Source organism: Periplaneta americana, chromosome 16 (assembly GCF_040183065.1).
Source record: "Periplaneta americana isolate PAMFEO1 chromosome 16, P.americana_PAMFEO1_priV1, whole genome shotgun sequence".
Taxonomy (NCBI): domain Eukaryota; kingdom Metazoa; phylum Arthropoda; class Insecta; order Blattodea; family Blattidae; genus Periplaneta; species Periplaneta americana.
Genome location: NC_091132.1, coordinates 123,768,356 through 124,056,713, shown reverse-complemented (window position 1 = coordinate 124,056,713; position 288,358 = coordinate 123,768,356).

Sequence of the window (288,358 nt, the reverse complement as noted above, 5' to 3'; positions counted from 1 at the left end):
CGATCAGTAAAAAACCTCGCATTTTTTAATTCTCTAATTTTTTTCCCATTTTCAAAAATATACTATCAAAAGTCCAACTATTTTCATACAATTGAGCGAAAAATTTAGTGTATTTTATAAAAACAAGCCTCTTTTAGCGCTCAGCCCTCTGGAACCATTTACTGCAGAACATTTAACGGGAGCTCATTTTGAAGCTGACATTTGGTAGGTTATGTTAAGAAGTAATCCTTGTTTTTATTGTATACAGAGAGACAGATAATCTGATTTTACTTACTTTTAGGCTTTTTGCCCATTTGTAAAAATATAAAATTTATTGAGAAAAACCTTGCATTATTAAGGGGGATTCGGCATTGTTTGCTTAGTGGCACGGTAATAAGTTTCGAGGGTATTAAATAAATTATTTTCACACGCCTAGACTTGAACGGCGCAGTACCGCACGCACTGGCCGAGAGCTGAAGATAAGCGAGCGTTGGGCTTCATTTTACTCCTGTGTTTATGAAAAATTGTGATAAAGCCAGCCCAGCTATGCGCTACTAAACGAAACATCACGTGTTTGTCTCCTGGCCTTGCTTGTCTCGCCTAGCTCCCGCCTCATAGTCATCTAGTTACTTCACGCGCGTACTACTTATTTTCTTTATTTGATAGTTTCAATAGTTTCTTATCAACGGTGCACCAGTAAAAAATATGTTTATTTGTATTTTCAAAGCGGATTCTAACCATATATTTTTAAAATATTTTTTCGTGGTCAAAGGCGTCTTAATGAAGAAAAATCTAAATTTCTCCATTTCCATAAAAAGTAAGAAAAGGTGTTTAAATGTCAATATAAACTTTAATTTCTCAACATCAAAATAAACCATGATTTTGATCATTGGGTGAAAGAGTTTCGGAGCCACAGCAGTTTAAAGTTGCCAATTTTATGAAAATACGATAAATTTAAATATTTTTTATTTAAACACTATGAAGTTCTGATGCCTCAAACTTTGCACAAAGCATTATATCACAGTTGTCAACGGACAGAAAAGGTTTCATTATATTTAAAAATTGCAAGGTCAATTTTCTCTATATTTCGGTCGATTAGAGATGGAATAGCCCATATATACTGACCAATAAAGTTATAAATATCTAAAGAAGTAATTGAATTTACCTTGTGAGTAGAATAGTAATGAAACAGAAATTTGTACAAAATACGTTGAAACCTTCAGTGCCTTTACAGTAGTTAACGTACGATAAACAACGGAACAGTGAAGGAAAGTTTTTAAGCAGGTAGATTTTTTAAGTCCCTAATCTCGTTTAAATCATTGCTGTAAGAAACTTTATACATGCATTGTTTAACGTCCTAGAAAATGGAAGCGTTGATTATATCTTATCTACTTGCTTAGACTACAAATTCCCTTTGTTTTCATAAGATTAAACTAGGGGGCTCCCCAAGTTTGAGGCGCGGCTAATCCTGTAATCCTTTCGTATTCTTGTAGACTACTGTCTTAAACATGCCGTGGGTCATATCTCGTTTGCTACACAACACCCATGCACAAGTAGCGGGGAGCTAACGTGATTTACAGCAGCCCCGACAACTCGCTAACAAATGCGTATTGTGATACCGCTCTCACATTTTTCAGCAACTTAATTGAATGGATACTAAATGCGTCTACAGGGTGAGTCAAAATATACTTTCTAAATAAAATATGAAACCTTTTACACCAAGGTTTACACTCCCTCAATACTTCATACAGCAGTAATAATTGAAGATTCCACTGCAAGAATGATGGATGTCACTTTCTTGTCGAAAATGAACCAAGACTGTCAATGCATAGCTTAAGACATATAGAATGCACATACAGAGTTATATGGCATTAACACTGATAGTCAATTGCCAGTAATGATCGGAAAATCACTGTTAAGCTTTGAGCGCTAAGCATTTCAAACTTTCAATTGCTTCTCCTGCAAAATGTATTCCAAATGACATCTATCATTCTTGCAGTGGACTCTTCAATTGTTAAGCCTGCTGATGGGAGTTTTCAGCAAGGGTATATAGTCGATTTACGTAGCTACTGTGATACACACGTAAAATATATATATATATATATAGGCAACTGCTGTACAGCTTTGTTTCCGAAGCCAACATTTCTCTCTCTCTCTCTCTCTTTCTCGTTCTACTCTTTTAACTCTCTTTAGCCGCTAGCACAATGAATCTTAACATCGTCAAAAGCGTATAGTTAGATAATTAACTAGTAATTTGCGGTACACAGAGTGAGTTAGGAGAAAAGATACATGGTATGAGGGCTGATAATATTGGTGATTCTGAACATAAAAGTTTCTATAAACATACTGTATAACCTGTTCTTAACAGTGTCTAACATACAGCTGTTTGAAAATCACGGGCGTCAGTCTCATGTCTTTTATAAGCACTCATATGCGGACACAACCAAAACGACATTAGGTTATAGTAGGATCAATGAAACGTATCCTGGTCGTTGGATCGGTTGCAGTGGATTCATTTCTTGGCCACCACGGTCACCCAACATTACTACATTGCATTACTGTGCGTGGAATTGACTTAAGAGGGAAGTCTACAAGAACAAAGTGGCAACTTCTCGCACGCATTTTATATGCTTGTGCTCAAGTAAAGGAATGTCTGAATCAGCTCAGATCAGCAACACAGTAGCTATCTACAAGAGGTGCAAAGCGCATTGAAGTTGACTTTCTGAACATGTTATGTAAAGAACAGTACACAATTAAACAGAACATAAAGTAACAATGTTCTAATTTACTAATCACCTGCACTTTTGATGTTTCTCTTTGTTTCTATTACTTTTCTCCGAAACTGTTAAGAACAGGACGTATGTTCACATGAACTTTTTTTTATTCAGAATTACCAATATTATAATCCCTCAAACCATGTACCTGTCTTCCTGACTCACTCTGTATGTACCTGTTTCTTACTATTCATTCAAGAAAGCCCATGGCACATAACTGCACTTCTTTGGATATTAATTAAAGATTTGGTAAAAGCAGTACATATTTTTTTCCCGCTTTAGGCTATATCGGCAGTAGTTTTTTTTTATATAAATTCCTGAAATATTGGCTTCTGTTTCTGCTTTGGGTAGGTCCCACATTGCAGAAAATAAATAACACTACAGTGAATTGGAAAACGTTTATGGGGATCCTGAAGCAAATTGGTGTGAATTGGAAAGAGAGGAGTCTATTGAGTCAACTTTACATGAAGAAATGTCAGAAGGAAGTCGAATAGGGAGAGAAGTACGACAGAGATACTCTTTATAACTTATGCTGTTCAACATCTCCTTGGGCGATTCCACAAAGAACTGTTTTCATAACATGGGAGGGGTGATAGTGGAAGGAAGAAAAATAAAGTGCTTAAGATTTGCTTGTATGGCGTTGTTAGCAGGAGAGGAGACGATACTAAGGGACATATTGCTTGAGCTAAATGATTGATTTGATCAGTATGGAATGAAGATAAATACCAATAAGACGAAGATTATGGTCACCGGAAGAAAAGTAAATAAAATGAAAGTGCGAATTCGAAATGCGACAGTGGGACAAATGGACAGCATAAAATACTTAGGATGCACTATAAGTGGTAAAATGAGCTGCTGGCAGGAAGTCAAAAGGAGGATGGCGATGGCAAAGGAAGCTTCCAATAGAGCATCTTCTGCGGAGCTCTGGAAAAAGAACTACTAAGGAAGAGACTAGTGAAGTGCTTTGGAGCGTGGCTCTGTATTGGGGGCAGAAACATTGACATTGCGACGAAGTGAAGAGTGCATTTTAAATGTGGATGTGGAGAAGAATGGAGCGGGTGAAGTGGACAGATACAATTAAAAAAAGGAACTGTGTTAGAAAGAATGGATGAAGAAACAATAATTCTGAAACTGATCAGGAAGAGAAAAAGGAATTGGCTAGGTCACTGTTTACTGAATTATGCACTAGTGCAGAGATGGCGAAAATGTAATCGTGCGCCCAGCCACTGTGTAACCTACAACGCGCACAGCACCTATGGAGGGAGGCGGACACCAGAAGGGGAAGTGAAGCAAGTGTCTGACTTATTAACGGATTTTCATTTTCCTTACGTCAAGCACTTAAATATAATTTTATACAGTACAAGGCTACAAACAAATATTTAGTACGTGTAACGAAGAAAGAAATGAACAATATCACAACCTGAAATTAACTGTCTTCAGAATGTCTCTGCGACAAAATTTCAAAATCGGAATTATGTCACTTACTGCCAGTCGTAGTTGATCACGAAGGTATTTGTCTGTCAGTCGTGATCTAAATTTGGTTTTTACTATTTTAATTGTTGAACATAATTTTTCACAAACGTAAGTTGTAGCGAACATGGCTTCAACAGAGCAAGCGAAAGAACGAAGCTTCGGATATTTATTTTTTGGGCAAAGATTTGAATGTTCAACATTTGTCAGGTCCTTACATCTAGCATTCATTTGACATCACATAGTAAATCAGTGAGTTCAAATTGAAGAGCTAACTGCATAATTCGGACATCTGCTGAAAAAGGGTCGACGTACAGAGATGATGATGATGATGATGACGACAATAACACTTAATCTTTTAATGTTTCATCACTAACATATAGTATAATGCCGTTTTATGTTATACAACCGTTTTCCTCGTAATACTTGTGAACAAATCATACATTTAATATTCTCATCATATTTACAGCAAAAAAATGCGTCCTCCCATCCTACTTGGAACTTTCGTACATGGTTTCGAGAGAGACATATGCCACTCCCAGGTCAGAGACAAATACAAATGGAACGGAGTTTGACTCCAGTGAGTGAGAGGGTGGGGGTTGGCGGAGGTTAGAAGCAAGCGAAATACACAGCTATCACTGCGAGCCACAATGTCTCGCGAGTCACGTTCTCGCCACGGCTGCACTAGTGTATTGCTCTGGAGATTGGCATTGTATGAGGATAGAAACACTGACATTACGAAGAAGTGAAGAAAAACGACTAGAAGCACTTGAAATGTGGATATGGAGAAGAATGGAGAGGGTGAAGTGGACAGACACAATAAAAACGAAACTGTGCTAGAAAGACTGGATGAAGAAACAATAATTCAGAAACTGATCAAGAAGAGAAAAAAGGAATTGGCTAGGTTACTTTCTACTGAAGGATAGACTGGAAGGAATGTTGATCGAAAGAAAATTTAGGTGATGAAGAAGATGTCAGAAGATAGACAACATTAAGATACATAGGGGAGTAGAGGGTACAGGGAGACACAAAATATTAAGACATATGTAAGCAAATGAAATTTCAAGTATTTTTAAAATTGAATGCAATTGAAATATACATTAAAACATGGAGTACAATAATCATAAACAGAAATGTGAATAGATAAAGGACATAATTAACAATGCGTGTTTATCAAAAAAAATGCAAATGGCTCACTGTTCCCATTCAGTAGGGGACACCACAGTGTCTATTAACGGACATTGAAATGATTTACATTTATTTCAAAAGAAAAGAAAGCTTGCTGTCGCTTTATCTTGACATGTTCTGTAAGTAGATTTATTAAGAATCATTTTGATGTCTGACTTCGAAACCATTAAAACATCTGCAATATTTGGAAAAGTGAATTTTCCATGACTTCAAACTTTTGCGAAATAATAAAATGAATTTTTGGTGACAACAAACCTTATAAATTACAGGAATTTAATTTAATTCTTTATTATTTTTTTTATATTTTCTTATATTTTGTGAATAATTTTTTATTTAAGAAACCATTAAAATCCATTATTTTAAGCTATAGTTCCTAAATTAGTTATTAGTATGTTCATTTTTAATGTTAGTTACCGGTAAATGTAACATAGTTACAGTTTATTTTTGCAAATTATTGGTAAATGGGAATAGTGAGACGTCTCAGTGTACCCTTCAATGGCATGTCTCACTGTTCCCTTTACGCATAGTTCGTTTAAAAATGGCGCCAACACTTCAAAATCAAGACAAGAAAGACGAACCTTTGCCACACATAACGTCAAATACCATAGTATTAGGTAACAAAATATTCATATTTCTATTTCATTCGTATATCCAATGTAACCTTCATTAAACACAAGCCAAAATTTTACTTCTAGAGTGAAAAATTACGAATTATTTTTTCATCACTCACCTTTATAACTAGAATCAAATTGAGTATGAAAATACTGTCACTTTACTCATGCAACATACAACTCCACTGTTACAAACATTTCATCATCAAAATTTACCATCTAATAAGAAATGTCTCACTGTTCTCCCTGTCTCACTGTACCCACTTCTCCCCTAGGTAATATCGTGCAGAGAGTAAGAGGAAGGCGAAAATTAGGAGAGATTATAGAATGCTGGGTTTGCAGTAACTGATCTGCCCTTACGCAGAACACTATGAATGAATTAATGAATACCTATTCTATCCGCTGGGACTAAAAAAATATGTTCGCATTGGACAATTTTCTGCCTTATCCAGGTTTCGAATTGCACAAGTTTTACTATACCGGTACCTAGAATACAGCAGACAGTAAATCTTACGTCTTTCTTACATTCACCACAAATACTTAATAAATCATAACAGCCAGACGTTTTGTGGTCCATAAGACATCTTCCATTGCAATTTATTTATGATTCCTTTCTTATTGGTCCGTGTACGCTCTCCATATGCTTTTGACATGAAATTGAATAATTGGTGCTATGGCAGAGATGAAGTGGTTGTTTTCTCTTACTTTTTAGTGCATTTGCATCGAACGTCATAGAAGGAGTTTTCGGTAGGAAATATATTGCATCCATCTACATAAATGTGAACGGTTGTCATGCAATATTTCGAACAAAGCAAATATGTTTAAACGAAAATTGACACCACATTGAAAATAATTTATTCTGCACTAGTTCAATTATCTCCGTCATAAAATTCATTTTAGTTTGTTCATCACTCGTGTGACTTTACAATATATAAAACAAATTACACTGCGATGTTATTCAAATTGCTTATACCGTGATATGTTTTATCTGCAGAATTTCATGAGGGATTACTGAAACAGATCAATTGAAAACAAATTTTATAATCGTACGTTTTATTACATTTCGTTATCACTAATTTCAACACAGCATTGAAATAAGTACACAATGTGGAATGAATTTTGAAAGCATTTTTCCTTAATCCATTATTGGTGACTATGAAATCTAATAGTTTAAACATTTACTAATTAAGCGCCAATGCAGTAACAAATCATAAATATTATTAGCAGTAAAAATTTTGTAGACAACAGAATAAGTAATTTCTAAATAGATTATAGGTAGCTCTGGGATTTTAGGGTAATTGTCTATTTTGTTCTTTAAGTCTTAATTAAAAAATGTTAAAATATGTTCACGCCTTAAAGAAAACCATGCGAGTTTGTATATTTTATAGTACCTGAAATAGCTGCATGAGGTAATTGCGTCTTTAGTGTCTATTTCATGGTTTTGTGCCTGAAGTGCCTAGTTTCACATATTTAAAGAAATGAAATAAATTCTAAAATTATTTTCTAGTATTTACAAGAATACAAAATACAAACTCAACAACGCAAATTTCTTCATGTCTTATACAAATAGCTTCCAAAGAACTCGGAGGTTCATTGTCGTCCTCACATAAGTCCGTCATCGGTCCCTATCCGGAGCAAGATTAATTCAGTCCCTACCAACATAACCACCTTCCTCAAATCCATTTTAATATTGTCCTCTTATTACTATTAATAATAATAATAATAATAATAATATTATTATTATTATATTATTATTATTATTATTATTATTATTATTATTATTATTATTATTATTATTATTATTATATTATTATTATCATCCTGGATTTGTGAAATGCTAGTAGTATCCACAGGGTTTTCCCATTTTTCCTTGTCATTTCACCGACACACTCCACAATATCATTATTCTACCATTTCTGTGTCGAAAAAATGGAGCACCACCTTTGCTTTCGTGACTCCGAGTCGATGCAGCTGTTACGTCAGCTTAATTTCTTACATTTTGCTTATGCTTATATTTCTATTACCGCAGGTACTTATGTATTGCTATTAGTTTTTTGTTAATGCTACTATTATTTCCATTCATAGATGTGTTATTGCTGCGTTTATCAGTGTTGATGCTGCTATTCCCGTTTATTTGATTAATATTTTTATTATTTTTATATTGCTATTTCTATTACTTTTTCTGAAAGAGATTCTTATCTATCATAATTTTTACCTTCCCTAAACACTTCAATCAGAATATTATTTTTGTGCATACGAGATGGAATGAGTTGCGTGCTGTTTGCTTTACTCAGGTAAGCCAGCTCCACCACCCGACACATTACGTATTCCTCTCCAGTCATACTACACTTTGCCTTGTACCTTTTTCAGTTTCAGTTATCTACCATATCTCACAGATGTTTTATTTTTATTGCGTCGTCATATACGTAAATGACTTATGCCAGAATATTACATCAATGTGAGGCTATTTGCAGACGACTGCATTATCTATAGAAAGATTAGAAATAATTCAGATGTGGATGCTTTTCAAACAGACTTGAATAAAATTTATAACTGGGCGTTAATGCATAGGATGAAAATAAATGGTTCTAAAAGTATTTCTATAACATATTGTAAAACCCGAGAGGAATCTAGTTTTAATTACGAATTCAGTGGTGTTGTAATTTCGCAAGAACAATGTTGTAAATGACTAGGAGTGTATTTAAACTGCAAACTTTCAAAGATTAATCCAGTCTCTACAATCATATCCCACCACTCTCAAATCGATATTAATATTATCCTCCCATCTAAATCTGCCTCCCTCAATGTCTTAACACTCCATACCATTTTTAGATTAACCCATATGTGCTACATGCGCTACCGTCTCAAATGTCTGGATTTAATGTTCTTAATTATGTTAGGAGTAGTTCCGCGTTGTGTAACTTTCTCCATTCTCCTATGACTTCATCCTTCTTAGCCCCATATATTTTCCTAAGCATCTTATTTTCGAACACCCTTAATCTCTGTTTCTCTCTCAAAGTGAAAGTCCAAGTTTCACAACCATAAAGAACAACCGGTAGCATAACTGTTTTATAAATTCTAACTTTCAGCTTTAAATATCTATGCTACACCGCCATTAAATATATGGAAAAGACCCATACCACTTAATTAATAACTATAAAAATATTTCACTTTAATAACAATATTGTTACCTTATTTAAGTTTTGTATAGACTACTATATAGCCGTCACTCAGTAAATATTATAGAAATGAAGAACTAACTTCAGATATTCTCTACGCCTACTTATACAACCCCAAAAGGTTTGACTTTCATATCATCAATAAAGCAGTAATCTTATAATTAGTGACAAATACATCATATCATTCACTATAATAATATTTCATTTTTAATGGTAATAATGTCATAAAACATTCTTAAGTTTTGTAGTGTTTAATATCCAATACACAGACAGCTGTACTCAGAAATTTACACACCAGAGAATCTAGTTTTTAGTAAATCTTGAAGTTTCTTAATAACCAATACTACAGAAACGTACAGAAAAAGTTATAAAAATGGCATTATGTCAGCCATCTGAACTCTAAATATGTCAGCAATCCTGCAGGTCTTTGTGTGCTATTGTTTATTATAGTGTGTTTGTGTTTTGTTTTCTTTTATTCTGAAAGAGCCATTACCTATTTCTCAAAACAGATGAATTTTGGAAAATAGGAAAATGATGTAGGAAAATTGACATTTCACTAAAAAATACTATTTTTCCGAAAAACTATGGGTTCCAAGCTTCAAAATGAGGGGTCATTCATTAAAATCCGTTCAGCAGTTTTCCCGTAATTTCCATTACCAGATCAAATTATACAATAAATTAGGACCAATATAAACCCACACGTATTACATAGGCCTAGTAGTAGATATAATATTTTCGGAATGTAACCAGCGACATTTATTTATATAAGGTTCATTGTGAAGAATTGTAATTAAATTTCTATAAATTAAACATTAATAAAATGGAGTATATTTGTTTACGCATTTAATAGGAATGCGTTAGTTTCCTAACTGTAAATAACTTATTTCCTAATTACACTATTCAAGCGTAATGCTCAGCTTATACGTGAACATTGAACAGCAAGCAATTGACATAATTAATAATCAATTACTAATAAAATATCTATGTAATTAATCGCACATTAATTGCCTAAGCAATTAACAATTATCTTGCACTAGAGAGACGGATAGACGCCAATCTGCACAAGGGCAAGTCAAACACTGTTGCGTAATATAACCGAAAGCAACATGAAGATCCTATCGAAACTTTCACCTGAACGTTGGTACTGTTATCTACACATCTAGAGGAAAGACAAAGCAGAACTTACTGATATAAAATTTAGTTTAAAAATTCGGTGTAATATAGATCAATATTTCGTCTATATGATGTCATTCCATTTTCGACCTATGAAGTGTAATGAAATTTTGAATTCCAACCAATCACAGTCAGACATTGCGATAAATTTGCAGCTAGATTTATCGCTATCAATTTATTACACGGTCGTTCTTTTGTTTAATCAGAGTCGCCAACTGTTTCCCCGTAAATCGTTGAGCATGAATCCATTAATATGCATCTAAACAGTTAAGCTTTTCTTTCAACTTTAAGCATTCAAGCAATATTAATTAATATATTTACGCAGTGAAGACGACGTTCAAAACGGCTGACCATGTAGACATAAAATCTTCATCTTCTCCTATCCTGACTTTAAATAGTTGTGCCACATGAAGGTCATGGAACAGCAATCAACACCAGTTTTTTTTTTTTTTTTTTTCAGTATTCCCTTAAGTTCATCCCTATCAACTCCATGAAAGCCTTTTCCAGGTTTACAAATACTATATTCACTGCTTTATTTTCCTCTATGTATCATGGCAGGCGGAAAAGACAACACTAGACAGCAGAAAAAAGGTGCCGTATTTTCTAACCAAAGATTATATTGAAAGGAAAATTGTGGCGAGTGTTGGTGAATTCAAGAGGGAAAACTAAAGAACCCCGAAAACTCCGGCTTAGTCCACTCGAATGTTATTATCATCGGAGCGGAGAATTGAGCCTAGGCTTCCTAGTATGACAGTCGCACAAGCAGACCATGACCTACCAAGGGGACCAAGGAATATACGAGTGCATGATTTGTATAACATTTACAGTGAATTTTTCGTATAAATTTAAGCGAGAAAGAAAAGTAATATGAAATATACAATTGTTTGTTTTTAAACATGTCAGCATTTAGACCACTACATACAAACATATTCTTATTGAAACTAGTTCGATTAATTAAAATGTGTCGTAGTGAAACTTAGAGCAGAGTCCGTATAGGCCAGTTTCTATCTGATGATTTTCCAATTCACTGCGGGCTGAAGCAGGGAGATGCACTATCACCTTTACTTTTTAACTTCGCTCTACAATATGCCATTAGGAAAGTTCAGGAAAACACAGAGGGTTTGGAATTGAACGGGTTACATCATCTTCTTGTCTATGCGGATGACGTGAATATGTTAGGATAAAATCGATAAACGATTAGGGAAAACGCGGAAATTTTACTTGAAGCAAGTAAAGCGATTAGTTTGGAAGTAAATCCCGAAACGACTAAGTATATGATTATGTCTCGTGACAAGAATATTGTACGAAATAGAACTATAAAAATTGGAGATTTATCCTTCGAAAGGTGGAAAAATTCAAATATCTTGGAGCAACAGTAACAAATGTAAATGACACTCGGGAGGAAATTAAACGCAGAATAAATATGGGAAATGCCTGTTCTTATTCGGTTGAGAAGCTTTTGTCATCTAGTCTGCTGTCAAAAAATCTGAAAGTTAGAATTTATAAAACAGTAATATTACCAGCTGTTCTGTATGGTTGTGAAACTTGGACTCTCACTTTGAGAGAGGAACAGAGATTAAAGGTGTTTGAGAATAAGGTGCTTAGGAAAATATTTGGGGCTAAGAGGGATGAAGTTACAGGAGAATGGAGAAAGTTACACAACGCAGAGGTGCCCGCATTGTATACTTCACCTGACATAATTAGGAACATTAAATCCAGACGTTTGAGATGGGCAGGGCATGTAGCACGTATGGGCGAATCTAGAACTGCATATAGAGTGTTAGTTGGGTTGCCGGAGGGAAAAAGACCTTTGGGGAGGCCGAGACGTAGATAGGAAGATAATATTAAAATGGATTTGAGGGAGGTGGGATATGATGGTGGAGACTGGATTAATCTTGCTCAGGATAGGGACCAATGGCGGGCTTATATGAGGGCGGCAAAGAAACCTACCTTCCTTAAAATCCAGTAAGTAAGTACATACAAACCGAAACCTTAAGCCTGACAAAAAAAAATTGTATATATAAAAAAATGCAAACATCTGAAATGAAGTTCGCACTAGCAATATTTGTGAATACATTGCTATTTATTATTAATGAAGACACAATTTATTTTAAAATATGTGAAATTCTAAATTGCAACGGTAAGGACTTGGTTGACACAACATATTTAAATGAAATTCGTTATCTTTCTGATGATGATGATGATGATGATGATGATGATGATGATGATGATGATGATGATGACGAGTATAATGATGTTATGATTATGAAAAGGAAAGGATGACAATGATTTAAATAGAGGGAAAATACGACGCAATTAAAACACTAAGTTTTCTATCCAGTTAAGAAAGGCGTTGCATTCAAACCTCACAGAAACAGTATAATATAGTAATCATGTCTAATATAAGTTTAACCTATATAACGGCGTTATCAATTCTTAGTTCTTAACTTTGGCTAACGCAAGGTAAAATACAACATTAGTGCATCATAATAAATACGATTCTTGATATGTATAACTTAATAGAAATTAATACTAAAAGAAATAATGCTATCACAAAGAAACAGAGTTAAGAATAAGTAAATGAATTATTCAGTACCATGAAATATTATTAGTGCATATTTGAGGTTTACGAAAAACAGGATTACAGAAAGAATTCACCTGTAAAACTTTAAAGAGTACAGAGAAACCCAAAGTAGAGACCATAAATTTTAATAGTGTACACTTCCTGGTAAAGGCAACAGATTCTAAAGCATGTTCATTATGTTGATTACGATGAGGAGGAAAGAGAAGACCAAATAATGAAGTGAAACTCCGTTTTAAATACATTTTAATCATCAGAGAAGTTTAATATAACCGCAAGAGCTTCTGTGGCCTGTGGTCTGTAAGATGTCGGGTACATGAAATTAAGAATATATATATACATACAAAACTCTTTAAAATATTGCTTGGTGGAGTCTTTAGAAACTCAATTATGTCTAAAAGGCAAAACTTGTGAACTGTTTTACATTATTAAAATTAAAGAGCCGGTGTGGTTTTTATGGACAGCGTATACGCTTTCTAACCAAGCTGTTCGAGGATTCAATCCCGGTGTGGGCAATGGAAGAAATTTATGTTTCATCCAAGGAACAGAATGTTTTCCATTATTTAAGATTGTCTTGTGATATCTATGTGACATTCCATCGTGCGGATATCTGATGATCCGCATTTGTTAGATGTCTAGAGCAGTGGTTCCCAACCTCTTTTGACTGACATACTTTATGGAACGTCCACGATATCGCGACACACTTACTTGCTTTTTATTAGTAATGATACTGATATAACAAAAACAATCAGTGCTTTTCTTCTGGAAAAAAGGTGGTGGAACTCTGCGTAGAATATTTTATAGCAGACAGTGAGATAATTACTGTTCACTGCACGGGGATTTTGTCTTTTTAATCTTTTTTCGTCCGACTAAGACTTTCTGGGTGATATGCATAGACATTTCGCTAGCCCGCGCTACGAGCGTGCTAAGTAGTCCCGGCTATCGAGTGATTACTTGTACAGGATTCACATATCATATCGCTAACACTAGTTTATGAATACGGAAAACGTTAGTTCGCTGATCATCCACCGGAAGCCCGCGCTAAGAATGTCTATGAATATGGCCCTTAAAGTGTAAACGGAATTCAAAGAAACATTTTATTGAAAACACAGTTATTCACACATTTTTTTTCCATGACTATTACACTTTTACTACGTCATACTACTTTTCACCAATAAAACGGTACGAAAGGAAAACTTTCAAACAATCATGGCTGCTTATCGCACAATTTTATCGCGTCCCTAGCATTTGTTTAATTTTATCGCGTCCCTAGCATTTGTTTATTTGTTTGCCAATATTTCAAACTGCGCTGGTCTGGACATCAAAGAAAAAAAAAAACAGAAAATTACAAACCACTCCAGTCGATGCACAGCAGTTTCAAATATGACTCGCATTGGCATTCAAGAACAAGAATTAATAAAGATCACTGGTCATAGCTATGCATCTTCCCTGAAATCCTATTTACAAATAAATGAAATCGGAAATCCTGAATAAGTTGAGGAATACACCATGTAGGCCTACATCAACGAGTTCCACATATTTTACGCACAGGTCCAATATAACATCATCTGAACCACCAACCACTAAAACATTCAAATTTGAAAATTGTACATTCAATAATTACTCCTTTCAAAATTATTCATGTTTATTTTTTATGTCATCGTCGTTAATTAAAACTTTCTAACACTTGTATATATTATTAGGTTATGTTATAGCTTCTGCTATATGATATTATGAATAGTCACGTATCAGAGATTGTTTAATATTAAGATTTATTGAAAATCATCTGTCAAGTGACGTTGATTACTGAAATTCCGATAATTGAAGTGGTATGCAACTGCGTTAATAAAAATGAAACTGAATCAACAAAGCCTTCTTGACTAGTAACACAACCATCGTGATCTAGATCGAGAAGGCATTGCTAGTAATCGTCTACAGAGTTCAATGAAGATTCCATAGTTGGCACAACTGATAGCAAGGTAACAGCCTGAGAGGTAACAGCTAATCATAACACACTACTGCCATCTAGCGTAATATTTGTAATGTTGAGATGGTGCAATAATACATTTTAAGACAGTTGTATTTTCGTAAGTCAACATTTTATTGTATTGAAGTACTTCGTTACTTCTAATCTTTATATACTTTCTTCTAATCGTGTAATAGTCAATTAAATCCCACTGGAGTTTTGATTTTCTCTAGATAAAAACCTCTAGTGAGATTACTGTTGACAAAAAATGCAACAAAAATGTGCCGGAATGCCGTTCCAGCGCGTTCCGCTAGAAAAAAAGCACTGATAACAACTTCTATGTGGTGTCGGACATGCAGTGTTGTAGATAGGTCGATGTTAATACGCAATCGAAAAAAAAAAAAAAAAAAAAAAAAAAAAAAAAAACAAGCAGCAACTTGAGTGACATTAAAAAAACATAGGTATGTGTCAAAAATCCCAACCTATCTATGCTGGATGCCCGATAAAAGATTTTTATTATCGTTTTTGAAAACTCATCTATTTAAATTAATGTGAAGCCTACGTTTGGTTTTTTTTAGTAGGTTATTTTACGACGCTTTATAAACAGCTTAGATTATTTAGCGTCTGAATGAGATGAAGGTGATAATGCCGGTGAAATGAGTCCGGGGTCCAGCACCGAAAGTTACCCAGCATTTGCTCATATTGGGTTGAGGGAAAACCCCGGAAAAAACCTCAACCAGGTACCTTGCCCCGACCGGGAATCGAACCCGGGCCACCTGGTTTCGCGGCCAGACGCGCTAGCCGTTACTCCACAGGTGTGGACTTCTACGTTTGGTGGGTTGCACAAAGTTTCTCTATACTACGTTGCCTTATGGTTGACAGGCCAAGACGTAAATCTTCTTCAGTCTGTTCCTTTGTTTAGATTTCACTAGTTTCATAGTAGAAAATGCTGATTCACAATGACTTTGAAAACGGCAGTTCTAAATGTCTTTTCAGTTTATTAGGCACCATCGACTGATTTGACTAAACATTTCCGCATATGACACTCGGGATTTTGTTTATATTCATCTCCACACCACGTGAAACCTTATTGCAAGTATTCATCACTACATATATTTACGAAACGCAGTACGTTTTTGTGAACCCTGAGGGAATTTTCGCTCACATTATTTGAATTAGCACTGCTGTCATCTAACCCAGAACTCGATTCAGATTGTCTTTATCGAATTCAAAATTTGTCCATGATAAAATCTAAACAGTGTGACTGATCAAAAGTACTTTATCACCCGCTCAACATACTATAAAGTATACTGAAAATGATCAATATATTCTGAAGATTCTCAACTCTGTTTACTACTATTATAAGTGGGAAGAGTAAACGAATTACTAAGGATTGTTGCAGGTGTTCACTTCCATTCGAATTGTCGCCAGACAGAAAAATTGAATAGAGCATTGTTGCAAGTTTTCACATTTCATTGGTAAAGACTGTCTCAAAATAAAATGTACCATATCAAAGACTTCGTTGTAAATAAAAAATGCGTTGTAGAGAGACTTTCTGGATGGCATAAAATTTATTTATCAATTCCAAAATTTCGCGACACACTCCAAGGGACTGTCGCGATACACCGGTTGGGAACCACTGGTCTAGAGTACGATCAAATGCATCTCCCTTCCCCACCCGCAGGGAAAAGTAAGCTTAGTAAGAAAGAAAGATAATTAAATAGCCAGGAATCAACGACTTAACTGAACAATTAATGCTATCACTAAAATACGCGTACTATAGCCTATTTCAAATTGAAAATCAAAACATAAATTTACAGGAGGACTGGACTTGAAGTGATTGCTGAAGTTCATGAACGGGAATATGAGCCTCGTATCTTCTGCACGCTCCTGAATACGAGACATCGTTTTGCAAGCAACGCTTCTTGTGTATCATATTTTTGGGTACTTTTTTTTAATTACTTTACAACTGCTAAAGTTATCTAGCGTCTCGGTAAAATTAAGGTGATAACGCTAGCGAAATGTTTCTATCTTCCAGCACCGGAAGTTATCCAACTCTTAATGTGTTGAGGGAAACCTCCAGAAAATCCTCAATCAGGTAACTTTTCCCAACGAGGATTTGAACCCGGGCCCGTTCGTTTCACGGTTAGACATATTAACCGTTGCTCCATGACTGTGTATTTGGGGCGATTCAGTTAATGCTACGTCTTATACAGGGACATCATTTTATTTTTACTAACATATTTAATATTAACCAGGCAATACCGTTAGATCAACGCCGTTTGTTACCTCCTTCCACGACTGGAGTTCGATGATACTGGCATAATATACAAACAAATCATTTTACTAGATATAGAAAAGAAGAAAAGTAGTTCATCTATTTAGGTAAACTAGGAAATATCGAGATTTTGAGTTTGATAATTTTCATTAAGTTTTTGCTTAATCAAAATACAGTACAGCATTAACAATGAGAGTTTTTACCCACGAACTGAGCTGTCCATGTGGACGTATTCATTATGCAGTGTATATTATACTACAGTATCTAGAGCACATTAGCGTACAATATAAAGAATGAAGTTAAATTGAAAAATAATCATAATATGAAAATTTAAACACATTTTTGAAAAATCATGGCCGTTCATTTCGATACAGACTTTAGTTCTAATGTGCATATTATCGCACTATACACTACTGTACCTAATCCCAATTACCAGTTTCGTTCTTCGTACTAGTAACTCATGTTGAAATAATTCAGCAACTACTCTATAAAAGAGTACCTTACGTACTGTAAATTCAATCTTCACTACTGTCCGATCCAAAAAGATAAAATTACTCAGACATAGTATCTACTGTCCGTCCAAGTGGTTATGTCGTAGGGTCGTAGAAAGGGAGGAAATCACGTGACATTTAATTACTTAACGAGGCTCTTTTATTTAAGTTATTCTACACAGTTGTATATTATCACGCAGACGTCAAATTCCTAACAGAAATTAATGTTCTAAGACAGCCCAGCCACTAGCTGGCGAATAAAAGCTGGTGAGGGAAACCGGGATACGGCGTAGGCAAATGGACGACAGTATCTGTACAAAAATGATTCAATATTGAAAGCTCTTTCGTAACTGGAAAACGCGAACATATTTTTGGAACGTACTGTTTACTATAACCGTAATGCTACGTTTACACGGCGACAGTTTAGACAAGAGAGCTAGGGATTATAGCTGAGTATCACCGTGTAAACGGTTGTGAGAGCAGGTATCTCGTTGACTCTAATATCTAAATAGAGCGGCCTTGAAAACTGCTCTCGCCGTGTAAACACCCTGAACAGAGAACTCTCATATACTGTCAGCTCCCATTATAGCTACTCTAAATTAGTCAGCTAAGTTGAACTTTTTCATTAACTTTCGCGACTGTTGCGTACGAGATTGTACAAGCTAGCGCATAACTCTTGAAACACAGGTCTAAAGTAATAATCATGCTACGTTTGCACGGCGACAGTTCAGAACGAAGTTCTGAAGAATCATGAGAACTCTCTAACGGAGTGTTTACACGGTGACAGAATATAGCTTCTCTAAACCCATTAGCGAGCTCTCATGAGATTTAGATAATTCTAAACTCTTAAGTTACTCTCCGGAGCGTTTACATGGTGCAGACAGTTTAGAGTGAGAGAAAGTGTTGAGAGAGGGCATTTAGAGAAGAATAGACTGGTTAGTGCGTTTTTATGACATCATCATCCATCTAACTTCTGAGCAGTGTGTCAGCACTTGTGTAACCTGATCGCGCATAGCACTTGCGTTACTAATATTGTTGGGTGAGTCATTATTTATTTATTCGAATAGAATACTATAATTGCACGAAGGACGGAGTTGATAGTCTTGATAAAAAATGTGCAAATTATAGCTCAAGTCGGTACACGTGTAATTTACATTCTATGAATCAGAGATGCATGAAAATAATACCAATGGTAAGAGAAACTCAAAAAGTTTAGTTGTGTTAACATTGTTTCCCTACTTGATAACACGCCTCATAATAGTACATATAACCAAATTTGTTCATTGTTGAGGCGAAATGGCTGCTATAGACGACAGAAGAGCTTAATTTTCATGTGAACCAGTCGGTTATTAATGTGCAAAAGCATTACCGAACAAAGTTTGGTGCAGATCCACCCAGTGGGCGTAAAATCCGTAAATGGTACACAGATTTAAAGGCACGATTCTTCACAAGCGGTTGCGACTCCATCCATACCTACTACAGTTGCTGCAAGCCCTAATACCAGAGGACAAAATACTACGAAGAAATTTATGCACAAGTATGTAGACTTTAATTTAAAACGATGAAGAATTTATTCGTTCCGTGGTGTTTTCTGACGACGTCACTTTTCAACTTTCTGGCAAAGGTGAAGAGACATAACCTCAGAATCTGAAGATCGGAAAATCCGCGTACCTACGTAGAACTTGACTATAGGCACAGTCTAATACTTACAGTCACGCAACTCATACGTATAAAATATGCCAACATTTGACAGCTTGCGCGACAGTAGCCCTCTAGCGGCAGGCAAGTTAACAGTGTGCACACGACATATGATAACACATCAGAAAACGGCTTTTGCGTAATTTATTTTATATTTTTATGCTATACAGTAAGTGTATATGTTCTTATTAATTTTACTTTAGAATCCTAAAAGATTTTCACACTCAGTTAATCTACAAGTTTCAGAAGCTGGGAATAAACGTAATTCTTTCTGCTCCTTACAACTGAATCTTGGCCCTGATCACGTATCATGCTTTGAAATAATATAATTGTTCGTACGTGGACGGTTAATTCAATTCATTCCTAAATATATTTATGAATCATTGGAACTCTATATTTACTGTGAGAAGAGTCAAAATTAGTAGCTTCAAAATTGTAGGCCATATCTCGTAGGGTACATCGCGTGATGAATCCTCTCCCTATTTCCTGAGAAATTAACTATTTTCCATACTACAAATTGGGGTAAACTCGGCCGCTGAGGTAAACTTGAAAATAAAAAAGTGTAGGATTTAAACCTTAATATGACACTGAATTATAAAGTTCATTATTTTTCCATTTCTTAAGAACCGGTATTTCCTTTATTATTTCGAGTCACAAATAGTGCTGATATTATGGTGTAAATTTTTAATGGAAAGTTTACCGCATTTTACATTACATTTCCAATTTTCACACATAAGCTTAATTTTAACTTATCCTACCTACATAATACGTAATTTACATGCACTTACTGTTAATATGACGTAGGTGAGAACAAATAAATGAACACATAATTTTGTTGAAAAAATTGTAACTTCAATATTAACTCCGAAAATGTAGGCCTAATTTTATTTATAGAGCAGAAGTGGTGTAAGTCAAAAATGAGTTATGAGGGTTAAGTAAACATTCTGTAAAATACAGCGCAAAGTAGCAGTTAATATTGAATTTATTTAAACTAATAGTAGACAGTGAATAGCACGAAGGATATATTAATTGCTACTTTTCGTTGTATTTTACAGAATTTTTACTTTAACCCTCATTACCTAATTTTGACTTACACCACTACTGCTCTGAACGGTTCAAATAATCACTGGGAATGTAAAATCAACACCAATAACAGTTAACAGTCTTGCAAATTATTACAGAAAAGATTGCTTTTTATATTAAATTTAAAAAGGCTCTTTTATTTCTTGAGAACTTAATACGTCTGCCACATGAATCTACACCATGAGACGATTCCTCGTATAGGATAAGGAGGTTTTCATCAGATTAGTATTTCTTGTTAATATTCTTATATGGATAGGAAGTGTGGGCGTGTAAGAAAGTTCGAGAATGTGAGACGGAAGTAACAGTCGCTCCAAACTGTCTGCACCATGTAAACGGTCCGGAGAGTAACTTAGAGTTTAGAATTATATAAATCTCATGAGAGCTCGCTAATGGGTTTAGAGGAGCTATAATCTGTCTCCTTGTAAACACTCTGTTAGAGAGCTCTTATGATTCTTCAGAACTTCGTTCTGAACTGTCGTCATGCAAACGTAGCATGATTATTACTTTAGACCTGTGTTTCAAGAGTTATGCGCAAGCTTGTAATATCTCGTACGCAACAGTCGCGAGAGTTAATGAAAAAGTTCAACTTAGCTGACTAATTTAGAGTAGCTATAATGAGAGCTGACAGTATATGAGAGTTCTCTGTTCAGGGTGTTTACACGGCGAGAGCAGTTTTCAAGGCCGCTCTATTTAGATATTAGAGTCAACGAGATACCTGCTCTCACAACCGTTTACACGGTGATACTCAGCTATAATCTCTAGCTCTCTTGTCTAAACTGTCGCCGTGTAAACGTAGCATAAGACTGCTATGACTGTATATGCGGTCTTGGATCTGTGTGGAGGACGGTTGAACTTCATTAGTAGAAGGGGTGGGAGTGAAGTACATTCAAAAACTCAAGTACAATTAAAATTGAAGTAAAAATGAAATGATGTCCCTATACTTCTCTCTGCAACATATTTCCTACTACGATTGCCACACGCCTCTTGAGCCTCGTCGGACTAGTGTGAAGGCATGCTATAAAACCTAGCTCTTGATCACTTATTTGAACTAGGTTTGCACAGCGGAATAAAACAGATTAAGCAACTCTTCAGGGACAGAATATTACGACCCGAAATGTGGGAGACAGAACGTCTTAAGACAAGTCTAGTAATCCTGAATTATTATTCGCAATTCGTCTAGCGTGACTGCCTAAGAATTCATATCTGTCTCACCAAAAAACAAAAATTGCGTTCATTCAAAGACACTGTATTTACTATTTAGGACCTCGTGATATGACAATGCTGACCTTCAAAGCCTATTCTATCTTTGAGTTGTTCAGTTCTTCCTGATATGCAAAAAGTTGTTTCATTAACCCAGTTTTACTTCTCTGATGGTATTTGTCAGAATAAAATTATAATTAGTAAAAGCAAATTTTCATTTACTGAAAAAAGGTCTATAAGCTTTTGTTTCGAGTCCCGTCATCCTGCTTAGTTGTAGATATTTCATTTAAAGACGCTTCAAATAGTAAAAGTTATCACCATTTAGTCCCAGGCCGTGGCGTCGTGGTCTAAGGCATCTACCTAGGACTCGCGTTATGGAATGCGCGCTGGTTCGAGTCCTCATAGGGAAAGAAATTTTCTCATGAAATTTCTGCTAGTGTATGGGACCAGTGCCCACCAAAGCATCGTGATGCACTTTGGGAGCTACGATACTTAGCATAATCCGGTTGCGAATGTCAGTTATAACGGCTGGGGGGTTTCATCGTGCTAACCACACGATACATACGTTCTGGTTGGATGATCGTCCACCTCTGCTTCGGCATGTGGACGTGAGGCCAGCAGCCGGCTGGTCAGTCTTGGCCCTTCGTGGGCTGTAGATATTTAAATGTTTCTGTCTTCTCAAATTTTTAATCGCCTAGTTGTACTCGAGATTCTTTGTTTTTAACATTAGTGGTGCACTTGACAAATTTTGCTTTTCTTTTATTTATCTGTAAGCCAATATCTCTTGTTGGTCCTTCAAATTCCTTACAAGTATTTTCCAGAGCGGTACATCTTTTTGCTATCATCTGCAAAGTCCAAGTGGTGATACAGTCTATTGTAAAAGTCAATTATTTCTCCAATATTACTAAATATGGCGCTATGACTTTAACTCCACTAGTGAAGGAATGAATGGAGGAAGGAATGAAGGAATGAGCGAACGAGGAACGAACGAAGAAACGCACGAATAAATAAATAAATAAATAAATAAATAAATAATTTTTGCCCGTTTTAGCGAATATCTATTATTTTCCTACCATTTCTGCGTTAGTTCTGTAATCTTACTAAGAATAACCAGTTTTTTCCTCACTAATATCATTTGTATTGCTCTAATTCTTAACCTAATCGCCTCGTTTGATGAGTTGTGGTAGCGCGAGATTTACCACACCAAAATATTTCAGTAAAACATCTTAATCAGCGTCGGACCATCGGATCTGTGCCTCCGTAAGATATTCGAACTGAACCCTAATTCCTTCTCAGCCTCGGTAATTCATTTCTCTCCCTGCATTCCTATCTCTCTCTTTTCTTTCTCTCTCCCTTTCTGTCCCCCACTACTCACAATTTTGGCCTTCTTGCGGGACAGTTTACAATATTTGCACTTGCAGTCCAGTGTTGTCAACTCGACATGAATATTGTAGCACGGAGTGGCGAAAGAAATATTATTAAGCAAGTATGTAATAGCATTTTGCGATGAAGAAAAAAAAAACAGGTCAATATCTGTTTTCTATAAATCAAGAACGAAAAGAGCAACTGATATCACAGGTGAGGCTTATTTTATTTCCAATGATTACATACTAAAATTGCTTACTTAACTAATACTAATAATGCAACAATTTATGTAATTTATACAGACAGGTCAGAGCTCCTAATAAAGAAAATCAGGACAGAGGGAGTCTGCGCAGGAGATGAAAAGCTAGAATCACCAGAGAAGAACAGACCAAGAGAACTTTTAATTATTGTAGATGATATGAACCGATGTATTTTAAGAAGAAAGGTACAAGAATTTTATACCGTTCAGAAAGAAGTTTCAAGATTGAAGAAATTACTGAAGCTTGCGAGAGCAGCAATAATTTCCAAGGTTGGAGAGAAAAACTACGGAAAGTGATTCGAGACATGGGATTTAGGTTTAAAAAATGTAGAAATACAAGACGTATTTTGATTGAAAGAAATAATATTGTAACATGGAGGACTAGTTATTTATGACACCGTTTGACGGAAGTTTGGCAACATCCCTATTCGACAAGGTTCGTGGCCTGCTGTTTAACGTGGTGGGAGGAAAGCTGGTGGAATGGAGTGAGTACAGGCGTTAAATTTTCCAAGCGCTAAAAGGGCACAGATCCGACGGTCCGACAATACATAGGCTACTTTCGCCAAAACATCTGATAAATTTTGTATCAGAAATCCTGTAGAGTAATCAAATTTTTAAAATCACATTGCAAATTCACCGGAAAATCTGAGTGCAGGGAAATTAAATATTGCCTATAAAAGTCCATTGGGTCTGCTGCTTTGATGATGCAAGATCACTGCTTTATAAAAGAATAGAGGAGCCAGGGTGTTGTATGCAAAGGTTATTATTCAACGTAGGCGAAAAATAGTCGAGGACGTTTGCCTGGAGGTCTCTATTAAGGATAGGGTTTCTTCACTCCCTGCATAGAGCTCCATTTTTTCGCATAGGCCTAGAACCCATAGAACAGTGATGTCAACTGATGCCCATAGGAGCAAGCGCGCGCTTTAGAGCCCAGGAGAGCCTGAGCGCTTTACAGTGGAAAGGAAAGAGACAGACGAAACAGGTAGTATATTCCGCTTGGTCGAGCTATATACAGGGATGGCCAGCACTGATTCAATGGATAAAGGGAAGGGAACTTATTAAAACTGTATCCATGTTAATTTTTAGATTTGTCTGAGAAGTATAAGTGCATTATAAGAATGTAAGTTTTAATTTTAATGCTCATTTTTCACAAGTTTGCTTTTTTATTCAAAAAGGAATATTTTCTCAACTTTTTTTTACAGAAAAGGGAAATTTTCAGATATGTTTGTTTAGTAGCCTTACAGGTACTAAAACAATGTTTCGTGAATCTAATATATCGTAAATACGTATTACTGAAGATAGTGAATTAAATTGTTTGAAAATATTCGCATGGAAATTGTTTCTAAGGATATGAATTAACAAAGCGAATACTGTAATATCACAAACAAAATATATGTGTCTATGTGTTGGTAAAAAGTCAGCTCTATAACTTGTGCAAATTTTGAGATAATTTAATATTCTGATAACAGAAAGTTGCGCACCAATATCACCTAAAAACATAATGCGATAAGAGTTTTATTATGGAATATTAGTTACAGTTAAAACATATACCTAGACAACTTTGCTTTGTACTATAATATTATTTTGATTACTTTTATAAGGCTAAAGATACCATCAATATCAATTTCAATTTATCATGTCATATTCAGTGTCTTTCTTTGGGATAACACTTTCTTTATCAATGATGTGTTTAATTCACTTAATACAGTATAGTTGTAATTATTATGGAATTTATGTGAATATTCCTTCTTTACCCTTTATTATGTTATTAACATTTAAAACACAACTGCAATATTAGGCTAAGAAATAGGTGTTAGTACTTTTGTTTTATAGACAATATAGAAAATAACAAACAGAAAGAAGCCATATAAAAATAACAACATAAAATTTCACGTTTCGTTTGAAGTTTGTGCACCACTGTTTTCTTAATCCAAAAGACTGCTTATTCCTTCTAGCATACCTAGCGCTTAATGCCCGCGTACAACGTCAAGGTCAGAAAAATGCGCTTGCTTTCACATCACTGCCATAGAAGAATTTAATAGCTCTTTAAAATACATATCTCTAGCCCATGATTGAACCCACAAACCTCGGATGCACGGTAAGCACAAGGCCACCGAAGATTATTTCAAATATGTAACACAGCATTCCTGGAATCACGGATTCTATTACTTAAAAACCCATCGCTGCCGGCAGAGCAACCAATGACCACGAAGGATGACGTTGGCGTAGTTGCTACCCTGGGTTCCATCAACGCAAGTGGCAGAACGCAAATGTGCAATCAGATATAACGAGAGATGAATATTGTGATTTATTATTGTGTTTACTTTTAGTCAGTTCGTCCTTTGGTCACAATTCCATTACCCAGTTATTTACTGCAAATATTTGAAGTAGTACAATATATCGGAATGGACTTCGGTTTATGACAACAAACAATAAACTCTCTGCTATATTTCGTATTTCGTACCATCAAATAATTTCTGTTATAGAGGTGCACATAAAATTTGCATCATTTTACTGCAAATAGAGATGCAGTACTGTTGAGTATAAGTAAACAGTCGTACCAACCACCCCCGTCATTGAAATTAATGGTTATTCTAAAATTAAAACAATGTTCAACATTGTTTTGTTATTGTTCGTATCTGTCTAGACTATAAGGTCATTCAATTTAACGAACTACAGATGTGTTTCTAGGATATATTGATAGCAACAAAGTACATTTTCCCAAATTACTGTCCCTTACAAAAGTGTCTTCGTAGTAGGGCATTTTTAAAGGGACATTCTAATGCAAACACGAGCATTTTAGAACAATTTTTGGTCAGGAAATTAGCTAAAACTCTTTCTAAAAGATAGTAGCTATAGATTCAAAATTATTATTATTAATTTAATATATAAATATTAAAAAAAATATATTATGTTATAAGGCAAACTCGGCTAATTTCGCAGTATTAAGGTTTTCTGTCTATAATTATAACCAAAAATGCTTCAAAAAATTCCTTCATGCAGCAGTTAATCACTAGATATAATTGTATTGGTTGGTATAAAAATTTTATTTTTTATGTGTATCCCAACAGGGAAAAAACTCCAGGTAAAACATGAGATCATATGTGTGTGTTTCAGAAACTCTTGTAACTTCGCTGCACTGCTAGGGTAATTTCACAGTAGTACTTGTGCATTTTTCAAGAATCCTCTTTTAGCTCAAAACATGTTTTAATGTAATCTAAACTTCAGTACAAGTTTAGACACATTAGCAAACTAGGCAATAAATATAGAACAACTGGGTTTGAATTATTAACATTAATAACAGGAAAAGGCTTGCATATTAATTGTAAATTAATGAATTTATCTAACACATATCTGCATTAAACATCATGCTAAAGATAGAAAAAAAAACATTATGAGAACTATTCAGGCCTAATTCGAATCTGTTTTCGCTGTCAAGACAATTGTTGTTCCTCCTTTCTTTGCCGTTGTTTGAAGGTGGACAGACTTTGCTCCTTTTGGGAACACAATTTTGTTAGGTTTGGTAACAAATGAAAAGCCTGTTTCATCTAAATTCCAAATGAGATTAGGCTTGGTACTCAGTTCTGCATTCTCATACACACTCTCTAGCACATCATAAAAATCATTCAAATTCAAACGAGTTGAGGCTGCTGCTCTATGGTAGGACAGATTTTCTGCCTGGCGATACTTATTCCATAACGCTTCTTAAAAGAAGTTCGAATCTGCGTGCCACTCGAACTTTTCTGCCGGAAACTAGCGGAAACTGGTTAAGAAATTGAGTACCGGCAAAAGCATAGGCCTATTACGAACAAACTATTTCAGATAAAACAACAAATTAATCAGAAGAACGTGGAGAATTCGTTAATCACAGTGTGGTAATTACAGTTCTGAATATCTCGACGATATACTGTCCAGAAACACACCACTGCAAATTTACTCACTCTATCTAAGCAAACACATACCTACTAAAGCAGGTAGTTGTATAACTTTCGCCAGAATGCGTTGCAATAGAACCTTCCGGCATGAAACATCCCCGACAGGGTCTGGCATTTATCCGTATTTTTGTAAGGTCAAACAAACACGGACAACTCCACATCTAATTAATATATGTGATACTGTGAAATTAGACGTACTGCGAAATTAGCCGAGATTGCCTTATTACGCCGAGTTGAGTGAAATTTTAGAATTTTAAACAACAATTACTGATAATATTTCCATATAAAACAGTTCAACTCTTCCGTTTACAGAAACGATCAATTTACCTATTTCGCCATTTTTTTAGTTCCTAGCGGACACTGTCAAAAGGCATGCACATTTCTTAGAAGTGCCAGCACTTGCCTTTGTCACCGTTAAATCAGTTCTTATTTTTTCAGTATTTGTCTTTGTATAAAATGCTATTAGCAATGGGTTTCATATGAATTGGTTGAAAATTTCAGAGAATATTCTAAGTACAAACATTAGAATTTGAGACAGGCTTTATGCCAAATTAGTTTTAGTATGACCAGCCTCATAGTCTAGTGGTCTGAATTTCTCGCTACAGCCGGGTACGATTCCCGAATAGAGCATAGGAATTTTTATCCGTAAAAGGAATTATTCCTGTGTTCCTCCATAGTCTTTAAATTAGATTAAATTTAGATTTAAGACTTCTCTTGGCACCACATAATCATAATCATCTTATTATATTATGGGGGAATATAACTCCGCCTTCGAGGTACCTCAACTTGAAAAGTGGGTTGCAGAAGAACCACTGCTAGAAAAGTGGACCGAAATGTCGAAAGACAACAAGATAGCATCAGAAAAAAATGTTTTAGCATAAATGTCCATAGATTAAATTATAATGATGAGGAAGTGTGTTGTGTCGGAGGAAGTGTGTTGTGTCAGTATAGTGTGTAGTGTCAGTGAAGTCTATTGCGTAAGTGAAGTGTGTTGGTGTCAGTGAAGTGGCTGTGCAATGTATTTGAACAGTGAAATGTTTAGAAGTGTTAGTGAAATCAGGTAGAATCAGTGCAGTGAGTGAGTTGACAGCGAAATAAGTGTAGTGCCGAAAGGTACTTGTGCAGGTATGAACCTGTCACACTCGTGGGTCTTAGTTCGAACTTAGGGTTAAGATACAAATTAGATTTAATTTAAATGTTATTTTAAGTGACCATGCTTCATTTAATTTAGGATGCTCATTATTATTATTATTATTATTATTATTAATTATTGTTTTTATTAGTTGTGTTTATTATTAATTGTCATTACTGAGTGTAATTAGTTACCACTGCCACCGGGTATATACCCATTTGCAGTGTGAATAAATACATACATACATACATACATACATACATACATACATACATACATACATATTTTTATAATGTGAGAGCTAAAAATTTATGGATAATAAAATAGAGTTAAAATGTTAAAATACCACAAAAAGTTGTGTTTATATTCGTGCGAAATCTATCTATGAAAAAATTTCAGCTTTATGAAATTAAAACTGTAATGTAATGACTTTTTATATCGAGTAATAATAATTAACAATTAACAAATTCTAATAACTTGAAAGCAATAAAACCACAGAGCCAATATTTGGTACAGTATGTAATGATAACAGTGTAAACATGTTGGTAAATATCCCATAATAATAAATTTAAAATTGCACAACTTGAAAAGTTCAGTCATAACTCAACACAAAGAGGTGAGCGTGGTTAATGTACCTATTTATGTCTATAAAGTAATATTCGACAATACAAAACAAACAATAACAGGAGTTATAACTAATCAAATAAACAGCGTTTATTATTGCAAGACGAAGAATAGACAATGCAAAAATATTATACAAGGAACAAAATTTCTACCACTTCCCTGAAAGGGAGAGAGTGTGTTATGTTTAAAATATGTATAATATTTGAAAAGAGAATGAAAAAATCACACAGTTGTAAGACAAGAGTGTAGTTCGTTTAATATTAATCTATAAAACAAATTTTAAAATAAAATTATATTGTATTCCATTGTATTGTATTTATTTACATTCCACGGTATTCGTACATCGCTTCACAGTTATAATATGGAACACGCCAAAAATCTTAATCCACACATCAAAATTGTCTAAGGAAATAAGTACTAAGAATTGGGCACACATAAGTGAGTTATTCATTTATCTCTCCACCAGTCACCATAGCAACCAGTGTTTTGTTTTATTTACATTATTACATTGGAATTTCTTATTTTAGTTCGTCAGATAAGGAGATTGTCATTTGTAATGGAGAATTCGGGTAACTTCAATAGCGTATAACAGAAATCGGCAAATTTGTACTCACTATATCACTGAACGAAAGCCGCAATACATAAGATGTAATATCAATAGAGGAGTACAGAGCACTCCGTTCGGATCCCAGTGGCGGACTCTTAACCCAATCATCTGATGTAGACTACACAATATTGATTTATAGATGGACAGATTATATTTTATTTCATCTTTATTTTTACAATGCTGCAACAACCTAGGAAAATATATCACAAATTGCCAGTCTTAATACAACTCGTAAATTTTCGTCTGCTAGTCACGATCCTTGTTTAGATATTAGAAAAAAACAAGTTAGTGTTCCGAAATGTATTGAATATAGAGGCAGACATAGCAACTATTTAGGGTAGCGGAAGACGACCTATGATAGGAGTACACATAAGTTATTATTATTTTTCTATGGAGAGCATTTTAAATGAATGTAAGTGGTGTGTTATACAATGGCAACGTTTTATGCGCTCACTTATTTCCAACTGTCTTATTAACACGTTAGTCCATCTAGTAGACTTTTTAAACTAAAATGTTGTGTGAAGTTGAGAAAAACAGCAATATTGTAAGGATTTCAAACATTGAGATTTTAAAACTTCAATTTTTTTCATTCTGAGAACAGGTTATGCGTGTTTTTAACATTATTACACTTTAATACCGTGTAGAATGTTTTTCTATACATAAATAATATTTGAATGTCATGTAGTATGTTTCTTCATTGAGAAATGAAAAATACTGTGTTCCTTAGACAATTTTGATGTATGTAGTACTACAAAGTTCTAATTATAGTCACAGTCTAGTTGAAATATATACAGAAGAAACTAGTACAACACAAGGGCGTAGTATCAAGGCAGAAATATTCATGCACCGTGTTTGAATGTCATAAATTCACCTACAAAATAGAAGGCGAGAGAAATTAGTTATTTCTTTCATTTGTTCCTAAATAATAATATGATTAGACTTTGATTGTTTATAGTCATAGAAAGGCTATTAAAAATTTTTACTGACATATAAAGCACCTAGATATATACTTAAATAACAAACTGGGTTGGGAGGAACAAGTCACTAATACCACAAGGAAAGCCTGGAAAGCACTACATTTCTCTATACGTATTCTGAAGAAATCTAAACGAAGGTCAAAAGAATTAGCGTACAAAACTCTTGTTCGCCCAATTATGGAATATGGAGCAGTAGGTTGGGATCCGTACAGACTAAACCAAATCGATTCAATAGAAAAGGTTCAACACAAGGCAGCAAAATATGTCAAAATGGGAAAGGGACATGGTGAAGAGATAGTAAAAGACTTAGGGTGGGAATCTCTAAAATCAAGGCGACGAAAAACCAGACTCACCGCATTGTTTAAGGAACAAATGGGACACAAAGCAAGGACCAACACGGACGTGGTAAAATTTTCCTTTGTTAACCGCACAATAGTAGACTGGAACAGCTTACCTGCGGCGATCTGTCAGGGTGGTCCTCTCAAAATCAATACATTTAAGGAAAGGTTGAGAAGATTAGACTGAAAATGTAATTGTAGGTGCAGTGTAAATATCTAAGTTGTGTCATGTAATTAATTAAGTTGATATGTAATTAATTAAGATGATATGTAATTTAGTTGATATGTAAATAAATTAATGTGATATGTAATTAAGGTGATATTTAATTAAGTTGATTTGTAATTAATTAAGGTGATACGTAATTACTTAAATTGGTAATAGTTGGGTGAAATAGAAGTACTTATAAGTTAGGTTTACTTTTGTTTATTGTAGGCGTTATTATAGAATAGTGTTTATTTATAGTCCTAGGTTTATTGCATCTATTTATTTATAGTTAGAAATTTTAGGTTTTTTTATTTTTTCTTTTATTGCTGTAATTATTGTAGAATTATAATGGTATTATTGTATATTATATATCACTGCCACCGGGTGTATACCCAATTGTAGTGTTAATAAATACATACATACATACATACATACATACATACATACATACATACATACACTCCTTTTTTATAGCACGATAGACCTGCCGATCATTAAACCAGTGATTTAAAAATATATCAAGAATATTGTTTATCAGACGTGCATCTCGTAGCTGCCGGTACACCACAAAATGAGATTTTGATTATTCAATAACTTGTAAAACAGCCGTTGTTCACGAACTTCAGTTTCAAATGCAGCCTTCATTTGGGTAAAACTTGCGTTGCACAATATCGGAACAAAGAATATTACCAGAAGTTCTACCATTTATCTTAAAACAATTTAATACCACTATTACTCCCCATCAGACCTCCTTAATTCATACCATTTTATTTCACAGAAATTTGGTAAAAGAGTAGCATTGGCGTATTAGCTTCGATAATGTGGGACGGATATGGCAAGAGCTATGAAACGCTATAACCTTGCATCAGTGCCAAAAGTGGATGCCCAGTATGTGATATTCACTAATATAATGGAGAATTACCCTTCGCTAGTCTACAAACACACTTTAGAACTGAATAATTTCAAGGAAAATTATTCAGGAGCTGGGTACCGATCCCGGGACCCTTCGTTTAGCGCACGAATGCTCTAACGACTGAGCTACCCCAGGAACTATACACGACACCGTCACAATATTTCCTTTATATCCAGATAACTCAAATTGGCTGACAAGACGCCAGAACTCAACTTTGAGTGCACACAATTCTGTGTGACTTAAATTGTGGGGTCCTGTTGACGTACCTCCAGTAACGAATATCTGGCTTTCATTTAACAGATTTCGTAGAATAACAATATAAATGTATATTCCATTAGCTCATAAGTATTTTGTGGTTTGATTTGGTGGCGTGATATATATTAAATATTGGTGTTTAGGTTTTTAGACAGTGCTTGTTTATTTGTACAGACCATTGCAAGCATGCCAAAACAAAAGGAATAACCTGTGGATGTGAAAAAAGCTGTTTTAAACGCTTTAAAGAAGAGAAAATCGCAGCCTAGCGTTGTAAAGATTTTGGTATATCACAACAACTCATAAGTGTGTGGAGTCGACGGTAAAAACAAAAATGGTCAGTAGACAATAAGTCAACGTCTGATAGTCCTCGAAAAACAACAGTGAATGATTTGTAAGCAGTCGTTTGCTGATCCACGAAAATCTGCTTGAGAAATTAGGGATGATCTAGAGCAGCATCATAGACTGAACCTACATGTCTCTACTGTGAAATGTCACCTAGTACCTGGTGATTTAAATGGTAGACGAAAACCACTCATAAATCCAAGAAATAGGAAGGCCAGGTTAGAGTTTGCAAAAATGTATCAAACATAGGACATTACAGACTGGCATATGGTGTTATAGGGTGACGAGAGTAAATTTAATTTATTTTCTTCTGATGGTATGTACGTCGACCAAAAAACCAAAGAGACAACAAAAAGTAACAGGTACCAACTATTAAGCATTGTGATGGTAGCATCATGGTGTGGGGATATTTTTCTAGAAGTGGAGTTGGTCCTGTAGTCCAAATAGAAGTAAATTTGGATCGTTTCATGTATAGTGACATTTTAGAAAAGAATATGGTTCAACATGAGAGGAAGAATATGCCAGGTAATTGGATTTTTCAGCAGGACAACGATCCAAAACATACTTCCAGCCATTTAAAAAATCTTTGCAGATAAAAAAAAAACAAACTTTAGGATTGGTGAAGCCAGAGTCCGGATTTTTATCCTACTGAACATCTCTGGTATGAATTTGATACTCAAATAAGGATCAGTTCTTTGCTGCTTTATTGGAAGAATGGTCACAATTTCCACTCGAGCAATAGCAAAATCTTGTGGATTCAATACCAAAAAGATGTGCTGCTGTGATCATAGCTCTGGGCTGTGCAACGAAATACTGATTTTTTTCTTAGAGTCCAGAATATTTTTGTTTTATTATTACATACTTGGACTTACAAATTACTTTTGATCGAGAAGAATTTTAAATAATTTTTAGGCAATATAACTCTGCTTAAACTAAATATATAGGGTGTTTAAAATATACGGGGCAAAATTTCAGGTATGTATTTTCCACATGTAGACAATCAAAATAGTTCATTACAACATGTGTCCGAAAATGCTTCATTTCCGAGCTATGGCCTTCACAACATTGAAATTCACCGGAACGTTTTTCTTTCCACAGGTCGTTGTCATTACAGAAGATGTTCAAAATGTCCACCTCCTGCTTGAATACAGACCTCACATCGATGTCTCATTGTCCTGCGAACACGATCCCAAAGTCCAGGAGTATTGCGTATGTCCTCAGAACATGCCAAAATTCGATTCCGAAGGGATTCCAAATCAGGCACCGGAGACGAATAAACCAATGATATTAAATGGCCCCACAAGTAGAAATCGAGAGGGTTCAGATCAGCTGAGCGTGGAGGCTAAGCAATTGGGCCACCTCTACCTATCCATCGATCAGGAAACCTTCGATCCAAGTACCGGCGAGCCGTATGACTGAAGTGTGCAGGAGCGCCATCATGCAAGAAGTGAATGTGTTGACGATTGATCAGTGGAGTGTCTTCTAAAACATGAGGTATGGTGTTTTGCAGGAAGTTTGTATACGCCTGCCCCGTAAGTCTGTTTACAAGTATATGGGGTCCAACTAATCGATCACCAATGATACCGGCCCACATGTTAAGGGAGAACTGCACCTGGTGATGAGATGGAACAGTTGCACGTGGGTTTTCATACGCCCATACATGCTGATTGTGGAAATTTGTTATGCCATCTCGTGTGAACTGTGCTTCATCTGTAAATAATACTAAGGCAGGAAAGTTCGGATTTACACCACAATGCTGCAAGAACCACTGACAGAACCTAACTCGTGCAGGGTAATCTGCTGGTGACAGGGCCTGTACACGTTGCAAATGATAAGGATACAATTGATACTCTTTCAACAGTCTCCAGACAGTCGTATGAGGAACATTGACTTGCAACGCTACCATTCGTGTGCTGATAGAAGGAGTCATGTTCACAGCCTCCAGAATCTCCTCCTGTACTTCTGGAGTTGTAGATCTTGGTCGTCCCCTTCCCAAACCAGGAGAGATAAATTTTCCATACTCGCACAGACGGTAATGGAGACGTACAAATGTCTTCCGATCTGGACATTGTCTCTGTGGGTACCTCTCCTGGTACAAACGACGAGCCAGAGCAGCATTGCCGTCCGCCTTACCGTACATGAAGTGTATCTCTGCCAGCTCTTGATTTGAATACATGTCGCACAGTCTAAAGCCTACACAATACTGAATGTAACCTTCGCCTCGGAATGAACTGTCAGAGTGCCCTCTTAATGTCTCCTTTGACGGCAACGACCTGCGGAAAGAATAACGTTCCGGTGAATTTAAATGTTGTAAAGGCCATAACTCGGAAATAAAGCATTTCCGGACTCATGTTGTAATGAACTATTTTGATTGTCTACATGTGGGAAATACATACCTGAAAATATGCCCCGTATTTTTTAAACTTCCTGTATTTTCGTATTAAATGGATTAGAAATACATACTTTTCAATTATCCACTTGCATTTTTCTCTATTCAATACTTATCTTTATCTTATCCTCTGAAGTTAAGTATTTAGGCATAATTTTCGATAATAATTTGAGATGGAACCAACACATTAATTACCTTTGTAATAAATTACGTAAAATAATATATTATTTTGTTTTATTGAGGAATTACTTGTCAATAGGTTTATTACGTACAATATATTTAACTTTATTTCAATCGGTAATTATGTATGGAATTATAGGATGGGATAGCTGATTTAAATCCAATTTTAATGCACTTTATTTATTACAGAAGAAAATAACTAAAATATATCTTCATAAACCTATTGATTTTCCATCTCAAAAATTGTTTTTAGACTTTAATGTACTTAACATAAGACAAATAAAATTCATACATAAAAATAGATATAATTTTGAATTGTATTCTCATAGTTATGAAACAAAAGCAGGAATTCTTTAAGATTGTTTGAACCAAAATTCAATACTGTTACAGTATTTAATCATAGTAGTCATTTAGGCCCAAGAATATATAACATTTAAATTTAAATATCCTAATCTTGTCAATTATAATAGTTCTAGTATTAAATTGAAAAAGTTAAGTGTGTATTTTATAAAAATTGAAAAATTGTAAATTTAAATTTATATATTCTAATTGCATAGTAGACATAAGACAAATTGCATTGTATACTTATTAATTTCAATTCAGGAATCCGCCCCTGAGCACGAGTTCTACTCTTTCAGGGGCAAGCTGAAGTTTTTCTGTATATATTATATTTTATGTTACAATTATTAGCAAAATAAATAAATAAACAAATAAACAAATAAAACAAACAAACAAACCAACAAACAAATAAATATAAATAAATAAATAAATAAATAAATTTGTAATTGTGGCATATGTTTTCTACGCAATACTTTTGAGCACTACTGTACATCGCTTTACTTCAGTGCGACAGTTTTATTTTTAAACAATATAAAATATTTATATACTAATCACTCTGTTTATCTTTACATAATATAGCGACAATCCATAATCTGAAAGTCTCTAAAAAAAAAAAAAAAAATCAGACGTGTGTTGATTGAAATATTCAAAATATCTTTAAATTGAGACATTCATAAACAGTATACTACTCAAGACAGTTAGCTTTTTTTAAACATCTAGGCTACGATGTTTCGCATTTACATAGGTAGAACCGAGAAACTAAGTTACAGAATTTTCTAAATCTGACTGGTTTATTATTAAAAAAATAAAGCAATATGAAATAAAATAAATATCGCTGTCGTCGTAGGAATAATCTAGATCTACGGAGCAACTTGGAAGGACGGTGTGCTAAATAAATGATTTAATTATGTTAGAAAACAAACAACTTCAAGAAAGCTAATTTTATTACCAATTGCGTGATGTTTCTGTAGACTATCTTTTCCATCCATCAATTGACAACGAGGCATACTGGAGAACTTCGGAGGTAACCATCTGGATTCGGGCTCTGTGGATACATTCAGATGCGGGTTTGATTCCCGCTTAGGTTTCTAAAAGTATAAGGCGATTGCCAGGTGATCTCAGAGCGAATCTCTGATACATATATCACCAGATACCTTCCTTCTATCACATATTTCACCCCTGATAGAAAATCTAGCAGCCGATACTGAGTCTTTAAATATTTAATTAATAAAATTTACGTCGAGGAAATTATTCTTGCGTGGCTCGATACAGGTAGATAGCTTTGTACAAGTGCAACGAGATATGGATGCTTTCTGCGTATTTCGAAAATGTGTCTGGAGCTCGTAAGCCTGTCACGATGGAATAAAACTATTTATATGATATTTGCAAGGGATTTAATCCAGCTCACTGGCATGTAGCTGTTACAACAATGTGGTGGAAAGCGAAGGGATGTGTAATCCATATTAATGAGTGGAGAGAGATTTTAGGTAAATCCGGAGAGAGAACACCCAGTGAGAAAGGTATCAAAGACTCAATAACATCTAAAATCCAGTCATGGATGAATGTTCACGACCGCCGTACTCAATGAATACCTGAAGCCATTTAAATCGTGTCCCGTCTTTACACACTAAATGCGGTGCATTATTTGCTCATACTTCAGCTCAGAAGGTATTAAATTCAAGATTCAGACTATCTTTAAGTGCAAGTTTTAGTTACCTGTAGTATTTATTAATCGATTATTTTACCTCGATTATCGTTAGAGGACGGTGAACTTTCAAATAAAGTAATAGGTCTACTCTTTAGAACAGCCTTGGTGTAAGGAAACAAATACAAGTGTTTCGTGTTGAAAACGTTTAACAAGGAAAACCTTAATTTCATTATGAATGTGAGTAGAGGATTTTTAATCCTCAACCCCACGTCATATTTTATTATTAATATTTACATCCATATATGTCGAAATTGTTCAGCAACATAGATATGCTATCCTCGTTTATTTCAGTTTACTTTAGAATTAAAATTAAAATATTTCTTGATTATACAGGGTGATTCACGAGGATTTACCGTCACTTACGGAGCTTATTTCCGAAGACATTATGAATCATATAAATATTTGTCCTAATGTCAATATTTTCAGAGTTACACTAATTTTAAGTTGTTAGTAAAATACCATTTTTATTTAGTTTTAAGGGTACGAAAATTTCACAAATAGAGAATCAACTATTCAAAAGTATCATTTCTTTAATTGGCTAGTTTTCTGAAGCTAAAAATGTGTTGTTATTGCTTTGTATAGATTTTGTTTTTGAATTTTTAACTAAAAATGACATCATTCTTACGCACTTCCCACAAACGTTTTTACAAACCATTAACTTTAAGCACCTGACTCGTTACAGTTGAATTTTTACAAAAGTGGCGTGATTTGTAACAATTGTTGTGATAAATGCGTAAGAAAATTTAATTTTGTACAGAAAAATCGAAAACAAAAATCTGTATGAAGCAACTATGGAATTCACAACACATTTTTAGCTTCAGAATATTAGTTAATTACAGAAATGATATTCCTGAAGAGTTCATTCTTCATGTATAACATTCTTTTACCCTTAAAACTCAAGAAAATGGTATTTTACAAAAAAACTTCAAATTATTGTAATTCTGAATATATTGAGCTTAGGACAAATGCTTATATGACATTTTTTACTCAGAATACTTTACACTCCGTAAGGAACGGTAAATCCTCGTGAATCACCCTGTATATTGATTATTTTGTCATGTTCACTGCTTGGATTCGTGAATGGCTCCAGCTGTAGAACACGTATTTATTTTATAGTTAGAATTATTTTCCAGTGAGTGTTTTGTTGTGAATAAATTTAACATGTACTCTGAAAAGTGAATAAATGAAACAAATTCAGCATAAGCTGTATGCAGGCTATGAGTAAAATGTTGTAAGTGCAAGAGTAATTATTTGTGTTTGTAAAATTAGTTTTTTATGCTTTCTACTGCAGCAAGTGATGAGACTTTAATTAATTAGTCTAAACATAATAATTAACACTTCATGCAATTACAATTTACTTTTTTTGTTTTATTTCAACGACAATGAATGTGTTCTCTGGTGATTGAAAAAATAAGAACACGGATACAGAATAAATAGTCTGCCATTGAACTAATGAAATAAATTTATTCAGTGTTTGAATATAGTGAATAAATATAGGTGCAATAAAAAACTTTTAATTTGCTGATAATGTATATAAAATGCATTAGGCTATAAAATATCCCCATTAGTAACAACAAATATTCTTGGGGTAAAAAAGACCCCAGATAAGTAGCATGAAAATCTAGAGCAGGTAAGTTAAGAGGGTTAAACAATCTTATAGGTATAAAAAAAGTACAGAGGTTAACAGAAAAACAACACCACCACCACCACCACCACCAAAAATATTCCTACTAAATTTCCATTTTACACATTTCATTTCTTATACGCGATAGGTTTGGAAGTAAACCCCGAAAATACGAATTATATGATTATATCTCGTGACCAGAATATTGTACGAAATCGAAATATAAAAATTGGAGAGATGGAAAAATTCAAATATCTTGGAGCAACAGTAACAAATGTAAATGACACTCGGGAGGAAATTAAACGCAGAATAATTATGGGAAATGCCTCTTCTTATTCGGTTGAGAAGCTTTTGTCATCTAGTTTGCTGTCAAAAAATCTGAAAGTTAGAATTTAAAAAACAGTTATATTACCGGTTGCTCTGTATGGTTGAGAAATGTGGACTCTCACTATGAGAGAGGAAGAGAGGTTAAGAGTGTTTGAGAATAAGGTTCTTAGGAAAATATTTGGGGCTAAAAGGGATGAAGTTATAGAAGAATGGAGAAGTTACACAACGCAGAATTGCACGGACTGTATTCTTCACCTGACATAATTAGGAACATTAAATCCAGACGTTTGAGATGGGCAGGGCATGTAGAACGTATGGGCGAATCCAGAAATGCATATACATTGTAAGTTGGGAGGCCTGAGGAAAAAAGATCTTTGGGGAGGCCGAGACGTAGATGGGAGGATAATATAAAATGGATTTGAGGGAGGTTTGATATGATGGTAGCGACTGGATTAATCTTGCACAGGATAGGGACCGATGGTGGGCTTATGTGAAGGTGGCAATGAATCTTCGGGTTCCTTAAAAACAATTTGGAATGAAGTAGGTATACGCTTGTAGGTCTGATGTTACGTGCGTTTTGCGATTGTAAAGAATGACGTAAGACGTTTAGTTCAAATATTTCGCTGATACGGATGAAAGCACAATAATTTCAGAATTTCATTTGGAACTGCAATTTGCAGCTCGCTGTTTGTAAAAAGTCTGTGCATTTGTAAAGATATTCAGCATAACTGTTACAATTACAATTTTATCCTCATTGTCTCAATAATTTCTATAGTTGCAAGGCTTAGTTAAAACAAATCAATAGCAACTGACGTCTCATACACTCTAAGTCGTCTATGCAGTTGAAAGAAAATGTTAAATATTTAACTACCAAATACCTGTCCTGCTTATTGCCATATCAACAAGTGTCGAAAGTTTCTTTGCGGCAATTAAGAAACTTTAAGAAACCATCACTCCATATCCAATTAAGTTGAACCACTACATTTCCGAGGTAATGCCGTGAATATTTTAGCTTTCACATTTTATAATAAAATGTAAAACTTATGAATGTATAATTCAGGAGACTGTTCTTTTGATCTTGCTAATTAATTCAGACACAAAGACATGAACAAGTTTTACAATTTCTCGCGCTATGAGGTTTCTCTTTCCTTTAAACTTGTATTACAAGAGAGTGTATTTTGTATTTAACTTTATCCAGAAAACGTGATACCACATACATTCATCAACAATGCAAATTAGTATGCAGAAAAACAGCCAGATTATGAATTTAAATATTACTAAATAAGAATTTTTAAATATACTAGACGCAAATGAAGGGTTCTGAACTATAGTGGGCCAAGCGCTATTACTAAAACCGTAGAAAACAAGAGTTATAATGAAGTTCTTACCATAATACAATGGAAATATATAGAAAGTAATATAAAGTATACACATTAAAACTAAATGATATATCAATCTTCATTAAACTATGGTATTCACTTAACTTTAACCCTTGCTTTCTCCGTTTTTAATAAATGGTGCTTGGCCCACTATGGCTTTGAACCCCTTCAAGTGATCCATTATAAGCAGTCGGATAAAAAATAAAAAAGAACGTGGTCCATCATTCACGACATTCTGTCACATGTAACTGTGACAGTAGTTACACAGAAGAAAAATTAGTAATATATAAAAATAAAAATAAATTTGAAGGAAAAAATTTACAAGAAAATACAAGAAAAATGCGAGAGGAAAATACATACAAATAGAATGAAACAGATAAAATCGAAACAAAGAGGAATAAAAATACTAGCGAGGAGTATAAGAAGAAAACGTAAAAGACGAAGAAGCAAAGAAGAAGAGATGCAAAAGGTGAAATGGAGCAAGGAGAAAAGGAAAATAGGAGAAGAAAAGAAAAGTAAAGAGGAAGCGAAATGCGATGAGGAAGAAAAATGCGAAAAGGAAGCAAAAGGCGAAGAGGAAGCAAAATACGAAGAGGAACCGAAAGTCGAAGAGGAAGCAAAAGATGAAGAGGAAGCAAAAGGTGAAGAGGAAGCAAAAGGTGAAGAGGAAGCAAAAGGTGAAGAGGAAGCAAAATATGAAGAGGAACCGAAAGTCGAAGAGGAAGCAAAAGGTAAAGGGGAAGCAAAAGGTGAAGAGGAAGCAAAAGGTGAAGAGGAAGCAAAAGGTGAAGAAGAAGCAAAATGCGAAGAGGAAGCAAAATGCAAAGAGGAAGCAAAATATGAAGAGGAAGCAAAAGGCGAAGAGGAAGCAAATTGCGAAGAGGAAGCAAAATGTGTGAGGAAGAAAAGGTGAAGAGAAAGCAAAAGTTGAAGAGGAAGCAAAATTCCAAGAGAAAGCGAAATATGAAGAGGAAGCAAAAGGTGAAGAGGAAGCAAAAGATGAAGAGGAAGCAAAATTCGAAAAGGAAGCAAAATGTGAAGAGGAAGCAAAATGCGAAGAGGAAGCAAAATATGAAGAGGAAACAAAATGCGAAGAGGAAGCAAAAGGTGAAGAGGAAGCAAAAGGTGAAGAGGAATCAAAAGTTGAAGAGGAAGCAAAATGCGAAGAGGAAGCGAAACGTAAAGAGGAAGCAAAAGGACGAAGCAAAACGTGAAGAGGAAGCAAAAGGCGAAGAGGAAGCAAAAGGTGAAGAGGAAGAAAAGGCGAAGGGGAAGCAAAATGTGAAGAGGAAGGAGGTGAAGAGAAAGTAAAAGGTGAAGAGGAAGCAAAAGGTGAAGAGGAAGCAAAATGCGAAGACGAAGCAGAAGGTGAAGAGGATGAAAAGGCGAAGGGGGAGCAAAATGTGAGGAGGAATCAGAAGGTGAAGAGAAACCAGAAGGTGAAGAGAAAACAAAAGGTGAAGAGAAAGCAAAAGTTGAAGAGGAAGCAAAATGCGGAGACGAAGCAAAGATGAAGAGGAAGAAAAGGCGAAGGGGAAGCAAAATGTGAAGAGGAAGCAAAATGCGAAGAGGAAGCAAAAGGTGAAGAGGAAGCAAAAGGCGAAGAGGAAGCAAAAGGCGAAGCGGAAGAAAAATGCGAAGACGAAGCAAAAGGTGAACAGGAAGAAAAAGTGAAATAAAATCATAACGTGGAAAAGAGCAAACTGCGAAGAAAAATAAGAAGAAAGAAAAGACTAAGATTTGAATTAAGAAGAATAAAAACTTGAGGACGAAGCAATGGTGAAGAGAAGGCAACTGGACGAAGACGAAGCAATGACGAAGAGGAAGCAAAAGGCGAAGGAGAAGAAAATAGTGAGGGAGAAAGAAAGAGCAAAAAAGAAGGAAAATGTGAAGCAAAATACAAAGAAGAAATGAAATGTGGAGCTTGAGAAAGCAATAGAAGAGAAGAATTATAAGCAACACAAGGATAAAATGAAGGAATGGAAACATTTTTCATGAGGAAAAAGCAGCGAAAACTAAAGTAAATTTTATTTAAGTCGAGATGGAATTTAGATATTCTTACAATATAAACCAGGAAAAAAAGTAAAATGTTAAGAAAATGCGAGACGTATATGAGGGGTTCACAACCAGAGTGGACCAAGTCCTTCTGAAATAATTTTGAGAAATCGAGTCAAAGTTCCTGGCTCATGCTTAGCAACCTTCAACTTCCATAGGAAATGCTGCCCTCTGTGGAGTAACAAATGAGTTATGGACTTTGTTTGTTATGGCAATGAATAAATCTAAGTTTTCTTCATCCGAGATTGTATTAATCCACAAACTGATCACTGGTGGACTTGGTCCACTCTGCTTGTGAACCCCTCATGTATCGATCAATATTATAACAAGGTGCGAGTTTAATACGTAACGGTAGGTTTTTTCTGGGGTTTTCCCTCAACCCAATATGAGCAAATGCTGGGTAACTTTCGGTGCTGGACACCGGACTCATTTCACCGGTATTATCACCTTCGTCTCATTCAGACGCTAATTAACCTAAGATGTTGATAAAGCGTCATAAAATAACCTACTAAGAAGAAAACTAGTTTCATGACTTCGTGATGAAAATGTGCTGTTTACTCTTTCTTTTCTTTCATAATTTACCTATTTGGTAGTAATTCTCAAGCATTAGTATTGTTATTGGGACAAAGAAAAGGATAATGCTTAATATTATATTTTTATAGTTACAGGGACATTTATCTCATTATTATTATTATTATTATTATTATTATTATTATTATTATTATATCATCATCGTGATTATTATTATTATTTATATTCCTCTTCTACCGTTGAGAAAACGCTACGTTATTAACTTTTTCCCCTTCGACTTCTTCTACGAGATTGGAGTAATTATACTACAAACCAAATTAATTTTGGCTCCTTTGACCTGACACTAAATATCTAATATGGAATTAACATGGCAACAACAATCAATTAAGGTAACTGAGACTATTACATTGTAAACTATTCGGGATTCAAACCCAAGTCAGAGGCTTCCGTGTAGCACAAAATCGACCTTCGATGTAGCTCTCACCACGACAGCTCTCGGCTACTTCCGTTTTTCAAAATGAAAGTACATTTGCGATCTATTTCCGCTTTTAAAACACAAAGACACGGCTACATTTTGATTTAGAACTAATGATCATCCCCTGAAATATATTACGTCGTAGTCATTACATACACTTTTCGGAATGATAATTAATGGCTATTCAAATATTTTCTTTTCCACTCTAAATCAACAAAATTGAACATTTTAATACTCTCTGCGACGCGGCGGTTTCAGCACAACTTCAAATGTGGATGAAAGAGATTGGATTACAACTCCATTTTGTCGGCTGCCCCGGTAGCTCCGCTCCGATAAGCTTGAAGGGTGTCACACGTATGTAAATGAAAGACGAGAGAAAAATGGATGTGCGATCAAATGACAGCGGAGGAACCACTACATAAATCGTTCTCTAAAAAGAGCTTTCACAAGTAGTGAGAAATGAACTCAAGATCCATGCTGAAATACGAAGCTTACAGAAAAATCCAAATCCTAAGTTTGCACTCCCACAAAAAGTTTGTAGACTGCAGGTGTTAAAGCAATTTCGTATTAGCATTGAATGAACATATATTTTTATCTATGCTGATCTGCGCCAAGCGCAGTCAAATTTAAGTACCACATTTAATACATTTTTAAGCTTGTCTCTATAAATTTATTCAATTCTTAATATGCAGGTTGTAGGCATACATATTTGATTGTATTAATTTTATAAAACATTTTATATATTTCTATAAACTTTTAAAATCTGTAATTGGGTAATGTGGGTGTTCTTCATTAAGTATTTGTACTTCGTTCCATACCGTCTAACAGGCGACGTAAACATTTCCGGCAGAGTTGGGAGAAGGAAAATTGCTATTCAAGCAACGGCAGAAGTCACATTTTAGACTTATCTTGAAGTTGGGCGGTCTGAAGCGTTCTATCCCCGACCAACTTCAAGATAAATCTGGAATGTGACTTTGCCATTGCTTGAATAGCAGTTTTCCTTCTCCCTTCATTTTCAGCTAGTTTTCACTTACGCAATTCAGTTACATCTAGAAATAACTATGGCTCTTTAGGAAATTCTAGTTTTGACTAATATAATTAAGTTAGATCTAGAAATAAGTTATTGTTATTAGTAAAAACCCGTTGTAACTATTTCAGAACGTGTTTATGCTTCATTTTTGAAGATCTAATTGTTACTTCTTTGAGGTTGTGGGAAAAATCTAGCTCTACCTACGAATTAATTTCAACAAATAAAATCGCAGAAATTCTGGTAGAATGAGATATGATAGCCTACGTTCATATTATCCATGGATTTTTCGTTTATGATAAATCAGCATCAGCCGCTACTAAATCGCTTCGACTTTCACGTATACTCCCATTTGTTTCTTTGTGTTTGTGACTGCCTACTTCGATATCCTTTTAGTGCAATTTTGAAAAATGGCTCACGTATAATATATTTAGGCCTATGTGTATTTTTGTGAATATAAACTGTGAAAATGGCAAGGGTTAAATAATCGAAAAGTGCGGTGATACAGCAATGGATCGAGCATATACCAGGACTCACCAGTGATGGAGAGTGATTTTTATCATTACTGTAATGAACAGATACTGTAATGTTATTAAAAATGTGTATGACGAAGATGGACTTAAAATAATGCAGAGCAGGGAGAAGAGAGCATCGTCTAACTTCTCCCCAGACAGAAAGGAAGCCCAAGAAAATTTAAAGAAACAGGCGAAAAGAATGAAACTGATTTCTGATACAACGCAACCTCCAGTTGGTGTAGGAGGTAACGTCATGATATGCATTCCGGATGTCGACAGGAGAAAGGCAGATTTGCGAAATATCATAGGAGTCTGCTTGAGAGAAATGACGACTTGTACAGGAATGAAACAAAGGATGGAATTTTGAATAAACGATATTGCAGGGAGGTTCACGAACTTCAAAAACTGATAGTGCAATTAATTTCAATAAACACCCGGTATGTAACACTTTCTTTCTTTCAGATCCGAACTTGATGTAAGTCCTCAAATTTTCTTGACACGAGAACAGGTTCCAGATGCAGAAATTCCAGATTCAAGGGTTCATCCGTTGTGCTTGCAAATAATAATAACAATAACAATAATAATAATAATAATAATAATAATAATAATAATAATAATAATAATATGTTTCGAAGTGGTGCTTGTGTATGAAAAAACAAAATTCTCTGCAACTCTAAATGTCACAATACTATGTCTTGTTGCAAGTGACTTGAGAGGAAAAAAAATAATAATATTGAGTTCTGTAACATAATTATTCGTAATTCAACAACAAAAATAGTAATGTTTAAGCATTCCCTAATATACTTATTTGTGTAATAAAACTATTTTGTGTTTCAACAACAATGACAATAGTAATAATAATATTCATGTACAAGTACCAATTTTTTAAAGTCTTTTAGTAATAAGTTATTTCTAGATGTTGGCCTAGCTGAATTATGTAAGTGAAAACTAAACATTTCCTCGGATTTTCACGGATTTCGCGTTCTGAAATCGTTACAACGGGTTTTTGCTAATAACAATCACTTATTTCTAGATCTAACTTAATTATATTAGTCAAAATTAGGATTTCCTAAAGAGTTATTTTTAGATTAACTAAATTACGTAAGTGAAAACTTGAATTTTCTAAAGAGCTTTGTCAGGACTAGAATTTCCTAGAAACTTCAGGTTTTGACGGATTTCGTGTTCTGACTGTAACATATATATTAATTCCTTTATTCATTCATAGGCTGTGTCCAGTTACAATGTTCAGCTGTAAAACAAGTATTCATAATTAATTTCTACAATCTGGTATTACAAACATTTATAAATGAACGAAAGTTGAAACATCAGAACCGAAATATATTTTATATATTTCAATATTAAGTCATATTCAATTGTGAATATTCAAATTTCAATCCTTTCAATAGGTTGTCGTATTATTTACTTCTAAACTCATTTTAATTTTGATAGAATATTTGTTTCTTTTAAAAAGTGCAATTTAAGTATTGAAAACTCTGTGAAAGGAGAACAATATTGAGCATTGGTTTTTACTATTTCGCTGAAATAGTAATTTATGCTACTAACTAGTGTCTAATCTTGGTAATTATGGCACCAGTGAATATTTGTGTAAGCTCACGCGCTAACTTTCACGAGTGTTTATAACGAAGTTTAAACACCTGTTACATACAACGTTTTATGTTATTCTAGCATTAAAATATGTACAAAAACTATTATACATTTATAAATGTAATGTTACAACGTAGTAGAGACATGAGTAATGGATCTAACGTAATACATTACATGGTTGCTAAGTAACTGTGTCTAAGACAATGTTAAGTTATTTTGTTGTTTTGAAGCTTCTTACAGGCACGTTGTATAAAATTGTTTTGTGAAGGCAGTGATGACGTCATGGAATCGTTCGGCATGTTCACCAGTGGCAGAATTAGGGCAATTTTTCACGATTTATAGCGTCATAACAAGCGTGTTTTAATGCTAGGATTGCATAACATGTATTATGAAACAGAAAGTATCTAAAATCTGGATGCGTTTTACTTATTGGGTTCCATATACATCAAACTTGTGATCAAAGTAATCAAACGCAGAACTCTCGTTATGAGTTTACATAACTTACGTAGCACCTTTCACTCACAGCAGGATAAAGTCATAGCTCATACTGCTAATAATGTATCCATAAAAGAATAGCGTCGGGCGTTCTCGGAGGTGAAAAGAGGCAGAAGTCTGGGTATCTTACAGCAGGTCGCCCAACATACTGTATACATTAAGTCAACATTCGCCGAGACTCTATATACCGTAACACTAGTGTCGAAAGGTATTAATTACAAATCCGAGTGTGACAGCATATATATATATATATATATATATATATATATATATATATATATATATATACTATTTTATACTACAACAGTTTTAAAATAATGAATTAAATACAATTATAGTCACAAACATGCCATGGGATGAAAGAAAAATTTCACAACCTCGAGCGCGAATCGAACCTGCGACTTCCTGGTCTCCGGTCAGGCGCTCTACCTCTGAGCTATCGAGTTCGTCTCACGCCAAAGGCTCGGAATTATCCTTTCATACTGGCGATTCTGTTATAGAGTACTGTCCATAGCGTCTGATCTTAGTCAGCACTGTTTATGGCTGGAAAGAAACTTTACAAATGTAATCTTCATCTTACGATGTTTGGGTGACGTATATACTTCCGTTGATGTGACATATTAATTAATTAAATACTATTATAGTCACAATCATGCCAGGGTATGAAAGAGGAAAGAGGTTGTGAAATTTTTCTTTCATACCATGGCATGATTGTGACTATAATAGTATTTAATTCATTAATATGTCACATCAACGGACGTATATATGTCACCCAAACATCGTAAGATGAAGATTACAGTTTTAAAATAGAAAATAAGTAGGCATTGCTACAGAACGGACATTATTTCAGAATATCATTACCGTAGCTACATTTCCAATTTTACAGAAAATATTGTATACAATAGTTAGAATTGTTTTTCCCTGTGTATCAAATTTTGTTTTCTCAAATTAAAATCAAAATAATATAATTTTTTGAGGGAATCAGTTCAGATGAACTCTCATGCACTCCACCAATATGTATAAAACTGCAGTTAATGTCGAGAAGAAAATTTCTTCCTGAAAAATTAAATAACTTAACATTACTTGTATTAAAACCAGTATTAAAATAAGTTCTATTGCCGTTATGCAATAGTGCTACAAAGTTACTTTGCAGCATTAGTGCTATAAATTCACTTGTGACATTGGTTTTGTTTCAGTGTTGCAAAACTGTCACTTTCAATTTCTCTTTTGCAAGTGTCACTTTTCGATATGTTAGTAGACTATTAAAATAATCTGTTTATAATCACTGAAATACGTAAAATGTTTATTCAAGGTTCATACCTCTAAAAATTTCTACAATATAATAACATGCCACAATTTACGAAATTCAGTTGGTACAGCAAGTAAATGTTTCGGATAAAATGTCACTTTACAGCACATAACTTTTGTACTGCAGGATTTACAAATGTTAAGTGTTTGAATGAATATAGCCACATTTTATAGTTTGTTATTTCATGAATCTCCTCAGTTAAGTGAAATTAGGTGAGAGTTGGGTAGTATCGGACATCGGGTAATATCGGACAGTGAGTTTCTTTCATCTACCACCAGATGATAGTACCTGAATGACATGGTTATGTTTCTGTGATATCGCATACAGAAACGTAACCATATCATTTAGGTACTACCATCTGGTGGTAGATGAAAAAAACGCACTGTCCGATATTACCCAATGTCCGATACTACCCAACTCTCCCCTATAAATGAGGACAGTTAGAACATCTTATTTTCGAGTCGGAAATCTGGATCAAAATTCCGGCAGTTTCAAGTGGTATTTCGATGAATAAATACTCAGAAGTGGAGGATATTTACGTGTTGCTTTCGTCTCACATACCATGAATCCTATAATTCTCCATAATTATTTTAAGCCTCCATCATCAATATGTTAAAGTTTCCTGACGTTTTCCGGTAGAGTTGTAACATACTTTCAACTGAGAATTAGAGACTTCGTACTTAACTGGATATTTATTTTCAGCTGAAATTCAATTCAAAATATTCATTTTAATGTTGATTGTTATAAAATTTACTTTTACTGCATTTATTGTACGTATATTGAGTATACTGAGTATCGTACAGTCAGTGAACATAAATGTGTGCAATTGACAAAGACAGATAATGCATATAAAATAAACAACAGAGATATAAAACAATAAAATTATCAGAAACACTCTACAACATTAACATTAAAAAACTCATTAATATCATAAAAGGGTTTGTTGATCAACCAACCAGAGACAAGTATGTTAAAAGACTTCCTTTCAAGATTGAAAACATGCGTCGGAAATTTATAATGCAATTTTTAGAGACATAATAAAATAATTATTTTTGTTTTGGTTAGCCTACACTTAGGTATATCAAAAAGGTCATGGTTTCTGGTGTTATATAGGTGAACATCATTCGTACGTATCAACATTTGTGAATTATCTTTGACAAAATTCAGGGCTTGATAAATATACAGTGATGTTACAGTCATTATTTTTTCATTCACAAATAACGGCCTGCAGTGTGTCTTCATTGATGAATTTATTATAATTCTAATAGCTGTTTTTTTGTAACATAACCTTATTTTTATTTTTTTGTAACATAAGAACCTTATTACCTTTAGGGATCCGAGACTTAGATGGGAAGATAATATTATAACCGATTTGATGGAGGTGGGATATGATGGTAGAGACTGGATTAATCTTGCTCAGGATAGGGACCAATGGCGGGATTATGCGAGGGCGGCAATGAATCTCCGGGTTCCTTAAAAGCAAGTAAGTAAGTACCTTATTAATATGAGTATTATTACCCCATAAAAGTAGTCCGTAAGAAAGTATAGGCCTACTATGGAAATAAGAAGAACAGACAACTCTAAAGTAATTCTTCGGAACATACGTTTTCAAATTTCGTAGAAGAAATTTTACTCTTTACAATTTTTTGCAGACAAAATCAACATGGTCTGCCCAGGTATGTGTGGTGTCCACAGTAATACCGAGTATCTGATTGTATAGCTTAAACTTTGATCATCAGCAGCAAAACTAAACACTGACGATTTGAAATTGTAACGTTCTTTCTGATTACATTGAGGTATAAATAATTAAAATATCCCTACTGCCATTAAATACCAATTACCTGTAAAGGAAAGGTGAAAGCCTTAACTTCTGGTCACCCTTTGGGCTAATTTGGCCTTTATGGAGTTGGCTTCAATTTGTAAATAATTATTAGAGAATTAGTGTACCAATATTCAACACATTTCTCGATCACAAAAATCATCCTGACAAAATGCTTCCTGAGAATAAGTTGGATGTGTTAGAGGATAAAACAGGAAATACAATCCTAACAATTTTCTGAAGGGTAGATCTATATATAATGACGATACAAATGTATTTAATATATTAATAGCTATATCTAAGTGACTGACCAATGACTAGGAACAGGGGACTAGCCATTATCAATAAATGAAAAAAGAAACGTAAGGAGAATCCAAGGCTAAAATATCATCTCAAAACCTGAACTAAAAATCAAAATAAAACTTAAAATATGCATTCATGTTGCTAAGAGAATGCAGCAGAAGATAAAAACAGATGAGAGGCGAAGTCATTCCATCACATCTTTCCCATAAGTCAAATAGCTGAAAGTTTTAGAATGAACAGGCCAATTTGGTAATCTGAGTAGACCATGTGATTAGTTTATTTGTATTATTTTTGATAATTAGGTTACTTTTTTGTAGGATGGGTGTCCAATCTGTCAGTATATGGTTATTAAGAGAGATAACGTTAAAAGTATGTTTATGCTCGACCATGCCGAAATGTAGTAATTATACACCTGGTAGCAGCCCTTTAATGGACCTCGTTAAAGTACACCTATTCATTAAAGTTCAGGTGTTCCACCAAACAGAAAACACCACTGTAGCAATTTGAAAGCTCAAGTATCGATTATTCTCGGATATGCGATCGAAAGACAACTAGCGAAACGTCACGGAGGGTGGAAATGCAATACTGTCGCAGAAGGTTATGTTCTGTTACTATAATAATTAGTGTTAATTATAAATAATATTCAAATAAATTCAATTCGTCATCTCGTGTTTCAATGTCTAAATCAATTTCAAAGTTATATCAAGATTACTGTTCATTTTACTCTCTAGATTATATCAAGGTCACTGACATTTGTTCCTCGGAAAAAATCTATACTTTCGCGTCTGCGCACATCTCACAATTTACGAGATATTGCACAAGGTCAGTTCCGCTCCCCAGTCAGATAAGAATAACATGAATACTTATGAATAATTTAAGTTAGAAATATGGTCGAGCATAAAAGTCGTATGAAACTTGCCTATAATAGTAATTAAGACGCGATTATTTTTATGAAACGAGCGCAAGCGAGTTTCATAATTTTCATACGAGCGTCTCAATTACTACCATTATAGGCTCGTTGCATAATGTACTATTATTGATTTGAAAACGATTTTGAAAATAAATTTAATTATTATGTGCCCTTGATTGATTACGATGTTACAGAGAAGTTCAAATGAACATTGTTCACTGTCAGAGTGCATTTAGTCGATAGTAGTGACAAATTTCTTGGAATGGTCTGTAGCTATGTGCGTGTAATTGTGAAGGATTAAGTTTCACCAAGAAGATTAGATTACCTGTTACAGGCTGTAGTAGCTCTGTTATGAAGGGTCGATAATATTCCTCTTTTGCCATGTATGTAATGGTTTCGGTGAAAGAGAAAATACCTTTCTATGTATGTTGGTTTTCGGTACCGTCTTCCTAAAGAATGGCCTCTTCCTCGATAATGAACACATCTAAAAAGGGAATGGAGTTTATTTGTTCCACTTTACTTGTGAACTAAATCGATTATACCAGGACATTCAATAAGTAATGGCAACAGTGCTGCAAATCAGCGCTCCTAACGATGAGCATCTGAATCATTTACTACGTAATAGAGAAGCGATTATTGCATAAATTTGGAATATTAAAAGTCTTTAAGTATCAATATGTTGTGAATACAGGGACTGTTTGTGATTTGTATTAAGTAATACCGCCCTAAACTTGTTCAGTAGTTATGAACAAAGATGCTTCATAAAAATACAAATTGCAAGAGAAAAAAATGCAAACCAGTGCTTTAGGGCATTACAAGAAGCTTGGGGAAGAGAAGTCCGACCATACGGAACTATTGCAAGATGGGTGGCATTTGCCCAAAAAAAATTAAATCAGTCAGTGAGAGAGGTGTCCAGAAACGATGATGCAAATGATGTCCGCCTTCTTGCAAGGACTTGCCAACGTATTGGTGACATGACAAGAGTCTATATTGAAGTAGCCTATCTAATGCGAAAATTAACAAAATTACTTTAGTGTGTAACAGTAACTATTTTGCCATTACTTTTCGAATATCCTAGTATAAAGGATATTTTTATAGAGTTTATAGAGATGACTGGCCGCTTGGGCTGATTACCGAGGTTTTCTCCAACCATAAGGCAAATTCCAGGTAATCAATGGCGAATCCTCTGCCTCATCTCGCCAAATATCATCTCGTTATCACCAATCCCATCGACGCTAAATAACCTCGTAGTTGATACAGCATCGTTAAATAACCAAGTAAAAAAATAAATAATTGATTAAATGGCGATCTTACTCCTGTTAATTGTGTAAGGATGTGCGGCTTACAGCTCTTTCGGTGCTTCATCACATCATCCTCAGAGCCTACTAGATCTCGACTTCATCTCGAACTTCGCTGCCTTAGGCTGTAAGCCGCACTTGCTTACACAATTAACACGAGTAAGATCGGAATGTAATTAATTATTTATATTCAAGTGTTAAAAGTAGAGTAGGAAAGATTCGACATGGAAAAAAAAAATGATTAGAGTTGTCAGAAACGAGTGGTGATTTATGTATATTATTGTAGTTTGAGTATTTCTTTTAATAAATGACCACCATCATTAATCTTTACTAGTGAATATTAATACATGGTTCCAGATGTGAATGTATTAATTGTCCACAGGAGTTATATATATATAAGCATTGAAAAATCAAATGAAGAACGTATAAGCATGGAAGGATAGCATTACCGTATTCTTGAAACTATTAATTTTGAAGCAGAGGAATTACAAAGATGGATATGTAGACACGAAAGGTTCAGAAAGGTCGGTGAGATAATTAAAAATCCGCTGCCGAACAAATTGCTCACCTGATTCCTATGGGCGAGGAGGCTGAAATAATATTTCAAACTTTGAGTTTAACTGAAGTGTTCAAATCTAAATATAGCATATCACTGATTTGTTATGATATTATTTCCTGTTCGAAAAAGAATAATGTTTTTGAGCGAGCACAATTTAATTTAAGGAAGGAACAAGAAAGAGAGTCTGTTTGGGAACTAATAAGATATTTATACAGATTATTATCAAAGAATTGTGGACCAAGCAATAGGCATGATGAGACACGAAAATACTCAGTTGGCTTTAGAGAATTCTGCAAATGTCATATGAAAAGACATTTTGCGATCGTATGCGGCAAATATATAGAAGAGCTTGCAACAGAGATAGAGCAGGTAAACTATTGCTTACAGAAATTTAAGTTCAATGATGGAGTCTATAAATCTTAGACAGTATGGGCTTACGTAGAAAAGCAGCAGAACTGCCTTGATTTTTGGGCATGGTAAATTACCACATGAAAATGTACTCTCAATTAGTAAAACAACATAGCTTCAATTAAGGAAATTGTTATCAAAGGCTATTGAATGGTATTGGGATATTAATCATGAGGATTTATTTAAAGAAATTAAAGCTCTGTTATGTTGTGATCAAATTTTAATATTTTACAAACCTAACAGAGAAACTGGAGTTGATACGTTGCGAATGTACCTTGCAATTCGGTGCATTGAATTGTAAAGAAATGTATTTTATGTAAGTACTGCATATTTTTTTCTTTTCTGCTCAAACACAGATGAATATTTTATATTGTTAAAACTTGTACAGTATAATGTAAATTATTTAGGCAATTATTCTTTGTAGGCTACTAGAAATGCACTGTATGTAGGTCTACTATATTTGTAAACGTGAACATTTATTTTGTGTCCTACTGTGACCGAATGTTTACATGTTGAGACAAGGAGTAACTGCACTTTCAATCTCGCATTCCCCCGAACTACACAAAACAGTGGACAGTGCGTTCGTAACTTAATGCGTTTCGGCACCCTGCACCTCAGTCTGATAACAAAAAAAAAAAAGCTCACACTGTTGCAGAAATAAGAACACGCGTAATACAAGATATTTAATTAATTTTGTATTGGGGTCATTGTGTAATATAAAATTGGTATAATAGTTCAAACTAAATTAATTAATGTACATATATAGAATATTTTTTCATTTTCATTGGGGATTCATTGCTAAATTGCTCTACAGAAGAAACCGCTATTGATTCAAAATCATTCAAGCACTGCATTACAACGATCTAGGCTTTGAAAAAATAGACGTTGTGTCAAAAGCGAATCACACACACAAAGCGAGTGTACATGCGTCATAACATGTCACAGTACATTGGTTATTGACTCTATTTCTGTTATATGTATAAGAAAATTTGTTTCCTTCTTCTTCACGTTTTAATTATTTATTTATTACTAGCCGTACCCGTGCGCTCCGCTGCACCTGTTAGAAATAAATTTAAAGTAATTACCAGACATCGGATTCTAGGGCAAATGCCTATTTTGTTTCTTTAGGAGAAAAGTAAAAATAATTATTAATATTTGTGTTTCATAGAAATTGAAAGGTATTCAAAGAGTTTTATAGTGCCCTAAAATGCCCTAAAACGGTTATTAGAGCCTAATTTGTTAATATTCGCCTAAAAATGCCTAACTCACTGTAAAGTTTCGCATTTTACTCTTACTTTTTATAATTTATACATGCATTCACTGCGAAATTTAAGGCATTTAAAAAGTGGAAAGTTTGCTTCACACCGGCCATGAAACCATTGATAAAGGAAACAAAATGTTTTGAATCTCACGACACTCGCAATAGATTTCACCGAATTTAACATGTTTGGAGGCATAAATGCCGACAAAGAACCAACCTTAGTTTTGAAGCAGACAACAATCACAACATGTGCTGCTACCGATTCAGAGATATACTATACTATAAAAATGACTGTTTTCGGTCTGAAACCGATTAGCTGTACTGCCCTTCAGAGTGTCATAAAATCACAATTTTTGGAGAAAGAGTGATTTTGAAATATTTATCAAAAGTCGTAAAACTGCGAATTAGTAGGGTAAACCGTTACAAAATATTTAAAAGAATGGCCCTCCTAGTGTTAACACTACCAGGAAATGCAACAATAAGTGGAACTTTGTATTTTTGTCCAATTGAATCTCAATAACAACGCTTCATTTGAATGCTCGTTAACAGTTGCTCTTTCCCTCACCTTATTTGTGTTGAGAAGTTTTGAGCGGTAGGACGTTTTCCTGTGAAGTTTAACGCGATAATGCCGAAAAATATAAGTGCAAAATCTACATTGATCCGGCAATGGCTAACAGAATATTCAGAATTTACTTATGATGGAAAAATAATATTCTGCGAGATTTGTAGCAAACAGGTATGTAACAATAGTTGAAATATGTAAATTGTATTAATTTTAATGAGTAGGCCTATAATATTTATACATTGACTGAGCTATCCTGAGGTATAATTCTTTTTAAGACCACTACACTTTAACCTTTTAAATTCCGATAGTTAATGTATTTGCAGGTCATTAAAATTTTGATTGTTCGGACCCACTAACTTTGTGATAGAAATACGGCAATACAACAATTAGGATTTTATTTTAATTCAGTTTACTTTACATTTTTAGATTTCGCAAGAAAAGAAGTGCCACCTAAAGCAGCATGTGCAAGGAGCGGCTCATAAGGTTAAAGCTCAGCAGAAAAATCAACTGCAACAAACTTTACTAACACAGCCTACTTCAGCCATTCTCAGCAGCAATTTCTATGCTGATTTAACCAGAGCGTTTGTTGCTGCTAACATTCCCTGGAATGCAATTGAAAATCCGGTTTTAAGACAGTTTTTACAAAAATACTGCAAACATAATATCCCATCTGAGTCGACCCTAAGAAAAAATTACTTAGACAGAATATACAATGAAACTTTAGCTTCCATTCGGGAGGATATAGGTGATTCTTACATATGGGTCTCTGTGGATGAAACCTCAGATCCTATGAATAGGTATATAGCAAATATGGTAGTAGGAAAACTTAGTCCTGATGGACCTTCGATTCCACACCTCGTATGTGTTAAGGAGCTTTCGAAAGTGAATAGCCAAGCCATTGCTTATTTTGTAAATAAAGGCCTACAGTCTTTATACTCAGGTAATATAGACGATTCTAAAGTTCTGTTGTTTTGTACTGATGCTGCCTCATACATGGTTGCTTCAGCTCCACTTCTTAAAACATTTTATCCTAACCTCACGCATGTAACCTGTCTAGCACATGGCCTTCACAGGGTTTCTGAAACAATCCGGAATGAATTTCCTCTTGTCAATTCGTTTATTTCTAACACAAAAAAATGTTTTTGTAAAGCCCCATCCAGGATTTCAATATTCAGAGAGAATTTTCCAGATATCCCACTCCCACCTCAGCCGGTTGTTACACGATGGGGAACCTGGATTCAGTCAGTGGTGTATTATTCTAAGTATTTTAAAAAAGTGGTCACAGTTATTGATAAATTACCTGAAACTGATAGTGCAGCGTGTGTGAAAGCAGTGAAAGATTGTCTGAATGACTCACGAGTGAAAAACGATATTGCCTACATAACATCAAACTTTTCTTTCATACCTGCAAGCATTGAACAATTATAACGTGAAAAACAATCGCTTTGTAGCCAAATAGCAATAGTAAAGGAAGCTCAAGTGAACATACATTCTGCTTTGGGCGAAACTGTGAAAAAAGTTAAAAATAAGTGGGACAACGTATTAAATAAGAATGTAGGATTTTCATTGTTGGAAAAAGTATCAAGAGTGATATCGGGGGAAAGTGTAAATATTCCAGTAAGTATTGATGTTTCTATTGTACCTAATTTAAAATTTGCGCCTCTCACATCAGTTTCGGTTGAAAGAAGTTTTTCTACTTTCAAAATGATTCTCAGTGACAAAAGGCAAAGGTTAACTGTGGAGAATTTAGAAAAAATTCTGGTGGTGTACTGTGCAGATAATTATAATAAAGTCTGAGCATGGAACTGAATTTCAATAACTTAAAATGAGTAATCTTGATATCAATAATCATTATTTCATTAGTTTCAATATATTAAATTTGTGCAGATCTGTTTATAAATATAATATAGTATTCTTTTTTAATGTTTAAACATATTTTTTGTGCGTATTTTAGTGTATAACTAAAAATTTCAGTGAAAGAAATAAGTATGATACCTTGAAGTGCCTAAAATGCCTATTTTCATTAAAATAGAGCCTAATTTTACAAATTTTGAGCTTATTTTAGGCGCCTAAAACTGCAATTTTAGTGCCTAAAAATCCGATGTCTGGTAATTACATAATTAAAATAGGACGTATGATCAAGGGAACATTCGTGTTTGATAGAAGGATAAATCGTTTAATATGTTGCTTAATTTAAATTGTATTTAAATACTTAAAATGCGATCATTTTAGTCCAGAGAGCACTCAGAAGTTACTGTAATAAGATTATAGCATTATGTCCATCTAGAGAAAGTACACTTTCCAATGGTGAAATAATAATTAATTATACAAATCGGTTAATTTAGCTTTCGATACTTCATACAAACACAGACACATTCTCTGTAGGCTATGTTTCATAGCTTTCGATTGTTGCTGTCCAAGGCTCCTTATAGACGTAGTCATTTGTTTTCATTTCATTACACCGCCTTAGATGGCATTTTATTTTAATTTTGAAACTCATTTATCTCATTAAATATCAGTCCTATCAAAATTTTGAAAGGAATAAAACTTACCGGAAATCATTTTTAAAGAAACGTTTGTTATGTAACATATTTAAAAAAATCAATAATAAGCGAGATATTTCGATTTATTTAATTCAGGCCCCCTTATAACCTCCCTTTTAAATAACGTATTTTTAATGTCATATAGCCTAAAATCTAAGTTACAGCGAATTTAATTTATATTCCAATTTTCATATAAATCGGTTCAGCCACTGTCGCGTGAAAAGGTAACAAACATCCAGACGGACAGACAGACAGACAGACAGACAGACAGACAGACATACATACATACATACATACATACATACATACATACATACATACATACATACATACATACAAACAAAAATAAAAAAAAAGCGATTTTCGGTTTCAGGGTGGTTAATTATATATGTTAGGACCAATTATTTTTGGAAAATCGAAAATTACGAGAAAAATTTCGGCTACAGATTTATTATTAGTATAGATTTTTTTTAACCATTTGGATAATAAGTCTAGAAGTTGGGTAGGAGGCATTGTAAGAAATCTCTAAAATACTACATGGGCGATATTATTTTGTTTATATAAATGAACGAATCGGTCTGACGCTTATGGAAAACTGTGATATTGACCTCATTAAAATATTATACTCTATCGATATCCATCACATGTAACCTAAAAACGCAGAAATATTTTTATCCTGTTTACAATGTAAAAATAAACAATCATACTAATGTTGCTATGTAAATAATTGTACAAAATGTGATGTGAAGCGAAGTTCTTTCATTGTTAGTTTAAATTAAATAGTTAAACAAAGAAGAACAAATAAAAAGGGTGTAGCACATAATAGAGAGCAAAAATATTTTATGTAAATTATGACACAGAGACAAAGGATGAGCGAATATTGCTACATGATGTATGATAAATATTTCAATTAGAAACAATCGTTTAACATGTACACAAGGTTGAGAAGAGTTTATTAAGTACACAGACATATGAGTAATTAGATCACTTGAACAGAGAGTGAATAACGCAAAATTTCCCCGTGCATATAATTTGTATAAATAGTTACAAATAGTAAGAGAGTTTAAGAATATTAAAACGGCTTATCTTATTTATTAGACATGGTGAGTTTAGTTTCGTATCTACAGGGCTAGTGCAAATGTTCTCCTCGACATTAGTTTCATATTGCATGTAATGTACAGGGATATCATTTTATTTTTACTTCAATTTTTATTGTACCTGAGTTTTTGAATGTACTTCACTCCAACCCCCTCTAATAATGAAGCTCAACCGTCCTCCACACAGATCCAAGACTGCATTTACAGTCATAGTAGTCTTACGGTCACAGTAAACAGTACGTTCCAAGAATATGTTTGCGTTTTCCAGTGACGAAAGAGCTTTCAATATTGCATCATTTTCGCACAGGTACTGTCGTCCATTTGCCTACGTCGTATCCCGGTTTCCCCCACCAGCTTTTATTCGCCAGCTAGTGGCTGGGCTGTCTTAGCTCTTTTCTGAAAGCATTAATTTCTGTCAGGAATTGGACATCAACGTAATATTAAACAACTGTTTAAAATAACTTAAATAGAAGGGCCCCGTTAAGTAATTAACTGTCACGCAATTTCCTCCCTTTCTACACCCTACGGCATAACCACTTTGACTAACAGTAGATAGTATGTCTGAGTAATTTTATCTTTTCGAATCGGGCAGGAGTCAAGATTGAATTTACAGTACGTAAGGTACTCTTTTATAGAGTAGGTACAGAATTATTTCAATATGAGTTACTAGTATGAAGAACGAGACTGGTAATTGGGATTAGGTACAATAGTCTATAGTGCGATAATATGCACTGAAGCCTGTATCGAAATGAACGGCCACAATTAAAAAAAATGCGTTTAAATATCCATTATTATGATTATTTTTCAATTTAACTTCATTCTCTATATAGTACGCTAATATGCTGTAGACAGTATAATATACACTGCATAATGAATACGTCAACATGGACAGCTCAGTTCGTGAGTAAAAACTGTCATTGTTACTATTGTACTGTATTTTGATTAAACAAAAACCTAATGAAAATGATCAAATGCAAAAGCGCAATATTTCCTAGTTTACGTAAATGAATGAACTACTTTTCTTCCCTCCTATACCTAGTAAAGTTATTTGTTTTGTATATTACGCCAGTATCATCGAACTCCAGTCGTGGAAGGGGGTAGGAAACGGCGTTGATCCAGAGGTATAGGCAAGTTAATATTAAAAATGTTAGTAGAAATAAAATGATGTCCCTCTATATATGAGATACAATTCTAAAGAATAATCCATAAAGTTTTGTTTAAGCTATAAGTGTCCGATATACCATCCCTGTGTCACGCGACACACGGCGACACCTTAATCCATCTCTTCCCACACACGTCGGAGTGCATAGTGGCCAAAATTAGTCACGATCGCAGTGATCCGGTCCTTCACATCTTCAAGATTGGCTGAACAAGGTGTCATATAAATCTTATCTTTAACGTAACTCCATAAAAATAAACCACAATATGTCAGGCGACAGGGGAGGCCACTGAATAAGATGGTGATCGTCGGTTGAGTCTCGCCCAATTCAGCTGTGTGACAGTTTATAATTTGGAGTGAGAAGTATATTTATATTTATTTATTTAATCTGACAGGATTATTATGGCCTTCATTTACATCCTACTAGATAGTACATATAAATACAAAAAAAATAAAACATTGATGAAAATAATACATATTAAATTAAAGCCCTATGGAGGGTCAACAGAGTGAAAAGAACATTATAGAACTCTCATGGAGCTAATACAAGAAAAAAAGAAATAAAAACAGAGATAGCAAACATGATAGTGATAACTAATAATAATAATAATAATAATAATAATAATAATAATAATAAATACATTACATATTAATTGTCAATTTTACAACAGCATAGTTACAATAGTTACTATATGTCATGGGTTAAGCCGAAGTTACGCAATCTGACAGGTGTTCAACAAGCAATTCCATGAACTAGAAATTTAAATTTGAATTGTGATATTGTCCGACAGTCTCTGGCATGGTCAGGGAGAGAATTCCAGTGGCGTGCAATCTATATGCTGAAAAATGATGAGTAGAAAGATGTTCTATGCAGAGGAATAGAGAGAAGGTACATGTTCCGGGTTCGAGGTAGTGAAAGGTAAACAAAACGAGATGCTAGGTAAGAGGGTGTGGAGGTGTGGATGATTTTTAAATAGTAATAAGCAGACATCGGATTATTAGGCACTAAAAATTGCAGTTTTAGGCGCCTAAAATAAGCTCAAAATTTGTAAAATTAGGCTCTATTTTAATGAAAATAGGCATTTTAGGCACTTCAAGGTATCATACTTATTTTTTTCACTGAAATTTTTAGTTATACACTAAAATACGCACAAAAAATATGTTTAAACATTAAAAAAGAATACTATATTATATTTATAAAGAGCTGCACAAATTTGATATATTGAAACTAATGAAATAATGATTATTGATATCAAGATTACTCATTTTAAGTTATTGAAATTCAGTTCCATGCTCAGACTTTATTATAATTATCTGCACAGTACACCACCAGAATTTTTTCTAAATTCTCCACAGTTAACCTTTGCCTTTTGTCACTGAGAATCATTTTGAAAGCAGAAAAACTTCTTTCAACCGAAACTGATGTGAGAGGCGCAAATTTTAAATTAGGTACAATAGAAACATCAATACTTACTGAAACATTTACACTTTCCCCCGATATCACTCTTGATACTTTTTCCAACAATGAAAATCCTACATTCTTATTTAATACGTTGTCCCACTTATTTTTAACTTTTTTCCCAGTTTCGCCCAAAGCAGAATGTATGTTCACTTGAGCTTCCTTTACTAATGCTATTTGGTTACAAAGATATTGTTTTTCACGTTCTAATTGTTCAATGCTTGCAGGTATGAAAGAAAAGTTTGATGTTATGTAGGCAATATCGTTTTTCACTCGTGAGTCATTCAGACAATCTTTCACTGCTTTCACACACGCTGCACTATCAGTTTCAGGTAATTTATCAATAACTGTGACCACTTCTTTAAAATACTTAGAATAATACACCACTGACTGAATCCAGGTTCCCCATCGTGTAACAACCGGCTGAGGTAGGAGTGGGATATCTGGAAAATTCTCTCTGAATATTGAAATCCTGGATGGGGCTTTACAAAAACATTTTTTGTGTTAGAAATAAACGAATTGACAAGAGGAAATTCATTCCGGATTGTTTCAGAAACCCTGTGAAGGCCATGTGCTAGACAGGTTACATGCGTGAGGTTAGGATAAAATGTTTTAAGAAGTGGAGCTGCAGCAACCATGTATGAGGCAGCATCAGTACAAAACAACAGAACTTTAGAATCGTCTATATTACCTGAGTATAAAGACTGTAGGCCTTTATTTACAAAATAAGCAATGGCTTGGCTATTCACTTCGAAAGCTCCTTAACACATATGAGGTGTGGAATCGAAGGTCCATCAGGACTAAGTTTTCCTACTACCATATTTGCTATATACCTATTCATAGGATCTGAGGTTTCATCCACAGAGACCCATATGTAAGAATCACCTATATCCTCCCGAATGGAAGCTAAAGTTTCATTGTATATTCTGTCTAAGTAATTTTTTCTTAGGGTCGACTCAGATGGGATATTTTGTTTGCAGTATTTTTGTAAAAACTGTCTTAAAACCGGATTTTCAATTGCATTCCAGGGAATGTTAGCAGCAACAAACGCTCTGGTTAAATCAGCATAGAAATTGCTGCTGAGATTGGCTGAAGTAGGCTGTGTTAGTAAAGTTTGTTGCAGTTGATTTTTCTGCTGAGCTTTAGCCATATGAGCCGCTCCTTGCACATGCTGCTTTAGGTGGCACTTCTTTTCTTGCGAAATCTAAAAATGTAAAGTAAACTGAATTAAAATAAAATCCTAATTGTTGTATTGCCGTATTTCTATCACAAAGTTAGTGGGTCCGAACAATCAAAATTTTAATGACCTGCAAATACATTAACTATCGGAATTTAAAAGGTTAAAGTGTAGTGGTCTTAAAAAGAATTATACCTCAGGATAGCTCAGTCAATGTATAAATATTATAGGCCTACTCATTAAAATTAATACAATTTATATATTTCAACTATTGTTACATACCTGTTTGCTACAAATCTCGCAGAATATTATTTTTCCATCATAAGTGAATTCTGAATATTCTGTTAGCCATTGCCGGAACAATGTAGATTTCGCACTTATATTTTTCGGCATTATCGCGTTAAACTTCACAGGAAAACGTCCTACCACTCAAAACTTCTCAACACAAATAAGGTGAAGGAAAGAGCAACTGTTAACGAGCATTCAAATGAACCGTTGTTATTGAGATTCAATTGGACAAAAATACAAAGTTCCACTTATTGTTGCATTTCCTGGTAGTGTTAACACTAGGAGGGCCATTCTTTTAAATATTTTGTAACGGTTTACCCTACTAATTCGCAGTTTTACGACTTTTGATAAATATTTCAAAAACACTCTTTCTCCAAAAATTGTGATTTTATGACACTCTGAAGGGCAGTACAGCTAATCGGTTTCAGACCGAAAACAGTCATTTTTATAGTATAGTATATCTCTGAATCGGTAGCAACACATGTAGTGACTGTTGTCTGCTTCAAAACTAAGGTTGGTTCTTTGTCGGCATTTATGCCTCCAAACATGTTAAATTCGGTGAAATCTATTGCGAGTGTCGTGAGATTCAAAACATTTTGTTTCCTTTATCAATGGTTTCATGGCCGGTGTGAAGCAAACTTTCCACTTTTTAAATGCCTTAAATTTCGCAGTGAAATCATGTATAAATTATAAAAAGAAAGAGTAAAATGCGAAACTTTAGAGTGAGTTAGGCATTTTTAGGCGAATATTAACAAATTAGGCTCTAATAACCGTTTTAGGGCATTTTAGGGCACTATAAAACTCTTTGAATACCTTTCAATTTCCATGAAACACAAATATTAATAATTATTTTTACTTTTCTCCTAAAGAAACAAAATAGGCATTTGCCCTAGAATCCGATGTCTGGTAATAAGAGAGAGTTCAAGAATCTTCTTTCTTTAAGTGGACTCCAATGCAACAATTCTAGTGACGGTGTTACTGATCGAATTTTCTAATGTTACAAACGAAACGAACACAGATACTGTGAACACGCTGTAGTCTGTGGACAAGATCAATATTTAGATTCGTGAATAGAGAATCCCAGTAATCGAAGTGGGGCATCACTAAAGTTTGGATCAGTTTCTTTTTAAGGCTGAGAGGTAAAACGTTGGTTAAGTGTCGGAGGGAATGAATTATGGAAAATATTTTCTTACATATGTAGATCACTTGACTTTGAAGATTTAAATTTGAATCTAAATATACCCCTACATTTTTTATTGTCTTACTATATGTAATTGTGGTATTATTTATTTTTGTATTTGATACAGTGGCTAGTACTTCACGAACTAAATAGGGCGGAGCTCCCTCTTGCTGGAAAATGTACCAGCAGCCGTGGCATTAACCAGAGATCGAGACATTAAGTCCTGTTATTGTTCTTTCCTAAATCATTCAGGTTGTGTACGCCTTTCTGAATGACATAACGTAGAAAACATTCATTTTGGATAATCCCGCACAAAGATTCTTGCAAACAAACGTTCTGATGGGTGCAGATAAAAAGTTACGTTTTTTTCTTCCACCATGCTAATAATGTCAAAAGGAGCGCTCATACAAATTTTGGCCACTCGATCGCAATTACGAGGCCGTCCAGAAAGTGATTTTTCCTGGAGCCGTTTACAGAAAAAAAGCACAATTTCATGGAAAAATATATTGAAACAGATACAGAAATTGTTGCGCTATTTGTCAACTTATTCCCCATTGGAATTTAAACTTTTGTCATACTATGGGATCAATTTTGTATCCTTGTGTCGTAGAAGTCAGCCGCCTGGGATCGGAACCTGCGTTTGACAGCCTTCTGCATCTCTCTGTCGATCCCATGATATGATAAATGTATCAATTCCGGTTGGGAATATGTTGAAAAATAGCTCAACAATATTGCTGTGTCTGTTCCAATAAATTTTTACAATAAAACTGTGTTTTCTTTCTGTTGACGGCCCCTGATGAACTTATTTTTCTTACTGCCCTCGTAATTGCGATCGAGTGTTCTGACATTATTAACATGGCGGAAGAAGAAAAATAACTTTATCTGCCCCCATCAGAATGTTTGCTTGTTAGATCCACACGTTATATTTTATCGTACCGCTAAGAGGATGGTGACCTCATGAACGATAATAAATTTCTTAACTAATTCTCTGTCTTCAGATATTCCTTGAATGAAGAACGGTCTCATTTTCAAGGTTTCAGACCGTCTGCAGTGCTATTAACAAAATTCGACGAACTATTCATTTACTTCTTTTTTCCCGTGAGAAGAGGTAATATCCATGGTTGGGAAACTCGTGCTCCCAAAGTGCTAAAAAAAAACCTTGAAAGAGAGAAAGACAGACGGAGCCAGCCGCAGCAGTTACAAGTTGTTTGTAGTTTCGCTGCAAAAGCAGTTCACTGGCGCGGTGCGCTCTGGCGGCTCATGCAGATGGTCGTGATATGTACTCCATGATTTGAATTTCAGAATGACGCATGGTACAACAATTATAGTAATTTTAGACAGACTGTACCTAAACACACATAACAAAATTATATTATTTCCTAGCTTTTGTAAATTAGTTTAGTACTGGAAACAAACCTGAATACACCTTGTCAAGAGACAACGAACATAGCTGCAACACTTACTTACTTATTATTACACTATTTGTTAATATTTATTATTATATGTCTTATTTGAAACATAAAACGCGAGAATTTACATGTCTTTATACATTAAAAGGTATTCCTCTGTTCTCAGAAATGTAATAGTCTATATTCGCAAACAAACACAAATTCAAGGAAATATTTTTCACATATCACGGCAGACGAAATAAACTTACTTCTAAGCTCTTTCTTTACATTGAGAGCTTTTATACTCCTTTCTTGTATTAAACTCTGACTCAAGTACATACACTATATATGGAAGAAAACAGTATAATTGGAAATTCTGACTTAGTCAGTATTACGAACAGTTCGATTCCTGATTTCGCTGGAATCTGAGTTCTGTAGATATATCAATTCAAGCTATAAACTTTCAGTATCTTCCATTAACTGTAAGCCAAAAGGATTTCAAAAAAATCTCGATTCATTGTCAATTGTCACTGTTTCTCCAAACTTACCAGTGAATTCTGCTGTAGGTCTTGAAGTAGGGTCTTATATTTGATAAGATATTTTTATCACTCTTCAAGATAGTTTATAATGAAAGAAAGTGAAGTTGTCTGTATTCTACATGATACTGCCACATTTCAAATGTATCCATAAATGCTCTTAGCTAGTCGATCATATGTCGTGGAATTCTATAACTCGCACGCACAACGTGCTAACGAAATTTGATATCAGTCTCACCTTGATGATATTCCATTTTTACCTTTAGCTATTCTAAAGCAGATCTAGACAATATTTCTTTACTAAAACCTTCACTGTGTTTATTTGTAACAGTCCACACCTGTGGAGTAACGGTCAGCGCGTCTAGCTGCGAAACCAGGTGGCCCGGGTTCGAATCCCGATCGGGACAAGTTACCTGGTTGAGGTTTTTTCCGGGGTTTTCCCTCAACCCAAAACGAGCAAATGCTGGGTAACTTCGGTGCTGGACCCCGGACTCATTTCACCGGCATTATCACCTTCATGTCATTCAGACGCTAAATAACGTAGATGTTGATACAGCGTCGTAAAATAACCCAATAAAATAGAAAAATTAATTATTTGTAACATAAAATGTCATGCGTAAAAAAGTTAATAGAACATAATACAAGCTTTATCTCCTTTCTTAATAAAAGATCTTTCTCTTTCGACTCATCACTAAAGGGAAATGGTCTGGGGATTATATTTTTTTAAAACGAGCCGCCACTTACTGCAGACGCGAGCAAACTTGTTTACAGTATAGAGTCCGATCTACCCGCACTCAGGTTGTGTTCACACTTCGAGAGCACGAGTTGCCCATCCATGGTAATATCTGTCCAGGTTGGAGCAAGTGAAGCTTATCGACATATGGCAATTACAAGAACGTTAGAATTGTTGAAATGAACATTTTGTTTGAAGAATTGGCTACTTAATAATCTTCGCTTACGAGCTGAATCTAAGTTTTGTGTTGTTATTAGTTAAAGTGTAAACCAGTTGTCATCGTGTGGCGTCCTTGGGAGTCTGTGTCTCCAAATATTGATAATGATGATGAAAATGAACATTGTGTCACTAATTGGATGTGGTAAATCCATACATACACAATTAGCTAAAATCATTCCAAATGTATTTATATATATATTTTTTTTTTTGGAGGGAGGACGACAATGCCATGGCCCATGTGCGAAAACCATAGTTGCAAGAGGGAATCGCGTCCGAAGCTAAAGATAATAGTTGCGGTAGATACAGAAAAATATTCTACGACAAAAAGGTGTGTCCAGAATTGGACAACAGTTTCGTGTAGAATCGATTAATTTAGTCGAGACCTAATTCGAAGAACACTATATGAATTGTATGCAAGAAGAGACTAGAAACATTTTAAATGTGGATATGGAGAAGAGAGGAGAGTGCGAAATGGGCAGAATGAAAAATAAAATATGAAGCTGTGCTGAAAAGAGTCAGTGAACAAAGAATAATGGTGAACCAGATCAGGAAGAGAAAAAGGAATTGACCAAAGCACTGACTGAGAAGAAATTTTCTAGTGAAGAATGCACTGGAAGGAATGTCAACGGGAGAAAAGTTCGAGACAGAAGAAGATATCAGATGATAATTAACATTAAGATACATGGATAATATGCGGAGACTAAGAGAAAGATGTAAAATAGGAAATATTGGAGAATACTGGGTTTGCAATGAAAGACCTTCCCTTGGGTAGTACACTATGAATGAATGAAGTTTAATTTTCATCTACACTCTCAATATTTCGAGACACAGACTCTCAAGGGCACTACTTGATAACAACTGGTTTACACTTTAACTAATGACAACTTAGTGTCAACTCAAACGATGAATACTAGCTAGGCTCAAGTAAAGTGTGCATTACATCAGCGCTGACGTAACCGTCACATGTCAACACGCTTCACTTGCTCCAACTAGGGCAGATATTACTCCTTCCTACTGGCTAAATCATTCATAAACGAAGAGTACAGTGTAGTGATAACTTAGAATAGAGCGGACTTAAATTTAAGGTTAAATCGGTATCAGGTTGGATCCTTCTTTCTCAACCAAATGGAGTGAGTGTGTTGAACATTTTTCTTTAAATTATATGGTGTAACTGCATTAGAATGACGGAGGGCTTGCGAAAATACAAAGACAAATACATCATTTAGTAAATTGTTTGCTCACAATTAATTTAAAAACAGTTACGCAAAATAACACTTTTTTCGACTTTGTAAAATGCTTAATGAGAAAACACATAATGTGTGTTAAATAATAATTATATGCCACTACATGTTTAATTATGTGATTAAATTTTACGTTATTCCTGCATCAGTTGACTTCTGTTATTCCTATATTCCTCGCTAAGTTTATTACGCTTTCCATTCAAATCTATTTCTTACTTGGGATATCTTATTGTTTTTTTATTATTTTCTTTTCTATTTTCTTACTTTTATTCTCGTTTCTGTCACCTTTCTTTCGTTTATTTTTCTATTTTTGTCTTTCTTGTTTTCATGATTGTATTATAATATTATATTCTTTTTTTCTTCTCTCCTCTTCGATATTCCTTCCTCTCGTTCTATTTTCTTCGTTCCTCTAAGAATAAACGATGATTAACATCTATATAACTTGTATTTTACATCTTTCGCTTCAAAGGTAAGATCAAGTCGCCAGATGCGTGGTCTACTGGTAGCGAGCTCTTGCTTCTAGGCTGCATTCGGACACGAGTTCGACTCTCGCTTGGACTGACTCCCAGAATGAGTTTTTTCCAGATTTCTTCGCAGTGAAAGATGAATGCCAGACAAGTTTATAGCAAATCCTCTGATTTCTCTCGCTATTATTAAGTCCAACTACGGTATCGTCTACAGCGCACTTGATATAGGCGTAGTTAAGTACAAGGCTGGAAAAAACTGGCAACTACACAGTCTTTCCAGGCTGGTGTTACAAACTTTCAGGGATGATGGCGAAGGGCACATGTATCAATTTGAGATAAGGAACCTTGGTCCGGAAATGATTGAGTCGAAAGTTACAAGCAAAAATAATTGTGTGGGAATGAAATAATTTTATTACTCTATACACCTTATTTATGTGTATTTATCTGTACATCTTACACATATCGTATTCATCTGACGTTGTTTACGTTGTCTACTTACAGTATTAAATTCAATGCGCTGTCTGAGGGATGGGGACAGGAAACTACACTAAACCAATGCAGATAGCGTAGCATATATGGGCATCGTGCCTCACTTGAGAATTTGTGCCTCACTGAACTTCACAGAGCTTATCGCTCTGAGTGACATCATCTTCACAGTCCCCGTTCCTCCCTCACTCGACTCCTAGGTGTGGGCAGGTTCTATATCAGTTTCATAAGCAATATCAGTGGTGGCATAATGGCATTATCAAAGCAGTGTGTACGCGTTAGAAAACGATTATTTCATGAGAAATGGGAGGAAGAATTTTTTTGCTGTTCAGAAGGGGAGAACAAACGATATATGTTATGCTCGAAAATCCTATTAGGCATTAATAAATTTAACATACAACGACATTACTCCTTATGTCATAAAGAACATGTTGAATTAGAAGGCAAGACAAATTAAATGTTATTTTTCGTACTATTCCGAAGAAAATGTATGATCTTAACATTTGAATACTATACTAAATACGACATTATACCTTAAACACGCTGCATTAAAAGGTACGAGGAATTAAATGTTGTTTGTAAGTATTATTTCCAAAAGAAATTTATAAAAAAAATATCAAATATGCGTAGAAATATGATATTCTGAAATTATTTTAGGTCGAGAACGTGCAAATATATTAAGTAATCTTGTGAAACGCCAGAATATTCAAGAAAATAAACATAGACAAGGCGATGGAATATTATTGGCTAGTTACGCAATTTCTCGCCTGTGATTTAAATCAATTCAAAGATGGAGAAATAGTAAAGAGGTTTATGATTAAAGGTGCCGAATTAATTTGCAACATTGAATTAAAGTTTTAGAGTCTCTCACGTTAAACAAGCGCTTTCCTAATAATTCGCCACTGACCGCCTTAGCGATTACAATAAGGCGACGCAGGTCACAGCAGTTTATATTTCCCATCCGACTCTGCAGTCTCCTCTCCTAGTAAACAAACTATTTCAAATCGAGTGCCTCACGTAACCGAAAATTGTGCCCATGTATGGCGTAATGTGTAACGGACATTGTCGGTCCTGAAATGCACGTCTGTATACAGTAGTGTCTGTGTACAAGTTTCAGTGTCCAATCGATCAGTCCTAGTCAAATGGAGGTGTACACGAAAGCGGAATAAGCAGACCTGATTTTCGAATACGGATGAGCCAATGGGAACAGTAGACAAGCTCACAGATTGTATCGGGCCAAATACCCACGTAGGAGACATCCGGCCCTGGAAAATCGCAATATAGCGAACGTAGAAGCTCCGCCCACGACCCCTTCCACTTTTCCCCTACTAGCTCATCAGACACTCTACGTGATAGGCGAGTGTTGTGTCGAATGCACATTCCATGTGGGTGGGGATAACTTCCCCTACTGGCGTTCGCTATATTGCGATTTATCCTCCGGCGCACACCATCTTTCCACGATTGTTCCAAAGGTAAAGGGAAGGAGGGCACGTGGTGCGAAATCACAATTCCATTTCCACACAACTATTTTTGCTTATAACTTTCGACTCAGCCATTTCCAGACCATGGTTCCTTATCTCAAATTGATACATGTGCCCTTCGCCATCATCCCTGAAAGTTTGTAACATCAGCCCGGAAACATTCTGTATAAGCAGGCAATACAGAGAAACCTACATTCTTGCCTGCATAGAGTAACTATAGTAGTTTAAAATAAAGATACAGAAAGTCAAAATGTTATCAACAACATTGCATTATAATTTATATTATTTTAGGCTAGTAGATTATTATTTATGATACATAAACTAATATGCGTTCTTTTTTGTGTTTTGTTCCCAACACTTCGATATATTATGTCCACATTTTAGATTTTCGAAATTGACAGGTCCTGTCTAAACACTTCAATTTCGGAATCTATAGTTAACACACAGTTGAAATTCAATCTTTGAAGCTAGGTTTACAAACACAGCATGAAGCTTTCTCCGTGTGTTGCTTTGAAATATATTTCGTGCGTCCCATAGAGAAGCTAATCAATGAATGCACAAAGTACAGTGAATGCCGAACATGAACCGATTGCACAGTCAGTGAGACAAAAGCGGAGGCACAAAATACACAAAAAAAAAACTTCCTTCGTGCATGTATACGTGTTTTCATTTCCCTTTGAATAGCTGTATCAGCTGTGTTACTGCATGCCAGTGTACAATGCGAGATTAGCGTTTTGACGTAGTCCTTGGGTTGTTTTGAATATTTGATGAAATGGAAGAGTTGCTACAAAATAAATTTCAAATTAAATAATTATGATATTATAATATTTAGGAAATATATTACTTTTTATTGGGTTATTTTACGACGCTGTATCAACATCTAGGTTATTTAACGTCTGAATGATATGAAGGTGATAATGCCGGTGAAATGAGTCCGGGGTCCAGCACCGAAAGTTACCCAGCATTTGCTCGTTTTGGGTTGAGGGAAAACCCCGGAAAAAACCTCAACCAGATAACTTTCCCCGACCAGGAATCGAACCCTGGCCCACCTGGTTTCGCAGCCAGACGCGCTGACCGTTACTCCACAGGTGTGGACAATATATTACTAATATCTAAAATAATAAGAAATTGGTATGATGTATAATTAACTTTCAGAGGTGTAATGAATTTCATCGCGGAAAAATATACTTACGAGGGAAACTCTTCATTGCCCCCTCCAGATTTTAACAAACGATAGCTTATTTTATTGCAAGACGAAAGATGTGTGGAACGGAGAAAAATTCTCTGTGACACCGGGATTTAAACCCGAGTTTTCAGCTCTACGTGCTGATGCTTTATCCACTAAGCTCTGGAATACCTGAATCAGAATGTAAAATAAAAAAATGCCGAAGTTGTAAGTAAAACGGCTTAAATTACGTTACAAGAATCGTGAAATATTTTTTGTGAATATGTAATGGATAGACAGTGGATGCGGGATGACTTATCATTGAATGTACGTTCACATTTACTATACGTTACATTTTTTTTTGCATTCAGGCCATTGGCTCAACAGGTTTTAAACGTAAACAGACGACGTCAACATGCTACTGTATCTCCGTACAGTCAGAAGGATAAGAAAAATAACGTACTGTAGTACATACCTTGCAAGGCTCAGTCCTCGTCATCGTTGATCCAATTACCAGCGTTGCAGTAAACGACGATATATTCTCGTAAGTTGTCGAAGCTGAATCGTCTTCGCCTATCGCTTAAACAGTTTTTGTATCAAGAGAATTTCTGAAGAAAACCTCTAAAATGGGGATCACTCAATTCCTTTAGAGGAATATTTGTACTGAGTATCATGTTGCACGTGTCGTTAGACCCGCACAACTAAATGATGATGATGATGATGATGTAGATGGTTTCTCAGATTTCATTTCAACGCATTTTCTGTGCGATGTACTGTTGCAATGTTTCTCTATAGCCTGAGTTGTTATGGTTTTTATTTCAATTTTACATACATTACACACGATATTGTCTTCGTTAATATATAAAATGTCACTCTCACACTTCTTAATTGCATTTCGTGTCTCTAAGCGCATTTAACGTTTTGACTTCAACATTATGAATGGATCAGCACTACACTATTCAACTCGTACTAAATACTTGAGCAGGATAACACAACTGCACACATTGCAACCGGGGTTCCTGCGTTATGTACGCTGATGTACTCGCAAGGTTCACAAAAGACGGACGACGCGGCACGTGCCATATACTCCGATATGAAACAACTTCACTTTTCCTTAAGTCATCCCGCATCCACTGTCTAGTAATGGACATGGAAGGGCTTTTGAAACACGTTGAGTAGCTCAATGGATAGCGTATTTAGTTGTTAAGTAGAAGACCCGTGTTCAAATCAAATACACATTTTGTAATTGTTTTCTTATAATGTTTTATTTTCTCGTGTAATGTTTTTTTTTTCTTTTTCATTATTTGTAATCTAATGGCAAAAACACGGACGTTATTACTTTAAACTAATAAAATAAGAACTATTTCTTACTTATTTTCTTGCGGGAAAAACAGCTTAATTCTGCATTAATTCGCAGAAATCACGAGCTATGTTTAACGGATTCATCTAGACACCAAAAAGTCTCCAATTATAGATCTAATGCATCTTGCGTAATGTAAACAAACTGAAAAATCACGTACATGCATAGCAAGAACTTTCTTCTTCGTTCAGCTAGAAACAACTGACAGGGGACCTGTCTATTTCTATCCATATTCAGAAGTCCTGCTTTCTATATGTTTTTATTTTAAAATAAAAAAGCAACTGGAAATCGAACCCAAAACTTTTACTTGAAAGGCGTGTCACTAACCAGTTGAGCTACGCGAACGATGATGGTATAATTATGAAGTATTGTAGTATGTCCATTGGCACATAGTGACTTTTAACTAGGACTTACGCCCTTTAGAAGCAACTCCGACATATTCTCAAGGTTGTTGCTTATTCTTGTTTTCCTGAGCTTCAATATGAGCTTTGTTTCATTAAAATGTAAAAGAGGTGTGATAAAAAGTTTCCCTTGTTAGTAGTCCACAATTCATGCAAGAGAACAGCACAATGTTATTCCTTGTCTGAAACTTTATCGAAAATACATAGATCAACGTAATGGTTTGGTACTTATTTTTTTAATAATTTACATGTAATTTCGAGCGATGTGAAAATACTTTCCAAGGAAGTCACTAAATAATGTACCTTAAGGCTGACATCATTAGTACTAATTGATATAAATAATAAATCTTGTACACTTGCAGAATTGAGAGCAGAAGTTTTAGGTTTCGAAAACAGATACTGCTTCTTTTATATTAATATTATTTACAAAATATTAAGTTATAAATGGAACTGCCTTCAATGTTCTATTCTCAATACAAATCATATTTTTATTAAATACTAGTTTCCGTTTATTATTATTAGACTATTATTATTATTATTATTATTATTATTATTATTACATTGATATATAAGTTCGTAACGTTTGTATTAATCATCACAACACTGCCTTGTTAGGAAATTGTTTATTGTTTGTTATTTATTATTTGAATTTTGCGGAATTGAAAGTTTGTGCTATTTATAGGCTGAAGAAAATGGAGTGTCAAGTGGAAGAAACGAACACTTCCGACATATTCTTATGTTTCAGTTTAATATAGGAATAAAGGCAGCGGAGGCGGTTCGAAATATTTGTGGCGTGTACACGGAGAATGCCATCGGAGAAAGCACGGTAGTGCAAGAATATAATTATGTCGTTTCAACACGCAACACACCGTACAAAACTTAGTGTTCATCCACAGAAGATGATATGCGTCTGGTTTGATAAAAATGAAGTTATATACTACTAGCTGAAATCACCCGTCGTTGCCTGTGTTTTCCTTTCTGCTTCTATTTTTAATTAAACTGGTTGTTAGGTTTTTCGGAAATCTCGGAAATCCAACTACAGACAACCAAAACGAATTATCTTTACTAAGCTTTCCTCATCCCTAAAAGATGAATCTTTCTATAGCGTTCACGTACTTGAATTAATGAACTTGTTAGCCAAATGCCTGCCAGGGTTAACTCAATTTAATCACCTGTAGATCAGGCATCGAAAAGAAAACATTTCGTGATGTGCCTTACGTTCAACTGTTTTTAATATATGTTTGTTTTTGTTTATTTATTTATTCATTCATTTGTTTGTTTGTTTATTTATTTATATTGTGACATAGTTAAGGCCATTAGGTCTTCTTCCACACCATCAGAAATGTAAATAAAATAATATAAAATCAAATTATAAACAAAGTAAAACCAAACGAAAATATATACGGGCTACAGTTACGCAACCTAGATTGTCTAGATTTTGGCCTTCATGATGTAGCAACAATCTTATTTCATGTCGTGTTATTTTTCCATGGCCTCATGGAAGTCGATGTTGAATACAACAGGCAATAGTAAAGAACAATTGACTGTATAAGATTGCATTTTAATATTATACATCCATGTTTCATCGTATTTATTTTTAATTTTATCTTTTTAATTAATTTAACGCCCATTTGTCTGATTTTAATGTTGTCTATGTTTTTCTCCTGGTTATGAAGGTTAAATATGGAAACTTTGACAAATATCGGTCAAAGCGTGTAGATTTGTATAGAGTACATACATACATACATACATACATACATACATACATACATACATACATACATACATACATACATACATACGTAGCCACAATGACTTTTATATATAACATGAATTCCCTCCCAGGAATATACCGGGTCCCATAACTACTGACATTTATTGCCTACAACACAGACGCCTTGTGGCGAAATTGAAGAAAATCCACCGGGAAGACCGCATCAACTGCTGCTGCAACATGATAAGGCACGCCCGCACTCCACTAACATGACGAAAGCAGCTATCCAGGGGCTTTGATGGAAGGAGATTCCACATCCCTATATTCCCCCGATGTTGCACTCTCGGATTTCCATTTTTTCCGTTCGTTGTCTATCTAACAATCTTCAAGGGAACTTCTTTGATAACGAAGACGTTTTACAAACTTGGCTTGACGACTTCTTTAACTTCAAATCAGCAGATTTCTTTTGACGTGGAATCGAAAAACTATCCCAGCGTGAATATATAAATAAAACTGAAATTTCCTACAGCATCTACGTAACAACGCCTGATGTAATTGATATAACAGAACAGAATTCAATCAAAATTAAGCTGAAAATATCGAAATATATACTCTGACAGCTAATAATAATGGCCTACGTAAGTAAGTTTAAGTTTGCAGTTATTCTAGTAGCCATAACGCAACTCTTCTTTACTGGATAGGCCTACTTACAAAAATTCTTAGGACCCAATGGTATAGCTTACATTAGTGACAAGGAGCTGGTAATCTGACGTTAAGCTGTATTTGGATCGATTACCTAATTAAAAAAAAATATCACGTAATCCATTACAAATTCACTGTCTCACACCGCTATCACCAATTATACTGACGCTACTTTACAGTTGATATAACATCCTTAAGTAATCAATAAAAAATACTCGAGAAAATTGAGTCGGCAAAAAATAAATTATACTTAACCCAGGATTACCCGTTTTATGTTGCAGATTATATCAACTAGTTTCGATTTGAATTTTCCAAATATAAAAATAATAATAATACTGTAATAATAATAATAATAATAATAATAATAATAATAATAATAATAATAATAATAATAATAATAACAACAACAATAATAATGAGAACGTTTGTGGTCGCCAAATGTTACGAAGCTACATCTTACTAAAATAGAGATGATGAGGGTTACATTTTTAGCGATGTCGAGTACCATTATATTTACAACTTCCATAAATAATTTCACCTATTCTCAAACAGGAATTTCATAATACAAAACGTGATTAAAATACACGTCTACTTTGTGGCTACAGTTTCCGCTTTTCTTTTATCTCACGGCACGCCACCGTTTCCTTTCATTCGTTTGATTCTTTATCCTGACTGCTTGAGTAATGGTTGTGTAGCCGGCAGGTAGCCGGATCCCTCTGTTGTTCATACTACAACGATCCGCTCATCCGAGTTTCATTTATTTTCAATGCCAGTTCATTATTCACCTGATGCAGTTCCACAAAAAGCGCCAACAGATTAAACGGCCGTATTCCGCAAACTAAAATCCTGGGTGTTCAATGGAGATATCCATAAGACGGAAATTAAAGCACCATTCTTGTATGAATTACAAACGAAATACGGTACTCTCAGCAATAGAATCACTTATCTTTAGATCAAATGCGACGGAGGCACTTAAATGTATCCATTCACTCACTACTTCATGGTGTAGATTTAGTCAGTAGCTTTCAATATTCATTTCTGTAGATCAATATGACTTTATTTACAAAAACGAGTATGTTTTGAATCACACAAGAAATACACAATAGTTATGAGCAAGAGAAATGATGTTATATACACTGATATTTCTAAAGCATTTGATAAAGTAAATCATAAAATCTTAGTAGGCTATATCAACTAATAAAATTGTTTTTTTTTTAAATAAATTTAACGAATTTCTTCTGCTCGTATCTCAATACTAGGAAACAGTATCTGACTTTAAGCAATGAGCGCTCTGAGTAATTTATTAGTTACTCCGATGTACCACAAGGCTCTAATTTAGGCTCTAAATATTAACAATTAATATTTGAGGAGAACAATTCGCTCCGGCGCCGGGGATCGAACCCGGGTCCATGGTTGTACGTACCAAGCGCTCTGATCACTGAGCTACGCCGAATTCAATCCACAGCACCGGATCGAACTCTCCTCCTTCAATGTTTCCCTTTGTGGCCTGACTCCAAGTTAGGCATATACGTTCAATGTCAACTGCCATTATACTAAGAGCGCACTCAGCTGAGTGACTTGTTTGGCCGGGAATCCGCAGTTAAGTGCAGAGTAATCTGTACAGACATTATGCACTGTCTAGCTATGAGAATATTATAAATTTATTAATTTGTTCTACAGAATGATATCTGTAATATTGACAATTAATATTTGAGAAGAAAAATTCGCTCCGGCGCCGGGAATCGAACCCGGGTCTTTGGTTCTACGTACCAAGCGCTCTGACCTCTGAGCTACGCCGAATTCAATCCACAGCACCGCATCGAAACATTGAAGGAGGACAGTTCAATATTACAGATATCATTCTGTAGGGCAAATTAATAAATCGATACTAATAATAAAGGTGTAGCCGAAATTTTTCTGGTAATTTTCGATTTTCCAAAAATAATTGGTCCTAACATATATAATTAACCACCCAGAAACCGATAATCGCTTTTTTGAAATTTTTGTTTATATGTCTGTCTGTATGTATGTTTGTTACCTTTTCACGCGATAATGGATGAACGGATTTGAATGAAAATTGGAATATAAATTATGTTCGTTGCAACTTAGATTTTAGGCTATATGGCATTCAAAATACATTATTTAAAAGAGGGTTATAAGGGGGCCTGAATTAAATAAATCGAAATATCTCGCTTATTATTGATTTTTGTCAAAATTGTTACATAACAAACGTTTCTTTAAAACTAATTTGCGATAAGTTTTATTCCTTGAAAAATTTTGATAGGACTGATATTTAATGGGATAAATGAGTTTTAAAATTGAAATAACTGCCATCTAAGGCCGTATAATGAAATAAAAAACAAATGACTTCGTCTATAAGGGGCCTTGGACAGCAACAATCGAAAGCTATCAAAGATAGCCTACAGAGAATGTTTCTGTGTTTGTATGAAGTAATATCGGAAGTTAAATTAACCGATTTGTATAATTAGTTATTATTTCACCATTGGAAAGTGTAGTTTCTCTAGATGGACATAATGCTATAATGTTATTACAGTAACTTCTGATATAATATAATATAATATAATATAATATAATATAATATAATATAATATAATATAATATAATATAATATAATATAATACAATACAATACAATATAATATATAATGTAATATTATATAACATAATTTAAGTTATTTGAAGGGTTCAGAACCATAGTGGGCCAAACGCTATTTACTGAATACGTAGAAAACAAGGGTTAAAATTAAGTTATTACCATAATTCAATGGAAACCTATAACAAGTAAAATAAAGTATAGACATTAAATCTAAATGATGTCAATGTTCATTAAACTATGGTTCCATGTAATAAAAATTAGAAACATATTAAAGGAATTGTCATTGCACCAATGAGTGGTCTCTGGACCAAAATGACCGCATTTTAATTATTTGGATGCAATTTAAATTAAGTAACATGTTAAACGATTTATCCTTCTATCAAACACGAATGTACCCTGGATCAAATGTCCTATTTTAATTATGTAATTACTTCATATTTATTTCTAACGGGTGCAGCGGAGGCTAGTCTATAATAAGATATTAATAATGTTACATATTCGTGTAAAAAATTGTCAGTTGCTTAATCCAAATAAATGTAAATACAGTACATGAGTTTTTCACGGCAAAGAAGTGAAGAAACTTGATTATTTTATAAACGACATGCGTTTAGAATTAGTATCAACAATTAAGTATTTAGGCGTGATAGTTTACAAAACTTTATCTTTTATTTCAAATACTACGTCAATCGTTAATTCTGCTTATAAAGCACTTGAATTTGTTACAAGCAAGCTTAGGATCCGGCACAATTCAGCAACCAATGTATGCACAACTTGACTATAGAGTTCTTTGAACATACGTAGTAGACAGACATACTGTGAAAGTAAACAACGACGTCAATGTGCTGCTTTATATTCTACTGTTAATAGTACAATCTAGTGATGGTGGAAAATGAAATAGGATACATACCTCACAAACGTTCACGTCCTTCGGCGACGTTAAAAGGCGTTAGCGTCACAATGAACACCATGTACATACTTGAAACTAGTTCCAAAAAACTGTTCACTATGAATTGAAAATGCACTGTGATGGCCTGAGTTTGTTTCGTAGGGACAGTATGAAGAATACTGAGCCTCTGATCACGAACCGGATTGTACACTAACGCACAAGTAAACAAAACTCAACACGCCACCTCACTCCATCTGTACTCCTTTGCACTGTAACTTCACTTCATTCTTAAGTTATCTCGGATCCTAAGCCTGGTTATAAGAAATTCAAAACTGTTTTTTAATACTAGGGCCTACTACATTCCTAATTCTACTACACAAGAGTTTAGTCAGAGTTAAATATGAAGATACGTCAATCATATGGGACCCTATGTATAAGGATCAACAAAATGTAGTTGAAATTATTCAGAATAAATTTTTTAGGTATAAAAATTCTTGTTGTATTCGGACACCACATTGCAGCTAAGATCAATGTTTAATATGAAATCCCTCCAACAAGGGAGATCAGTATGCACGATTTTATTACTCAGGAGACAAAATCGATCCTTCAGATATTGAAATTGGATGGAACAAAATTATTTTTGGAAAAATACTTCATTTAACTGAGCTATGATGTAATGCAATGGACTTACGCTAGATTACTTATTAAAGATAGCTGTTTATGTTTCGTTTCAGTAGGTTAATAGCGAAAAAGTTGGATAAATTCTCACTCTTCTTCATTTCATATTTACTTACCGGCTTTTAAGGAACCCGGAGGTTCATTGCCGCCCTCACATAAGCCCGCCATTGGTCCCTATACTGAGCAAGATTAATCCAGTCTCTATCATCATAAACCACCTCCCTCAAATCCATTTTAATATTATCTTCACACCTATGTCTCGGCCTCCCCAAAGGTCTTTTTCCCTCCGGCCTCCCAACTAACACTCTATATGCATTTCTGGATTCGCCCATACGTACTACATGTCCTGCCCATCTCAAACGTCTGGATTTAATGTTCCTAATTATGTCAGGTGAAGAATACAATGCGTGCAGGTCTGCGTTGTGTAACTTTCTCCATTCTCCTGTAACTTCATCCCTCTTAGCCCCAAATATTTTCCTAAGAACCTTATTCTCAAACACCCTTAATCTCTGTTCCTCTCTCAAAGTGAGAGTCCAAGTTTAACAACCATATAGAACAACCGGTAATGTAACTGTTTTATAAATTCTAACTTTCAGATTTTTGACAGAAGACTAGATGATAAAAGCTTCTCAACCGAATAATAACACGCATTTCCCATATTTATTCTCCCTTTAATTTCCTCCCGAGTGTCATTTATATTTGTTACTGTTGCTCCAATATATTTGTATTTTTCCATCTCTTCAAAAGATAAATCTCTAATTTTTATAGTTCCATTCGTACAATATTCTGGTCACGAGACATAATCATATACTTAGACCTTTCGGGATTTACTTCCAACCCTATCGCTTTACTTGCTTCAACTAGAATTTCCGCGTTTTCCCTAATCGTTCGTGGATTTTCTCCTAACATATTCACGTCATCCGCATAGACAGGAAGCCGATGTAACCCGTTCAATTCCAAACCCTGTCTATTTTCCTGAACTTTCCTAATGGCATATTCTAGAGCGAAGTTAAAAAGTAATGGTGATAGTGCATCTCCCTGCTTTAGCCCACAGTGAATTGGAAAAGCATCAGATAGAAACTGGCCTATACGGACTCTGCTGTAAGTTTCACTAAGACACATTTTAATTAATCGAACTAGTTTCTTGGGTATACCAAATTCAATAAGAATATCATTAAAACTTCTCTCTTAACCGAGTCATACGCCTTTTTGAAATGTATGAATAACTGATGTACTGTACCCGTATACTCAAATTTTTTCTCCAATATCTGTCGAATACACAAAATCTGATCAATAGTCGATCTATTACGCCTAAAACCACACTGATGATCCCCAATAATTTCATTTACATATGGAGTTAATCTTCTCAAAAGGATATTCGACAAAATCTTGTACGACGTCAACAAAAGTGGTATTCCGCAATTTCGACTTCAGAAAGTGTGGGTTCCGGTATGAATGGCTCAGCAGTTTGTATTTCAATTTCGCCCTGATCATTTCTATTGGCCTATATATATTTAGTAGTTGTCCAAAATAGTTTTTCCATCTGTTTAGGATTGAATGAGAGTCTGCAAGTAAGTCTCATTCTCATCCTTGATCACGTTAACCTTGCCTGATATCCGTTTTTAAATTCCTTTATACCCTTATATAAATCTCGAATATTTTTATTTTTACTATTTGTTTCTACCTCATTCAGTTTTTCCTTCAAGTAATCTCTCTTTTTATTCCTAAGTGTACGACTTGCTTCCCGTCTTTCATTGAAATAATTGTCTCTATTCTCCGCAATTGGATCTTGTAAGAATTTCAATTTTTTCTGTTTCCTTCTATCTACTACAATGAAACAATCTTCATGAAACCATAGTTTCTTTTCCTTAGTTTCATGATAACCTATGCTCGACTCATTTCCTTTGCTTTGGTCGTGCCGGAGAATCAGTCCCATTCCGAGGCATACTGTTAGGTTTCGTAACAAGCTGTTTTTTACGGTGAGGGTTTGTTAGCCCTTCGCCCAACCCCCAAGCTGGAGGACCACCCCTTATCGGTTGTCCACGACTGCTTATTCAATATATTTGCAGCTACCCTCCATATCTGGAGGCCGTCTCCTCTATCCGCAACCTGAGGACGCGCCATGCCGTGGTGATAGGGACCCACAATACATTCATTTCATACATCTAGGAATTCCCATCACATTCATCTCCTCACCTCCCCAACTCACCTAATTCATAGTTTTCATTTCATAATAATTCTAGCTTATCTTATTATTATGCTTCGATAGCGGTTGCAAAATATGTTGAGCCGAGCCATACCTGATTATAGTGTGTACTATGTTCGACATGCCTCGACGGGATAGGCGGTAAATGGGAACTGTCAGCCACATGTACAGTAAAATCAGGTGAAAGAAGTGAGGCAAATGTATTCATATATTAAAGAGGTAACTGGCTATATAATATTTATAATAATATTTATATAACTACATTTTTCATATTTCAACATTTAACATCAAACACCCGAAAACATTTCCGAATCTTAAAAGTGTTTACTGTGAAGTAATCAATTAAAATAATACTCAATTAATACTCATGCCCTTATAATTCATTAAAGTGAGTTACAACGTATGGTTCTTGTACTTCTTCTTCTTCTTCTTCTTCTTCTTCTCCTCCTCCTCCTCCTTCTTCTTCTTCTTCTTCTTCTTCACTTCATGGTATAGACAATCAAATGCCTGTTCCGTCTTCAAAGTTCTCCAGCCATCGTTTCCTAGGTCTGCCCACCAATCTTATTCCTTTAGGATGATATTGCATTATTTGTTTAGTAAGTCTGGTATCTGGCATTCTATCGACATGTTCTTTCCAATTTTGTTTAAATGTTTTAATCTTTCATTTATATTAAACATTTCTAACTCTTCTCTTATGCTTTCATTTGTTATTAAGTCTCTCCTCGTACATCCCTTCACATTTCTTAGAAATTTCATTGCTGTCGTCTGTATTTTGCTTTGTTGCTTCTTGGTTAATGTCCAAGTCTCACTTCCGTATGCCAGCGTAGGTACAGTCATGATTTTATAAAACTTTAATTTTGTTTCTTTACGTATTTTGTTTCTAAATGTTCTATTAAATGTTCCACATACTCTTTGAAAATTACATATTTTATTGTCCACGTCATATTCTTTATCAAAGCCAAATCACTTTCCAAATAATTAAAATGGCTTACCTGTTCTATGCAGCAGTTATTTGTAGCTATTTTTGTTCTGATCGGTTCCTTCCCTATAAATGCAATTACCTTTGTCTTTATTAGAGAAATTTTCATATTATATTGTTTTTCAATTTCATTAAGTTTAAAAATAGATTTTTGTGGGGCAGACTCACTATTCTGAATAACAACTAAATCATCGGCAAATAACAGTATATTTAGAAAGATATTCTTTGAAATTTGAAAACCTACATTCACTAGCTGTTTCCAGTTCCCCACTAGATCGTCTATATAAATACTAAAAAGTGTAGGTGATAAAGTACACCCTTGTCTGACACCCTGATTAGTAACAATTTTTACAGAAGTTTTACCATTGTGTTTCACATTTATTTTTGTTTGGGAATAGAAGCATTGTATCATTCTTACAAGTTGTCGGGGATATCCTCTTTCTTCCAATATTTGCCACAATTTGCATCGGTTAACTCTACCGAAAGTCACGTATTGTTTTAGTGTATTAAACAAAAATAGACTCCTATTATCACGTAAACAAACTATGTATCGACAAAAGCTTCTCTCTGTGTCATATGAAGTGACTGAGGCATATCGAAAATAAGATTCGTGCAAATATTTACTTTCTCACATAGGCCTACATATGTTCACTATGGAAACCCAACATAATATCTGGTATAACGCACAAAGTTTCATTGCTAATATTTTCAACACTATTTTACAATGTTTGCGCAGATTGTCAATTGTTTCACATTAGATGTTATACTACAGCAATCTCATCCGATCAATAAATCGGTTCCAACAATTGCAGGTCTATTTTAAACTTATTGTTTTAGTTAACAAATGTACACAAATTGCTTCAACAATTACTTTTTTCACAAATAAAATAAATACCTATGAATTAAATTGAATTATAGAAAACTGGGTCCCCCAGGGTGTCAATCGCTTTTCTCTCGACATGTAGTTTATTGCTCCAGTACCGAGCTGCAGAATTCTTCGCTTTACTGTGTTGAAGTTTCGCTATTACAAAGAGAGTTTATACAGCAGTGAAAAAGTCATTATAATTAGCATTATTTCAATCTATATTATGGTATTATAGGTTGGGGTGGAACTTCTAAATCCAACCCATATCCGTTAATTTTACTAAAGAAAAAAGTATTAAAATTTGTTTAAAAAAGCAGAAAGCTTACTCAACTAAATTGTTGTTTAAATATTTCAAAGTTCTCAACATTAAACTAATTTATTGTTTTATTTTAATAAAATATTTTCACAGAAATCTTAATAACTTTGAAAGGTATATACATAAAAATAGAACTAAACATACGAATTCTCTGCATTTGTCTGAACCTAAATGTAAACCCAATGCAGCTTTTTATCATAGCATGAGTCAAGGTCCTAGAATATTAAACAAATTTTATTCTAATATTATTTTAACCACGAATCCTCTCCAAATTAATAAAAAATAAAATAAAAAAATTGTACTGGATTTATACTTTGGGTTTAAATATATTAAACACTTTTTAATCTATATTCACTCTCTATTTTAACTTTATTTTTGTCTGTACTGGAATCCCCTCCTGAGCACGAGTCTTACTCATTCAGGAGTAGGCTAGTTTATCTCACATTGTATTAACTTGTAGGCCTATTCATTGCAAACTTACTACCAATAAAATAAATAAATAAATAAGTGAATGAATGAATGAATGAATGAATGAATGAATGAATGAATGAATGAACAGTCTCTATCTCATTTTAGATAAACGGAGGTGTAAAAATATCGTGCGACACAAATGTTAAAAATGATTTTATTTTGAATAATTTCGAGGGAAAAATTGTTCCGGAGCCGGGTAGACATTTTGATTTTATTTTGTTCGCAGGAATTGCTTCACTCGGCCTGGGTTTCCTTAAGAAGATATCCCTACTTACGAGAAAAAATTTAATCTAATCCATCATCAAATTATATTTCATTTACGCTTCATGACATGAGCGAGTAAGATATTATGTAGGTATCTTAGGGCCGTATTCATAGATATTTTTAGCGCGGGCTTCCGGTGGATGATCAGCGAACTCACGTTTTTCGTGCAAATCAAGCTTTCAGGTGTCCCTTAAAGTTGATTTGAATAATTTCGAGGGAAAAATTGTTCCGCGGCCGGGCATCGAACCCGGGACCTTTGGTTAAACGTACCAACGCTCTACCAACTGGCCCCGGAAAAAATGTTTCCCTCTAAATTATTCAACGATTTTCGTATTCATAAACCAGTGTTAGCGATATGATATGATATGATATGATATTATATGATATGATATGATATGATATGATCTGATATGATATGATATATGATATATGTGATATGATATGATATGATATATGATATGATATGTTATATGAATGATACGATATTAGGCCTATATGATATGATATGATATGATATGATATGATATGATATGATATGATATGATATGATATGATATATGTGATATGATATGATATATGATATGGTATGAATCCTGTACAAGTAACCAGTCGATAAACGTGTTTCAATTAATTTAGGTATTTGTTACATAACAGCGTCACAAAAGATAGTATGTAATGATTTCGAGCAAGTTGTTGTTTTGGTACATGAAAGTAAGAAGTTTAACAACAACAATTACACAGAAAAAATACTAGAACGACTTATCAGATTCAGAGCACTCCAACTTCATTGAACCAAACACGGCCAACAAATGAAGGAACCCAGACACGTCATCAATCCTGAAAGAAATACAATCCAGAGCAACTGCTCTATCGAGCTGGACGAGCTCGCCCGCTGCTGCCTGCACGCTCTCTCAACACCACAACCAACTTTCTCGTCGCAAAACGGACTTCCGCTTTATACAACAGTTTCAATTACGACATGTACTACAAACTGTGCAGTCAGGGTGAGAACGTGTCGCACGTAAACGAGAAACCACGAGTTTATACACAACATCGGCATCAATACCCGAGGCGAAGAGGGTCGTGGAAGACCAGCGAGTGCAAACATACAAATCATATACAGGGACATCATTTTAATTTTACTAACATTTCTAATATTAACCTGGTTATACCTTTGGATCAACGATTAAGAACCGGAAACACCGTTTGCTACCTCTTTCCACGACTGGAGTTCGATGATACTCGCGTAATATACAAACAAATCACTGTACTAGGTACAAGAGGGAAGAAAAGTAGTTCATCAATTTACGTAAACTAGGAAATATCGCGATTTTGAGTTTGATAATTTTCATTAGGTTTTTGTTTAATCAGAATACAGTACAGAATTGACAATGAGTGTTTGTACTCACGAACTGAGCTGTCCATGTGGACGTATTCATTATGCAGTGTATATTATATTGTCTACAGCACATTAGCGTACAATATTGAGAATGAAGTTAAATTGAAAAAAATCATAATATGGATATTTAAACACATTTTTGAAAATGGTGGCAGTTCATTTCGGTACAGGCTTCAGTTCTAATGTGTGTAATTCCAATTACCAATTTCGTCTTTCGTACTTGTAACTCATATTGAAATAATTCTGTACCTACTATATAAAAGAGTATCTTACGTACTGTAAATTCAATCTTCACTTCTGCCCGATCCGAAAAGATAAAATTACTCAGACATGCTATCTACTGTCCGTCCAAGTGGTTTTGTCGCAGGGTCGTAGAAAGGGGGGAAATCACGTGACAGTTAATTACTTAACGAGGCCCTTCTATTTAAGTTATTTTAAACAGTTGTATGGGTATAATATTACGTAGACGTCCAATTCCTAACAGAAATTAATGTTCTCAGAAAAGAGGTAAGACAGCCCAGCCACTAGCATTTACAAAGAGGCGAATAGAAGCGGGTGGGATAAACCGGGATACGACGTAGGCAAATGAACGACAGTACCTGTGCGAAAATGATGCAATATTGAAAGCTTTCGTCACTGGAAAACGCGAACATATTTTTGGAACGTACTGTTTACTATGACCGTAAAGCTACTATGACTATGTATGCGGTCTTGGATCTGTGTGGAGGACGGTTGAACTTCATTAGTGGAAGGGGTGGGAGTGAAGTACATTCAGAAACTCAGGTGCAATAAAATTGAAGTAAAAATAAAATGATGTCCCTATACAAACATACATACATACATACATACATAAACACATGCATACATACATACATACACACACAGGGTCGCCGACAGAATTTATGGGCCCATATGCAATACTGTACTCGGACCCCGTTGAAAAAAGTAACAAATACAAGTTACCAGTTATTCTAACCATAATAATTATTTGCAAAATAAATAAAAGATAACCCCATACACAGATTCGAACTTAAAAATATACACTTTTATTACATTGAAAACGTTTAGCAAAACTTCACATTAGCACAATATATTATTGTTCTAAAGCATTATTCATAAACACCTGTAATTTCTAACTTGGAGTCCAACATCAACAAACAACTCTCCTTGACTTCACTGATGCAAAATCATCAATATATCACCAAAATTTAAAGACCTAGCAAGATCGCTCTCCAGACTAAGGAGCTCTCAGGTATTTAGGAGATTCATTGGCTTCAGTGGGGTTGGCCCTAAATTAGAGGCATGAATTGATTTTAAATTTCTCGGGTCGTCAGTAGTTTCTTTGTTAATGTCTTCATAATATTTTTCACGCAGTCTAGCATCCATATATTGATATCTTCCAATTTTTTCTGTCTGTACTTGTGCTTTTCAGCTCCCGACTTATACCTATATTTTTCCATTGTGCAGTTTGACTATTACCAATAGTAATAAACAGAATTTACTAGACAAACGACAACGAAAAGACGAAAGTTTTGACACGAAACATACAATGTACTGAAAAGGAAACGTATCCTGCGACTTCGGTTTGGGAGAGTCCACTAACATATTGCAGTGCGTCAGCGGGGGGTTAGTAGTTAAAAAGGACAAGCCAATAAATAATTGAACGTGTTCGGTACAAGTGACGGGAACATAGTTCAGGCAAATTCCAGGGCCCTCGATTGTCGTGTCGGTGAATGTTAATGCGAGAAACTGATATCCTATTATATGAAAGTGAAATATTTACATATGAAGTGTAATTTGTATTAATTCTAATATTTTTCAGTTAATATGTGAGATTTATGTAACAAATATTGTCACAAAATTGTATAGCAGCCGTATGTTTCTACGAAAAATTATTCATGATATTAAAAAGTAATCAGACTCACTTAATCTGACGGGCCCTTATTGCACACGGGACAATATGCACTCGCCCCCTTTGCCCCCCCTCCCTTCTCGGCAGGCCTGACATACATACCAGAGATGAACAACGATCGAGAAAACAAGACTAACAGCCCCCACAAAGCCGAAAACCCGCACGACAATGTTGTATTACGTCGCGTCCTTGACGTAAAGACTGGTTGTGAGTCTTCCGAGACTCGATATTGTAATCAAGTCCCGAAGTCCCGAAGTCAGCGGTTGTTTATACCTGACTTAACTTTTATCTACTTTGGCAATTGTTATAATATGTATAAACAATCAAGTAGCTTATTTGAAACATCATCTCTACATTTCAGTGTATAATAATCCGTTCCCCAGTCTTTATTTAATTACTAGGCCCTTATTAAAAGGCTAGGAAATTTATTTCCACATGTTTAAGATCAAGTGTGCAATCTCAAGTAAAAAGATATTAATGTCATGTTTTAAGTTTCTTAGAAATGCAAATTTATTTGAGAATTGTTCTTTTTTATTTATATAACCGTAGGCCGTATCAATTCAATTCAATTTATTTGGCCATTAGACATACAGTTTTAGGCTTCATCAGAATACATTGAAAAACACATAAATACATTTTTAAAACACTAATAAAAGAAACAGTAAAATTTAAATAATACAATGAAAACATGAAATAATTTGAAACTTTTAAAATAAAGAAAGTAACTAAATTGCAATTAAATTTATTTATTAAAATACAATTTCATACAAATTTGTGTTGAAAAGCTCAGCAACAGAGTAAAAAGGATTATTTAATAACCAATTGTAAAATCTAGTTTTGAAGCTATTGACTGGTATTTTATAATATTGACTGGGGAGCTTATTATATAATTTCATCCCCATAATTGAAAAGTTTGTGTTGCTCTTGTGTAATCTGCAATATGGAATATTAATTTGTTCACTATTTCTAATCTCATGATAATTTATATTGGCCACTAATGAGTAATTGTCGATATTTTGTCGAGTGTAAAGTACTAGATCATAAATATACAAATTTATGATTGTTAAAATCCGTGATTGTCTGAAAAGTGGCCGACAATTTTCCAGATAGTTTGATTTACATAAAATTCTAATAGCTTTCTTTTGTAAAATCAAGACGCTTCCAGTTTTGGTTCCATTTCCCCACAAAATTAGGGCATATCGGATTATCGACTGAAATAGAACCAGAACATTTTGATAACTAAGATACTGTCCTGTTTTGTCTTTTTGTCTCTTTTAAACATTTATGTTATATATTTGAATGATGTATGTTATTCAAAGTTACGAAATCTTTCCACGCCAACCAAATGCTATTTCAAGAATGACGAGCGAGACTCGAAGCGCAGCGAGAATGACGAGCCGAGACTCGAAAGACAAATGCAGCGAACACAGAGAGCGAGAGCGGCAGTAAATTTTGTTCATCTACAATACGTACATACATTATTACTAGATTCCTGCGTTTGGTTACCTAAAGCTTCCAAGCAGCCCGCAAAAGTGTAGTTGTGTATGCAGTACAAAACTTGATGTCATCCAACACTACTTAGTTCCGGTATGCTGCTCAGTGAACATACGAAAACAAAACTAAACTAGGCGGTTGGAATTGCGTGCTACAATAGAAGAATTTGGTAACGAACACGTCATTAGGAAAGAAGAAAATGTATTTTATCAGAAAGAAGGAGAAATTTTTCGTTTGAAATTCTGAAAATGTTTATAGTCATTTGTGCTGAAATTAATATTTTCTTCATTTGTTAATTCCAAACTTCAATTAGACCTGAAGTATCTAAATGCGTTTTACTTAATATAAAAGTCCGGGCGTCATATAGCCATGGCGATTAAAAATTGTGGGCCTATGTGACGCCAAAATTGTTTATTGAGTTCAAAACTTTTTAATATTTCGATTTATTTTATGTCACTACGACCAATATATAATGTTAACAAATTCGGTTGTAGAAAGAAATTCGAAAGTGCTTTTTAAATTAATGTTGTTATATTTGTTTACCGTATCAAGATATTTTCCTAGCTTTAGAGAGTTTCTGGGAACGTGTTTGCTTGCATTGCATAAATTTATACTTACTTACTTACTGGCTTCTAAGGAACCCGGAGGTTCATTGCCGCCGTCACATAAGACCGTCATAGATCCCTATCCTGAGCAAGATTAATCCACTCTCTATCATCATATCCCACCTCCCTCAAATCCATTTTAATATTATCCTCCCATCTACGTCTCGGCCTCCCCAAAGGTCTTTTTCCCTCCGGCCTCCCAACTAACACTCCATATGCATTTCTGGATTCGCCCATACGTGCTACATATCCTGCCCATCTCAAACGTCTGGATTTAATGTTCCTAATTATTTCAGGTGAAGAATAAAATGCGTGCAGTTCTGTGTTGTGTAACTTTCTCCAGTCTCCTGTAACTTCATCCCTCTTAGCCCCAAATATTTTCCTAAGCATCTTATTCTCAAACACCCTTAACCTATGTTCCTCTCTCAAAGTGAGAGTCCAAGTTTCACAACCATAAAGAACAACCGGTAATGTAACTGTTTTATAAATTATAACTTTCAGATATTTTTATAGCAGAATGGATGATAAAAGCTTCTCAGCTGAATAATAACAGGAATTTCCCATATTTATTCTGTGTTTAATTTCCTTCCGAGTATCATGATATATAATATTATTTAATATATCAGTAAATGTATCTTTTTATTAGCTCGAATGATTTTCTCATTGTTTCTCTAAACGAAATGTGCTGACTCCTGAAATAAGGGGCAGGCTTCTATTTTTTTTTTAAGTCTCGTTCATCCCTAGTAAAAATTATCTTTTATTGCATATAAGCTGCCTTTAAATATATCTGTATCTATTATTAAATCCAAGTGATATTGCTATTATTCACCGACTTCCACACACAGGTACACGAATAAACAAATGTAGACAAACAGTACCGGTGCATGAGGGACGATTCACTGGTTTACTGAAGCGTGACCTGTTCATTTGCAACTAGATTTCCATAAGAATAGCCCTATAGCATGATCGATGTAAACTTAACTTGTATTCAAAATAACCTAACGCAGAACTCTAATTATTACATTCACACACATAGACATACATATTATATTACTTGCAACGCATTACGTTATCAGCAATGCATTACATGACACGCATTACAGCAAAATTTTACACGCGGACAGACGACGGTGAAAAAAGTTCGCGCGACTTACGTACGTCACTGACATAGTCCTATTCGACTACCTCGAAATTTTTATCGGATGAAAAGTGGCTGACATATTTTTTTCCATATCTCAGTCAGTAGAGAAAGTGGACAGTTTCAAATATACTTGGGATGTACTGTAAAGAGTAACATGAGCTGCTGCCAGGAAGTCAAAGGAGAATAGCAATGGTAAATGAAGCTTTTAATAGAAAAATGAGCATCTTCTGCGGATCTCTGGAAAAATAACTAAGGAAGAGACTAGAGAAGTGGTTTGTGTGTGGTGTAGCATTGTATGGGGCAGAAACATTGACATTACAAAGTGAAGGAAACACTTGAAATGTGGATATGGAGAGTGTGAAATGGACAGACAGAATAAGAAACGAACCTGTGTTGGAAAAAATGGGTGAAAAAAGAATAATGCTGAAACTGACGAGAAAGAGAACTGGTCACTGGCTGAGAAGAAATTGCCTATTGTAGGATGCACTGGAAAGAATGGTGAACGGGAGAAAAGTTTGGGGCAGAATAAGATTTTGTAAGTTGGTTTTAACGACGATGTATCAAATACGATGTTATTTAGCGTCGATGAGATTGGTGATAGCGAGATGGTATTTGGTGAGATGAGGCCGAGGAACCGCCATAGATTACCTAGCACTCACCTTACGTTTGGGGAAAACCTCGGAAAAAATCCAACAAGGTAATCAGCCCAAGCGAGGATCGAATCCGCGCCCGAGCGCAACTTCAGACAAGTGCCTTAACCGACTGAGCCATGCCGGCGGCCGGCAAAAGGAGATATCAAATAGTAGACGACATTAATATATGGATCATATGCGGAGACTAAGAGGAAGGCAGAACATAAGAAAGACTGGATAACGCTGGGTTTGCAGTAAAAGACCTGCCCTTAAGCAGAACATTATGAATGAGTGAATGAATGAATGAATGAATGAATGAATGAATGTTAGTCTGGGACAAGTGTTTTTTACATACCGGACGGACGCGAAATGGGTTCCTAAGAGATATCTTTAACCATTAAAAATTATTAATTTCACTTTAGTTTATACAATATTAAGTTATACAGCTAAACCTGCGTTATAACTCATTTATGCGTAATTCTGCTTTGTAGGTAATTATGCACAAGTTCTGACAAAATTACATTTAATTACAGGCAAATTAACCCTGAATTGTACGTAATTCGCTTTTATAAGTCGTTATTTAAAAAAATCTAATTTGCATTCTACGTATTTTCGTTTGTCTTAATAGGTGAGTCTAATAAAATCTCATTTCAATTTCAAATGATTTGTCTTATGATCCTTAATACATTTCAATCATTTTCCATAATCCTCAAAGTTTTCTGTGGGATACGGGGAAGATATAAGTCATGTGACAGCGAAGAGCTCTGTCTCCATATATCAGTTATTTCAAGGTAATGCGACTCATACAGATAAGACAGCGAACTCAACGAATAGGCGAATATAGTGTTGACATGCGTCGCTTTACATGTCAGCTTAGGTACTTTCCCATAGGACATGTTCCTAACATTTCAAAACGATTTCACGTCAGTAGCTTTCTAAAATTATTTCAATTGGGATGATTTTATTATTATATACAATATACAAAATTATGAAACTTCCATAACACATTCGTAGATAATAATATAATATTATTACTGATATAATTACTATAAACGAAATAATGAAATTTATTTCGTTAATTATTATACGGTACGGTATGTTTAATAATAATTCATATTGGTAAAAACCCAATTATGTATGACAAAGTAAGAGCTACTAACTATAAGATAAAGTTAGATTTATAAAAGGAGTTGTGGCAAATTCCAACTAAAGAAAAATAAAAAAATATAGCAGGTTGTAATAAACATGTATTATATGATTGTAACCTACCTACTTGCTCATGTAACGCTTTGAGTATATCCTCACAAGTTAAATATTTAGACATTATTATTGACCAACTTTTAAAATGGGACAAGCAGATCTCCTTCCTGTGTAACAGATTGCGTAAAACAATCCACAAATTTTCCATTCTACGCTCTTATTTACCTGTTTATGTTCTGCGTACTGTGTAAATGTTATGTTTTATTTAACGACGCTCGCAACTGCAGAGGTTATATCAGCGTCGCCGGATGTGCCGGAATTTTGTCCCGCAGGAGTTATTTCACATGCCAGTAAATCTACTGACATGAGCCTGTCGCGTTTAAGCACACTTAAATGCCATCGACCTGGCCCGGGATCGAACCCGCAACCTTGGGCATAGAAGGCCAGCGCTATACCAACTTGCCAACCAGGTCGACTCGTACTGTGTACTTAGCTCTGTTTCAATCAATAATTCAGTATGGTATATTAGGTTGGGGGGAATGGCAAAATCGACTTTCCATCCTTTAAATTTGCTCCAAAAAAGAATTATCAAAATTTGTCTATATAAACCTTTTGATTACACAACAAAATTAATTTTTCAGGAATTTGGTGTATCAAATCTAGAACAAATTTATAAACAAACATTGCTGATGTACTTCCATATAAATCACAATAAATTTAAATTTGATCCTCATGAATACCATACGAGACAAAACTACAGTTTCTTTCTAACTACTCCCAAATGCCACACAACTGCTGGATTAAAACACAGCAGAAATTTTGGACCCAAAATATATAATGTATTAATTAGAGCTTACCATGAGCTAAGTACACCTAACACACATAGATATAAGAAACAAATCAGATTAATTATTTAATTGTTTAAGCTGATTGAGTTAAAAATTGATACTCTAATATTCATGTACTTTTGTATTTTCTATTTAAATATAGACCCTATTATTACATGCTGTATGTATTTTACCATTTATTAATGTTATTGTGCTCAATGAACTCTCTTAATTTTGTGATATATTTTGTATAACTGATCTGAACTGCGCCCGAGCAAGAGCTTCTGCTCTTTCGGGCTGCAATGCCTAATGTAGCTCAAGTGTAAAGTATTAAATAAAAATAAGTAAATGAAATTAAAATAATAATAAAGATAACTTAATCTGAGTTTATGACTGAAGAAAAAAAGTTCATAGTAAATTGTATTCAGTGCATTTATATCCAAACCTTGTTTCTACGTAGTTCTGAGTTGTACGTAATTTAATCATTCCCTTTCAGTTACGTACAACTACTATATGTTCAAATTGTATTAAAATATGTCATTGCACTCATTAACATGCTCGTAATTATAATGCATACGTTGCAAATATCGCACCTTCACCACAGCATTAAATAATTATTATAATATATTAGATGTCAATCCAAACCGTGTGCTCAATTGTAGCAAATTTTCTTGTACATGGGTGGTGCGCATTGCCGGTAGGGAAAAATTTCTTTTCTGAAATCATTACTATAGCATTCTTTCAATATGATGAATCAAGTAGGATATATTATGATGACTCAGTGATTATGGAGCAGTGGCAGAAGTAGTCTAATAATAATAATAATAATAATAATAATAATAATAATAATAATAATAGCTTTAATTATAACAGCAATAATAATAATTGTTTGTTTCTTTGTTTCTTTGTTTGACGGACACTGGAAAGTTTTCTTTTCTCAATCGTACTATCAGGGACTGGAATGCTCTGCCTGCAGACTTACTAAAGGCTTTACCAATAACCAAAAATGTATTTAAAAATAGGCTTAAGGACTTTACTAATAGACGGTAATACATTATGCAGACTATTTTGTGTGTGATTTTACAAGTACACTGAGTAAGCAGAGAAACATAGTGAATATCCAATGATTTATATTGGGTGTGCAGTGTGTTGTAGTGAAAGCGCTGTGAGGTTAAAAGTAAATTCTGAGAGTTATAGTGGCAGAGAAACTGAGATAGATTTATAGTGAACGGGTGTTAGTTATAGTCAACGTCCTAAATTGCTTGTAATGGGGTCTAGGCTAGCGATTTGAGGTTAATATAGTAAGTACAATTCTACGGAATAATAAGGATGCAATTAATGTTTTCTTATTTTAAAGTTTGTATCAGTGACGAGGTGTGTTGTGTCAGTGAAGTGTGTTTGTATCAGTGAAGCTCTATAGTTTACAGTGGTAGTGCAAAGTATTTGAACAGTGAAATGTTTTTGAAGTGTTAGTGAAATCAGGGTAGTGTCAGTGAAATGTTTCATAGTTCCAGTGCTGTGAGTGAATTGATAACGAAATGAGTGTAGTGCTGAAAGGTACTTGTGCATGTATAAACAAATCATATATACTCTTGGTTTTAAGTTCGAACTTAGGGTTAACATATAAATTAGATTTACTTTAATTAACTACGTTATATTAAGTGATTCATTTAATTTAGTATGTTGCTTGTTAATATTATTATATATTGCTACTATTATTATTATTATTATTATTATTATTATTATGAATTTATTATTAATTGTAATTTACTGAGAATAATTAGTTACCACTGCCACCGGGTATTTACCCATTTGCAGTGTGAATAAATACATACATTATCATCACTATCACTTTATGTTATTCTCGAAAAGTATGATTTGTTGATTGTATATCGAAAGTCTACTCCAGTTCACATTCATCTTCCTTATGAGGAGATCTGCAGAATTCAGTTTCTTCTAAAACAATTTTCGGAGGACGTAGGCAAGCAATGCTGGATTAGACAAAGTCTTCTAGCTTCCATATTTTTTCTTGCCCTGGCGGTTTTGACAGGTTTTGTGCTAACCTTCATGATGTATAGCCAACAGATCCAATTATAATTGGTTCTCTGTCTTTGTACCCATCCCACTTTCGAATCACAACTACGAGATACTTCTGCATGTAGATGTTTCTTCAGTCTTCTTTATTACCAAGTTCTGATTGGAGGGGATAGGAAAATAATTTACTTAGCGTTACTACGTTAATTAGAGGTTATAATATCTAGCTCATCAATTGTTATTTTGTGACAAGAATACGTCTCTTTATCGTACTGCATATGATGATATATAGAAATAACAGGCTATGATTTACGGTTTGACACATGCATCAGAGACCCTGAAAGCCTGAGGCACCTCCCAATAAAGTACTTTATTATTATTATTATTATTATTATTATTATTATTATTATTATTATTATTTCCAAACTTTACATATCACTCAGATTAATCATGCAAAACATATATTTCTTTTAAGATATTTAATACAAATTAGATTTTGACAAACAGTGAGAATCCCTTAGTGTTTCGAATTGACAGTTCATAGCGAAGCACAGATGGATCGGAAGAAGAGGATTTATAGAGTGGCCTGCAAATCCAACAATCTTATTCGGGTTATTTTAAACAGAGAAAGTATTAATATTGAAGAAATATGAACGATTCAACTCACAAATATTATAGATATCAGTATCTCTTTGACTGATGTTGCAGATTTAAATAATTATTGAATACCTAGACCAAGGACAATGATTTTCGTAACTTGCACTTATCGGAAAAGTAAGCTAAAACTACATACTTCATCTGGGATTTTATTAACACTATTTTCACTATACAATTTTTTTCAAATATTCATCTCGTCGCTGCGCTTGCAAAATCCACTACGTGTTTTTAAAGACATCTTGCAGGAGAAAGAGCCTGTCACTTTTAATTGCTTTGATTTTCAAGGCTACTTTCGGTATAATTTGATAATTTTTTCAATTTTGATTGAAATTATAGTGAAGAGGAACAGCCAGCAGAAGAGAGTAAGGAAAAAAAGAATATCTACAATCCCACCATTCCCTATTATCTCCAAAAATACCGGCTAAAATAACTTGAAGTAATCGGACTTCTGATTGGTGCAAGATGTAACGCTACTCTCCTCATGAAAGATGTGTTTAAGGTATATGTACGCCCACAAAACGCAAAAAATTATGAAAAATCAGAATTTTCAAAATATAACTATTTTAATACAGAATTTTCTCCTCTTTAATTACATATAAGAATTTTCGATTTATGCCTTACGGTTTTTGAGATAAGTCCCATTTTCCAAAATGCTGCGTCATCAGCCACGGTCACTTACTTTTGGAGTGATCTTCGTAGCAGTCAATCCCCTCGTCCTGCATTGCTTGTAAAATAAACTTCTTTCTAGTGCCGAAATAGATGCATAGATATCTGGGCATGGTAATTAGATGGAAAAAACGTTTTTACATAGTGAAGTAATTCATAATCTTTTACTGTTAGTCATACAACTGTAAATTTGTGTATCAGTGATGTTGTACGTCATTTTAATAAGAGTCCAAAAGTAGAAATTACAATTCTGAGAAGGATGGACATAAACCCTGGGACAAACACCATCGCAGGATTTGTTGCATCAATGGAAATAGGGACAAAAGTGCCAAAAAAAAACATTCAACACCTGAAGTTAAAACAAGGAGGAGGTATTTGAGAGGCAGAAAGAAGATGAAACTGGACCGACATGAAGCTGCTTAAGAGGTGACATATGATTATGGAGTCTTCTAGGCTCTGAAATTTTGTGGCACATTTCCTGTAAATAGTAATTTTAGAATATTTAATTCTTTCAAACATGATATCTCAGTCAATTATGGCGATACCAAGAAGATATTGGTGTCATTTTGAAGCCTGAAATGTCCCCCAGTGCCTGACAATGAGTAAAATAACATTAATATAATTAATAATTATCTATGGATTTTTACATGATTTATGCAACATAAAATATTATTGTAAGTTACATATATGGCAATATTTAATTAATGTAAATGAAAATAAAAAATTGCTCTATGTCAGGCACTAACGAAAAGTTTTAGCTATAAAACAGTGAAAAAACTGTGGCTCTACTTTAAAAACTGCATGAGCTATCATGTTTCAAGCTGCATGTTAAAATTATAAACAAAATAATTTTTAAAAGCAGTTTATACATAATTTCAAGGGATCTGTTCACTTCATTCTCTTTCTGGTACCATTCTCAATTGTATAAAAATTTTACAGAGCAAAATTATACAAAAGAAATTTTTTTGTATGTAAAGGTGTACATATACCTTAAGAGGCTTGAAATACCTACATCTATTATTCCGATTGTAAACTTAGCTGCATTGAAAGGATCAATTGCGCTACTAAAGCATCATCTATATTGAAAATAATATAAGTTCATTAGAACCTTTACTTTTTCGTAATACCTCTATCTCTCTCTCTCTCTCTCTCTCTATTTAAAACTCGGTATATTTCCACTAATCTAAAAATATATTTGCAGGTCTGTACTTGTAGGAGTTTAATTTGTCAAAACAAAATCAATGGTTCAATGAAGTTGCAGATATTTATATGGTTAAGTACTCCTGGTCCCTTGTGGCAGCTCACGAATGGTGAGAAGATTTCTAAATTTCAGGGACAAAAACAAACTGATATTAATGGTAATCCTACTAAATAAACACATTTCACTCTAAACCTCAGAATATTCATTCCATGTTATTAATAAACAGTAGCCTATATACGTCGTACTTCAGTCTTGCATAAACATCTACTCATGTATATACACGCACATTCAATACGGGTCTGTACACACCTATTTGACATATGCATTCGCACGAATTCACATAGGGCTGGCTATATGGAGGGTAATCACATATGCTTATTCAGTACGGCGTCATCATCGTCATTGCCAATATAATCATCATCATCATCAGCATCATCATCAAGACTTCTTCAGATTGTCTATCGTATCTTCAGGATTAACAAAGAAAATGTTACCAGTTTATCAATAGTAATCTCACTAGAGATTTTGATTTATCCAGGAAAAATCAAAACTCGAGTTAGATTTAATTGACTATTACACAGATAGAAGAAAGTAGATAAAATTAGAAGAAATAACGTGCTCTAATACAATAAAATATTAATTGACTTACTAAAATTCTATTTCAGGAATGTTATCTGCACCAAAACGTTTGAACGGAGCTGTTATTTTCAGTTGGCTATCTATGCAGTAAACAAATGATAATCGCAAAGCATGTTTTATAGTACCGTAAAGAATTTGCATTTTGAAATGTTGGCAAACAAAGAAACAAATCCTAGGGAAGTGATAAAATTGTAGCGATAAACAGCTATAACTGTTTGAAACAAGTCCTTCGTACAGTTTTATTGGTCAAAAGTAGTATGGCGCAGTAAAAGTATAATAGTCACTATAATTTCATTAGAATGCTATGTTTGCTTTTCATATTGCGTCACACAAAAAGTGAAAACAATTTTCATTACTAATGTGAAGTAATAAAAACCTTAAATAGATCAGAAAATAAATACTTTTAAAAACTGTACAGGTGTTGATAGGTCTGATGTTCTTCTAATGGCTATGTGCATTAACCTCAGTTAATAATATATTAACTATCACGGTTAAAAGTACAAAATGTTAAAGTGTAATTTCTGTGCACTATTCATAATCACTGGTTACTTACATATGATTAGCTGACACTTTTTTAACCAGGGTAAAGTCTGTGATGGTACACTGTTTCTACAAAATAGCTAAAGAAAAGATCCATATACCTATAAAGATAATAATCAACGTCTAAAACGATTGCGCTTACTTCGTTTCACCGAAATGAACGTATCCTATATTTTGTAGTTTGGGAGCTGTTATGTTTGAGGAAAGCATTTATTTGTTTTTCAGTTCTGCTAGGTTAAAATCGAAAAAAATGGAAATAAAACGATTATATCCAAATGTCAGTCAAAAGTACTGGTAAACTTCATTATTACATTTAAATAGGTCTATGTTATTTTAAAAAAATGAAGGAATATCCATAAAGGAATAGGGGAAGAATATTAATGTGTGAAAAATCCAGGATCCCTAATATCCTAAAATCCATCCATAACCTTCCTTCTTTCATCCTGCAATGTAGGAAAAAAGGTACGAAAGTGTTTCCCTTACAATTTTGAAAATATCAGTTGCACAGAATCGTAATATAAGCGGCCGAATCATAGGTAAAATAAAATTGTTTCTGGTTATTCCAAGCGATCCATTTTTTTGCACCAGAAATTACATGGTTGAACTTGATAAACGAAATCCCTTCTGAAATTTAAAATTCCTGCCCTCTACCATTCTTATTACATAGGAATCTTTATTTTTTCTAGATTATATTATATACAACATAGAAGGAATGTGCTTTATTTCCGAAAAGTAATTGAGCTAATGAATATCGATTTAATCTAATAGGTCTATGCCGAAGTTGAGTGGTGTGGAGTAAATTCGAGGGACAAAGTGAACAATTTGCTACTTTATTGTGTTATACTAGATTTGTAGTGACATCACATCGACAGTGAATCTAGAAGAGACGAGGTCACGTTACTTTTCGTTAGCAAGGAAATAGCCATCAAAGTCACCAGACCTCAACCCGCTTCACTTCTTCCTGTAAAGTCAGTGACGCTTTTAGCAAAAGAAAGCAGTGTTGAAAATTAATAAAATATGACAAGACAAATTTTTATACTGTACAGTTCATAGTGTACTTTTAGTAGGTTATTTTACGACGCTTTGGCTATCAACATCTTAGGTTATTTAGCGTTTGAATGAGATTAAGGTGATAATGCCGGTGAAATGAGTCCGGGGTCCAGCACCGAAAGTTACCCAGCATTTGCTCATATTGGATTGAGGGAATACACCGGTAGAACCTCAATCAGGTAACTTGCCGCCACCTGGTTTCGCGGCCAGACGCGCTAGCCGTTACTCCAGAGGTGTGCACCATAGTGTACTAGCACCGTATTACTGCCGAAACGATCCCACAGCTGAATGAGGCCAATTCGAACAGTCTTCAGCAGTCAGATTCGTTACTTCGGCATAGTACGTCGTTGGTTACCATGCTAGCGTATACAGTATGTTGGACTCCAGGTATGAGAGTCCAATCGAAAGTGAAGAAGATGAATTTCAAGAGTGATAAAATCCACAGCATGGCTTCATCTGCATATATATATTAAAGTTGATGAGGCGTGTCGTAGATTTATGATAGCTGGAACTCTGTCTCTGACAGACAGTTCCAGACAAATATTTTTTCCTGCATTTCTTGCCAAAGTCGAAACGTAGAGATAAAGAAAGAAACCAATACCAGTGGAGTAAGAGAGCATGAGCTTATCTCAACCTGACCTTAATTCGTATGTAGTATGTAATGTAGCAGGACTATCAGTACTCTCAAGTAGACAAAATTTCATTATCACTAATTTTAATATTATTTTCAATAGGTGTAATGATACAGGATATTAATGAAGTAATGGACATTCATCCTGATGTGAACGTAATTGGTTAACTTTATATAAAAAATAACCTCCATTGTTTCCATTCTTGTGATCGCATCTTCATGCTATGTTCGTAAGGGAAAGTTGAAGATCGATCGCTATCGCTGTTTTTTTTTCTCTCAAAACGACGTTTTGCAATTTTCTCAGAAATTACAAGTGCAATTTGATTCAAATTTCGTATAGACGCTTATTACACTATATTACACCAAGTTACGAACAATCATATATATACGTCTTAAGGCTCTGTTAAATTCTGGAAATTTATTTTTTTTTCGATTGAAACCTTTGAACTTTAAAAATATTGCTTTTTATAAAGGGACATAATTCTATTCTTACTTCAATTTTTTTTGTACCTGAGTTTCTAATATACTCCACTCCACCCCTTCTGCTAATGAAGTTCCAACTGAACTCCACACAGAACCAAGGCCGTATATAATACAAAGCACTGAGTTAGTGAGTATAATACGTTCCAGAAATAAGTTCGCGTTTTCCAGTGACGAAAGAGCTTTCAATATTGAATCACATTTTCGCACAGGTACTGTCCGTTTGCCTACGTCGCATCCAGATTTGGCTCACCTGCTTCTGTTCACCCCTCTGTAAAAGTTGGGCTGTCTTAGCTCTTTTATGAAAACATTAATTTCTGTTAGGAATTGGACGTTTACGTAATATTATACAACTGTTTAAAATAACCTAAATAAAAGGACCTCGTTAAGTAATTAACTGTCACGTGATTTCCCCCCTTTCTACGATACTGCGGCTTAACCACTTGGACGGACAGTAGATAGCATGTTTGAGTAATTTTATCTGTGCGGGTCGTTCTGAAGTGAAGATTGAATTTACAGTACGTAAGGTACTCTTTTATAGAGTAGGTACAGAATTATTTCAACATGAGTTACTAGTACGAAGGACGAAACTGGTAATTGGAATTAGATGCAATAGTCTATAGTGCGATAATATGCACAAAAGAACTGAAGCTTGTATCGAAATGAACGGGCACCATTTTAAAAGATGTGTTTAAATATTCATATTATGATTATTTTTCAATTTAACTTCTTTCTCTATACTGTAAGCTAATGTGCTGTAGACAGTATAATATACACTGCATAATGAATACGTTCGCATGGATAACTCAGTTTGTGAGTAAAAACACTTATTCTTAATACAGTACTGCATTAAGATTAAAGAAAAACCTAATGAAAATTATTAAACTCAAAATCGTGATATTTCCTAGTTTACGTAAATGGATGAACTACTTTTCTTCCCTCCCATACCTAGTATAGTGATTTGTTTGTATTTTACGCCAGTATCATCGAACTACAGTCATGGAAGGGGACAGCAAACGGTGTTTCCGGTTCTCTAAAGGTACATAGCCAGGTTAATATTAAAAATGTTACTAAAAATAAAATGATGTCCCTGTATAATGGTAATGAAAATATGAAACATTCCGTTCCTCAGATTGTAACATCTAACGTGTGTGAAAAAATATCCACACCAGCTGTATTCTGACATTAAATGTTAGACTCATGGCTTCATACTTCAAAATTCTTGTAGCAGTACCAATAAAATCACTAATACCTTAAACAATATGATAGCTACGGTATGCAGAAAGTAAAAAATGAGAAAACGCCATTGTTTTCCCAAAATATTTATGTTTCTTACCTACCCAAAATATTACAATATTTATAACTATAACGCTTTAAATTTTCAAGTAAGTTTGGAATGATTTTCTTTTTAACATTTCATTTCTTACTTAAGATCATGAGAAAAATAAAATGATGTAAACTATTAACGCTCAACGCAATATTGTGCGTAAAGGGCACTTTGAGAGTTTTGTTGCAGGCTACATACTCAGTTTAAGTGGATAATGGATAAGGACACTCACATACAGATCGGTATTAAGACATTTTACGTTCTTTATGTCTTCGATACTGAACTATCTGTCATCACCACAGACCGGAAGTTTAGGCATTATGAATCATTAAAATAGGCAGGCAAAAAGGCATTATAAATAGCAAAAATACGCAATAAAAGGCACTAGACTCACAACCTTGCACTTTCCACAAAGGGATTTCGACAGCAAGAAAAGCTTCACAAAAGTCAAATGCAAATTGAGATTTTCGAGTCGACGTTGCATTATTACTGTTGAAAGCAAAGAAATCTTCTTCCCAGTAGCCTTGGAAAGTGCATTTTTGTGTTTGGTTGTACTGATATGTTGTGCTATGAAATATTTAGCTAGCTACAACAACGTCGCAATGAAAACTGAAAGAAAAATAACCGTTAAAAATAAGGTTAGACCCGCACTCATTGTTGCCTTGTCAAATAAACACAAGCGATAATTAAAACGCTTACTGTTATACATTTCTGCACGGCAGCACTCATTGTTGCAAAGAGAATATGAACAGACTGAAAGACAATAATATACATTTGGTGAAGTGACTTTCATTGTAGTGGTTATAGAAATAAATTAAAATATAGTATCTGTAGGCAATTTTTAATAATAAATTAATAAATAATAGATCAATAATGAAATAAAAGCAAAAAAGCATTTTATAAATTAGGCATTTATATTAAAAAAGATAGAGAAGGGCAACATAAAACTGTGACGTTCCAATCACAAAGGTATAATTCGTACAGATTTCTTTCAAAATGAAGATAGATTTAACACATTTAAAAAGGCATTCTGCCAAAGTTCCTGTCTCTGATCATAACCATCGTCATTGTCGACTGGGTTGCAAGCCTTAGACAGATGAATGAACGATAAACGTACTAAAAACTAGACTAGAAAGGGAGGTTTAAAAATGTAGCATCTGACTTAATTGCATACATCTACGCGATGGTCTTCTTTCGGTGTTTATTTCCATACATAATGATCAATAAAAATTATACTCTGAATAAAATTGGCACATACAGATATTTAATAGGTACGATTAAACTGATAATGTTAATTAAATTACGTGGAGATACATCGTTCAAATATTATAAAACTTTGCCTATTCCGTTGCTGACATAATACTGGGTGTCAGTTTACAATGTGAAACACTAGGAGTTGTTTGTGCTGTCGATGAACTTCATCACGGCTGAAAGCACTTCCGAGGTCTCACAATCGGCTGAAGCAATATTGTGTGAGCAGCAAATTACAGTGACTAGCTAACATATCTTGTTCCCCATGCAGAGCAGTATATTGTTGCAGCCTGGTGTCCAATACTGTGAACAGTCAATGTGTCTAGTGTGTGTTATATACTTGAACTTTCACTAAGAAAAACTGACTCAAAATAGATACAGCATAACTGATTGTCAGTGACCATTACCTGGTTACATTTCATTTAGGTAGTGGGGAAATGAATAAATAGGAGAGAAGATTATTACAAACATTACATTAAAACTGACAGTTCACTTATTGAAATGTTATTATGTGTACAGGGCCGGATTTAGGTATAGTGCTGTCCCTAGGCAGTGCTAAAATTTGCCACCCTTCAACTCCCACAAACAGTTTATTAGCAGCTATTATACAGATGATGTTTAGTTTAAATTAGTTTTAAATGAAACGTTGCAATTGAGAAAGCAATAAATTATTGGAATCAAAATACATGCTTATTACTTGTGAAGTACCGTAGAAGAGGGTAAAGTCGATCAAAATTTTTTCAATTTTTTAATGATATTGAGGTTATGCAATGGAGCGAAGTTCCTCAGAAAATAGCATTTTGTCGTCATATCCTTCACTTATGAAGACACGTTACAAGAATTGAATTACAATCTATCAAAAACTGATTATTTTTATTTGACTTGTGATCGAAGTTACATGCTTAAATAGGGTAAAGTCGATCACCATTGAATTTTTAGTTTAAGATCGATTTTAAAATATTGTGGAGTAAAGTCGATTACTGTTTATGTAAAAAAAAAACAATTAAATGTATTACATAATATATTTTATTTGTTATAAGGAGTGTAGAAAAAATAATACTCTACAATATATGCCTATAGGATTATATAGTGTATCTTTTGTTACGGTGATCATACTATTCGATACAGTTAGGCATATAGGTCTCCGCTGTACAAACGTGACTATGATTGCCAACTCATAAAACATAAAAGCACATTTTAATACTTCACATACCAACAAACAAAGATTTAAGAATTCAAAATTTACATTGAAATGCCACACTTCAATTATATTCTAAAATGCAATTCAACATTGCTTAGGTTTATAACAGATGTTTTTTTTTAATCTTTCCCTCCCCATGTCACTTTAGAAACTACGTTGTTCCCATAGTCAGGTACAGAGGGGTGTACAAAATATGTTCCTTTGGCAGTGCTTCTCTTACGCAAGAAATTCACCATAATTTCGTCTTCCTCTTTCCCCACTATCCCATCAATATTAGCTATACTATGACACTTTTCTGTTTATAAGTGTTAGGTGGAGGTATTTCGGTGAACAATTTATTCTTCCTGCTGGTCCTATCTGCTTCGAGTAGGTCGATGGCATGATCCACTTAACCCTACAAAGGTACAAGTTTTGTTAAAATACAGTAGAACCTCTATTATCCGTGGTAATGAAGGGGGTGGACTGGACGGTTAATCGAAAAAATCGGATAATCCGTACCATAAAATATTTGCATAATTCCATACTGCAGTCTCATAATATTCCTCCGTAGTGTTATGTTTAACATGCTAGATAGTGAATCAGAAGTTCACTCATTTAATTCTGGTTGTCAACGACGGGTTTATAAGGTCCAAGGAAGTTTCTTATCATGGTTGTTTGCGGAAGGATAGGAATAGTAGAGGGCTCTTGTTGTAGATCTACATACGTTATACACTTTATCATTATTTTTCATTAAATCGCGCACAGTTGTAACTCCAATCACGTATTCTGTTGCGTAATGAGGCGCGGTTTTTCTTTTCCTAAACCTCTCAATTATTTGTATTTTTATTTCGATACTTAGCAAAACACTTTTGACACTCGTGGAAGATATTTTGCATAGAAGTTATAAAGTACGGGCATTCGAGCAGTAGGACAAGGATTGAATGCTGCACAGGTTTGCTATATATGGTGCGGAAGTTCTTGGGACTATTTCTTTGAAAGCAGGTAGTTGGGAAAAATACCTTCAAGTAGTAATACTATGTAAAGGTAAAGGCTTTTAATAAAACAATCTATAAAAAATAGGATTATAATATAAGGTATAGTACTAAGTTTCTTACACGTTTAATTTCGAAGTAAAGAAAGAAAGAAAGAAAGAAAGAAAGAAAGAAAGAAAGAAAGAGCAACAGAAAGACAGTAGGATAATCCGCCGATCGGTTAATAGGGTGACGGATAATCGGGGTTCTACTGTAATAAGTTTCAATACTAACATTTACGAACTGCAAAACTATTATTTCAGGATACAATCTCAACGAAATGTACTTACGTATACTTCCTGCCTCCTTTCACTGCTGACGATAATTTAGAGTTTGTAGGACTTTGTTTTCATTTAAGAGAAAAAGTTGAAAATAACAATTTTCACTTCAACGGTAATTACACAGTGTTCCCCCATTGTTGGCTTCGCAGGCCTTTTGTTGTCCCTCTCGCTTACATTTGCAATGTCAGGCAATGATGTCAGCATAACAAAATTTTAACAAGTAACTGAGAAAATATATAATTTTCAATATAAATCGCAAATGATCGATTATACACCCACTGATTGACTTTACCCACTTCTACGGTATGAAGATTTCCTTCGCACTTTCTTCACAGAGAAAGCATTGATGATGTCATCAAAGTCGATCTGACGAAGCACATCGAACTCGATGCAAAGAAATATATTCAAATTTATTCACTGTTGGAACAAAATTGGTTTGTGAAAGGCAGGCTGTGGTTTATTTTTAAGCATTGGTTTTGTTAGTGGTATAATTATTGCGAGTTTTCTTACTTTTATAAGTAGTATAAAGTAAATTGAAAAATAAATTCCAACTTCTTGGTGAATAAACTTTTCATATCTTATTACATTATTTGCTGTTTCTTAAGATGGCGGATAGCTACGAGTAACGATAACGACGGCTCGTGAACTTGCACAATTTCCGAAGGTGTAAAGACGTTGCAAGTGGAAAATATTAGTTGCAGTTATTGATTGTGGAATTGGAAGTATTATTAGTAACAATGGGCAGGAGAAACCGCAGCCAGGAAGAGGATGTAGATGATTGTGTAAAAAGAAGCATGCTGGATGCTTAAAAGATCCTGCCATGTTACAGCAGCTTGCCAACCTTCTCAGGGACTCCCTGCTGGACGAACTGAAAGCCGCGCTGGATAGAAATACGGAGGTGATCCAGAGACTGGAAACGGCCCTGATCGAGAAAGAGAAGAAAATTATAGAATTGGAGGAGAAACTTGAAGAAAAAACGGACAGCCTGGAACAATATCAGCGACGCCAGTGCTTAAGGATATTCGGAGTACCAGAGTCAGAGCACGAGGATACAGACATTATCGCCATCAACATTGCAGCTCAAATCGGCGTCGAACTGGAGCCACGGGACATCGACAGAAGCCACCGCGAAGGGAACAAGGGTGAGAGGCCACGGGCAGTGATAGTGAAGTTTGTGAGCTATAAAAAGCGAAGAGAGATGTTCCAAAATAAAAGAAAATTGAAAAATTCCGGAAAAACGATTCGAGAAGATTTAACACAGAGACGGCATAAGTTACTGGGCGAGTGTATATCAAAATATGGACTGAACAATGTGTGGACTGTGGACGGCAATATTTTTGTGAAAAATGAACATGAAAAGAGAATTATCAGCAGATCTTCGGACATACAGTAGATGTAAGTGCAAATCACAAGTCTAACGCTGTATTTAGATACTAGTTTATTCTCCATATTAATTTGTTTATTAGTACATAATTAACTTAGTGTTATTATTATATTTCACTGCAATTTTTCTGCACCCCTAACATTTGTTCATTAGTATATAATTAATTTAGTATTATTTTTGCATTAACTGCAATATCGTCCTATTATACCTACTTTACCAGTATCTAGTTTAGTCATATAATCATAGTTATAATTTCGTACTTTTAGAATTTACGCCTGTAAACTTCAGCATTGAGACAAGTGAATAGTCGTTAAGTTGGCAACATTAGCACATAACAATAGAAATCCGACAGACTCTGACAAGGAAGAAGGCAATGACCCTATCCCATTCTACTCCTCTTGCCCTGTCCCCCTCTCTACCATAGACCCAAACTGCACCCCTGAAGCTCTGTATGTCATAAAAACAGCTTTCTCTGCCATTCTCTTAAAATTGCTCACGTTAATACTCAAAGCTTAGTTTCTCACATCGATGAAATTCACGCAATATTTACACCTTTGAATACTCATGTCATATTAATATCTGAATCCTGGCTAAAACCGTAATTAACTAATGCTATTGTTCATCTGAATGGGTACACGTTAATTCGTAACGACCGCTTACATAGGCGAGGAGGCGGCGTTGTAGCTTACGTTAGGTCAGACCTAAACCCCAAAACTATTTATGCTTCTCCTAGTGAACCTACTGCTCACGCTGAAATGTTATTCGTAGAAATCAATTTATCTTTCTCTAAATGTCTTGTTTGTGTTATCTATCAACCGCCCAGCATAAATGACATCGCCTCTATTGAAGCAGCTTTAGTCAACGTTCTTCCTAATTATGAACACGTTGTAATGATGGGTGACCTAAATACAAATCTAATTGCAACTGAAGACTATTCTACTAGACAACTACTGACAGTTTTCCAATCGTGTAATATGACTGTACTTCCCCTCAAACCGACACATCACACTCAGCATAGTGAAACTCTACTTGACGTTATAACTACAAATAATCCTGACTGTGTATTAAATCACGGTCAGTGTGCAGCTTCAGGCATATCAGGTCACGATATAATCTATCTCACATATTCTCTCAAATGTCCCAAGCCAGCGCACAAAACCGTAACATTCCGTGACTTAAAACGTGTTGACGATACAGCATTAACTGCAGACGCGCTGAAAGTACCGTGGCATACTATCTGGACGTTACGGACAGTAGACGAAAAAATTGACCGACTTAATGATTATATATTATCGTTATTCGACAATCACGCGCCCATTCAGACGAGACGTGTTAAGAGAGCTCCTGCCCCCTGGATGACTACTGAAATCAAGACCCTAATGACTTCTAGAGACGTGGCACATCGTAAGTACAGACATGATAAAACTGACGCAAATCTTCAACATTATAGACAGTTACGAAACAAAACGACTCAGGCAATAAGAAATGCAAAACTGAGGTTTTTCCATGAACTTATAACACCGGACTCAGATTCAGCCGACCTGTGGAAGAACTTACGAACAATAGGCTTAGGGCGCAGCAAGACTCAGGTAGACGGGACACCATTCACAGTAGACGAACTGAATGACCACTTTGTTTTGACACAAACAACGGGCGTGAACGAAACAACAAAACAACATACAATTGACGAAATAAACAGTATTACCCTACCAGAGAGGGAAAAGTTTCACTTTCTGTACCTTTCACAGGATGACGTAAAGAAGGCAATAAATCGTATTTCGACCAAAGCTGAAGGATCAGATCGTATTGGAATAAAACTGCTCCAGAAAATTATTGACGTAATACTACCAACCTTGACCCACATTTTTAACGCCTCACTCATAACCTCTACATATCCTCGACTTTGGAAACAAGCTCTCATTAGACCTATCCCGAAAAATAAAATTCCTGAATCCCCAAACGACTACAGACCAATTAGCATCTTACCAGCTCTGTCAAAAGCACTGGAGCGCGTAGTACATAAGCAACTGACTGACTACCTCAATGAGCATTGCTTACTTGACGACTACCAATCTGGTTTCCGTGCAGGACATAATACTACTACTGCCCTTTTAAAAGTGATTGAAGACACTCGAGAAGCTAGCGACAGAGGAGAATTAACACTACTGACATTACTAGACTTCAGCAAAGCTTTCGACACAGTTGACACTGATCTCCTTTTATGCAAACTAAAAAACTACAATCTTTCTAACAGTGCCGTTGCTTGGTTCGATTCCTACCTTCGCGAACGCCAACAATGTGTATCAGCCGGTGGTCATTCTTCCAATTGGCGTACCGTCAAGGCCGGAATCCCTCAGGGCTCGGTTCTTGGGCCATTACTTTTTACGCTTTATATAAACGACGTAACAAAGATCTTAAAATATTCAAAACACCACCTATACGCTGTCGACTTACAACTTTACATTCATTCCCGAACTTGTACAATCAATGACTCTGTGACCAGAATTAATGAAGATCTAGCATCTGTAGCTCAATGGGCGCAAAAATTTGGACTTAGACTAAACCCAGACAAATCACAAGCTATAATAATGGGCCACCAACGAGCATTAAACAAAATAGATCTAGCCACTGTATCAAATACAAAAATAAATAATACTACAATTACATATAGTAAGATAGTAAAAAATTTAGGGGTATATTTAGATTCAAATTTAAATTTTCAAAGTCAAGTGACCTACATATGTAAGAAAACTTTTTCCATAATTCATTCCCTCAAACATTTAACCAATGTTTTACCTCTCAGCCTTAAAAAGAACCTGATCCAAACTTTAGTGATGCCCCACTTCGATTATTGCGATTCTTTATTCACGAATCTAAATACTGATCTTGCCCACAGACTACAGCGTGTTCACAATATCTGCGTTCGTTTCGTTTGTAACATTAGAAAATTCGATCATGTAACACCGTCACTAGAATTGTTGTCTTGGAGTCCACTTAAAGAAAGAAGATTCTTCAACTCTCTCTTATTACTATTTAAAATCATCCACACCTCCACACCCTCTTACCTAGCATCTCGTTTTGTTTACCTTTCACTACCTCGAACCCGGAACATCTACCTTCTCTCTATTCCTCTGCACAGAACATCTTTCTACTCATCATCTTTCAGCATATCTATTCCACGCTTCTGGAATTCTCTCCCTGACCACGTCAGAGACTGTCGAACAATATCAAAATTCAAATTTAAATTAAAAAAATCACATTCTAGTTCGTGGAATTGTTTGTTGAACACATGTCAGGTTGCGCAACTTCACCTTAACCCATGACATATAGTAAATATTGTAACTATGCTGTTGTAAAATTGAAAATTAATATGTAATATATTTATTATTATTATTATTATTATTATTGCTACTATTATTATTATTATTATTATTATTATTATTATTATTATTATTGTCAGTTATCATCATTGCTATCTCTGTTTTCTTTCTTTTCGTTGTATTAGCTCGATGAGAGCAGTATAATGTACTTTTGACTCTGTTGACCCTCTATAGGGCTTTAACTTAATTTGTATCATTTTCATCAGTGTTGTATTTCTTTTTTGTATTTATATGTGCTATCTGGTAGGATGGAAGAGAAGGCCTTATGGCCTTAATCCTGTCAGATTAAATATATTATTATTATTATATTATTATTATATTATTATTATTATTATTATTATTATTATTATTATTATTATTATTATTACTTACGGTAGTGTATATGCTGAAAAGTGATTATATAATTATATTGGAATTGCAACAGAGTTGTGGTTACTATCCATAGCGATAAATAGCTAGTAAACACACATCCAATTTGATTTTCAACAATGTATTCTTGTTAATACAAGCAAATAAATTTAAGCAGTTTCATAGTATAATAACATGATACCGGCATTATACAGTCACGAAGCTTGAGTTGTGAGGGTGCTAGGAACAACAGACTGTGCCGATACTATTTCGCATTGCCTGTAATGAGGAGATATTAGCGATCCTAGTGGTTAGCAACTATCTATGGATGCATATTTACTACGTATTGTGCTTCATGACTGTATATACTAGAATGTGATATAACTATGCAGCTGCACACTCTCCTTTTACTCTCGCTGCGACCGCGACAATGTGATAATAAAATAATATCAGACTTCCAGAAGGCGTTTAAGAACAATCTTCTGCAAAGATTTACCAACAACTGTTTTGAAAACAAATTTCACTGTAAAGAAAAAAAAAACAGAAAGAGAAAGAGGGAGAAAATGCCGTTGCCCCCCTCCCCTGTAAATTGCCACCGTAGGCAACTGCCTAGTTTGCCTAGGCCTAAATCCGGCACTGTATGTGTGTTTATTGAGAACACAGTCACATCAGCTCACGTTTCAAACATACACTTAGAAAACAGAGACCAAATGGGAATTAATGTTGGTAGTCCATGGAAGAGTGTGTGTGTGTGTGTATTTTTTTTAATATTATTTGAGCAGCTTGTCCCATTACAATATAGGTAATACTACATGCCTTGCTACCTGTATGTTTACAATATAACACATTATGCCTCGTTTCTGTCACTCTCTAGGCGTATATATGTTTGTTATTTTGTTGTGAAAATTTGAGTCTTTCACTATATCTAGTGCCTACTCTTATCTATCCTAGATTAAATTATCCTAAGTTTACTCGTCTAAATTTATAGCATTGACATAGTTTGTGAATGTATGCGCATGTTCTTGCATTAGTTTACGCTTTGTGAAAGTTCACTTGCCAGTTTTCCTTAACATTTCTCGCTGGAACGCTAGTCTGTCTTTGTCCAATTTCGGGCACTCGAAAAGGAGGTGGTCGACGGTCTGTTCCTCTGCTCCACACGCATACGACGGGTTGTCCATCAGCTTGAATCTGTATAGGTAAGCACCGGTTTTTCCATGTCCAGTTAGGAAAGTTGCGACCTTTCCATTAAGTGGAATGTTAACGCTTAACCTCTCTTTTACACTGGGGAAAAACGATTTTGTCACTGCACCATTTTTCGTGTTTTGCCCTCACTTTCCCACTTAAGCACACTTTCTTCTTGAAGTTCTCGCATGATGTCGCTGACTGGTATCCTGTCGAAGCTCACTGGTAACTCGTTATTGCTTGCTGCCTGTTTTGCCAAGTGGTCGGCCAGCTCGTTCCCCGCAAGTCCAACGTGTGCCTTGACCCATGTGAAGTGAATAGTGCAGTTTAGTGTTTCCAGTTTTATTATCTGTTTTCTAATTTGTTCTATCAAGTATGTATGTATGTATGTATGTATGTATGTATGTATGTATGTATGTATGTATGTATGTATGTATGTATGTATGTATGTATGTATGTATGTATGTATGTATGTATGTATGCATGCATCCGATGCCTACCCACTTCATTTTACGTGATTCGGATTATTGAAATGTAATACCTATTCTAAATTAACCCAGAAATTAACTATTTTTAAGACTTTGACGATGTTGAATGTAGTGTGCAAATTTTTTTGTTCTTGCACCATATCACAGATACAGAAATATCCAACGTTTTGCAGCTATATACCAACTCGGAGCAGACAACAAGCAAAGGAGAATCTTTCTGTTAGATTCATTGCCGAAATATATTATTTAGGAAAAGGAATGAAATAAGATGGTTTCATGTCAGAAGGTTCGAGTAGACTTAAATTCTTCTTATTCTTCTCTTTCCGCTGAAAGGCTAGGCTAAAAAGCCTCTTCCGACGTAAAGACAACAAGGCTAACGGTCGTCCTGAACGCCGACCTTCTGGTTTATATTGATGTACTTGGTTTGTGATCCTATTTTCATCTATTTTTTCTTAGTACTGAAACCACTGGAATTTTATATTGGTAATATTTTCTTTTAATTCATATATATATATAATTCCTGTCGTATCAAAAACGTTAGGAATGTGGTCTTCTAAACTGAATGAGGTGAGAATGAAATGGTCCAAAACCACACTTTCAAAAATGACTTAATTATAAGCTGAAAAAATTATGATATCGCACCTAATAGAATTTGACTCTAAACCTTTAACACGCCCTCCTGTAAAATTTTGTATGTGTGGCTTAGGACGGTATCATTCTAACCCCTTCAGTTGTATCCTCGAAAGAATGAATGAATGAATGAATGAATGAATGAATGAATGAATGAATGAATGAATGTTAGCCATGATGTCCCAAGTTGGGCACAGGCCTCCTGTGATGGGGTTAGAACCCCCTCGACAGGGATGGCTCAAGTGTACTCGCTTGGCGAGCCAATCCAGGCGAGCTTGTCGTGTATACTACTTTTGTGCCATGGTTAATAACCCTGTAAGACTTTAACTAGTCTCAGCATTATGTTCTATGTTCATTTTTGTTCTTGCACTACACACATTACACTGACACTGGCACTTTGACAAACACTGGTTGCTATTTACACTATTTATCTGACACTTTCTCAACACTGACTTTACTATTTACAAAACTTATCTCACACTTTCACTAATACTATTTACAATATCTTAACACTGATTACGTTATCTATTTACAATGACCTTCCCTAGTTCTTTCCACAAAACTCTGTTCTTTGCTGTCCTCGACCATTGTTTCCCCGCCTCTTTGGTAAACATGTCAGACCATCTAAGCCTTGGTCTTCCCTGTCCTCTCTTTCCGACGTAGGGGTCCCACATCGTGACTGCATGGGTCCATCTTGACTGATGTAGTCTCGCCACATGTCCCCCCAGGTCACTATCCTTATATAAGTCGGAGAAATTACATTTCAGATGTTTCTATTCTTCTTTTAAATAATCTATTGGTGACCTGATTTTCACTACCGTATAACGATAGAGGGGCTGTCAGAGCCTCATAAAACCTAATTATTGTCTCTACTCGTTTCATTTCTTAGAGTTCTTTATAGGTACTATAGTTCCACACAAGTGTTGTAATTTATCCAATTTTTATACATATCTTTTTTTTGTTTATAAGAAATCGAGTATCCCAAATGTTTGAAGCTGTTGGCCTGTTCTATTATTTTATTATTCAGTATATTTTCAATCTTTCTGGGAACTTCCCCTCGAAAGCCATGAGTTTAGACTTACATTGTCTGTTGTTGTTATTAAGGTCGCATTTCATTCTTCGACAGTGAACTGTGGATAAATAATTTCCTTAAATATATCATACAGACTCTTTCATGTGGTCGCAACATTTTGGTGTGTCTGCAGTGCTACAAACTAAACGACCATCTCCCGGATCCTTAACTTGTTTGCGTAACTTTTAATTACATTTGGTTCAGTTTCATCCGTCGAAACAATACCCCCGTCTCGACCACCCCTCCCTCAACGCCGAATGAATTATTCTGTGATGGACGGATTCCAACTTTACTGAAGTTAATAATAGACTACCATTAATCATGTTTCAACAATTGTATTACCGCTTTTTCGCTTAGAAAAATGAAGCGTTGATTAAAAATGAAAATCAGACTACCTTCGTACAGAAATGTCAATCTCAATTTACTTTAGTGTGATACTTTCCAAAATTTCATCACTTCCCAATTTCATTACAACAATTCCTTTGAGAACGGAAAATTGCGTTTGCGTCAAGATAATTTCATTCGTTTTGGCTCGTAAAATTATACATCGAATTAAATTCATTGCTCCTCTCGGAGTGACGTCCAAACTTCTACTTATCTTATCACTCATTTGCAAGGAGAATTCAACTATTTAAATTTAAATCTAATATCACCCAATTTCGTGTGTTTTACTGGCAGCTACAAGACAAATTGAAGTTGCAATTCTTTCACAAGAGTGCCGCATGAAAGAAGTGAGCAATATAACATAGAATCACACATTTCTTTCCAATGACATAATTGATTATTCAGAATTCAATAGGAAGTGCAGGAATTATTAAATTACTACGTTACATGCAAGTCTTTGCGATCCCACGGAGGTGATTTCCTGGGACTATATTGCTGAGCAGATTTTTTCCATACGTTTTCTCTATAGTCCTAAATATGAATGTGAATAATGCAAATGCTGGTATAAAACCAAGAAAAAATTATGGAATTAGTGAAGTTATAAAAAGTCCTCCGGGGATTTTGAACATCACTACATTCTTACTATTGAACCTTCATTCCTGCAGCAAGATCCAACAAACAGCAAACTGTGGAGATATGTTTAGTTTCCTACATATGTTCGATATGTGCACCATGATTCTCACGACAGACATCAATGCTGCACTCATATTTATCTCACACTTGTCGTAAAAAAGATTTCCATGGTGTTGACGGTGTTGGTGATGCGCATTCTCAGATCGTCAAGAGGCAGAGGTGACACATAGTGTCCCAGTGATCTTTGTGCCAGCCATGTCCCGTTGGAGTACCCCGTACTGTATTGCATTTATTTAAATTTCATGGTATTCGTACATCGCTTCACAGCTAGAATACAGTGGAAGCTCTTACGTACGACAGAAATCAATTTCGACATCTTATAGTTTGACTGCTTACGTAGCACAATTAGACATGCTCCTATACAGGCAGTAAGAAATGGGTTTGTCATTTCAATGGGAATTGGTTCTGTGTCTTGTAGTGATACTTTTGTTAAAGGAAAACAGAATATTTTATCGATTAGGAGATCCATATTTAATCACTGATTTTAAATTGATCACCTCTCCTTTTTATATTTGAGAATTGTGCCGTTTTGAGATGGAACTGTCGAAACCCACTGTGGTACTAGAAGCGCATACACAAGTCTCGGGACGGGCAGGAAATGCAAGTACAGTACTGTATTCGTTGATGGATAACCAATAAGAATTTGTATTCATTTCACCTGCTACACCCACTACCCTTATTGGACTGAACTTTCAATTCTGTTTTGTCGAACTTAGGGGAGTCCACTATATGCAACCTGCCAAATAATCTTAATATTTATATATTCTAAAGTCTTAATTATAGTCGAAGTCTAGTTGAAATATACACAGAAGAGTTTTACAATATTATAGTCTACTACTACAACATAAAGGTTTAGTACCAGTACTTAATAGAAGACAGAAATATTCATGAAGCGTTGTTGAATGTCATTCATAAATTCACCTACAGAATAAGTTACAAACAATAGTTTCAAAACTAGATTTTATAATTGGCTTTTAATTAATCTTTTCTGCTCTGTAGATGAGTGTAATTCCAAATGAAATTGTTTTTAATAAATGAAATTATTTACATTTAGTTACAAGTAATAGGCCTGCATTAAGAGTGAAATATTTTCATTAATTTTTAGAGCTACAAAAATATTTTCAAATATATATTTTATTCCCTTTTGGTTTTGTGACGATGCCTAATACTGTATCTTTAATGGCGTAATAAATTGAATAGAAAGCGTGATAAATTAGGTACCTGTACTTATATAATCTTTTGTTTTGAGTCTGTTTTTTATATCCACAGTGAAGCTATTAAAAATTTTTACTGCCATATAACGCACTCTTTCTTGACAGTTCGATAAACTTGTCGATGGAGTACGAAAGTCATATTTTTTATATGTATTTATGCTATGAACTGTTGAGAACGGCCAGAGATGCGTCTCCTTGCGCACGGCTGGCACAAAGCACGGTGGGACGCACGTACAAAGACGCAGGGCCTACCCTAATAAAAATAAGTTTCAAAGAGTCAGATCTAGTGAACACGGAAGCGACGGCAATAGCTGGTTAAAACCAACAGAACCTCACCCTACTGTACAAGCAACATTTAAATTGATTGTACCGCTCATGAATGGACTTAACTGTAGGTGAATCCTTTGCAACTGACTCACTAGGAGCAAATAAATTGTAATATCTCCTGCCGTCATTTTCATTGAACATCATTTGGTGGCCGACGTATGAAAATGTGTTTTTCATGGGCAATATAAAGCAAAATTTTTCATTTATTATTAATACATCCACCTGTCATAACAGATGACCATATGTCTGGACAACAATTTCTAGAAAATGCATATATGGAATAGAGAGAAAAATCAATACAATAGGTAGCAATCATAGTAAAATATGCAAGTTAGAAAGTTTAAAAATGGAACATCACATAAATGATTATGATTATATTTCTGTGCAAGTTTGACCAAGATATCGAAAAATCAAAAATCGAAAGAGAATTGGGAGGACAAATTTAAAAGGTACGCAAAACGCGTCCTTGCAAGGGGTTGGGGGCTGTACAAAACTAAATATGTGAGCTCCAAGCCTGTTGGCCACTAGTCTCAATCCGGGTTACGCTGTTCCACTGAAGGAACTCTAGAAAATTTTGAAGGGGAAGCCGAAATGGGACGTAACCTCTTAGGTACCACATACGCGAGGGGGACTGAGATTTGATCAAATGATCACGGAACGGGAAGAGGAAGAGCCGGCTGGTGTTTGCCGTTAGGATGGCAAGACGCTGTCATCTGTTGTTCGATGACAAAGCATGTGAAGGCCGTCGGAAGAAGCGCCGTGAAATCTAAATCTGCAATTTGAGAGGTCTATGTCCTTTCAAATTGCGACTAATTGAGTGACCTCGTATATTTAATAGACAATTTATAGGTTCTGAACTAGGGCATACGTCGTTTATAATAAAGGGGAATATATATGGGGAAGGGCATATGGGTCCGTGGCCCATTTCTTATAGGGCTCATCCCGACATTTGTCTTACGTCTGAGGAAAACCACGGAATACCTTGGGCAGGATGAGTTGTCTCACCAAGATATTGCCACTACTAAAATTTATGTCAAATCATCCGTCCTCAAGTGAGGTTGACCACTATCATCCGGAATTAACAAATATAAAAGAGAAAGGGAAATGAAAAGAGCAAAATAATGATTCGATTTGTGCATTAAAACAAAAATTTACGTGTTAACATATAGATGATAGTGTAGAATTTGAAGAGAGGCCTTCAGAATTTCCGTTACAAACTTCTGAACCTCATAAAAGGGAATTTTAAAGGATTTAAGGATATTACATATACATTTTGGTAAACAACCCCTCGCTCCAAATAGTAACCCTGTAACATCCCAGCTGTAAAGCGAAATGCCATATTTTTCACTGAGGTATGGAACACAAGGTACATATTTAGGTCGCTTGTCATAATTTATCTGCAGTGCTTGATTCGTGTCTCGTTCAAAGAAAATCGTAGGGTCTAAGACCATCGCTTTCTGGGTTCTTCTATTGATGGCAATTATATCCACCCTTCTATGAGAATCATCTTCAGACACACAATGAATCTCCTCATATACTTCCCATCCTCTGTTTCTTAGCAGCTTGGCAATTGCTGTACGGGCACGATGGTGTCTGTTGTTACGCAGTAACTCTCCCTTCTCACAGAATCCCAGTACGTGGCCAAGTGTTTCAGTCTCGCTGCAGCCGGGATGGCGACACCGGGTAGTACTGAAGGTTCTGCCAGGGACAGATCTCACTGCGGTGACATTGTAAGACATCTTGATGGCATTGATGTATTCCGAGGACGAAAGACACTTTTTAGAGGAGATCCAGGAGTTGGCTTTGGGGCATTCTTCAAATGTACAAACACCTTTGCCTTTATGTGGGAGCTGGCACCATGACCGGAATGATTGTTTCTGAGAACTTCTCTGAGATGTATAATGATTACTTAAAGCCTCAAAGAGTAATTTGTCTTTCACTGTGCATTACTGTACAATAATATACTGTAGAAGAGTATAAAAATTTGAAACGGAATTCTTCAGATTACACAAAAGAATGTCTGGATATAAAATAAAGTCGTCATGTGTAACTACGAATGTACAAGGATAATTAAATTAAGGACAGCCAATATTATATATAACTTATTATAAATTCAAAATTCGTCAATACTCGTAAAATTGTAGAAAAAATTGCCTACAATAATTTTGAAGCGGGATTTTATCCACTATAACTTGAAACAACTTTCAGCCGAAAGAGGTTAAACGACTAATAAATATTGTGAGAGATTATGATCACAATGGCAGTGAACCTCAAGAACCCAGAGTAAAACCCTCCCCAACACTGTTTTCATCCTCCACAAATTTATCTTGGGTTTTTAGGGATTTGAACTCCAGTCTCCAGCGAGGAAAACAGACATTCTAGCTACTCGCTAACGGTGCACCAATTCACATAGACAGCACAGAATTTCGTAGCTTTCCTTTATACCCTACATGACTCCTCTAGGATAGAGGTACAGTCTGCAGCAGATTGTTTAAATCAGCACTAAGTATAGAGAGATTAACTAGTTATATAGTCAGCTTGGTACCAGGCCATGGCTTGAGACAACAGAGAATAAACTCAATATAAGGGACTTACGTTTACTCCCGTTGAAAGAAAATAAATATGCACTCTCCTTTCAATAATCTAATCCTAACTGCAACCAGGAAAGCTACCACAGTGCAGTACAGATTTGAAGTTAGATAAGGAGAGATTAATTTGAGATGAATGTGCTGCAAGTCTACAGCACGTAATGATTGAGAAGGGAAATAAAAAATATATAAAAAAATCTCATCTGTCACTTTCCTTAAATTATTCTTTACTGTTGAACTCATTCGATCCGATGAAACAATTTTCTTGCATGACGCATTTCACATTTTTCATTGAAACACAATGGTATCTTACCGTCTATTCTTGAGATAGTTGTAAAATATAATTCTAAAACGATATCAAATGCTATCAAATTGAGTTCTATTTCGTTTTTATACTTCGATTTACAACGCACTTATCAAAAAATCGTCTGACCTGCAGCTAAACATAACTGTATAAAAGAATAATTATATCAGAAGCCAGAAAATATTAAGTCCAGAATCTCCATTTTGAGATATAGTGAGATGAATGCTACACTTTGCATAAAGCCTTATAACTAGGCTTCGAAACTTCGGAACCGATAGAACAGTTCAGTGGGAAATCTGCATAACGGCGTACTGAGTACAGTGGTAAAGCGTACAGTGGGTGGGGGTACTGTAGACTGAATGACAACAAATACGCAAAGGAAAATGCTCTGGATTTGAAGGTTCTGACGAATAATTTGGTTTTCATACAAACCTATTTTCAAGCTGTGTCTGAAACTATTACACGGCTAGAAAAGTCAGAGCAAGAGATGCCGGAAGCCCTCAAATTAGTTGAGGAAATGACACAGAGAATTAATGAGACACCAAGTACACCGGTTACTGAACGTGTAAAACAGAAGTGGAAATCAATTTTATGTAAAAATAACGGATATGGAACATTGTGTAATATAAACAGCAAATTAGTAGACATAGAGTCACCCGAGAATAAAGGACAGTCTCTTAGAGGCTGCAATGATGTTAGGTTTTTCCATTTTTGCTCCTATCACGTCATGCGACGTACAGCGCAGATTTTCACAATACAAACTTTGTTTGGTAGACAACTGAAAAATATTTACGTTTGAGACACTGAAATTATGTCTTGTAGTACATTTCAATTCGGTACTGTAACTGCACTCCCTAAAGACGACCAATAGGATAAATGAAGAAATTAAAATTGCTACATGCTTATTTCCACCATTAACACTGTGTATAATTAAAGAAAAATGCTTATAAAAGACAGGAGAATAAATGCTTTTCACATTCTTTTGACATTGTCATTGTGTAATGTATATTTACTTTCAGAATGTACATATGTGTGCGTTTCCCCATACTACCGCACTCTATTCTAAATAGCAACGTTGTTACCTCAACACATCTCTACCTTTCACTACCTGCAGCGAGTCAACTACCTATAGTACAAGCACAGTAAACTTATTGTATCTGGTCCAAATTCTCGAAGCCTGGCTTATAACTATCCATCCCCGCAATTCCGGAGTACCAACAGCAAAACAAGCACAAATTACCATATAATGAATCAACTATTACCTGCAAGTCTATGTTTTGGCGCTTACTTCCTTTTGCCTGCAGACGTAAGATAATATGTGAAACATTTCAAAAGTTTATAAATATTGAACTTAATCATGTATGTACATACTTTTCCTGATATTTTAAGTTAAAATTCGTCACACGTTTAGTACTAATCAAAACTACTAACTGTTCAATGAAACCATCATCTCATATACATCCTTAGGAAACTCAGATACACTGTCTGGATACGAACTGCTGGCTGATTTCTCAGACAGCAAGCGCGGTCTGGTTTTTGCAGTGAATTGTATATTTATACTTTAACAGTACTATTGCAATACTCTTGGCTTGTAAAATTAATGTTTCAGAGCCGAAACTTTCACTCTTACAAATTATGAAAAATAAAAATTCCTCATTAGTACTAAAAAATGTTACTATCAAACTCTTTAAAAAACCGGCGCAATTTCGCATTATCAGAGCTCTTTACTTTATGTCAGTGGTCGGCAAATATTACGCCATATAAAATGCAGCCCGCAATACACAGCAAAGATGAAGGTAGGAGGGGGAGGATACCCAAACTTCTTAACGTAGAATGACGTAGAATAATCATATTTATTATATTTGTAATAAATTGTGTAAAACATTATCCTACTTTGTTACTCTAAGAATTATTTTGTCAATTAACTATTTACGTGTAATTTATTTAGCATTATATCAACCTATATTTATGTATGGTATTATAGATTGGGGTGGAACTTATAAATCCAACCTTTATCCGTTAATTTTACTACAGAAAAAAGTATTAAAAATTTGTTTAAAAAAGCAGAAAGATTACCCAACTGAATTGTTGTTTAAACATTTCAAAGTTTTCAACATTAAACAAATGTATTATTTTATTTTATTAAAATATTTTCATAGGAATTTTAATAACTCTGAAAGGTATTTACATAAATATAGAACCAAAAATATGAATTCTCTGCGTTTGTCTGCGTTTTTTATCATAGCATGAGTCAAGATCCCAAATTATTAAACAAATTTTATTCCAATAATATTTCAACCACGAATCCTCTCCAAATTAATAATATAATTGTATTGGATTTATAGTTTGGGTTTAAACATATTAAACACTATTTAATCTGTATTCACTCTCAATTTTAATTTTATTTTTGTCTGTATTGGAATCCCCTCCTAAGCACGAGTCTTACTCATTCAGGAGTGGGTAGTTTATCTTTCATTGTATTTATTAATTTGTATTCATTTAAAATTTACTAGGAATAATAAATAAATAAAAAAATAAATAAAAGTGATGGCTAAGGAGAGGGAGATCATGCCTTACCCTCCGTACTACTTGTGTATTAAGGAGTTGACTCGCGAGTTTGGAAATGCCGACCACTGCTTTAGACACTAAGAAGAACTATACTCGCATACCGCACATCTGAATTCACACTTTACAGAAGAGAAGACGAAAGTACTCTGATAAATGAGGGAAAAGAGGGATGAAAAATGTCAAACGCATGTCCTCTGCAAGACTAATGCTTTTATATTTATGTTAACATGATCATTGACCATTTATGAATTACTTCTTACCAATAGATGGGTTGGGAACGTTTAATGGTCACATGTTTGGGAGAGGTGAAGGAGGTGAAGGAAAGACTGACCAGCAGCAAACTTACTGCTGGCGAATCAAACTACATTTAACCAAAAAATACTTCTAAAGAAATGAAATCCAAAATAAACAAGAAACGCAAATAAAATTCTTTGCCATTACTGACACAATAATACTTTCAGAACTGTTGAAACAATTGTAATATGCCCAAAAATATTATGTTTTATATCATTTTTGGTCGAATATAAATTAATGGAAAAATAGGGTAAAATATGCATTTATCTTGGAGCAACAGTAACAAATATAAATGATACTCGGGAGGAAATTAAACACAGAATAAATATGGGAAATGCGTGTTATTATTCGGTTGAGAAGCTTTTATCATCCAGTCAGCTGTCAAAAAATCTTAAAGTTAGACTTTATAAAGCAGTTATATTACCGGTTGTTCTTTATGGTTGTGAAACTTGGACTCTCACTTTGAGAGAGGAACATAGGTTAAGGATGTTTGAGAATAAGGTGCTTAGGAAAATATTTCGAGCTAAAAGGGATGAAGTTACAGGAGAATGGAGAAAGTTACACAACACAGAACTGCACGCATTGTATTCTTCACCTGACATAATTAGGAACATTAAATCGAAACGTTGGAAATGGGCAGAGCATGTATCACATATGGGCGAATCCAGAAATGCATATAGAGTGTTAGTTGGGAGGCCGGAGGGAAAAAGACCTTTAGAGAGGCCGAGACGTAGATGGGAAGATAATATTAAAATGGATTTGAGGGAGGTGGGATATGATGATAGAGAATGGATTAATCTTGCTCAGGATAGGGACCAATGGCGGGCTTATGTGAGGGCGGCAATGAACTTTCGGGTTCCTTAAAAGCAATAATAATAATAATAATAATAATAATAATAATAATAATAATAATAATAATAATGATGATGATGATGATGATGATGATTTATTTAACCTGGCAGAGGTAAGGCCATACTGCCTTCTCTAACACTCAACCAGGAGTAAAACTGCGTTACAAAAAACACTACAAACTTACAAAGTACACTACAATTTTACACACAAAACTGAATAAGATAATAATAATAATAATAATAATAATAATAATAATAATAATAATAATAAAATGTGAACAACAAGTAAGTAGAAATCAGAAATAATAATATATAACATACAGAAAGAAAGAAAAAAGCATAATAAAATGTGAACAGCATGTCAAAATAAATGAGACATACAAAGTTTAAAGTATAAAAAATAAGACAATTATTGATAATAATAATAATAATAATAATAATAATAATAATAAAAATAATAATGATAATAATAATAATAATAGTAATAATAAAATAGTGCAGTACAAAGCATATAATGAAGACAATATTTTTAAGTACACACTGGAAGGAAAATTATGATTATATATGCCTCAACTTATCATATTATAGATCTACCATTATTGGAAAATATGAAAACAAAAATATAAAATAAGTTAAATATCACTAGAACATAAAAAAAATATGAATACGTGGAAACATGCAATACAACACTTGTCATAATAGTAAGTTAGTTTGGCAACTTGTCATAAGATAATTTTATAACTTGGATTTGAAAGATTTCAATGTTCGGCAGCCCTTGACTTCAGGCGGCAGAGAATTCCTATGGCGAGAGTTAGCAACAGTGAAAGATGAGGAATATAGAGATGATGTGTGAAGTGGAATTTCTAGCGTGTTATCGCGTTGTGATCGAGTATTAATATCATGATAGCGGGTGTATGGTAGTAAGTAGGTAAGTATGCATTTATATTACCAATAAAAATGGGGTCATTATGTTTATAAATTAATTAATTAGATTAATTTAAGTTTGCAAAAGAGACCAGGATAAAGATATGTAATGTCATAGAAATAAGAGTTCTTTTACGCATTCTGATAGGCTATTGTATTGTGTTTCTGTTTTGTGAAGGATTTTAGATAAGGGCGCAAATAGGCATAGTAGCTGACGCGCCCTTTTTAAACCCCACTAACTAACTAAGTAGAAATCCGAGCCCTAGTAATAAGAACGGAAACAAACAGCGACTCCGTTGCCTGAAAACTGCAGTCCTACAGTGAACGTATGTGTCTAATCGGAGTAGATCTTATAAAATGTTAGAACAAATGCCTCGGCTTTGGGTTTGGTGTTCCCAATACGACATCCTCTGAATCAGAGCCCCGGATAAAGGTAAGATCGCAATTTATTGCGCGGACTTTCTCAGTTCGAACTGGAAACGCAATTGAGCACCGACAACTAAGTGGACCAGCTTGCAGGTTTGTGTGAACTTGGCTGAAGCTCGCAACCCAGTCAGCTGTAGATGACTTTAATGGTTTTGGTCTAGTTGAAAGTTTGTCGAAGTGGAGGTGGGATGGGAAGGCAGAGACCACCAGCAGCACGGAAGGATGAGAGAGAAAGTGCAATGGAAGAGGGGCATTAATGGGACAGTGAAAATTTATTAAAGAGAAATACTGGTGGCACGAGGCATAAGATTGTTGGTGATACCACCAGTTACACGTACAAGCTATGCCAGCGGCGGTCGATAAGTAGAGGCAGTGACTCCTCTGTTTTCTGAATTTCAGCTACTCACGAAACAAAACTTAAAACTCTTAATTGGACTCACTAGTCTCATAGTCGTTCAAAAAGACATCTGCCCTAGCATTAAAGCAACCGTTGTGAAGAATCAGAGGTCTGGAATTCAAGGGTGACCACTTTTTAAGCCTTTTGCACTGCTTTGATTAGGCAGAAGCCAATTTCGACCTCGCTTATTTCATATGTTCCTTACTTTTTCTATATTCATTTGAGTGTTATTATAATATTATATAACTTTGAGTTCTTTCTGTTGTGCCCAAGGATTATGATAAGAATCGTAACTTTGTTATGACCATAAGAAATATATTTTCACTTTATTTGAAAGTCATGAAATCGTACTTATTAAAACATTCAGTTGAAGACATGCTTTGACATGGGTGGGCAATCGTGCTCTCAAAGTGTCAACACAATCACAGTGCAGGTAGAACGGACTCTGCACTAGCTGTACTGTCTGTGTGCGGTTCTTTCAAGACACAAGTTCGATCGCGTCTGCAGTAAGTGGCGGCTCGTCTTAAATGAAAAACAATATAATTCCTAGATCATTTCCCTTCAGTTACGAGTAAAAAGATAATTTCTTTTATTAAGAAGAGAGGTAAAGCTCGTATTCTATTACACTTTGTTAGGCATGAAATTTTATTTTACAAATAAACAGTGAAGCTTTTAGTAAAGAAATAGGCCTACTGTCTGCATCTGCTTTAGAACAGCTAAAGATAAAAAGATATCAACAAGGTGAGACTGATAACAAATAACATTAGCACGTTGTGCGTGCGAGTTACAGAATTGCACGACACATAATCGACTAGCTAAGAACATTTATGGATAAATTTGAAATGTGGTAGTATCATGTAGAACATAGACAACTTCTCTTTCTTTGACTATAAACTATCTTGAAGTGTGACAAGAAAATCTTCTTATCAAATATAAGACCCTACTTCAAGACCTACAGCAGAATTCACTGCTAAGTTTGGAGAAACAGTGACAATTGACAAGGAATCGAAATGTTTCTGAAATCTTTTTGGCTTACGCCGATAGAAAATCCTGAAAATTTATAGCTGGAATTAATAAATCTACAAAACAGCACGCCAATCAGATTCCAGCAAAATCAGGAATCGAACTGTTCGTAATGTTGCCTAAGTCAGAATTTTCAAATATAGGCCTACTCTTTGCTTCCGTATACACTGTATGTGCTTGAGGTAGAGTTTAATACAAGAAAGAAGTGTAAAAGCTCTCAAAGTAAAGAAAGAGCTCAGAAGTAAGCTTATTTCATCTGCCGTGACATGTAAAAAATACTTCCTTGAATTTGTTATTGTTTGCGAATACAGACTATTACCTTTCTGAGAACAGAGGAATACACTTTAATGTACAAAGACTTGTAAATTCTAGCGTTCTACGTTTGAAATAAGACATATAATAAGAAATATTGACAAATAGTGTAATAATAAATAAGTGTTGCAGCTATATTTGTTGTATCTTGAAAAGGTTGTATTCAGTTTGTGTTTCCAGTAATAAACTAATTTACAAAGCTAGAAAATAATATAATTTTGTTATGTGTTCAGGTATAGTCTGTCTAAAATTACTATAATTATTGTACCATGCGTCATTCTGAAATTCAAATCATGGAGTAGATATCACGACCACCTGCATGAGCCGCCAGAGCGCACCGCGTCAGTGAACTGCTTTTACAGCGAAACTACAAACAACTTGTAACTGCTGCGGCTGGCTCCGTCTGCCTTTCTCTCTTTCAAGATTTTTTTCGCACTTTGGGAGCACGAGTTGCCCATCCATGTGCTTTGACATGCGACAGAGATCGCTTCCTGTTTCGACAGATTACAGAGTACAGTTTAGTTAACGTCAGCAGAGTCCAGTCCTTGAACAAGACCAGAAATGCGTACGCTTGCATTTTAGTCAGTCTTAGCAACAGCTGACATATAACGAAAAATATATAGATTATGCAGCGTCTCTCGCGAGAAATTTAATTGGCGAATCATTCCGAAGTCTAAATTTCTATTGGGTAAATCAAAAACAGAGATTCAATCGTGAGAATTCCTTAAATCTGTATTGTTCCAAGTGACAACAGGAAATGCCGATTTGAAATAATGGTTCAGAATCAGAAGCGTGGTGTTTAGTGAACGCAATACCGTCCTTTTAGAGGATTCGCGGGCAAAATAGCGTCACTCTGTTACGTCACAAATGACGCGGTTCGAGAACTTATAAATGGACATGAAACGTCCAAATCGCGGTCATTAGTTGTTGATCATTAGTCATTGGTCAAGACAGCGGTCATGCAGTAGCGGTCGTAACTTCTCGACGTCCAGGAAGAAATTCAGAAAATGGCATCACCTGCGAATTGCACCAGGGTTCGCCCTACAGCCAACTGTAAGTAAAATCATCAGTTCAATTCTTGTACTTTACATTTAACTAATTCATTTTGATACTTTAAAATTAACAGCAACTTTGATTCTTCTTAAATCGTTCAATTTCAATATTCAATATTCTATCTGTAATAAATTGATTTCTTATTAATAATCTTAGTAATGGCGAATTTGTAAACTTGTGATTATTTCGAAAGCCTGAGATCACATTCTAAGTAGAAATTCCTCCTAGCCATAAGCAAGTACAGTTTATAAATTATCAGAGAGGTAGGAAGTTTAACACAGTGTCTAATTTGTAGTGTTGTCTTGATAGTAGAGTATAACTCGCGATCATCTCAAAGATAAGCCATCCGCCCTTGTCGTGGCAAGTGGCACGACAAAATACTTGTGTCAGATTAGGGGTACAACATTTCTATTTATTTTTGTGAAGAGTTATGATAAGGAATAATGATTGAATAATTGTTTTCAAGTCTTTCCACTTATCAGCAGTTGCCTACTCTTAGGTGTCAAAAGTTTGCTTTCCCTCCAGTCTTCCACTTGGATCCCTCTCTTTTCCATTGTCTTGGCGATTTCTCCTCTTCAGGCACTGCCTGTTGTAGACCAAGGAATCAGTTTGTGAGGCCATCTCTCATGATCCATTTTATGGACGTGTTAATACCATCTTAAGAGCTCTTGTTTTTATTCGTTCATTTACAGAATCCTCTACTTCCATTTGTAAAGTCATATGCATATGAATGAATTTATGTTAGAAAGAACAGTTTAAAATTTGAAAAGTAATTTGTTCAGATATTTGTATGATTCGGTGACCATACCTAATTACTAGGGACCGGATTTTTATGTAATATCAAGGTGTGAAATATGTACATATTTATGTAAGAAAAATAAGCTGAATATATACCAAAATATGTAAAACCATTATAATATTTAATATCAATATGTGGCAGATATAGGATAGGTAAGACTCTCCAGTTGTGACTTCATAGAGCACCCGACTTTTTTTACCGTACACTTGACACATTGCTATTTTTTTATTTGTAGTGAAAGCTTCGTCCATCGCAATCCACGATTTTATTTTTGTCGTTAGGATTGAAGATATAGGGGCTATTTTAGTTAGATAAAAGCAGTAGATAAACTCACTTGCACTTTATACTGTAAGTACTACAATTAGAGAACTGAGTGAAATGAATGACACAACAGTACTGCCAGCACTGTTTCGCTTTACTGGATTAGGAGAAAATAAGAGGAGATGTGGGCCACATGCATTTTAGCTGCTCCCTGTAACCTACTAAAACCTCAAACTATAGGTATTTACAAACTGTTGTTTGCCTGGAACTAAGGACGTTGTGTTTCGTGCCGAAATATATATTTTCTTGGGTAGGTAAAAGGTTTTTTAAATCTGTGTATTTCAAATTGTAAACTTCCCCAACAGAAGTTTTTTTGCCCCCCTTTTAGAGAAGTAATAATGAATAAACTCCTAAATATGTAGATTTATGTAATACCAAGCCATAATATGTAATGTGGGGTAAATATGTAAAAATATGTAGTATAAAATTTTATTATATTAATGGTAATTACAAGATTCGCAGAGATTTGTTATTTATATACGGTTAGATTGAAAGGAATAAAATATGTAATTACATAAAAATCCAGTCCCTACTAATTACACTCTTTCCTCTATACTTTTCTCAAAAGAGTGTGTCTACTGCAACCTATTGCTACTATTAAGATCTCCAAAGACTAATAATTCTCGCCTATTCGTTTAAGATTCCATATGGAAATCTTCAGATATGCAGCAATATAAATTTTACATGTACAGAGTGTCAGCCTATTGTATAACTCCTAATCTGGAGGACCAGGGACTTTCTTGCACGATTAATGGGATTACCCTTCATATCTATCGTTTGAGAAGCCATTTACTCCCATATTTGAGGAGGTAACATACTGTCCGAGGTGATAACTTATTTCGGCGGCCATTCTGTCTTCAGAGCAGTATTAGGCACCAATAGGTGAAATATTTTGTCATAGATTAAGAGAACTATTTACAAGAAATCATGTCTGAACGAGTCTCAATTACTAAGTGGCGTTTGAATTCAATTTTATTTCGACAGTCCCTGATGCTAGCAGGTAGCAAATTCTAGAGTCTTGGCAGGGCTATTGTGAAAGAGGATGAATATGAGGAGGTGCGATGGGATGGTATTATATGTTTATCCATTATATGAAAGTTATAGATTACCTGGAGGGTTTTCTCTGAGGTTTCCCCAACTGTAAGACGAATGTTAGGTAATATGTGGCTAATCCTTGGTAGCATTTCACCAAATACCATATCGCTATCACCAATCGCATTGACGCTAAGTAACAGTTCTTTACACAGCGTCGTTTAATAACCAACTAAATAAAGATATAGAACTGTTAGTTATCTGATACATAGGTAAAGCTTTATGCAACTGGACTTACGACTATTGAGGAGGAGCCCACAGAACCCTGCTCATGAATGAAGATGAACAGATGCAAAAGTGACCAGATTCGTCAACCCTTTACTCTCAGAAGTTGGCAAGATATGCCACTATGTTAATGACTTTGGAGACCTATTAAACAATGACAGTGAACGCGCTGGTTCAAAGTCCTGTCATCTCCTAATTTACTGAAAGATCATTGATTGCGATAGTACTAAAAGCCAGAAATGATAGATGGCAAGAGGAAATAGTTCTCTCTCTGCTTCTATGCATTCGCCAGTGTTTTGTTTGTTATATAGTCGCCAATGATAGGCATTTACAACGCCATTAATTACTTTCCAGCGCGTTGTTGCTATAACATCATTTCTTAAGTGACAATCAAAGGGACATAACCGACTGCTCCTGAAACATGATCCACAGACTGTTTCTACTAATAGCATGGAAGATGAGAAGTTAATTGAGTGTGAAGCTCTGAAGGAAGCTGACTCATATGTAGAAAGTATCTTCCCGACATGCCGATACTTCTGATTGGCGCTACTACATTATTATCGTACGGCTTCTTTCAAATTCAATGAGATCTTGATTTCGAATAAAGAGGAAGTAGGCCTACTTAAATTATAAATTTCAGCGTAAAAATTTATTTTAATTGAAGTCGAAACATAAAAATTAAATAATATATATTCTTTTATTTTTTAGCCTCATGGCTTCATATGTTCATAAGAGCTAAATACTGGATAAAGAAATTTGTAAAAAAAAAAAAAAAAAGTGAGGTTAACTTTCTAAGGATTACTGGGAAGAAACGCAAACAACTTTCTGATACAGATTAATTACACTGAACAACAAGAATTTTGCTCCGAATTAAAACCATGTGTCCCTTATGGTTTTGTGTGCGCTGAATCCGAAAATGCATCTAGTTTCTTCGTATAACGTAAGGTTTTTAAGATATACTATGATTTCATTTTTCAAGAAGCGCTCCCCCAGGAAACATCTGGCGCGGGTTGGGAGTTGTAAACGAAAACAAAAGCTACTACATTTTATGAGTTTATGTCTTATTTCCGTTTCTTATGGTTGTTGGCATGTCCTTTTGTACTTCTAATAAATAAATAGATATCGGTCCATTCTATTCAGTAAATTTCATAACAGTTCAAAATGAGGTCTATGGAATGAACAAACAAGTGTGTGGTTTTCAGTATTTAAAGGAAAAGTTACGATTTTGAGTAAAGGAAAATTAAAAGAGGGCATTTTCATCGGTCCACAAATTCACAAAGTTACGGCTGATTCTTCGTTTGAGGAAAAACTTTACGTTACAGAAAAAATGGCATGGCGCGATTTGAAAGAAGTTTGCTCAAATTTCCTTGGAAATTCTAGGGCAGGTAACTACATAGAACTACATGTCAATTGCATATGAGAAAATGGAGTGTAATATATCTCACAAAATACACTTTTTACATTCTCATTTGGGTTTCTTTCCTCCTAACCTTGGAGCGGTAAGCGACGAGCATGAGAAAAGATTTCATCAAGAAATATCAGAAATGGAAAGGCGATATAAAGGACGGTCATCATCCAGAATGCTTGCAGATTATTATTGGTTCCTTGTAAAATACAATCCCGCGTCTAGTTATACAAAGAAGTCGTTCAGAAAATTCTTTTATTTGTAAGTTCAAATTATGAGACTTTTCTTAATATATGCATGAAATGTTTGATTGTTTTTGCGTTTTGAACTAAGTAACATCATTTTTGTATGCAGTACACATTTTTCAAGTATTGTGAAGTATTTTGAATCCCTAGTGTGTTGTAATTTTACTAGCAGCACTGAAAAATTAAAAGAAAGAAGTTTTTTTTTAAGTTCAATTAATTTTCCCCGGAAAACAGTACTTGATGGGGCAATTTTGATTTTAAATTCAGATTTACGGTACACATATTAGTAATATTCACCTATTTTTGTTTCGGAGCAAGACAAAAACTAAAAATTTGTTGTTCAGTGTTACCTACGCAAACTTATGGCAACACGCTTAAAAAATATGCAGTGTAGGGGACATTAGAATAACACGCATAGTCACTTATTTAAACACATTAAAATAAATCCTATCCCGTGGAATATCGGGTATCCAAGGAGAAATGTGGACACTCAAGTTTATATCCTAGGATATTATAATCTTTTCTGTTAAAGAGACTCATTTTATAAGATGCTCTATTCTTAAATCTTCTCCTACTGACTTTCTCTTTCTTTCCCCACGCAGTCCTTCATTCTGAACAGAATTAGGGAATGACTGTTAACAAATAACTATAGAGATGCGCAATAAATATTAGGTCTACTACTAATACAGAATAAACGCTGAGTTATATTACGAGAAGAAGTCTTATTTTAAATATGGAACAGATAATGGAACTAGTTTTCAAAATGAGGAGACAAATAACTGTAACAGATCAGAGTAACAATATTTTATTAAATGCTCCTAGACAGGTTCAGATTAACAAACACAATGAAGTGGAAGTTGGACATCCCTGCCAGATTATTAGAAGTTTTCTTTGTGTACGTTTCAATTTCAATGAAGCACGCAAAGCAAAGCGTAATGGATTAAATTTTGAAGGTTAATTTAATAATTCTGTACAATAAGGAAGTGGTCAGCTATGAAAATGGCTGGAGAGGTAATTCTACGAAAGAATATTTATCCCAGACAAACACGAAATGTCGGGGAATTAAAGTTCTATAATCGACTTTCTCAAGAAACTTTCAGTTTAGACTTCAAACGGATCCCTAATTTCTTAAATTGTTACAGAACCGAAAACTTTTATTGAAGGTTTCACCAGTATGTAATTATGCATTAGCACATATTGCTTCTAAAATCTGAAACGATTATTTGAATAGATTTCATCACCTGTGGTCAATCATCAAACTTTTTTTGTCATAAACATTAAAAAAGAGTTTAACATGAAATAGGCTATGAGAATAGGCCGAAAGGGTAACATTTTCCAGGTATAGTTCGTGGAAATATAGATTAATAACTATTTAAAGCTTCTTCCAATAGAACTGGAATAACCCGACGGTCATTATTACTTTAAGTCCACTTCATGGCTGCGAAATATTCTAGTAATCATTGTGTACCGTCGTACACAGAAGTTATAGCGAAAGAAATCAATTCCTCTTTCATCTTGAGAAAAAATCCATATGACCTTCCAGTAAAATGACATTCCCTTTATTATCTGGCTCGACTCGAATTCTAATATACAGGTTGCGGCAAAAGATCCTCCCTAATTTAAAGTTTAAATAAAAAACAGATGGATCAAAATAAGAAAACTGTATTAATATGAATGGTATCTAAACAGTGGGAAATTTAGGTTTACATGCACTGTATCTGTATTTTCTGTAAATATATTAAAAAATAATATAATTGATATGTTCTGCATATGTGAAATATAATTTCTCAAGTCATATTGGTCTCTATTGTTGAGTTTCGGAGAATTCCGAAAAGCATAACAACCACATTAATTAAAAATAGAAGTAAAGGGACAACCCGGGCAACATCGAGTGCTTTCAGCTAGTTCATTCATAAAGAACAGTAAGTTATAAAGCGTTGGTATTTTTATCTGATGACCATTATATTTCCACTTGAGGCGATATCATTAAATGTTTTGATTGTGGATCCATTTCATCCCTCGCAAACAGGGAATCCAGTATTATATGAAATTTAAATTAGTGGTTTCAGTACTGCAGACAGGGTTTCAGACTTTTCCGTAACGGAATAAAATAATCCTATTATGTTAAGTAAAGTAAGTCGGAAAGGAAAATTCTGGTACGGTTTCAGTTTGTTAGTTCTTTGAATTATCCAAGCATTGACTGACCCTTCGAAATCTAGAAACCTTGAGACTCTGAAGATGGAAACCTCTAAGACACACCTGCAGAACTGTAGGCCCTCAGAGAGCCTGCCTTACTACCCCTTCTTACCCCACTCACATTTTCTACCAGTGCGGTCATGGCGTTCTAGTTACGCTCGGCTGCATCAACATTCATTCTCGTGGCGGCAGGTATACAATACGTTATCATGAATTACAAATGAACAAATAATAAAATCCTTACGAACATAGCTTTAGAAAGTAAGAGGAAAATGAATGAGGGAAATAAATAAGGTAAAGACATGTAAAATAAATTTTAAAATGTATGAGTGCATATAATGTAAGGTCTACCTATGTATATATCGTCCTATTACTAGTAAAGCCGATTAAATCCACTTTTTGTGTAAAATAAGTTAAGTACAGTCTCCGACTTGTCTTTCCGTGCTCTGTATTCTACTGAAATGAAATAAGTCCGAAATGTTGCTTGCAGGCAACGAACCAATTACTTTATTTGAAGAATTCATTATGATTTTTTGTGCATTAATAAAGTTTTAATTCCTGTTTTTTAAAAACTTGCGTTACTGGTCTTAACTGGTTTTACTAGTAATAGGACGATAAATAAATTGTACGTTGATAATTGAGTGATAGCTATATGACCTCATGTCAATGCTGTTATTCAACATTGTAACGCACTCCAGCCAAATAAATGAATGAATGAATGAATGAGTGAAGGAAGGAACGAATAAATAAATAAAGTACATAAATAAATAAAATAATAAATAAATAAGTACATAAATAAATAAGTAAATAAGTAAAGAAATAAATAATTAAATACACCATATGCGTACTGCAGCCTAAAGAAAACTGGAACATGGCAAAATATAAACCCGTGAAGAAATACTTCTTCCAAAGGAAATGGGAATATGATTATTTTGTTATTGAAGACGAAAGAATTGCTTATTTACTGTATCCCATCCAATTTATTTCTACTCGTCATTTCAATATTGAACCACATTTCAACAAAGCCCATATTAAGAATTATGGAATGCACAAACTTTCGGGCAAGTTCATTATTACGAACTATAGCCTATATTGATTATTTATTTACATGTAAAATTAAGGACGTCATTCGTTGTGTTCATTTTGAATTGAAATTAATAGTGACTTTCAAGGTTTATTACTTACATGCTACAAATTTATGTTTCCGTAGGTGATGATAAGAGGAAAGTTTTCGAAAAGTTAGTTGCAAAGAAATCTCAAAGAAACTACCGATAAGAAATCTAGCATAATTGTTAACTTTCAAACGAGAGAACGCATTATAAATACAATGAATTTATTACAATCCTTTTTAAAACTTACATACCGCCCTGATGGACTTTTGCATGGACAGAGAATATAAACAACTCGACGCGGAAGTCATATTTCCCCTACTTATGGGTTCTGCAGATCTGCTCTAAGAAGTTACGAAACGTCGGATGAATCAGATCACATCGCTGACAATCTCGAAATTCTCTTCTCACTGCAATCATCGTGAAAGCCTGGAATATCGAAATGCCTAAGGATCCTCAAATTCAACCTTTTGTCTTCTGCCTCCGGCGTCATATTAACGCTCTTAATGGGATTTACGATTGTTGTGACGGCTAACTCCTGCCGCGCACTAAATGTAACTAGATTGACCGACCACTAATTAATGTTCACATTGCTGAGCAGGGCTTTGTGGTACAGAACGGTCAAACAATAAATTGCGCACCGAGTTCTAATGTAATGTCTAGACAGATTCAAAGCTTCTAACTTCTAAATCGCCACATTTACCCACCATAACAGATGAGTTTTTAACTGTTAGCCGTCGCACACGTACTTCACTGATATTCTCTTTATTTAGAAATTTTAGAATAAGCTTTACAGTCAGAGAATATTGAGTACTAGTGGCTTGTGCAGCAATTGCTGCAAACTGAGCCCATAAGAAGTTCAAATAAAAATTGCTCAGATTTATTTTCAATGCAGAATACCAGACATTTTGAAAGTTATTTGTTTCCATAATAGTGAAACATGTTCCCTCTGAATGTTTTTTATGCCAAATACTGTTCCTTGAATCTATCCGTCTTCAGTTCTTGAGTTTCAATGCGAAATCGCAAGTAACGATGTCAGGACGATCAGTGGGTTTTTCATGTGGGAGTAATGCAGTAGCTATTTCAGATCATTGCGGATTGTAGGTGAAAGTTAAGAAAATGTAAGGTTTGTCAAGCTTTGAACAAAAGACTTAGCATCGTGGTATAGCTGCTGCATGTTTCGTGAACTACCCTTAAATGTAGAGGGCAGAATCACTTTTTCCCACTAAGAGATCTTGCTGAGGTGATCAAGAGACTACAAAATCTTGTAGTCTCTTATTTTATCAGTAAGTAATACCTTTTGGTCTTTTCTTAGGAATTGTAACTTTTGCACTTACTCCAGACAATACTGATCTACCAAATACTGCTGGATTAATGTGTGTAACAATGAATGTTATCTCGTATATTTTCTGTAATCTAGGCTGTTGTGAGGAATCTACTGCTGAGATGCGGAAAATAAGGCGAATGATATGTCAGAGTTGTAGAATCTTATATGCGCCTAAATAAAATTGTCCATCGTAAATCGTTAGCAGTTTCAGTGTTTAATTCGTTGCTGGTTGCGGGAAATAAACTTACTCATCACGGTAGCAAGAAGTGAAATGGCATGCTATTTTCCTATAAAAAAATATGCTTGGCAGAGGTCACAAATCTAATTGATTAAACGAAAGAAATATTACATTAATTTTGATGTAGTTTAAAGATGCAGCTAAAATAGGAAGCATGACTCGATTTCCACCAAGGAAAATTAGAGAATCAGACATATAAATATCTGTATCACACTGCCATTAAATACATGAAAAAGACCCACACCACTTGATTAATAACTACAAAAGTATTTCCCTTTTAATAACAATATTGTTACCTTACGTAAGTTTCATAGCTTTCAGTAACATAAATATATATATACATATATATAGCCGTTATTCAGTAAATTATAGAAATGAAGATCTAATATAAAATATCCTTTCTCTGCGTCCACTTAATTAAAGCCCCAAAAGGTTTCACTTTAATTTCATCAGTATACCATTGTTGCATTAACTACAATAACATTTCATTTTTAATGGTAATAATATCATCAAACATTCTTAAGTTTTGTAGTTCTTAATATCCAATACACAGCTGTACTCGGAAAACTACAGACCAGAGAATCAGACCTGTAAATTATTTTTATACGTTATCAGAAAATTGCACAAATGAAGATCGACATATTGGCATTATGATATGAAAGAATCTGAGCCATCTGAACTCTATGTCAGCAATCCTGTAGGTCATGGTCTTCATGTAATAGTCTATTGTTTATAGTAGTGTGTGTTTTGTTTTATTCTGAAATGCAATTAATTAGTCCTCAAAACTGACGAAAGATGGATTTTGGAAAATAGGAAAATGATGTAGGAAAATTGACATTTCACTTAAAACCACCATTTTTCTGAAATACCTTGGGTTCCAAGCTTCACAATGAGGGGTCATTTATTAAAATCCGTTCATCCGTTTTCCCGTAATTCCCATTACCTGTTCAAATATATATATATATATATATATATATATATATATAATACAATCATTTAAACAGAAGAAAGTCGAGTGACTGTATATAAACAGTATTAATGAAATGGACTAAACTTATATAATTAGCCTTTAAGTGAATAGATATAAATAAATGGGTTACAATGTGACTGTGAAACGAAACAATATATTGAAATACAACGTAAGAGATTAACGCAATTTCTAGATCATTGCAACATTCAATAAACACAAAGTATAGTAAGAAAAGAGAAAAGAAGTTATATTCCAATGCTCTTATGGATATGGAAGAAGGAAACAACAAAAGACAGTCTTTAGACATGAGACGTCTGTGTTCCCTGACGGTGAGAGATTGACTGCAGAAGAATTTTGGATATCGAACGTCGGTCTAACAACGGTTGTGTCGCGGATACAGCTGAATGCACCAGAATCAATTGGAGAGAGGTTTCAAGCACGCCAGTTTCGACATTAACAAAAGTATCTATCCATTTTAGTCCTACAGGATAACGTAAAGTAAAAGAGTCTTTATTACGTGTGGAAGTTATTTCTGAAATTTAGAATCGTGTGCCGAACTAAATCTTTAACACTTTGAGAATACGTTAGTTTAACAGTCTGTATAAAATTTAGAAATGATAGGGACGAAATTCAAATACAAACTGCTGAGCCATTTATACCCGAACCCACACTTCCTGAAGTCGAAATTGCTACAGAAAATCTGAAAAAGTACTAGCCTCCAGGTACCGATCATATTCCAGCAGAATTAATACAAGAGGGTGTAAGCGCATTATCTAGCGAAATTTATAAACTTGTACTTGCAATTTGGGAAAAGGAAATTGAACCACAACAATGGAAGGAGTCCATAATTGTACCTATTTTTAAGAAGGGGGACATGACTAACTGCAGTAACTTTCGAGGAATATCACTTTTATTGAGGTTGTACAAAATTTTGTCGAATATTCCTTTGGGAAGATTAACTCCGTACCTAGATGAAATTATTGGGGATCATCAGTGCGGTTTTCGGCGTAATAGATCGACTATTGATCAGATTTTTTGTATTCGACAGATAATGGAGAAAAAATGGGAGTATAAGGGTACAGTACATCAGTTATTCATAGATTTCAAAAAGGCATAGGACTCGGTTAAGAAAGAAGTTTTACATAATATTCTTATTGAATTTGGTATTCCCAAGAAACTAGTTAGATTAATTAAAATGTGTCTTAGTGAAACTTACAGATGACTCCGTATAGGCCAGTTTCTATCTGATGCTTTTCCAATTCACTGCGGCCTAAAGCAAGGAATTCACTATCACCTTTCTTTTTTAACTTTGCTCAAGAATATGCCATTAGGAACGTTCAGAATAACAGACAGGGTTTGGAATTGAACGGGTTACATCAGCTTCTTGTCTATGCGGATGACGTGAATATGTTAGGAGAAAATCCACAAACGATTAGGGAAAACACGGAAATGTTACTTGAAGCAAGTAAAGCAATAAGTTTGGAAGTAAATCCGAAACGACAAAGTATATAATTATGTCTCGTGACCAGAATATTGTACGAAATGGAAACATAATTGGAGATTCATCCTTCGAAGAGGTGGAAAAATTCAAATATATTGGAGCAACAGTAACAAATATAAATGACACTCGGGAGGAAATTAAACGCAGAATAAATATGGGAAATGCGTGTTATTATTCGGATGAGAAGCTTTTATCATCTAGTCTGCTGTCAAAAAATCTGAAAGTTAGAATTTATAAAATAGTTATATTACCGGTTGTTCTGTGTGGTTGTGAAACTTGGACTCCCACTTTGAGAGAGGAACATAGGTTAAGGGTATTTGAGAATAAGGTGCTTAGGAAAATATTTGGGGCTAAGAGGGATGAAGTTACAGGAAATGGAGAAAGTTACACAACGCAGAACTGCACGCATTGTTTTCTTCACCTGACTTAATTAGGAACATAAAATCCAGACGTTTGAAATGGGCAGGGCATGTAGCACGTATGGGCGAATCCAGAAATGCATGTAGAGTATTAGTTGAGAGGCCGAAGGAAAAAGACCTTTGGGGAGGCCGAGACGTAGATGGGAGGATAATATTAAAATGGATTTGAGGGAGGTGGGATATGATGATATAGAATTGATTAATCTTGCTCAGGATAGGGACCGATGGCGGGCTTATGTGAAGGTGGCAATGAACCTGCGGGTTCCTTGAAAGCCATTTGTAAATAAGTATGATATATATTTATATATTACGTGTAAATTATAAAGTGAAAGAACTAGTAGACTGATGAAAAATGAAGATAGTCCAGATCATTGAAACCGTGCGAGCAATGATTGCTACATATTATGTAACATCTGAATAATACGGGATAAAATGTAAATTTGAGTGTTGAATTTGTTATTTATTTGCATTACGTGTAATATTTACGTCGTGAATGATCGAGGTAATGCATTAACTTTTTACTGAATTAAATTTGTGCATGGAATATTGCATTTTTTTTGGCAGTGCGTAAAATGAATAGCAGTGCCTACAGTGATTACTCACTTTTTTACGCACTATTGTTTAAAAGCTCATTTTATGGACTTATAACAGTGGGAAAATGCAAATTAAAGCACTAGCGTAAAAAATGCATTTATTTCAATGTACATATCTATAAAGATAGCAAATCTATTACAGTTCCATTAATAAAGTATTAACGCAAAATGTTTCAACAATAAAATTGTTGTGCTCAAATATAAACCGGAATGATGTGCAATCAAACATGACTAAGGGAAGAATTAGGTCAGAGAATAACGCTTGTACTTTGCATTCCGGAAATACTTGATTATAATTCCAGCGGAAAACCAGCTAGGTTGATTGTGGAATTTTATGGTACTGTTCCCAGTAGGAATATTCCAGAAAACTGGCTTAAATCACAGACAGCAATCACTGAGAGGAAATATAGCGACTGATTACATCAACACTGCTATTCAAGAATCTGTAAATTTATAGTCTGATACTTATCCCATGTCTGCCGTAAATAATTCTGTGAGTGGGTATAGCGAACGAGAAGTTCATGTTTAGGCTATGTTGAAAGATAGCATTGTATGTAATGAAATATGATGTGCACAGGATTGTAATTTATTTATTTTAAGGTTTCTCCTTACTTAAAAAGCCACTAAGTTTATTTTGTTATAAAAGTGGTCTTAATATACTTACTAACTTCTAAGCTACAGGCCTATTACGTTCTTACGTTTCATGAGAACAAACTTAGTTTTACTTAAGAGTCAGAAAAATAATCAATTATCTAGAATTTTTAATTAGTTATTTTACGACGCTTTACCAACTGCTGTCGTTATCTAGAGTCTGAATGAGACGGTGATAATACCAGCGAAATGAGTCCGGAGTCCAACGCCGAAAGTTACCCAGCATTTCCTCTTAATGAGTTGAGGGAAAAGCCCGGAGAAAACCTTAAGCAGAATTTGAACTCGGACCCACTAATTTCATTGTTAGGCAAGCTCACCATGACTAGTCTAAATCTTAAGGTATTCTCTGACTGTAAGGACAAAAATTTATATTTATCTCTTAATGTACTTCAAACTTTGGTGACATGATCCTTAGGTGTAAACTTAGCAATTTATATAATTCTGACTTGAAAATTGAATTTGAGAGCCCAAATAAATTTTTTTGGAAAAAATATTAATAAAAGTTTGGATCTCCCCAACTTCATTATAAATTGACCCAGGGTAAACCTTCTTACGCGAAAATGATCCTCTACATACGAAGAATTTTCCATACCAAATTATTTACATATCTTGAACCGTACAAAAGATATGCCACATTATATATGCACTTTAGAGGAACTATATATCCATATATTTGTATATTTATAGGATAAAATAATTATAAACCATAGAAAATAATAATTCGGTTTACAGCATAGCCATATGTTTAAGCTTCAATTTGGTACCACAGTGAAGTCTTTTGCCAAATTGGAAGTCTACTTTTTGTCCATCGCAACGATAATAAATGTCGGAAAATTTGAAATAGTAGAAAACAGACACTGAAGATAGAGCAAGATATGGAAAGTATAGTGCTCTTATGTTATAAATTCACAAATAATTATGAAATTATTAAGATAATGAGTAAAAGTTCTATATTTTTGAAACCTGGAAAAAATTAGCTTCCAGATGAAGCAAAAAAATGATTTATAAGATTTTGAAAAATATAGGAACATTTCTGGAGTCGATGAGTACCTTAAGAAACCACTAATGAATCTGTTCTTTTTTCGTCACAAAGACTAATGACGCAGAATAAATGACCCACGCACTTAATTGCCTTAGGTTTAAGTCCGGCTGATAGCGAGAGAAAGCTCTTCAAGTAAGAAATCTTTGCTATAAGAACTAGGCCTTTGTGATACAATTCAACAATTATTAATTACAGAAACTAATGTTCACTTTTCTACTATCATCCTAACATTTCCTACGACATACCAAATTTAATAGAACGGCGTGCATAAAACAAAAATGAATGACCGACAAACCTTCACCTCGACATTCCATTAATCCCAAAATCTTTTATTAGTACACGAATTTGTGCACCCTTTTCTATTTCTTATCCTCCTAACTTTAAATTATGTCTCTCATATACCTGAATATTTATATTTATATTTGCTAAGATTCATCAATTTATTTGACTTTTGTTGTATTTAGTACATTTTTTTCTTAAAGGTTTTCTTTTTTTTACACAATAACTTTACCATTTTAAGTGGAATCTTTAATATTGTTCTGAAAATACGGATATGTTTACAAAAAACAAAGCATTTTACTTGTAATCATTTCTCACGAATTTTAAAACATGATGAAACCCAACGTTGTCCTTAAAACAGTATAAATTGTGTGTTCATATTCCTTGTGTAATCCTCTTTATTCAATCATCAACAATAAATCGCAGAAGGAAATTTGTTCTCCCGTTTTTCCGTGCATAGGGTAATTGAATGGAAGAAAGCCCATGGAATGGAATAAGGGCACTTGCAAGGTTATTTTACAACGACTATTTCTTCCTTACTGTTTACACATTTATATCAATTAATTTTTTTTCAATTAATAAAATATTGAATAATAGCGTTAATCTCCGTTGTTTACTATGACGAAAAATGTGTTACTTATACAGCTACTCAAATAATTCAAAGACCTTTTCCTCAAAACTTCAATTTCTGGGTTACGCCCGTTTTCGATTCAACTCCTCAATTATAGATCGTAGGATGTCTCCATGGATTGTTAATTTAAAATGAGAAAGTGGTTTAAATTTTTGCAATCCAGAGCTTGTTAAGGAAAGAGGCACTCAGTTACATTTTGAGATAGCAATTTAGCATCAAGCCAAATAAGATTATGTTTATCCACTGTCTATTTCTAAACAATCATCTATTCGTTATTATTTTTGAAACTTCACCGAGTTATTTGGAAGTAATAAAGCTTACAAATTAATTGGTAATAAGCGGATAATCACGTAAACAGTTATTGAGATAATATCTGTTTTCGATATGCGTCATAAACCTTCAATTAACAACACTGTCATTTTCAATTAGTTAATAGGTAATAAATTGCCATATTTTACCTCAAGCGACGGATAGATGTGACATTATATAACACAATACAACATAACTATGAGTATGATATTTATTTGATATTTTATGTAAAATACTGTAAATAATGAACTGTACCTATGAAAGGGTGTATATGACCCTTTATCATCTATGCCTCGCCATAAAACAGCTAACAATTCTTCCTCTCTCACACCATCAGCAATTGTTTTGTGGAACTCCCTACGCTGCTCTCTCAGGACCTCTCGAACGATATTGCAATTCATAAGTAAATTATTCAAACACGTGGAGTGGTAAGCCACGAAATTCCTAGCTTCAGTTCAAAATTTATTTTCCCATATCTTACTTTATCTTATCACGATTGTTTTATGTATTTTTATGCTCGACCATGCCGAAATGTAGTAATTATACACCTGGTAGCAGACCTTTAATGCACGTCATTAAAGTACACCTACTCATTAAAGGTCAGGTCTTTCAGCCAATGACGACTCAGGTTACAACTGTTCAGCCAATGACAGGTCAGCTTTCTACCGTTATAAAACCGCAAGTATCGATTATTCTCGGAAAGAGAATTAGCGAAAAGTCACGGAGGCTGGAAATTCAATACTGTCGCAGAAGGTTATGTTCTGTTACTATAATAATTAGCGTTAATTGTAAATAATATTCAAATAAATTCAATTTGTCAACTCGTTTTTCAATGTCTAATTTAATTTTAATGTTATCTCTGTAAGTTCTTATGGCCTAGCAAGGTCAATGTGAACATCTGTTCCTCGGAAAAAATCAATAATTTCGCGTCTGCGCACATCTGACAACATACGGGACATTGGTCAAGGTCAGATACAAAGAAAATTAATAATATCAAGTTAGAAATATGGTCGAGCATAAAAAGTCGTATGAAACTCGCCTATAATGGTAATTAAGAAGCTCGTATTATACAGTCTACTGTTCCAATATAATAACTCGTTCGCGATCTCTAGCTGTCATGAATGATCATAATATGACATTAAATATGCATATTTATCATACATCTACCATTTGTTGCTGTATTTTAGTGTTCCTTTTTAGAAAATGTTTCTAGTGTATTTATAAACTTCCATTAATCGTTTGTAGAATTTCAATATGTATTATGCAATTATACCTTATTTTATTTCAAGGAGTGCATTTCGGTGGCTTATTTGAACACCGAACTGCACTCCTTGAAATAAAATAAGGTATATGTACAGATATCTTTATGGTCTGAAGATGCGAAAACGTTCACAAGTAAAATGTGTTAGCAAATATAGTTCTGGGTTAACATTAAAATAAGTCAAGACGGAAACAAAACTAAAATATTATTTTTCATTATAATTTTAATAATACAATCTATATTAAATTTACAATTACAATAAAAATCGAAGTACTGAAAGATTACCTGGAGTAATAAAGGCTAGACAATTTATTGTAGAATTTAAAAACAAAGGAAAATATTTTTACTCAAGTACAAATTACACCCAGAATAATTAAATTCTGACAAAATTACTGGATATTTAAATATTTTGTGCTAGAATAAGATAAATATTTACAAGAAGTCATGTCTAAACGAACAGTGCCTAGTAAGTTTGTGTTCGAATTCAATTTTATTTTGAATGTCCCTGATGCTAGCAGGTAACGAATTACAGAGCCTTGGCAGGGCTATTGTGAAAGAGGATGAATATGAAGAGGTGCGATGGGATAGTATTGTTAGTATTGTTTCATGGCGAGAGCATGTGTTCAAATTATGATGAATGAAAGTAAGTGAATCGAGACGACAGGTACGAAGGAATAGAAAAGATCAAGATTTGAAAGAGAAGTGAATGCAAATTTCTTCTTTTATTTAGTTTAAGCCAAACTATTGCTTCTAGGGATGGAGTAATATGATCATATTTGCGAACATTGCTTTCAAAATGTACACACGAATGAGTAGCCTACATTGAAGTTTCGTTTTATGTCGCTGGAAAGGTCAGGCAGTAAAATGACGTCTTAGCCAAAAGTAGGGAAATATAATCTCCTGCAAAAGGAACTTCTTTAAACAAGAAAGAAGATGAATATTTACCCTTTTTGGCACATGGATAATAAGATATAATTTTCTGTAGATTTCTGTGATTTGCATGTCCTAGTTGAGATTATTAACCTTGTGAATGCCAAGATTTTGTACTGAAGAACTGAAAAGGAATATGCTCTGCACATTACTTACTTTAACGGGGGAAATGTCAAATTGTTTTCACAGTGGATTTGAAGTTTGTGTCGTAATATGTTTGCTTGTGTCTTTCAAGATTGATTTTAAGATGGAATTTCTTTGCCAGTGTCACAATCGAGTCAATGTCTTCGTTTAGTTTGTCTACTCTACAGCGTCGTTTACTTCGTCTAAGCGGGAAGAGATGTAGCATTGAAGGTCGTCAGCATGCAAGTGATAAATTGTAAATCGTCGCTTAAGAACCAATACCGCGTAACTGACAAAATGTAAATTTTACAGGAGAAGGAAAAAACCGAATAAAAACCATAAAAATAACGCAATAGTCTTGAAAAGTGGTGTATGGCTATGAAATAGCATAACTAATTTGTAACTAAGTGAAAATGGATGATCGTGGCCGTAGACATTTGGCCATGTCATTACGCGGTATTGGAACTCTGCCGTTGACTACATTTTGTTAGTTACGCGGTATTGTGAGGCAACTTTAGCAGCTTCAGGACACATGCTGACAAACGTTTTCTTTGCGTGAAAACTGCCTTCTGGGAATATTATTCGTGCTCTTGTATGTGTCAATGTGTTATCTGAATTGTTGTCCTACCATCTGACTTGAGGTCAAGGTCGGTAGGCTGTAGCTTGAATCAGCACTAGATTACGTTCCAGACAATTATTGCTGCATTCTTAGTCAATCAAATGTTGAAACTATGGGAAAGGAAAAAGAAGACACAGTTCAATGTTTATTGTTATAATAATAATAATAATAATAATAATAATAATAATAATAATAATAATAATAATAATAATAATAATAATAATAATAATAATTATTATTATTATTATTATTATTATTACAATCTGATACCAGGTACTTTATTTTCACACTACGTATTTGAATAGATAAGTAGAATTGTTACTAAAACGTTGCTGACAAATATAATTTTATAATAAAATAATTAATAATAATAATAATAATAATAATAATAATAATTATTATTATTATTATTATTGACAATGGACTTGACTGACTTGCGAATAATGAAAAGAAAATCATATAAAAATATAATAATGATGATAATTTTTCAGATACAATATTCGTTAAACACAATAAAGAAATAATTATAGGCCTATGCTGAAATTACAAAAAGTAATCCTTGAGTAACCCTAGTGTGGAATACTATCATAAAAACTATGGCACAATCGGTTCTATATACAATAATGTGACGGTAATTTAGGCAGGCTACGAATCTTTTTTTTTTCCTGTGCTTTTGCACGAGAACATGACTTTTTTTTTTTACTGAAGGGACGCCATCAGTACTATTAGCTAACCAATATCGCACAGTTCATTTTTTAATTCCCAATGTACATAGAAACATCTTTTTGCAAACCTGAATTTTTTTCTCATCAACTTTTAGGTTGTAGACAAATGTTCTCTTTCTTCTCGATTCAGAATTTGTACTGTCAGGTCTTTTCGTAGATTTGATACGTAAACGGTCCTCTGTTCCCAAGTCATAGTTTTCCAGAATGCCTGAAAGATGTGTTCTCTCATTAGAAATTAAATAACAGCCCCTTACTTTCGAATTTTGGCACATTTTATAACTACACTCTGGCCCCAAATTCCTTGCATCTCTTTCCGTATCATGTGTTACTTTGCCACCTTTCGATCTCTTGTAGCTAAGATAAGCTTCCTCTTCTATTCTAAGTTTTCTATTTTTCATTTTCTTCCACTTACCCTTTTGTGGCTTTGAACTTCTTTTTCTTTTCTGGAAAATTTCCATGAAACGCTTGTAGATTCTTCTCTTTACCTTGTTCTGACGAATGTAAAGATGTAGAATAAGTAGCACTCACAAATTCTTCGGGGTCGTCTACATCTGAAGACGCATCCGAAATTTGGTGTAAATCCTTCACTGACGGGGTATTGTCTTCAGTTTCTGTCCTATCCTATTTCTAGCTGTATTATTTTAATAGTGTTGCTTTAAATCATACCAGACTGCATAATACGATCATAACATTACCGGTAACACTGGACGGATAATCCCTGATCTGCAGCAGCCCATTTTGAGAAGGACGGTTTTCTTTTGCATTTAAATTATCAGGGAGTACACCTACGAATAAGATGAGATTACTAGTGTTTATAAATGTGACATAAATGGCTTAAAAACATGTGTAGTAAATATTATCATCAATTTAGATCTTCCTCCTACCGGAGGAAATGGAAGGAACCAAGCTCAGCACCACTGAATGTAGCGCAAATTATTTTAATGGCCCATTCATGATTATTTATATTAAGTATTTAAATTAAGTTTGCTGTTATGATTCCGTAACTGAAGAAAAATAAACGTTTAATAACTGTGATACTTCTTATGCCATACCTTTGTTAATGTTCACAGAAGTTTCTCCCGTCTTGGATGCAGAACATAGCACAGATAGGATTTCGTTCTCGCTAAACTGACTGTCTGATTCATTGTCCATTTCTTCTCTTGTATCTGTAGGCCTATATAATAATAAAATATTAAATGTACTATATTTCAGTGAATGAACTTGGAGATTCTGCGGAAATTCAGCTCAACTAACATTCAATTGACATTAGTGAAATAATTCGATTATATTTACCTTTTAAATAATTGAACCTGAACACTTCTTTAATCTTCTCAGAATATCACACACTTTTGATGCAATTTTACAAGGCAGTAACGAGAACCAGCTTCCGTACTGAGGGCGCGCGGGGAGTAGACATAACAGCCTATCTGTTGTCAGATACGCGGTATTTCCTACAGACTTCTCGTGACTTCAGATACGCGGTATTGTACCCCCCTCCTTCGCACGCAGGCCATTCATGCAATCAAATTCCCGCGCTTGTCAATGCATGCAGATGACAGTGGAGGTACCATCTGTGCAAAAAAACGGTTTTGACCAAAAATGTCAGTTACGCGGTATTGATTCTTAAGCGACGAAATAACTCAATTACTCATTTATTTAGGTATTTTTATTCACAAATTTTAGGTATTTTTATTCACAAATTTATTTGTTTATTTATTTATTTATTTATTTATTTAAGGATATGCTAATTTTAAATAAAATCTTTTATTTATAAGTATAATTTTATAGTAATATTCTAAGATTTTATTTTATAATTGATAATCAATGGTGCTTAATTATTACATTTTATTTTTATAATACTATTCATATTTAATTAATTATATTTATTTCCTATTAATTTCCAGATCCTCGTGATCATCCTTAATTAAGACCGGTTGAGCTTTTCTCTCTCTCCCTCTCCCTCTACTTATTTATTTATTTATTTTGTATTTATTTATTTATTTATCTGCGGCTGGTATCTAAACTGGTCTTCATTTCATCGTCATTAACAACCTAAACAATGGTTATTTAATGCTCGACCATGCCGAAATGTAGTAATTATACACCTGGCAGCAGCCCTTTAATGGACCTCATTAAAGTACACCTATTCATTAAAGTTCAGGTGTTCCACCAATCAGAAAATACCATTGTAGCAATATGAAAGCGCACGTATCGATTTCACCAATTGCACAATAAATAACCTATATTTGAAATGAAGTCAGTTCTGTTACTATAATAATTAGCGATAATTGTAAACAATATTCCATTTCCCATCTCGTTTTTCAATGTCTAATTCAATTTCAAGGTTATATCAAGATTGTTTATTTTACTCTCTAGATTATATCAAAGCCAATGTCGACATTTGTGTCTCGGAAAAAATCAAAACCTTCGCGTCTGCGCACATCTCACAATTTACGAGGTATTGCACAAGGTCAGTTCCGCTCCTCAGTCAGATAAGAATAACATGGATACTTATGAATAATTTCATGTTATTAATATGGTCGAGCGTAAAAATTCGTATGAAACTTGCCTATAATGGTAATTAAGACGCACGTATGAAAATTATGAAACTCGCTTGCTCTCGTTTCATAAACATACTCGCGTCTTAATTACTACCATTATAGGCTCGTTGCATAATGTACTATTTCATGACAACCAACACATTAGCAACCATAAAATCCATACATTCATTCATTTACTCATGTAACTTCTTCACAAACAACACGGAACAAAGAAAAGGCGTACAATTTAAAATTAAATTTAAACACCAGTAATGAAATTTAGGTACCAGTAATGGACAAAATATTGTATAGCACACGACAGTAAACAGGTTTTATGCGCTCGTGGAAATTATCACCCTCGGCTTCGCATCGGGTTCACAAGTTAAACTTTCTACTCGCGCATAAAATCTCATTCTACTCTCTTACGGTCTTACTAATAAACCATGTATAGTTTGTATACGAGACTCATGCAGAGTTGAGACAGAAAACATTACTAATAAACCATGCATGAGCAATGGATGTATAAACAGTGTGTAACTATACAATGGGAATTGCTTTGCAGTAGTTATGTACACGAAACTCCTTGTTTAAGCGTTGTATATAGAGAAAAAATGGCCGAACTCTAACAGCTGTTAGTATCGACTGTCATTTTATGATGATGGTTGCCTTGAAACCACAGAAGAACAAACCAGAATAATAAGAATACTATTGCTGTAGCTTGTACTGTTTGAATAAAATATAGTCAGGTTATCGTTCAGAGCAAGTTGTATTATCGATACTTAATACGGCATACTAGAGTACTCTACCGGATGCAATAGAGAACATCAAAGAGTCTATTACCGTTCGTAATGAAGTAATGACGGCGCTATGACGTAGCTCTGTAATAGTTGTACTGTTATACACGACGTATGTAGTGATAATTAGTAAGGAATTTACACACGACTTATAAACGAGCTACTCATTGTATAAGTATAAGACAGTTAAACGTCTGTATATAGAGATTTTATTAGTAAGACCGTTATATTATAAATTACTACTATTTATTTATTTATTTATTTATTTATTTATTTATTTATTTTTAATGGTTACTTTGTGGCCTTGATGTCGAAATGGCTTACATTTACAGAGACATATATGGTCCGCATCAAAACCATGGCACCCAGTAACATGTCTATAAGACAAGAACTGTTAAATAATAAATAAATGGCTGTTAAGTTTTCGCCCTGCCTCAATCAGGAAGAAGATTTTTTAAAGTGCTATAAATATGTTGCAGCATACCGTAACTTTGATTCTCTTGTCAAAGAACAGTGGTAAGAAATTTTATCGAAGATACCTCCTCAGAAGTGTTTCACTGACGAACTTCGAATCCTATGTGACCATAGAAACTGTTCTCTTATGACTTCCGTCTTTTTATTAAAAATATTTTAACTGATAGCCTATATTATGCTAGAAGGTGGTAACATTTATGTAGGAATTTCCATCAAAGTGAAATTAATCATTATGAAACGTGACGAAAACTCATTTTAGAATATGTTATCTAAGGGAAATTATGAGCGAAGATAAAATCTGAATATAAAGCGACAAGACAACTATTTCGCACGAGCCTTCATAGTAATTTAAGAAACATTTTATGGGCACTCTAGTAAACTTACGACATTTAGAAACCATAATCAATTATAAGATTAGTTTGTTAACCTTATTATCAGCAGTAGTTTGTCTCTCTATTGTATGTACCCACTAACTGTGCACTGTTCGTCTTGTTTTTCTTTCTTCCTGGATTATATCAAGGCACGACAACACCGAGAAATGTTCAATGCTAGTGGATATCTATTTTTCGTTAACAATTCACATAGGAGTGAGAATGTATATTCACAGGACGTTCCTTCCATATTATTATTATTATTATTATTATTATTATTATTATTATTATTATTATTATTATACATTGTCACTCCTATGTGAATTGTTAACGAAAAATAGATATCCACTAGCATTGCATATTTCTCGGTGTTGTCGTGCCTTGATACAATCCAGGAAGAAAGAAAAACTAAAATATTTTTATTATTATTATTATTATTATATTATTGTTATTATTATTATTATTATTATTATTATTATTATTTATACTGGCAGAGTTAAGGCCATAAGGCCTTCTCATACACTCTACCAGGTCACAAAGTATACAATCAGTGAAAAATTTAACAAAAAGTTAAAGAACAGAATACTAACACATCACAAAAAAAATCATGATAATAGCATAATAAAGCAACACTAAACAGCATGAAAATAATACCATAATAGAAAAAAAAGAAAGTGAAATACATTGAAATATAGTAAAAGCAACTCACTTAGTACAAATACTTAATATGAAGAACATAAGGAAGAATTTAACAAAATGGAATGTAATAAAATAATAAAAAAAGAAAAGAAATACGAAAATTAAATAAAATTCACAAAAAAAGTGTATCACTGAGCGAAAATGTGTATACTTTTATAAGAAAGATGCTAACCTCCATTACAATCCAGCAATTAAAAAACATTAAATTGATTGTCAATTTTTCATTGAATGACTTACCGAATAATCCTCTATGGTATTAGAGTTCATAATTATTTTCTGAAGCACCATTTAAACGTCATAAATAAATTAGTAATTTATTATGCAATCAAACGAGAAGGTGTAATTTCGTTTTCTGGATTACACATGAAAGGCATAGATATGTTACATTTTGAGATTATAAAAATTGTCGTTTACATTTAATGAAGAATACAAAGTCGTATTTATTACAAAATATAGAATTGCATTTTTTTTTTTTTTTTTTTTGTATCTTGGATATAAGTTGATAAATGAACTAGAATGAGAAATGTCGTTATCCGCCCCGACTTAACGAGCATGGTCATGGATATCGCTAATGCCGAAAAGCTTAGACCACTCAATTTCAAAACACATACACTCTTTGACTCTACACTACGAACGCACCCTCACAGGAAACAAGAGGCGCCAAGACCAACAACGACCGGTTCTGAAGATGACCCAAAATAGGTCGAAACATGTTAACAAGGTATGTTAAAATTTAACACAAAAAGTTCTCATCATACATATTCCGAAATAAATATACATCACACTCTTTCTGTTGTTGAGCCAATGTTAATTAGAAATAATCTACATTTAAATCCTGCTTCATAATCTTAAATCGAAGAGACAAATAACAGTATTTTATGTACACCATCATTATAATCAGTCTTTAGTGATTGAAAATCGTGCATAACATGCCACATTATTGTACTAGTGCCGCAAAATATTACCATTCCAACTAAAACGTCAGGACTTCTATTATGACGGCAAATTAAAGAAATAAATTTAATATTATGGAACGATTTACCGTGCAATAATATTTAATACACCATTGTTTTCATAGCAGTACCTTTCTTCGTACACGTCGGCCTGGTTTGATCCCGGACATTTAAGTGTGCTTAAATGAGACAGGCTTATGTCAGTAAATTTATTGGCGTGTAAAAAAACTCCTGCGGTACAAAATTCCGACACACCGGCGACGCTGATATCACCTCGGCAGTTGCGAGCGTTGTTAAATAAAACATAACATCGAACATCCTCGTACATTATATCAAACTACCCGTCATTACAAATTTAATATGTTACTTCTTTAATGTTTTATAATACTGTCGTAAAAAATAGCATATGAAACACGTTTATAATGTTATTGCACTCATCAAAATTAGAAAACGATCTCGTTGAGTCATGTAATAATGTATAAACTTGTTTTTATAATATTATACTTCAACTTATCACTAGAGCCCTTGCGTTTGGTAACTTCGAATGCAAGTCAGGTGTATGGTGGTCATAACTAGCTCTCTTCATACGTAGAGCCAAACAGTTCAATCTACAGGGCCAGCATGCTCCGGTACTTTATGTTTACATCTGATAATCGAGTGCCTGTCTGTACATAAGTCGAACAACAAGAATAGTAGCCTATTCATGTATAAAATGTCACTTGGATTTATGTAATAACAATTATTTATTTAAAAGCAGCTTATATGCATTAAGATATTATTTTAACAGGCATTGCACAACTTCAAAATTCTCACGAAACAGCCCTTATTCTCAGAGCCAGCACATTTTTCCATAAATTTAAAAATGCAGTTATAATGCCAGACTCCAAAGCAGCTATTCTATCAATAGTCTCTAAACACACACCTTTATCTCAAACAGCAGAAATAACTAAAATGCTCTCTCAATTAATATCACTCAATAAAAGAATTCTATTCCAATGGATGCCATCCCATTGTGGAATCCTGGGATACGAGAATGCGGATGCTTTAGCAAAGAAGGGCAGCACAGCTATTTACAGACCTGTTACTAAATCTACGTATTACTCTGTGAAAAGATTTATTAAATGTACATACTTAGACTACAACAAACAAAATTTGGTAACACAATCTCAAGGGAAAAAATGGAACTCTCTGCATCATAATTCTCAGTTGATTCCCGATTTACCACGAAAATCGTCTGTAGCTGCATTTAGATTGGCAACAGGCCTTGATTGTTGGGCCAAACAACTGGATAGAATTGGAATATATCAGTCCTCTAACTGTCCATTGTGCGACTCAAGCCAAAAAATGGATTCGGAACACTTCAATATCTGTGCTTCAGTGGCTGACCATGATAATATCTTTGAAAAATATTAGAGTGCAAGAGGTCAAATGACTTTATTGTCAAACGCCTGACATTAGAAAACAGCAACAACACAGTTTTCCCACATATGCAATGAAGAAACCATTCCAGCTAAGATAGAGATACTTTTACTGAAATTTATTACACAATTTTAAATATCTTTGCAAAACAAACACACTTTCGGAGACGTTCTGTGCTCTTCACTGAAAATATCTCCAAATGCACAAAAAAGTCACAATATTAATCTTAAAAGCACATTCGGACTACTTTCTACAACAGCTTTCGTTAACATTCTGTATCAGTCGAAGAGACATAAAGAAATCCAAGTCTTAACAAACATTTAACTCAATAAAAATATTCAGGTGGCACATAAAAGTATTTAGTCGCCATGGCCACCAAGATCCAGAGATGTGTCTAGTCAAGATTTACAATAAGTAAAACGCATGTAGATTCTGTAGGTCTAATTAAAGGTTTGAATTAACAATTAAAAAAACATAAATGTCGGTACAATTTAAAATAAAAGAAATTTTACTGACTGCTTGCTGTCTCTACATATTGAAATGAACGAGTGTACGCATTTTAAGTATTTCATAAAGAAAATGTATCACATGATGAAACACATTTTATTTTTTCCTAATGAAGTGGTCGTACCAAATTCTTCTATTAGGGCACTGATCTTCAAGCGCCTAGCTTTGTTTTGTTTTCGCATGTTCACTGAATCACAGACCTGAAATGCATGAGAGCTATACTCTATAGATAACTGCACTGTTGCGGTTTGCTTGGAGACTCTATGTGTCTAAACGAAGAACTCTACTAATCACTAGGTAACCGTAATAGTTTTTCATACAGTTATGAATAAAGCGTAAAAGATAAAATTATTCCATTAAGAAATATTAATGTTCTAATAACTTTGATAAAGACAATCGCAGTAAACAAAACGCTCAAAAGTGGAGAAACAATTTGTTTTTTAACAGATGTATCTTCCTGAATCACGATAAAAACTGTTCACTGGTTTGAAACGTATGAGGTTATATAGTTATTCTTGGTAATTCATTTATCACTAACGCTATTTGAATGTAGCTGGTTGAGGAGATTTGTAAGTAACATACGAAGTTTACTGAACAACCTTCTCAATAACACAAGATACATCTTGCAACTTGCGATAGTACTAGAAATTCTAACTTGTGTTTCTTCTACCCTGCTGGAGATTATTAAACATATAAATTAATATCAACTGCTACAGGGAAGTATTGGCTGGATGACTGGCTTTATAGTGCGGGACCGTGCATTTAGACATCCTTTGGTCCATTGTGATCCTTTATGCGATGATTGTCTAAGTTCAATAGGTGGCATCCGTGAATCCAACACTGACAGGTGTGTCATTCTGCCTTTGCCCTGATAGAGCAAGGTTCCGACAGCAGCCCCAAGGCCTTTCTATATCTGCATCGGAAACCGTATATTCCCAAGACTCTACCCCAGCCTATTTTTTACTACTGTAAATGATAGATGAAATAAGGGGGATAGAGTGTAATGATGGAATGAATAAAGGAAAAGGAGCATCCCGAAAAAAGCCTTTGTCTATCACAAATTCCATCACGATCTTGCCGGGTATCGAATCCGGGCCGCCTGAATGAAAGCACAGTGCACTAGCGGCCAGAGGATGTACTAAACTTCCAGTCTTCTAAACAGTCTATCCACCTGAGTGGTAATAATAGTGCCGTTGAATTTTCTATATTGATGTTAACAAAATGATACAAAAATGTATTTTATAATGAAGATAGGGTAAAGCAGGAGAAAAGCAGATTCACACCGAACACCGGATTCGAGCATGACTTTTAAGGTCCATTCACAATGAAAATTAAACATAACCGTAACAGAAGTGTGCGGCCACGCTACCAAATGGGATCATTCACAATGATTCACACAAACACTGACATTAACATTACCGTAAGACGTTAACATGAAAGTTTGCAAACTCCAAAATTTCATGTTTATCTTACGTGATTTGCAAACAAAACACAATCGTGGAGCGCTGAAGTATACGACAGAGTATTAGGAAATGGCGTCGTTGTTATGTTTCCATGGTTACCAAGTATGTTTTCCGGTATTTTTATGTTCCCATCGTGAATGATGGCATGACTTCTTGATTTTACCTTAACGTTTACATTCTTAAGTTAACGCTTATGTTATGTTTAATTTTCATTGTGAATGAGCCTTTAGTCTCGGTCTCATTCAACCTTGAAGTAACTGCGTGTAGAGATCTCGTATTTTACCTCTCTCTCTGTGCAACGTCTAAGTTTGCGGTGAGGGGGAAAGAGATAACAAAAGGTGTAATGCTTTTTAATATGCTGACGCCCACGACTAAGATAAGCCACCCGAATGAAATTTAAGGATCACTGGCTGGCAGAGATGTAAGGAAACGCCTGGATCTACCCAGTTGGGTTGGACCCTGCTTATATCGTTTGCGTTTGTAAATTTAATAATATGACTGGCTATGTATTGTATATTTTTAGTAGACTCATCGATGTAGCTCAGTCGGCAGACTCGCTAGGCTGCTGATCCGGAGCTACGTTCGGACTTAAGTTGGATCCCCCTTTGGTGGTTACTTCCGAGGTTTTCCCCAACCGTGGGACTGAAGTCGGATGGTCTATGGCAAGTCCTCGGCATCAACTCCTTTGATTTGATTACCCCCCTTTGATTTGATTACGTGGTTGGGTTTTTCCGAGGTTTTCTCCGACCAAAAGGAAAATGCCGGGTAATCTTTTGGCGAATCCTCGGACCTCACCTCATCTCACTACATCTCGCCAAAAAATTGCACAAAATTGTAAGTATTGCAGAAAATTATAAAATTGTAAAACAGTAAAAATTTGTAAAAATTGTAATTGTAATATTATAAAATTTTGACTTGTTCCACATCTTAAAGCTTCATTGCTCATGTAAGAGCTATGGAATAAAATGAATGAATGAATGAATGAATGAATGAATGAATTAATTAATTAATTAATCACATTTTTGTGCTCGCATACTCGGCCCTGCAGAACTGTAGTCTGAAAAATGTCTCTCATAGTAAACTCAAAATACGACTTAAATGTAGAAGTCTTCGTAAAATATAGATGGCGTTCAATCATTCCTGTGGAACAACAAAATTTTGAATGATTCCCTGAATGAATATTCCTGACTATACCTGTAACCTAACTGATGCGTTTCAAAGCATAGGAAACAGTATTAACAGAGCACAGGGTAGTAAGTGGCAGCGTATAGGAACCCTGTGATGTGGCGAGCTTCCACCGCTATTAAATAGCTTCTGCTATCAGGTTAGTTGACACTCTTCAAGAGCGAAGTATTGATCTGGAGTGAGGCTCACGTGAATGACACGTCCCTGGCGAACATGTTGGGGATGTGCTTCAGGCTAACTATTCCATCACGAAATTGTCTGAACCTGGGCAACAGAAATAGGTCTAATGTATGCTATTTATAAACATGAAGGCCATCATATGTCATCTCACGCGAGATACCTCAGTTGTAAACAAATCAATGAAGATGTGGAGTATGGATACGTATCAGGATTTGATGGAAACAACATAAATAATCTGCAAATACATTTACCAGTGCATTGGATAATTACATCCTCATGGAATACTAAGAAGAGTAGCCTACAGGGGAAAAACAATTGAAGTCACGTTTTGGTAAGAAAAGCATTATTCAGGGACATCATTTTATTTTTACTTCAATTTTTATTGTATCTGAGATTTTAAATGTACTTCACTCCCACCCCTTCTATTAATAAACTTACAACCGTCCACCACACAGAACCAAGGCCGCGTATGGGCTATTCCATATGAAATCGATCAGTAAAAACCTCGCATTTTTTCATACTCTAATTTTTTCCATATTTATACAAGATGCTGAGGACAGTGCATTTTTAACAATATACTATCGAAAGTCAAATGATTTTCGTACTATTGAGCTACAAATTTAGCTTATTTTAGAAAAACAAGCCTCTTTCAGCACTCAGAACTCTGGAACCGTTTATTGCATAACATTGAACGGGAGCTCATTTCGAAGCTGATATTTGGTAGGTTATGTTAAGAAATAATACTTATTTTTATTGTGTACAGAGAGACAGATAATCTGATTTTACTTACTTTAGGCTTTTTGCCTATTTGTAAAAATGTAAAAAATATTGAGAAAAAAACTTGCATTATTAAGAGAGATTCGGCATTGTTTGCTTAGTGGCTCGGCAATAAGTTTCGAGGGTATTAAATAAATTATTCTCATATTCCTGGACTTGAACGGCGCATGCACTGGCCGAGAGCTGAAGATAAGCGAGCGTTGGGCGTCATTGCACTCCTGTGTTTATGAAAACTTGTGATAAAACTAGCTATGAGCTACTAGACGAAACATCACATGTTTGTCTCCAGGCCTGCTTGTCTCGCCTAGCTCCCGTCTCACAGTCAGCTGGTTAGTTCACGCACGTACTATTCATTTTCGTTATTTGATATTTTCAATACTTTCTTATCAACGGTGCACCAGTAAAAAATGTGTGTTTATTTGTACTTTCAATGCGGAATCTAACTATATATTTTAAAAATATTTTTTCGTGGTGAAAGGCGTCTTAATGAAGAAAAATCTAAATTTCTTCATTTCCATAAAAAGTAAGAAAACTGTTTACATGTCAATATAAATTTTAATTTCACAGCATTAAAATAAACCATGATTTTGATCATTGGGTGAAAGGGTTTCGGAGCCACAACAGTTTAAAATTGCTAATTTTATGAAAAAACGATAAATTTAAATATTTTTAATTTAAACATTATGAAGTTCTGATGCCTCAAACTTTGCACAGAGCATTGTATCACAGTTGTCAACGGACAGAAAAAGTTTAATTGTATTTAAAAATTGCAAGGTTAATTTTCTCTATCTTTAGGTCGATTTGAGATGGAATAGCCCATATGCAGTCAAAGTCGCCTTACGGTCATAGTAAAAAGTAGGCCTACTGTGTTAATGAGTAAGTACGTTCCAGAAATATGTTCGCATTTCCAGTGACGAAAGATCTTTCAATATTAAATCATATTTCGCACAGTTATTCTCGTCCGTTTGCCTACTGTACGTCGCATCCCGGTTTCCCCCACCCGCTTCTGCTCGCCCCTCTGTAAAGGCTAGTGGCTGAGCTGTCTTAGCTCGTCTCTGAAAACATTAATTTGTGTTAGGAACTGGACGTCTACGTAATATTATACAACTGTTTAAAATGACTTAAATAAAAGGGGCTCGTTAAGTAATTAACTGTCACGTGATTTCCCCCCTTTCTACGACCCTGCGACAAAACCATTGGACGGACAGTAGATAGCACGTCTGAGTGATTTTATCTTTTCGGATCGGGCAGACGTGAAGATTTAATTTACAGTACGTAAGGTAGTCAATTTAACTCATCTCGCTGAACAAAATAATCGAACAAATGCTGACACAAGATCAAGTAACCGACGTGACAGTAGTCATGCCAGGATAATAGAAAAAAAAAAGTGAATAAAGTGTATCTATGACAAATCCTGTAGAAGAATTTGCTGAATATGGCAGACATCAGCACTTATGAAACTATAAAAATTTTCCTGCATCTTACTCCACTCAAATAGTGATGTATTACCATATAGATTTAATGTCATTCAAATCTTTCTAAATGAACAATAACAATAATAATAATAATAATAATAATAATAATAATAATAATAAGAATAAATATAATAATAATAACGGAATTTTTAATCTACCAAGAAATTATACCTTCATTATTGATAATTTCGAATACTATATCTCTATTTTACAGTCGTAAAAAATTTCATAGTAAAGTTTTCATATACAGATGTTTCCGAGATGTTGTACAAACTTTCAGGGATGATGGCGAAGGGCACATGTATCAATTAGAGATAAGGAACCCTGGTCAGGAAATGACCGAGTGGAAAGTTACAAGCAAAAATAGTTCTGTGGAAATGAAATAATTTTATTCCTCTGTACACCTTATTTATGTGTATTTATCTGTACATCTTACACATACTGTATTCATTTGATGTTGTTTAGATTATCTGCTTACATATTCCATTCAGTGCGCTGTCTGAGGGATGGGGATAGGAAACTAAACTAAAGCAATGCAGATAGCGTAATGTGTAACGGACATGGTCGGTCCTGATAAGCACGTCTATAGACAGCAGTGTATGTGTACAAGTTGCAGTGTCCAGTCGATCAGTCCTAGTGAAATGGAGGAGTACACGAGAGCGGAATAAGCAGACCTGACTTTCGAATACGGATGAGCCAATGGGAACAGTAGACAAGCTCACAGATTGTATCGGACCTAGTACCCACGTAGGAGACATCCGGCCCATACCATTTTTCCACGATTGTTCAAAGGTTAAGGGAAGGTGGGCACGTGGTGCCAAATTAGAATTCCATTTCCACACAACTATTTTTGCTCATAACTTTAGACTCAGTTATTTCCGGACCTTGGTTCCTTATCTCAAATTGATACATGTGCTCTTCGCCATCATCCCTGAAAGTTTGTAACATCATCTCGGAAACATCCTGTATTTATTTCGCAATAATTCAGTTCGTTTGTCATGTATCATTGATACTTTTTACAGCTGATTTTGTAGCACTATTATATAAAAAATAAGTACCTAAATGAAGGCACTAATATTCGTCATAAGAAGTTAATATACAGTGCTTTAATGTTCTGGGCTGTAAATACAGAAAGAACACATTCGTTCATTTATTCACAAAATTCATCCATATGGAATGAATGTTATTAGAGAAGAAATTATGGGGGGGATGATAACTTGTTACTTATTATTAATACTGTTATTATCACCACCATCGAGATTATTAGCTACATAGGCCCTATAGCTAATATTCGTAAGTATGATCATGTTTTCCTGTCTTTCCAAACTCTGTCTTGGCTAAGGCTAAGCGATCGACGAGCCCTGCATTCTCTTGTTCTCTTATTTCAAATTCTGCGCACCGCTACCCCAATCTATTTGGCTTCTCGTTTTCAAAATTTAACCGCATATCATCAGCTAAGTACAAGATCTAATCATAACAATTTACTCAATATTACCTACCACAAGACATCTTTATATTCTTCATCTAATACAGTTTCAGTTGCTAGAAATTGGAACTCGCTACCGAGTGATGTAAGGGGTTGTTGGACAATAACGTCAATTAGGTCAAAATTACATAAATTCTTACTTAAATATTTATTACTTATAATGAAACTAACATCTGTCCATTCTTATTATTATCATTAATTTCTCTAATTAGATTTACAAAACCTCTAATGGCAATTACATTAATATTCTCATTATAGAAATAGGCCTATATTTTAGATTTATATAGCCTATATATTTTTATCTCCCTAGTAAGCTTATATTAAATTAATTTTCATCATTTTACTAGCTATCTCAAATCTCAAATTAATTATAAGTGATTGAATTAAATTAGCTCATGAATTAAGTTACTACTTTACTTTATAGATTTATCTAAATTTAAATAAATATGTAGTCTACTAGTCGTTAAAAATTAACTGAAGAATATTGCTGGAGAACCTTTTAAGTGTAGTGTAAATATTCGTAATTTAAATATGTATTGTATTGATTAAGGCTGGTTGAGTGGAAGAGAAGGCCTAACGGCCTTAACTTTGCCAGCGAAAATTAAAATATTATTATTATTATTATTATTATTATTATTATTATTATTATTATTATTATTATTATTATTATTATTATTATTATTATTATAGCTTTCGAAAAATTATCTGGAAGTTATAATGGACGAAGTGGTTTGAGACACGTTGATTGCATTTCGATTAACTTATCCATTATTTGTTTTATTACTCTAATACCATTCTAGGGTATATAAATATTAATGTAATTAAAGGAAACGTTAAGTATTAACAACTATTACTAAAATAATTTAACCCACAAGAGCTTTCAATTCCACAATAGGGTTCGAAAGCTTGCTTTCAACATGTTCCTCATAACAAAGCTCTTCTATTTGCCTTGTACCACAGGTCAAAGCCAAACAAGCCAGTGTTCACCCAGAACTAGATTGTGTGCCAAATACTTACCGATAAAGTGGCTATTCAAACACTTCTTTCCATCGCACCATTAACCCAAGCAAATGCGACACAAGACTGCATAAAACGTCGGCGTGTCTTCCATATATAGCCCTTACTCCTATTACTAAGTGCAGTATCAAGATCGTAATGGACACTATCACAAATGCTCGCCTACTGAGACGTGTAAACGATGACCCTTTCAGAAACTCTAATGATTCATGCAGTTACTTGTAAATGCCATCTTTATATTCTTAACAAAGAGATTGAGAGTAAAATATTAACCACATTCAAATATAATAAAACAGAATGTGAAAACTTATTTGAAATTAGCATCCATTTTCCTTAGAGATCATCATCATCATCATCATCATCATCTCCCTCAGGAATTAGACCATTAAATATAGGCTGTTTTGGTTCCATTCGGTAATCATTTGAGAGGTTTGGTCGTATTCTGTATTTTCCTAGTACATATGACACCGGGTCCAGTCGCTAGCTTGCAGAGTTGCGACTGATCTAAGAGAAATATCTTTCTCTAGAGGGACATCATACTTGTTCAATAGCTCTTGCTTACAAACTGTAAATTGAGATCTTGCATACAGCTGTATCAATGACCCTTTTCTGGTGACAAGTTGATAGTAACCGTCTTCTGTTACTTTGATTGTAACTGCAAAAATATTTCGTGCATCTCCACAGCCTCTGTTACCTTCCGGTACATGTACCCCTACAGTAGTACCTTCAGGAACTTGTGATTATTTACAATCGGAAAGTTTCCTCATTTTCTTACTTTGTAATTGCAAGTTTTCTCTGGATGTTTTCCTAGTACTTCTTGCATTATCATAATTACACAAAGTTTTCACACAAAATTCTTATCGTAGCCTTCCTCTCCATAAGGATCTCCACAGGTAATATGAACATCTGGTCTGCATTTTTACATTTGTGTTTTCCACTGCTGGTATTTGTACATACAGAGTAAGTCAAGAGGAAAGGTACATTGTTGTGAGGGGTGATAAGATTGGTGATTCTGAACAAAGAGTTGATATGAACATATGCCCTCTTCTTAACAGTATCTGACATACAGCTGTTTGAAAGTCACGGGCGCCAGGCTCATGTCCTTCATCAGTACTCTGATACGAACGCAATCAAAACGATATTAGGTTCTAATAGGATCAATGAAACGTTTCCTGGGCGTTGGCTCGGTCGCAGTGGAGGCATTTCTTGGCCACCGAGTTCGCCCGATCTTACTAAATTGGATTACTGGGTGTGAGGTTGGCTTAAGAGAGAAGTCTACAAGCGCAAAGTGGAAACAAGGGAGGACCTTCTCGCTCGCATTTTACTTATTTGTGCTAAAGTAAAGGAATGTCCGATCAGTTCAGATCAGCAACACAGCAGCTTTCTATAAGAGCTGCAAAGTGCATTGAAGTTCACAGTGGGCTTTTTGAACATGTTCAGTAAAGAAAAGTACAAAATTAAACAGAACATAAGGAACAATGTTTTAATTTACTATCATCTAAACTTTTCTCGTTCTTCATTGTTTCAATTAGTTTTCTCCGAAACGGTTAAGAATAGGACATATGTTCATATAAACTTTTATGTTCAGAATCACCAATATTATCACCCCTCAAACCATGTACCTTTCCTCCTGACTCACTCTGTATACAGCAGACTGAATTTTGTGATTGAGTCAGATCATGACTTGTTGATGTTGAAGGCTGTTCGGCAGCAAGGGATGAAAAATATTCTTCTAGACTATTATTATCATCGATAGGGTCTCTGGAATGGAATTTATAACTGTTTCTAGATCTTATTCGGTGTTGATTCCCTATAATACTTACTTATAAAGTAATGGACTTTCTAGTCCAACCTTAATTTGACATTTTAAGAAGAGCTTCATATGGCGATCTCTTTATTCCTCCATGATAAGCCCCGTTCTTTATTAATTGTACGAATTGTAGCCCTGTAGTCTTCTGGTCTTGCATCCATGTCGAGATTATTTCACTTCACTTACGAGATGCTCATAACGATCTTATGTTTTGATTAGCTCGTTCAATGCTACTTTGGTGTTGAAAATGCAGTGTTTGTCATGGATAATTTTAATTCTGGCTAATAGTCTTTTAAACTGCACACAATGTTGTTAGCAAACTCTCTTCTGAGAATTAAATTCATTCGATATGATAGGTTTCACAACAATACCTTCATTGAAATCCTTTTGCTTTTTAACATGGTTCGCAGAGCTGAATTAAAAGTTGTTCTTTACATTCAGCTCCTTTATCATTCTGTCACGTCTACCGTGTCCAAATGTCCAATAGAAATATTGTATATACGGTACCTATTTGAATATATATATATATATATATATATATATATATATATATATATATATATATCTCAGAAAGTTCACTGTCTGACACAAAAAAAATTCACTGGACTATTTTCATTCTGTACTGGATGAATTAGCTTCTGCATTTGTTACACAGTCATTACATCATATCTTTACAGTAAATAATAATGTTAGGTTCTTTATTAGTTAATAATAAAATTTAGCTGAATTCAGTTTACTTATGTGATGCTCATGACCAGAAACCGGAAGTTTAGGCGTTATGAGGCATTAAAATAGGCAGGCAAAAAGGTATCATAAATAGTTAAAATAAGCAAGCTAAAAGACATTAAAAATAGCTAAAATACGCAATAAAAGGCAATTACAAAAACCTTGTACTAGACCCACAACCTTTCACTTTCCACAAAGGGATTTCGGTAGCAAGAAAAGCTTTACAGAAGTCGAATGCAAATTAACATTTTCGACTCATTGTTGCAATTACTGTTGGAAGCAAAGATATCTTCTTCCCAGTAGCCTTGGAAATTGCATTTTTGTGTTTGGTTGTACTGATATGTTGCGATATGAAATATTTAGCTAGCTACAATAATGTCGCAATAAAAACTGAGAGAAAATTAACCGTTAAGAATAACGTTAGACCCGCACTCATTGTCGCCTTGTCGAATAAACACAAGCGATAATTAAAACGCTTACTGTTATACATTTTTGCACGGCAGCACTCATTATTGCAAAGAGAATATGAACTGACTGAAAGACAATAATATACATTGCGTGAAGTCACTTTCATTGTAGCGGTTGTAGAAATAAATTAAAATATACCTGTAGGCAATTTTTAATAATAAATTAATAAATTATATATATATATATATATATAATCAAATAAAGGCAAAAAAGCATTTATTTTGTAAATTAGGAATTTATATTTAAAAAGGCAGAAAAGGTCAACATAAAACTGTGACGTTACGTACAGATTTACTTTCAAAATGAAGATAAACTTAACACATTTAAAAAGGCATTTTGCCAAAGTTCCGGTCTCTGCTCGTAACGTTCAGTAGTGAGAAAGATACTATTTGTAGCAGATTCCTTTCCAATTTCTGAAAATTCATTGCACAATTTTTGTTTTACAGTACCTGTTTCAGCGACATTATTATTCTCCATCCCTGAATCAATAAATTCACTTAACAGTAAAAGAAAGAGGTAGAGAATTCATTCTGTCAACACTAAAAATTTTTAATAATTGCAGCTTATTGTTGTAAGTAACGCTTCACCAGTTGGTCAGGTCCGTTATTTAAATCGGAAGAGGCGAGGTATATGCGAAAATGTATACTTATTTTGCCTGTTATACGTTAGGAACAATGCCTAGACAATGCTGGTAATGATAATTATTTCTTACTCTGCCTAATGATTTTAGGCGTTGTTTGCATTGCATAGGCAATCCCTACAATGCTTGACTTTTTACTTTGCCGATAACATATAGACCTATGTATAAGTATATCTATTTTAGTACTTATTGATTTATGTATTTATCTATTCATTTCTTTTTATTTACCATTTATTTATTTATTTGCATATTATTTTGTTTCTTTATTCATTTACTCACTCATTAATTTATTTATGTAAACAATATATATATATATATATATATATATATATATATATATATAGTAGCGTGAAAATTAATCCGAACAAGACATATTTTTACATTTTCTGTCATTGTTGGCCTCACAGCTGCTCATACCGCTTTAATTGACATCTGTAGTACGTGTAATTCCATTGTTGAAGGTCTGTCATTATTTTTTATAATATGTGACATTTTGCCTGTCGTTTTGTACTTATAAGCATTTCAGTTGTGTTGAAGACTTAATACTGCAATCCTGTGTACATTCTGTCGTCTTCACAAATGGATACAACTCCACGAAAACGGTCTAAAATTATAACATTAGCAGAGGATTCTTCTGTAACACAGAGACAAATTGCTGCAGAATGTCACATCGGTTTGGCTACTGTTAATTCGATCATAAAAAGATACAGGGAGACTGGATCCATCACACTCCAGAAAAAAGGTAACTGTGGCCGGAAAAAGGAAGACTTCACCTGCAGATGATCGTTTAATTGTCAGGAAAAGTAAATTAAATCCTAAACTAACTGCTGTCGACTTAACCCGCGAGTTAATGACTACCACTAAGGCAAATATTCACGTCACAACAGTGCGGCATAGGCTTTTGGAAGCTGGACGAAGTGCTCGTAAGCCTATTAAGAAGCAACTGCTAACCCCTGTAATGTGCAAAAAAACCCTTAATGTGGGCAAAATTACATCAACACTGGACAGTGAATGACTGGAAGAATGTAGTACTTTTTTCCGATGAGTCTCATTTCGAGGTCCACGGCCATCGTGTTTCTTACGTACGGAAAGGATCCGAAAAAGTAACAGCAGCTCATCTCCAACAAGCACCCAACTACCCCCCTAAAGTAATTTTTTGGGGTTGTTTAACACATGAAGGGCCTGGAGCATTAATACCTAACGAGGGAATGATGAATTCTGACAAATATATTCACTTATTGGAAACCAGAATCGTACCCCAGCTGCAAAAATCATTTCCGGATGGCAGAGGTGTGTTCCAACAAGACCTGGCACCATGCCATACGTCTCGAAAAACTACAGAATTCTTCAACAAGAAGAATATTCAGGTACTCCCCTGGCCAGGCAACTCACCCGACATCAACCCCATTGAGAACTTGTGGTCAAATTGCAAAAGAAGAATGCAAAAAATGGATTGTTCTACAAAGGAGAAGATGATTTCTGCTCTCATAGGTGTATGGTTTCGCGATGAAGAAATGAAGAATATTTGTGGGAAATTAGTGGAATCCATGCCAAATCGTCTCAGAGTTGTTATTAGGAACAAGGAAGGCCACATAGATTACTGAGGTATGTCTTAGATCCCTTTTTTATCCCGTTTGAGTGTTTTTGCATAAGTAATTACGTTGTTCGGATTAATTTGCAAGCTACTGTATATAATTTATTCGCTCGTTTTCGTACTCTCCCTCGCTATCATAATATTAATAGTCGATCACAACGCGATAACACGCTAGAAATTCCACTTCACACATCATCTCTGTATTCCTCATCTTTCACTGTTGCTACCTCTCGTCACTGGAACTCTGCCGCCTGAAGTCAAGGGCTGCCGAACATTGAAATCTTTCAACTCCAAGTTAGAAAATTATCTTATGACAAGTTGCCAAACTAACTTACTATTATGACAAGTGTTGTATTGCATGTTTCCACGTATTCACATTTTTTTATGTTCTAGTGATATTTAAATTATTTTATATTTTTGTTTTCATATTTTCCGATAATGGTATATCTATAATGTGATATAGTTGAGCTATGTATTTGTAATCATAATTTTCCTTACTGTGTGTACCTAAAAATGTTGTATTCATTGTATGGTTTGTACTGCACTATTTTATTACTATTGTAATAATAATAATAATAATAATAATAATAATAATAATAATAACAACAACAACAATAATAATAATAATAATAATAATTATTATTATTATTATTATTACTATTCTTATTTTTATCATTATTATCATTATTATTATTATTATTATTATTATTATTATTATTATTATTATTATTATTATCAATAATTGTCTTATTTTATTATACTTTGTATGTCTCATTTATTTTGACCTGCTGTTCACATTTTATTATGATTTTTCATTTCTTTCTATATGTTATAGGCTATAGTATGTCTGATTTCTACTTACTTGTTGTTTACATTTTATTATTACTATCTTATTCAGTTTTGTGTGTAAAATTGTAGTGTACTTTGTAAATTTGTTGTGTTTTTTGTAACGCAGTTTTACTCCTAGTTGAGTGTTAGAGCAGGCCGTATGGCCTTAACTCTGCCAGGTTAAATTATTATTATTATTATTATTATTATTATTATTATTATTATGTGTTTATGTATTTATTTATGCACTCATGTATTCATTCATTTCTTTCCTTTCCATCCATCCATCCATCCATCCATCCATCCATCCATCTATCCATCCATCCATCCATTCATTCGTTTCATTTATTTATTTATTTTTAATGTTTTATTTATTGAGTTATTTTATTTATTTTAATACTTAATTTGTGGCCCTGATGTCGAAAATTTTGATCGTTAAGAAGCATTCGTTTTTCCTTTACGAAAGAAGCTTTCATAAAATTAATCTCTCCTTAATAGATTATGTGACCATTATGTGACCCTTCCTCCCTGAATACTTCACAATATATCGCCTTGATTTTGGATTTAAGAATAATGAAGGATCGAAAACTGTAAATAATGCAGTTAAATAGGAGCATATTCTGAACCATGGCGTGGATTTTAATTATCTCTGCCTACACAACGCTGAATATATAGTGTGACGTCATATCGTGTTCAAATATCTCACGAAATGACAACTTAAATGCATTATTTGCAATAGAGACGTATTTGGATGAAATAATTCGCGTTTCATCCTGAATTAAGGGCGTATTTCCCCATTGATTCAGTCTCCAGTGTATCATGTTCCTATATTCAACAGTGTTAACACAAATAAGACAAACAATGTGAAGTTCTATGATGTGTGTACGTGTAGAACATATAACTCATATGATAAATATTTACCGTTTAGAAGCGAAAGCATCATGTATGCTTTTCTCTCTGCGTTGACGCGTAAGGAACGATGAGAGAAAGAAATATCTGTACGTATAATCAGGATGAAATGGATATTAATGTATTATATTACAGGATACAGTCGGAAAATACGGAAGAATCTAGTACTACTAACAATCGTGAGAATAAATGGTAGTAATCCGAGGTACATTCCTATTATTCGAAAGCTCAAGGAGGAAGATAATCGGGCATTAACGCAATATGTTATCGTAATGGTTTTTTTCATAAGTTGTGATTAATAAATTTGAAATACTTGGTTGCAGAGTTAGTAGCCGAAAGCTTGGAGAAAATCTCCCGCGAAACTATCATAAATTGGATTATGTTTTTCCTTCTCTTCTGCAAAGATCCAATCCCGTGCAGAATTCTGATATGTTATATAAATATCGAAGACATTACTTTATTTTGGTTATAATTTATCATTTTATGAAGATATGAATATGTCAATAGACATATATAGGAACCTACCATAATGACCAAGTTTAATAAGAATGCAATTCATATCTCACTAAAAAAAATGTGGAAAATAGAAACCCTCCAAAACAAAATCTGTTTTAGAGAAGAATTAAGGTAATGAACCACATCTTGAAAATTCGTCTCGTATATCTTCATCACGATTAGCATAGAAAGCTGATGTTTCGAGAAGGTCTATTTGGAGCACAGACAAAATTTTTTACTTCAACCATAAAAAATACTGCAAATATTATTTTATCGTGCTTAGTGTTACTGAGACTGATAATGAAGCTACAAAAAATCACTTTACTCAGTTCGTACATAATTGATATAATGTTCCTGTTTACAAAAATTACGTTTTCAGCTAACTAAACGCGACTGAAGCATATCGATATATAGAGGGTGCTTCCGAGGTGGTGTTACAAACTTTCAAGGATGATGGTGAAGGGCCCATGTATCAATTTGAGTTCAGGAACCCTGGTCCGTAAATAACTGAGTCGAAAGTTATAAGCAAAAATAGTTGTGTGGAAATGGAATTGTAATTTGGCACCACGTGGCCTCCTTCCTTAACTTTTGGAACAGTCGTGGAAAAATGATATGGGGAGGATGTCTCCTACGTGGGTACTAGGTCCGATACAATCTGTGAGCTTGTCTACTGTTCTCATTGGCTCATCCGTATTCGAAAATCAGGTCTGCTTATTCCGCTCTCGTGTATTCCTTCATTTCACTAGGACTGATCGACTGGACACTGCAACTTGTACACATACACTGCTGTCTACAGACGTGGATATCAGGACCGACCATTTCCGTTACACATTACGCTATCTGCATTGCTTTAGTGTAGTTTCCTGTCCCCATCCCTCAGACAGCGCACTGAATGAAATACTGTAAGCAGATAATCTAAACAACGTCAGATGAATACAGTATGTGTAAGATGTACAGATAAATACACATAAATAAGGTGTACAGAGGAATAAAATTATTTTTATTTCCACACAACTATTTTTGCTTGTAACTTTCGACTCGGTCATTTCCTTATCTCAAATTGATACATGTGCCCTTCGCCATCATCCCTGAAAGTTTCTAACACCACATCGGAAACAACCTGTATAGATTGATATCAGATTTCAGCCTTTCTATACATTTCAGCCTAAATACGTACTTATAAATAATTGTCAAGATACTTTAAACATTATATCACTTACAGGAATTGCAACTGAGTTTTCCTTTGCTCTTATTATTTTTCCAGAGCAATATCACAATTACAACTTGGAGCATAAAAGTACATTAGAAAAAGGAAAAGTAATATTAATAGCCGGTTTTCTGAAACTTTCTTATTTAAAAATATGGTGATATACGTCATGACGCGTGGTCTTGTATCCCACCGAGTATGTGGACTGTTATAGGTGCCATAACTTCTTGGTGTTCGTTTAGAGAATCAACGCACTCCGTACACCTGGGTGTGATGTCGCACACTCCACATTCTAACAGAAGGTTCCGCAACTGTGACATCAGGCACTTGAGAGAATCCAATATCGACTTGATGTACTGTTAGTCACACAGCAGCGCTAAAAATAGACTCCATTCGCAAATATACATTATTCATAACCTTGCATTACTTTGTCGCCAGTGGTTCTTTCCGAATGTACGTCGACATGGGAAACAAAATTCATGAATTCATTTTAGATACTCGGAGTGTTGTTAGTTACTATTTTTCAGCTTAGCTAATAAAATTGATGCCCCTTCTCTAAATAAGAAATTATATATTTTCATTAGTGAACGTAACTTCTAAGACGATATTTTAAAGCTGCACGAAAGATTCGGTCATGAGTTCGACTCTCGTTGAAAGCTTGAGATTAGATCTTTGTCAATAGTTTAGCTTTTCTGAAAGCTAGGTAGCGTTCTCTAGGATGAGACAGATTGTGTTTATATACAGTGCCATGAGGAAATGTCAAGATATGGACAGATGCCAAACTTCATTCTGATCTGTAGAAGAAAATAAGAAAAGGAGAAAGCACTGAAAGAGACTAAATAAGTAAAGAAAATAAATAAATAAGTAAAGAAATAATTAAATAAGTAAAGAAATAAATAAATAAGTAAAGAAATAATTAAATTAAGTAAATAAATAGGTGAATAAGTAAATCAATAGATAGGTAGACAGACAGACAGACAGAGAGACAGATAGATAGAATGAATAAATGAATAAATCAATAAATAAATAAATTAATTAAATAAAGAAAGAAAGGAATTAAATAAATTAATTAAATTAATAAATAAATGAATAAATAAAATAAATAAGTAAAATAATTAGATTAAGTAAATACATAAATAAATAAATAAAATAAATAAATAAATAAATAAGTAAATAAATGAAAAATTAATTAATTGATTAGTAAAAGGAGAGAATGAAGAAGAGGAAAGAAAAACACAGAAAATAAGGAAGAAAATATTGGAAAAAGAAGACGCTACAGAGCGAAAGAAGATAAAAGAGAGAACAAATGAAAGACAAGACAAGCCAACTGGCTAGTATTTGAAATTGAGACAACTCATCCTGCCTAAATTTTTCCGTGGTTTTTCTAAGGCGCTAAGGAAAATGTCAGGATGAGCCCTAAGAGAAATGGGCCACGGACCTATATGCCCTTTCCCATAAATTTCACCTTTTTCTAAAAAAACGACGTAAATGCCCTGGTTCAGAATCTATAAAAATACCTGCTATGTGGGCGAGGTTACTGGTTTAGTCGCATTGCGAAAGGACAGGGAACCTTTCAATTTGCAGATTTAGAATTCGCGGCGTCTCTTCTGACGGCCTTCACCCGCCTTATCATCGAACAACAGACGACTGAGTCTTCTCGACTCCACTTGCACTGCGAAATGACAAAGCTCCTTTCAATGTGCATACTTACACCTTCCGCCATTTCTTTCTCGTCCTGTCCCGTGATCACTTTGATCACATTTCCGTCCCCTCGTGTATGTGGTACCCAAGAGGTCACGTCCATTTTCGGTTTCCCCTTCAAAATTTTCTAGAGCTCCTTCAGTGAAGCAGCGTAACCCGGAGTGAGACAACATTATCCTCCCCTTTACCTCTCTGCCTCTCCAAAGGTGTTTTTCCCTCCGGTCTTCCAACTAACACTCTATATGCATTTTTGGATTCGCCCATGCGTACTAGATGCCCTGTCCATCTCAAACGTCTGGAGTTAATGTTCTTAATTATGTTAGGTGAAGAATACAATGCGTGCCGTTCTGTGTTGTGTAACTTTCTCCATTTCCATTGTAAAGCACGTACGGTCAAAAGGCTCGTGCATTGGATTTAAGAGGAATTTCTGATAGTGTAGTTCATCTCTATCTATAATATTGCTGAATAAATCCATCTATCTATAAAAGAAACAGTCTCTATTCTCCTGGAACTTCATCCCTCTTAGTCCCAAATATTTTCCTAAGCACCTTATTCCCAAACAGCCTCAGCTTGTGTTTCTCTTTCAAAGTGAGAGTTTATTTGCAATGTTATCTATAATATTTAAAATTTTCTATAAGATTAATTTTTAAAATATGAGAAAAGTATGATCTACCTGTTATTGTGATATTTATTTAAATTCATAAATGCGATGCTTGGGAAAAGTGGCATAAGTCAATTTCCACAAAAATGCTTTATTAGTTTATTGACAGCTTACGGAACACCTGCTCGCTTGGAAAAAGAGACATAAGTGTTCCTCCTATTACAATAATTCATACACAAGAAAATCAAATGGACGTAAACCAGTGTGAAGACAGTTTTTTCCTTCTCCTGTAAAATTAACATTTTTGACTTGTGCCACTTTTCCCGAGCACTACAGAAATAATTTATATGTTGTTATAGCTAATTTTAGTGTAGAAATCCCAACTGTCAGAAATGGCGTTAACTTCATACTTAAACATTTTTACTCCTACAAGAATATATACTACAAGAGTAACAAGATGAGATGAAATGAAGGAAAAGAAAGATTCAAATGAGTATGACAACAGATGTCGACGTACTCGATAGAGACCTCAAACACAACTGGATAAAAGAAAAGACACGGAGAACGAGAAGATTAAGTAAAGGAATAGACAAGGATGTATAAAGAAGAAGAAGTAAAGTATCAGGAAAGAAAAAGAGAAAAATACGAAAGGTAAAGATGCGAAGGAAAAGGTTAAAATACGAGGAAGAGATGGAGTAGGAGTGCAAAAGGATGAGAGATATAAGGTAATTAAAAGAACAAAGAGAATTTAAAAATGTAGAATGTAAATAGTTAAAATTAGAGGTAAAGAAGATGAGAGGAAATGAAAAAAGATGTTGGCGAAGAATAGGAGAAAGGAAGGGAATATTGATATAGGTATGAAAATAAAAAAAAAAACACCTTCTTACCAATACCGCCATTCAAGTTCAAATTCGTCCTTCAACTGAAGTAGCACGCCTACAGAATACTGCAATAATAAAGCTTAGCAAATTTACTTCAGTATTTCATACAAACAAATTAGTACATAGGCAATATTAATTTTGATGCTGAAATTAATATCAGATATGGAACGTTTTGGATGTTAATTACATCTACACTTGGAAAGGAGTACCAAATTGCACCACGAAGTCGTCAGCAGAATTCCGAATCGTTGCTAGTTTTACAGTTGTTAAACAATATTATACCGTCAATTTAGGGGGACGTTTGTAGCTACGAGAGTTAACTGGAGCGAAATAAATTGTATTCACACAGTGCAATTGCGGAATATATTTCAGGGCGCGAGGTTATGATGCGGTTATAAGTGTTTACGATACTGAAACACAGGTTTACGAGGACACCAATAATGTGAACAGTAAACCTACTTGGCAGACCGTTGCAATGTAATTATTGTATGCTAGAGTTGTATGCATGGATAATCTAGTACAACAAAGCCGTGGTGTTTATGTATTCCGACAAGCTGGACGGAAGGATGTAGTCAAGATATATCCCTCACCTGGAAAAGTAACATGCTAGCAATTATCTTGAGGTCAGAAACATTACGTGCTTGAACTATAGTATACAAAAACACTCCATTAAACAGTCTTCCCTTATGATGCGTGTATGTAATAGGCTATGCGAAATGTAGATAAATATGAGGATAAAATCACCAAAATGCGAAATCGTGTTAGTTCATATTAATTTCCTTTCTCAGTCGACTATGCTCTGCATTACCGAGTAATACCACGCAAAAAAAGACACGTATGTTATCGTAGTGGTTCACTGAGAAATACAAAAACACACGGGAATAAGGTTTTCTGTCTTACCCTTGTTTACATAACGTGAATTGTTCTATTCAGTAACTTTTACCACACTCACTGCAAGAAATGAACGTCATGTTCCTTCAAATTTATATTTAAACTAGTGGCTTGTGCAGCTGATGCTACAAACTAAGTTCATTGGATGTTGAAATAAAAATTTTTCAGATTTATTTTCAATGAAGAATACCAGACATGTTTAAAGTTATTTGCTTCCATAATAATGAAACATAATCCCTGTGAATGGTTCTTTTTATGCCAAATACTTTCTCTCGAACCTATCCACCTTCCGTTTTTGAGTTTCAACGCGAAAAAGCAAGTAACAATGTCAGGACGATCAGTGGGTTTTTCGTGTGGGAGTAAAGCAATAGCTATTTCAGGTCATTGTGGATTGTAGGTGAAAGTTAAAAAAGTCAGGTTTGCTATGCTTTCGAACAATCGACATAGCATCTTGGTATAGTTCCTGCATGTAGAGCTTGAAATGTAGAGGTAAAATCATTTATCCTGCTAAGATATCATGATGAAATGATCGAGAGACAACAAAATTTTGTAGGCCTTTTATTTTATCAGTAAGACCGTCTTTGCTTAGAAACTGTAATTTTTGCGCTTTCTCAAGCCAATACCGAAGAGAATGACGCATATAAATATCTACACCACACCGCCATTAAGTGTAGGCCTATGAAAGAGACCCAACCCCACTTGATTAATAACTATAAAAATATTTGATTTTAAATAAAAAATAGTATTATCTTACGTAAGTTTTGTAGTTTATATATATATATATATATATATATATATATATATATATATATATATTAGCCGCCACTCAGTAAATTATAGAAATTAAGATCTAATTTAACACATTCTCTATATCTGCTTATATAACCCCAAAACGTTTCACTTTCATATAAGCAGTATAGCATTAATATGTATAATTAAAGAAAAATAGTCACATCATGGCATTAACTGTAATGATATTTCATTTGTAATGGTAATAATGTCATCAAACCACAACACTTTTGTAGATTTCAATATCCAATACACAGCTGTACTCAGAAAATTACACACCGCAAAATCAGTCCTGTAAATTACTTTAAGTAAGTCTTAAAATTATTAATAACCAATTGAATTTGAACTCTAAATATGTCAGCAATCCTGCAGGTCATTGCCTTCGTGTAATAACTATTGTTTATTGTAGTGTGTGTTTTGTTTTATTCTGAAATCGCGGCCGACTTGATGTTCCCTTAACTTTTTTGTAAAGGAAAAGCGAAGCGAGCATCAAGTCGGCCGTGCTGAAATGCAATTAGTTCTCAAAACTGAAGAAAGATGGATTTTGGAAAATAGGAAAATAATGTTGGAAAATTGGTATTTCACTGAAAACTACTATTTTTCTGAAAAACGTTGGGTTCCAAGCTTCAAAATGAGGGGTCATTTATTAAAATTCATTCAGCTGTTTTCCCGTAATTTCCATTACCAGTTCAAATTATAATGTATGAATTTTATAAAAATTGAAAATTGTAAATTTGAATTTATATATCCTAATTGCGTAGTAGATGTAAGGCGAATTGTATCATCCTCAGAGTAGACCAATGTCATAAAGATGTCCACAAACATCGCAGCAGTACGATCGGTGCTAGATCGTTCCTTTCAAGATCAAAATTGTCGTCATCCAGGATGCAGCGAAATAGAAACCCTTGGGCATGTTTTGGGTTATTGTCCTAAAGGAGAACTACTGAGGAACAATCGCCACCATAAAGTGAGAAGCTCCATCGCAACCACTCTTCGGAAGGCAAAGTGCGATGTTTACGAAGAAGTGCACTGAGAATGGGTCAACGAGAAGAGCACACATTATAGCAATCGATCGCCGGAATCAAAGAAGCCTCATTCTTGACCCCACTGTCCGTTTTGAGAAGAATGATCAACAAGCTAATAACGTTAACGATGAAAAGAAGTCTATTTACAACCCATGTATTCCTCACTTCAGTGAGAGATACAAAATGAATATTAATACATGGGAAGAGAAAGGACTTCTTTTTGAGGCTAGGGGAACTTCATTTAAGTTAACCAAAACCATTCTCCTTTCTCTTAAATTTTCTAATGAGGACATTAACAAAATTTATCTAATGGTATTGAGAGATTCATTATCCATTTTACACAATCACTTGTATAAAACTATGTAATTTTTCTTTTTACTTTATTTCATTACTCTTCAATGTATTTTCATCTCATGTTTCTCCGAAATCAAATTGTACTTTATTTTTAAATTTATCATTGTTCCGTATTCTCTCCGCAATCATATTGTATTTTTAATTTAACCTCTGCTTTGTATTCTGGATCCTAGTGGTCAGCCGTAGATTGGAATTTGTGTGTATAATTCTTAGGCTAATTTCAATTCAGGAATCCTCCCCTGAGAACGAGTTCTATTCTTTCAAGGGCGAGCTAAATTTTTTCTGTTTATATTATATTTTATGTTACAATTATTAGCAAAATAAATAAATAAATAAATAAACAAATAAATAAAGTAAGCAAATAAATAAGTAAATAAGTAAGTAAATAAATAAATTAATTAATTAATCTACTGAACACGTCTTAGGTTTATGACCACATATCTTGGCTGTCTACTGTATGATGCATTGTGAATAGATAATTGTTTGCTGCCACATACCGACCAATCTGATGTCACGTGTATTTTCGACTGTTGCCATTTACCGGCATAGATATAGATCACAAAGTCCTTTTCATATAATTATTGCCATATAAAGGTAAAGGTAAAGTCAAGCTCATGACAGGCCAAATCGGCCCAGAGGATGGTGAAAGGTTAAGGCAGTATTTAATGGCAGTAGGGATGTCAGTCCTACGTGCCCACCGCTCCACTTTTACCCCCAAGAAAATGCCCCTGGTACTCATTTATGTTAGAGGCTGAGTAGACCCCAGTGTCATTGTGCGGCTGGAAGGATTAGATCAATGGATTTCATGACCACATCGGGAATCGAAGCCGCGACCTTGCGGCTTGCAGGTTTTCACCTTAATCGCGACACTACTGCGCACCCCATATTGCCAGAATTTTATGTAGATTTATGTCCATCTTGCAGAGTTATGAATTCAGTTCTTGTAAGTAACTATAATTTTCTGTATAATGGAAGTGGCAACCAATTCCACATTTGGTTTGAAATAACTAGTTTCCTAGTTATAATGTATTATGTTCGAGAAACTCATTAGAAATCACGATTACATTGGGCGATCTTCAACTTTTAATCGTTCCATTTGCAAATACAAAGAATCTTGAAGAAAATTGCATCATTTTATTTAGAATTAATCGTATTTTTTTAAATAAAGACGCATAAATTATTGATATAATAATATATTACATGTGTATTTTGCTTCAGATATTGACTCGTACATATTAAATGTAGAATAAGTATGATCAATGGTTCAGGAAAATCTCCATTCACAGTTCATTCGCAAGTCTTTTCGGTATCAGGGCTGTTGAAAACGTATTTGTGTGAAAATTCACTAAGATATTTTTCCAACATCATAATATTTTCGCAAAGGAAAAGAGACAATTCAAAGGATAATGTCAGTTCCTATATTTCGAAACAGAAACAAACATAAATTTTGTTAATAATTAGAAATATCATTCCTACTGGAATAGAGTAAAGGAAAAATTTTATATAGCAGAATTCAAAATTAATACAGTACTTGTTTAACTCATTAGATCATACCTGCACAAACAGCACTCAACGAGCGCGCGCGAGCTCCTTCGGAGCTGGAGAGTCGTGTTTACCGCTCGCCGAAACGTAGAGGAAGATACGTCAGAATGACATAGACTTGCTATAGGTAGAGGAGAGGGAAACTACCACTCAGCTATCTAGTGGAGTGCATTGTGTAGGCCTATTCTCAGTAACTGTTTCACGCTGCTTACCTACTGCTACAGTACCGTATGTAGGAATCTAAAAGACAGAACATAACATTTAACATTTAACGATTTACAGCTCGAACTTATTGATCTTCAATGTGACCTAAGAGCTAAAGATCGTTTGAATAATACTACTAGCTGGTTGAGTTTTACAAGATTAAACATTAGCAATAATATTCACGACTACACAGGCTGCTGTGAAAATGATTCCTAGGTTTGGCTCAACATTTATATTTGTGAGCAACTTTTTTCTATAATCAACTTTAATAAAGGCAGACATCGAACATCTGTAACTGATGTTTCATTACGATTAGTAGGCTACTGTTCCTTTCAGCTGCCAACAGCATAAAATCTCGTTTTGATGTACTGATAAATAAAAATATAACAAAATGATATTGTATATTTAAGTAGCTATACAATTTCTATTATTTCTGTAAAATAAATATTTCTTTATTAATTAATAATAGTCCAAGATAGTTTTGCAAACATTGAACGGGAATTCATTTCATAAACAATCGTACTAGTACTTCCTTTTGTGTATATTTTGTACGAGATCATCACTTCTTCTAGTCCATCCTTATACAGAGCGCAGCTAATATCTGCATTCCGATCATGAGCTGTGAACCTTGTACAGGCCTGCACTAGATATTTATATGTTCAACATCGATGTATTTGATAATTGCATATTGTGTGAAGTGGGAAAATAAATTGATAAAAACATCTTCAAGAGTATGAAGTTCAAGAAAACACCACGAACGAAAAATATCCGAGAGCAAGTCGCTGTTATATCACCTGCTAGAAATCAACTAATCAGACGATAAACTTAATGCAGAAAGAACTGGAGCCTAATAAAAAAATACCAGGTATAACCAAGGGTAATTAAATTCACAGAATATGTATAAAAGATCAGGCTAATTTAAAAGCAACAAAAACAACTTGGCAGTTTTCTCTTGAAGCAAAGTGACAAAACGTTTTTAGCGCATAGTGTTTTTAATTATAAAACGTGACACAATTTTTAACATCACCAACTACTGGCTTACTAGTTGATTGCAAGTTTAAAGAAGTTTGGGATATGTGAGAGGTGAGATTTTGTCGTGACGAAATTTGGCCGAGACTGAGATTACCTGTACCAGAGCTGAGCACCGGAAGCGATTCCAAACTCTAAACAGGGACTCTTAATATTCATCTGTCACGGCATTAACGGTGCGCGGTGTTCGGCGGGGAAGAAAGGGGGTTGAAGAGAAGTCATATGGCTCCACGTGAGAGAATAGAATCCACTCTTGGCGCCCAGCCCTACGGCCCGTTTCACAATCTTTACACATTCCTAATTAACAATTTACAAATGACAAGTAAAAGATTACAAATGCTTGTAAATTGTGTTTCACAACGCTATCTGATTAGTTTGTAAAATTTGACGAACTTTACAAAATCAGCTAAAGAAATTTACAAAAACGCATTATTGGTTACACAATATCGCCAACCACAGTTCACAAAAATCGCTAAGGAGTAGAGCTAAAGTCGCTGAATTTTTACTACTATCGATACATATGTTTATATTTTGTACTAAAATATATTATTCTAAGCTTGCTGATTCATATTTCATCAACAGAAAATATAAAGCATTGTTAAAGATAATTAAAAGTATTTAGATTTTTATATATTGGCGACAATGGAGTTTCATGTGATGTGATTGGTTGAGTATACCAATACGTCTATTACATAAATGGACAAAGTTAGCACCAAATTCAGTCAACTAAGTAAATAACAGTTTTGGTCCACGTACAAATGTGCAATTGATAAAATAATTACAATGTCTTTCTCAAAATCAGGTTCATTTTTTTGTGTTGATCCACCAGTATTTATTAATGTTGCATCAATAACTTCACAAACATTAGTGATCCCAGCAGCAGCATAAAAATTCTGTGCCGCAGTAAATAACATTTTGGTGATCAAAAACCTGCCCCGAATTTAACTACTTTAACATCAACTACCCTGTGGCCACTTTTGCACACTGATATCTTAGAAATTCCGTGCTTATCTGCTAACGCACGGAACTGACAGCTATTATGCAACCAATGCAAATCAATACAGTTCTCGCTTTGAGGTTAGGGCATCATTTTACCCTTTTGGATGTTGCATATGATGTCCTATATCTTGTAGGAGAGATTCCAGTGGAACGGGACTCGTAACTACTTCATAATACCGCATAAATAGTTTCGTTATTGCATTATTGAGTTATTTATTTTTGGCGCAGGGAACTTCTTTTTTAAGTGCGAATATTTATTAATACAGTCTTCGTATATAAATACTTACGCGGTATTCTGAAGTATAGCGCGGGACTTATTCGAAACCTTTCATTACATTCATACAATGATACGAACGTGTTATTAATTCTTGGCCGGAGAATTTTAAGACTTTGTTTGATTAGGCCTAAATTCAATATCTTCATCTGAGTCATTAGAACTTCTTAATAACATCAAAACTGCGTTACTTTAATTCTTAATATTGTCCAGTTACCCAAAAATTAATTTAATAATTATTTATTTATTGTATTAGGAAGTTTAAATGTAGAAAACAAAGAACGGACGTGGAAAAAATTTCCTTTGTTAACCGCACAATAGTAGACTGGAACAGCTTACCTGCGGCAATCTTTCAGGGTGGTCCTCTTAAAATCAATACATTTAAGGAAAGGTTGAGAAGATTAGATTGAAAATGTAATTGGAGGTGCAGTGTAATTATGTAAGTTGTGTCATGTAACTAATTGAGTAATTTAGTTGATATGTAAATAAATTAAGGTGATATGTAATTAAGATGATATGTAATTAAATTGGTATATAATTAATTAAGGTAATATGTAATTATTTAAATTGGTAATAGTTGGGTGAAATAGAAGTACTTATAAGTTAGATTTACTTTTGCTTATCGTAGGCGTTATTATAGAATAGTTTTTATTTATAGTCCTAGGATTATTGCATTTATTCATTTAAAGATTTACGTTTATTTTATTTATTTCATTTACGTTTATTTAATTTATTTCATGTAATTGTAATGCATATTATTATATCACTGCCACCGGGTGTATACCAAATTGTAGTGTTAATAAATACATACATACATTCATTCATAATTTGTTGCAATATCAAACTTTACACATCTCAAAAGCATTGTAGAAAATGTGCTAATTTTGCAAGTAAAGTTTACACGTTTGTAAAAATTACTCTTCATTGTGAAACAGAATACTTGTAAAGTGAGCAAAATTTAATTTGTAAAGATTTGATTTCCTTTGTAAAGTTCAACATTACAAACAAAGATTGTGAAACAGAAGTCTACAATTTACAAGCAAAGTTTACAATTTACAAAGATTGCAAACATTGTGAAACAGGCCCCTGGCCTATACACATTTTTTGGCCGGGATTCAGTTTATCTATACACCTTTCTTAGAAGGAACTCAGTTTATCGAATTTTTTTACGCTAGGAATTAATGTCACCAACCCCGGGTGCTGTGATAACGAAGTGGTATTCTGCGAAATAAATCTAAGGATTTTCTGCAGGATAAGCTGATATTCGTCTTACAGTTGGAGAAAACCTTGTAAAAAAGTCCAATCAGTAGTCAGCTCAAACGAGATTCGAACCGACGCCCGGCGTCACCTGGAATCTATCAGTCGCCGCTCCAAGATTATGACTGGTGGCCTGAAAAGCGTGCAATAGGCTAATCCATGAAAACAGAAGCTGATTATGATGAAGATGATTATAATTTTAAGACTTCTAAAAATATAGTCTAATGATCGTAAACTTCACCAAATTGGATGAAAAATTGGGTATTCTCATTTTACGGCAAACACTAACAAGATTTCGAGTAGGAAAACAAGCTAATAGCATATGAAAGAAGGATCCTAGACGAAAGCATTTTTGTTTACTTTCTAACTCCATTGTTCTGGAACGTTAGCGTTTTTCTTATTATTATATTTCTCTGCAGCTGGAAAGTGCAGAGCATGTGTCTTCATAACTAGGAGTGGAATCTGCGTTGAACATACAGTACTACTGCGGTAATATATTTTACAAGCAGCCATAAAATTTGCATTTTTAATGAGATGTGCGGACTATTTTATAGTGTTGTTTTACATGGTTCCCATTGCCATTCTTCCTCTGACCTTCCTTGTCTGCCTTTCCTTCCTCTTTCTGTTCCAGCTTTACTAATCTAGGGTTAAATTCTGGCCTTTTACTCTAACTATATCATATCATCTTTGGACAGCTTTATTGTTATTTATGCTATAGCCAAGGATATGAAATTATATTTCTTGCGAAATACTGTCAACAAAGCTTACGTTTAATAACTTACAAGAAGCTCATGCATGAAAATATATACATATATCTTTTTAGAAATGGAGGAAAAATAAATATATACGTGCCTTGATACTAGAACTGAGTTAGACCTATCGATATAGCAAAAGAATACTGAATAGAAGAGTCCCTGTTCAACCCCACGCGAGAATGACATTTCACATCTCGTCGTATTTTTCAAAACGTCTCCTATATCACTCATCATCTTCTCATACTGTATTTTCTGGAGTAAAAACAGCCAGAACATGGTGACCAGTAAAGACATAAGAGGTGCCTAGAAGCAAAGTCAGCAATCTCCACTTTGGAACATTTTACAGTAGAATCAAAAAACTTTTTGAGGTGTTCACTGAACGACAATTCCATCAAAAACTATTTTCATATGTAAATAGACATCGGTAAAGCAATTTTACATAGTATCTTTACTTCAAAGTAACTGTGGAACAATATATTAAAGTTTTTAATATGGAGATTGCTGTTTTTGCTTCTCAGATGTGGATATTACAGTCTTTGCATATAAGATAAGGAAGATTACCAGGTTTTATTGCAGATTTCAGAAGTCATGTGTAATTATCAAATTTAATTCTGAATTTTAATAGATTATTTTAGGGATAACAAAGCATACAATTTGTTTTTCACAATATTGAACATTTGAAAAGTCTTATTGTTCATCTTGCTACACACACAATTCTGGAGATTCTTCCATGAGTTCACACGCACAGTCATTAGTGTCCACCTCATTAGATAAGTCCAATGCATCAACATTGTCAATTAGTGGCTTGTAAAAATCCAATTTTGCGTTCTGACGCCAGTTCTCACTGACGTGGATTTGAAGCAGTCGTTTGACACCAGAAGTTTTCTTAGGATGCACAAGATTTGGTTGTAGAGGTGGAATACGTTTTGGAACCATTCATTGTAAATTCAGTGAAATAGTGAGATGGCAAATATTTTCTCCCTCTTGGTGAATGGCATTAGTGAAGTTCAGAGATGATATGAATTTTATCACAGCCTCATTTTTCGCCTGGAATTTCTGAGAGCAGTGATCTCCTCCTCGTTTTTCAGCTAGAACACTTCCAGTGCTAAAAAACTGTTTGGTTACAAATTCAACTCTTGCTCGTTTTACCTGGATAATCCCGAGAAAAGCCTTCTGGCATACGGGGACTAGTTTATTACTCTCACTTTTCCTCACAAAGTACTTTGTTTGGAAATATTTTCCTCTGCGAGTACCTGTCGTCGATGTCTTTCGGGTTATGGAGGACACTTTACAATACTGTAATAAAAAGGCATTTTGACTGGATTGATTCTTATTCGCATAGAACAGCTTATGGGAATCTAGGCACTGCTTCATAGATAAGGATGAACATCGAAAGGTTTTTGTAGCTTGCCCACATGTAGGAAAGGCTGGCAGCATTGGAAGCCCATACCTGTGGAAAAGAGGGAATTCTGTCTCTAATTTTTTTAAGCTAGATCTAGGTACCTATTTCATTAAAACAAACCAGAGCAAAACAATAAGAAAATATTTAACTAACCTGAGCTAAACAGCTGTTTTCCACTTCTCAGGTTGAGATTTTCTTTTCCTTGCTTTGGAATGCGAGACTGGTGTTATTTTCTCAATACTATTCATTTTACTGCAAATTTTATGATACCTGTATTCAGTAAAACAAAATAATTTAGTTTACTTTTACCTCAGAGAAATAGAACTGACACTGTAATAACCATAATAACAATGAGAAAAAGGAAAGAAGATAGCTGACGTCACATGACCAAATGACATTCTCTGATTGGTCAATGTGGATATTGCTGGATTTGCTTCTCAGATTGTAAAATTTGAGCATGGAAATTGCTGCCTTTGCTTCTAAGCTCGGTTTTCAATATGAAAATTAAACCATTTACAGCTGCTTTTGCTTCACATAACCTATGGAGATTGCTAGAAAACACCAAGAAGAATCCAATGCTGCCATAATAAAAGTTAAAAAAAAAATGGAGATTGCCGAGTTTGCTTCTAGGCACCTCATTAACGTCTTTCCTCTTGTAAAGTAACAAGTCATGGGACCTCTATCTCTCCGGCTTCTGCTAACCTCAGTGGCATGTACTGTACATAAGCTACTTCACTTTTGCCTTGTTAAAGAAGTGGAAAATTTACTTAGATTTTTCTACATTCTCTTCATTTTTAAAGCTATCTTCGCCTCTACTTCAGCAACAGGAACCGTCAATATTGAAGTCACACATTTGAATTCCCACCGACACAAAACAAAACTACAGTAATTAGAAATGGGTTGTGAGAGACGATGCTGTTCAACTAACTGGTGTACTCCTGGAGAGAGATTACTTTTAATACTGCACCATTCGGAAAATGAAAGGGGCAACTGAACTACCCACTTAGTGGTGTTTCAGATCACCTTTCGACAATAAAAACTCACGACTAATGTAATTCGTTGGCTTACCTTATAAGTGCTCGAACTGTAGACTGATGGAAATATAGTACGACACTTTTTGTACGATTTCTTTGTCATATATGTATTGTAAATGAAAATTCATTGATCAAATCTGTATTGGATTGCCATGAACTAAAATGATCTGTAGGTACTCAATTGAAATTAGCTGTGTACTAGTGCCTTAATTTTCACATACCTTCAACCTGTATTATCTGTCCATATTACGCAACACAAAACCTTCCTACGCTTGATCCAGGGGAAATGTACACACATTTCTTCGGCAATCGCTTTCGAGCTGTAAAGTAAAAGATCGGCGGCATTTACTGAGCGAATCCTGTTTCCTGGCCGACGCTCTGTATACGGTTATGGGCTAGGGGGCTGGGTCTCATGGACTAGAGGTAATTACTAAGTGATACAATACGTAAGAAAAAAGAAAGTCTAAGTTGGTAATATATCAAATACATAGCTCAAATGCTAGCGCGTTCGTCTTCCATCAAGGTGCCCCGATTCGATTCCCAGCCAGGTTGTGATGAATTTGTAGTGGTTAAAGCATACGTTTCGGAATGTTTTTCTTGGGAGACTTCCAGAGTAATTTATTTGACATTCATGTAATCAGAGTGGAAATTATATACTGTACTCCAACCACGAGAAAGTCTCCAGGGAATGAAACGAAGCGGGGTCATGCTGTTAATGAATGTTGATGTCATAAGATTTCATAATTTCACACACGTGGTCACTCGTATCTCTAATGGCTATCTTTCAAAGCACAAACCATAACACTGATATACACATTTTATACTTCCCTAGTTACAAAATTAGATCACTGTTAATCTCTTGGGGCCGTATTCATAGACATTTTTAGCGCGGGCTTTCGGTGAATGATCAGCGTTTTTCGTATTCATAAACCAGTGTTAGCGATAGGATATGATTTGAATTCTGTACAAGTAACCAGTGGATAGCCGGGGCTAGATTAGTACGCTCGTAGCGCGTGCTGCGAAATGTATATGAATAGCACCCTATGTCTTTTAATTTCCCATACAGGAAATAACATATGCAGGAGAGCGCATGATTTTTAAACTGACGTTATAACTTTAATATTATCTATCTACTTCGCTCCAATAGATGACGCAATAGTAAGCACATTTCTTTCACGGTTTATCTCCTGGTTGGACAACAGTAGAGTAACTGTATACATTGAAGGACACAATAGAATACATTATTAATATAAACTCTATTATGCGTTTTGTAAATAAGTGCATGTTCAATTAAAAAATTAGACAAAGTGTGCATAGTTTGGTAACAGCGCATCGCCGGCTCACCTATAAATACACACGAACTCCGATATGAAGAGCAGCATTCCGTTCCTTACTCACTGCAATAAGTATGCTAGACTTCTTAATGGCAAGAATTAATAAAGATACGCTTTAATCTTTTTATTTAACAAAATGTACATTTTATTTAAAAACAGAAAAGGTATAAATCATTCCTTATCGGTTTATCTAATAAGACTAAAATTCAAACTTATGCGAAAAGTCGGTCTACTTATGGAATAAAACAATGTTAACATGTAGGGGAAAATATTTTTTTTCTGACATAAGTATTCATTTGGAACTAATATGGTATTCGAATGTTTTGTTGTGAAATGGAATTTAACTGAGGGGGGCACGAATGGCCCAGCACTGCGACGCGCTAACCCTCGATATGGGATGAGTTGCGTGCTACAGATCCCCTATGCCAGGATGTCAGAAATCAGACTCTAAATGTGCAGTTACTGTATGTTTGGATTAAATAGACATTTGGACATTATAAACATAGTTAGCAGAACGAAAAAAAAAAAAACACAGTTATTATCAGTGTCTATATTTGACAATTGTAATACTAGAAAATTTAGGCTTACTCAGTTATACGTCACAAAGTAGTGGTTAGTAAAGCATAATTTATTAATACGATTTTTATACAATATTTGAATAAAAAAATTGCGGTAATTTCGAAACAACAAGAAACGAACAAGTATTTCATTTTACGTAGTAGGTACTAATTATTTTAAAGTAGTAGACCCTACTCCTTCATTGTTCATCAAGCATTATTATTTACTGTGACCATTGGTACACAAATTTTGAAGAAAATATTATACTCCCAATTAATTACATGCAGTAGGACATTGTGAAGTTTTTACACTGAAATCATTTCTTTGCTGTATGTCAAAATAAATTAATATTAATATTAATAAATATAAATTAAGCTTACAATTTAAATTCACATATAGTTTATTTGAAAACTTGAGAGCAAGTATCGAAAAGTTGGGAGCGTTACTCAAAGAAATTAAAAGTGTAGTTCACAAGCTGTGAAGCGACGATATTCTCTTTATGTCAGATTTAAAGATTTATTAATATAAGTATACTGAATTAATGTTGTGACGTGAGATGGAAAATTCGCCATTATATAGCATATTTTTTCAGAAAATATTTCCGCCTTGCAAATAGTTGTTTTCTTCCCTCCTTACAACCTCAAGAGCCTCACATGTATTCCTCACTATAGTCTCATAATTTACCAGTTTATGAAATGAAAGTCGTAATTCGTCTAACCTTTGATGGCTGTGTTAGTACAGACTCCAAAACAACGTCATTGTCAAGTACGTTTTGCCGTGAGAGTACTGATTAAGAAATAAGCACTGGCAATATCATACTTTGAGATCTTTACTAATCTGTCACCTCACAACACTATTACCTCGACATGGGCTGATGAAAGCCTTTCATTTTAAAATAATTATTATTGTTGGCTGAGGAAAACATTATATCAATAATATTATATGATTCGTAATTTCTCCTCTCCTTTATCTGTGAACTCCTCACTTTATTTATCATAACTCATTCACAGACACAGCCAAATCAGCACTCATACTGAAACTGTGTTACTGAAACAAAAGCTACTGCAGGTCTGTATAGCCCTGTCGCGTTCCCCTCCAAGGTGATTCACTCCCTCCAGGTAGGGGAATAGAGAGTGCACATCGCACAGAAACAGTTGTACAATGTGCGCGACTGCACAACGTGCAGGGTTTTGACATGCCTGCCCTATGCGCACCGCTCTAACCGCAAGACTCCCTTAACGACCGGTCCCTACAGCCGACAGAATCCATATACCATTCCTACTTCGGCAAATTCTCCAAGGCCCCCTTGTCGGTCCGAAGTCGAAACTCCTTCCTCGAGTAGGTCCGCCTTGGGTGCCATTGCAGAAGCCATCCAACATCGCTGAACTACAATCCATGGAGGCCGGTCGAGAGAGTCAGCAGCTTTGGGAGGCCGCCGCTAGAGTGATCTGAAAAACCAGAAACGGGATGATAAGGAAAGGATGATGGGAGAGGAAAGGAAACTCCACACAAGGAATAAGTTGTTAAAATCTTAACAATTATTACTTTCAAGCTGTATACATAACCCATATAGCAATACAGAGAGTTTTTATGCAGCCAATCCCAGGTGGTAATGTTCTGTCGGCTTAATGGCCGTGATGGGGAGCGCAAGTCCAGAGGAAGCAAGCGATGAAGGATGGAGTGCGATCCATCTGCATAAGCCAACGTACACGGACTTGTCCGTATGTCAGCGTCCGACAGTACGCCCAGTGTTGCCAAGTCAGCGGTTTTGTAGCTAAATCTGGTGTTTTCAGACTATGGTCAGCTATAGAATTTTACCGTCAGCGGCTAGCTATTTATTTGGCTTTTTTATGTTTCCGGCAAAGGCAGACGATATTTTTTAGTTTTTTCTGTAAAGATGTTACATTGTTTTCATATGTACTTGCGGACAACAACATTAGTTAATCATAAACCAGAGATTAATATGGTATTGTCACAATTTTTCATTGTGAGAGTATAAAATATCAATGTTTTATGATAACTCGATTTCGTACAACCATGTTCATTTCCTGCCTCATCCATTGTTGTACAAATGAGGTATGCCACTTTCGTTAAACTGTTAGACTAATCATGTAGGCATTGTTTTTGTAAATGAATTGGTATGATTAATAATAAAGAATAGATAATGAACTGAATTATTATTTTCATTTATGATAACTTATATTACGATTCATTCATTCATTCATAGTGTTCTGCTCATGGGCAGGTCTTTCACTGCAAACCCAGCATTCTCCAGCCTTTCCCACTTTCTACCTTCCTCTTTGACTCCTCATATGATCCATATATTTTAATGTCGTCTTATATATTATTTAATTTATCATTCCGCATTGTAGTTATGTAACACAGACATACTTAAAACTTAAAACCAGACTCATTGTAGGCAGGCACGTCTCCAGCTCAGTGTGAAATCAGATTTCGAACGGACTGGTGTGATTGTGAATGCGATTGTTTCCGAAGTGTCCTGTATATTATTCTTGATCTACTTCATTGAATTTTGAAGAAATATGCTGCGTAAAACTCCATATGTACAAAAGTTTAAACATAATGTGTTGAAAGATTGGGTGGAAGAAGTTGCCGCTCATAGTTCGAAAGCTCGGTGTAAATGGTGTAAGGTGATATTGAATGCAAATATTCAGATTTAATTGTCCATACGATTTTGCTTAGAACATAGAGCCTACGAAGTGATACACACTTCCTATAATTTAGTCTACATTTTTATAAGATACTCAATTTCCTAAAACTGTATAGTTTGTATTTCAAATTTGGAAGTGATGTGTTAAGAAAAATCTGGAGTTTCTCAAGTACAGTTTAACGGTTTTTTAAGCTTGTGCAGCGGTAAATGGAATTCTGAGTTGGCAACACTGAATACGCCTCCCGTCAACAGATTTTGTTAGGTAGAGGTTGGAGTGGAACCGGACTGCATACGAACACTCAATATTTCCATGACTTCCTTGTGGGAGAGGGGAGAGAGGTATGTCGCCAGCATGATCAGCACCACGACTTAACGACTGAATTGTGTGGAAAATCTCCCTAGATTTCAAGTGATAATAATGATAGAAGGATAAATAGGAGGAGAAACAATTAAAACGTACGTAAACGCTCGTCATTAAGAAGGAATTTAAGCCTGTGACGAATCAATGTGAGCTCCAAGGCTGTTGGCCACTTCTCTCACTTTGATTCCCACCGTTCTGCTGAAGAACTCAAGAGAAATTTGAAGAAAAAAGCCGAAAATCGTTGTAGCCTATTAGCTACCACATGATGGGGAGTAATGCCGCAATCACGAACAGCAGCACGGCTGAACAACACCGGGATAGACTAGCCGAGGATGTTAAAGCAGGGTTGCCATATGTACGACTATAGTCGTAAGCATACGACTATTTTGACTAATTGTACGAGGTACGACCGAACTATATCGTACGCAATTTTGTACGACTATTTCACTGAAAGGAAAAAATTATTTTGGAACTTATAATGTTGGTTAATTAGTCTCTTTTAGACAAGTTTTCTTCATACAGTATGTCCTTGACTAATATGAAAAAATATGTTTTTTAAGGGAAGGAAATGGCTTGAAAATCGATCTGGTAACTATGCAAGTCATAATTTTGTCATATTGAGCTCTAGGTTTCACGTATACGGCGCGGTTATATCAAAGTAATACATGTTTAATTTTATTAACTTCCTTGTTTGTTCGACAAAGGAAGTCTTTTATCAATGAAATAATATCGCAGTAGAATTAATAAGTCTAAACGCGCCGACATTATAGAGGTGTCGGGTTTGAGTCGACTGTAGATGAATTAATTTGTAATTTGATATAATTTTCAGCCGATGCATTCATAGATATCAAAATATCTGCCGCCGCGCCGGCCAAAAATCAAATTTCTGCTGACTTCAAATATAACAAAGTTGTTTCTAACCAAGCGTCATCGTGCACGCTTTACGGCGATAACAGTGTTGATGATGAAATGGGTGGTGATTTGTTTCAGTCCTGAATGTCTTTGTGGAATGTGAACAATAATTAGTAGTAAATTCTTAAAATTAGGAACTGAAATTGACTGGTAGACATATATACTGTAATATACAGGTTATCTGGCGTCAATGACATGAAGGTAAAAATGCCAGCGAAATGACTTCAGCGCCGAAAGTTACCCAGCATTTGTTCTTAATGAGTTGAGGGAAAACCCCGAAAACAACCTCAACCAAGTAATTTGTCTCAATCTGGATTCGAATCCCTGCCCGCTCGTTTCACAGTCAGGCTTACTAACCATTACTACACAACAGTGGACTAGAATTTTATATATGTATTAGGAAGCTGAGAAATGTAAGACAATTTTATGCTGAAGTACGACAATTTTCGTAAGTTGGTACTACGGTCGCGATTCCTTTATCTGGTAACCCTGGTTAAAAGTCTGAGCAGAACGAGTGGCGAAAGGGGGTCACTATGCTCGCTAGACAAGGGATCCTAGTCCTTGCACTGTCCGAGTAACTATCGAAGTTTTCTCGCCAAGAAGTACCAAAGGCGATGCCTGAAAACTAAGGCTGAGATTTGTGAAGGCTTCAGTTTTGAAAACGCTGACATTTATGTGGGAGAGTAGACCTACATATGTTCCGTGCTCCATTCCTTTCAGGCCTCATGCAGAAATCTGTCTTAATGGTTTATGAAATCCACAGAACTCCATTGGCGGGTGAGTTCTCTCAATTTAGAAAACTAGTAGCTATTTGGTTATGACTGTTATGAGATAACTCTAATATGCTAAAAATGGCCTAATCGATCCTGGGAGCATAATGCTAGGAAGGGTGTGTATTCTAAAGAAGGGGAAAATAAATGTGTAATCCTGACATAGAGCAGTGGTTAACAACCGGTGTGTCGCGAAATTTTGGAATTGAAAATTAAATTTTATGCCATCCAGAAAGTCTTTTTACAACGCATTTTTTATTTACAACGAAGTCTTTGGTATGATACATTTTATTTTGAGACAGACTTTACCAATGAAACGTGTAACACTTAAAACAATGCAGGCTCAGTTTAATTTTTCTGCCTGGCGATAATTCAAATGAAAGTGAACACCTGCAACAATTCGTTTACTCTTCCCACTTATAGTCCCGTCGCTCTAATTTCCGGCAGCCAATCGCGTTGCAGGTCGGCTACATTTAGACGTATGCGTCTTGTGATTCGCTTATGAAGACGTTATCCATTTCTTAAGGCTCGATAAATACTTAATATAATCGCCCATCATTTTGGCTTTTTCGTTGGCGTTCGCAGAAAGCACACGAAGACGTTATTTGCCTCTCAATTATTTCCTAAATTACAGTGCGTATGATTTATTATCATAGGAGCTACAACATGATAATGTTTAACGATGTGGCAAATAGATTCCTCGTATGGTAGCTCGGCAACGAAAGAACAAAAATGGCGAACGATACTACCTACCTATACTTTATAGAGTCTTCACTTCCTAGGACGTAAGCAAAGGGGAGGAGTCACGCCGGGAATAACAGCGTCGCGACTATAGTAATAACACAGCTTAGAATCGTCAGTAATTAGTTATATAGGTGTGAACGGATGATAGTGCGATTGTTTATCAAAAGTGCTTTCTTAGATTTTATCATGGAAAAAATTTTAATTCGAAAAAGATAATCTGAATCAAGTTCTGAGTCAGATGACAGCAATGTTAATTCAAATAATGTGAGCAAAAATTTCTTTCAGCTTTCACAAAAACGTTCTGCATTTCGTAAATATAGTGATTAATACTTGCAATACGGTTTTACGTGGCTTGGAGATGAATATAAACAAAATCCGGAGTGTCTTATATGCGGAAATAACGAGAAGAACGAAAGAGGACAGTGGACATATTTCAACCTTGCAGAAGGAAGCAACGAGAAGGCAACAGAGAGTCGACGTTAGCTACATAAGCGGAGGGAAGGAGCAGGAATGGTGGAAGAAAATCATCCCAACTTCAAGGACGGAACAAGTGATGTCGCAGATCAACACATGGTAACAGGAGTGAATAGCAATGAGTTCAGGAACCCACATACTGACGTACGAGGAAGTGTAAAGATGGCACAGCAAGGAGAAGAAAACAGTACCATGATCATGCAGCGTAAGCGAATTGCTAGTGTTCATACGATGGCGGTAAGATTCGCGCACTCCAGAAGGAATGCTGACAATAACGGAACAAGAAACACGGGCGCTAGAGAAAAGGTGAGGGGCGATAAAAAGAGAAACCAAGAGTCAGGAAGTGATAGGGAAGAAAGTAGTGTAAAGAATATGGGGTGCAAGTGTAAGTGGAAATCTAGTATGTGAAAGTGAAAGCGTGGGGGGAAAAATGAAAGAGGAATAGAAGAAGTAAATAGAAAGAAGGACAGAGACAGAAATAAGGCAGAGACGAACAGTAACAACTGCGACAACTGAGGATATATCAGAGATATTTGATACGTTTAAAAAATGTGGATGTGATCAAAAAGTGCAAATAAAGTGAAACTGGAAAAGATCGAGAAGTATAGGGGAGAGAGAAAGTGTATAAGCAGATGTGTAGAATAAAATATAAGTATTTATAGGAAGTGAGAATAGTGACAATGGATTAGGTGTAAGCAGAATAGTGAGAAAGTGAAAGTGAGCGCAAATAGGAATGAGACAAAACAGTGAGAAAGGATTAAGAGAAATGAACAAGTGACAGCATAAAATTAGTACTAACCTTTGAACGTTCGAACAGTAAATGAATACAAGAGAAAGATAGGAGATAAGGTCAAAGAACAAATAGGACAAATAATTCAATATGATAATTTATAAAGAAAAATTGGAAGTGAGATTTTAGTGAATAGTAATTTGAGGATAAATGGGTGTGAAAGTAATATGGAATATTAGATATTATATTAGGGTTAATGAACAAATAGAGAACAGCAAATGAAAAGTAGGAGAAATACTGAAGGGTAGTTTGACCAAATACCAAAAAAGATACATAATGTAATTTTGGAGTATTTGTGTAGACGTGCACTGCAAATAATGTGTTATTGTAATAATATGTTAATGGTGGCACCGGATACAGAAATGTGAGGTACACCATTACATGTAAAGAAGTTCTGTGACGAAATATATATCATATCATATCATATCATATCATATCATATCATATCATATCATATCATATCATATCATATCATATATATGCGCAAATGTTTTGTCGAATTAAGGCTGGTTCACAATAAACCGGGAACGGAAACTACAACGAGAACGAGAAAGGAAAAAATGTTAAAATAAATGTATTTAAATTTAACAATAGTCGATGGTGCCGAATAAACTAAAGACATTTAGGACTGCCGTTTTTAACGTCATACTTGTGTGAATGAGCATTTTATACCATGAAAATAATGAAATCTAAACAAAGGAACAGACTGCTGCATCTTTAAGATGACTTACGTGTTGGTCTGTCAACCATAAGGCCACGTTTAGAGAAACTGTGCAACCCACCAAGCGCAGAATTCACATTAATTTAAATAGGCGAGTTTTAAAAAATTATAATAAAAATGTTTATCGGACATCCAGTATAGAGAGGTTAGAATTTTTAACACATACCTATGTTTTTCTTCTAATGCCACTCAAGTTGCTGCTTGTGTTTTTAGAATTGTCGATTGCGTGTTAAAATCAACCCATCTATAACTGGATGTCCGATACTACATAGAAGTTATCAGTACTTTTTTTCTGGCGGAACGCGCTGAAATGGTGTTCCGGCACCTTTTTCTTGTATTTTTAATCATGGAACCGAAATGTGTGAATAACTGTCTTCATATAATTTTTCTTTGAATTCCGCTTTGATCTTGAAAGTCTTAGTTGGACGAAAAGGAGGTTAAAAACGGCAAAATTTCCGTGTAGTGAACAGTAATCATCTCCCCGTCCACTATAAAATATTCTACACAGAGTTTCACAACATTTTTCTCCAGAAGAAAAGCATTATTATTATTATTATTATTATTATTATTATTATTATTATTATTATTAATAGAAACAAATACCGGTGTGTCGCGATATAGTGGGCGTTCAGTAAAGTGTGTCGTCAGTCAAAAAAGGTTGGGAACCACTGGCGTAGAGGATGGTTAAGAGTGGAGCATATTTGCTACCCTCATTCTGAATATAAGTGATAAAATTGCTGAAGGCAACATCCGTCGCGATGAATGCCAGGTTAGTCAGGAAACCGAGTTCAGCCCCATCAGCTAATCTCGGAGTTTGGGGATATGTGGAAATGGAAATTGGGATCCTTACTTTGTATTTAATAGTCCAGGATGTACTTCACAATATGATACGATGTCAGGATGATTCTGGTATGAGATTAGCTGTCCAAGGACTCGGACAGGCTCATGCTACCTTTTACTTCTCAGATCACAAGAGGAAGTGTTCAGTTCCCTCCTGATTGATTCTCAAAGCTGCATGAATGACGTCGTGTTGATTCCAGTTATCTCTCCAACCTATATTTACATCAGCCTCGAGTTGATTCCTCTTTTCTCTGATGCGAACATTTTTAATGTAGTTGAGATTCCAAAAGAAATTCAATGTTGCACTTACTTAAAGCTTCGTAGCAACGGAAAGACCTACAATATCAAAAACCAAAACTAGTACATTGAACAAGAAATAAGAAATTACCGTATCGAATCAATTAGGGGTATTGAATATTTTAAGTCTGTGTGCTGGAAGTTCTTCCCCATCGTTAAGTGAATATTTATAGTAATTTTTAATTTATATATTTATTCACAGATTCAATATATTTCTAACCATACGTATGTTAGAAGATTTTTCAATTTTAATATCAAGATTTGAAAACAAATTTTACACATTTCTAACCATAGCTACCAGAGGTCCGCATCGCTCGAGCGCCAAGTAGTTCATAGCATAATCCGGTAAGTAGCGCACACGCATGATGGGTAAAATTGACATGAGCGATAAATCCTCGAACGGGATAAGCCGAGCGTTAGACATTCGTTCTTGTTACAGTGATGAACTGTGTAATAACATCATATATGTTTATAATTTCAAAACTTTGCAGTGTTTAACTAACCTCTCCATATTACAACTACAAAATTTGGTTTAAAATGTTATATAAATGTTGTAGGTAAATGTTTTTTTTCTACACAGGAGTGATTTTGTTTTTGCCATATCTGATAGAGATGTTATTGGATGTAAATGTAATTATTATAAACGGAGAACACAATCACGAACTGTATCAAGTTTTCTAGTAATAATAATAATAATAATAATAATAATAATAATAATAATAATAATCTCTAATAATTAGCGTATGAATCTTTGCGTCTGTAACAATTGTGCAGGATGATTATTCGTTTTATTATATTTTCTGTGACGTTATCTCTGTACTAATATTGTTACTAATCTACTGCTATATCAATAATATTTTGTAAAACGTTTCTACATTGTCGCAGTGTATAGGCGGAACATTATGTATGGACCTATCATATTATATATGTGGTAAATCAAATTCTGAATAATTAATTAGCAATAATAACTGTATATCGAAGTTTCTCATACTATTATATTTATACATTCATGTTCCAGTTTTGGTACATTCCATTGACTGTTCCATTAAACGTTTGTCATAAACGCAGAAAATATAGCCTTATTTTTACCGTATGAGCAAAACATATGTGTATCTTATCTGTCGCCTTCCATACAAGATAAGATATGTCGGTGAGATGACCTTGTACTGTGCTTCTATTTATTACGAGTGTATCACGACCGATTGTATCTCACTCGAGGGTGCGACAGTCGACCGAGTTCAAGAGAGCGATTTAACTCCAATGCAGCACTCTGATAGCTACTTAGAAGAAACTGTGTGAAGTAGTTGTTACCTTGTAAGTACACAGTCCCAAGTGTGTATAAAATGAGGAGGAAAATGTGGGAATAAACTCAGATACAACCTTTCCTGGATCCATTCAATGACTGGGAATCAGTACTGACGTTTTGAAATCAAATTGGCTGCAGCGTCAAATAGGATGAGGGAAGGAGGACAGAAATTAAGGGATGTTGATTCAGGCTTAAGATACGTTGCAGGTGGGACCCGATTGAGAGACTGCATTAAGCAACCTCGAGGCATATTAAATAGGGATTGGAGCGAGACGGATAGCGTGAAAAACCACAGGGCACGAAATTCTGTTTCCATGGTACCACGACTGAGTTCAAAGTAAACTTTTCATGTTTCACGTCAAAAGTTCCTAAGCATTAAGCTTTGAGATTGATCTATACCCTGAGGAGGACTACATAATTTAAAGAAACAATTTTTTTGTGAATGAGAGCAGTAATTTTAATCAATGACCTATTTACCAACTTACAGAAGCACATCAGATACCATATGTATGCTGACGACTTGCAAATTTATTTGCATTTCCACCCTGGCGAGACTAGTGACGCAGTAAATAAAATAAACGAAGACTTGAATTCGATTTCACTGTGGGCACACAAATTTGGGTTAAGGTTAAATCCAGAGAAATCGCAAGCAATCGTAATTGGACATAATCGTCTACGAAGCACTCTTGATAGTAGTACTATACCACATATAATATTCAATGGGATTATTGTTAAATACAGTGAAACAGTTAAAAATCTTGGCATTTTTATGGATAGCGATCTAAATTGGAACACTCAAATAACACACATTTGCAAAAAAATATTTTCTCAACTTCACTCCTTGTTCCACATGAAAGAATTTCTGCCACTTAGTCTAAAAAATAATCTTATCCAGACACTTGTAATGCTCCATTTTTATTATTGCGATTCCTTGCTAACTAATGTAAGTTCACTCTTAGCTGAGAGATTACAAAGTGTTCATAATGTGTGCATACGATTCATCTGCAGTACTCGTAAATTTGACCATATAACACCTTCCCTCCAGTTACTTTCATGGGTGCGTCTGAAGGAACGAAGAACAATACATTCACTGTCTCTTCTCTTTAGAATCATGCATACTTCTACTCCGAATTATCTGTTATCGCGCTTTCAATTTCTTACAACTCTTCGAAACCGACATCAAGCACTTCTTTCTATCCCTCATCATAGAACGCCTTTATACTCATCTTCCTATACTGTAGAAACACCTCGCCTCTGGAATTCGTTACCTAATGACGTCAGGGACTGCCGGACTTTATCACAATTCAAAATTAAATTGGAAAATTTTGTCTTAGTTAATGTTTTTTAGGTATTGCTAGAAATATTGATTTGTGTTTTTTCTTTTATAATCTAGATTAAAATTGCAAGTTTCTTGTTTATGTTAGTTAATTAGTTAGGATACAATTAATTATGATACTTAATCACTCATTTAAAGTTTGTGTCACTGCAACCTGTGTATATTTTTGTGTGGTTTTACTTTGTTTATAGTGTTTTTTCTCTCTCTCTTTATTTCTTGTGTAGCTTTACTTTGTTTATAGTGTATTTTTTTCTGTTTATTTCCATTATTATTGGACGTGCATTCCTGGTGTTGTGGAAGAGAATGCCTAATGGCCTTAACTACACCATAATAAATAAATAAATCAATCAATCGATCAATCAATAAAGATAACATAGAGCGGCAATAGTGAATATTCTATGTGGAATGCGAAGGGTAGCAAATTTCATGGGATTTTCTTAGGCTCGCAACCGAACCTTATATGGTGAGAATATTTCAATTAATTTTCTCAGCTATGGCCGAGCTTCCTGTTATCATTAATGTCATGAAATGCTGTCACGAAGAATGGAGTTGCCTCATAAGAACCCGAACTATGTTCGTAGCTCTGAGAAGACTAGCCTTGTTAGCAAAGTTTCTGCATATATTTTCGACATATTTCAGATGCTAAAGACTTCAAAACTAATTACGAAAATTTAGTTCTTTCTGCGGGTAATAATAGTGAAGAACCAAGAATTAACAAGTTTTTCATTAAATCTGAAGTTCATGAAATATGCAGAGCACGGTAAAAATTTTTGGATCTACTTACAGACAATATAAAAAGTAATTTAATTTGAATTACTAACTGATGATATTTTAACATTCAATCCGCAAAGATGAAATAATATCCCCCCTCCGATGCTTAAGTGAAATGTGTTGAAATATAATAACCTATCTAGAATTTACCATAATCAGTCAATCAATTCTGACGTCTTCGTCTTGTCGCTGCAATCACGTTTGAGTTACTGGAGTTGCTCAGACGGTAGCTAGTTGCTGTTTTGGATCTGCGCTTAATAATAATAATAATAATAATAATAATAATAATAATAATAATAATAATAATAATAATAATAATAAAATATCTATTTATTTATTCTGGCTAACTTAATGTCATCAGGCCTTCTCTTCCACTTAGCCAGAAACAAAAGAAGCTGATACAATTTTACAGACTAATATTTAAAGAACACTAATAAAAATTTGTATAGTTATACAAGCACAATTCGAGTAAAATAATGCGAACATACTAAATAATAATTACAAAATAATATAAGGCTAGAAGTTACAGTTAATGAATATGCAAGCGGTAAGTGAACCAATATTACAAATTACAAGAATAACAAATTCAAAGTAAATTATAACTATACAACACTGAGGAAAGTTACATATATACACACATACACACAAAGGAAAATTAAACCTGAATACTGGTCACGTGTTTAAACAATTCACTTTTAAATTGCAATATCGTTCGACAGTTTCAGAGGGAGCTGGGTAGGGAGTTCCAGAAACGAATTGCTGATACTGTGAAAGGGGAAGAACAGTGAGCTGTTTTATGGCAAGGCATAGATAATAAAGGGTCATTTTTAGAACGAGTACCCATACTGTGATAACAGGACAAGAAATTAAAACGCACCGAGAGATAGTTAGGCGAAGAAGTATTGATGATGCGATATAGCAAATTTGTGAATGGATGTATCTTCCGTCCTGTAATCTTACCCATTGGGGCGTTTCAAGGGAAGGTGTAATGCGGTCCTATTTGCGGATGTTGCAAATGAAACGTATGCAGGCATTATGAACGCGCTGCAATCTTTGGGCTAAGTTAGAATTCAAATTTGTTAGTAGAATGTCGCAATAGTCAAAATGTGGCAGCACCAATGTTTGTATGAGAATTATTTTTAATTGAAAGAGTACAAAATTTTTCAGGCGATTTAATGAGTGAAGGATGGAGAAGACGGTCTTGCATGTGTGTGTGACTTGGACATTCCACTTGAGACCCTCGTCCATGTACACACCGCTTACTCCTGAGTTCTATTCCCACTTGGCTCATTACCTCGTTTGATCTATCAGAAGTTTTCCACAAATGTAAGGTAATTAATGGGAAGCCCTACGCCTCATCTAGCCAAGCACCATCTCTCCATCACCAATTCCATCGACGATAAATAGCCTAGTAGTTGATACAGCGTCGTTAAGTAATAGACTAAATAAATTTAATACCCATCTTTGTTTCTGATAAGTTGTATTGATTTATCAATGTTTTTTTTTCATACAAGACCGTCATAAAACTTATCTGATTTAAAAGTACAATATTTTATTTTTATTTCATTTCTTGATTAACGTTTTCGGTTTTATAAAAACCATCTTCAAATCATTATTACCTCTTGAATTGAACAGTTACATTGAAAAGTTACATTGAAATACAATGGGTTACATTAAATCATGTTATGTCAAAAGTATAAAATAAAATCATGCAAAGGATATCATAAAACATTAATGTATACACAGATTTAAAACTGTTAAAATATTCAGATTAGAAGTAGGTCTGATGTGAAAATTATTTTTCGGAATGTACAACCTTACGCTTCCTTTCAATTATGAAAAGGTATCATGCAATTGTTACGTAATAGATGCCATGAAGTCTGCATTTAAAAGTTATGTTACTGTGTAATTATAAATCGTTGAAAATATGAAAAAGATATGTATGCAGCGTCATATACTGTACCTTTTCATAATTGAAAGGAAGAATTCCAAGCTCGGTACAACGAACACATTAAAGCAACAACCAGAGGACACACTACATCTACATATGCCGAACACATAACTAATGCCAACCACACATACAATAATATAAATACAGACATGGAAATCCTACACATACAACCCAAAAACAAAAAACTCAATACACTAGAACAATATGAAATATACAGACACACTAAAACACACCCTTATCAAATACTCAACACACAGATCAATTTAGAACACACACACTATTCGACACAACTCTTCATCACACGAACGCACCCACACAACAGGCAGCGATGTTGAGATGACGCCGAGACACAGAAGGCTCTGAGGATGGTGTCAAGTAGCACCTAAACAGCTGTAAGCCGCACATGCTTACATAATTAACACGAGTAAGATCGCCATTTAATCAATTATTTATATTCAAGTGTTAACAGTAGTGTAGGAAAGATTCAACATGCATCTAAATTATCAACCATTTCATGCATGTTTATTTTTATACGATTAAATAGACATTTATACCTATTTTGGATGTGGGCTAACATTCCTCATTACTGTTGTCCATAACCTCACTTCTGCTAAATAATGTAGTCCACAATATTTAAACAATATTGTTTAAATAACTATAATTCAAAATAGACATAATTCACCTCAATAAATTTATACACAGAATACACGAAAATTCTTTCTTTATGTTTCAGAACCAGCTAAAAAGGCATGTTAAACATGAATGCTTCTGATCCAGGTTCAAGGAAATTAATCAGAGAAAATTCGATAGTTAAATATGAACTCAGATTGAGATAAAGTTAACTTAAGTTAGCGTTTATGCAACAGGAAATCTGGGTTCAACTTGACTGGCAGCCACTTTTAACACTTTATCTTGGTTGGAACGATTTATACAATCAGCCCTTGATGTTTTTTTTTTTTTTTTTAAGTATTTGTAAGTAACATCCCTTCTCCTTTGATAACAGAAATCTAGTAGGATAAACAAGGTCGAATATAATATTTTCATATTTCTTTTACAGACCTAGCATATGAGGACAATGAAGAATAAACATAACTTATTGAGCGCATGCGGTACTGTTTCTCAGAGGATTGTTTAAATAAACATTTAAAGAATTTACAGTAGAGCTTTAGTTCCGTAGAATTAGACATAAATATGTCTTTACGTCAGAATTTAATTGTAGCGTCTGTACCCAGATTGGACAGCTACCGAACTTTACAATCTATTCAATTCAATTTATTAAGCCATTAAAACATACAGTGATAGGCTTCGTCACAAAAAAAACATACATTTGAAAATACACATATAATTGAAAACTATAATTAGAATGAAAACACAAAACATTTTGAAACTCTAAAATTAATGAAAACACTTCACTCTTATGTAATAATTGTAACTAATGTAAATAACTTTATTTATTAAAAAACAATTTCGTATGAATGTATGTTAAGAATCTCATCTATAGAGTAGAAAGGATTAATTAAAAGCCAATTATAAAATCTAGCTTTGAAACTATTAGTTGGTAACTTATGATATTGACTGGGAAGCTTATTATATAATTTCATCCCCATGACAGAAAAAATTGTACTAGTTTTATGTTATCTGCAGTATGGAATATTAATTTGTTCACTATTTCTAATTTCATTATCATGTATATTGGCTATTAATGAGTAATTGTCTATATTTTGTCGAGTGTAAAGGACTAGGTCGTATATATATAAATTTATGACAGTTAATATCTGTGATTGTTTGAAAAGAGGTCGACAATGTTCAAGATGGTTTGATTGACATAGAATTCTAATGGCTTTGTTTTGCAAAATCAAGACACTCTCAATTTTGCTACCATTTCCCCAGAAAATTAAGGCATACCTAATTATCGACTGAAAGAACGAAAAGTAGGCACATCTTAAATAATTTTGAGAAACACAAGTCACTAATTTCTTTAATAAGTATATAACTCTTGATAATTTTGTGCATATATATTCGATATGTTTTCCCATGTTAAACTGGAGTCTATAAAAAGTCCTAGAAATTTGGTATAGTTTTGCATGTTGTCCTTTTTTATTACATGATTTAGGGTAAAAGTTATGATGATAGTCTTTTCTTGATTGAGCAAAAAAGCATTAGATTCACACCATAAAGCCATCTGTGATAGAATACCATTGGTTAGAGCATGTAATTCATTCAGAGTAGAGCTAGAACATAAGAATGTAGTGTCATCAGCATACATAATTGTTATAGCTTTAATGAGTTTAGGAAGGTAATTTATTGCTACTAAGAATAGCAGTGGACCAATTATTGAGCCTTGTGGAACAACATAATGTATACTGGAGAGACTTGACCAATTTTCACCTATTGAGACTAATAATTGCCTTCTGCCATGAAGATAGGTCCTAAAAATATTTAGTGTATTCCCTCGAATAGCATAAAATTCTAATTTTGATAAAATTAAGTTGTGATCAACGCAATCGAACGCTTTGGAGAGATCACAAAACACAGCAATAACTTGTGACCTATTTTCAGAATTTCTTAAAATTTCGGTTATTAAAAGCTCAATTGCATCATTTGTTGATTTTCTTTTTCTAAAGCCAAATTGGTTAGTACCAAAGAGATATGAATTTTCAAAGTATAGTAGTCATAAATTTGATTGAAAATTACATATTCAAATATCTTAGATAGTGTCTTGGCGGAGAAGATGGAATTCAGAAGGGCTGGATGTACTGGGAAGTTCAAGTCCTCAACGTCCAAAAAGGGGAATAGGTGAGACAGGAAGCTAATATTGTATGTTTATTTATTGTTCATAGCCCCATTATATGTTTAGATCAAATAGCTTATTTGATATTGTGGACTTCACACGATTCAATTTAAATCGTGACTCTATTAGTGAAGACACATTTCAATCACTATCTTCAAACCCCTGTGAAGATGTTGAACCAACAATGGACATTCGTAAGTAGCTAAACCCTTTGGTTATTTGGTCAGAGTGGAACAAGCTCGTCTAAAATAACATGGGAGAAACACAAGATTAACTACAAGCAAACAAACAAACAAACAAACAAATCATTTGGATGAGAAAGTAATCAACCATGCATTTGCGTCAAGTAGCTGCCCAAAATGTAATGTTCCTCCAAGGGTATTAAATAATGTGTCAGCATAACAATTCTTAGGTAGGCCTAAGTACAAAGCAACTTATGGGTTAAAAGTTGTGTAAAACGTTTCCCAGTTCCATGAAACGCATATCAACCCGCTAAACTCGAAGCTAACAGCCGGCTGTTCTCCTTGGCTGACAAGTTTCGCTCCTTTGACCCAAGAAGGGCTTGTGGCCGCTCGTAAGCAAATTAATTCCCTGAGGGATCTTCTTCACTTGTGTACTCCTACGGTTTACCATTCCCTACTGCACTCTATGGAATTAATTAAATAGGGTCGGGTGGTAATGTTAGTACTTTTCGGTCACGTGAAAAGTTAGATTTCACTGTAACAACCTGTTAACTTCGCAAACGGAATACATTATTATCTGAAAAGAAGACATATTAAACGCATACCATATAACTGAATATAAAAATGCGTCAGTGGCTAACCATGACAATATCTTTGCAAAATATTGGAGTGCAAGAGGTCAAATGACTTTATTGCCAAATGCCTGGCATTATAAAACAACAACATATTTTCATCAATACTGCTTTCATTTCTAAGTCTGTTTCTATTTTCTAAACATATTCACAACTATCTGGACTCCTTAGGCACGTCACAGAATAGTAAGCCTATTAATACAATACTACGCTAATGACAAAGTATTTAAAACCCCGCATTTGTGGTTAAATTCTAGAACGCCCGTCTTTCGGGATGAATTTGTGGTGTATAAAGTAGACGTTGCAGAAAGTTTTTCTCGCAGTACTCCCGTTTGCTTATTTCATCAACACTCTTAACCCTCTCCTCATTTCATCTTTCATCCACAATAGTTAAAAATAGGCTGATATTAATTATTCTTGAGAGTAGTACCACAGTCTAGTATATACAGTCACGAACTTAATACATAATAAATATGCATCCATTGATAGCTGCTAATCACTAGGATCGCTACTATCGCCTCATTACAGATATTTTCCCTAAATATCGTGTTCTCTTGAAAAAATTAACACCTTCCTTCCACTAGAGTCATTACACGTCAAATCGCACAAAATTATACAAATTTTGACCTTCATATTTCTGATTGCGTTTATATTTTTTTTACCAACTCTATGGGTCTAATAAAGCAACAAGTGTATTTTTATTTCCTCCTAAGTCCACATGTTTTTAAAATATTACATGTTCAAATTCGTTAAAAATGTCGCACAATGCAACATTTAAAGCGTCATATTTCTGACGATATTGACGTTAAAATTTTTTTTGAAAAATGCATTTAAAAGCATAAAGTACTGTCTTTTATTAAATATTTACTAACTAATTTTAATATAATTATTACAAATATTTTTTTATAATTCAATTATTAATATATATATATATATATATATATATATATATATATATATAAATATATATGAATGAATGTGAAATAGAACTATTAAAAATCTAAAAAAAAAAAAAAAAAAAAATTGCCTACTAGGTGCACTGAAGTACTCTTAATAATTCCAGAAAAAATCAGAATGGGATATCCAATAGTTTAATGGAAATTTAATTACTTATGACAGAATGTGTAGCGGTCGGCGCAGCAGCAGTGGACGGGAAGCGTTAAAGGGCGCTGGGAGGTTTATCGGCGCTGGATAATTGACTGAACGTTGCAACATTACACCCAGTACGGATCAAGCCACTCGAGGAAACACTGCTAATTTACTTACTATGATATCTTCAAATAATTGTACATTATGCTTTTTAAATGTTTCTTTTCATTCACACTTTAAATTTTCATTCGCCTACCTTCTTTCTTGAAAGAAAAATTGTTTTACTAAATCTTCAGTTCTTGACCACGGAATGAAAGAATGTAATTTTAATGTACCAGTTATTGGTTTTAGATTATGGTATCTGGCCTGCAAATTTTCAGTGTGGTTTATGTGCTTACTGAGTGGACAAAATATAAATGACACGTTAGAAATGTTTTTATGTGACCAATCAAACAGTTTTTTTTTTTTTTTGGTGTTGTTATAGGATCTTGTATAGGCTAACTCTCGTGGCAAGTTTTTTAACAGTATCTCCAATGCCATCACATGGACTTTTACCATGCGATGTTGCAAAGAAGTGTCATTCAGCACTAATTCCATAATCGTCTTCATGTAAGCAATTATTTTTAAAATTCGTTTTTTCTTTTTTTTTTTTTTTTTTGTATTGTGAACTTGATCCATTGGAAAAGTAGATGACTTTTTTCATATCGTTGAATTCTTGCTTTAAGAAATTGATTGCTTCGGATTGAAAAAAGTGAAAGGGATCGGTGTCATGTTTCATGGTTTCTGAGATGACGATACTTTTGTAACGAATTTCTGTATCTCCTTTGAAATATACTACGAAAGGACTTACTTATTTACTTACTTACTTATTTACTTACTTACTTAATTACTTATTTATTTAAATATACAGAATAAAGAATATAATTACAAACAAGAGAAATAGAAATAAAATAATACAATCAATATAAAAAAGGAGATACAGTATTATTAATAAAATTTGAGACCGGATAAGCAGCGCTCGTGTTCGGTCGCAGTTCAGATATAATATTAATAGGCCTATAAGAGAATATAAAATAAAATAAAGTAGGAAGTAAAATTAAATTTGTATTGTATTGTGGCTTGGCATATGTTCCAATGCACACCTTGTATTGAAGCTTGTATTACAAATGAATAATTTTCAGAAAAGTCTGCAATAACTATGTAATTTTCAGGTTGTACATTTCTTTGCATTCCGTCAAAAATAAAATATGGCTGACTTTTGAAGGGATGACGATGCATCTTCCACATGAAAAACTTTACATGTTAGGGAGTCTTTTACTTTTTTTTTACTTTTCACAGGGGTATCGTTTTTGTTGTAGCTTTCGTTTCTTGATAGGGGATTCTATTGACATCAAACTCTTGTTTAATTCCTCAATATTAATGATTTCTAGCACTGTATCCATAGAACTGCTAGAAGAAGAACTGAGATAATCACTTTCTCTGTCCGCACTTTCATTTGATTCATGTTTATTAATATCACAAGAACTACCGGCTTCACATATAATTTCACCTGACCTATATGGAAATTAATTGATTTTTACTGAACGAACCACATTCAAAGACTCCTTTAAACTGAGCTTTATCAATAAGTCGCGACTTACGCGTCTTAGTGTAATTTTCTTTTTAAAAGCGTGATTAGGAAGGTAAATGGATTTAAACACTTGTTATATATTACGCGATCTTTACCATCACTCATGTTGTATAGGCTAGAAGTCACGTCACTCCGTGAAATTCAAACCCAGACTGATTATTTTTCTTTTCTATATTTTGTCTCCTGATATCTGTTTACTGCCATAAAGTTTACTGCCTTACCCAGCCTTGCTATCATCAAACACTTGGCTATATTACAGTATAAACATATAGCACTGTGAAGGGCTTCCCCTCTTAGCTGAGCTGACAATAATAAAATAATTTTCGATAAGATATTTACTGTTCCTTAAGGTATTAAACATTTGATTATTAGTATGGTAACATCAGATGCAACTGGGAATTTCGTAAAACTTTCCACGGTCAGCCTTCTAGCCTATGGCTCCAAGCAGTTCATTAGATGGGCATCGCGAGCGCGTGCATGCCTCCGGAAAATAAATTGTTACAAATGTATGGGTGCCGATCCCATATTTATAAATGCAGTAGTTTACAGATAATACATCAACGAACAAGTCTATATATATATATATATATATATATATATATATATTTTTTTTTTTCAGATTTTTAACTTGGCTATTTAATATAGTAATTTTGCTTTGAAAAAGAAATGATTAAAAATAGGCCAAATTTTAAATTTATTTGTGATAGGCCTAATGTAATAAAAAGTGTTGTATTTAGTCTTTCAAATGCGCCAAACCGCAAATCTCAATTATATGTAGACACGGAGTTCCGAGTGAGTTTATGTAACAGTGCGCGCATAATTTGCGTAAATTCAAATAGTCATAACTACACAAACAATTAATAATTGTGAAAATAAAACAATACGGGTCTCCTTATTTGATGTCTGGAATTCATGAAAAAAAAATTCGACCATTTCCAAGAAGGTCGTATTTTATTGCTGTGCGATTTGACGTGGAATGACTCACTTCTGAAATATGAAATACATACGTTTATATATATAATTTTTATAAAGTATATATTATATTTTATAAACTCATCTTCCTGATTTTTCGAAAGAAGGATAAATCCGACCTCTTTTCTTACAATTTATAGTAGGTATAACAAACGCCTCTTTGTCCCATATTATTATTCAAATTTTTGTATTTTAGCCATTTACAGTTATTACGACCGATAAGGAACATTTCACAGTTTACATAACTTTTCACAACAAAGCGAAATACGGCACAGTCAATGCCTTTTCGATCTAGAACAGGCCGTAATATATGTTCGGGTTTTCTATTTCAGTGTATGCAACTATATTATAATATATTATATTATAACTTTATTGCGTATCATTGCTAAGTTTTATTTAGTGTAACGCATCGCCTTAATATGAAACTTCATTTTACATTTGTTGTATGGCTTGTCATGTTTGGGCAATAAGCTCTTCAATTTTTTGTACAATTCGATAGCACGATTGTCATTCATGAGAAATTATTAATATACATACTTTATTTGAGTCATTTGGTTAATTTTTTATAAATATTTAGTTAAAGTTTTGATAATGTTCAGTCCATATGTACATATTCAGCCTTTTAGTGCCTATAGATTCTAGTTTTGGCCATGATGATATTTATGTCATGTCATGTCATATCATGTCATGTCATATCATGTCATGTTATATGTTATGTTTACTTGTAATATTTAATTACAAACTTTATTTATGTACCATAATTCTCACACAGAACATCTCTTCTCTATCAGGATCAAAACATTTCATATTGTCTCGTGCACAAGCCACTACTGTAAGAGTACAAATACTGAACGCGGAGTAGTTATTCACTTTTAGACCAAGGGGTGCGCTGATGGGGTAGTAGCGAGCCCTGGTAGAACGAGGCATGTTACAGCCACCGGTAACTTTGATATCCCTAATTTAGAGGCGTGGACTCTAGGGATTATCAGATACTATTCTGAGCTGTGGCAGAATGGCCAGTTTGTTAGCATTTGATCCACGAACTCCACGAACCACCTGTCGAACTGGATCAATCATCCATGCAGTGCGCACAATGGGTCAATGAAGGCTACAGTAAGTGCATTAATCCGTCCAGGGTCAGGCTCTCCAAATGCCAGCCAACCATCTGTCCATAAAGACTTAATACAAGGAAACAGAGACAATTTCTATAAAAAAAAACATTCATGAATTCATTTCAGAAATTTTCTACTCTTGCTGTCAAGGAATGTTACCTCTTCATGAATTTTCATATGACAGTATAAAGACGGTTCCTTAAATCAAATTACAGTACGTAAATTGATGCTTTGCTCGTGGCCTAATGTTTAGCTTTTTTGCATTGCAGTAAGAGCTTTTACTCTAACACGACGACGGTTAGCAGGTAAGACGCTAGGTACCATACGGAAATGAGAGCTGTTTGTTCGGCTGGAAGTCATCGAGGAAGCGGTACTCGGTCAGAGAGAGTATCTCATACTCAGTGATAGTGTTACGCTGTAAAGAATAGGTACTGTAATAAGGAATGTGTAAAATTAAAAAAAAAAAAAAATCGCCCTAAATAAGGGTTCGATAGATCGGCCTACTAATCAATTCACAATGAACCATGATTAAAAACAATTATGTGACAATTTGAAAGAAAAAACATTAAGGCAAATGATAAGAAAACATAGGAAATCATTTACAACAAAAGTCTCTTGGGTACAGATGATTACTAATTATAGCTAAGGATGATTTTAACACATGAGATCCTATGGCATCAATCGTTGCATCAGAAATTTTAAATTGTTTAAGTTGATTTAAAGTTTCTCGTTAAAATGCACTTCGAAAACTTAGCTAACAGTTAATCTGTTTATCAAAAAACTCACTTGAATATGCTCAAAATGAACAGATTTAATTTTTTGCTAGAAATCTTGTTTCGACTTGGCAATTTAATCTAATTTTGGAATTAAGTGCAGATCATGTTTCACTCAATAATTGTTAACTCACCTAAAAATGCAGCAACAAAGCATTAAATACACATCATCGGTACCTCACGCCAGCGTAGAAACCGCCGCACAATTCAATTTTTGTCTCCCTTATCGTCGATCTATTCATAAGGGCTTCAAACTATTACAAGTTTATTCCGTTTGAAAGATCTAGTTGAGAACTGTAATCCCTGGTGTGTTTTGTGAATGCCAAAATGTTGAACTCTGATACAAAATTAAATATAAGGGAAGAGCAAATAGATACTTCCGCAAACTTCCTGCAACATCATTAGACTATGTACGCCCACTTTTAGGGTCCCGCTGGGACACCAAGAGAAGGTTGCTGGCGATACATCAATATATATGCATCGCGCAAGAGAGAATTTTCCCTCGGGACAAAGACGAAAGCGATAAGAAGTTACTTGCTCCGTGTACCTACACAAGTGCACACAACCTGACTTAGCTAATAATTAATTATTCCCAGTCGATGTTCAGTCAGCTGCTGGCTTCTCACCAAAGAACCGGAGTTTGATACCTGGTAGATTCTGTTCCAGAATTCTGATGAGCAGAACTGGTACTGAGTAGTTTCCCTCAGAATATTTAGATTAATTCTACGTAACGCCACAGTAACTCCAACATCTTGTGTACCTCCTCTACTATGAATGGAAGTTAATGAAACCACTGACAATAATTGTGTCTTTCAGCTTTCCTAATTTAGGAAAGACGTTAAATATATATTACAAAATTTATATGTACAACGACATCATATTATTTTTACTTCAATTTTTATTGTACCTGAGTTTTTGAATGTACTTCAATCCCACCCCTTCTACTAATGAAGTTCAACCGTCCTCCACATAGACCAAGACCGCATATACAGTCATGGTAGCCTTATGGCCATACTAAACAGTACGTTCCAAAAATATGTTCGCGTTTTCCGTGAGGAAAGAGCTTTCAATATTGAATCATTTTCGCACAGGGACTGTCGTCCATTTGCCTACGTCGCATCCCAGTTTCCCCAACCAGCTTCTATTCGCCTCTTTGTAAAGGCTAGTGGCTGGGCTGTCTTAGCTCTTTCCTGAGAACATTAATTTCTGTTAGGAATTGGACGTCTACGTGATATTATACCCATACAATTGTTTAAATAACTTAAATAAAAGGGCCTCGTTAAGTAATTAACTGTCACGTGATTTTCCCACTTTCTACGACCCTGCGACATAACCACTTGGACGGACAGTAGATAGCTTGTCTGAGTAATTTTATCTTTTCGGATCGGGCAGAAGTGAAGATTGAATTTACAGTACGTAAGGTACTCTTTTATAGAGTAGGTAGGCCTACAGAATTATTTCAACATGAGTAACTAGTACGAAGGACGAAACTGGTAATTGGAATTAGGTGCAATAGTCTATAATGCGATAATATGCACATTAGAACTGAAGCCTGTATCGTAATGAACGGCCACCTTTTTCAAAAATATGTTTAAATATCCATATTATGATTATTTTTCAATTTAACTTTATTGTCTATAGTGTACGCTAATGTGCTGCAGACAGTATAATATACACTACATAAAGAATACGTCCGCATGGATAGCTCAGTTCGTGAGTAAAAACACTCATTGTTAATACTGTACTGTATTTTGATTAAACAAAAACCAAATGAAAATTATCAAACTCAAAAGTTTGATATTCCCTAGTTTATGTAAATGGATGAACTACTTTTCTTCCCTCCTATACCTAGTAAAGTGATTTGTTTGTATATTACGCCAGTATCATCGAACTCCAGTCTTGGAAGCGGGTAGCAAACGTCGTTGATCCAAAGGTATAGCCAGGTTAATATTAGAAATGTCAGTAAAAATAAAATGATGTCCTTGTGTTAGTGTTATTTCTCTAAGTACAATGTATAATTCAAAATGAGCATTAAATAGAAACAAATTTTAAACCAATGTCTCGTAGTTATGACTAGTTTATAGGAGGTGTTAAATAAGTCATTACAATATTTTTCAATAACTACTTCATAACATTCTGTGATTCACATAATATTGAAAAACATATTTGTGATCATTTCCTCATCTTTGTGAAGAGGAACTTTATTTTTTTAAAGCACAGACTAATAATAATAATAATAATAATAATAATAATAATAATAATAATAATAATAATAATAATAGGCCTAATAAAAATAAATAATAATATATTTGGCCTCAGCTTATCTATCCATTTCAATGTGCACCGTTAAAGGATCTTAAATCAAAATTTCTCAATGATATTGATAAACTTATCCGTAGTTCTGTCAAGGAAATCGTTGGCTTACAGACAGATGTACCGGATGCAATGCTATATGCACCTCGAAATTTGAGAGGACTTGAAATTTTTAAAGCACAGTGGGAAACTTTTCTCCAACATCTTAATGTTTGCAGATTATTAGTTAAAGAAGACAACCCTTATATTAATCAAACTAGGAACCTTCAAGCCGAAATTACTGACAGCCTTCGCCACTTACCAATTAATGTCAACGATATTGGAACCATTAATCCATGTAACATCTGTAAACAACTTCGTGTCACTTCTTATAATCAGTGGAGCGCATTACCTGGGAAAGGTAAAGGAATTACATTCTACTCTCACTGGAAAAAAGGTAAAACCTGGTTTAGCAATAAGAAATGTCTATCTTTTGGCCAATGGACCGAGGCCATTAAAATGAGCACCAATGTTATCGCAGTTAGATAGAAGCCTTAGCAATACCCATTGCAGGAGATGCAATGAGCATGAAAAGTTACCCCACGTGCTAGGTTTCTGTGCTCAGGGTGAATTACTGCGAATTGACAGACATAACACAGTCCGCTCAATAATTGCTAACAGATTATGGGAACGTAGTGAGTACGAAGTATATGAGGAAGTTCAATGTCTTTCTACGGAAGGATCTACACGGCGTGCTGACATAATAATAATTGACCGAGAAAAAAAAAACTGGTTCATTCTTGACCCCACTGTAAGGTTCGAAATTAATGAAGATCAACCAAAGCAGGTACGTGAAGAGAAAAGCGCTATTTACCTTCAATGCTGTGATGATCTCAATCATAAATATATTATTCAAGATTGGAATGTCATTGGACTTATGTTTGGTGCGCGAGGAACAATTCTCAATTTTACATTGGAGATCCTCAGAAAATTAAAGGTTCCTGATAAGACTCCTCAGACAATTGCATAAACCATTTTAAAATCTTCATTGAACATCATCAATCACCATCTCTATTCATCTTTATAATATTCCATGTATATTATTTATTTTCAATAAATTTTTATCGTTTTGATAGCCACCACATCTTGTCGCAGAATATTCTTTTTTTAAATTTCATTATGTATTTTTTAACATTAATTTACATTTGCTTTTTTGTTCATTTGAATTGATTAGGATGCCGATATTTTAAATCCAAGATCTGGACGGCTATCATTTCCATGATATTCTCTCTTAATAATAATAATAATAATAATAATAATAATAATAATAATAATAATAATAATACTAATAATAATAATAATAAAAATAATAATAATAATACTAATAATAATAATAGCTTTATTTAATCCGTCAGAGTTAAGGCCGAAAGGCCTTCTCTTACTCTCTACCAAGATTAAAACTTGCTTACATAGTTGAACATACAACTGATCGGAATTAAGTAATTACATACTGATACGATTAAGGTATATAATGAGATCAAGAGAGGTAGCTACGTAAAACTTTACCTCATAATATAAAAATAAACATAGTGGAATATATATATATATATATATATATATATATATATATATATATATATATATATATATATTGTTGGAATCAAATACGAATCACACAAAAACAGAAGCAATGAATTTCGATTACCTGTAAACCTGTGTTTGTCAGAAACAGTCAGTTTATTCAGTTACAGTTGGTACTCCCATCTGATAGTTAAATCAAATTCTCTTCAGCAGAAATCCGGCTCTCCTACACCGAAAGACCAGAAAAAAAAAAACTGCAGAAGAAATGCAATATGATATCACCTGAAGCTGTTTTCGCAAACGACATTGTAACAACCTTCACACTACCTATATTCTACTGTAACTTGTCCTCTTTAGCAACCAGATGCTACACGACACGAGACATTTTATGAGAATTTTGAAAATACAAAATAAAAAGCGAGAACGAAGTCTAGAAACTTATAGTATCTACCTTATTATTCACTGTATTTGCGCAAACGAAATCCGATGATCTTTTTTATAGACAACTTGCAAGACACATCCCTAGAGTTGATACTGGTGACCGACACAGCAGAAGAGAAAGACAAAGGATTCTCTCTCACCAAGGAGCAATTTATCATTAGGGACCGGATTTTTATGTAATTTCATAATGTAATTGCCAACTTTTTGAGATTAATTGGTTTTATTCAGTTTTCTGTTGGCCTTTGTACATGAGTTTATATTTTTGATTCAGTGTCTTTTCTGTTGTAGTCAGGGTGTATATCTCGTGTATTTGTGTCTGTACTTTGTTAGATGAATTCGTTTTAGTCAGATTTGTCGGTGGGTTTATATTTTTCAGTGGACATCGTATGAGTTGTGATGAGGTTGTATATCTAGTGTATTTGTGTCCGTACTTTGTTAGATGAATTCATTTTAGTCAGTTTTGTCGGTGGGTCTATATTTTTCAGTGGACATCGTTTGATTTGTGATCGGGGTGTATATCTAGTGTATTTGTGCCTGTACTTTGTTAGATGAATTCGTTTTAGTCAGTTTTGTCGGTGGGTTTATTGTGATCGGCGTGTATATCTAGTGATTTGTGTCTGTACTTTGTTAGATGAATTCGTTTTAGTCAGTTTTGTCGGTGGGTTTATTGTGATCGGGGTGTATATCTAGTGTATTTGTGTCTGTACTTTGTTACATGAATTCGTTTTAGTCAGTTTTGTCGGTGGGTTTATTGTAATCGGGGTGTATATCTAGTGTATTTGTGTCGGTACTTTGTTAGATGAATTCGTTTTAGTCAGTTTTGTCGGTGGGTTTATTGTGATCGGGTGTATATCTAGTGTATTTGTGTCCGTACTTTGTTAGATGAATTCGTTTTAGTCAGTTTTGTCGGTGGGTTTATTGTGATCAGGTGTATATCTAGTGTATTTGTGTCTGTACTTTGTTAGATGAATTCATTTTAGTCAGTTTTGTCGGTGGGTTTATATTTTGCAATGGACGTCGATTGAGTTGTGATCAGGTTGTATATCTAGAGTGAGGACTCAACATCGTATTACCCCTATTATAAACAAACAAAGCATTATCACTGCCACCGGGTGTATACCCAATTGTAGTGTTAAAAATACATGCATACATACATACATACATACATACATACATACATACATACATACATACATACATATTATATTTCTTTCAACCTAACCGTATATAAATAAGAAATCTTTGCGAATCTTGTAATTGCAATTAATGTATTAAAATTTGATACTACATATTTTTACATATTTAGCCCATATTACATATTATGGCTTGATATTACATAAATCTAAATATTTAGGGGTTTTATTCATTTTTACTTCTCTCATAGGAAAAAAAAAACTTCTGCTGGGGAAGTTTACAATTTGAAATACACATATTTAAAAAACCTTTTTACCTATCCAAGAAAGGATAGCCTATATTTCGGGACGAAACACAACATCCTTCGTTCCAGGTAGTAATGGAGGCACTCAACCTTATACCGCCCAATGTAAATATGAGTGAACAAAAGGCAACCTTTCTCATACAACTACCTTGTATTGTAAAAATCATTCAGAAAGTAGCGTTGCTTTCATGCAATTGATTGGGACGAGGACGACATGATTTGTCTCGAACTATAATTGTTCTGCACACGTCTACCAAGCCGTTCCCATGCAATCTGCAACCTTACCCACCCTCTTCCTAATCTTTCCATGGAAAACGCGTGTCAAATCTGACATGAGCGCAATAAGGTAGCCGACTTTTGAAAAGAAGCTGGAGTAAAGGAACAAACTGAAAAGTTGTTGAAATATTAATATAGGCCTAAGTAGCTTTTTAGGTTATTGTTTGACCTCTTTACTTTAAATTTAGTAGACCTGTACTGAAATGGGATTTTCCGAGCAATTAGAAAGTATGGTTCTCGGCTCGGTTGGAATAATGCTACCCTTCTGAATGAGAATGTCACGTTTGAAACAACAGTTGTAAATGCCTATAGTTTGAGGTTTTAGTAGGTACTCAATGACAAATGCGTTTGTAAATTATGTGATACACATTGCTACAAATACCACGTTCTGAACTGTAGCAGATGCCCCAAAACAGTGACGGAACTCAGTGCTGAAAATTGAGTTATCATCTATGCAAACTTGTTCTCATTCTCTATTTATTATAGTAGGTACTTTGTTTCTTACAGGGAGCAGCTAAAATGCATGTGTCCCACATCTCCTCTTATTTTCTCCTAATCCAGTAAAGCGAAACAGTGCTTGCAGTACTGTTGCATCATTTATTTCACTCAGTTGTCTAGCTTTAGTAATTACAGTATAAAGTGCAAGTTAGTTTATCTACTGCTTTTAACTAACTAAAATGGCCGCTGTATCTTCAACCCTAACGACAAAAATAAAATCATGGATTGCAGTGGACGAAGCTTTCACTACAGATGGAAAAATAGTAATGTGTCAAGTGTGCGGTAAAAAAGTCGGGTGCTCTATGAAATCACTACTGGAGTGTCTTACCTATCCTATAACTGCCAGATATTGATATTAAATATTTTCATGATTTTACATATATTGGTACATATTCTGCTTATTTTTCTTACATAAATATGTACATATTTCACACCTTGTTGGTACATAAAAATCCGGTCCCTAGTTATCATTTTTGCAACGCCACAGAGAGGAATATTTTCAAGTCACATTTTATTTCATAATAGGGATCAACAATACGGCAGTACCTATCTCGAGTTTGTGTGTGTGCAGGGATAATTTTCATTTATATACGATACGATAGCAAAAGTTGCAGAGGAAAGTTGCTGAAGGCTTCTGAAATAACAAGAGCTCCTTTATCAGAGAATAAGACAATTCTGACATTTCTGGAACGGAAATTGAGCTCTCCGCGGGAAATTAGTGCCGTCAATCGATTTGTGTCTTACGTCTCGAACCCTGTTCTGACATCAAACACAATGGATATTTCGGTTTCTTACGTTTCCTGTAAAATAAATTCCTCTGTTTTAAGTTCCTTAGTTTGTTTATACAGTGGTGAACAGAAGTATTCGTACGAACCCTTAATCGATATTAAATTCAACATTCTGACGAAATAAGGGTTATAATTGTATTCATTTTTCTTTGTATTGTAACAATTCCTTATAGTTTGTGTTTACACTGAGAAATCGATGTCAAACTGAACGTAAAGCAACTGGCAACCGTTTGAACCATAGTATGCTAGGACAGAAGTTTTCGAATATTGCAGTCGTGGAGACGAACTATACAATAAGCAGCTGTGTATGGGTCATTCCATATGAAATCGATCAGTAAAAAACATCGCATTTTTTATACTCTAATTTTTTCCCTACTTATACAAGGTGCTGAGGACAGTGCATTTTCAAAAATATACTATCGAAAGTCAAACGGTTTTCGTATTATTGAGCGACAAATGTAGTGTATTTTATAAAATAAGCCTCTTTCAGCGCTCAGAACTCTGGAACCATTTACCTCAGAACATTGAACGAGAGCTCATTTTGAAGCTGACATTTGGTAGGTTATGTTAAGAAGTAATCCTTATTTTTATTGTATACAGAGAGACAGATAATTTGATTTTACTTACTTTTAAGCTTTTTTGCCAATTTGTAAAAATGTAAAAAAAATACTGAAGAAAAACATTGAATTATTAAGAGGGATTCGGCATTGTTTGGTTAGTGGTATGGCAATACGTTTCGAGGGTATTAAATAGATTATTTTCATAAGCGTAGACTTGAACGGCGCAGTACCGCACGCACTGGCCGAGAGCTGAAGATAAGCGAGAGTTGGGCGTCATTTTACTCTTGTGTTTATTAAAATCTGTGATAAAGCTAGCACAGCCATGACTGCTAGACGACACATCACGTGTTTATGTCTCCTGGCCTTGCTTACCTCGACTACCTCCCGCCTCACAGTCAGCTGGTTAGTTCACGCGCGTACTATTTATTTTCTTTATTTGATATTTTCAATACTTTCTTATCAACGTGCCATCAGTAAAAAATATGTGTTTATTTGTACTTTCAATACGGAATCTAACTATATATTTTTAAAATATTTTTTCCTTAACAAAGGCGTCTTAATGAGGAAAAATCTAAATTTCTCCATTTCCATAAAAAGTAAGAAAATCTATTTATATGTCAATATAAACTTTAATTCTCAGCATCAAAATAAACCATGATTTTGATCATTGGGTGAAAGGGTTTCGAAGCTACAACAGTTTAAATTTGCAAATTTTATGAAAATACGATAAATTTTAATATTTTTAATTTAAAAACTATGAAGTTCTGATGCCTCAATCTTTGCACAAAGCATTGTATCACAGTGCTCTACGTACAATAAAAGTTTTATTGTATTTAGAAATTGTAAGGTCAATTTTCTCTATATTTCGGTCGATTTGAGATGGAATAGCTCGTATACTCACTAGTGCTTCAAACCATCGATTTGATGCAGTCGATAGTCGAATGAGTCACAGTATTCTCCTGATACGCAAAGCTATGACACGTGCTAGTATAATGGGACAATTATTGAAGAAATAATAAATTATTATAAATTTACACAAACAACAAAAGACGAATATCGAAATTGCTAAGGCTGTCAACAGAAGCTGTTCTACAGTGTATAGTATCATAAAATAATATTGGAGAACGGAAGACATTAATATATAGAGAGCGCATAGGTCGTTCACGAAGGCTAAGCAACAGAGAAGAAAGAGAGGTTATTGAGACAGTAAAGAAAATTCCAAAGGTGAGTGCATCAGAAATAGCAGCTAATTGCAGGACGATTTTGGCACATTTGTTCATCCTAGAATGGTAACCAGAACGCTTCATCGGGCCGGGTACAATGCCAGGGTGCCAAGGACGAAACCGTCTATAAGCAAGGTAAAGAAAAAGAAGAGATTTCTATTCGCAAATGAATTTGTCAACAAATATTTAGGGTTCTGGAACAAGGTTATATTTTCATATGAAAGTAAATGTAATATATTTCATTTTGATGGACGACTTTTGATCTGGAGAAAACCGAACACAGAATTGGACCAGAAGAATATTCTATCAACAGTTAAGCATGGAGGTTGGGGTGCATGTCGGCCAATGGTGTACGATAACTAGGTATTTATTGACAATTTACCTATGGACAAGTTCAAGTATAGGCAGATATTTGCAAGACAATCTTAAGAAGAGTGAAGATAAGCTTGGTCTTTCAGGGGATTATTATTTTCAACAAGATAATGACCCAAAACATATCGCAGAAATTGTTCGTTTGTGGATTGTCTACCTTGTACACTCCATCCCATTCCCCTCACTTGAATTCAATCGAACTTTTGTGGTTTGAACTGGAGAAATGAGTCCGGAAACGTCGAATATCCAACAAGAATGATCTCAAACAGAAACTTCTAGAGGAATGACATAAAATAGGGCAGAATATCACTGAAAAATTAGTTTCTTTCATGCCTATATGATTGAAAGAAGTTATTCGCAGGAGAGGGTGGGCAACTAAGTAGTAAGGGTTGTTTTGTTTGTATTTTGTGTCTATTTTCGAATACTTTTGTCCAAGCTTCTTGTAGCCGAATCGTACAATGTTTTTTTCTTTTATTGAAGAGTTGATGAATTGATTATTTCCTGTATACATTTATAACATATGACAATACAATAGGGATATCCTGAACTAGCACCAACAGATAGCGCAACGTGTACTTTGAGGGATGCGCTTTGCGTGTGTATTTGTTTCTCGATATATAAACATTGAGGATATACGTAATGGTATATTAAATACTCTTAAAAACAACTAAAAATGGCAAATTTATGTTGTGTTCCTATATGTAAAAACCAGGGAAAGCTTTTTGTCTTCAATCAGGTCCCGAAATATTCTGAATATATGCTTTAAGCATTAAAAATATAAGTAATTAAATTGCGCCTCGAAAGTGCTAGCTATTAAATAAAAGTAACTACTTCAAGTAAGGAATTGTTGACTACAGTTTCATTTTGGAAGAGGAAAAAGAAAAATTAATAAAAATATATGCAACCTGGACAGCGAGCTATGTTAGCTTAGATTATATGCAGTAGTTGTAGGAGTCTCCGAAGTTTACGCCTGCAGTAAACTCTCGATAAACTGGGATGTTTATTATCCAGGACGATTCGTAGTGAAATCTATTTCGTGAATAATGTTTTTAATGTACTGTACCCTAATTATTAAAACGATGTTTTAACTTTAAATTTTCAAAATCATCATATATAATATTCAAAACTGTATGTCCTTAACCTACAAAACGCAAGCCTAATCCTGATAACTACTACAATCATATTATATCATCCTATTAAAAATTGCATTTTATCTTTCTGCAACTACAGAACAAAATACCAGGAATTCAATATCGATAGTTCCTTCCCTATAAAAAAAACACATTGGTGGCTGCATATCCTGTTTAAAAAGGCCAATATCCACCTTCGACATAGTTCCTATTTTTTTATTCGTGCACCTCGTTCTCAAAGTTCTTGTTTAGGTTCATGAACATTCAATTTACTCGTATCTATATTCTGCATACTGCAGATTTCCCCACCCATCTCGGGGAATCGCTCAATATTATATAGGTTTACGTTATTATTTATTGTAAATTAAATTAAATTATGAGATAAGAAAATATTCAATTACATTAAATGATACTAGGTTATACAAAATAATTGTAAATATAATTTTGACACGCACAGAAATCCAACAAGCGGGAAAACGTAATCAACTGTAGCATATGATATAACATATTCCTACAACATGTTGTGCCGCATGGAACGCTCCTGCCATCTAGCGGTAAAACTTCGCATAAGATATCCCTATTATTTATTTTCACAAGCATTCTCTTTTCTCTTCTTTACATTTCCACCTACAAGTAATTAAACAATTAATCATTACTTTTTCAAATAGGCCTACTTTTGTCCATCACTGTATTTCAATTTATGTAATTTTCGACTTTGGGTCCGAAGTTCGGAGGGTTCAAACCCGGCTGAGACGATAGATCTAAAGGGCGATAATCCTTAGCATGAGTTCCTCCGACCGCGAAGTTAAGGGGATTCCGTGTTCTGGATTTACGGCACGTAAAAGAACCCTGTCCCTGAAATTGGTTCCAGATAAAACTTGTCGGCTATTTTACTCCCACGTCGAAAGCTGAAGTTAATAGGTCTACAGCAGTTCTATGTAAATGGTTTATGTGCGAATGGGCTTCACTTCTATCCATACCAAGCTGTATTTACATTTCTATTTCTCTACTTCATTTTGTTTCTTTTCCGTTCGGATACAATGTAGACATTTTATGTTTGTAGCACTAAATCATTCCTGCTTCACGTGTTATGATGTCACTCTGAGATGATTTATCAGGCTTATTGGCACGTCAGAAGGAAATCCAAAGCGGAAAATGAGATTTATGTATCCTGTATTTCATTGCCAGAAAGACGTTGTGGTCAATGAAAAGTTCACAGTACCTGTCATTAAAATACGTATGTATATAAATCTACAAACATTATATTAGAAAGTATGATTTAAGACGCATAAAGACACTGAAGTTATAAGGGCACCTGCTAAAAAAACTGAAATGAAAATTGGAAGGATATTTAGTGAGACTCGTTCATTTTATATAACAATATATGACCAACATACAATGTAGTCTTCTTTGTTCATCAGGATATTACAGTCAGATTTATCACCTTTAATATGACTGATATTATTTTGATTAAGTTTTTTTCCCAGTTTAGTAGGATCTTTAAAATACTGTAAAATTAAGTATGGTATAACCTTGTAATGTGAAATAACAGAAATTAGCTTCTGTATTAACTGATACATTTTTAATAGGTTATTTAACGACGTTGTATCATCTACGAGGTTATTTAGCGTCGATGAGATTGTTGATATTGAAATGATATTTCGCGAGATAAGGCCGAGGATTCGCCATAGATTACCTGACCACCTTACGGTTGGGGAAAACCACGGAAAAAACTCATCCAGGTAATCAGCCCAAGCGGGAATCGAACCAGCGCCCGAGCGCAAGTTCAAACGGGCAGGCAAGCGGCTTAACCGACTGAGCCACGCCGGTGGCAACCAGTAAGTTGTAGACTGAAACTATAAAAAATTATTACTACTATATAAACTCCAACTTATCTGAAATTTTAACCTAAATATGACTTTCAAATTTAAATATTTAACTTCGGAGTACTCCTTAACTAAATATTTAACTACGGAGTACTCCTTAATAATCGGACATTTACAATGTATAAGGCAACAATCAGAGTTATGTAATTTAATACTTAATATAGATGTAGGAAGTTTGTTGCTTTTTTCAGATAACGAAAATGGAATAATTATGGTTTTATTTCCGTTGATAGAAACATAAATTAATAAAAAATAATTTGACTTAAATTAATTCCATTATTTGAATTATTATATGTATCATACGAGGTTTTTCCACCAGAAAGTAAAAGTGTGTCACCTGCATAAGAATAATGATCACCGTTATATTGTTGTAAGTGAATTATTAAAATAAGTCATTCATATACAATTAAAAAAATAGGGGCAAGAACTGTCCTTTGGGGAACACCTATACTAAAAATTGAATATTCACTTGAATAATTGTTAATTTTCGTCATTTGAGTTCTCTCACAGAGATACGATTTGATTAAGTTTAAAGCATTACCTTTAATTCCTAAAAGTATCATTTCTCAATTAAGAGATCATGTTTTACTCTATTATACGCTTTTCTTAAATCCAGGAAAATAGCAATACATATGTTACCTTGATCAAATTCTCTAACAATTTTTTTAGTAACTTGATATATTCCATTATCTATACTGATATTTTTTCGTAAACCAAATTGATTATCACCTAATATAATGTTTATCAACAGTAATCTCACTAGACGTTTTGATTTATCTAGAGAAAATCAAAACTCGAGTGGGATTTAATTGACTATTACACGATAAGAAGAAAGTATATAAAGATTAGAAGTAACGAAGTACACCAATACAATAAAATATTGATTTACGAAAATACATCTGTCTTCAAATGTATTATTGTACCATCTCAACATTACAAATATTACGCTAGATGCATGCTAGATGGCAGTAGAGAGCAATGCCTTCTCGTCGAGAAGTTTTCGATCTACACGTATACACGATGGAAATGTTACTAGTCAAGAAGGCTTTGTTGATTCAGTTTCATTTTTATTATTAAAACAGTTGCATTCCACTTCAATTATCCGAATCCCAGTAATCAACGTCACTTGACAGATGATTTTCAATAAATCTTAATATTAAACAATCTCTGATACGTGACTATCCATAATATCATATAGCAGAAGCTATAACATAACCTAACTAATATACTGTACACAAGTGTTAGAAAAGTTTTAATTAACGACGACGACATAAAAAATAAACATGAATAATTTTAAAAGGAATAATTATTGAATGCACAATTTTCAAATTTGAATGTGGTTGGTGGTTCAATTGATGTTATATTGGACGTGTGCGTAATAGAATTGGAAATCGTTGATTTAGGCCTACATGGTGTATTCAACTTATTCAGGATTTCCGAATGGCGCTCTTCATTTATTTGTAAATCGGATTTCAGAAGATGCATAGGTATGATAAGTGATTTTTATTAATTCTTGTCCTTGAATGCCAATGCGAGTCATATTTGAAACTGCTGTGCATCGACTGGAGTGGTTTGTAATTTTATATATATATATATATTTTTTTTTTGGCGTCCAGACCAGCGCAGTTTCAAATGTTGGCAAACAAAGAAACAAATGCTAGGGACGCGATAAAATTAAACAAATACTAGGGACGCGATAAAATTAAACAAATGCTAGGGCCGCGATAAAATTAAACAAATGCTAGGGACGCTATAAAATTGTGCGATAAGCAGCCATGATTGGTTGAAATACGTCCTTTCGTACCGTTTTATCGCTCAAAAGTAGTATGACGTAGTAAGAGTGTAATAGTCAAGATAAATTCATTAATCGAAATTAAATTCATTTTTGTGGTAATTTTGAAATACATGAAAGTAATAGTATTGTTCTATAACTGTTCACATTTCTTTTTTTTTATTTTAGTAGGTTATTTTACGACGCTTTATCAACATCTTAGGTTATTTAGCGTCTGAATGAGATGAAGGTGATATTGCCGGTGAAATGAGTCCGGGGTCCAACACCGAAAAGCATTTGCTCATATTGGGTTGAGGAAAAACCCCTGTAAAAACCTCAACCAGGTAACGTTCACATTTCTTTTGTCTCGGTTTTAAAAATAGGTTTCACTCGCTCGTTGTTAAATAAAATAAGTAGGCCTAGATATTTTTATACTCAATGATACTGTTTTAAATGATAATTATTGACTGAAAAGTATCCTAATAGTATTGATTAATACTTCATTCACATTACACAACACTCCACTATTACTCGCTAATATTTAAGCCCATATTTATTTATTACTGTACATACCGCACACAATTCCCATAGGTGGTTTGTAAAGTTATAAATCTATCAAACCATAACCAAAAGTTATTATGGACTTGATAAACCAATATGACCAATCATTAATTCCCAAGTCTGACGATAGGATTCTTGCATACGTGCCAACTAAAGACAAAATAGCTAGTTGAACTACAGTTCCACGAGAGGACATTTCCTTCAGTACGTCTAATGAACATCGTTTTCTTACTGTACATAATTTTAAAAGCCTGGATCGATGCCAAGAACACTGTACCGTACGTTATGTTATACTTATCGAATTCTATAGCTTTATTGTAATTTCATAAGTTGGCAAACCCATAACATTTCTTAGTAGATATTTCAGTGATCTCTGTTTTCTGTAATAGATGTAACAGAGCTATGTAAGAAATAACGAAAAGGGTGGGAAGTATGGTTTATTGTAACGATATGAGACCATTACATTACAATATTTATTAGGAGATCGACATATGTCATCAACACGGATTTAATAACTCGTTTACCAAGAGTGGCCCCACAACAGTTAGGTATATTGTAATTTTGTTATGTTCATAGTTACTTCCTTCTAATAACTTATTTACTTTGGTCGAGTTACGGCCATCAGACCTTCTCTTCCATACTACAGAAATGCAATACAACAAGAAAAATTATACATCGTGATGCAATTAATATAATGTAATAACGTGTGCCAGAATGAATATGACATGAAAATAAGTGAATACACAAGTGAAGATTTAACAATAATAAAAATTTATCTAGCATATTAAATGGTGCAAAACAAAGAAAATGGTAAAAATATATACAACAAACAAAGACATATAACAGTGACATTCAGCGTCATTATTATTAACCAAGGGACAATAAGTTGTTCTAGTATCCTGGCACAAAATCAAGAGAAAGGGTTAATCCAAGAAAAGGAAATTATTGCCAAAATAGTAAAGATAAAAACCTCGGCAAAAATCTAACAACTTCTAAGAAACGTATTTTGTAAAATAAAACATACATTTCTGGTTTACTTTTAAACTGTGGCAGTGTCCGGCAATCCCTGACGTCACTGGATAACGAATTCAAGAGGCGAGACAATGACACAGTGTAGGAAAATGAGTATAGGGAAATTTGTAACGAGGGAAGGAAATTCTGAAAAAGAGAGATTGATGTTGATTTCGTGAGGCAGTAAGGAACTGGAAGTGTGAAGAGAAGTAATTTGGAGAAGAGTTATGTAAATTTTTAGGTTGTTTATTTAATGACGCTGTATCCACTAAGAGGTTATTTAGCGCCGATGAGATTGGTGATAGCGAAATGGTTTTTGGCGAGATGTGGCCGAGGATTCGCCATAGATTATCTGGTATTCACCTTACGGTTGGTGAAAACCTCGGAAAAAAACCCAACCAGGTAATAAGCCTAAGCGGGGATCGAACCCTGGCCTGAGCGTAACTTCAGACCGGCAGACAAGTGCCTTAACCGACTGAGCCACGCCGGTGGCTAAAATTTTGTATAGAAGTGAAAGAGCATGTATGATTCTTCGTTCCCTTAGTCGAACCCACGAGAGCAGCTCAAGAGACGGTGTTACATGGTCAAATTTTCGAATATTAAAGACGAATCTTTTACACAGATTATGAACAAGTTGTAATCTCTCATTTAAGTTAGAACTTAACATTGTGAACAAGGAATCACAGTAATCGAAATAGGACATCACGAGTTTTTGTACAGGGATATCATTTTATTTTTACTTCAATTTTTATTGTACCTGAAATTTTGAATGTACTTTACTCCCACCCCTTCTACTAATGAAGTTTCAAGTGTCCTCCACACAGAACCAAGGTCTCATATACTAAGCAGTACTGAGTTAGTGAGTATAGTACGTTCCAGAAATATGTTCGCGTTTTCCAGAAACGAAAGTGCTTTCAATTTTGAATCATATTTTCGAACAGGTACTGTCCGTTTGCCTACGTCGCATCCCGATTTCCCCATGTAAAAGCTGGGCTGTCTTAGCTCTTTTCTGAAAACATTAATTTCTGTTAAGAATTGGACGTTTACGTAATATTATACAACTGTTTAAAATAACTTAAATAAAAGGGCCTCGTTAAGTAATTAACTGTCACGTGATTTCCCCCCTTTCTACGATCCTGCGACATAACCACTTGAACGGACAGTAGATAGCATGTCTGAGTAATTTTATCTGTGCGGGTCGGACAGAAGTGAAAATTGAATTTACAGCACGTAGGGTACTCTTTTATAGAGTAGGTACAGAATTATTTCAACATGAGTTACTAGTATGAAGGACGAAACTGGTAATTGGAATTAGATACAATAGTCTATAGTGCGCGATAATATGCGCAAAAGAACTGAAGCCTGTATCGAAATGAGCGGCCACCATTTTCAAAAATGTGTTTAAATATCCATATTATGATTATTTTTCAATTTAACTTCATTCTCTATATTGTACGTTAATGTGCTGTAGACAGTATAATATACACTGCATAATGAAACCGTTCGCATGGATAACTCAGTTCGTGAGTAAAAACACTTATTCTTAATACAGTACTGTATTTTGATTAAACAAAAACCTAATGAAAATTATCGAACTCAAAATCGCGATATTTCATACTTTACGTAAATGGATGAACTACTTTTCTTCACTCCTATACCTAGTAAAGAGATTTATTTGTGTTTTAAGCCAGTATCATCGAACTCCAGTAGTGGAAGAGGGTATCAAACTGTGTTTCCGGTCCTCTAAATGTATAGCCAGGTTAATATTAAAAATGTTAGTAAAAATAAAATGATGTCCCTGTATAATATTCTTTTTAATGTAAGTGGTAGAAAATGTTTTACGTGCTTCAAAGAGTGAAACAGCGACAATATTTTCTTGCATATAAGGGTAACTTGAGTGTTCCAGTTAAGATCATTATCCATAAATATTCAGAATGTTTTAATCAGGCTACTTTTTATAATTTGAATGCACGCTTTGGTAATATCTATTAACATAAAAACGTTCGTAACCTATTATTATATCACGACGTAAAAACACATGAGACATGACACTACTTTTTCTTTAAGAAAACAAATACGTGTCGTTGTTGAACACCTCATTCCAGTAATGATGTAAGGAAGTTTTCTCCAGTTGCACGTTATTACAGAAATTAAAAAAAATATCTCTAAAAAGTTGCAAAAGTAACATTAGTTACTAGGAGTGTAATGTAGGCCACCTCCTCGTGGCCTACGAAGTAAGCTCACGATGGCAGATCTCAATGGAATTAAATCCGGATGAAAAAATGCCCCCCAGTTTGATGTCCGAGCGGGGGCAACATTGAGATCAAAACATTCAAGACATTAGTTCAAGAGCCGTAATTAATGTCTTTGAGAGCCACATGTGGCCCGCGGGCCGTGTAATGATCACCACTGTTCTAGGGCAAAGTTAAAAACTAAGGGATGTAAGTAAATTATTTTATCAAATAATAATGTTAGCAAATTTGTATATTTTGTTATATATTTATTGATTTTTATAATAATAATAATAATAATAATAATAATAATAATAAAAATAATAATAATAATAATAATAATAATAATAATAATAATAATAATAATAATAATAATAATAATAATACTTTATTTATACTGGCAGTGTTAAGGCCATAGGGCCTTCTCTTACACTCTACCAGGTCACAAACTATACAATCAGCGAAAATTTAACAAAAAGTTAAAGAACAGAATACTAACATTTTACAAAAAAATAATGAAAATAGCATAATAAATCGACACTAAACAACATGAAAATAATACCATAATAGAAAAAAAAGAAAGTAAAATACATTCAAGTATAGTAAAAGCATCTCATTTAGTACATAGGCTATAGTTAATATGAAGAACGTAAGGAAGAATATAACAAAATGGAATATAAAAAGATAATAAAAAAAAAGAAAAGAAATACGAATATTAAATAAAATCCACAATAAAAAGGGTATGATAATAAATTCATCTGGTGATCAAGAGAACAAACAGGGGAAAGGAAGAAAAAATATATTTATATATATTTTTACAAAACTATCGCAGAAAAAAGGGCTTATAACTGAAAGCAATCAGAATTGAATAAATGAAATTTCAGTTCATTTTTGAAACTAGACAATGTCCGACACTCTCTGACATGTTGTGGTAGAGAGTTCCAGAGATGAGCTGCAGAGACGGTGAAAGATGAAGAGTAGAAGGATGTTCTGTGTTTAAGAATGGAGAGTGATTTGGTGTTGTGAGCGAGTATCTATTTCGTGATACGATGACAAATGTTGAAAACTAGAAGCTAAGTAGCAGAGGTCTGCATCGGACGTTTTCGCTCGAGGGCCAAGTAGTTCATAGCATAATCCGATAGGTAGCGTACACGCATGATGGGTAAAATTGTCGCAAGCGATAAATCTTGGAACGATATAAGCCGAGCTTTAGACATTCGTTCTTGTTACAGTGATGACCTGTGTAGTAACATCATAGATGTTTATCATTTCAAAACTTGGCAATGTTTAACTAACCTCTCCATAGTACAACTACAAAACTCGCTTTAAAATGTAATATAAATGTTGTAGGTAAATGTTTCCACCCCCCTCCCCCACACAGGAGTGATTTTGTTTTTGCCACATCTGATAGATGTTATTGGATGTAAATGTATTTATTATAAACGGAGATACTAATCACGATAATGCAAGAACTGTATCACGTTTTCTAGTAAAATAATAATAATAATAATAATAATAATAATAATAATAATAATAATAATAATAATAATAATAATATTAATAATCTCTAATGATTAGTGAATCAATCTTTCCGTCTGTAACAGTTGTGCAGCATGATTATTAGTTTTATTATATTTTCTGTGACGTTATCTCTGTACTAATATTGTTATACTGTTAATACTGCTATATCAATAATATTTTGTAAAACGTTTTTACATTGTCGCAGTATATAGGCGGAACACTATGTATGGACCTAACATATTAAATATGTGGTAAATCAAATACTGAATAATTATTAATTAGCAATAATAACTGTATATCGAAGTTTTTCATACTATTTTATTTATAACTTCATGTTCCTGTTTTGGTACGTTCCATTGACTGTTCCATTAAACGTCTGTCATAAACGCAGAAAATAAAGCCGTATTTTTACCGTGTAAGCAAAACATATGTATCTTATCTGTCGCCTTCCATACAAGATAAGACATGTCGGTGAGATGACGTTGTATTGTGCTTCTATTTATTACGAGCGTATCACGACCGATCTTATTTCACTCGAGGGTGCGACAGTCGACCGAGTTCAAGCGAGCGATTTAACTCCAATGCAGCACTCTGCTAAGCAGCTAGTGTTAGAGTTTTGAAGAATATTGAAGAGTAAAGTGAGAGAGTGAATAGTTTTTCTATAGGAAGAGAAAAAAGGAAGGAGGAAAAAAAGTGCTAAAACTAAAGGAGAAGGTTAAATAAGTAAAGAGATGTTTATTATGATGAAGAGAACTAGGACTAAGGGAAATGGAGGAGGATGAGGATAATAATAATAATAATAATAATAATAATAATAATAATAATAATAATAATAATAATATTGATAATAAGGATTTATTTTAGCTGGCAGAGTTAAGACCGTAAGGCCTTCTTCTCTTCCACTCAACCAGCAAAAAGTATATACAGGGTGTTTCAAAAATACGGGGTATAATTTCAGGTATGTATTTCCCACATGTAGACAATCAAAATAGTTCAATACAACATGTGTCCGGAAATGCTTTATTTCCGAGTTATGGCCTTCACAACATTAAAATTCACCGGAACGTTTTTCTTTCCGCAGGTTGTTTCCGTCAAATGAGACATTAAGAGGGCACTCTGACAGTTCATTCCGAGGCGAAAGTTACATTCAGTGTTGTGTAGGCGTTAGACTGTGTGACATGTATTCAAATCAAGAGCTGGCAGAGATACACTTCATGTACGGTAAGGCGGACTGCAATGCTGCGCTGGCTCGTCGTTTGTACCAGGAGAGGTACCCACAGCGACAATGTCCATATCGGAAGACATTTGTACGTCTCCATTACCGTCTGTGCGAGTATGGAAAATTTAACTCTCCTGGTTTGGGAAGGGGACGACCAAGATCTACAACTCCAGAAGTACAGGAGGAGATTCTGGAGGCTGTGAACATGACTCCTTCTATTAGCACACGAAGGGTAGCGTTGCAAGTCAATGTTCCTCATACGACTGTCTGGAGACTGTTGAAAGAGTATCAATTGTATCCTTATCATTTGCAACGTGTACAGGCCCTGTCACCAGCAGATTACCCAGCACGAGTTAGGTTCTGTCAGTGGTTCTTGCAGCAGTGTGGTGTAATTCCGAACTTTCCTGCCTTAGTAAAGCAGGAGGTGGACATTTTGAACATCTTCTGTAATGACAACGACCTGCGGAAAGAAAAACGTCCGGTGAATTTCAATGTTGTGAAGGCCATAACTCGGAAATGAAGCATTTCCGGACACATGTTGTAATGAAGTATTTTGATTGTCTACATGTGGGAAATACATACCTGAAATTATGCCCCGTATTTTTTAAACACTCTGTATACACATGCATTAACTTACAAAGAATTCAACAATTTGATTTAGATGAGAGTTACATGTATACAAGAGTTTTTTACGAATTGAACAACAAAATACTATGAACTATTAATTAAACACTGAAATAAACTGTGTAGCAGAATTAAGCTAAAATACATAGAATGTTAATATATTTCAAATAATATTAGATAATAGAAAGAGATTATTATGAGACAATTTTGAAAATACAGCACTATCAGGATGATTTCTAAAGAAAGAAGTAATAATGTAGTCTGAGATAGTTTAATTGAGTATGATTGGAGTGAAATGCTAATAAGGTTATCTTTTAAGCTGTTTTTAAAGGTGTTTATTGTCTTGCAGCCCCTAATACTTTGTGACAAGGAACTCCATTGACGCGAGGTGGATACTGTAAAAGATGATGAATAACAAGATGTTCTATGAAGAGGTATACTTAGCGTGCCACAGATAAATGATCTGGTATTTACGTTGTGGTTGGAGTATAGATAAGAGAAACGAGACGAAAGGTAATTTGGTGCTGAGGTGTGCAGATTTCGAAAGAGTAAAGACAAAGAGTGTAAGTTCTGCGTTCTTTAAGTCGGAACCACGAAAGACTTGCGAAGGTCGGATGTTGCACAAGTATCTGACGCACATATTCTGAGCTCGCTGTAACTTGACTGACAGTTCAGAACTTAGGTCACAAAACATCACAATAATCGAAGTGCGGCATTACTAGGGTTTGTACTAGGGTAAGTTTTAGTTGCTGGGGCAAGAAGTTTCTCAAGCGACTCAAACAGTGAATGGAGGAACACATTTTTTATCGTGTCTTTAACTTGAAAATTCCAACTTAGATTATTATCAAAAAAGAAGCCAAGATTTTTTTACGGCAGATGAATAAGGGATTAGCGTGTTTTGTGGCGATAATAAGGTGGCTGTGAAAAAAAATAACAGAATATGGCAAAAGGAAGGATAAGAAAACATAAGAAGAGCCAGTATGAGAACATCTACAACTTTAAGTTGATTTATCTTAAGGATGTGCTATATAGTACTTAATCCATTGGCCACATCATAGTCACGTCAACGCGTCGATACTTTGGGTAAATAGAAGTTTGTGAGGCTGCTGAATCCATATACGGAGTCGAGAAACTCTCTGAAGTGTATCACACCTCAAACTGAGCGCTAGAGCCTGGAAGGCATTCGATTATTGCACGGACATTGTATAGAGTATAGACCACCGCTACAGTCCACTTTCACGTTTATTATACCAGGAAATAACGTTTCAGTTTCTATAGCTTTGGAAAGAATTCCATGTTTGTGGAATAGTGGCACAGTGTTAGCAGAGAAGACAGAGCCTACTATATCTATATCGGTTTCTTGAGTTCCATTCCGGGAGTGATATAATAGAATTTTTGAATTAAAATTAAAATTAAAATTAAAATTTATTTACAATTTACATTTGAAATGAATACATATGAATAGATACCCGAAAAGAGCATATGCTCGTGCTCGGGTATAGTCCAGTAGTCTACATAAATTTTACAGAGATCAATAATAATGCTGTTGATAGAAATAATAATAATAATAATAATAATAATAATAATAATAATAATAATAACAATAACAACAGAATAATCGTGACGGAGATGATACAAAGATAATAATACAAAATAATTCATTAATAATAATAATAATAATAATAATAATAATAATAATAATAATAATAATAATAATAATAAGAAGAAGAAGAAGAAGAAGAAGAAGAAGAAGAATCTATACTAATAATAAATCTGTAGCCGAAATTTTTCTGGTAATTTTTGATTTTCCAAAAATTATTGTTCCTAACATATATAATTAACCACCCTGAAACCGAAAATAGCTTTTTTGAAATTTTTGTTTGTATGTCTGTCTGTCTGTCTGTCTGTATGTTTATTTGTTACCTTTTCACGCGATAATGGCTGAACGGATTTCGATGAAAATTGGAATATAAATTAAGTTCGTTGTAACTTAGATTTTAGGCTATATGGCATTCAAAATACATTTAAAAGGGGGGTTATAAGGGGGTCTGAATTAAATAAATCGAAATATCTCGCTTATTATTGATTTTTGTGAAAAATATTACATAGCAAACGTTTCTTTAAAAATAATTTGCGATAAGTTTTATTCGTTGAAACATTTTGATAAGACTGATATTTAATGAGATAAATGAGTTTTAAAATTAAAATAACTGCCATCTAAGGCCGTGTAATGAATTAAAAAACAAATGACTTCGTCTATAAAAGGCCTTGGACAGCAACAATCGAAAGCTATGAAAGATAGCCTACAGAGAATGTTTCTGTGTTTGTATGAAGCAATATCGGAAGCTAAATTAACCGATTTGTGTAATTAATTATTATTTCACCATTGGAAAGTGTAGTTTCTCTATATGAACATAATGTTATTACAGTAAATTCTGATATAATAATATAATATAATATAAGGAGTGTCGATTCAGATTTCAATGTTCATGGAGATCTAGTAGATGTCATTTCACTAAAGGATCGAACTCGAGGAGAAGATATTTTTGAATCTATAACAAAAACTATGAACAAATTTCAAGTCACGTTAAAAGTAGTTAATTTTATATATCAAACCAGTTTACGTTTTTGAACTTGAAGTTGAACTGCTACAAGACATACACACAAAGTTGATATTTTGGATATGACATTAACAACCTTATTATTATGATTTATTTCCGTCACTAACGAACAACATTTATGGAATGACCTAGTAGATAAAACTATTATTATTATTAATATTATCATTAGTATTATTATTATTATTATTATTATTATTATTATTATTATCATTATCATCATAATTCATCCTCATGTAGGCTACATTCTTTGTTTATCAGAGTTCGTCAAGTGCAAATCTAAACTGAGTTTCTAATCAATTGGTAAGAAGTATAAAAGTTATCAAAAGTTATCAAAGTCGCCGCAGTTTCCCTGTTTTTTACGATCATTCGGCCGGTCTGCCTGCTACCTGTGTTCAACCGTTGCACGGTAAGGGAGGAGTGAGGGCTCTGCAGTTCACAGCTCGAGAGCGCTGTTCAACATCCCTGTTCAAAAGTTTATCATGTGTAAAAGAAAAAAAATACGCCGGTAAATTAGTTCGTTTACAACGACTTAGGGATGAAGGAGGAGGTAAAAAGGAACAATTTTTTTATTTGACAACAGTTCGGTAATTGCACCGTTCTCCCGCTAGAAGTGGTTACAGATTAGGTCGCAAATACGTAAGAGAATTTGTTGAAATTTCTGTCATTTACACGATAGAACAGACGTGATATCTGCGTACCATCTATGCTCTGGTATCCCTAAATATTACATGCGTTTCGTAACAAATGCAGATACAGCTGTGCGGCTTCCACCGTATATAGTTCATACTACAGAACGTCCGTATGATAAAACGTCCATAAGGTCAAAATGTCCATATTGTCAAAATGTCCATAATGTCCAAGTTCAAAGGAAAAATTCTGCTTGAATAGAACACAATAAATTTTATTCCATAACTCGTATAAATAAGTTATTAATCATCGGGAACCGGAGCCCCACTTTCAAGATGGTAACTAATACTTTTAAAATTTAAGAGAATTTATCCTTTTTCTTTGTACCTGTTGCAGTTTCTCACAATCTGGAGAATTTGTCTTTGATTCGTCAAATACGTTTCATTCCCGGCTCTTTAATTTGTGTATGCCTCACTCTTATTTGCAATATTTGTTTCCAAATTCCATTTTCTTCGCGCTTTAGCCACTGTATAAATCGCCAAAAGGATGGATATAGGCCTACTGTACAGCCATCACGCGTTGAAGAAGATTGTGTCAGTCTTCTACCGCGTTGTTTGTGTGCTGCATGTCTTTGAGGCTTGGGAGGTTCATGTTTCTGTATCACCAATATATTTTTTGTCCTATCTCTATTAAAATAATGATATTGGTACAAGTATCCACGAAGAGAAAGAAGTGGCTTTCCCTTCTGTGATGGCACTAACTGAGGATTTCATTCCGTCTTTAAAAAATTCAGTTCTGATTAGTTCTGCATTTGAAAATTTTTACATAGGTTACCATGAACAATGGATATAGTGTACATTATACTACTATGGACATTATGACTCTGGACATCAGAGTGAAGTGGACATTATAGAATTATGGGCATTTTGACTCTGGACGATTTAACATGGACATTTTCAACGTGGATATTATTCCATAGATATTTTGACGTATGGACATTATAATCCTGGACTTTATGTGCCACTTGCTAATTTTATGAAGTACTGAACGCGGTCTCACAGAGCAAACGTTTTATCTCCTCCTACAAAAAATAAAGATAATCTATATATAGGACAAAATTTCCACGGTATAGACCCGACTGTACCAACTCAACGATTCAACGATTTTGGGACGTTGAATTGAGAAAGGCCCCACATGGATGGCGAAGTGTACAGGTGCAACAGAACTTGGAAGAGCCCCTAGAGGGAAAAGGGCACATCTGCTGAATTAGTTTCATATACGAAATCTCTCCTCTTTTCCTCCGTTATCGTCCCTGAGGAGTTATAATGGAAGTAATTTTTATCAGACTATATAAGCATAATAACTAGGCTCCGTATTCCAGTTACCTAAACCCTGAAGTTAAGACATATTGGGTATATAGTACACCGAACACAGATGACGCAACAGATAAGGCTATAAACAAACAGGTCGTCGCTGCGTGTTCGTGGAGTTCAGTCAACTCCCGACATTCTGAAGCTATACCCTAGATCATATATGTAACAGATAACTCATTGCTATGTTAAAATCGGCAGCACTGTGAAGAGAACAACCGCCAGGATCGCCACCCCTCCGCCGTAAACGAACACGAGATGGCAGTACAGTCGCTAATGCAATTCAAATGGGAATTATGACGTGACTCCTTATGTAACAACTAGATGGCAGCGTAGTAAACCTGACAAAAGTTGTTAACCTCAAAGCCTATAAGGCCAACCTATCTGTTACTATATGATCTAAGTTACACATATGATCTAGGGCTATACTAGTAAACACATGCTTGAGCCGTGATGTTCATTTTCGTCGTGATCTTTGCAGTGAATAATAACGTGCATTCGTAAGTTACGGGACTTGAACATATGCGGATGTCACTTGAAATGATTATATATTGTAAGAAATTCTTTGAATAGCACATGACGTTATTGGTGAATGATGTAGTACAAAATATTCCTATTGTGTGATATTTTATGTCTTTCATTAGGATATTACATCTCGTTCATCAATGAAAACCCACCAATTTTCTATGTACTTTTCTAGAAATTCCCTGAAATGTAGATTATTTAATTTATTAATTAGGATGTTGGCATTGAACATCATGGTATGCTATACAAATCCATGCTAAACGTCCAGTTAATATCTTCATAATTTTGAGATTTTTATGGTACTGGTTCTTTTTTATTACGTTCAACACACTTTCTGTGCCTTTTGGTATTACAGTGCTTTTCAGTGCACTGTTTTTTTGTCACTTTTACGTTTATTTTACACAATTTATATGTAATGTTGCCTATATTGACAGTAAAAATATTAGTTCAAATATCCTCAACTATACCCCGCAATATTACACGCTCTGCAATGAACCTTCAATCAGCCACAAAGGTGTAGTTATTCAAATAGCCCTAATACGACTAGTAAGGGCAGTGATCGATAAGATTACTCACTATGGCTGCGTCCCGATCTGCAATTTCTAGAGGAAGAGGGCAGAGGATGCGTAACTATTTTGTATACGAAAGTGCCTGTATCTGCACTGTGACGTCACATATACTTTGAATCAGACAACTTCATTCCAGTTTATAGGTAGCTGGAATACGGAGCCTAATAATAACTTGATTATGGCATATTATAGTACACAGAATAGTTAACCTATATACGAAACATATATATATATATATATATATATATATATATATACACATATATATACATACGATAGTAACGTTATTATTAAGCAAAAATAACAACAAATCAAATTAATCAGATTTAAAATCATTCACATTCTGCAGATTTCAAATATTATCTTCTCCTGCAAAATGATTGATATTTGGAAAGCTGTCGACTTACTTCTTTTAACTACTTTAATACTCTAATTTGTGGAATCTACCTAAATAATTCGTATATAGGATGAAACCTTGGCTTGGCTTGGTCCAGACCTGGGACCGATCCTTACATAAGACTCTCTGTGGCCCATTGTGAACTCCATTGTCCAATTATTCCGACATATATAGTCCGTGTGGCTTTCGTGAACAGATGAGTCAGTGCTAGCAGGATCAGGTCCCGCCGGCAGACAAATATCTGGTAACATCCAGGGCTCGGTGCCCCAAGCGTTTCCTGTATGAGAAACGGAAACCTGTATTATACAAATCAAGCTTTCAGGTATAACTCCTTGTAAAGTTGATTTGAATATTTTCGAGGGAAAAATTGTTCCGGTGCCGGGTATAGCACCCGGGACCTTTGGTTAAACGTACCAACCAGCTGAGCTACTCGGGAACTCTAGCAGACACCAATCCAATTTTTCCTTCTATATCCTCAGACCTCAAAGTGAGCTGACAACCGTCAAGCAACCAACATTGAGTGCACACTAACTCTGTGCGACTTAAATTGCGGTTTTCTGTTAACGAACAGTGACGTGTATTATCATGCAAATCAAGCTTTCAGGTATAACTCCCTGCAAAGTTGATTTGAATAATTTCGAGGGAAAAATTGTTCCGGGGCCGGGTATCGAACCCGGGACCTTTAGTTAAACGTACCAACGCTCTACCAGCTGAGCTACCCACGAACTCTAGCAGACACCGATCAAACTTTTCCCTCTATATCCACAGACCACAAAGTGAGCTGACAACCGTCAAGCAACCAACATTAAGTGCACATTAACTCTGTGTGACTTAAATTGTGATTTTCTGTTAACGAACAGTGACGTGTATTTTTATGCAAATCAAGCTTTCTGGTATAACTCTCTGTAAAGTTGATTTGAATATTTTCGAGGGAAAAAATTGTTCCGGTGCCGGGTATCGCACCCGGGACCTTTGGTTAAACGTACCAACGTTCTACCAACTAAGCTAACCGGAAACTCTACCAGACACCGATCCCATTTTTCCCTGTATATCCACAGACCTCAATGTGAGCTGACAACCGTCAAGCAACCAACATTGAGTGCACACTAACTCTGTGTGTCTTACATTGTGGTTTTCTCTTAACGAATAGTGACGTGTATTATGAAAATCAAGCTTTCAGGTATAACTCCCTGTAAGTGACTCGAATACATGTTAATAAAAATAAATGAAGTTCTCGAAATTGAACCGAATGTTCAGGTCCTAGGAAAAAGCGATAGATGTTACAAAAGTTAGTAAATGCGAATAATTTCAGTGCAGACTTTGAATACTCAGGAGAGCAACAAGAGCTATAAAAAGAGAATATGAAAAATAAACAAAACAAAAAGGAAATAAAAAGTATTAGTAAAGTTAATGGCATACAAACAGTAGTATATCAATCAAAACTCACAAAATTGAATTCTTCATCTTTATATTCGACTATACGTCCGAGAAGATTCCTACCTGCAACAGAAAGAAAATTATATTTTATAGGCACAATAAAGAATATAAATTATATCACTGTAAGTTAAGAAAAACAACAACACAGTCGTCGATCATTCACTGTCATTGGACAAGGCCAAGGAGTAAATAATAGAATACAAATGTGTTTATTTATTATACCGTGTGACACAGAAGTCAGGTGACAACAGGGAAACATTGCTAATTGTAAAACTGAAATAATTATTGTACAAAATAACATAACGTGTTCCCTCCAAGATGTCCGTAATCTAGGTGACCTTTTTCCATTTGTACTGCTAAGTTGGCAGTACATATTCCCCTCTTGTACCTCTATAATTCTTCACCTTTCGTCCCAAATCTGCTACTGACAGCATTCAATAGACTTGATTGTGAAGATGACGGCCAGCCCTAAAGGTCAATGCGCTATGTGCTTGGAGAAAGTGGTGTCAGTACAGAATCTGTTCGCAGAATATATTATATATATATATATATTTATTTATATGTGCTATCTGGTAGGATGGAAGAGAAGCCCTTACGGCCTTAATCCTGTCAGATTAAATAAATAAATAAAATAAAAAGCCCGCTATCACATGTGATGCCATCTTTTGAAATTCATGCTTTATTAATAATAAACCGCTGCAGAAATCATGAGAGAGAAGTACTATTAAATCATAAAGTTAACAATTTGGAGTTATATATATATATATATATATATATATATATATATATATATATATATATATATTGCCAAAAGCCCTTCAGAAAGATACCAGAGAAACGTGATGACACTTACAGCCAGATAAATGTTGTTTTATACATGGAAACCTGCACCTACAATATGTTTTGTTATTGAAATTGCAATTTTGAGATTCATATGTTTCTTCAACTGCATTTTAAGGGATGATTTTTTCATTTTTTCTTTCTTTCTACAGCTATGAAATTGTCAACTCTGCCCATATTCATAACAGATTTCCTTTAAGACAAAACGTAAGTACTTTATATGAAGGAAAAAGGATGTCCCTCCATGGTTGATCCCAAATCTGGCAACCCTGCTTGGAATTAGCATACGAGATAAAACAAGACACCATGCTAACAAAGACTATGCTTCTAGGAAGGATTTAAACTCGTGAATGCAGCATTCAATTTGGTTGATTAGTTTCTAACAGCAATGAAGCTATTAGCGATCTGGATTTCTAATTTACGTGTGATGTTTTCTTCTAATGTGAGAACTCTACAGGATATCAGGTGCTGATCATCCATAATATCTTCTTCGCGACATAACGGGCATTTGAAGAATTGTTTATAATAAGCAGTCGATGTAAATGTTTCGCCAGGCAATGGTATTCCGTCATCAGTCTAAAAATGGCCACCGCAGATTGTCGTGGATGTTCTGTGATGAGTTTTACATTATTAAACATGGTGGTCAACCTTTTTTTGCTATGTGTATATTGTATTCATCGTTTTATAATAGATCTGAATGTATACTTGCGTGTGGAGCGCTATATTAGAACCCTTCTTTTTTGCTCAAAGGTCAGCAATTTCGTTCCATGAAATTCCGCAATGAGATGGAATCCACTGGAATATATATATATATATATATATATATATATATATATATATATATATATATATATATATATATATATATTGCCAAAAGGCCTTCAGAAAGATACCAGAGAAACGTGATGACAGTTAGTTATTTGTTTCATTTCTGCAGCTGGATGACAAACTTATTGATACCTTACAGTAAGGCTGAATTCACATGTTTGGCTAGGGCCAGAATGTCTGCTTTGGAATCCGAAAGAATAACAGCATTAAATATAGTTTCCCAACATATGAAAGCACCCCTTTGTGAGATTTGCTCTGAATGGGCATTTGGGAGCTTCGTGATCTGACACTAGGCGGACAAACTCCAGTGGCGCGATATCAGAATAAAAGTAGTCATCATCATCATCATCATCATCATCGTCATTCCAAGGATTAGACAAATGTCCGTTCCGACTTCATAATTCATCAGCCCAACGTTTTATAGGTCTGCCGACGTCACGCCTTCCTCTTGCTTGATAATTTCTTGCTACCAATGGATATCTCTCCTTACACATTTCATTCATATGTTCAATCCACTTTTGTCTATAATTCGTGACTTTATCCAATAAAAGCTGTACTTTTAATTCTTCTCTTATATCCTCATTTCTAATTCTATCAAGTTTTGTACACCCTTTAACTTGTCTAAGGGACCTCATCTCCGCCGTCTGTATTCTATCTTTCTGTTTTTTCGTTGGAGCCCAAGTTTCACATCCATACAATATTGTGGGAACCGCCATAACTTTATACATTTTTACTTTTGTTTCTTTTTTAATTTTATTTTTGAGCGTTCTCTGTATTGTTCCACATATCGTCTGAAATTTATTTATTTTAGAATCAATGTCTCTTTCCATATTGCAACTAATATCACAGAACAAATATTTTAAATTAGACGCCTGTTCTATATTTTGATTTTCTAAAATAATTTTGGATCTCACTGGATGTTTTTCTCTAAATGCCATTGTCTTTGCTTTTTTTTTTACTGATATCTTTATATCATATAATTTACATATTATATTTAATTCATGTAAAGATTTCTGTAAGTCATATTTATTTTTCTGTATTATGATTAAATCATCTGCAAACAAAAGATTATTTATACAGGGACATCATTTTATTTTTACTAACATTTTTAATATTAACCTGGCTATGTACCTTTAGAGAACCGGAAACACAGATTGCTACCCCCTTCCACGACTGCAGTTCGATGATACTGGCGTAAAACACAAACAGATCACTCTACTAGATATAGGAGGGAAGAAAATTAGTTCATCCATTTACGTAAACTAGGAAATATCGCGATTTTGAGTTCGATAATTTTCATTATGTTTTTGTTTAATCTTAATACAGTAATGTATTAAGAATAAGTGTTTTTACTCAAGAACTGAGTTAGCCATGCGAACGTATTCATTATGCAGTGTATATTATACTGTCTACAGCACATTAGCCTACAATATAGAGAATGAAGTTAAATTGAAAAATAATCATAATATGGATATTTAAACACATTTTTGAAAATGGTGGCCGTTCTTTTCGATACAGGCTTCAGTTCTTTTGTGCATATTATCGCACTATAGACTATTGCATCTAATTCCAATTGCCAGTTTCGTCCTTCGTACTAGTAACTCATGTTGAAATAATTTTGTACCTAATCTATAAAAGAGTACCTTACGTACTGTAAATTCAATCTTCACTTCTGCCCGACCCGCACAGATAAAATTACTCAGATATGCTATATACTGTCCGTCCAAGTGGTTATGCCGCAGGATCGTAGAAAGGGGGAAATCACGTGACAGTTAATTACTTAACGGTGCCCTTTTATTTAAGTTATTTTAAACAGTTGTATAATATTACGTAAACGTCAAATCCCTAACAGAAATTAATGTTTTCAGAAAAGAGCTAAGACAGCCCTGCGAACAGAGGGGCGAACAGAAGCAGGTGGAGGAAATAGGGATGCGACGTAGGCAAACGGACAGTACCTGTGCGAAAATATGTTTCAATATTGAAAGCCCTTTCGTCACTAGAAAACGCGAAAATATATCTGGAACGTACTATACTCATTAACTCAGTGTTGTTTACTATATGCGGTCTTGGATCTGTGTGTAGAGGACAGTTGGAACTTCATTAGTAGAAGGGGTGGAAGTGAAGTACATTAAAAAACTCAGGTACAATAAAAATTGAAGTAAAAATGAAATGATGTTCCTGTATATACTTTATTATCTACTCTTATTCCTGGATTCAGTAAAACTTTCCACTTATTTAAAATGTCGTCTGTTTATATAAAATAAAGTGGGCGATAAACTGCACCCTTGTCGTAACCCAGTGTTTGTTTTGATTGTAGAGGAAAGTAGGGTAGTATCTGACATCGGGTAATATCGGACAGTGAGTTTCTTTCATCTACCACACGATGATGGTACCTGATTGACATGGTTACGTTTCTGTGATGTCGTATAGAGAAACATAACCATGTCATTCAGGTGCTACCATATGGTGGTATATGAAAGAAACGCACTGTCGGATACTACCCGACTCTCTCCTATCTGTTCTTCTGAATCCGGTGTCTATAATTATATTTTTATCTTCATATAATTTCTTTATTGTTTCAACAAGGCACAGTGGGTATCCTTTCATTAGTAATATTTCCCATAATTTTTGTCTGTTAACTCGATCGAAGGCCTTATCCAAATCTATAAATCCTATATGAGTTTCTAAGTTGTTTTCTCTACTCTTCTCTATGAGTGTAAATACAATGTATATACACGACCTTCCCTTTCTAAATCCACTTTGATTTTTCATTTATTATTACTTATGTTATATTTTTCATTATATTATTTATTATCTTCGTATATATCTTATAACCAGTATTCATTAAGTAGTCCTACACCAAATATGTCACAGATACTCAAGTCCTAAAAATAATTCAAACCCATGATTGTGGTTATCATCCAACAACAAAGTCAAACAACTGCTGCGTACATCGCTACCAGATACCCAAATAAGATTTCCCTGACTTTTCAAAATTTGATGAAAGAGTTTATGACGTAATCACTAGATCGAATTCCAAGAAGCTAAACAGTCCGTCCCTGGAATTTGAAATTGAACGTTCAAACAACATCTAGCCAAGAGGCCTTGCGTTTGCTGATTAGCTTGTGTAACTGTACGGTACAAGAGACTGCACTGTGACGGTGAATATGTTACTGCTCTGCACCGGCAATTCATTCATGTCAGTCGGATTATACACATAGCCTACGTAATCCCTCGTTTTTGTGTGAGCGTCATCATTTAGGCTACAATAAACTGCTGCTCTCCTACAGACGGAATTTCTGCACAGGAGGATATTACGCACGCAACGAAGTTGCCTAGCTGTGCTGCGAAAAGTTTCCTCTGCCTCTTAATGGAGGGACTTAATTAGCACGCAATCTGGAGTTTCCCACGTTATCTGCGTCATATTACTTCAAAACATAATATACCTTTTCACTCATCAAGTTCTTCAGAACAATGAAAACTTAAGATTTTGCAATATTATGTTGAATTTCGATGGCATCAGAAATAGCACTGCCAGGCGAAACTTCAACAAACTTTTCCTAATATTTTCTCTTTTGCCTCATCGTCCTTTCACATATTATATTTCCCATCATGTCATATAAATCTCATCTATTAAGGTACACGTACCAAATAACGCCACCTTAACACTTAAGTGACTGTTGCTCTGGAAATAAGTTGTGTATAAACACAAAAATTATGGCAAAGAAACTTTAATTTCATCTTTAGAAAATAACACAACGAAAATGGTGATATTACATTCTGGAGAAGAATTAGAACTCAAATAGGAAAACTTTGTATGCTTTCGTTATTAGGAACAGCTTGTCCAATTAACACCACCTATATTCTAGTAACCTATACACTTATACACTTGAATTTCTGTTAATAAAAGGTACAAAATCACTCAATACTAATTAAATATTCTTGATCTGAAGCTGAAACACCAGATGAATTAGGAAAATATGTTTTCCGGTAACTTCATACTTTCAAAAAAGAGACGAGAGACAGTAGAAAGTTATAAACATAAAAGCATTGACCTTAGTTAAATATGAATGTTTTCACAGAAGTAAAACAAAAAATTAAGAGTTTGATAAGCTATTGAACTAATATCATCACTGTGCACATTGTGGACATTTAGAAGGTGAAAGGTTAGTGTTTTTCCTGATGTTTCCACACTATAATTATGTAAATACCTCACACAATATGAATATAACAGCAATGAAAACACTATTAAAAACTGAGGACTACCGTTAAACAAATGATTACCGTACTAACATAACCTAAAATTTTATCTGTAGACCTTTAACGCCATGTGGCGTTAAAGCGCTACTGAATACTTGATAACATTACACACCTGTTTTTCTAACATTTTCAAATGTTATAGATAGCAAATACTTTCTCTGCATAGAAGAATGTTTAAGGATCTCGAAAATATATAGTTTAATATAGTTATTATTTGTTCAACACACACAATAAAATATTGCCTCTTACCTTGATATAAGAACAGCCTTTCACTATCAGCACACAACAGGAAAATGGTGGAATATCATGTCACTCGTAAATGTCAGAGGACAGCTAGTAATTCATTTCATCACTACAGGGCAAGCGAATGCAGCCTACAGCAGTGCACTACCGAAATAAGGTGTCGTGAAGAAGAATTAATAGGGTGGCGTTAAATATATACATGGCGTTATTTGTCTCAGGGACCTTAGTGTATTTCTCCGTTCTTTCCAGACAGATAGTTGATAGCCGTCCCAACCAGAGTTTAATAATCGGCCTCCTAATCATTTCTAAATGAATATTTATATTTAATTCAATTTTTTTTCTTTAATAGAAACCCTAGTTAGGTAGGCTATAATTCAGAAATTTATTGGAAATGCAACTTACAATTTAGGCAACAAGACAAATTACATTTTATAAAGAATATAAGTGATGATTAATTATGCTAATCGATTACTTCAGTGCAGTGGAGGATATCATGTCCAGGGTGCTGTCAGGAACTTTTAATTTTCGGAAGACTTCTAAGGACTCCCGTGGGATTGTGCCTCTAGCCCCCAATCATAATTCCTATAACGTCCCATGTCTTGATGTTATATTTGGTCCCCAAATCGCTGCAGCATGACAGGTAAACTGCCCATTTTTCTTTGCAGACTTCTCTAGGTTGTTCCTCGCTGTTCTCAAAACGGACTGTGGGATCGAGAATGAGTCCACAATTTTTTTCTTCGGTCTATAATAATGATATCTGCCTTCGAATTGAACCGTTAGCAGAAAGGCACCCAATTTCCTCGTACACCTCATACTTATCAGACTGGCGAAGTTCATTGGCAATCATGGAGCGAATTTTATTATGACGGTCAATTCTCAGTAATTCTCCCTTCCGGCAAAACCCAGTACATGGGCTAAGGTTTCTTGCTCATCGCATCTTCTGCAATGGGTAGTACCAAGGCTTCTGCCTGGAAGGGTTCCGACTGGAATAACGTTGCAGCTCATTTTGATCGCTTCAGTCCATTTTCTAGGAGAGAGATCCTTCTTGTTGGTAATCCATGCATTACTATTCTTTAGTGTTCTTTTCCTTCTGCTTTTTCTCCAAATTTTACGTCTACATTATCAGTCTTCTACACTTCCTCCTCTTTTATCCTTTCCTTTCCTATTTCACATTATTTTTTCCTTCACAATTTTTTACCTTTTCCCCAGCTTTATTTTCTTATCCTTTTCATGTCATTCCTGTGATGTCCATAATCCTTCTTCCCCATATTACTCTCCAGCCCTTTCTTTTTTTTCGATTAGTCTTCTTCTCTTAACATCCTTTTCTTTCTTTCCATCTCTTTCTGCTTTTCTTCCATTACCTTCTTCTCTTCATGTCCTTCACTAATCTTCACAAGTTCCTTCCCCCTTTAGCTTTCATTTATTCATTTTGTTCTGATTTTCCTGCATTTTCACTTCTTTTCCTCCCAATTTAACATCTACATTATGAGTCTTCTATAACGTTTCTTCTTCCACATTATTTCTTTGTAGCTCCTATTTCCTCACAATTTCTTCACCCATCGTGCTTTTCTTTTCTGTCTCTTTTCCCACGGTAAATATTCCATCTTGTCTTCATAATATTTTCCTTATATTTTTTAATTCCTCCTTTCTTCTATCATTTATATTCTTCCAATATTTCCACCTTCCCCTTTCCATTCCTCACTTCATATACTCTTGGATTAATCGCATTTTTTTCTCCATTCTCTCTCTCTCTTCCATCATTATATTTCCTCTTTTATCATTACTCTTCTGCAACTTCATCCCCTTTTAAATTTAGTTTCTTAACCTTACCATCGTCCCTTCCTCCACCTAGCTGTCACTGTTCTTCTTCTGCGCGCCATCGTCATCTTCGTCTCCTTGAGCTCGTCTCACTTGAACTTCTCCTGTACTCATTTCTGTTTCTGCTCCATTTTCTCCTTCTCCTCTATTTTCCATTTCTTTTAACTTAAGAAATAATTAATACTTTTTGTTTTTCCTTCCTTTTTTCCAGCCACAAATCTTCCAAGATGTGCCAATAATCAAATCCAGTAACATTTAAAGATGTCCACAACAACGTAGTATGCCTATGTTCATGGGTGGGCAACTCGTGCTCTCAAAGTGTCAACACAATCTCAATGCAGGTAGAACGGACTCTGTACTAGCTGTACTGTCTGTTCGCGGTTCTTTCAAGACACAAGCTCGATCGCTTCTGGAGTAAGTGGCGGCTCGTTTTAAGTGAAAAACAATATAATCCCCACATCATTTCCCTTTAGTTACGAGTAAAAAGAGAATTTTTTTATTAAGAACAGAGGTAAAGCTTGTATTATGTTCTATTACACTTTCTTACGCATGACATTTTATGTTACAAAGAAACAGTGAATATTTTAGTAAAGAAATACTGTCTGCATCTGCTTTTGAACAGCTAAAGGTAAAAATGAGATATCAACAAGTTGAAACTGATATCAAATATCATTAGCACGTTGTGCGTGCGAGTTACATAATTGCACGACACATAATCGACTAGCTAAGAACATTTATGGATACATTTGAAATGTGGTAGTATCGTGTAGAACATAGACAACTTCACTTTCTTTGACTATAAACTATCTTGGAGAGTGATAAGAAAATCTCCTTATTAAATATAAGACCCTACTTCAAGACCTACAGCAGAATTCACTGCTAAGTTTGGAGAAACAGTGACAATTGACAAGGAATCGATATTTTCCTGAAATCTTTTTGGCTTAGGCCGATAGAAAATCATGAACATTTATAGCTTGAATTAATAAATCTACAGAATAGCACGCCACTCAGATTCCAGCAAAATCAGGAGTCGAACTGTTCGTAATGTTGCCTAAGTAGAATTTCCAAATATAGTGTTTGCTTCCATATAATATACTGTATGTGTTTAATACAAGAAAGAAATGTAAAAGCTCTCAAAGTAAAGAAAGAGCTCAGAAGTACGCTCATTTCATCTGCCGTGACATGTAAAAAATACTTCCTTGAATTTGTTATTGTATGCCAATACAAACTATTACCTTTCTGAGAACAGAGGAATACTCTTTAATGTATAAAGACTTGTAAATTATAGCGTTCTACGTTTGAAATAAGACATATAATAAGAAATATTAACAAATAGTGTAATAATAAATAAGTGTTGCAGCTGTGTTTGTTGTATCTTGAAAAGGTTGTTTTCAGTTTGTGATTCCAGTACCAAACTAATTTACAAAGCTAGAAAATAATATGATTTTGTTATGTGTGTTTAGGCACAGTCTGTCTAAAATTACTATAATTATTGTACCATGAGTCATTCTGAAATTCAAATCATGGAATAGATATCACGACACCTGCATGAGCCGCCAGAGAACACCGTGGCTTTTGGAGCGAAACTACAAACAACTTTTAAGTAATTATCCCAATGAAAAATTTTTAGAAGGGAATATACATTATTCAACTGTCTCTTTTCCTGTTACCTTAAAAAATATCACTCTTATGAAGCTAAAATATATTTTTCATTACTTTTGTTCACTTTTCATCCTTATTTACTTCTTACTCACGTTACTAATGCTGTTATCTCTCTTTATTCTTTAATTTTTCGAAATTTCAATAAACATATACACAGGCTGGCTCAGTCTGCCTTTCTCTCTTTCAAGGTTTTTTAGCACTTTGGGAGCACGAGTTGCCCATCCATGCCTATGTTAGTCTAGAGTCGTGGTTACAAGCGCTATGTTTGGTTCAAGTTTGTTGAGTATGTCGAAGTTCGATATTCGCCGATGTTCTCTCTGCAGGAGGAGGCCTGTTATGTTTGTTCGGTCTTGTTATAAAAATATTCGCTCTCCTCCACTCCCATCCATTCATGTTTTACTGCTTAAGGATTTAGCACATACCTTGCGATTATTTTTTCATAAGAAATAAGTCGAATTTTGTAATATCTTGGTTGCCTCTCTCATGTTCGAACATTACAGAACTCTATACGCTAAGGCCGGTTCTTTTATTAAAAATCAGAAACTGAATCAGATGAATGACACTGATTGGTAATGAATGCACTTAAACTGTGTCGAAATTAATGATTCCAATTAACATATGTTCCATTCCCTTGTACAGACTGTAATCAATCAGAGTGAGCAACGACACCACAAGGACATGTATTGATTCCCGTTATGGACCTCATGATGATGACAGGCGTCAGTCTCTGCCAGATAACCACTCAATTTGTTATTTCCTGCTACACAAAACAGGTAGGCTACAGGAGACACAAACCGCACAAGCAAATTGTCAGCGGCACTTTTGTCAATTTTCGCAGTTGATCAGTTAATTTTGACGCTCAGCACGCAAATACGGAAATAAAAGAATTACTGGAGGACAATTTCATTCGAAAACTTTGTACATAGTACAATCAATCCATCACTTTTCCAATTATCTCTATATCTATCTGCCAGTCTTTTAATAATCTGTCAAGGTTAAAAAATATTAACTGATTAGCTTAATGAATACTCCTGTAAAATTTAAGAATTATGTAGTATAACTAATTCAATTATAAAGATGATTAAAAATAACGCTTGCACAAAATTTGTAATGGCTAATTTAATGTAAAAGTAATGGGTTTATGATTGGAAGATTAACTGTTACAAATTTACTACATTTCACTCAATTTGTTTCAACCCAACTAAATAATAAATTACAAATTGATGTTATTTATACAGATTTTCAGAAAGCATTTGATAAGGTTGACCATGATATTCTTTTATTAAAATAGAAACAATTTGGATTTTCTTTCTCATTGCTATCGTTAATTAAATCTTACTTGAAAGGAAGAGTACAAGTTATGAACTTTCATGGACATACTTCTAAGCCTTTTACGGTAAATTCTGGTGTGCCGCAAGGTTCCAATCTTGGTCCATTATTGTTTTCATTGTTTGTTAATGATATTGTGAATTGTGTACAACATTCTAAAATTTTATTATTTGCGGATGATATTAAATTGTATAAAGAAATCAAAACTGTATCAGATTGTAAGCTACTTCAAACAGGTAATAAAAATTTACATATTTGGAGTATTAATAATAAATTGTTATTTAATATAAATAAGTGTATATATATGACCTTTTGTAGATTGAAAAATACAATTAAATTTTCATATAAAATAGAGGCAAAAGTTTTACCAGCAGAGAATGAACATAATGATTTAGGTATATTATTTAGCAGTAATTTTACATTTCATAGTCATATTAATAATATTATAAATTTGTCCTCTAAAACTTTAGGTTTTGTTATGAGAAATTCTTGTAAATTTAAAGTCAAAACTATAATAATTTTGTATAATTCCATTGTTTGATCTAAATTAGAGTATGCTGCTGTTATCTGGAACCAGTTACTAACAAATATATTCTGTTACTAGAAAAAATTCAAAATAAATTTCTAAAATTGTTATATTACAGACTTTATAATGATTATCCTACCTATGAGAGTTATGCTACAATGCTTCAACATTTCCATTTTACTAGTTTGCAAATTCGACGAAATTGTCAATCTTTAAACTTTATTTATAAAATTATTAGCAATAACTTGGACTGTGTTGGTTTATTTTATTACATAACATTATATACACCTGAGCTTAAAACGAAATTTCGAAATTTGTTTTACTTACCAAGAACAAATACTGAATCCCACAAAAATTCCCCAGTTTTCCAAAATGTTACAGTTATACAATAAATTACATCCTCATCCGAATGTTGATATTTTCAATATGAATTTCTCTAGATACAGAATTATTTGTTATCATATTTTACAGAATATTGTTGTTAGTTAATTTGAAGCTACTTTCACACCTTATTTCAATTTCTCTTTTTTTTTCTTTCTCTTATTTCTACTTTGTTTCAGTTTTTAATAAGTGTATGTTTCCTTTTCCTTGTTTATGTTTTATAAATTAATTTTTTAGTCGCGAAATTGTGATTGGGCTTTGCCTGTTATGTTCGACAACAAATGAATAAATAAATAAAAAATAAATAAATAACTAGTTTGGAAGAGAGATATAGATAGACCAAAAAATAAAACGTAAGTCCAGGAAAGAACTTTTGTCGTTCTGGGTGTATTTCATTGAAAAGTGCATACATTTCATCTTGTGTACCTTTCCTATCAACATATCCATCATCATTAAAATCTCACTTCTCTTACTTTCACTTAATAACATCGTTATTTTATGTTAATTTCTACGAGTAATCGGCTTCCATAACACCAGGAAATCCTCACTATTTATTTTGTTACCACAGCAACGTTTCTTGTATAAAACAATTGATAGCTTGCGTAACCATGCAGAATAATAAAACCTTTCAGATGGTATACAGAAAAATACAAGGTGTTATTTTAAAATGTTTCCGATGGCGTCACAACTCGCACAACAATGATATCAAGAATCGTTTGATTTTATGAAAAGGGTGTCTTTTAAAATATACTATTTGACGTGTCCAAGCGTTTTTCGAAGAAACATTTCCATCTCGCTGTAGCAAAAAATATGCGTCACTTTTGAAACTCACTGTGTGTAAAAAGTAAATAATCTAATTATAATAAATGCAAATGACACATGTAACTACTAAATGTTGGTAGTCGCCATTTCATGTTGTTAATTCAAATTGGTAAATTATATGGAAATGATATAAAATGTAGATAAACTTACATAATATGTGTAATAAATGTAATGGTAATTCAGATAATAAATATAAATTAATTTATTAATAATATATATATATAAATAATAATAATAAAAAGAGTAAGTTATAGCAATAGACATGTTTAAAGCTCATATGTCCTTAATCCAACTCAAAATGTTGAGTAGATCATCCCCTATTTCCTGTTAAATTTTTGTAAGATTTTCACTGGATTACACTGTATACAGGGTGAACCGTAATTAATTTCAGGTGGTTATTCTTTTAGATATTTCAAAGAAAGAAACTTAATATAATTTTGCTCGTTTTCACTTTTTTCGAGACAAGTTGTTTTATATGAAACATTTCATTGCGTGTTTTCGGAAAGCCATTTATTAAATTCTCAATATGTTCAGGCACTTTAAGAGAGCAGTGTATTATGATATAAAGAATTGAACGAATTTTAGTTTTGTTCTTTAAATGTTCAGAAATTTGTAGCGCACATTAATGTAACTTTTCGTTCATGCAAAGAAATTTTAAAATGTTACGTTTGTTCGGATCAAATTATTACACATTTAAACGACAGAACTAAAATTCTTTCAATAATTTATTATCAATAATACACTGCTCCTTTATGTAAAACAATTTGTTTCTCAAAAAGGAAGCAGAAATGAATAACATTTTCTGAAATATTTTGTTTGAAATATCTCAAAGAATAACCCCTTGAAATTAATAAGTTATTTACAATTCATCCTGTAAACAAGTCCCTCATGAGAATGTTGTGCCTAATTTACTAATAATCAAGTAATACATCTACATCCATTTGTACTATGGATGTGGCAAATGACTTGAGATTCTCATTTTCCGATGTCATAAAACTTGCCTGCGTGGTCTATCTAGAAAACAAGTTTACACTCTCATTATGGTAGAGAGTAAATAATTCAATTCGTGTATATGTTTATTGAAATTTCGAAAAATTAAAGAATATAGAGAGATAACAGCATTAGTAACGTGAGTAAGAAGTAAATAAGGATGATGCGTGCACAAATGTAATGAAAAATATGTTTTATCTTCACAACACTGTTATTTTTAAGGTAACAGCGAATGAGACAGGTGAATAATGTATATTCCCTTCTTAAAAATTTTCATCGGGGTAATTACTGTAATACACTATTTAATCATTACTTGGTTTAATTAAATATACCCAGAGTATGATTACGCTGTGTTCAGGAAGGGGGCGTGATTGTGTTTATGACGTAATAGAGATATGTAAAATGTTCATATTTTTATCAAATTTGGCTAAGTTATAGTGATCCACGATATTACTATAAAAACTGAATAGAAGATGATTATTTTTTTATAAAAGGAGTATTTTCCCTGGGCCAAAAATATATTATGGGATTAAATTTAGTATTTTTTTCTTGGACCATATTTGTGGTAGGACTGTTTAAGCAAATAGCTTACTATAATAATACTGGACAGCTAGCAGTTTTGCGTGCGAACGACGCTGGTGCTGCTACCTACCTGCCGCTGTGGAGATAATCGCAAAACAAGCTGTAATCAACTGCAATGTATATTGTTGCTGGGCTAGTTAATAGTTTTATTAATTAGTGCTGTGTTAAAATGTCAGGGTGTATGTGTGCTGTTTATAATTGTGACAATTGCAGCATTACAAATTGCTCCAGATCGTACTTTCGATTTCCGACAGTTCATAAAACTTGAGTCAACAAAATTCGTTATTAGGCCTAATGCCTTTGTCTCTGTGTTGATAGAACAATAAAAATTAGCTTTTTTATTTAGGCATAATAAACGAATAGAAGTTAAACTAGCCTATATTGGAAATTTTAAGGTTTTAGCAAATTAAGTTTCATTGTTGTCTACATGCCTTTACTAATAATTATTACAAGGATCAGAATACTACCATTTTTATTTTTGCAGTTGTCAGCAATGGCTATATAAAGCATTATTGTAAATTCATTCCTAATGTCAGAACTGATTTTGTATGACTAAAGTAAAGAAAAAATATGTAACAATAATTACGGAAAGTAATATGAAGTATGGAATATTCTCATAATACGCAGCTCTGATACAAGGTAATAATTTTACATTAAATACTATTCAACATTTCTTAAGAGTTTCATATAAAATTACACATTAGTAACTCACGTTTTAAACAATAGTCCGAATCCCGCTATGTTAATATTTCTATATATATGGACGTAATTCCATCCCTCTCCGCTAGATGTCAGGTCCGCGATATTTCGCACTCACTCCAATGCTGCTAGTATACAGCTGTCCGGTATTATTATAGTAGGGTATTTGGTTTAAGTAGCCCATACTTTACCGTGGATCACTATAACTGTTCCTCAAATTCTATTGATTTATTTTTATCTTGTGGTTAAGTTGCACATATTATTATTATTATTATTATTATTATTATTATTATTATTATTATTATTATTATTATATAACTGAATTGTCTAGAGTATGAAATGAGGAAGGAAATATATTGCTGTTGATCAAATTTTAATGCCGGCATTTGTTAGCGTTCGCATTCTATGTCTGCCACAGTTTTGAATATAAATCTGGATACCAAAGGATTTCTTCCGTGCTCAGTATTTGAAATGAGAACTCAAGTCTAGTCAGGTGTATTACTAAGAGTCAGTACTAAGTCCCGGGGACCGCGCTTGATTTATGCATTATTCAAAGAGGAATATTTTATTACAAACAGTACGTCTGTGGTTGGTTGCGGAGTAAAAATGCCAAACAACCGTAGGATACATATAAGTAACAAAGAGAAGATAGAGAACTGTGCTATATGACATGAAGACGCTGTTCTATAGGTAGTGCCACTCTCTTGTTGCGCAAGCAGAATCAAAGAATTATTATGAAGCAGTTAAATTACCATTGTGAGACTTCAACCTGAGAGCTTGATTCGATATGCTAGGCTAAGGAAGAGATATGCTAGGTAAATAGGCTCTTTCATGTGAATTCATACATTTGGGATTATTTCCATCTGAGCTATGTCGAGACCCGATTCACGGCGCCGGCCGAACTCTCCTTCAATTCAGAATTAGTTTTGTATTCAGAAAGGACATCATATCACTAGATACGTTACATACAAATCTCTAACTAAACCTGAAACAAATTTAAAATGTAAGAGTGCTTTTTAGGCTCCCGTATGAATATTTTTTACAATAACAATCGTCATCATGATTTTCTTCAAGAAAGACAGTAATAACGAAGTTAGAACATCTGAAATATGTAAATGATGATAAGCTTTCATACATAAATATTGACAATATTATACTGTCCGTTACTCAGGAGAAGACAAGCGGAAAGAATGTGACCTTCTTGACTATCGCTGTTGATTATTATAAACATCGCTCAGATAAGCATCCCAGTAGCCAGGTTATTACTCGTGCAGGAAACATGAGTAACAATGCGTATGGAAATTAAAGCTAAGTTGAATAGAAGGAGACCTAATGTTTCCGCTTACTGTAGTACAAATATTGCACGTGTTGTCGTACGTTATCTGTTCACATCCCTTCCTCCTCAGTCCGCTCTCGTCTTCTCCTGAGTCACCGACAGTAGGAGCACGGCCGACTTGATGCTCCCTTCGCTTTTTTATATACGGCCTTGAAAATAGCAATCTTACTCTGAAATTGGTTAATTCTCAATTCCACCACGAGGAGCTGTCTGCAAAGGTTTGGTGTCCACAGAAGAAATACTTAATATTAATTATAATAAATGATTAAAGATTAATAATAACACTTATAAATAATAAATAAGGCAATAATAAGTATTATTATATTTAGTTCTGTTAATTATGGTAAAAGCGTGAGTTTAAAAGCAGGGAAGGTAACACATAGTAACCTGTTCAGTTTAAGTAACATGATGACAGAGGAGTAATTTTGTAGTTCATTCACAGGATAGCACCCCTAGGCTAAACTGCGATGTTTCAAAGTAATCACTTGGGTAATTATTTAAAATAACTTGTACTAAGTTTTATAATTTCACACACTGCATTGATACATTCCACTTGATATTGCAGATTCAAGAATCATAGTTTCAAGATTTTGCGACTCAGTGGATTATGAGCCGCATTATTCGAAGGAATAAGCTTTTCAGTTAAAGCTGCTGCAATGTTATCTAGAAGTGGCCTAACAAATTTCATAGTAATGATATTAGCAAGTCGTTTTTGGTCGTCTTCATTACAAATTGGCATTGCAAGAGAGGGCATCTACACAGTAACGACTCAATTTCTGAACACAAATTTTCTAATATATTCTTGTTTGGTATTCTCTTTCGATGATTAAGCAGTTGATCTAAAATGAATTTTGCATGAATACTGCCTTTATCGGCCTCTTTCCTTACATTTTCCAGTTCTTTATGTAACGGATCTCTTTCAATTAGTTGAAGATTCTCGGTTGTTTCCGTTGTCTCACCTTGCTTCTCTTGCAACACCTGATTAAGTTGTGTAATTTCACATGCAATCTGTTAATATTTCTTTTTAGCACGTCAAAGTTGACGTCTGTTTGCGTCGCTTTATGGTCATTTTCAATTGGCAAGAAGGGAATGTCAGTAACTGATGTTGAGTCACTCGGAACATCTTGTTCAAATAGTGAAAAACAAATATTACTAAAAGATTTGCGTTTCTTGGGTGGACGGAGATCGGTTTTAGTAACTATTCGTCATGGCCTTTTGATATCTGTCACTTTATACCTAGGATAATGAGAGAATATTGGTGGCACAGCATTTGGTTTTAGTAGTCTAAATTTCCAATTTGTAGAATAATTTTCTTCCCTGAATTGTAAACTACAAACGACTGAAGATTGGGAGTTGCTTTTGGAACAAAGTCTTGGCGTGAAATCAATTTAAGTCATTTTTGCATCTTTCCCTTACTTACTTGCTTACTTACTTACTTATGGCTTTTAAGGAACCCGGAGGTTCATTGCCGCCCTCACATAAGCCCGCCATCGGTCCCTATTCTAAGCAAGGTTAATCCAGTCACTATCATCATATCCCACCTCCCTCAAATCCATTTTAATATTATCCTCCCATCTCGTCTCGGCCTCCCCACAGATCTTATTCCCTCTGGCCTCCCAACTAACACTCTATATGCATTTCTGATTTCGCCCATACATGCTGCATGCCCTGCCCATCTCAAACGTCTGGATTTAATGTTCCTGATTATGTCAGGTGAAGAATAAAATGCGTGCAGTTCTGCGTTGTGTAAATTCCTCCATTCTCCTCTAATTTAATCCCTCTTAGCCCAAGATATTTTCCTAAGAACCTTATTCTCAAACACCCTTAATCTCTGTTCCTCTTTCAAAGTGAGAGTCCAAGTTTCACAACCATACAGAACAACCCGTAATATAACTGTTTTACAGATTCTAACTTTCCGATTTTTTGACAGCAGGCTAGATTACAAAAGCTTCTCAACCGAATAATAAGAGGCATTTCCCACATTTATTCTACGTTTAATTTCCTTCCGAGTGTTAATTACATTTGTTACTGTTGCTCCAAGATATCTAAATTTTTGTCCACACCTGTGGAGTAATGGTTAGCGAGTCTATCCGTGAAACCAAGTGGCCCGGGCTCGATTCCCGGTCGGGGCAAGTTACCTGGTTGAGGTTTATTCCCGGATTTTCCCTCAACCCATTATGAGCAAATGCTGGGTAACTTTTGGTGTTTGACCCCGGATTCATTTCACCGGCATTATCACCTTCATCTCATTCAGACGCTAAATAACCTAAGATGTTGATAAAGCATCGTAAACAACCTACTAAAATAAAATAAAAATATTTGAATTTTTCCAACTCTTCAAAGGGTAAGTGTCATATTTTTATATTTCCATTTCGTACAATATTCTGGTCACGAAATATAATCATCTTTCCCTGTCACTCGGAAATTCGTGGAATTATATTCCTCCACTCTTTTTTTTCTATTCGAAGTACAGAGTGGTACACAACAATACGTGATTTTGAAACATATCAGTAGAAAGAAGCACAATATTACTAAGTTAAATCGTACAAGAAACCGTACACACATTCCTCAGTGAACCTTGGCAGTCAATGCCATCTGGCGGGAATTTCATATATTCTCAATTAGAGCTTTAACACAAGGATCAAAATGAATTGTCAAGGCCGGTAAAGGAGAAGCGAAGCGAGCATCAAGTCGGCCGTGGTAGGAATAACAAAATTATATGAATCCTTAATGTGAGTTTTGATTTTGTAAATAGGCTAAGTACCCCTTTGTAGTAGGAACGAAATACGCCCTGACAAGCAGTACAGAAGGAAAGGGGATTGATACTGAAAGCCAATTAAAAATAAAAATAAAATTGCCTTCATGGGTTTTATTTGCATATTTTGATTAAAGTAGTGATATTAGCAACACTTCACAATTAATAGTATTTATTAGGGAAGGTTATTTTAATTTTAACATGCATGAATAATTGTTGAATCTTGTGATACTCATTCAAGTCTGACGGATTTCCATCTACTTTGACTTCTTGTCTTTCACTGCCAAGCTGATAAACTTTTAACAAGCAGAAACGCCTTCATTTTCTTGTGAGTTTGAGTAACTTTGAATACTATTGTATTTAAATAGGGCTGAACAAGTAAGTACTTTCAGCTTCAGTGCTCCTGCGTTGTCAACTGTAGTTTAGAAGATTAATTTTGTTATTTCTTTTGTTTGTCCTTTATTAAAATTGGCTAAAGTCCTCGTAGTTAAAACAAAAACTTAAACACCATTTATTTTGTAGTCAGGTTTTCTTCCATGAAATATGGACAAAAATTGCGATTCATTAAAGATATGAGTTCCGCCATTGATGCAACTAAAAATACGTCACAGTGATGTAACTAGATATATCGTATAAAAGAGAAGAAGAAAGGGCAACTTATTTCCCTTCTAGGCTTGTTATCTATGCCAGAAATTAATAAAATAAAAGAAATATGTTTTACGCTACGTGTTTGTTAATACGTATGTACTGATGTAATGTTCCAGACGGATATGGAAATAATTATGAATGAATTATGTGAATTTATTTGTACATAATAGATAGACACATATACACAATAATCCTTCGCACGAGCCTGTACGGCCATTCGTCCTGTAACTATGCACAATTTGAATCTTAAGAAAATAATGATTAAAAATTAATAGCCATACATCAGAAGATTCTTCGCTGGATATTTCCCCATCTGCAGCAGGAAGTTCTTCTGATATTTCTACACATATTAGTGCTACCACTGAACCTGATGAATATATTCCGTGCCCACATTGTCCATCAGGTGATACTAGACTTTTTAGAGGTACTCGTGGTCTGCGCATTCATCACTCAAGTGTGCATTCTGACATTCAAGATGCAATTCCATCCTCAAATATCACCAACGAAGAGCTTCACTCCATACTCATTCAGTGCAAGAAATCTGTTGCTGTCATACGCAGAATCCCCAAGGGAGCTCGCCCATTGGCTGCGGACCGACTTCGACATCTGATTGACCTTTGTATATCGTTTAATTCCGAAGCCCATTGGGTCAATTTAATGCTTTACGCTTACACTGCTCTTCGTGTTCCTGAAAAGTCTACTAATAAATCACTAATCTCCAAGATTAAGGAAAACATAAACAATTTTCAAAATCCTTCTTTCACCGAGTCTATTCGTACTAAGAAGAAGTCACCACATATCTCCCTGGCGCAACGTATAGAGAGGAAAATTGCTGAAGGAGACATTCGCAACGCTGTTCGTATATTATCATCCGATATGGGGATAGCTGAATACAATCAACTTACGAAGAATTATTATCAAAACACCCACCTCCTTCTCGACCATCTACTTTTCCTGATGCTCCTGTTACTACTGCTAATCACCCATCTTTTTCTGAATCTGATGTCCTACACGCCATTAAAAGTTTCCCTCTAGGATCTGCTTCTGGTATTGATGGTCTGCGACCTCAGCATCTAGTTGATTTAGTGTCCATTTCAGCTGGTGACTCTGGTAAAAAGCTTCTTTCATCCATAACTAATCTCTGCAATTTTTTGTCTCAAGGTAAATTAAATGATAATGTACGTACAAATTTCTTTGGTGCCTCTTTGCTTGCAGTTAATAAACCTGGCGGTGGCATACGCCCAATCGCAATAGGTAATACTTTCAGGCGCCTTGTTTCTAAAATTATTTGTCACGCTATTAAGATTGAAAGTGGTTATATTTTTCGACCTCATCAACTAGGATTTGGTTCTCCTAAAGGTTGTGAATCTGTTATACACTCTGTACGATCCTTCTTACATACTTATGATAACTCAGATAAAATTCTATTGAAGATAGATTTTAAGAACGCATTTAACAGCATTGAACGTGATATCATGTTAATCTCTTTTTTAGAAAAATTCCCCAGCTTTTACCCTTTTGTTTGGCAGTCTTATAGATATTCGTCCAATCTATTTTTTAATTCCAAAATTATTTTATCACAAACAGGCTGTCAGCAGGGAGACCCTTTAGGGCCTTTACTCTTCAGTCTTACAGTCCACTCCCTCATCCAAAAATTAACTAGTGACTTAAATCTCTTTTATTTGGATGATGGGACTTTAGCTGGAGATTCCCATGATGTTCTTTGTGATCTACAGAAAATCATTCATCTTGGGTCCGAACTTGGTCTTGAGATTAATCCTAATAAATGTGAAATTTATTTTTGTTCTGCTATTAACCCAAATATTTTATCTTCTTTCCAGAATATTGCTCCTGGCATTAAAACTGTCACAAAGTCAAATCTGTCCGTCCTGGGTTCTCCCATCTTTTTAGATTCTGTTGATGAAATAGCTACTCAAAAATTGGAGCTCCTGAAAACTCTGTTTGGTCGTCTTGAACATTTTCACCCCCAAGTCTCTTATTTCATTGTCAAAAATTGCCTATTAATCCCTAAATTCACTTATTTTTTAAGAACTACACCCTTATTTCTTTTTCCTACTTTTCTCCAGCAGGCAGATGATTTATTAAAGCAGTCTTTACAATCTATTTTAAATACTTATTTTGACAACAACAGTTGGGTACAGGCTTCTCTCCCAATTAAATTAGGAGGCCTCGGTATTCGTACACTTACTGATATTTGTATACCAGCTTTTTTATCTTCAGTCTTTGGCGTTATTGACTTCATCAAATTTATTTTCCCTATTTACAGTGATGCTGTCGACATTTGCTATGTTCCTGAAGCCTTAAATAAGTGGTACGAAAAAACGAATAACTTTGCTCCTCCCCAGAATCCAGCCATTCAAAAAGCCTGGGGTGAGATTATTGCAGGTCAAATACTTGATTCTCTTATATCCTCTTTCACATCTGACAAGGACATCGCTCGTATTAAAGCTCTCCAAGAGAAGGAATCTGGATCTTGGCTCCATGCTCTGCCTTCCTCCTATGTTGGTACCTTGATGGACGGTAAATCTTTCCAAATCGCTACTGCATTGCGTCTGGGCTGCAAAATTTGCCATGTACACCAATGTATATGCGGAGAGACTGTGGATTCCTTTGGACATCATGCCTTAAGCTGTGCCAGAAGTAAAGGCCGCCTTCCTAGGCATTCTGCTATTAATAACATCATTAGTAGATCTTTAACCTCCTGTGACATTCCAACTCTTCTTGAACCATCTGGTATTAGCCGGTCGGATGGTAAACGACCTGACGGCTTGACATTAATTCCTTGGTCCAAAGGTAAATCACTTATCTGGGATTTTACATGTGTAGATACATTAGCCCTTTCCCATTTAAAATCTTCTGTCAATTGTGCCGGATCTGCTGCTGAATCCGCTTATCATGCTAAACGACGCAAATATGAACATTTAACATCAAATTACATCTTCGTCGCTTTTGCAGTTGAGACCTTTGGTCCGTGGTGTAGAGACGCTAAAGATCTACTCACCCAAATTGGTACACGCCTACTGTCCCGTACCGGCGATCCTAGATGTATCAATTTCCTTCGTCAACGCATTGGAATAGCGGTTCAGCGAGGGAATGCTGCCTCCATCCTGGGATCATTTCCTAACTCTGTTTCGTTAGAAGAGATCTTTCTCATTTAATGTGTAGCGTACCTGATTGAGCACGGGTAGAAAGTTCACAAGAACAAAACTTCCACGAAGAAAGGAGAGAGGATGTCCGATCTTTAATGAAGCCATGGTCGAGAATATCCACAAGGCGAGGTGCTCCCCATCGGCAACATGAAGATCAACTCTATGTCTGAGTTACAACGGCTGGCCGGCGTCAAGAGCAAGGGCGATGCGGAATGCCCCACGCTGCTGGACATCGAGATCTGCAGCGAGCAGGACGACCCCAGGCAGCGCCCCAACTTCGGCGTCAAGTGCAAGATCTTCGAACTGGACGCTTGCCAAGGCATCGGAAAGAGCGAGTGCGAATCCGATCTAAAACGAGAGGACCCCAAGATCTGGCTGCTGGACAGAAGTTTCGAGTGGCACTACCTGGCTGCAGACTTCACGCAGTACTTCCGCATGATGCTGGTACACCAGGGTCTCCCCCAGAGGCAGTTCAAATTCATTAACTATATTATTATCAACACATATAAAATCATAATATTATTTTTAATCACATGTGCATTTATTCATAGTGCTTTAAAAAAAATAGCAATAATAATCATAACAATATCATTATATTATTATTATTATTATTATTATTATTATTATTATTATTATTATTATTAAATTCCAGCAAATTTAATACAGGAGGGTAGAAGCGCATTATCTAGCGAAATTTATGAAAAGGTACTTGCAAATTGGGAAAAGGAAATTGTACCAGAACAATGGAAGGAGTCCATAACTGTACCTATTTTTAAGAAGGGGACAAGACTAACTGTAGTAACTTTCGAGGCATATCACTTTTGTTGACGTTGTACAAAATTTTGTCGAATGTTCTTTTGAGAAGACTAACTCCATACGTAGATGAAATTACTGGGGTCATCAATGTGGTTTTAGGCGTAATAGATCGATTATTGATCATATTTTTTGTATTCGACAGATATTGGAAAAAAAATGGGAGTATAAGGGTACAGTACATCAGTTATTCATAGATTTCAAAAAGGCGTATGACACGGTTAAGAGAGAGGTTTTATATGATATTCTTATTGAATTTGGTATTCCCAAGAAACTAGTTCGATTAATTAAAACGTGTCTTAGTGAAACTTACGGCAGAGTCCGTATAGGCCAGTTTCTATCTGATGCTTTTCCAATTCACTGCGGGCTAAAGCAGGAAGATGTACTATCACTTTTACTTTTTAACTTCGCTCTATAATATGCCATTAGGAAAGTTCAGGATAATACAGAGGATTTGGAATTGAATGGGTTATGTCATCTTCTTGTCTATGCTGATGGCGTGAATATGTTAGGAGAAAATCCACAAAAAATCAGGGAAAACGCGGAAATTCAACTTGAAGCAAGTAAAGTGGTAGGGTTAGAAGTAAATCCCAAAAAGACTAAGTATATGGTTATAATAATAACAATAATAATAATAATAATAATGATAATAATAATAATAATAATAATAATAATAATAATAATAATAGCTTTATTTAACCTGACAGAGTTAAGGCCGTAAGGCCTTCTCTTACACTCAACCAGGATTGAAACTTGCTTACACAGTTGACCAGAATATTGTACGAAATGGAACTAAAAAAATTGGAGATTTGTCCTTCGAAGAGGTGGAAATATTCAAATATCTTGGAGCAACAGTAACAAATATAAATGACACTCGGAAGGAAATTAAACACAGAATAAGTATGGGAAATGCCTGTTATTATTCGGTTGAGAAGCTTTTGTAATTTAGTCTGCTGTCAAAATATCTGAAAATTAGAATTTATAAATCAGTTATTTAACCGGTTGTTTTGTATGGTTGTGAAACTTGGACTCTCACTTTGAGAGAGGAACAGAGATTAAGGGTGTTTGAGAATAAGTTTCTTAGGAAAATATTTGGGGCTAAGAGGTATGAAATTACAGGAGAATGGAGAAAGTTACATAACACAGAACTGCACGCATTGTATTCTTCACCTGACATAATTAGGAACATTAAATCCAGACGTTTGAGATGGGCAGGGCATGTAGCATATATGGGCGAATCCATAAATGCATATAGATTGTTAGTTGGGAGGCAGGAGGGAAAAAGACCTTTGGGGAGGCCGAGACGTAGATGGGGAGATAATATTAAAATGTATTTGAGGGAGATGGGATATGATGGTAGAGACTGGATTAATCTTGCTCAGGATAGGGACCAATGGCGGACTTATGTAATGGCGGCAATGAACCTCCGGGTTCCTTAAAAGTAAGTAAGTAAGTAAGTAAGTAAGTAAGTAAGTAAGTAAGTAAGTAATTATTATTATTATTGTTATTATTATTATTATTATTATTATTATTATTACTATTATTAGCACCATCTTAATCAATATCATCATTATGAATCAAGGACGCCCACGGGGGGGTAGCCAATGGTAGCAATTGATACCACTGAGAATTTTATTTTTATACATTTTTTTTATTTTTCTCTACGTGCATGATACATCTTTTCTCAAGCCCTCGGTAAACAATTAAACAAAAAGGAGTCGTTTGAACTATAAATGCGTGCGCAAAGTAATTTAGATTTCAGACCTTACTATTTTTCGTGTTCAATTTTCTCTCTCCTCGTGCATTCATTTTCTATAATTTTCTAACCATCTTGCTACCACAGAGATTGGATCCAGCGGGTGCCCTTGTTATCAATACTACAATTACAAGTAATCCAATTTCATAATAATCCAATGTATGAAATAAAATAAAATTAAATAGCCTAGGGAAACGCACAGTGAAACAAACGAATATAATTATATGCATGCACACACAGAAATGCAATGAAATTCAATTACCTATCAAAATTTCAATAAACAGGCTAATCGAAATAATAAATATAAATGCAATACAAAAAGAAAAGAAACACACATAGTAAAAAGAAATAGAAAAAATTATTATATCAAGTGCCATCGCATGATTATATATTATCAAAACTTTTACGAATTTCTGCTCTCGCTGGCCGCCTAAAATCTATCCCTAGCGTAGACAAAGTGCCTTATTGTGCGTTTGTTTATTAGTAAGGCGGGTGGGCATTATCACTTCGTGTTCAGGGCTGTTATAGATAGTTTTTACTTTCAAGGACTTACAGAAATACTGCATTTATAAAAGCCACTTGCTTCTTCTACTTTAAAATTCGTTGAACATTCTGTTGCTTCAGTATGCTTTATCAGAACTCGGAAAAATGACAATCTGACATTTTGTTTAACAGTTTTCTCAGCAGTCTGCATTTAGTTTTCTTGCTTACAGAGTCGTATGGTGAAATTCTTTCACTTTATTTGGATTTGTCACTTTTAGTGAAATGTCAAACGAGCTCTGCGACGAAATAGAAATTCTGAAATAGTACTGCACTGTACTTGGAATTCAGTTGACGGCAGCTGAAATTCGCGGACAATTAATTTTATCGACAATTTATTAAAGCATTTTAGTAATATACTTTAATAATGTTCCATCACTCTCAATATTAATTGAACTGAGAAGTAATTCTTTTAGTTTGTACACATTTTGGGAGCTTCTATTCTGAATCCAGACAAATTTATAGTAATAATAAATCTGTAGCCGAAATTTTTCTGGTAATTTTCGATTTTCCAAAAATAATTGGTCCTAACATATGTAATTAACCACCCTGAATCCGCAAATCGCTTTTTTGAAATTTTTGTTTGTATGTCTGTCTGTCTGTCTGTTTGTTACCTTTTCACGCGATAATGGCTGAACGGATTTCGATGAATATTGGAATATATATTAAGTTCATTGTAACTTAGATTTTAGGCTATATGGCATTCAAAATACGTTATTTAAAAGTGGGGTTTATAAGGGGGCCTGCATTAAATAAATAGAAATATCTCGCTTATTATTGATTTTTGTGAAAAATGTTACATAACAAACGTTTCTTTACAAATCATTTCCGATACGTTTTATTCTATGCAAAATTTTGATAGGACTGATATTTAATGAGAGAAATGAGTTTTAAAATTTAAATAACTGCCATCTAAGGCCGTGTAATGAATTAAAAAACAAATGACTCCGTCTATAAGGAGCCTTGGACAGCAACAATCGAAAGCTATGAAAGATAACCTACAGAGAATGTTCCTGTGTTTGTATGAAATAATATCGGAAGCTAAATTAACCGTTTTGTATAATTAATTATTATTTCACCATTGGAAAGTGTAGTTTCTCTAGATGGACATAATGCTATAATGTTATTACAGTAACATCTGATATAATATAATATAATATAATATAATATAATATAATATAATATAATATAATATAATATAATATAATATAATATAATATAAGTTATTTGAAGGGTTCAGAACCATAATGGGCCAAGCGCCATTTACTGAATACGTAGAAAACAAGGGTTAAAATTAAGTTATTGCCATAATTCAATGGAAACCTATAACATGTAAAATAAAATGTACACATTAAATCTAAATGATGTCAATCTTCATTAAACTATGGTTGCATATAATAAAAATTAAGAAACAGGTTAAAGGAATTGTAATTGCACCAAACGAGTGTCTCTGGACCAAAATGATCGCATTTTAATTATTTGGATGCAATTTAAATTAAGTAACATATTAAACGATTTATCCTTCTATCAAACACGAATGTTCCCTGGATCAAATGTCCTATTTTAATTATGTAATTACTTTATATTTATTTGTAACGTGCAGCGGAGCTCACGGGTACGGCTAGTACACAATAAGGTAATAGGTCTGGAACTTAATTTAATAACTCACCAATTCCCCTGAATAACGCCAATATATCATAATCAAATCATTTTACTAATAACTATAAAACAATGTCTTAAGTTAGCAACGTAAAGACGTAACTGACTTCCGATTCAATCTTCACAACGAAAATTTATGTGTTTATGTAAATATAACACGCATTAACATCTGATAATTCTGCTGATATTACATAATTAAAGTAAATCACTCTTTCCAGACATCTGACGAAGTGAGACGATACACGTTATAATACACATCTTGTATTCTACTAGATTCGTGAATTTGTTACTGTGTGTCGGTCAGGTCAGATCACTCAGCATATCACTAGAATAGATTATCCACTGGAAGTGAATTACAGCTCATTGTTTCATCATATTGGATTATCGTCAGATTAGATCCGATCTGTTCATCTGTCATATTAGATGTAATCACTTCATCAGTCAGATTAGATTTGATCAGTCCATCAGTCAGATTAGATTTGATCGGTCCATCAGTCAGATTTGATTTTTCTTATTTTTTTTTTATTTTAAGGGTTATTTTAGGACGCTTTATCAACAGGTCAGGTTATTTAGCGCCTGAATGAGATGAAGGTGACAATGCAGGTGAAATGAGTCCGGGGTCCAGCACCGAAAGCTACCCAGCATTTGTTCATATTGGGTTGAGGGAAAACACCAGAAAAATCCTTAATCAGGTAAATTGCACCGAACGGGAATCGAACCCGGGCCACTTGGTTTCGCGGCCAGACGCGCTAACTGTTACTCCACAGGTGTGGACGATTAGATCTGATCAGTGCATCAGAATAAATCTCATCAAATTATAATTCAGATTAGATCTATCTGTCCATCAGTCAGATTAAATCTTATCAGATTATAATTCAGATTAGATCTGTCAGTCCACCAGTCAGATTAACTCTCATCAGATTATAATTCAGATTACATTTATCAGTCCATCAGTCAGATTAAATCTCTTCCGATTATAATTCAGATTAGATCTATCAGACCATCACTCAGATTAAATCTCATAGAATATAATACAGATTAGATCTATCAGTCTATCAATCAGCTTAAATCTCATCAGATTATAATTCAGCTTAGATCTATCAGTCCATCAGCCAGATTAAATCTCATCAGATTATAATTCAGATTAGATCTATCAGTCCATTAGTCAGAATAAATCTCATAAGAATATAATACGGTTTAGATCTATCAGTCCATCAATCAGATTAAATCTCATCAGATTATAATACAGATTAAATCTATCAGTCCATCAGTCAGATTAAATCTCATCAGATTATAATTCAGATTAGATCTATCAGTCCATCAGTCAGACAAAAATCTCATCTGATTACAATTCAGATTAGATCTATCAGTCCATCAGTCAGATTAAATCTCCTCAGATTATAATTCAGATTAGATCTAATAGTCCATCAGTCATATTAAATCTCATCAGATTATAATTCAGATTAACTCTATCAATAAATCAGTCAGATTAAATCTCATCAGATTATAATTCAGATTAGATCTATCAGTCCATCAGTCACATTAAATCTCATCAGATTATAATTCAGATGAGATCTATCAGTAAATCAGTCAGATTAAATCTCATCAGATTATAATTCAAATTATATATCTATCAGTCCATCAGTCAGATTAAATTTCATCAGATTATAATTCAGATTAGATCTATCAGTCCATCAGTCAGATTATATCTCATCAGATTATAATTCAGATTAGACCTAATAGTCCATCAGTCATATTAAATCTCATGAGATTATAATTCAGATTAGATCTATCAGTCCATCAGTCACATTAAATCTCATCAGATTATAATTCAGATGAGATCTATCAGTAAATCAGTCAGATTAAATCTCATCAGATTATAATTCAAATTATATGTATCAGTCCATCAGTCAGATTAAATTTAATCAGATTATAATTCAGATTAGATCTATCAGTTCATCAGTCAGATTATATCTCATCAGATTATAATTCAGATTAGACCTAATAGTCCATCAGTCATATTAAATCTCATCAGATTATAATTCAGATTAGATCTATCAGTCCATCAATCAGATTAACTCTCATCAGATTATAATTCAGATTAGATCTATCAGTCCATCAGCCAGATTAAATCTCATCAGATTATAATTCAGATTAGATCTATCAGTCCATCAGTCAGATTAAATCTCATCAGATTATAATACAGATTAGATCTATCAGTCCATCAGTCAGATTAAATCTCATCAGATTATAATTCAGATTAGATATATCAGTCCATCAATCAGATTAAATCTCATCAGATTAGACCTAATAGTCCATCAGTCAGATTAAATCTCATCAGATTATAATTCAGATTATATCTATCAGTCCATCAGTCAGATTAAATCTCATCAGATTATAATTCAGATTAGATCTATCAGTCCATCAGTCAGATTAAATCTCATCAGATTATAATTCAGATTATATCTATCATTCCATCAGTCAGATTAAATCTCATCAGATTATAATTCAGATGAGATCTATCAGTAAATCAGTCAGATTAAATCTCATCAGATTATAATTCAGATTATATCTATCAGTCCATCAGTCAGATTAAATCTCATCAGATTATAATTCAGATTAGATCTAATAGTCCATCAGCCATATTAATTCTCATCAGATTATAATTCAGATTAGATCTATCAGTCCATCAATAAGATTAAATCTCGTCAGATTATAATACAGATTAGATCTATCAGTCCATCAGTTAGATTAAATCTCATCAGATTATAATTCAGATTAGATCTATCAGTCCATCAATCAAATTAAATCTCATCAGATTATAATTCAGATTAGATCTATCAGTCCATCAGCCAGATTAAATGTCGTCAAATCATATCACATTACATCTCATCAGATCTTCGTTCAGATTTTATTTCATCAGGTGTCTGCTCAGATTATATGACATCTGATCAACAGTCAAATGAAATCTGATCCTTTCATATCAGTCAGATACAATCAGTTCAGCTCATCGAGTCCGACTAGATCACATCAGATCAACAAATCACATTAGATCATTTCTTTCAGACAGATTAAATCGGACCATTTAAACAGATAAAATCAAAATCAAATAAGAACATCAAGGTGGACTAGATCGCATCAGATAATTAGGTTAGATTAGATCAGCTCTTTCAGTCAGATAAGGTCGGATCATACTGTTAGATTAGTTTCGACCACTGTCTCAAATAAAATCTCTCAAAAACTTAATAGACTTACTGTATATTAGTACTACATTGTGTCGCAAAAGTCATGCTAGGGATTCAGAGGATTATATTTTTTGAATGAATAGAGGCAGAAATGTAATTTTGGTGAAAAATGAAAATAAAACTTTAAAAATTTTTCGTCTGTAAGTTTAACACACTGAAGGAAACAAAAGACGGTAACAATCGAACAAATGCAATAATTATCAATTACAAAATGGCTTTTAAGGAACCCGGACGTTCATTGGCGCCTTCACATATGACCGCCATCGCTTCCTACCCTGAGCAAGATTTATTTAGTCTCTATCATATATCCCACCTCTCTCAAATCCATTTTAATATTATCCTCTCATCTACGTCTCGGCCTCCTCAAAGGTCTTATTCCCTCCAGTCCCCCAACTAACACCCTATATATATTTCTGAATTCGTTTTTAAATATAGATGCCCTTGTTTGTTCACAGTATGGATATATTGAAAGACAAAATCCTACAATAATTATGGTGTATGATTGTTATAGTGGAAATTCGCTTCGCCAGTCCTAAGCACATTGATAAGCCTCTGTTAATTCACTTGAATTTGAGCTATCGCTCACATAGCAAAATTACTTCATTCATTTTTTCCTTTGAGTTGCAAGAAATTTCTATGCGGATGACGTGGATATGCTATGAGAAAATCCACAAACGATTAGGGAAAATGCGGAAATTCCAGTTGAAGCAAGTAAAGCGATAGGGTTGGAAGTAAATCCCGAAAAGACTAAGTATATGATTATGTCTCGTGACCAGAATATTATACGAAATGGAACTATAAAAATTGGAGATTTATCTTTCGAAGAGGTGGAAAAATTCAAATATCTTGGAGCAACAGTAACAAATATAAATGACACTCGGGAGGAAATTAAACGCAGAATAAATATGGGAAATGCGTGTTGTTATTCGGTTGAGAAGCTTTTGTCATCTAGTCTTCTGTCAAAAAATCTGAAAGTTAGAATTTATAAAACAGTTATAGTACCGGTTGTTCTGTATGGTTGTGAAACTTGGACTCTCACTTTGAGAGAGGAACAGAGATTAAGGATGTTTGAGAATAAGGTTCGTAGGGAAATATTTGGGGCTAAGAGGGATGAAGTTACAGGAGAATGGAGAAAGTCACACAACGCAGAGCTGCACGCATTGTATTCTTCACCTGACATAATTAGGAACATTAAATCCAGACGTTTGAGATGGTCAGGACATATAGCACGTATGGGCAAATCCAGAAATGCATATAGAGTGTTAGTTGGGAGGCCGGAGGGAAAAAGACCTTTGGGGAGGCCGAGACGTAGGTGGGAAGATAATATTATAATGGATTTGAGGGAGGTGGGATATGATGGTAGAGACTGGATTAATCTTGCTCAGGATAGGGACCAATGGCGGGCTTATGTGAGGGTGGCAATGAACCTCCGGGTTCCTTAAAAGCCAGTAAGTAAGTAAATAAGTAAGTAAGTAAGTAAGTTGCAAGAAAATTTACATTTTAAATGGTTACAGTTTACGTTTACCTCTAGTATTCACAGCAACTGTAGAGCTGCTCATCTCCAGATGCCTTGTAACTTTACTGACGCTGCATAACTTATATCATAGCGGTATTCATAAGTAATATTTCGAATATCGTGTAAAACTTCAGTAACTACATCTTTGTCAACATAGATTTTCTTGTTGTTATTTTTTTTTTTTTTTTTGCATTAGTAAGAAAACCAGTGTCTTCGAATTGCGATAAACCCTTCTGAAAATAACTGAAACTGAATGGGCCAACTCTTAAAAAATTATGAGTACCAAACCGTCAAGAGACTGTTAAATAAACTAAGTCCACAATCATAAAAAAACATTGAATACGATCATTGTGTTTCCAGAGATAACAGAGAACATTTCTTTTCACAAAACGTAAATTAGTAAACACTTTTCTAGTTAAACTCGGTTTAACTCTAGGTCAGATCGCCACTGTTCGTAGTTTAATGTTGGGATGCTTGTTGCTGTCGTACTGAATCTATTATTTCATGCTAATTGGAGTCCAGTCCGGCATTTTCCTTTATTTAATTAAACATAAGTTATATTCATCCAAGGTAAATCATGGGGAAAAAAAAAAAAACACTCAATCAGTTTGGATGGCATCGGAGATCGAATCCGAGATATCCCGAATACAAGTTAAGTGCATTACCACTGAAAATCTCGCCGGATCTTATTTCTTGTATAATAAGGTAAAATCAAAATAATTTTTGAGAATGTATAGAGAGTAGAGATATGAGCACTTAAATTATCCCACTTTTGAAAACACTTTATACACACAAATATATACAGGGTGAGTCATAAATATGTTTGGAAACGCGTGAGCGCGCTCTTGGATAAGAAAAATAAGAACAATTCTTTATATGAAAATTTGAAGAAAAATGCTTATTTATTGGGGAAATGGTCAATTTATTTTGTTCTTTTTTTTGTTGTGTCTCAAGTACATGTTTGGAAACTTGTCATTTAACGTTTACAAAAGGTGCTCAATATGTCCCTCTCCATTATTTACACATGCCTGAACACGACGTACACACGACTGGCGAGTTCGCTCAAACATCATGTTGTCATCACGGATCAATTGGCATGTTTTTTCAATACGTTGCAATAGCTCCTCTGAATCATTCCCTGGTGTTGCATAGACGACAGGTTTCAAGTGATCCCATAGGTATAAATCTAATGGAGTGAGGTCAGGTAATTTGGGTGGCCAAGGACACTGGACTACCGCGTCCAATCAAAACAAAAACAATATACTACTGTCTTGTCACTGTGTTGTTTGTAATGTTGTGTTTTAATGTTACTCTCGCAACTGCAGAGGTTATATCAGCGTCGCCGGATGTGCCGGAATTTTGTCCCGCAGGAGTTCTTTTACATGCCAGTAATTCTACTGACATGAGCCTGTCGAATTTAAGCACACTTAAATGCCATCGACCTGGCCCGGGATCGAACCCGCAACCTTGGGCATAGAAGGCGAGCGCTATACCAACTTGCCAACCAGGTCGACTGTTGTTTGTAAACAAACACTGGAACACTGGTATAAAATCAAAACAAATGCAACACTAATATATCAGAGCTCTCGTTGGGATTTTATTTAAACAAAATACAGTACTGTATTAACAATAAGTGTTCTTCTCACGAACTGAGCTATCCATTCGGAGGTATTCATTATGCAGTGTAATATTATACTGTCTACAGCACATTGGCGTACAATTTAAAGAATGAAGTTAAATTGAAAAATAATCATAATATGAATATTTAAACACATTTTTTAAAATGGTGGCCGTTCATTTCGATACAGGCTTCAGTTCTTTCTGCATACTACCGCACTACAGACTATTGTACCTAATTCCAATTACCAGTTTCGTCCTCCGTACTACTAACTCAAGTTGAAGTAATTCTGCACCTACTCTATAAAAAAGTACCTTAACTACTGAAAATTCAGTCTTCACTTCTGCTCGATGCGAAAAGATAAAATTACTCAGACATGCTAACAACTGCCCGTCCACATGGCTATCTCGCAGGATCATACAAAGTGGGGAAATCATGTGACAGTTAATTACTTAATGAGGCCCTTTTATTTAAGTTATTTTAAACAGTTGTGTAATATTACATAGACGTCCAATTGCTAACAGAAATTAATGTTTTCACAAATGAGCAAAGACAGCCCAGCCACTAACCTTTACAGAGGAGTGAGCCGAAGCGGGTGGGGGAAAAAGGGGATGCGACGTAGGCAAACGGACGACAATACCTGTGCGAAAATATGATTCAAAATTGAAAGCTATTTCGTCACTGGAAAACGCGAACCTTTTTTTCTGGAACGTACTATACTCACTAACTCAGTACTTTTTATTATGACCATAAGGCGATTTTGACTGTATATGCGGCCTTGGGTATGCATGAAGGACGATTGGAAGTTTACTAGTAGAGGGGGTGGTAGTGAAGTACATTTAAAAAACTCAGGTACAATAAAAATTGAATTAAAAATGAAATGATGTCCCTGTACATACCTACAATGTTGAAGACTCTAGGTAACCAACTTGGTACTTTACTTGTAACATGACTTGTTTTTGCGACGCTTTTATAACGAGTTACATTATTTGTAAATTATTTCCTAAACTGATGAAAGATTAAGATTAATACAGAAAGTGCTAGAGCTAGTTGTGATCTAGGACAGTGATCATCAACTCGCGTATAAACGGACACGGACAGTTCTTGGCACATGCGTGCTTACTGTACCGGGCAAAGGACCGGTTTATGATGTTGCGTTGTAGTGAACAGAGGCTGTTCTTGCCATCCATTCAAACAAGAGATGTGAGGAGCAGAAAACACTTCAAAACGTAGGCCACACTCAAGAAATACAATTTACAGATACATTATATATCTCACAGTAACGAATATGGCAGATACGAAGAGAAGAGCGTGTATCATTAATTCAACAATGGAAGGAAAATGAGCTAGAAGTTGTTAAGACCACAATGTTAGTAAACCGGCTGTGCGACTCAGTTATAAAATTTCACTTGTAATAGTACGATATTATAAACCTTTTAAAGATTGAAAATTTGAAGAGTGTTAATTACAACTGAAGAACTTTTCTCAAGTGTAGGATTTGAATCTATCAGTTTGTCTCCTTCCACCGTGATCCATCCTATCCGAGATCTAGCCGAGGACGTTTAGGTGCAACTAGTAATTATTTGTCGGTCTGTCATTTGTTCTTTGGCAGCAGATGAAAATACTTATGTAAGCGATAATCCCCGACTGGTGATTTTTATAAGAGAAGTTATTGAAAACCTTCAGATTAAGGAGAGCTCTTATATATTGTTCTCATAAAGGATACTATTACTAGTTCCGATATTTTCATGTAGAGGCTGTAGAAATTATTTCGGACTTCCTTGGAATAAACTTATATCCTTGGCAACCAATGGTGCTCCTTCCATAGTTGGAAGTAAAACGGGTGTAATAAGGAATCTAAGGGACGAAGTGAAAAGCGTTAATGTATTCCATGAAATTATTTCTATTCATGCATTATACACCAACAGAATTCATGTGCAAAACAAATCAAAATGGTGTTATAGAAGTAGCCCAGTTGGAAAAAACACCAACACAATTACATCGAAAAGTCTGGCTCATTGTCAATTTAAGTCTTTCTTGATGAATGTAATAGCGAGTATGGCGATCTGTCATATTATAGTAAAGTACGGTGACAAAGTCGTGGAAAATTATTGAATAGGTTCTTTGAACTGAGGGAGGAAACATCATAGTTCACGGAGAAAGAATAAAAGTCTATATCATAAGTGAAAAATGAAAAAATGGATTTGTGAACTTGCCTTCTTAATGGAATTATCTGAATGCTTTAAATTGTTTTCTACAAGGTAACAATATTATTACACAATTATATGACAGAGTGAAGGCGTTTAATATGAAACCACCACTAATTATGGAACGTTAGCTTAACTAAAAGAATAAGTTACAGCACATTCTTCAAAATTAACAACGATATAGGCATACTAGTTTCATAAGACTTTGGATTTCGAAGAATATATTCACACATCATGAGGATCTGCGCCAGGAATTTGATTCGAGATTTAAAGACTAGGAAAATTTTCAATTTGATTTTCGATTATTATTTGTAATTAGAACTCATTGATTTACTTTACGATAGTGAATTGAAGGACAAATATCAAAACAAAAGAAGTTATCTGACTTCTATATGAACGTTCCACGTCTTAGATTTCCCCGATTGTACAGAAATTCATTTTCGGGTTCACATATCTGTGCGAACAGTAATTTTTTTCCTATGATGAAGGTAAACAAGTCATGTCATGGAAGCCAAGTATCGGATCACAACTTAAAATGTGCTGTCACATTATGCACTATACAAAAAATAGTTCCAAACGTTGAGAAATTGCTGAGGGAAAAGAGAATTAAACAAATCTGAAGCTGTAGTCGGGTGGTCTAGTAATAGGAAGAGATATTTCTTTGATATCAAATACGGTATAGCTTCATCTCAGATATTTCTCTGTTTCTTAAGGTGTTCGAACCCAAGCGGTTGTGGGTGGCAAAGCGTATAATAGGTGTTTTGTTCTCATAGACTTGCTGGCGGCAAGTACCTTAAGCCTAAGTGTGTGGGCACTCAACCCGAAGACGCTTGCAAGGTTACCGAACTCTAGCGCAGCGTAGGTTCTAGAAGCGTGGGTTTTCATTGTCGAGGAACGCGCGCGATGTCTTAAAGCTAGCCAAAACAAAAGTAGCGTCATGAGAGCGCGTCACCATGGCAGGTATTTAAACGTGTGGCGAACCAAGACGCGCCTCATACAATTCCCGGCCATTGTCCCGATCGTGGTGGTAAAGTAGCGACCCCGAATGGTCTGTTTTCGAGTTTGTGACTTACTCGGGATATAGGGATATAGTAGTGGTGATTTAAATAGGCGTTCGATAAAAGAAAAACGTTGCCGAGATTACGGAGAAAATAACAGCCAGTATTCCGTCGTTCACGCTCACGTAGGGACGTGATCATAATAAACTATATTAGTGGAACTTTACTCCATGGTTTTTTCATTGTGTTCGTGTGATCGGCAAAAATCACAATCAAATCATTCACCCACAAAACCACAGTGTCCCTGAAAAGAGATCATCTCCGCCGTGGGACAGCAGCGTCCCAGCTGAGCTACCCGATCTGGACTTTGTCAGCGACGCGACAGAGGAAGGAGAGAGCAACCATCGTGATTGGCGCCCACGTAGGCCAACACACACGTATGACCGTCGCAAATCCCGAAAAATCAGTGCCAATGCCAGTGTTGAGTGAACTGAATGGAGTTAAATTTCTGCATTACTGTTTCTAGGGTTTTTATGTTTTTTGTTCAACATTTTTCTTAACCGACGCAGTTTACACATTTACACATTTACAGTGATTGTCATGAATTACCGGAATAATTAACATGAAATGTGTATTACATTTCTGAAAGCAATTATAAATTTATTAATTTCTAACTTTGTTGAAAATAGGCTAGAATGTTTTTTTTTTTTTTTTTTTTTTTTTTTTTCCAAATTGCTTAAGATAGTTTATTTAGTTATTTCTATTCAGCCAGTATCTTTTCTCATCAGAAAACAATCATAAACCTATGCAGTAAATTCATATTGTGGTCCCGCCGCTGAACGTCTTAAGGCTGGTTCACAATAAACCGGAAATGGAAACGACAACGAGAACGAGAACGGAAATATTGTTAAAATAAATCTATTTATATGTGAGCATTCACGTGAATGTTCACATTTAAATACATTTATTTTAACATTATTTCCGTTCTCGTTCTCGCTTCCGTTCCCGGTTTATTGTGAACCAGCCTTTACCTGCCCTGTTTCGACTTGCCGCGGGCGAGCGGGCAAGGCTTGATGACGACACAGTGCTCTGAGTTGGGGACCACTGCTCTAGGACACAACATTGTTTAAATTAAGACAACTGAAGATGTACTACATGCCTTGGACATGGTTAGAATTTGTGGCCATTCCTACCACGCAACTTGAAAGCTGCACACCTTAGCCATTGCGGCTGACTTTCTCTTCGCAATGTCATTCGGTAAAACTACGAGATTTTTCTTTCACATGAACAGATTTGTGTAAGTTAGGATCAATGGCTTTTTTGCAGTCTCTGATGTATTTGGTAGTCATGACAACGTGCCAATAACACCGCAGTGCTCTGCAAATAGCCTGCTTTTCAGCAGCGATATATTCGTTCGTAGTATTTGTGATAATTCAAATATAGTGTTATGTACTGTTCATATTTCACTGGTCGACTGTAATGTTACATATAAAGACTCTCAGATTTACGGGCCACTTTATTTCCTACATTAACCGTGAAATATTCTAAACTGCAATAAACGTAATTTTTCTAGACAAATATTTATATAATGGGCACTAAATTTAAACTTTGACTGAATATTCCAGCCGAATGGTCCACTCTTAATATTTTATTGGTTTATTTTACGACTTTTTATCAACTGCGAAGATGATCTAACATTCGAGTGAAATGAAGATGAAAATATCTGATAAATAAATCTATGGTCCAGCGCCGAACTTATTGATCTTCAATGTGACCTAAGGGCTAAAGATCGTTTGAATAATACTACTAGCCTGGTTAAGTTTTACAAGACTAAACATTAGCAATAATATCCACGACTACACAGTCTGGCTGTGAAAATGATTGCTATGTTTGGCTCAACATATGTATTTGTGAGCAACTGTTTTCTATATTCAACTTTAATAAAGGCAGACATCGAACATCTGTAACTGATGTTTCATTACGATCAGTAGGCTACTGTTCCTTTCAGCTGCCAACAGCATAAAACCTCATTTCGATGTACTGATAAATAAAAATGTAACACAATGATATTGTACATTTAAGTAGCTACAGAATTTTTATTATTTCCGTATAATAAATATTTCTTTATTAATTAATAATAGTCCAAGGTAGTTTTGCAAACACTGAAAGGGAATTCATTTCATAAACACTCGTAATAGTACTTCCATTTGTGAATATTTTTACGAGATCACCCATTCTTCCAGTCCATCCTTATACAGAGCGCAGCTAATATCTACATTCCGCTCATGAGCTGTGAGCTGGCTCGGAGAGCGCAGACCTTGTGCAGGCCTATTCTAAACCCACTTCGGATCACGGTGATGTTACACGATGCATGCGCTTGTAGATGTGCATTGAATCAGTCTGGGAACTATAGTGTTTAAGCAGGAATCATTCGATATCTGCGTCTTGTAGAGCATCGGTGGAGTGCTCGCTTAATGATTCGAAATTTGTGAGTTCGAGCCTTGTTCAAGTTCATAAGTCGGTTCATAATGGCGACGTAGACTCACTTTTAACGTTCTTCAATCATGAAGCGTGGTTTCATCTTCACGGTCACGTTTCTACTCAGAACAATAGACACTGTGCTACCGAAAATCCCCATATTATTCATCAAGTTCCTCTCTACGCTGCAAAGGTTGCAGTTTGCTGTGCAGTGAGTACGAGTAGAATTATCGGTCCCATATTTTTCAACGCAACAGTTGATTCAGATGCTTATGTAACTTCAATTTTAAATATTTTTTCCCCCGCAACTAAGAAGAAATGAATGATTGAGTGGCTGGTTTCAGCAGGATTCAGTTACAACGCACACCGCTGCGAATTCTATGCATGAATTGCGAATTGTGTTTGGTGACAGAATAATTAGTCGAGAGTTGTGGCCACCTCGTTCCCCTGACCTATCTCCAAGCGATTTTTATTTATGGGGAACGTTAAAGAATAAAGTGTACGCATCAAATCCGCACACGTTACAAGAATTGAAGGACATCACGAGAGAAATACAGATCGGATATATAGGTAATGTGTCCGAGTTAAAGGTCATCACTATCAGCATCTTTCGTGATGCAGGTAAGCCTAATATTTGTAGAGTAGTTAGTGTTCCGTACCCATGACTTGCCGGTCATTTACGTGTAACTCTGGAGGCAGGCGCGCCAATCTTCACCCAGTCCAAGGCCGCCGCGGAACGGTCCGGCCGAGCTACGAACGCACTGTATCTCAGGAGGAACAACTTATCCAACAAGGAATAATTTCTTTGGCTCATTACCCCTTTTTGCATTGCATTTATTGCATTGCTTATTTTATCTAATTGAACACAATTCAAATGAGCAAACTCAAATATCTGGATCAAAATGGAATTCTAAGCTAACGAACTATTACCAAACATCTTACTGTAATAATACCGGAAAGCTTGCAGTTTTGCTTGCGACCGACGCCGGTGCTGCTACCTAGACGGCCGGTGCGGAGATACTTGCGAAACAAGCTGTAATTAACTGCAATGTACATTGGTGCTGGGCTAGTTAATAGTTTTATTAATTTTAATGCTGTGTTAAAATGGCAGGGTGTATGTGTGCTGTTTATAATTGTTACAATTACAGCATTACAAATTGCTCCAAATCGTACTTTCGATTTCCGACAGTTCATAAAACTTGAGTCAAACAAATTTATTATTAGGCCTAATGACTTTGTCTTTGTGTTGATAGAACAATTAAAATTACTTTCTTTATTTACTCCTAATAAATGAATAGACGTTAAAATATATTGGAAATTTTAGGTTTTAGCAAATTAAGTTTCATTGTTGTCTACATGCCTTTACTAATTCAGCCGTTCAGAACAAAAATGGTGTAAGTCAAAATTGGGTAATGAGGTTTAAAGTAAAAATTCTGTAAAATTAAGCGTAAAGTAGCAATTGATATGTCCTTCTTGCTATCCAATGACTACTAGTAATTTAAATAAATTTAATATAAATTGCTAATTTGAGCTGTATTTTGCAGAATGTTTACTTTAACCCTCATTACCCAATTTTGACTTACACCACTTCTGCTCTGAACGGCTCAATTATTACAAGCATCAGGATACTACCATTTTTATCTTTGCAGTTGTCAGCAGTGGGTATATAAAGCATTATTGTAAATTCATTCCTAATGTCAGAACTGATTTTGTCTCACTAAAGCAAAGAAAAAATATGTAACAATATTAATTACGGAAAGGAATATGAAGTATGCAATATTCTCATAATATGCAGCTCTGATATAAGGTAATAATTTTCCATTAAATACTATTCAACATTTCTTAAGTGTTTCATATATTATTATTCCACATTAGTAACTCATGTTTTAAACAATAGTCCGAATCTCGCTATATTAATATTTGTATTTGTGGACGAAATTCCACGCCGCTCCGCTAGATGTCAGGTCCGCGATATTTCGCACTCACGTCAATGCTGTTAGTATACAGCTGTCCGGTATTATTATAGTAAGGTCTTTGCTATTACTGCATACTAAATCTCTCTCGTTCGTTAATTCTCTGAGATCGTTCAGCGCTGATTTTTCTTTCTCGAGCCTGGTAAGTTCGAACACCGTTATCGGCAAGTCATTAAATCATTCTGAGCTTGTTTCGCTTGATTGAGCCGCTAGAATGATAGCATTGTTGTTCCTAAACGAATCTCCTATTCTTCCTCACTCTTATTAAATCTCCTTGTTTTGTTTTCCCTTGAGTCAGAAGTGTTTCGGAATAACTGACACTTTTGTTCTGACACTTTAAAGTACGTACTATATAAAAAGCAATAGCCTTTCTACCTAACGTTAACGGTTAGAACCTTTTTCAGAGAATACTCCCCGAAATTATTAATGTACAACTTACACTTCACTAAAGTGAACGAAGCACAAATCGAATTCAAACCCCATGGGTACTGCGCTCCTCTAGGATGCAGCGGAGCCTGGATGCTGTCCACCTGATTAAGGTAAAGTAGGGCGCAGTGTCATCTAGTGTATGAAACATCCAAACTGGGACACATAATTTATTAATGCCCAACCCACGCTACAAAATAAGATGCAACTTCGATATTCTGTTACACCACACACGTGAGAAAAAGTGTAGGCCTACTCAAATAATTTGGAAATAACTTCAGAATTATAACACATCACTCATGCCATATGCTGCGCTCATTGAGGAAGTTTTATAGGTACTTAAAGGGTATAGTTCACAACACTCTACACTGGATAATTAGCAATGTAACATATCTTGCACGACTTGTGGCTTATCAGCCATCCAAAACCCCGACTTCCATCCCGCTGTGAGCAAATCCTTACATGCTCGATCACTTATGGACAGTGTTGCCATCTCAGAATTCCATTTGCCGCTGTACAAGCTTAAAAAACCGCTGAACTGTAGTTTAAAAACTCCAGATTTTTCTTAACACATCACTTCCAAATTCGAAATACAAACTATACATCTTGATGCAATACGTAAGTGCAACAACATTTGAAGTCTTCTCAGTCCTGCTCAAATGGTCAAAATTTCATTTAGCTTGGGATTTTCCGTCCTGTTCCTGTGCTTTTACACAAGATTCATCCGGCTAAATAGCCTCTCAACCTCTGCATTTGACAATGACAGGATAAGGAAATAAAATGCCAGTTTAGCTAGCTCTTTGGAGGGATAGTCACCACACGCATCACTAAATATCGCAACCTAAAATTTGGAACGAACCATAATCAGATTTAAAATTTAAAAAAAATCTAATATAATATTTCAAATTCTTTGGAAATTTAAATAACACTCACCTCTGACCAGAAGCGTGTAGCATTGGAAGCATTTTTCCAATTCCCAAAGTTAATTTTCCGCCACTGTATCTCAGCAACTGTTGCCGAGCAACAGAAAAACATTTGCTACTCTTTTTGTGTTTATCTCTAACAGCATGGGTAATTAAATCTGAATATTTTGCATTCCATATCACCTTACACCATTTACACCGAGCTTTAGAACTATCACCGGCAGCTTCTTCCATCCAAACTTTCAACACTATGTTTTTCCCCACATATTTCTAAATTTTTGTACGTATGGAGTTTTACGTGCCATCGTTAAATAAAATATTATATACAGTATCTCTTCAAAATTGAATGAAGTAGAACAAGAATATACTGAACTCTTCGGAAATAATCAAATCACAGTCGGTTCGAAATCTGATTTCACACTGAGCTGGAACGTGCCTGCCAACCATGAGTAGTATGGTTTTAAGTTTGAAGTAGATCTGAATTACACAAACTATAACACGGAATGATAAATCTAAATTAATAATAAATCTGTAGCCGAAATGTTTCTGGTAAATTTCGATTTTCCAAAAATAATTGGTCCCAACATATATAATTAACCACCCTGAAACCGAAAATCGCTTTTTTTATATTTTTGTTTGTATGTCTGTCTGTCTGCCAATCTGTCTGTCTGTCTGTATGTTTGTTACCTTTTCACGCGATAATGGCTGAACCGATTTCGATGAAAATTGGAATATAAATTAAGTTCGGTGTAAATTAGATTTTAGGCTATATGGCATTCAAAATACGTTACTTAAAAGGGGGGTTATAAGGGGGCCTGAATTAAATAAATCGAAATATCTCGCTTATTATTGATTTTTGTGAAAAATGCTACATAACAAACGTTTCTTTAAAAATGATTTTTGATAAGTTTTATTCTTTGCAAAATTTTGATAGGACTGACATTTAATGAGATAAATGAGTTTTAAAATTAAAATAACTGCCATCTAAGGCGGTGTATTGAAATAAAAAACAAATGACTTCGTCTATAAGGGGCCTTGGACACAACAATCGAAAGCTATGAAACATAGCCTACAGACAATGTTTTTGTGTTTGTATGAAGTAATATTGGAAGCTAAATTAACCGATTTGTATAATAAATTATTATTTCATCATTGGAAAGTGTAGTTTCTCTGGTTGGACATAATGCTATAATGTTATTACAGTAACTTGTGAGTGAATTGAGGACAGATAAGATTAAAGTAGCTTCTTATGCACATAAAACTTGATAGGTTATTCTGTATATTCATTTCCTGTATTTCTTAAAATAATGTTTATGAACATATTCATTTTTATCTCAGAGAATTAACGAACAACGAGAGTGTATTGATTTAGTACGTAATAATAGTATGTTAGCTTAGCATTCCATTATTTTATAATCGAAATTTTAACTATGCTCAATTGAATCGTGTTAAAATACATAAAAAATATATGCATTAAATGCAATGCAAAAACATTGGGTAATGAGCCAAGCAGATTATGTTGCGCTGTTGTAAATGTTGTTCCTCCTGAGATTCAAGAGCTCCCATAACAAATTAAAAACTTACTTATCGGAGTACATCCGTTATTAACACATTTTTATACAATATAATATAATATAATATAATATAATATAATATAATATAATATAATATAATATAATATAATATAATATAATTTAAGTTATTTGAAGGGTTCAGAACCATAGTGGGCCAAGCGCCATTTACTGAATACGTAGAAAACATTGGTTAAAATTAAGTTATTACCATAATTCAATGGAAACATATAGCAAGTAAAATAAAATATACACATTAAATCTAAATGATGTCAATGTTCATTAAACTATGGTTGCATGTAATAAAAATTAAGAAACATGTTAAAGGAATTGTCATTGCACCAAATGAGTGGTCTCTGGACCAAAATTACCGCATTTTAATTATTTAAATATAATTTAAATTAAGTAATATATTAAACGATTTATCCTTCTATCAAACACGAATGTTCCCTGGATCAAATGTCCTATTTTAATTATATAATCACTTTATATTTATTTGTAACGGGTGCAGCGGAGCGCACGGGTACGGCTAGTTAAGTAATAATTCAGTTCATTATCTACTGTTAATGATTAAATATATCAATTCATTTACAAAACAATGCATACATTAGATAAAGAGTCTAACAAATGCAGCACAGTACCTTACCTGTACAACAATAATGGATGAGACAGGAAATTGAGTTAAAATAAAACGTTGATATTTTATACTCGCACAATGAGAAAGTGTGATAATACCAAACTAAACTCTGGTTTATGATTAACTAACATTGTTGCCGGCAAGTACATATAGAAACAATTATAACATATTTTCAGAAAAAAAACTTAAATATACCATTTCCCTCTGCCAGAATCATAAAAAACCCAAATAAATAGCTAGCCGCTGACGGTAAAATTCTGTAGCTGACCATAGTCCTGAAAACACTAGATTTAGCTACATAACCGCTGACTTGGCAGCACTGCTTATAGACTACATTAACAATACGTATCTCAGTCATAACAACCTCATACAATACAGAGGTTATAAATATAATTTGCAAACCAAGTGACGAAAATAATATCCTTAACAATCTAATAATAGAGACAGAGCATATTATATAAACTAGTTCTCACGCGAATGAAGAATACCTACGATACCAAACATACAAAATTATAACAGAATACTTGAAAAATCGTAACACAAAAAACCAGATTCAGAAAGCAAAGTTAGATTATAAGAATATCAAGAGACTCCATAAAATACTTAATCAAAATAATATCATACACAACAAAGCCAAAAAAAAAAAGATTACATATTGCTAATGTACAAAAAAGATTATATTAACAAAACTAGAATTCATTGACAAAAGTCAAACAGTACAAATTAAATCAGACGCCACTGGAATCTACCAAAAGCAAATACATAAAACAGGCTACAATATCATCTATTGATCTCTTTCTACAATCTAAATCTTAAAAGTACAAAAACCAAAATTACAGTATACCAATCTTAAAAACATTACCCAAAACTCAAGATAGTCTTTCAATGAGGCCGATCGTCAATAGCATAAAGGCGCACAATCATAAAATCAATAAATTTCTCGTACAATATTTGAAAATAAAATCAAATTTGAAAATAAATATACTTTACTAAACACTAAACAACTTAAAAATAATTTACACAAATTAAAAAATCAACAGACAAGCTAAAATGATTTCATTAGACATTGAAAATTTCTAAACAATTATTGCGATAGATGAATAATCCCACTCAAAAGAATGTAAGTACATGTTACAATTAGCAACAGAAAAGGGTCTTAACAGAAAAATGATGCAAAATTTTATTCACAAACGCATTAGAACACAGAAAAATAAGACACATACCATCCTGCAACATATCGAATCTAAATTATTCGTCTTTTTCAAACAGGAAAATATAAATGTTACACACAAAACAAATAAATTGAACAGCATTATTCCAAATAAATTCAGAGAAAGAAACGGATATCTGTAAGCGGCATATACAAACTTAACTGTACAAACTGCAATAGGAAATACATAGGACAAACAAAAAGAAATTTCTAAACAAGATAGAAAGAACTCAAATCAGATTTCGTAAAGAATCGGAATAAATCAAAATTTCCCACACATTTGATACAGGCCATGAACTCAATAACATAGAAACTACTTTACAGATTTTAAGAATAGTTAACAACCC